Raw genomic sequence first — 288,358 nt, 5'->3', positions numbered from 1 at the left:
ATAAGTAGAGACAACTTGACAGCCTAACAAGACAAAATAATATGATGCTTGAGTTTGGGGAAACTCTAGCTCAACAAATTCAACTTGATGCTTCTCAGTCACATATTTGTGCCAAGCTTGGTATTGTTTGATGACATCCCCAAACTGCGTGATGGTGTTTGGTTGGAAGCAGACTCTAGCCTCCATGGCATCCGGGTACAAATACTTGGAAGAAGTTTCAAATTCCTTCTAAAGCATGAGCAACATTGTTCTAATTTGGAAAGGACCACTGATGTAGTTATGCATGTTCCATATGTTCAGCTCCAAATATTCCTTGTTGTAAATTTGTCTCAGTTGCTCTAAGTACTCTTTCATCTCCTGCCAGACTTGGTTCTTGCATTTGGCTTTGGTGAGCGAGCCAACTGATGGGATCTGCTATGTTTTCACCAAGACATCCAAAATACTGAATAATCATACATATGAGGCCTGAATGTTACCAATAAATGAGGCGAGTTTCTTGTTGTTTTGAATCAAGATAAGAACTCTCGCTCTCTCGAGCTTTGCCTGTGGCTTCATTTTCTTCCCCAAGTCAAGTGGTGCCCCTTTGTATCGCATTGTCCATTATTTCACATAGGTAATGGCGGATTGTACGTTCTTGATAGATTTAACAAAATATTTTGTCTACTGTTGTAGGCCATGCAAATGGAAAACTACTTTATGTATGGTCACAAACTCCTCATAGAGGTTTCACATGGTTTCTCCAAGTGTTGATACTTCAGCAAGTATCATTTCTCTCATCTCCTCCAAGTAGACTTGTGTGGAAATTCTGTTGTGTTCTGTTGCATGGAGTTGTTCTGCCTCTTACCTAGCAGCCTACAAGTTTTGTGCCAATTTCTCATTCAGCCATCAAATACTGAATTTTTGATCTTGTTGCACCTACAAAGGCCAAGTTGGATTTGGCAATGGCATTCACATTCTTCCTGATGTTTGCCACTATCACCCTTTCTCTAACGAATGCATGTGATGCATGATCATCCAAAAAATTATTTCTATGTGCTTGTACAATCTTCCTTTGGAACTCATCAAAAGATAGATTGTACACGTCCATTATTGGATCATCATCAATAGGAACAACATCCCCTTCCTCGCTCGAAGTTGACTCTACTGTTGGAGGTGGTGGAGACTAAACAGGGACCTGTGGTTCGCTCGGCATCAGGTTGACATCTTCATTTTGCAGCTCATGTTCCATCTCCATATCTTTAACTTCAATCAAGTGCTCAATTGTTGAGAAAGCTCCTAATCCTGCATCTATTCACCCTCCTCCTCAATTGTTGGTTGGTTTTTTTACTGCTATTTAACCTGTTTCGGCATTGTTTCTCATGCTATTGCACCTTTCCTTTCTTCTTCTTCCTGCTTCTGCTTCTCTTCTTGTTCTTTCCTAATCAACTCTTGTTCTTCCTTCAATTCTTGTTCTTCTTGATTCAATCTCAGTTCTGCTTCCTACAAGCTCTGCTTTTCCCTCTTTCTCTGATCTACTCTCAGTATCCTCTTCTTCCTCTTCACTTCTACTACTAAAGCTACTTTCATAAGAATCAAATCCGCTTTCATCTTAAATCTTTGTTCTCCCCCTAGATTGTCAACAATCTTTCTCTTTCCTTTGTCATACATTGGATTACTTCCTTCTGTTATTGTTTCTTCTGGAGTTGTTTCCCTTCACGGAGTAGCCTGTGAAGTCCTTTCTAAACTGATCAGCTCGCGAAGTTTGGAGGCATTGTAGAAATTACTCCATGGGTCCACCTCTGGCCAATGAAAAACCCCACTGAGCCACTGAAAGTGAATTCTCACACAGTGGTTTTTCCAAATACTACGGGGATCATACAGATTAAAGTCTCGAGTATCAAATGCAAAATTCATTATCTCCTTTCCCTCTTTATCCATGACTTTCAAGTTCTTAATCTTGTATAATCCAATTTTCATAGAAAGAGTTGGCTAAGGTGATTTCTTCTTCCTATGCAAAGATGCTAATAACCGTGTAGCGAGATGATATGACACTTCTTGCATGAGAAGCTTGTCGATGGCATACCTTCGAAAAACATGCGGCGACTTCTCTCTGCCAAACACTCTAAGGAAGATGCCACCCAGTGAGGCAAACTAGTCTGTGATCTATGTTATTCTCTCCATTTCTCCTTGTGACATGCAAGGTGGTTCTTCTTCAAAGATGAGCTTGTAAAGCGGGATGATGAAATGGCTAGTTAGTTGTTTCATTACTCCTCGATGACTGCAATCCGAAAGCAACTTGCAATACATATGCATGGCAGTTTCTCATGGTGTCCATGTCCAGTTCATGTCGGGAAAATTATGTTTCACACAAATTGCATCCAGTTAATAAGGAAAGTTGAAACGTGAGAAGCTATGAAGAGAAATAAGCAAAACAACACTCACACAAGCGAAATGACAAAATGCGACAGAAAAAGCGGTAAAAAATGATAAAATCGAAACTCACCCAGAAAAGTGATGGCGATCGTACCGAAGGTTCCTTGATATCCTCAGGAATGCTAGAGCTCAAAGATCAAATATGAAAATGAGTGTTAGAGGCATCAATTAAATAGATTTGAGTGAATTAGGATTTATAACGTGCATGCCTAAAATCAAGGAAAAAGTGACACTTGGCTAGAGTTTCTAAAAATAGCATGTTCCCCTTCGGGATACTAATAATGGATCCCTATTTTTTAGGGATGATTTTTGCTTTTTAGCTTTTTTGTTTTTTTCCTTTTCCTTGGAAATTTCCCATGCACACTGCAGGGAAAGATTGCGCAATTCTAGGGAACTAGGCAACTTTCTGGATCAGTGCAATGCACAATTTCTTAGCTCAATAAGGGATTGTGTATTTTCTGGTCTCAATGTTGGGTTTCCTTCCATGACTATGCAGTTTCTCAGCTCAAGGATAACATTCAGTCTAAACTGTGCAATTCCAATCATTAAGGTTGATTGCCCTCAAGGATTGCACGGTTTCTGTAGGTAAGGCCAGAACTGTTGTAAGACCAAGTCGAGGGATTTTCTTGTGAGATAGAAAGACAAATTAGGTGTGGAAAAAAGAAAACACAAGCACAAATGAAAAAGATAAGTCTCAATTGAAGCATGAAGACCTGAAAATAACACAAGATAAGCTCTTATGGATAGGAAGGAAGTCTCCAAAATCAAAGCATAGGAAAAATTTTGGAGGGTGGTTGTAGCCGCTACAATAGCAAGTCAATTACCTTAATATTGTTGATAAACATGCATTCGACATGCAAAATTTTTCTTTCACGTTGTACAACAACATCATTCTCCTAGTTGAGTAGATTTTGACTTGCTGCCAGGTCCAAAGAGAGGGATGGTGAAAGCATATTTCAGGATTTCAAATAAGGTATCATTGATATGAGCATAATCCCTAGCTCATCGTTTTGGAATGCATATAAAAGCATTACCTCCATGGAAGTCGTATCCTGTAAGTAATCACCCATGCCAAAATCCATTTGATTCCCTCCATTTCCAACTATTGATGAAGAACTATTATTGTTGTAGGTGAATTTGGACGTAGTGGGAATTGAATAAGTGATTGATTCAACCATTATTTTTATGCGTCCTCTCTGATTCTTACTCTTAATTCAGCCTTCTCTTGAGTTGACATTGTAGTGGGGTGCTCCAAAAGATGGTAAGTGGGTCACTCATCATCACTAGAATCCTAATTTCAAAAAATATTGAACGCCATTAGTACAATATCAATGATATTAGTAAGCACGTCAATGCAATTGATTTGTTGAAATTACATTATACCAAACAATTATTACCATCGTCGATCCAAGATTGTGGTTGGAAGATGCCATGTTTCAATTGGCAGGGTGAGGAGGTTGTCCATTTTCATCTACCAACTGCTTGTGATGTGTTGCTCCTTATAAGATATTTCGACGTTTTGGAAAATATGGAGTAATATTTTCTACATATGAACTCAACTCTGAATCAAGTTCCTACAAATAAATACATTTTTATTCAAATTGATATGGATTAAAAAAAATCAATTAGATAATTGAAATATAAATAAAATTTGAACTTACTGGAGATGGAAAGGGAGAACTCCATGAAGGACTTTGATCAGCAATATGGAACGAGCTAGAATTTGAAGAATTGGCTATTTGATATTATTGAGATTTTGTCCCTGCGTTCAAGAAAAATCAGAAATATAAATTTGTTTGCATATCCAAAATTAATCTCGACAACCATATAACCACAATATGAATTTCAATACAATTTTCAAAATATTTTTCAAGAATAAGGTGACTTTAAGCGGAAAATGTATGTTATGAACTACTGTAATTCATGTGGATGCATCCTAAAGGATAATTTGAGATTAATATGTCATTCTGTGTGAAATTAAAGTTTCAGATAGATTTTAAACCCAACTAGTGCACTTATGATAACAAAGTGCACCGACGCATTTAAAAAATTAACAACACTGGGGCATTCAAATAATGCTCACACCGGTTTCCCACATTCCAAAAAAAATATGTTATCATATCAGTGCTCTTCTAAAAAACGCACCGATGTGTTTCAAAAAAATTAGCATTGTTACACACTTGTTTCCCGATTTTAAAAAATAAAAAAGAATTCAACCAACTTGATGCTCTTATAACAATTAGAGCACCGATACTTTTAAATAGAAATTGCATCGTTGCATTAAAAAAATTAATAGCACCATTTCGGGATTTTGAAGATTAAAAAAAATTGTATCATGTTGGTGCGTTGAAAAGATTTTGTGCCCCATAGATGTTTATGCACTTTTTTATATAAAATGCATTGGTGCGCTTGTTTATCAAACACAACGATGTGCGAAGAAATTGAAAAATAAAAGCGTGATTTGTTTTCTTGTTTTTTAAATTCAAAAATGAGCGGCAATTTATTTTTGGAAATCTAAAATTTCATAGTCTTTTAAATAGTAAAACGTTATTCACCATTTTGTTATTTTACCCAAATTTTCAAGTGAATGATTTGCAAGAGAAACATATCAGGAGCACTGTGCAGCAGCAAAATACTTTGGAGCAACATAACTATTCAGAAGATCAAATGTTGAAAGGTATGGTGATTCACTCAAAAACTTGCATAGTAAAAGTTTTAAATTTTGCGTTTATTTTACTAATTAAAATTTTTGCAATTTTTGTTGGGATTTAATTAAAAGAGAGATCATTTGCAAGAGAGACATACTAAGAGCACTGTGGAGTTGCAAAATATTTTGGATCTGCTAAAAGACAAGAAATTGAAAGGTATGGTGATTCACTCAAAACCCACAATAGAAAATTTTTTATAGTTTACTGTTAAAATATTTTACAGTTTATGTTAGATTTATTCACAATTCAAAAGAAAGAAAACTTGTATAATATAAAATTTACTATAGATATTACTAGTAAAATTTACTATAGATTTTACTAGTAAAATTTTTTACGATCTACTTTCATATTTAAATTTAATTAAAATTCAGATTAAAAATAAATAAATAAATAAAATTCAATACTTACCTTTGTTGAAAAGTGTGCAACAAGAAATGCTTGTTGAGAATGCAACAAGATGATGGAGCTTAGTGAAAAGAGTCGCCTTCACTAAGTGGGCCCGCAGACAAATTATGGCACAAGTTCTATTTTTGGATCCCAGCAGGGATGATCACAGCAGGAGTGACCACAGCAGGGATGATCACAAAAGGAGTGACCACAGCAAGGATGATCACAGCAGGAGTGACCATAGCAAGAGTGATCACACCAGGAGTGATCAAAGTCTATTTTTAGACTAGCTGTCAAAAATAGAAAAGTCAAATATTATTGTCTCATAATAATATTTGGACTATAAACTTGATCTTATTCTCTTGGAGCACTTCAGTTTGAGCTACAGATGTGGCACATGCAGCTGTCAGAAGGAAGTACGCTTTCTTTGTGGGTCAGTTGATTTGTTGCATGCATGACTTCAATTAGAACTCAATCAGTTGAGTTTGGTGGAGTTGATTGTAGAGTTAATGAAGTTGTGTTCAGTTTGACTTGGTTAAACTAGTTGTAATTAGTCTAACTGCAAATAGACTAATGATGAGTTGTTAAACTAATTATTAACTCATAATGCAACTATAGAATACATCAGTTAACTCAGTTGCATGTCAATGCATGTTCAGTTCAACAGGGACAGGTGTTAGAGGATCAGATTGCTATCAGTTGTGACTATAGTTGTGCATGAGGATTTGCACAATCAAAGGGATTGAGTATGCCAATGAATTGGCCAATACCAAGTATTATAGCCTCTTCTCATGTCTTTCCCAGTGTGAGTGATTCTTTGGAGGTTAAATACGAGTTTGGTAAACCATTCTCATTCATTCTCAGCAGGTATTGTGCAGTGGAGGCAGGCAAGCAGCGAAGGATATTTGGAGATCAGATTTGAGTTGTATTGTGTGTAACATGTGGATATAGTACTGAGTACTTGTGAGGAGTATTGTACTATGTATTGTTACATGATTCAATCACTATAATATACAGATAGTTGGGGTTTTTAGCGAGATGCTTTCCCCGGGAAAATACTGTGTTGATATGTGTGATCGATGCTTCTATGTACGCCTGTGAATGTTTCTGCTTCTGTAAATTGATTATCAACGTAAAGGAGGTTATATATTATGCATGTTTTGCTTATAAGTGTATAATCAAGATAATCTCTGTGAATATGTGTCATATTATTCAAAATTTCTACAACCTTAAATCTTTGCTTCTTCCTGCAAAATTTCACATTAGGGTTTAACTTCCTCTACCACTTCATAATTATGGTTTTCAATTTAAGCATTTTAGATTTAATGGGTTTGTGTACTTACTATATATAGGGTGTTTGACATGTAAAGTAGGAGAATCAATTGTTGAATTAGATCCAAGCCTTGTCGTCCCTCTCCATTTTATTTTAAACAATTATATGTTCTTTGGTGTGCCCTGTGTAATATAACTCATCGTTGTTCCCTGTGTAATACAACGCACTAGTATATTATAACACTCTCTATTCTATCTAGCTTGTTAATCGTTGCTCCCGATGTAAAATAAGGCACTGATGTGCCTCTTCCAAATAGAATCGTTAAATCATTTCGGTGCATTTATCCTTACAAATCGCACCATAATAATTTAAATTATTAAAAAAAAAAATCCATGATGGTGTTTGAACAATTAAATGTCTGGTGCGTTTAATGTTCTAAATGCATTGATGTGTTTATTTAGATAAACACGCCGGTTACCAGAGCTTTCTTTGCTTAAAACTATTTGATTTATTTGTAAAAAATATTTAATGGCTTCTATATTGAATGTTATATGTTGTATATTGATTAAAAAAAATGCCTCAAAAGGTCTCAAGTAACAAAAATATGGATCGACATATTGATAACAAATAAAAAAGACAGAGAAGGAAAGTTCTTTGTAAATTCTTTACAAAATTAATATGTTTGAAATATATGTAAGTTTAACTAATATGTATTGGTTGGTGTGTGTCATGCAGAGCCACAAAATGAACAAGGTCAATAAGGTTATTTCTAATCTAAGTGCAAAAGAGCGTAAAATCCTAATAGAAAAAATGTAGAATGATGAATTGGGTGAATGAAAAAATACTATTCAATATGAGTTTTTATTTTTATTTTATTAATAGTATACTTAAGAATATGAGATAGCATGTTTCAAACAATCTATCAATTCATACATGTTTAATTTTCTACATGGAGCAACAATGAAAGAAAAAATCAATGTCGTTTTAAGAAAAGAAAAATTATAGAACATGTAAATGGTGATGAATTGGTTCTTAGCTCATTTGGAGTGGTGTTGGAGGTTAATGAAAGGGGGTGGAATACAAAACTATGAGGGATCTAGTGGAATGAACATATAGACGTACTTTCCACTTACAATACAAAAATCAATCCAATGATTCTAAGAACCAAATTATATCTAAACTACAGGAAGCATTTCTAGAGCAATGGTCAATGAGACATGTCATACTTGCAATAGAAAAACATACAACAACAAAAAAGAATCATTCAAAAGGTAATATTCCTAATTGTATAAAATGATTTTCTAGAATTATATGTATATATTACTACAAACCATTCATTTATTAATATCAATTTTGTTATATTTAGTTTTCATATATCATTATAAAAATAGTTTATTACTTTTTTCAGGAAGATTATGAAAATCCCAAATGATCAACGTGTTGATATGCAAAACATGCCAGTAGGAATGTCCAAAAAAGTGTATAAGGAGATGGTCAAAGAAATGGACATAATTGCATCACAAAAGGAGCCATCTCAACAACAATGTGCTTCAAATGTATGTAATCATGATTGAATTTGTACATATAAAAAAATAATTTAACATTAAATATTAATTTTCAAGTATTTTCTTGCAGAAAAGAAAACAAGATGGAACTCATTCATCACATAAAACATGATGAAAAGGAAGAAAAGGGTTGATTTCAAAGTTTGTGAGTATAAATTGTTAATATTTCCTTATAACAACTCAAGGTTTCATTTTTGTATATTTTAAGTTGTTTTAAAGCAACCATTCTTGAATGTTTTCAAATAGGTGCTAACATATAAAGAAGAGTGATCGAAAGAATTGATTGACATTAGGTTAAATAAGGGCTGTGAGCATATGTTGGCATATCAAAAATTAATTGTGGAATTCATAAGTATCTATGTTGTTTTACTTCTATGACTTTATAATTAATAGAACAAAAAAATCCTTTGTAATAAACATGTAGGAAACGAAATATGGAACTATGCCAACAGAAGACTTGTTGCAACAAGGCATGAGACTTGGTTTTCAAAACATGTGGATATTTTATGAGTCACTTCTTGCTATAGTACATTTCTAATCGATTTAGATTGATGCATATTTTTTATTTCAATTTTCATTATTCTCATCAGTGTAGATACAATCATTACACTTTATTTTTATGTTTGCAGATGGAACTGCAAGATCAAGAAGACGAAAACAATTGATGCAATCATCAAAACATTCCTCCAAATAACCCAATCCATGGAAGTATCTTGAGCATTGATAGCAGTTACAATGAAGAATAATGATCGATTTGGATATCAATGCAACTTGTTGCAGTTTTTGAAATAATTGTCTATGAAAATTAGACATTTTGTTTAATGTAATGGACATAGTGTCCCAATTGAAAGACAAAGGGTTACCAATAAAAATCCAATTTTGTATGACAAAGAGACTCTTATTGATATATAATAAAATACATTTCAATTTATTCTATTGCGCTATCCAATGTGTCTTGAAATGTTACACCACTGATTAAATATTATAATGAAGAGATGTGAAATCTAATAATATAACAAATTAATCCAAACATAATATACATATGCACTAATAAAGTTTAATCTATATGAATATTGTTATAATATATATGTTGTTTTTTCGATGAATAGTAGATTTTAAAAATTACAATAATTGCACTATCACAGGTTGATGTTTCCAAAAAAGAGAAAATTTCATTCAAAACATCGGTGCATATATAATATAAAAACACATTGGTGTGTTATGTTATATAAAAGCATCATGACGGTATCTTTTTCATGTATGGTGCCTTCTAAGAAAACGAGAGCACCGGTGTGTTTATCTCATCAAGCACCAGTCTTGTTTGAGATTAACGCCTCAGTGCATTATAATTCTTAACGCACCAGCGATTTCATATAACTAACTCCCCGGTCCTACAAAATGTTATTTCTAGCCTGGTGCATTATCAAACATAACAACACTAATACTTTTGTATAACTAATGCACCTGGGTGTTTGTACAAAAGATATGCATCGGCACTGTAAGTTTCAAAAAAGAAACAGTACAACAATTATTTTTTACGTGCCTTGTTGGAGTTCCTTAGAAGAACACAACAAGGCTTTTTTTTCTCTTAACACTGGTGCGGTATATATTACACATCGATATTCTTTACATTCAACACCTTAGTGCTTTGAGTTATGTATGTCGCTTGGTGCTTTTATTTATGTAGCACACCAGTGCTACTTGTTCCATTAAGTGCACTGCAAAAAAAAAAACATCTACTAGAACCTCTGGTTGCCCAGATTTTTTTAGTTGAGATGAAGTTTCATTAAAAACTCAGCTAAAACATTTGTTATCCCAAACGGATGTAACAACACTATTGCCAATATATAGGGGTGTTGTAGCTGCTACAATACCACCCAAATTTTTGGGCATATCCAAAATTTTGGGTACCCCACTTCTTACCTCATGCTACTAGGGTTTCGATAAGGCCTTCAACTGGCTACTCTCCCTGTGACCCTTCCTAGCAAACCTTGTTGATGCACCCACTCACGCTTCATACATTGCATCCACACATCATGTTTTACCTCAGACATAGGTCTTAGGATTGTCTTAGGGTTTTTGAAGGTCAATATCTCCATTGATGTGATTAAGAGTCTCCCATGATTTTGAAACTCATGATATGCATCGCGATCAGTAGATACCCTATATTTTGGAAAACATGCATTCAATTTGGCTTTCCTTACGATTGAAAATATTAAGGTTTGGGAGAAACCCTAAATTGGCAAAAAAGTGATCCCCCTCCTGTTTTAACCTAATTCGCATCCCTCTGAGAGTGCGTTCCCATCGACATTGTCGAGCATCATGGAAGAAATTATTGCATGTCATATGACCCTAGGTTCATGATTGGTTCCTCATCTCAGCATGTGCATTAGGCTTTTTAACAAGGATTTTGTTCCCATGTATATTTGAAACCCTAGATTGTGGTAATCAATAGTCCAACCATCATAAATGTTTCAAGGAACTCGCTCTATGAGTGCATCATCCCCTTGGGCATTATGTGATATCAAAATCAATTGTAATTGATAAAACAATGAAAGCACCAGAATGTTGAGTTGGCCTCCAAACTTAAGCATTCTTTTATCAACCAATATAATTTATAACATCTTAGTTTGGATCATTTATTGTTTAGGCTCCTCAAATGAATTAGTGTATTTATTCATTTGTTTTCACATGAAAATATCACTATTGCAGAGTAACTTATTTTCATCCCGTCTTCTTTTCAGAATGCCATGGAGGTACAATGAACTATGCTACAGTTGCATAAGTAGTCCCTTGACATGACACCGCTAAGATGCTCTGATGCCAGAGGTTTTAACTCTCAATATGAACCTCATATACTCTTTTAAGGAGTTTAAGGAAAACAAAGGGTGAATATGTGACAAAATACTCTTTAACTCATGGCAGTTCTTTAATACATGGCATGATGGATGTTTGAAATTAATAAATGGGTTATGTTTTTGAGTTTGAACCATCATAATGCACCCAAAAGTCGTATGGGAAGTCTCTTCACTCAGAAGGATTAAAAGCCATAAAAATCCAACACACAATCCAAAGCGAGGCATGGGGGCATAAATAATAAAGGGAATGGAAAGCATATGTTGTTTAAGGTTTCCATCGGAGGCACAGGTCAAAGAGAATGTTTTGAGCCCAACTTGGGTGTTTAGATGCCAAGTGGGAGCAACACCTTGAGCACAACTAAAAGGTCATGTAGTCCATATGTGCGGTGGCTATATTGTTTGTTAATACGAACTATGAGAGAGGACCCTAAAAATAATCGATGTTAAAATGAAAAGGCGTTGAGGACCTTTTAACAACATTAGCTCAAGCCCAAATTAAATGTTTTATGATTCAACGACCTGTTGAAAAATTCAACGTTGCACATCTTGTTTACTCATTGAAGTCATAGTTAACATAACCCTCCAGGCATTTGGATCTCATGGCAGAACGACATGTTTTGTTTATGCATTGAAGTCACAGTTAACATGATCCTCTAGGTGTTCAGATCTCATGGTTGGACGGTTATGCTGGAAGAACGCATATACAAATATGCACGAAAAGGTATAAGGAGCGACATTGTTTGATATATCGTGGGATAAGGGAATATGAAGGCGAATACCACCATTTGTTGTGTGGAAGTTGACTGCTGAGTTAGACTCGGTGTTATTTGTCAAGACCATAAGTCGCAGTTTCCTTTATCAATCTTGTAAGTCGCAGAATCGCACTCTAAGAGTAGCCTAGGAATGCGACCTCCTATGCAGTGTGACTGTGTGACCCCTGGGAAGTCAAACCTCCACCAAAGTCGCAACATCACACTCCATGAGCATCCAAAGGGTGTGATTCTCATTGCAATGCAAACATGCGACTTCTCCAATAGTCGTTGAACTACAGGATCGAACCTCTACTCAATTGACAAATGTCATTGAATCTAGTATTCTATCATTCCTCTCACCCTTACCATAGGAAGCTAAACTCCTCACCGATATATATACAATCCATGTCAAATTGAATGAAACATTTTCAGGTAGAAAGATATTAGTGTGAGTAAGAAAAGGGAAAAACTAACACGCAGTCTAGGGATACAATGGATGAATTCAGGTTACAAACCAATGTCAGTACCCAGAAAATGTTTTGTCAAAGCCCTATATATGAAGCATAATTCTCACCCAAGGGTGAACCTCGAGGAGTTTGGTGATTTTTATTTAAGAAAATCTTCTTGAGAGCTTGAAGGAAGGAGGTCAATGCCTGATGAACATAGGTCCTGCCAGTTTTCCTACCAAAACCAAATCTAGATATATGTCGTGTAATGAGCATAAGGGACCTTTTCTACTATGCACTAGTTGAAGGGACATGAAGCATTGAAATGCAATGGCTAACCACACGCTCCTCACACCCTTGCCCAAAGAACCTATTGTATAAAGTTGATTCATGAAAGCAAGGAAGAAGTTAGGGTTTGGATTCACTATGATTAAACCCATGAAGGATGATATGGAAGTCTGGGAAGACCCTGCAAATCCACTCGCTCTGACACTGCCATAGCACAGGATAGGACTATCCAGGGGTCCAAAGTTGATTTTGGTTTTTCGTGATTATTGTTGTTTATTTATCTATTTTTACATTTATGGTGTGGTTCTTTGATTATCATCATGTATAACTATGGTTATTTTCTTACAGGGTATAGGAGAGCGAGAACTTCAACCTATGAGGAGAGATCTAGGGTTACTTGTGGGAAGCCCTGCAACTAGGATTCCCAACCAGTGAACAAGTTAGATCCACATAGTTGATTGAGACACTATGGAAACCATAATGGCATTCCATGCAGCCAAGGAACCACACAATTTGGTCTTGTACTCTGGCAACCGCCTTGGTGACAAGCGTTCTAGGGTCTACGAGAACCCTCTACATATTCTTCTTCTTTTTCATCATAATGTAAATTCTCTCCTATTATTTCAAGTAGTTAAGTTGAGATCAATTAAGCCTATATTAGGCAGTAGGCATGAGAGATAAGTGAGGAAGCTCAAGAGGCATGAAGGTAGCTAAAAGGACATGAGGGAAGACTAGAGGTCACGGTAGGTGAACAGTCACCTAAACTCTATAAATGTGCCCTCATCCCTCATTCAAGAGGACTTTGGCACTTGAGTTGAAGCTAAGACTAGAGATAGTTGGTTTATGCTTGAGAGCTAGAGCCACTCAACTCTTGGTAGCTAGTAGAGTGGATTTGTAGTGGGGCTAGGGTTTTGGCATCAGGCAATGGTATGAGCAACCCATGTTCCACTATTGGGTTTTGACCAATTGCATGATATGTATTTGAAGTTGCAGAAATATTAATAAGATGTTCTTTATCTTTGGCACTAATTCACATGCTTACTCATGGTGGTTGTATTAGCTGTCTGGTACTTCACTATATTTGTATGTGTGTGTTCATACACGCAATTTGTTATGGACTGAAACATAGCGTTGCATGTATGTTTCACTTTCGAAACTGTGTTCACTTGTTCCTTGCCACGTTGGTGACCTATTGTGAACTACTTTTCAATTAACTTCTAGCATGTTCCTGTTTATTATGTCTGATGGGGTTTTAGCTCACTAATCCCTCTCATGCTATATCTCTTCTTATTGTTGCTAAGACTTGTTTGTACCTCTTTCTGCAACTTGTCAATCTTGGGTTGATTTTGTTTCACTGCCTCAGCATTTCATTCTTGTCCCACTCTCACACCTTCTCATTTGATAATCAAGAACAGAAACATTCTTGGTGGTAGTCAAGCCCACATATCATATGGGACTCCTATCCCAAACGGTGTGAGGTCTAATTGGGACTTCACATCAGGGTGACCCCTTAGTCGTTGATGGTACATTTCGACTCGTCAACAAGGGGTAATACAGGGATATTTTTTGGATCAATTTTTTTCAATTAAATATTAGTGCTATGATAAGTATACTCAATGCTAAGCCCAATTTAATTCATATTTCCTCTAAGCTAATGATGCTTAACTTATGTACCTATTCTTAGAAAATATTGATAGCTAAGGAATATACTAAGAAGTTCCAAGTCTTTAAGTGGTACATGATCAAAATAACCTAATCACAATCCTAACAATCAATTCAATGATGCCACACATAAATGAGGCCAATGAGGGAATGAGTAAGAAGCCTCTTTGAAGAGGGAACCTTATATTTCAAGATATTTAAAATCATAACATAATATTTAATATTTGAGTCTCTTTAATACATGTATAGGAGATGAAGAGGGTTAGAAGGCATCCTATAATAATAAGTCTAGATAATTATAATTAATATAATCATAATCAATAAGGGCTAGTGTAGTGTCTCCGACCCCCAACCAGGAAACACCACTATATCCAATACTGCATAATTAAAATTAAATAAAATCCAAAAGAGCTCATACTTGATTTGTGCATAATATCTAACCTAGGCTAGTATAACTACTATGAATGCAATGCTACATGCCAGAATGCAATATTTTTCACATATAAATCACATAAGTACAATAAAGAAGGGAAATAAATGTACATCAATAGCCATTAACTGGAACCCTTAGAACTAGTGCTTTAACATACACACATTAAATAGCATGTCAAATATATACACAATATTCCATAAGCATTTAGAAGCTTACCTGCAAATGAAATTCGACTAGTTGTGGGCCCTCCATTTTCCACCTAGCCATAGACCTGATGGTTCATAAGCTCAACCATTGGGTCAACCTCAGGATGGGATGGAAACTCCAAAGGAAATGGTAACCGAAATAATATCTAAAGCTCCATGACCAAGGCGCGAACCCAATAGTCACGTTACTCCAGGGCTCTAAGCACCCTACAAGCTAATTGCCAAGGTTCGAACCCAAGAGTCGTGCTGCTCCAGGGCTCCAGGAAACCTCCATCCCAAGAACTAACACCAAGTTCCCACCGTAACTTCATGGTCGTCACGCCATAAATAGGGTCAACAAACCCTCATATCACCAACCTCTTGGAGCCAACATTGGGGCTCACATCATAAATAGGATGCATCCATATGGAACGGTTAACTTAATAATCATACCCTAGCCAATCTAGAGTCCAACCCCATGAGTCACTAGCCATGAGTCAATCTCAAAGTCCTCTCTTGAACTCACTGACTAATCCCCCTTACCTCCTATAGGATTAACTACCTCTCATCCCAAACTGCACTTCTTTTTATATATGCATGGCCCTAACTTGCCATGTGGCACCCTATAGAACCTTCATGGGCCCCAGGAGCACTTTTCACCCAAAATATCCAATTGTTTCCTTTTTCCTTGGACTTGCATCCCTCATACTCTTTCCATGGAATGGGCTCCGCAGCTAGTGATCTAATAATCACCCTATGAGTGACATCAGTTGAAGTTTTATTAAAAAAAAGGTATTACAGACTCATGTGCTGGTGTATGTTCTGTGTTATTTAAGCAATAGATCAATCAGATTGCCAATACATAGACATTTCAAATGGAAAGACAACAGAGAAATACAACAAGCAACCACAAAGACACAAGCCATTTTAATAAGGAGTTCACCCTATTCTCCAGGGCTACGTCTCCAGTCCAGCTTTCAGTGGTGGCCTTGTTTTATTGGGTCTTTAAGTAGAGAATTACAATGCAGGAACTCATGGTGAGTTCTCCTGAAGTAGGTTTGCTTGGCAAGGTGGTTTCTTGGATTTCCCAAGCCACTAGAGTACATAGACTCTTCTTTTTCCTACCAACTCTGTGACCTTCTGGCCTACAGTGGAAGGAACCAAATATGATGCTCGATCCAGACAGATTCCTCTATGGGATGACTTGAATCTCTCAAGCTCTAGTGCTCGATGCTGCCATTGGTCAGCTCGCCCTCTGTTGATCTCTGCTTTCACTTAACTGCCTCTTCTCTGGGTTCTGTCTCTCAGTGTTCAACTGTTCCACACTATCCATTCTGTTTCGTTGTTCATGGCTTTTAGCCATTCAAACTCATGCCCGCTCAGTTCCTCTTCCACCTCTGTTGATTCACCTTCTGCAACTGCGCTTGGAGTTCCCTATTCGGCATTAGCAACGCTCAGGGAGTGGCCACGTGTCCTCATCGGAATAGCGCCAGCCTGCTCGTCAGTTCATTTCTTCAGTTACGTCGTGGATTCATTCTTCCTCCACCGTGGCGGTCAAACGGATTCCAAATCCCTTTAGAACATGGCTTAATTCCCTATCAATTCCACTTCCTCCATCGGGCCCAATCTCAGCCGTCCGATCTGGGATCCTCTAGATCCAACGTCATATGCACATCCCACGCGGTTGACTTTCTCAACTGATAGCGCGCGATCAATGGCGGTTTTCTCTCACCTCCGCCGCCACGTGTCGATCATTGAGTGGGATCGCTTTGCTCTCCTCCAAAATAATTTACCGTTTGATGGTGCCCCAATCAATACCGCCGGTTTTCCAAAGCGCGGGTCCCGCCTTCGTACGTTAGCGCTTTTCGTTTCTCCGCCTGTGGCTCTCCGGCTCCAACGCGACTGAGTGCTTAGGGCTCCTCCATTTTGGCGCTATTCGCCTAGTGATGCGCGATTAGCGCTAGGTGCTATGCGCTAATCGCGCATCAAAAATCACCTCCTTTTCCCAATCCGGGGCTCCCAGGGGCTACTTTGACCTCCTACACAGTCTCCATGGGCCTCGGTCAACGTGCTTTGACTGAGGTCCTCGTCGTTCCACGCTGGCTGCCATTGCCACTGGTTCATGGTGTTTTTAATGCTGTTTTGGATTCTTTAAAGATTTGTTTCATCTTGATACAGTCATGGTTCTTTTGACAGTCTTTTATGGATCCAATTCGAATCACGACCTTCCCACTAAAAGAGATTTTGGACCACCAAAATTTGGTTTTCTTCAAGCATCGACTAAGTGAGGAAACTGCTGTCTCACTTGCCCAATCTCAATCCACTTCACACTGCTCGGCTTCGAACCTTTAAGCCCAATCCTGAGGTATTCCACTTGTCCACTGCGCGTCGTCCTTACCTTCCTGTCCAACACTGTGTCTTCCTGTAATTCATTAAGATATTCAGGTAGCAGGTCATCAACAGAGGGTAATTGACTCTGCTCTTCAGGGTCCTCAATCATTGAAGGTTCAAACAACCTCAAGCAATCTGCGTTCATGACTGAATAGATGTGCATGTAAGCTGGTAGATCAAGGCGAAAAGCATTTTCACCAATCTTCTCAAGTATCCTGAAGGATCCATACCTGATAGGTTTTAGCTTTTTACTTTCACCTTGCATCTTGTCCTTGTTGATATACAGCCAGACTTGGTCTCCAACTTGATATCTATGCTCTATCCGATGCTTATCGTGCCTAGCCTTGTACTTTGCCTGGCTCTTTTCCAGCTGTTCCTGTACTGTTTGGTGGATCTCCTGGATATGTTCAATGAACCTAGTTGCCTTGTCCACATCACTATGTCTATCAACCATGGTATCTTTACCAAAGACAAAATCCAAAGGAGACCTTGGTACGAGACCAAAACAAGTCTCAAAAGGAGATCTCTGTGTAGAAGAGTGTTTGGCTCTATTGTAAGCATGTTGCACATAACACAAGTGTTCATCCCAAAGCTTAGGGTGTTTGCTGCAATATCCTCTCAGTAACTGAATCACTGTCCTGTTAACTACTTCTATCTGGTCATCTGTTTGTGGATGAAAAGCTGTACTTTTCTTTAATTTGGTGTCCATTAGTTCCCACAGACTTGACCAAAACTTCCCCACAAATCTGGTGTTTCGATCAAATACAATAGAAGTGGGTAATCCAAAATGACCCATACATGTTCGAGGAAATTTTTTTCAGTTTGTTCAGCTGTAATCTGTTTACTACAGGGTATCAAAATACACATTTTGTTGAACCTATCCACAACAACATAGGCAGTCCTCCAACAAAATCCATGGAAATGCTTTCCCAAGGGTGAGAAGGAACTGGCAATGGAGTGTACAAGCCTAGTTTTTTGTTGCTGACCTTGCTTTTCACACACATAGCACATCCCTTTACATATCTAGAAACTGTCTCACTCATTCTTGGCCAATAGCAGAACCTTTGCAGCTGTGCAACTGTTTTACTTACCCCAAAGTGACTTGATATCATAGAAGTGTGTGCTTCCCTAATTATCTTTACTCTCTCGATTTGTGGAATGCAGAGTTTCCCACAATGATACAAGAGTCAGTCCTTCATGTGATAGTCCAATTCTTCTATTATTTTGCCTTGACTCAAAGTTGCATATACATCTTTAAAGTCCATGTCCTGAGCATACTGTTCTATGTAGCTTTCATGCAGCACAGAATTATGCTTAATTCTGGTAGATGTATTTATAATGGGTCTAGATAACATGTCTGCAACCTTGTTATGTTGCCCTTTTTATATCTAATGACTAAATGAAACTATTGTAGAAAACCCATCCATCTGTAATGTCTTGATTGCTGCAACTTAGTCTGGGAGTGTAGGTATTGAAGTGGTTGATGATCAGTATGTATTACTGTTTCTTTGCCCATTAAGTAACGTTTCCACTTTTTTCACACTCTGAACTAATGCATACAATTCTTCATCATATGTAGGATAGTTAACTACTGCAAGATTAAAGGTCTCAGAATGATAACATATGGGTTTACCGTGCGGTGTCAACATTGTTCCCATGGCATAGTCACTGGCATCAGTTTGGATCTCAAAGGGTCTTTGTAGATCTGGCAGTGCTAGTACTGGTGCTGTACTAATCTTTTCTTTCAAGGTGTTGAAGGCTTTCTGTTGTTTGCCTCCCCACTGAAACACCTTGTTCAATCCCGTCAAGGCATGTAAGGGAGCTACAATTGAGGAAAAATTTGAGATGAACTTCCTCCAATATTGTGCTACTCCTAAGAAGCTTCTCACTTCTGTAGCATACTTGGGTTTAGGCCAGTTTACAATGACTACCACTTTAGAGGGATCTATTTTCAATCCACCTCCCCCTACTATATGACCTAAATAATTTAGAGAGGTTTTTCCAAATTCACATTTGGAGAGTTTAACATAAAGTTTTTCTCTTTTCAAAACATCTAATGTCTTCTTAACATGCCTTAAATGTTCTTCCCACGTTTTACTAAAAATCAGAATGTCATCCAAATATACAATAACAAAATCATCAAGAAAAGGTCTGAGTACATCATTCATTAATCTCATGAAAGTAGCAGGGGCATTGGTCAATCCAAAAGGCATAACCAGCCATTCATACAATCCCTTCTTTGTTTTGAAAGCAGTCTTCCATGCATCTTGCTCTGCAACTCTGACCTGATGGTATCCACTGTGCAAATCCAGGTTGGTGAAATAAACAGCTTCCTTCAATTGATCTAAAAGATCATCTATGCGAGGAAGGCGATAACAATTTTTTATTGTTATCTTATTCAGTGCTCAGTAGTCAATGCACATTCTCCACGAGCCATCTTTCTTTCTCACCAAAATGATTGGTGACCCACATGGTGATGTGCTAGGCCTAATGAACCCTTTCTCGAGCAACTCCTGCACCCACCTCTTGATTTCAGCATTCCCTAAAGCAGACAACCTGTACATCCCAATGTTAGGCAATGGAACATCTTGCTACAAAATAATATCATGTACTATTCCCTTTTTGGGTGGCAGACCTTTAGGTTCTTGGAACAAGACATCATATTCTGAAACAATCTTTTCTATATCAGCTTGTTGATCAGCATTACAGCCCTCAAATACAATGGTTTTATCAGATTTCTTTTCCTTTACAACCATTGGTAGGAACTGTTTGCATGAATTTATCATTCTTTTCATCTGTCCTGAGTTTATGAGAGTATAATTATTCTTGATCTTGTGAGCTCTAACAAAGTATTCGATTCCACCTTTAACAAGTAGATACTTGTTCTCAGCTCTATAGAAAATAGCCTTTCTATCATACAAGTAAGGACTTCCTAAAACAATTCCACATATATCCAAAGGAATTACATCTAACTCAACCTCATCTACAAATGTTGACCCAAAAGAAAACTTGAGTTTGCACTGTCTAGTCACTTGTAGTTGTGCTTTATCATTCAACCATCCTAATGGGTATGGTTTCTTATGAGGTGTAGTTGTTATTCCCAATTTCTTTATAATTGCTTCAGAAATTAGATTTACTTGTGAGCCACTATCAAACAAAGTATCAATCTTTTGATTTTTGGAAACAACTCGAATATGGAAAAGCTCATGTCTTTTTCTCTCATGTTCTTTATCAATAACAGATTGAGCAGAATTACTAGTAGATGCTTCAGAATTCTTACCTTTTATCCCTGTGGCTGCAATGATTGTTTCATCTCCCGAGTCTAGCCCCAAATCTTTATGAATAGCTACAACAGTCTTCTTCTTCTTACCCTATAGCTTCTTAGGTCTCAGCTCTGGATGCAGAATCCAATAGTGCTCATCATCATGCCCATTCTTTTTACAATGAGTGCATGAAGCTTTGATTTTCTGTGCAGTGTTAGCCTTCCTTGCTTTCTACTTCTGCTTTCTTTTCTCCTTGCTCTTGCTTACAGTGGGTTGGGATGGTCCCCCAACTTCTGGATTTCCATTCTTTCCTCTAGCTTCTAGATGAGTAGCTTGTATAGATACCTCATCTATACTAGTGGGATTAAACATGAGGATGGTATGCCTCATGTAGCTGTGTAGACCACCAATGTACTTCAAAAGAGTTTCTAGTGAATCTAATGAGATACCCAACATCAGTGCTCTCTTTCTAAACTATTGAGTATACCCTTGCACACTGTGACCTTTCAACTGCCAAAGAGTTTTCCAACTCATCATGGCTTGTTGCATGTAGGCCAATGGATAGAACTGCTTTTTGATTGTAGCAACAAATTCACTCCAGACAGAGATGGTCTTACCATGCTTCTTCATATCAACTTGGGTTCTGCCTTCCCACCAAACCAAGGCAGTGCCTCCTAGGCATAGGCTTGCCAGCTGAATCTTACTCTTGTCCGAGTCTATGTTCTATACTCTGCAATACACATCAATTTGTCTAATCCAATTGTCCAACTTTTCATCATTTAGCTCTCCATCATAGATAGGCAAATCAAATTTAACATCTAGTTTGATCAAAGATGATTTCTTATTATGCACAGGGCTATTAGGAGGCGTAGGAAAGCTTTCTTCTTTCCCTTTCCCTTTTGAGTGGTCATGGGAATGAGATTCATCTCCTTCTTTATCTTGTTTAGAGCCTGATGAATCTTCATCCTTATGCTTTCTAAAGTCCCTATACATTTCTTCTACCATAGACTTTATAGCTAGGAAACTTTCTATGAATTAAGGGTCTGGCCCTATAAACCTTCTTCTGACATTGTCTTCCGAGAATAGACTCTCCCAATTTCAGTATTAATTTCCACCAACTCTCCTTCTCCTAATTTGAGCTTTGATCTAGTGAGCATTCACAGCTAAACCAACACAAGCTTGTCTAACCTTACAGCCTAGAGCTCTGATACCACTTGATCTCATAATCACCCTATGAGTGACATCAGTTGAAGTTTTATTAAACAAAAGGTATTATAGACTCATGTGCTGGTGTGTGTTCTATGTTATTAAGGCAATGGATCGATCAGATTTCCAATACACAAACATTTCAAATGGAAAGACAACAGAGAAATACAACAAGAAACCACAAAGACACAAGCCATTTTAATAAGGAGTTCACCCTATTCTCCAAGGCTACGTCTCCGGTCTAGCTTTCAGTGGTGGCCTTGTTTTATTGGGTCTTTGAGCAGAGAATTACAATGCAGGAACTCAAGGTGAGTTCTCCTGAAGTAGGTTTGCTTGGCAGGGTGGTTTCTTGGATTTCCCAAGCCACTGGAGTGCACAGACTCTTCTTTTTCCTACCAGCTCTATGACCTTCTGGTCTACAGTGGAAGGAGCCAAATATGATGCTCGATCCGGACAAATTCCTCTATGGGATGGCTTGAATCTCTCAAGCTTTGGTGCTCGACGCTGCCACTGGTCAGCTCGGCCCTCTGTCGATCTCTGCTTTCGCTTAACTGCCTCTTCTCTGGGTTCTGTCTCTCAGTGTTCAACTATTCCACACTGTCCATTCTATTTCGTTGTTCATGGCTTTTAGCCATTCGAACTCATGCCCACTCGGTTCCTCTTCCGCCTCTGTCGATTCACCTTCTGCAGCTGCACTTGGAGTTCCTTGTTCGGCATCAACATGAACGCTCAGGGAGTGGCCACGTGTCCTCATCTGAACAACACCAGCCTGCTCATCGGTTCGTTTCTTCAGTTACGTCGTGGATGTGTTCTTCCTCCACCGTGGTGGTCAAACGGATTCCAAATCCCTTTAGAACATGGTTTAATTCCCTGTTGATTCCACTTCCTCCATCGGGCACAATCTCAGCCATCCGATCTGGGCTCCTCCAGATCCAACGTCATACGCACGTCCTGTGTGGTTGACTTGCTTGACCAATAGCACGTGATCAATAGTGGTTTTCTCTCACCTCCGCCGCCACACGTCGATCGTTGAGTGGGATCACTCCACTCTCCTCCAAAACCGTTTACCGTTTGAGGGCACCCCAATCAATACCACCAGTTTTCCAGAGCGCGGGTCCCACCTTCGTACATTAGCGCTTTTCGTTTCTCCACCTGCGGTTCTACGGCTCCAACGCGACTGAGTTCTTAGGGCTCCTCCATTTTGGCCCTGTTTGCCCAGCGATGCGCTAGGCGCTAATCACGCATTGAAAATCACCTCCTTTTCCCGATCCGGGGTTCCCAGGGGCTACTTTGACCTCCTGCGCAGTCTCCATGGGCCTCGATCAGCGCGCTTTGACCGAGGTCCTCGTCATTCCACGCTCGCTGCCATTGCCATTGGTTTAGGGTGTTTTTGATGCTATTTTGGATTCTTTAAATATTTGTTTCGTCCCGATACAATCATGGTTCTTTTGACAGTCTTTTATGGATTTAATTCGGATCAGCTAGCCTCATTTTATTATTATTTAACGATATCTACTTTTATAATATTTATAGTATTCACATCGTGGCTCCTCTAGCCACTTAGCTAAAAATTATCATATCAGTATCTTTGCAACTACATGGGCACACAGGCCAATAGTATTTCGTCTCACCAATTTAATATAAAAGGTACATGAATTTACATCATCAAAATAGGTGGGGGTATTACATTCCTCCACCCCTTATTATATGCATTGTCCTCAGTGCATCGTATATACAAATATATACATATACAATGTATAAGTAAAGAAGGTGATGGGTATTTTGCCCTCACGACCTCTTCTTTCTCCCAGGTGGCATCCTCAGGACCAAGCATGATCCATTTTACATTTACCATGCCTATGGCTCGATTCCGAAGCACCTTGACGTTGGTGTCTAAAATTGCACCTTGTTGAACCCGGAAATCTCCCTCGGGTTCTACTTGAATCATTTTCCAATCAACAACATGATTAGTGTCCGGTAGATATTTATTAAGCAATGAAACGTAAAATACATCATGAATATGTAGAGATGCAGGAAATGAAAACCTATGTGCAACGGGGCTAATCCTTTCTAAGATCTCAAATGGCCCACAATATCTAGTTGCTAACTTGGCATAATTTTCTAATTTGAATAGGCTCTTTTTCACTTTTACTTTCAAAAAAGTAAAAGTGAAAAATATTATATTAAAAATTATATTATATTATATTATAAAATTATATAATATATTATATTAAAAATTATATTATAAGTTGATAATATTATATTAAAAGTTTTGAATTTCTACCCTATTACAGTTTTATTAAACCTATAGATCTGTAAATTTAATTGTAGTAAGTGCATGCATGCGAATGGAAATTATGCAAAAAACTAGTGAACGAAAAAATAAGCTCTCACATGCACATAAGACACAAGATATGCTCTGCGAAACCCTTTAAGGAAAAAACCTAGTTGGAAGGTGAGTTTGCTTCGCTCTCTTTCTTTGTCTGGAAAATAAGGTTGCATGTATAAAGAAGTAATGATTGTGGCTTATGGGCTGCTATAGTGCACCGATCCTTTCTTTGTGCTCTACCTCCTATATCTATGTGTAGAATATCTCGAAATAATGGAATGCCTTTTCCTCCTAGTGACCATATTATAACACAACCTGATAGCCTACTAGTGGTTAAGTTTGATTGCATCAACTCTTAACTAGAGTTACAATATAGAATCTTCTATAGTATTTTACATCACAAAAACGTGGCTAGCGCCTTTTCCATGAATAATGGGGGCTGGTGTGGCATCATCCCGAATTATAGGTGTGAAAACCGAAAGGTCAACTTTTGAGTGACATAACTTTTGCATACGAACTCCGATTGACACGCTTTTTACATCATTCGAAACATATCTGTGTGTAGAATATCATGAAAAAGTGCATGAAGGTGGCAAATTTTTACCCCCAAAAAACATTGTTTAATGCCTCAAAACGTTGTCGAAAGGTTTAAGACCCTGTTTTACCAAACTGGGTCCTGCTGATAAAAATAGTCCCATGAGCTGATTCCTCCACTTTTTCCACTTCGAATGCATCAAGATGGATGACAAAAAATATAATAACCAATTTCGATCTGTTCTTACCTATGGGATGAGTATTTTCTTCCTGTTGTGGGCCTTCCTAACAAGGGTGGGATGTGACAAGATGGGAAGAACCAAGTGAAAAATTGGAGAGAGTGACTTGGGATTTTTGCCTTTTATGACTTGTGGGAGGTTGAGGAATGGTTGCATGCCTATTGGATTGACCAAATGGGTTAGAAAGCACAGTGGCTTGCTTAGAAATCTGTAAAACATATGGAGGATTCTGACTTGCAGGTGTAGAAGGTTGTGGTGCTACTCGTGGAGAATGTGCAACACATGAAGTGGTTGACTGTAAGTGATGAGAGACATTTGCTTCAAGAGGAGGGGAAAATGAAGCGGTATTCCAACCTTGAACAAATCGTAGAGGATGTACTAGAATTGCATTTTTTCAACCATCATTGTTAGGAACAACATGAGGAGAAGACACATGTGGTGGCACATGTATGTCAATACTTGGTGCATGATGAACACAAGGTTGTTGAGGTTGGGCCATAGGCTGAGGGATAGGCTAGCCTAGAAGGTCAACTATTCTAGTCTAAAGCAACTACCTCAATTCTTCTAAGTCTGCATTAAAATGAATTGACACTCTAGGCCTCCTGTCCCTTCTTATTTTAGAAATTCCATCTTTGTTCCCTCTCTCTCTGCCTATATTTCTGTTAAAGAAACTCATGTTGGAAAACCATAATAGTTAATTTCATAGGTAATAAAAGATAAGGCATATAACATTAATGAATAAATAAATTGTCTAAGTCAATAAACATATAAAGGAATTAAATAAGGAGGGGATCGTTGCTTAGCAAGTTGACATAATTAACCCATATGTGAAGAATTTAGGAATTCTCTTAAAAAGAAAATGCAAGAGTCTAAATTCCTATTCATATATATATATCTATATATATATATATATATATAGATATATATATTTATGGTATCAGAGCCATCTGGTTCTTTGTCCAAGAGTTGTTTTAAATTGTCTGGTTCTCCCATTAAGTGGTATTTGTCTGAGCTACTGTCCACGAGTCTAAGTTTGCGATAAGGCGCTGGTAGAGAGCTGTGAAGGCGAAGGACTGCCGTGTTTGCTTTCCTGGTGCACAAAGGCTTTGTTTCTCCTCTGTTCAGGTGCTTACTCATACTTTCTTTCAATGGCTGGTTATATGAATGAGTTTTCTCTTCAGAAGCCCGAAGACAGAAAGATAGCTCATAAGAATCGATGGTCTTTTATGAATAAGTTTTTAAATAAAACCAGAAATGAAGATGTTCTCTATGATGAAAAAGTGTTAGTACAAGAGTTTGAACCACAACCTAACTGGACATTGCCAGAGATTGATATTGATAAGCTTTATAAAATGCCTGTTTTCTAGTTTCGAGCTGCTCAGTTATTTAGATTTACATCTGTGAATATTCCTATTTCCACTGGCCAGTCCGTATATCAAATCCCACTAATACAGCCAGAAAATATCAAATGGGGTTTGGAAAATGGTTATAGATATATCCATATCGGTATCATACAATTTGGAATTAATCCTCTAGTTCGCCCTGGTCTAAATACTTCATGCTTGACATGTGTCCTTGATACAAGAATGAATAACTTCGATGACGCTTTATTGGGAGGATTCCAAAGTCCCCTCAATAATGGCCCTGTTTGGTCATCAGTTATCCCCAGATATCAAGTTTCATTGACAGACCCTTATATCAATGAATTCTTGAATGCTTATATTCAGTTTTATGGTTTTGATGTTGCCCCACAGTCACAGATTGCTCAGCTCCATGCTTCTATATGCCTAAGATTTGTCTCTACCTCCATGCCTCCTCTGAATCCAAAGTTAGCTGGTAGAGCTTTAAAAGAAGGTGTTATTGTTGGCCCTGGTAACACTACTCCCCTACAGATTGGTTTTGCAGAATGTACTCTTCCAGATGAATGGAATAGTACTTATATTCCACTTTCACAGAAATATCCTCAACTGCAAACATCTAAAGTTCCTCCGAAATTGTCTCTCGTCCATCATCCTGACGGATCCTCTAGTCTTAAATTTACCACTCCTTCACTTACTAGATCTATGTCATCCTTCCCTAGATCTACAATTTTGGGTGGTAAGAATCCACATATACCCTCTGTTCCTAGAAGTTTATCATCAAGACATTCTGCTCCAAGAGAGGATCATAGAAAATCCACCTCTCATAAACCTGATGATTGTCAGTTCTGTGTTCCATCTTCATCTTCTACATTCCAGACTGATGAATCCCCTAGCTCTGAAGTCTTTATACCTGATATCAAAAGTTTCTCACTTCCTAGAGCTCAGTCAGAAGTTACTGCAAAAATACCAGAAAGATATTTAGAATCTGGAAATTCTAGAAGGACATTTAGCAATGGAACAAAGAAAGTAGATTTCCAATGGTTATCTATGAAAGCAACTTCTGATCCAGATCAGAACGAAAATGAAAAGCTGCATAATTATACAAACTACCAAATAGTTTGTATGCTTCAGAATATTGATGATATAGCCCGAGATGTTTTAGAAATTAAAGAACACATCAAAAAGATGCATACTGGTTATATTGAGACATTGGGAATCCAAGATACACACACACAAAAGTTAAATAATATTCAGTCAAACATGGGTATCATCTCCAAGTCTTTGGAACATCTTACAAATGCACTCCCCACTCCTGCTTCTCCACCTCATTATAGAGAAGTAGATGTCTCAAGTTCAAAGCTGAAATTCTCCTCCAATTCTGATGAATCAAAGCAAATCTTTTTTAAAGGGGTAGAGAATATAGATAAAGCCAGACTTGAGAAGATCCAGAAAGGAATCAATCTAGCTAGAGAAAAGACAGAGTTGATGAAGAATAGACTAGCTGATCTTCCTTCTGTTGAAAGTCTAAGATTGCCAAAGAACTATGTCAGCCTTAGTTCTTTAATGAAACAAAATGGCCAATCATCTGCTCCTACAATAATGGCCATGTCAGGAGTAACTGGTGAACAAACACAAGGTGAACCAAGTTCTAAAAGAGATAGAAGTGATTCCTTTTTCTATTCCAACAAAGGAAAAAGAGGTGCTGGTGATACCGATGCACATGAAGCATCAACATCTAGCCCGTTCAGCAGATATACTGAAAATCTGCAATCTATACCTGTAAGGCTGGACAATCCTGCTTCCAGAGGATATGGAAATTCATTGTTAGTAAATATTGATTGCCTTGATTATAATGAAGTAATTGCTGTTTTGCATAATGTCCATGCTTGGGCACTACAGAGGAAAGCTGAAGCCAAAGTATCATGGTCTGATATAGTTACTCAAATTGTATGGTCTTTTACTGGCATACTAAAGCAATGGTGGGAAAGGCTTGCAGAAGAAGAGAAAGATCAAATAGTTGAACATAGTACTGATCCATTAAGAGCACTGTTTGAAGCTTTAAAACATGAATTTGTTGGATTAGTCCCTGAAGATTCAGCCCATCATTCACAGCTATTTCTCTCCCAGAAGTTATGCGACATTGATTATTTGCAAGAGTATTTTTGTGTTATGCAAAAACTTCTGTATCAGGCTAGTGATCCACATAATGTTGCCTATCTGAGATATTACATTCAGTCTATGCCTGGTAAAATTCCTGATCTAATTAATCAGTACATAGCAGATCATAAAGTGAATTTGGAAGGACAATCATTTGCAGCTATTCACCAATTGATTGTCACAATTTTGCAGAAAGAATGTGCAGAGAGCAAAGCTAAGAAGAATTTTTCAAAACAGATGCACTTTAGCACAAAGCTTTGCAATAATTTCAAAGAAACCTATAATTTTGGTTGTCACAAGAAAAGTGAAAGAAAGGTTTCTAAAAAGACAAAGTTTGATAACTCCTGCTCCTGCAAGACTGATAAATACTTTCCTAAAAAGAAAAAATACTTTCCTTCCAAAAGATCATTTAAAGGACGAAGGGTAGTATTTAGGAAAAGATCAAAACCTTCTAAAAAAGGTGTGTGTTTTATTTGTGGTAAAGAAGGTCATTATGCTAACGCTTGCAGAGAAAGAAAAGATAAGAAGCAGATGAAGATAATGAATATCTTTTCTACAATACATGATCCACAAGATTGGGATCTCATATCCCACTCTGATGGAGAATATTTTGAAGTTTCAAGTTCTTCTTCAGAATCTTCAGATAGTGAAATTCCTGAAATCAGGAAATTGACAATTGATTCAGAATCATCTGATTCTGATGAAACATTCATTCCTGATATTAAAATGTTCAGTTTGAATTCCTCAGGAGAGATACAAGCAAAGATTGCAGCAGTCAAAGCTGATCTAGCACAGTTAGATCCAGTTCAGTTTACAGCAAGAAGAAGATTGACTGAAAAACTTGAGAATCTTGAGAAACAACTGCCATCCAAAAGGAAAGAAAGATTTTCAGAAGAAGAAAGAGATGATGATGACTTCATCGAGAAAGAGTTCGATTCAATGTTCAGACCTTTGCAGATTTCTGTATCTCCAGGTATGAATCAAATTGATGCTCTTAAAAAGAAGATTACAGATTTGGAATCTTCAATTCATCATACAAGGTCAGAAATGATACAGTTGTCATCCAAACTCCAAATACTTATTTCTGATTATGATGATTGTAATTCTAAATTAACAAGTCTACTGATGAAAAATGTGCCAGTTATTGAAGAGATATCCCCAAAGAAAAATGTTGAGCTTTTTAATGTTATGGGCATCGGAGATAGAGTGGTTATTCCAATAAGAATCAAAGTCCCCAGCATTAAACCTTATACTTTGGATGCTCAAATAGATTCTGGTGCTATGAGTAGCTGCTGCAAATATAAAGCCATTCCTCATTATTATTGGCAACCTACTAAACTCCAATTCAGAGCTATCACTGGTGACTTAATGGAAATAAGTCATATAGCTCCTGAATTTCCTATTTTCTTGAATGATGTCCAGGTTTTTGTCACTTTGTATAGTTTTGATACTGGTGCTGATGTTCTGTTAGGACAAGATTTTCTGAAGAAATATTTGCCAGTCACTTTTGGACAAGATTATGTTATATTCTCCACCACTGCTGGTCCTATCACAGTCCCTGCTTCCAGTGACTACAAAATCAATGTGCAGCCTGAAGATGAGGATCCTCTCCAGTATAGTCTGCAAGATCTGACCAAGATTAATAAGATTGTAAAAAATGCAGAGTTACATGGTCCCAAAACTTTGCAACAAATTTCTGATAAGCTTCGTGCAGATTGTACTTCCAGTAGGCCAGATGCCTTTTGGGTAAGAGAAAAGTATTTTGTTGCACTACCTTACCGAGAAGGATATATTCCTAGGCCACAAAAAGCAAGTGCAAATCATATGAGTCCAAAAGAGCAAGAATTGTGCAAAGCAGAAATTGAACAATTGTTAGAACAAAAGCTTATTGAACCCTGTAAGAGCCCTTGGGCCTGCCCAGCTTTTTATGTCAATAAGCATAGTGAGCAGAAAAGAGGTAAGAAAAGGCTTGTGATTAATTATAAGGCCTTGAATGATGCTCTTCTTCCTATTCGATATCCTCTGCCTAACAAAGAATTGTTACTTGCTAAGATTGCTAATGCTAATGTGTTTAGCAAGTTTGATCTCAAAAGTGGATTTTGGCAGATTGGTATTATTCCTGCTGACAGGTATAAAACAACCTTCACTGTTCCTCATGGCCAATACCAATGGACTGTGATGCCCTTTGGTCTGAAAAATGCTCCATCTGAATTCCAAAAAAGGATGGAAGACATTTTTGGTGCGATAGAGTACATTATTGTATATATTGATGATTTGCTTGTATTTAGTAGAGATGTAAATATGCACAAGATCCATTTAGAACAATTCTACCAACTTGTATATAAGCATGGATTAGTACTTTCAGATTCAGAGGAGAAGTTTCAGATTGGGAAAGTCAAGATTGACTACTTGGGTTTACAAATAGAAAAAGGACATGTAGAACTTCAGCCACATGTACTAACCCATCTATTGAAGTTTCCTGATATAATTGCTGATGTAAAGACCCTGCAGAGATTTCTTGGATGTCTGAATTATATAAGAAATTTTTATGCCAAACAATCAGAGGATACAAAGATACTGCTGAACAGACTAAAGAAGAAAGTTGTCAGTTGGACAGATGAAATGACAGCAGCAGTAATTAGTATTAAGAGTAAGCTTAATGATTTGCCAAAACTTAAGCTTCCTGATACTAATCTTCCTTTTATACTTGAAACAGATGCTTCTGATCACACTTGGGCTGCAGTCTTGTTACAAAAGCATGGAAGAAAAGAATTGGTTTGTGCCTATTCCTCAGGATCTTTTGATGATACAGAGAAAAAGTATCCTTCTTCTCATAAAGAAATACTTGTAGTAAAGAGAGGAATAAAGAGATTTCACTTGTTCTTGAAAAGTGTTAAATTTATTGTCAGAACAGATCTAAAGCATATGAAACAGATGTTGGCAAACAAAAGATTGTTAGAACAAGGTAGTACCAGAGTACTGAGATGGGCACTATGGCTTGAAGGTTTTGATTTTGATATTATTTACAAATCTGGTGCAGAAAATTATCTTGCTGACATGCTTACCAGAGAAGGTGCTCAAGAAATCAAGGAGATCAAGATGTTCAGACCACTTAATCAGCACGAAGCCTCTACAAGTCAGTCCAGTCATGTCGAGTTTAAAAGAGTCAAGTATGTCACAGTCTGTAGTAACTGTCATTATGAGTTTTGTCTAGAATGTCTATCAAAACAGGTCCGAGTCTTGCCATTATGCCTAAGACAAATCATTTTGCAAAAATGGTTTGACTCTGAGGAGTCTAGATGGTCATATACAAAAGAGTTACCATATAGGATTAGGCCATGGCGTGTTTATTATGCATTGTCTAGGGAACCAGATCCTGTTTATTTTGGGTGTATTCAAAATACTGACTGGACATGGTCAGACTATTTTTCTATTCACCAGAGAGCTAGGATACATGGTTCAGTTAAGGTCATATTTTATGCTGCAGCTATAGATCCCTCTAACAATTGGTGGAGTCCATGGTTTAAGCTATTCATGTTTAGGTATTTGCCTAGAGCTAAAAATATTTTTGATAGGACTTTTGCTGAGTTTGTCAGAATTTTCCATTGGGAAATGCATGTAGCTGTCCAGAATGATTATGTCTTAGAGTTTGAGTTCATCCACAGACACACAATTGTCATTCCTAATGAAGAAGATGAGTCCTTTAAGCTTTCTGTCAGATTCAGAGGATTGATATCAGTGGACGAACAAGACAGGCCAACATTCATGTTCACATTCCCATTCTTTTGTTGTACCAGAGATACAACACCATATTGGCTAGATGAATCTGTCCCATACGAAGTGCTTGCCCCAAATAATGAAGAACTAATTGAGGAATTGGTAGAACAAGACCAAATCAGACTTGGCCATAATAATCCAGCTGCTCCAGATACTCATGCACATGATTATGATGACAGAGCTAACAGCGACTGATTGAAGGGATCAATCAAATGAAATCCTTTCATATCCTGCTTTATTTGTACATATATTGTTCTCTGGTTTCCGTGGGATTTAGTCCGAATAAAATCTCCACTGTGTAATTACTTTTGTATAAGAGTCGATGTCCTAGATTCCGGCCATATTTTCATTTTAGAGATGTCATGATTCGGTCCCCATATGGCTTAGCCTCCAAGGGACGAGATAACAAGTGGTTGTCCCCACTTGCCCGAATCTTTAGAACTATTCATTACTTTTTGTACAAGGTCCTTTCGTGATAGACATCTTGCATGATGTTCTAGCCGAAAGTTTGATTCTTTTTGGTTTCAAGTTCCCGGTAAAAGTTTTCACCGGATGACCTGCTAGGATATTATAAATACTAGCATTGTAAGCTCATTTGGGGCAGGAGGGTCTTGAGAGTTTTAGAGAGTCTTGAGAGTTTTAGAGAGTCTGAGAAGTGTTTAAGTCTGAGTGAAGTCTCCCTGCTCTGCATCTGCGAGAAGTTTTCTCGATCTGCTTGCATCACGGAGTTTAACTCTATAGTCTGTATTGTGAGTTTGAGTTCTTTGAGTTTGAGACGAGACGAGATCTCCCTGCTCTGCATCTGCGAGAAGTTTTCTCGATCTGCTTGCATCACGGAGCGCTATTCTCATATCGGGTCTCATATCTGTAATTATCTGAGAAGTTAATATATCTTTTATATCTTTGTATATATATATATATATATATATATCCCTTTCCTTTTTTCCCTTTGATAAAAACACAGAAGTGGAACAAGAATTTGAATTGCACGAAGAGAGCCCATTTTTCAGTGCCTAGTGTGCGATAGAGTGCACAAAGCATAGAGGAATTGCTATGCAAATTATAACGCAAAAAGACCTTCATGCTTGTTTGAAAGAGAACGTAAGTTTGGTAATTTATCTCTTTAACGAATGATTAAGAAAGTAGTGCACTAATTAATTTTAAGGAAAGACACTTTCCATTCTACAAACAAATATTGGAAAATCTGAGAAAAAAATGATCAACCAAACAAAGAATGAATACTTTGAAAGGGAGGTCGAAATTATTGTGGGAGAATGGCCCTTTGTTCCCCTTTTTTATATATTTTCATTTAATTGTAATTATCAAGAGCATGGTGCTAATGACCGATAGTGGTATGAATTGCAATAATAAAAAGAGATGTATCATTTCGATAAAATTTATATAGACATGATATTTTTTTTGCACATCGGCATAATTGTTGGAAATGTAGAGGAGCCAAAACACAAATTTCACATGTAAAACACATGAGCTGCGGCTTTTCTGTTGATCACACAAAACTTGATGATTACAATGAACCTGGTGAAGGGTATTTAACCTTTTCCAACTCGCGACTGGCCTAAAATAACTTGACATGCAACCATACACTAAATTTGACTACGAATTAACTCAACTTGACTCAATGCTTACTTAACTGACTCTCTAATTTTAGATAAATCTCCATGCAGGAGTTAATTAGCTATTTTAACACTCCCCCTTAATTACAGTCGCTAAACTAAGACATGACTCATGACAACTCAAACATGCCTTTTGGTCTATGTCTCAGCTAGGCTTACAACACCCAAGTTTCTTCTATGAAACTCAAACACATCTTTTTCTAATGACCTATTAAATATATAATGTTGGGTTGTGTTATATTCTTTCCACAACTAGCCTAAGTAGTTTACGGGGGGGGTTAGAGGGGGGGTGTAACCCCCCCCCTTCGTTGCGCCGACTGCACAATGGGTGGATCACAGGGGGTTTGAGGGGTACGGAACCCCCCCCCCCCCCCCCCCTTCATTGCACCGACTGCGCAGTAGGTGGGTCACAGGGGGTTTGAGGGGAGTGGTTAGTCCCCCTCTACGGGGTCCGGGGCAATGCCCCGGGGAATTTTTTTGTAGACCCTATATTAGGTTGGGTGGACCTACCTATGGTTTTGTGCATGGCTTTCACACATAGTTTTGGACATGATGGTTTTCGGTCCATGGTTTTGGACGTGATGGTTTTCAGTCCATGGTATTGGATGCTTTGGCATGTATAAATATGTATTGTAACATTGAAAGGAACATAATGAAAAATCAAGTTGGTAGTCTTGGTTTTGGGATTCAGGGGAAAATCTCTGTGTATATGTGTTTTATGTGTTATGCTTTCGCATTGTTTATTTTCTGTGTTTTATAATTCGTATGCAGGTAATTTTTGTACAGGGTTAAAACCTACATTTGGTATCAGAGTTGTTTTGGCTTTAAGGGGGTGCCTTTGTTGTTAAGGGTTTCGCTCGGGCCTGTGGTAGACCTTGTTCAGTGGGAGATCTGTGAGATCGATTCTAGTGGTGAAAGAAGATGGCGAGCAGTGGAAAGATAGAGATCGACAAATTTAATGGTCAGAGTTTTGAGTTGTGGAAACTCAAGATGGAGGATCTGTTGGTGGATAAAGATCAGTGGATCACGATAGATCCGGGTACTAAACCAATGGGAGTGTTCGATGAAGAATGGAAGAGGTTGGATCGGAAGGCAAAGAGCACAATACGATTGTGTGTCTCAGATTCAGTATTGTTGAATGTATCAGGGAAAGCTATGATGAAGGCTTTGTGGGACAAGTTATGGATTTTGTACCAATCTAAGTCTCTAGTGAATAAACTATTCCTGCAGAAAAAGCTATATAACTTGAGTATGAAAGATGGAGACTCGATGACAGAGCATCTGAATGCATTTAATGTTGTGGTAAGTCAGTTCTTGTCTGTTGATATTAAAATTTCAGATCAAGATAAGTGCATAAGTTTGTTGTGTTTTCTACCAGATTCATGGGATACTCTGGTTATTGCAATAGGTAGCAATGCAGTTGCCTTGTAGTTTGATGAAATAGTCTCATACTTGCTAACAGAGGAGATGAGGTAGAAAAATATGGAGAGCCAGAATGGTGATGCCTTGTCTATATGAGGACGGTACCAGAATAGAAACAAAAATAAGGCATCGAGTGGGAGATCTAAATCTAGAGGGAGCTCTAAATCTCTAAGAAAACCTATAAAGGTGGTTTGTTGGAAATGCAAAAGGAAGCACACTACAAAAGGGACTGTAAATCTAAAGCTCCTAACAAAGGAAAGGGATCTGATGATGCTCCTTTTGCAAAGGCAAAAACCACCTCAGATGAAGGTGGAGATGTGTACTTGGCTTCTTAAAGTACACATGTAGATCATGAGGCATGGTTGATTGACTCAGGTGCATCATTTCACTTCACTCCCCATAGAGAGTGGTTCTGCGAGTATGATAAATATGATGGTGGTGATGTTTTCTTAGGGGATGACAGGAAGGCTAGAATCGTTGGTCGCAAAAAAGTAAAGTTGAATTTGCAAGGTGGAAGGGTTAGAACACTTCCGGGTGTTCTGCATATTCCTGCATTAGCCAGAAATCTGATTTCTATAAGCAAGTTGGATGATGTAGGTGTAAAAACAGTGTTCGAGAAGGATACCCGCAAGATGGTTTGGGGAGCACTGGTAATGATGCGGGTAGTTCAGATTGGAACTCTGTACAAGCTGCAAGGTAGCACTGTTGTTAATGGTTGCAATAGTTCTGTGGTTCCTAAAAGTGGAGCAGAAAATCTAGTGGTCTCTGGAGAGAAGACCATGTTGTAGCATCAAAGACTTGGACATATTGGAGATAAGGGCCTTCAAATACTTCACAGTAAAGTTATGGTAGAAGGTATGAGTAATAGCTCTTTGAATTTTGATTTCTATGAAAATTGTGTATATGGGAAGAAGAAACAGATATTAGAGCTTGTGCACAGTGATGTGTTTGGACCTGTGAAGGTTCCATCACTGGGTAAGTCTGTGTACTATGTATCATTTATAAATGACTTCTCAAGGAACACATGGATATATTTCCTTAAGAAGAAATTTGAAGTCTTTGACAAGTTTAAAGAATTTAAGGCTTTAGTGGAAAACCAGACAGAGAAGAAAATAAAGGTGTTGCGGTTAGATAATGGTGGAGAGTTTTGCAGAAAGGAATTTGAAGAATTCTGTAAGAAGTGTGGTATAGCATGACAGAAGACTATTCCATACACACCTGTGAAAAATGGAGTTGCAAAAAGAATGAACAAGACATTGATGGAAAGGGCATGAAGCATGCTCAGTGGTGTCAGGTTAGGACGGAAATTCTAGGCAGAGGCAGTGGAGACAGCATGTTACTTGGTCAACAGAACACCTTCATCAGCGTTGGAGGATAAGACTCCACAAGAGGTATGGACTAGTAAGAAACCCTCTCTTTCACATATGGATGTGATGCATATGTACATGTTCCAAAGGAGAAAAGAACCAAGTTGGATAGTAAATCCGAAAACTGCATCTTTATTAGGTATAAGGATGGTTTAAAGGGTTATAAGCTTTGGAACCCAGTAACAAGGAAGGTTGTGTACAACCAAGATGTGGTGTTTAGAGAGGTGAAAGATGTTGTTAAACATGAAGTCCAACCAAAGGAACCTGAGAAGATAGAGTTTGAGCTTAAGGAGGAAGAATTAGACTCTACAGCAGAGGAGGAATCAGAAGATAAAGAGCCACAATTCTAGGTGTGAGAAGATCAGTTCGAGAAAGAAGGCAACCAGAAAGGTATATTCCATCTTCTTTCTGTTCAAATTTTGCTTTATCTGTTATTGATGATGATCCCAGAACTGTGAAGGAAGCAGTAGATTCATAGGATGGTAAACTCTAGAAAGAGGCCATGGTTGATGAAATGGCATCTTTGCATGGGTGTTCAAGAAGAAGACAAATGCAGAAGGAAAGGTGGAGAAATACAAAGCTCGGTTGGTAGAAAAAGGTTTTTCCCAGGTGCCGGGAATTGATTTTGGTGATATTTTTTCTCCTGTTGCGAAGGTATCTTCTATTAGATTACTTTTATCTGTTGTTGTTGCTTTTGATTTTGAGGTAGAACATATGGATGTGAAGACAACATTTCTTCACAAGGATCTAGAAGAGGAGATCTACATGAAGCAACCTAAAGGCTTTGCGGTGAAGGGTAAGAAAGAACTGGTATGCAAGTTAAAGAAGTCTATGTATGGGTTCAAACAGTAACCAAGGATGTGGTATCAGAAATTTGGTACATTTATATGGGGACTTGGCTTCACCAGAAGCAAAGAAGATCAGTGTGTGTATTTTAAATTAATTGGTACCCATGTTATTTATCTGGTACTGTATGTGGATGATATGTTGTTGGTTGGAAACGACAAAGAAATTATCTAGGATTTGAAGACCCAATTGTCCTCCAAATTTGACATGAAAGATCTTGGTGCTGCAAACTATATTTTGGGAATGGAAATTAAAATAGATTGGGCAAAGTGGAAGCTCTGGTTAAACCAGAGGAAGTATTTTGAGACAACATTGCAGAGGTTTAATATGCAGGATAGTAAACCGATAAAGGTTCCTATTCCTATAGGTGTAAATTTATCTATTGAACAGTGTTCCATGACACAAGAAGAGGAAGAGGACATGTCCTGTGTTCCATATGCAAGTGCAGTCGGTAGCCTAATGTATGTGATGGTCTGTACTAGACCAGATATTGCACATGAAGTGGGAGTATTAAGCAGGTTTATGTCAAAACTAGGGAAGGAGCATTGAACAACAATGAAGAAGGTTTTCAGGTATTTGTGTGGCATTAGTGATTATGGCTTGTGCTACCAAGGAAGACCAAGATTGGACAGAGTGTTGGATATTCGTGTCTTTGTTGATGCAGACTGGTCTGGAGATCTGGATCAGAGAAGATCTACAAGTGGGTACTTGTTTAACCTATTCGGAGGTGCAGTCAGTTGGATGAGTAAGAAACAATCTGTAGTGGCACTGTCAACTACAAAGGCAGAATACATGGCAGCCACTCATGCAAGAAAGGATGCAGTTTGGTTGCAGAGATTGTGTTCAAGTGTGGGGTTAGTACAGGGAGCTATAAGGATAGACTGTGATAGCCAAAGTACAATTTTCTTGGAAAAAAAAACCTGCTTATCATTCAAAGACAAAGCACATTGATGTTCAGTATCACTTTGTGAGGGATATGATAGAAGACAAAAAGGTGTTGCTGGTAAAGGTGAACACTTTGAAGAATACTACAGATGAATTGACAAAATCTGTGAGCTCTAAGAAGTTCTCTTGGTGTAGAGAAACAATGGGCATTGTAGGGCTGGATAAATGACTAAGCTCCCCTGTGGCCCCTTGTGGAAAGAAAACAACAAGTAGGAGAATTTAGGGTTGCGTTATATTCTTTCCACAACTAACCTACATAGTCTACGGAGGGGAAGGAGCCCCCACTCGTTGCGTTGACTGCGCAGTGGGGGGGTCACAGGGGGTTTGAGTGGGGTGGTTAGCTCCACTCTACAGGGTCTAGGGCAGCACCCCAAGGAAAAAAATTTGGACCCTATATTAGATTGGGCAGACCTACCTATGGTTTTATACATGGTTTTCGCATATGGTTTTGGATGTGATGGTTTTTAGCCCATGGTATTGGATGCTTAGGCATGTATAAATATGTATTGTAACATTAAAAGGAACATAATGAAAAATCAAGCTGGTAGTCCCAGTTTTAGGATCCAAGGGAAAATCTCTATGTATATGTGTTTTATGTGTTATGCTCTTGCACTGTTTATTTTCTGTGTTTTAGAATTTGTATGCAGGTAATCTATGTACGGGGTTAAAACCTACAAGCCAATTAACCACTACATTTACAAGGCTTCAAGTGAACTTCTACTTGCTCACAAGTTCTCTAATAAAATGATATCTAGTATCAATATGCTTGCTCTTTTGATGAAACACATTATTCTTGGATAGTGCAACCATTGACGTGTTGTCACAATATATTAGTGTTGGTCCTTGTTGTTTCTTCTTGAGTCCATCAAATACTCTTCTTGACCACACTGCTTGACATTTTTCTACTACATATTCTACTTCTGCTGATGAAAGTGTCACAACAAACTTCTTCTTAGAGGCCCATGAAATCACACCTTAACCAAGATGGAACACATAACCAAAAGTGCTCTTCCTATCATCCAAAATTCCTGCAAAATCACTAACTGTGTACCCAATCAAATCCTTCTTCTTTGTGCTTCGATAAATTATGCCACAATCTCTAGTTCCTTCTTTGTATCTCAGAATTCATTTTCCTGCACTCCAATGTGTGTTCCTTGGAGTCTCCATAAATCTGGAAATCAAATTCACTCCTTGCATAATATCTGGTCTTGTAGCTATGAGATGCATGAGGTTGTCAACCAATCTTTTGAATAGAGTTGGACTGACATCTGATCCTTCATCATCCTTTCTTAACTTTGTACTTGTTTCCACTATTGTAGGGATAGGTTTGCAATTTCCCATCCTGAATCTTTTTAGCAAATCTTCAGCATATTTATTTTGGCAAATAAAAATTCCTTTTTTCAGATTAGATAAACAAGATGCTTGAGACAAATATGAGAAGATTAGAAAACATGATGTTGAGCGAGGCACTTTACGAAGCTTCTCGAAATTTGATCGACTTATTTATTCCCTTCCTGCATGGAGAGGAACAGAACATCGATGGAATGAACAATAAAAAACGGTCTAATATGCTTCCCTCCCCCCCAGAAGGGGGCCTTCTTCGCCCTCCACCTAAGCTGTGCAAGAAGAACCCAAAGACAATCCCAGGGAACAGTAAAGCCTCATAGGGTCTTTCTGTCCAGGTGCAGGTAGTCCACATCTTGAAGAATTAAAGAAAACCAGGCCTGGTCGTGCCCAAGAGGCTATCAAAGCTAAGTCTACGAAGACACTGGAGACAAAGAAGCGGTAACCTCTTCAACCCTCTAGTCCTGTGCCATTGATATTTATATGTTTGCCTAATCGCACTGCTTCTAATATATAGTTTTATTTTCATCAAAAATAATATATTTCCTATAGTTCTATGATATTATTAGACAATTATGCAGTTATTGATCCTGATTCAAAGTGTATTTTTTTTTGGGGGGCCTTCAAAGCTTTGGTTGAAAAGGAATCAGATCGCAAAATCAAATGCCTCAAATCTGATCGAGGAGGGGAAGTTATTTTGAATGAATTCTTCAACTTTTGTGAAGAACACGGAATAAAAAGAGAATTCTCCACTATAAGGACTCCTCAGCAAAATGGAGTGGTAGAAAGGATGAATAGAACTATTCAGCAAATGGCTCGTGCCATGCTAGATGAGTCTGGAACTCCTGCAACCTTCTGGGGTGAAGCTGCATTTGCTGTCGTCACTATCCTCAACAAAGCAAACGTTCGGGTAAACAACACTCAAACTCCACATGAACTTTGGTATGGTAAGACTCCTACTGTAAAATACTTCAAAGTTTTTGGAAGCAAATGTTACATCAAAAGGATTGATGAAAAACTTGGCAAGTTTGAACCTAGAGCAAATGAAGGAATTCTCCTTGATTACTCTTCCCGAAGTAAAGGATATAAGTGTTATAATAAAAGACTTGGGAAAATTATTGAAAGTATTGATGTTGTGGTTGATGAAGCAAGCAAAAATCCAAAGCAGGTAAAAACCGAAGATTGTGAAGAAGATGAGGATTATCCTTCCACATCAAATCAAACTAATTCTGAAGAAGAAGAAACTAATGAAGCACCAGAAGAGCAGATAACAATAGAAGAAAAGACTTCATTCAGGTATGTTCAGAGACTCAAATTTTGGGACAGAAAGAGACAGGTGTGTAGACAAGAAGAACTATTACAGAAGCTTCAAGCTATCTAGCATTACTTTCATCCATCGAACCTCAAATATAAATGAAGCATGAAAAGATGAATGTTGGGTCAAGGCCATGAATGAAGAACTTGAGCAAATTGAAAAAAATAATACTTGGGAATTAGTTCCTAGACCTCATGATAAGAATATCATAGGAACCAAATGGATATTTAAAAACAAGTTGAATGAAAATGGTGAAGTTATCAGGAACAAGGCCAAACTTGTTTGTAAAGGATATGATCAACAAGAAGGTATAGATTTTGAAGAAACTTTTGCACTTGTTGCTAGACTTGAAGCCATAAGAATGTTCCTTGCTCTTTCTAGCTTTTAGAAATTCAAAGTATACCAAATGGATGTAAAATCTGCCTTTCTTAATGGAGACTTAGAAGAAGAAGTATATATTGAGCAACCGGATGGATTCATCCTTGGAAATGATCCAAAAATTGTATGCCGACTCAGAAAGGCTCTCTATGGTCTAAAACGAGCTCTAAGGGCCTGGTATTACCGTCTTGTCAAATACCTCCATCAACAAGGTTTTTCAAAAGGATCAGTTGATAGCAATCTATATACAAAGATTGATAATGATAAATTGCTAATACTTGTTGTGTATGTTGATGATATCATTTTTGGTAGCAATGAAGAAGCCATGAGTCAAAACTTTTCTTTGGTAATGCAACAAGAATTTGAAATGTCCCTGCTTGGTGAGCTCACATATTTTCTTGGCCTACAAGTTCAACAAAATAAAGATGGTATTTTTCTATCACAAACCAAGTATCTCAAGCAGATCTTGAAAAAATACGACATGGAAGATTCTATACCAGTATGTACACCTATGGTAACAGGATGCAGTCTCAGCTCAAATGATGAATCAGCAGCAGTACACCAACCAACCTACACATCCATGATTGGCAATCTGTTTTACCTAACAGGTACCCGACTAGACATCGTGCATGCAGTGGAAATAGTTGGAAGATTCCAAGCCAATCCAAAGGAATCACACCTTCAGGCAGTCAAAAGGATTTTCAAATATCTTCAAGGAACACAAAATTTTGGTTTATGGTATCCTAGAGATACAGATCTTACACTTCATGCATATACAAATGCAGATTGGGTAGGAAGCATTGATGATAGAAAAAGCACTAGTGGTGGTGCATTCTATATGGGTTCCATATTAGTGTCTTGGTTCAGCAAGAAACAAAGTTTAATTGCATTATCTATAGCTGAAGCAGAATATGTGGTTGCTGCATCATGCTACACACAACTCCTTTGGATGATGCAAACATTGCAAGACATTCAGATCACATGTAATCACCCATCTCCATCCTATGTGATAATACAAGTGCAATCAGTATTTCAAATAATCTAGTCATGCATTCCAAGACCAAGCACATACCCATCAAATATCATTTTCTACATGAACAAGTGCTTGAACAAAAGGTCAAATTAGAGTATGTTCCCTCCAAAGAATAGGTTGCCGATATATTCACCAAACCACTGCCCAGAGAGATATTTGAATATCTCAGACAGAAGCTGGGAGTAGTTGATGCATCATCTTGTTGTTAAAACTTATCTATTTAAGAGAAAAGTGGTTGTACGCGAGTTTCATGAAGCATATCCTCATACATACACCCGTTGTTGTGGACACAGTCGCGTATATGTTGGTTTGAAGAAAAATAGTGGATGAAAGGAGTCTGATATGGGTCTGGCAATGATCATATGGTACAGGTTCAGGGGGAGCACATACTTATAATGCATTGTTGGAATTATCTTAGAAAATCTTGGTACAAATTCACAGTTGTTTTTTATTCAGGTGGAACAGGTTCAGGGGGAGACAATGGTTGCTGGTCTGGATGGTGATTGAAAGATGTTGTTGATGATAGTTTCTAATAACTATCATAGTCTTGTTTTAGATATTTTGTCTCTATGTCATGTATATCTTTTATTGTCAAGGTCATGAATTGGCCTATTTTGTTTCCCCACTATGCATGGGATGGATGATGTAATTTTCTTGTTCTTACATGTATAAACATTTGGTATATACCCACTTAGTTGGGTGAATGAGTCAAACTTGGTATATCCCCACTTGGTTGGGAGATGGATGTATGTATGATTCATTAGTGATAGGAAGGTCATTTATGATGTATGTATAGAGTCATCTTTTTGTAGACCTTACTTATATTCAGGGGGAGCATGGACAGCACACTTCAGCATATCAGAGAATTCAACATGTACTCAGGGGGAGCATAAACCTTTGCCCTTGATGACAAAGGGGGAGAGTGACTTGGGGTTGCCATCAAGTCCAAAGGGGGAGATTGTTGGCATTATGATATAGATTTGGCATATGACACAGGTGCTGTCCTTGATGGCAACTCACACAGATGACAGATCACAGTTCAGGCTCACAGAATGAAGAAAGAAAGGTATACGCAGGTTCCCCATTGACCAATCCGTGTGTAAACATGGGTTCGCAAAGCAAAAGGCACGTATAGTGTACACACTCACTTTCACGGAAGGTAAGGCACATACATGTTGGAAAACTTAGTTTTGGTCTGTGGTATTTGGTCCATGGTATTTTGATCCATGGTATTGGTCCAAGGTATCTTGTCTGAAGTGTTGACCCCAGATATTTGATCCAAGGTATTGATTCTAAGTGGTTTTGGACCATGGTATTGAGTAAGGCCTAAGACTATAAAGGGAGGAGAAGATCATTAGGCAAAGGCACTCAAGAACTGAATATCTGATGAAGAGCAAGATCTAGAATGTAGGTTATTAGGTTATGGTGCATAGTTGGATCTGAATCAAGGATGAACCTTAGCACTTGATGAAGGATAAGATCTAATAATCGGTCAAGATCTTAAGGCTTGAAGAGAAGTATCTTTGTGTGGTTTTTGATCTTTTATCTGAATGACTGGCGCATGTTGTAATCTGTAAATATGATGATCTGGGTATAACTGACGTCTGGAATTGTTGTAAAGTTTAAATTATCATTTACAGATATGTACGCATGTTCACTTTAACAAAGGTGTGTATACACGCTGGTTCTGCATATCAAAACAACATATACGCAGGTTCACCTTGAGATAACGGCGTATCTATGTAGGTTTGACACATTGAAGGAGTGTATACCTAATAAAATATGCTTTAACTACTTTGGTTTCTTGTTGCAGTGTTCTGGGTTCTAGTTACTGTTACTGTATTCTGGTTACAGCGTTCTGAGAAGTGATTGATTGATTCAGTTTTGGTTGGTGCAAAGGAGATTGGTTGATGCAGATATAATTGATGGTTGATTGATGTTATTGATGGATCCAGTCTGAAAATTTATGAAATGTGGTCCCTGGAAGAAAAGAGAAGGTTGTAGCCTTTTGTAGACCTACACCTACGTACTAGTAAACACAACAGCTAGTACAAGAGCTAGGGGGTTATAGCTCCCTTCCAAGAGAAGCTGGAGAAGAAGAGAAAGTTGTAGCCTTTTACAGGTAGAAGCTTGCGTAATGGTATAAGTCTGCACCAGTACAAAAATTGTAAAAAGAAGTTTCTTATTAAAAGAAGATAGAGACGATTGCAGCAGGTGGTTTTCACCCACATTGGGTTTCCACCTTATATCTTGTGTTCATGTGTGTGATTGTCTGTTCTGTTTTACTACACCTGGTTACTGTTTATATGGTTCTGATGCACAGATTAAAGATCAACATATGATGAATTAACTAAGTTATAAGTTTGAAGAGTATACGCTAGTTGCCTTACATACAGTTGTGTATACACGCAAGTTTAATTAACATAAGTAGCGTATATGAATCTGATTATGGAAATGAAATATTATTGACTTGCTAATACTGATTCACCCCCCCCCCCCCCCCCCCAATATTATTTCCAACAACACGGGGACGTATACATCTCTTCATTAAAGTAATTCCTCTAATTACATCTGTAATTATTTAAGATCTGGAGTACTCACCCTATAGGGTGCTTTAGATATCGAGACTTTTCCTGGAACTAAGTCAACAGAGAAAACTATTTCCCTCCTTGGAGGTAATCCAGGTATTTATGAAAATACATTAGCGAAATATTGAAGCACAAGGTAATTTTCTATATTAATTTGTTGGTCCATATTTGTCTCCTCCAAATGAGTTGCAAGGATCTGACATCCTTTCTTAAAATTCTTCTTCAATTGCATGGTTTATATTTCTCTAATGGATATCGGACTAGGAATTCCTTGGACCTATTTTTGTTGTCCCTCATCATCAATATAATTATAATACTTATTGTGGTGTTGAAAACGGCAACAAGAATATTCCAATTTAATTTGTCCTTGAATTAAATTGTGAATTAAAATCGAATTTAGTCTTAACAGCTACTTGGAAATAATTAATTAATTAATTTTAAATTAATTAGTTGGAGAAATTCAAGTTAGAAGTCTTTTTGAAGTCATGCAAGAGTTATCCCTTAAATTAAGGAGATAATATTAAGTTATATTTGAGTTGTAATTAGTTAACTCGGTTTACTGAGTTAAGTCCGGCTAAATTAGTTCCAAACTGTTTGAGGAACTAATAGTGAGTTAAGAGTCAGTTGATACATTAATGCACTCAACTAGTGCTACTCTAGTTAACTGAAGATTCTCTCATTAGAAACTCATGCATGTCTATTCTAAGAAAGACCCAGTTGAGATTAATGTTCAAGGATAGTGTACTATCAGTTGCATGTGTTCTCCCATGGAGAAAAATCATGCATGCAGTCAAGGATTCATCCTTGAGGATTACGGAGTTTTGAAGGATTTTTTTTCCACTTCGTAATAGGCTAATCATCCACAAGGAACAGCGCAAGGAAATAAGAGCTTGGAGAGTAGAGAGGAAGGCTGGAGAGAAGCCAAGATTGCCTGTGAGGATTGTATTGAGAGCTGGCTAGCTATGAGAGCTAAGGCTTTGTATAATTCATATGTATTTCCACCATGTATGATAATACAATATTGTGGGGTTTTTAGCTGAGGCTTTCCCCAAAGTATTTTCATGTGTATTGTGCCATTGATTCTTCTTCTTCTGGTTATATTATTCAGCTCGATCTTTAAGCTTCTGCAAATTGATAGTAGAAGTAGGTTATAGTATTCTGCTTTGATTTATATTGCATTATCAGGTTAACCTACATAGATTTTCTACATGGTATCAGAGCTAGATTTGTAGAAATTTCTACATGGTATTGGAGATGTGAACAATATACTGAGAAGAGAATTCGAAGTTTGAAGTTTGGGGTTGCAGGTGCAAATCGAATTCATATCATACTTCAAGGTTGGCCAATGGCGTTCTATGGCTTGAGACCAAGTATGCCTTGGAAGGTAGCTCTAGTTACATAGCATGGAAAGATAGAATGGAGGATGTATTAGAAGACAATGGCTTGAAGGAATTCATTGATCAAGAAATCCCAAAGCCAACTTCAACTAATGCACAAGAGTTGGTTGAGTGGAAGAAGTGTGTGGCAAAGGCGAGATGGATCATCCTTGAGGGAGTTTGAGAACATATTGTCTTAAGTATCCATGGGAAGAATACTCCATTTTCAATGTGGAAGACATTGAAGGACCTCTACCAGAACAGTAGCGACCAGAGGAAATTGGCGCTCAAGGATAAGCTTCGAAGAATCAAGATGGAGAAAGGTGATACTATTTCCACATATCTAAACAAGCTCACCACCTACAAAGATGATCTTGGCAGTGTGGGAATAACTATTTTCGATGATGATAAGGTGAGCCTCACTCTCCTTGGCCTTCCAAAGAGTTGGAATAGCTATCAAGGCTCTGTGAATGGAAGGGAGAAATTGTCGGATTGGGAATGACTGTGGTCGGATCTTATGCAAGAGGAGATCATTCTTCTTCCAAGAATGATGATGAAGAAAATCTAGCCTTAGCAAGTAAGGCAAGGAAAGGGAAGGGGAAGGCTTCCCATTTTAAATCGAATTATTCTCATGGAGGGAAGAGGGGTGACATGTCTAAAGTAAGATGTTTTAATTATCACAAGATGGGACATTATGCAACTAATTTCCAATCGAAGAAGTCCAAGAAGGGATCCTCGGAAGGATCAAAGGTGAGGCATTAGCCTCTTAGTTCAAAATGGACTTTACCCTCATCACATGCATGATGTCATCGATGATGGGTTGTGTTTGGTATCTTGACAGTGGAGCCTCATTCCACATGACCGGTGATAAAAATTAATTCAGTGCCTTAGAGGAGAAAGACCTCAAGATGCACATGGAGATGGGTGACAATGGAAGGTATAGTGTTTCAAGAGTGGGCACGATTGTTTTTCAGAGGAAGCATGGAGCTCCTCTCACCTTGACAGATGTGAAGTATGTGCCTACACTGAAGAAGAACTTGGTATCGGTCACGATGTTGGAGGACAAAGGCTACGATGTTGTCTTCAGTAAAGGAAAGGCGTTCCTAAGACACATAGACACGGGTCAGACCAAGAGGATAGGGATTCGGGTGAAGAATCTCTATAAACTAAAGGTAGATGATTGTGCAGCATTAAGTATGAAAGCATAATTGGTGCAAAGCCAAGAAATTGGTGAGTTGTGGCATAGGTGGTTGGGCCATTTTCATCATGGGGCTTTGAAGATAATGCAGCAGATATCTACAAGACTTCCCAAAGGAAAACTTGAGCAAGTTGACACATGCAAAGGTTGTACCTTGGGAAAGTACACCAAGTCTTCCTTTCATGATCGAGACAATCGAACAGAGGCTATCTTAGAGTGAGTTCATACTGATTTGTGTGGACCATTTTCGATAGAATCCACAGTGAAGAAAAGGTATTATGTGATTTTAATTGATGACTATTCTCATAAATGTTGGATTTATTTCATGCAGAAGAAGGACCAAACTTTCAAAAAGTTTTGTGAGTTCAAAGCTTTGGTCGAGAAAGAGTTAGGGAAGAAGATCAAGGCCTTGAGAAATGATAACAGTGGAGAATATGTCTCTCAAGAGTTTTAGGACTTCTATGCAGCAGAAGGAATTAAACGAGAGTTGACGACACCTCATAACCCACAGCATAATGGGGTGGCCAAGAGGAAGAATGGAACTATTGTAGGAGTAGGACAGGCAATGTTGAATGACCAAGGCCTACCAATTCACTTGTGGGCTGAGGCATGCAACACAGCGGTCTGTTTTCATAATAAAAGCCCACATCTCATACTTGGGATGAAGACACCAGAGGAAGCTTTCTTTGGTAAGAGACTAGATGTGGGTCACTTCAGGATCTTTGGCTCATCTGTCTATTTCCATGTGACAAAGGCTGCGTGGAAGAATCTTGAGCTGACAGCAGAGTTGGGGATATTTCTAGGGTACACTAATACACTTCACAACTATCGGGTATACTTTCCTACCAGTCGGAGGACAATGGTTCACAAAGATCTCAAGTTTGATGAACAGAAGGCCATGCGAGTTTCCCTTGAGAGGGAGATCCAACTATAGGCTTTGAAGGAACTGTTGGTTCCTAAGGAGGAGGAGCCTCAGACTGATGCGGAGCAGCTGGATGCAGAGGTTCCAGGATTGGAGACATCCACTCAAGCAGAGTCTTCCAGAGATGGACGGAAGTGCACAAGAGAAGTTGACAGACTGTTGGAGGATGCGAGAGAGAATGTGGGAGCACCATCTTCTCAGCACAGACAAAGGAGGTCACTTGAGAGGTACACTGGATACATGGCCCTTGTTGGTGAATGTGTTAAGACTGAGCCATCTTCCTTTGAGGAAGCAGTGCAGCAGCCGATTTGGGTTGATGCTATGGTGGAGGAGTATGACTCCATAGTTCATAACAGTGTTTGGGACATGGTTTCGAGACCAGAGAACAAGTCAGTTGTTGGCTTTACAAGGTAAAGCAAGATATTGATGGTAGTGTGGAGAAGCATAAGGCAAGATTTATTGCCCATGGCTTTTCACAGGTCGAGAGGATCATGTTCCTGCAGTATATTTTGACAGAGGAGCAAGATGCTGACATTTTGACAAAGGCATTGTCAAAGTGTAAATTCGATTTCCATAGAGACAGGATCGGGGTGGCAGATAATCCCTTGCTTGTTGAGAGGGAGTGTTGAAATATGGCAACAAGAATATTCCAATTTAATTTGTCCTCGAATTAAATTGTGAATTAAAATCGAATTTAGTCTTAACAACGACTTGGAAATAATTAATTTAGATATTTTAAATTAATTAGTTGAAGAAATTTAAGTTAGAAGTCTTTCTGAAGTCATACAAGAGTCATCCCTTAAATTAAGGAGATAAGATTGAGTTATATTTGAGTTGTAATTAGTTAACTCAGTTTACTGAGTTAGGTCCAGTTAAATTAGTTCCAAACTGTTTGAGGAACTAATATTGAGTTAATAGTCAGTTGATGCATTAATGCACTCAACTAGTGCTACTCCAGTTAACTAAAGATTCCCGCATCAGAAACTCATGCATGTCTATTCTGAGAAATACCCCGTTGAGATTAATGTTCAAGGACAGTGTACTATTAGTTGCATGTGGTTTCTCATGGAAAAAACTCATGCATGCAGTCAAGGATTCATCCTTGAGGATTGTGCAGTTTTGAAGGATTGTTTTTCCACTTGGTAATAGGCTAATCATCCACAAGGAACAACGCAAGGGAATAGGAGCTTGGAGGGCAAAGAGGAAGGCTAGAGAGAAGCCAAGATTTCTTGTGAGCATCTGTAAGGGTTGTATTGAGAGCTGGCTAGCTGTGAGAGCTAAGGCTTTGTATAATTCCTATGTATTTCCACCATGTATGATAATACAATAGTGTGGGGTTTTTAGCTAAGGCTTTCCCCAAAGTATTTGCATGTGTATTATGCCATTGATTCTTCTTCTTCTGGTTATATTGTTCAGCTCAATCTTTAAGCTTCTGCAAATTGATAGTAGAAGTAGGTTATAGTATCCTGCTTTGATTTATATTGCATTATCGGGTTAACCTACACAGATTTTCTACATGTAGAAATCAAGTATTGCATGGTTATTTTCTAACCAATTCATGTCAATCAAGCAATCGTAGGAACTTAGTGGAATTTCATTCAAGTCAGTTTTTGTTTTCATCCCATTCATTCCAATTGGGAAATCTCTAATTGATTACGTAACCTTTCTCTTCATACTTGTAGCTAGTTTTACTAACCAAGGTTTGGAATATTTAACTTTCTTCAAACTAAATTTTTCAACCAGATTCATATTAATGTAACTATGGTTGGCTCCATAATCAATTAAGATAGATATGGACTTCTTGTTTAGCTTACCTTCAAGCTCTATCATGTGAGCTTGATGCTCCACTTGTAGATTACCCAAGGAGGCATAAATTTTGGACATTATTTTGCCCACCTCATCCAAAATAGTTTCCACTTGCATGTTGTGCATAGTCCTCACCTTCTTTTCCTTATGAGGACAGTCTTTGAACCGGTGATCTCCTTTACAACCCCAACATTTAATAGGTGGAGGTTGGATCCTTTTACTTAAAGAATTTTCCCCTTCTGGCTAGTTATAATCTTGAGTCATCTACTAGTTCATTTGAAAGTTATTTTTAAATGGAAAGGGTTTGTAACCCTTCTTTCTTTGCTCCATAAAGTTATTATTTTTATTTTCCAAATCCTTTTGTAACATAAATCTATTTTTACTTTGTTTCATACAGTTGTTCTACTTTCCTCGTGGTTGTCTCTGAGGTTTTGGGTTCGACGTATTTCAACCTATCGACATAAAAATATGGCAGCCAATTGGTGTACCTTTGTATTTCAAGCTTTTCATCTTTAATAAAATGGATGTACCTCAATAGTTCAACAAATCTTCGGCCGTACTCTTCCATGGTCATGTTTCTCAGTTGTAGCCCGAAAAACTCTTGCATTTTTCGCTCATAGTATCATTCTAATAAATATTTCCTTTGAAAATACTCCTTAAATTTTCTCCAAGTGATCTGCCTTTCATCCAATTGTTTCATTGCCTTGACTTTCTCCTACCAGAGGTTAGCCTTACCCTTCAGATGATATATGGCCACTCTAGCCTCTAAACTCAAGGAATAATTGAAGAGCTAAAGATACTTTGTCATCTCTAAAAACCAAGTTTTTGCTTCTTCCCCTTTCTTATTTTCTCCACTTAAAGTAGGTGGCTTAATTTTCCTCAAATCCCCTTACAAATTTTCTCTGTCTAGTTTTTTGCTTGACTTCCTTACTGGTGACATACTAGGGTTGTTTTTGTACTCTAATGTGGAATATTCCCTTTACTGTTCCTCCTTACTATGTGGTGGTGTTTATGGGCATCACTTTTGGAATGGATCAAACTCTTGGTGCCCCTTTATCTATTTTTTTCCATTGTGCACATTTACTAACCTAGATTCAATTGGTTGGCCCAATTCTCTCTGAATTTTGTTTAGATTTTGTAGAATTTGGTTATTAATATATGGTTGTTCTTTCATCAACTTGTCATTCTCAACTTTGTAGTTCAGCACTTCGAGTTTGAGACTCTTGATTATTTCTTCCAAACCTTCATCCTCCAGTTGGTCTATTCTATGACCATTAGGTTTAATTTCGTTATTACTCAAGCTTATATTTACAATCCCAAATGATTCCTCATCACTGTAAGGTCCTTGGGAATCTTCTAAACTCATGTCTTCCATTAGCAATTTTTTCTTGAAATTCCACATGTATCTTTCCCTACAAATTTCACCCAAAATTCTTATTCAATTCTAAAATATGGGTTTACTAGGTCATTTCCCTCATCAATATCTTTCTATTAACTATCTACTTGCGCTATTCTGATACCCAAGCTGAAAATTATGCCCTCAGAAAGTTTGCAGCCTAATTGATTGTTTTGTCCCATGAAAATTTCCTCTAGCTTTTCTTTAAAAAAATTCAGAATTTTTGGCCACAAACCAAATTTTCTGGGTGCATGGTTATCTTCTTCTTGGGATTATCTTTCCAACCACTAGTCATATACCCTAATCCAATTTATGATTTGTAATCTATAGTCTTTGGAAAATTAACTAATTTTCATTCATGCATGAAAATTCATTTTTTTTTTTGGCACTCAACAAGCTTGTACTACTTGGTAACTAACTATACTTTGCAACATACATACCCTTTTTCCCGCTTCATGTGATTCTCTATCATTAACTTGCCTCCTCGGGCTTTCTCTGGTTTCTTATTGGAAGCAAATTGGCTTCTCTAGCTCATTCTTACATGTGTCCCACATGCTATCCTCTTTTGTCTAAAATCCCCCAAGTGTCCATTTTCATATACTAATAATAATATTTTTTTTAACTATATACAACTTTGTATAATTTTAAACTATTATTATTATTATTATTATCATCATCATCATCATCATAATAGTAGTAATTAGATCTAATAGCAATTTAATATATAATTAGTAAATTATAATGAAATATACTTATTTAATTAAAATATAAGTCCCACTAGCACAACAAATTGAGGATGGGCATTGTTAGTAAGGAAACCCAAGATCAAACCTCACGGAGGTTGTTGCGCATGTGCTAGGGAGAGGAGATGTTAGGTCCCTATAATACTATTGTAACCCCTTATTGTTTTAAGTACAACCCCCTTATTATATTGTTGTGCACATGTAGTACCCATATTGTTATTATTGTGCCCCATAGAAGCCCACTATTGTTATTGTTGTGCCCTTACATTATTATTGTTATGTCAGCTCTGATTATATTATGGCCCCTTAGACTCCTATATATAGAAAGTATGCCTTGTCATTTGTATCATCCAATAATTGTTCATTTGTGTAATGTAAAGGAGGTTGCCCCATCGAAGAGGCTGATTTCTAAGGCATTGATCTATCTTTTCTATCTTTTTGTGAGCTGGTTTCATAACATTTGGTATCAAAGCTTTGGATTCTAAGGTTTCTCTACTCTAAACAGGTCATCGTGTAATTTTCGCTATAACTTTTTCTCTACGATGTTTCAGAAGCTAAAAGAAAAACCCATTTGAGACGAAAACATTCTAAACCTCGGGTCTGAATTTCAGATATTGTCTCGCTATATTTTAGGAGATATGATCTGAGGAAGTTAGGGTTTTTATAGACTCCCAAATTACATTCCAAACAGGTGACCTTGGGAAAATCATCATAACTTTCTTTGCGAGCATCAGATTGCAATTTCATAAGAAGTTACAGAAAAAGGATAGACTGTAGTTTTATGTATATCTTTTTCAGATCGAAAGGTCGAAACAGTGACACGTGGCATGTCGTACAAGTTTGATCTACTGAAAAATTATATAATCAGGTTATCTTGGGAGATTAGGCATAACTATTTCTTGGAGAATCCAATTTTGATCAAATTGGTGGCATTCGAAAGAGGACTCGGAGGATGGTAACTCATTCAAAAGTTGCAGAAGATCCCAGTTCAAACAATATTGACAGAACTTGACAAGGAAGGAAAAATCATATTGGAATCTGAAGCAGTGACAGAACCGAGAAATCGACAGCTACGAAATCGATCAATTTCAGAGTATCTCATCAAGTGGAAGAACTTACCCACTAAAGATTCCACATGGAAGGATGATAATTTTATACAGAAGCATCCAGAACTACTCAAGCATTGAGGACAACACTTTTTGAAGGAGAGGGGCATGTTAGGTCCCTATACTACTAGTGTAACCCCTTATTGTTATTAATGCAACCCCCTTATTATGTTGTGTGCCCATGTACTACCCATATTATTATTATTGTACCCCATAGAAGCCCACTATTGTTATTGGTGTGCCCTTACATTATTATTGTTATGTTAGCTCTGATTATATTATGACCCCTTAGACTCCTATATATAGAAAGGAGGTCTTGTCATTTGTATCATCCAAGAATTGTTCATTTGTGTAATGTAAAGGAGGTTGCCCCCTCGAAGAGGTTGATTTCTAAGGCATTGATCTATCTTTTCTATCTTTTGTGAGCTGGTTTCATAACAGGAGATATGCTAAAAGTCTAGTCAACTAAGGGGTGGTGTGGCCCATGTAAGTTGCGATCCCCGAGTGAATTTGATGGATTAGATGCCCCTGGGTTGCAGTTTCTCAAGCCACGGGTCAACCCTGGAGGTTCAATAACAACTTGACAAACAAAAAAAAATAACAAAATATAATAAAACCATATTTTGTTATATTGTTTTACTACAAAATATAATAAAACCATATAAAACAATATTTAAAAAAAAAAAAATGTATTCCTAATAGTTTTACCATCTTTACAAACATAAAAATTATAAATAAAACCGATTAAACTTATCGGACCCACCCCACGATATTATATAACGTGAACTCAATAACTTCATTTTATTTATTTATAAATAGTTCAACCACTCATATATATATATATATATATGCCATGTGCCCCAAATTTGAAGGGTCCCACCCATACACATATTAATCCCTAGGACTTATACAAATTTTTTGTGTTGTTACTTTTGTGCATGTCTTTGATTATCTCTGTAAAATTTCTATTTGGAATATTTCTAGTTAATTATGTAATTCACTTAAAATGGCCAATTTTTATTATAAAGAAATTGTTGGAGTACAATAAAATTGGAAGGAGTGTGCATGGGTTTGCTCAAGGCAAGCTACAACCCTCAAGTGATCAATCTCCCAATGCCTAACTGTTGCAATAGTTTGTCCCTCCAGGAATCTGCGCTGGCCCAATTTTTCTTCACTGCTCGCTGACTTGGCACCCTGATTTGGCCCCTCAAAACTGCCCAGAAAATTATGTAAATTTGGGGATGTGATCATTGTCAAAAAGCAAGAAAAACTCGGAAATGGTTTTCTCTGGTTTTGACCCTCGAAATTTGACCCCAAATAAGTTGGCCCTCCTCAAATACCAGAATGTTTCACCTGTAGTCGAAAATGATGAATTGTTGCTCCAAAATGCTAGAAATCTCCCCACAATCTCCCTCCAAATGAAATCCTAACAACTCAGCCCCTAAATCCTCCAACTGACACTCCACACAACAATCACCCAAGAGAACTGCGTAGGCCTATGAGAGATGACGCAATAACAAGCTTCAAAAATTCATACAGCAGTAAGGAACTGAATATTCTGTGCTTAAGAATGCTTAGATCACCTTGAAATTGTATCCATAGACTCCTCTCCAAAACCCAAGAAATACCCAGAAAGGGTTTGGTCCAAGTCCAAGCCAAACTAAACCCACCAAGTGATGCAGATTCCCTAGGTAACTCGCAATTCACCATTCTATAAGAATGAGGATTTCATGCCTGAATATTGCCTCAAAAATTATATAAAATTAGCTGGAGATTCCTCTTAATAAACCCACAAAAACCCAGAAATGGTTTGGTTTGAATCCAATATGCACCAGTGACCCCAAGAAATGTGTATGGTTCTAACTAGCTGGAAAAACGCCTTGTAGAAATAATTCTTTTCTAGAAGGTCAATCAATTACTGAAGAAATCTCCTCCACCCCTATAAATCACTCCTCCAAGCCTCTTTATTTATCCTTAGCCTAAACTCTCCAAATCTCCATGTCAAAATGTTTGCGTAGTCGCTGTCCAAAAACCCCTTAGTTGATAAATTCGTCCCTCCAAAATGCAACACTCCCAAAATAATTTCCCCCCCTATGGATAAATCTTTGCAATTTCTTCGGCCACAAACTCCATTATTTTCCACCTTATCTTAGCCTCTTCGAATTTCCTTCTATGCCCTGAGAGAAGCCTGCTCCAACTCAGGAAATGATCTACAATGTAGCTCCTAAAGAAGCCCTAAGATTGACTCCTTACTCCCCTAGGGTGACACTCGAAGTTCACCGAAGGTAGAGGTGGAATTTCCACTCAGAAATCCCTTGTGTTGAACAACACGGTTGTCTTGGCTAAGCAGCTCAAGAGAACTAATGTTGAAATTGTAAAATGACCAAAGATAATCCACAAAATGAGTCCATCCTCCTTTTATAATTTCTCCTCATGCCTCTAGACTTCTTTTTTTAATATTGTTTTATTGGTGGGAGCCATTTTCCTCTAAGTCACTTTTTCCACCATTTAATAAAATAATAATTTTTCGCTATTCTCTGATAAAATAATACTAGCCCCTTTTTAATTGGGTAAAATTCCTTAATGGCTCCCATGCTCACAAAATTGGGGATATTACAATCCTCCCCGCCAAAAATTGCTTGTCCTCAAGCAATACTCAAACAAACACACTCTCTTTGTTGACCAGACAGTCACTGCAAATAATACCGGGGTCCCAAATGTGCCACTGAGTCACCCTAAATCCCTGCACCTTCCTATCATAAATGAATCCCTCGATACTTGGGTCCCATGATAATCTCAAAAAGATTTCACCATGTCTATGTTATGCCACTCTAATTACAACTGACTGCCCATCATGCACGTACTGTATCCTCCTCTCCTAGAACCCAACAGTGAAATGCTGAAAAATGAAAAATACATCATGCCCAAGCATCTCCATGATGCCAAAGCCTACCCATCCAAATGTAACCTTGCAGCAATAGGGAAAGCTGACCTCATCATACGATGAAGGCCTCTGCAAACCCCCATGTGTCAACCGAAGATTTAACTAGATCACTCTTTTCCATGATTGTGCTCATCATGAGACAGAGTGATATATCAACCAACTGAATCCCCGGATCCCATAGCCAGACCTACTGCGACATAGCTCTGAGAGTTGTTGGAATCCATTTGTGCCTCGTCTCTAGTCCCTGCATGCAATCAATATATATGCTCCATATATCATGAACTAATATGATGCATGGTAAACTTCCATGTTCCTACCACTGCATATTACTGATGACCATTGAAAACTGCATATTCCAAATAGCTACCCCCTAAATGCGGCCAATAGATGGGTTTCTGATACTCACAATCGACTCAATATATGTGGATCCATCCTACTCCTGCCAATCATCACTTGTTGTGAACCTAAGTTGTGTGAACCTCGCTTCTTTCCTTTCTTTTGTTTTTATGCTTGTTTGGACAGTCTCTCTTAAATTTTCCATATTCATTGCACCCAAGGCATTAAACCTTGTAAATATATGGCTTCTTCTTGGACCTTCCAAACTTTCCCTTGTTCATCTTCTTGGTCCTTGAAATGAAGGCTTGAGACTATTCATTTGATTTGATATCATCCTTGGCCTTGATCCTAGTCTCTTTCGGGATGCATTGAGCCCACAACTCCTCAAAAGGATTTGATTCTTTCTTAGAGTATATGCTTGTTGCAAAAATGCTCCATTCTAGTGGCAAAGCATTTAATACACATATGGTCATTTCAGAATCAGAAATTGTCTCCTCAATCCCTTGCAACTGATCTCTTATTTGAGAAATCTTCATAAGAAAGGAGGTCATGTCCTCATTCTTCAACTTCTTCATTTTATATAGTTTATTTCTCAAAGATATCTTTTGATCTGGAGTACTTATAGAGTATAAATTTACTAGCTTGTCATACATAACCTTAGAAGAAATTTAAATTAGTAACAAACGGAACAAGATGGATTCCACAATGATCCTTTGTGCCCTTACTCCCCTTTCTTGTATTTTGTTATATCTTGAGTCTTGTATTTGCTAGGTTCAGTGATATATTCCATTACTTCATGTTTTGTAAGTGTTAGGTCAATCCTTTTCTTCCATGCTAGGAAAATTATTGAACCAATGAGTTTATTCATTTCCTTGCATAATAAAGAACCCATATGACCTATAGATTCATACATACATAATAATATTATTCTTACTTGTCAATCAATAGTATTCCCTTCTCTTGATGATGTCTCCAACTATCTTGAGGCTTTTAAGATATTCAATGAGACTTTGATGATGTCCTAGAAAGATGTCATCTAGGATTATTTCAACAACAAATTCAAAGAGTGATAAATGATACCAAATATCCTTTAGTGGTTTTCCCAAAGATGTTCTTCTAGGTAGCTTAGATCAGCGAGATTCAATCCTACATCAACTAGTTACTAGCTACACCTTCGTTCCTCAGCTTTGATCCTGTAAATTTGATCAACACATTTGATCATTGCAACTATTGTAGAAACCCTAGTTTTGGTACAAGATATTCTTTTAAAAGTTTCCTCCTTTGAGTGAGACAGATTTTTCCAAGGTCAATGAGTTCAAGGTAGAATATATTCTCTTCTAGAAACTTGATAGTGCAACCCAATCTCCTGCAATTTATGTCTCCCTTATAGTTGTATAAACCTTAATTCTTCAGTCAAACCCTTCTTTGTGTCCACAAGATTATCTTTATAGCTACCTTCTTGTTCACCTTAGCTCTGATACCATGTTGGAAAATGTAATATGGCAGCGATCAATTCAAATTTTTCTTATTCCTTAATACTTGTTTGTGAATCTTATTTATATTCTTGTGTTTCTTTATTAGATATTTTAATCAAACAAATTATCAAGATGAAAATAGTAAAGACAATGGACACAAATACTAGGCTCCAAGTCGAGGAAAACCCCTTCAAGGGGAAAACCCAGAAAATATCTTCTCTTCTTATAGGATCTACTTCAAATGAGACAATCAAGACCCAAACCCAAAACTATTTCCTCCTCCTAGCACCAAGTCAGCCTTCCTAAGAGACCTTCCAATTAGGTCAAAGTCAAAACAAATCAACCAGAGACAAACACTTTCAAAGCTACACCAACCTTACAATTTCGGCCCCCCACAACAGAATTTTCGACCTGTAGTTACTTTAGAAATTTATTCCCCCACAACTTCTCTAGAAACTCACACATGTGAGATAGAACTAGGGTGAAACTTCGATTTTCCTTCCTTCAAGCAACTGTTTTTTGTTTCTTCTTCTTTATTATCCTTCTTCCTCAACTTCGCATTTTAGATTGAGTCACTTGATTGCAGATTGAATTGGTAAGCAAATTATGTTGAAATTCTTTTGTTTATACTCTTTTGTGTCGGTCGAATACCCCTTTCTGGGTTGACTTGTGCTAGGAGGCTTCCATGACTTTCTAGACTCAAAAATAAATTATTTTACAAGTTGCATCTTTCTTGGAAGGGTCTTATAAACATGATGTTGACTCCCTTTACTCATGAAAATATATCCTATGACCTAACAAACCATTGAAGCACAAGGAACATGTTGTTACCTAGAATACCATCAATAAAGAGCATGAAACCTGTGCTTAAAATAATAACTCTTTATTTTCTTCTTTTGTTTGTTACATAAGATACATATTGAAATGAGTATGATAACAATTATGAAGAATGAAACTAGTTACATTTCTAACAATATATGCCCAAAAAGGTGAATTTTCATATTTTTTTGCCCCCAATTCAGTCAAATTTGGTAATTATGGTTCCATTATGAAACAGTTTAAACCATAAAAATACAATGGAATACTTTATAGATATATATTCCCCCACCCAAAGGACATAAGGAAAAAAGAGTATTCATTGCCTTCACCTTCTCAATCATTCTCGTCGCAACTTTGGTCAATCTTTCAAGTTACTGATTACAATAAGTTTTCCCCAAAGAAGTCATTACATGGAACCCTGTGGCTATTGTTTCCGCATCCCTCTCCACATTGGTGCTATGTAGGGCCCACCTTGGTGTGATGTAGGGGCCCAATCATGGGATTGTTTCCCTTGCTCTTGTGTGTCCCATTCTCATAGAGGTGTTATGTGTTGATGCCTAGGCAAGGGGATCAACTCTTTTCATGATGATGTAAGTATATAGCCTCGGAGAAGTTCCATACTAAACTATTGAAGGTGCATTAGCATCATTAATAATCTATGCAATCTGCATTTAGTTATCTCCTTTGGACCAGTGTCTTTAAATGGAAATGGAAATGTGGAATCTGAACTTCCTACGTTATTCAGGTGTGTGTTCTCCAGTCTGTAAAAATTCCACATGCCATAGCGAGTGACTTGTGCCATCCTGAAAATTAGGTCTAAATGTTTGTTATGAAAGGGTTCATAACAGACAATTTCATTTATCAATGAGTGATGTAATCTCTAGAAATTGAGTGCATTAGGGTTTTTCGGGTGTTGAATCCATTTACACACTCAAAAATGCAATTAAAACAACTTATGTTCATGATTTGGACAAAAATTACGTACCCAGATTCTGGAAAAAAAAAATCAAATATGTCTAGTTAAACTACTCCTCTTGAACCTTGCTAGCAAAAATCTAGAACCCAATTTTATTTGATCTCTTTGTTCTCTAAAATATAATCACTTTTGATGGATTCTTTTAACAACAACAAAAAAATCTATATACATTTTAAAATAATTTTAAGAAAATAAACAACATTTAAAAAATAGATTATTTTGCCTAATATGGTGTACCACGGATCAAGTGTGCATTGCTTCAGTGCATTGATACTTAATTATGTCACTTATGATATGTATGTTACATGGCATGTCAAATACGTGTCTCACTTTGAATAGTGTCACTTATATGTACATTTCTTATGGGGCGTCACTTAAAATTTTGTCACTTATGGGAATCTCCTATTGAGTGTTGAGTGTACATTATTCACAATGGTATAAACAACAAAATTTCATCCATATAACAATTCATGGATTTATAGCATTCATAAATATTATGAACAAAGATAACATCCCAAGGAAAGTGCATAAAGAGAAAGCTTATGTTGACCTTTTAGGACAAAATGAGGTTATTGACACTTCATCATAGACATCAACTAGGTTTTCCACACTTAGCCTTAGCAACCATAGCTTAATAAAAGTTGGCACAAGTGATACCCTCCAAGTCCTTGATATGAAAACCACCAAATATGCTTTTCAAATTCTAAAAAACTAGTGTTATCAAATTCCACATTGCTAGGGTTACCAAGTGCCACAAAACTATGGTTTTCAAATGGCACAAAAATAGGGATTTTCAAATTCCACTTCAATATACATTGATGGACATTTCCAATTTGCAAGCAAGGTCAATATCATGTGTTTACTTACATTATGTAATTATGCGCTCAAATTTGAGCTCAATATGTTAGTCATCATTCATTGCTTGTGTGCATCACTTATATGTGACACTTAATATGGTACACCATGGCTCAAATGTGCACTGTTTTAGTGCATCGATGTTTAACAATGTCACTTATGTAGGGTATCTTACATGGCATTTTGACTATGTTTCTCGTGTTGAAGAGTATCACTTATATGTACATTGCTTATGGGGCATCACTTAAAATTATGTCACTTATATGTATTTTGCTTAAGTGTGTCACTTATAGGAGTCTCCTATGGTGTATTGATGTTTAACTATGTCACTTATGGTAGGTATCTTACATGGCATGTCAACTATGTGTCTCACTTTGAAGAGTATCACTTATATGTACATTTCTTATGGGGCATAACTTAAAATTATGTCACTTATATGTGGTTTTCTTAAGTGTACAAATTACAGGAGTCTCATATAGTATAAACAACAACATTTCATCTGTATAATGTTTCATGGCTTTATAACATTAATAAATATAATGTACAAATATAACATCCTAAGGAAACTACGTAAAGAGAAAGTTTATGTTGACCCCTAAGGACAAAATGAGGTTATCCACACTTCATCCTAGTAATCATCTAGATTTTCAACACTTAACCTTAGCCAACATAGCTTAATACAAGTTGGCACAAGTGAGACTCTCCAAACCCTTGATATGACATCCACCAAAACAAGAAACCTTAGCAACCAACTATGCTTTTCAAATTCGAAAAACTAGTGTTATTAAATTCCATATTACTAGAATTTTCAAATTCCACAAACCTAGGGTTTTCAAAATCCAAAAAACTATGTTTTTCAAATTCCATGTGAATATATGTCAACAAACATTGCCAACATGTGATTCAAGGTCAATATCATGTGTTTACTTACATTGTCTAATTATTCACTCAAATTTGAACTCACTATCTTGGTGTTTTCACACCCAGCTCTTGGTATTTTGCAATCTATTCTCTCCACCTTCTCATATTTATGTTTATGATACATTTTTTTTGAAATAGAGTCATCTTGACCTCTTTTCAACATTGGGGATTGATTAATAGAAGGAATAATTTTGTTACATAACTTATCATATATTGCAACCACTATGTGCATCGATTAATTTAAATTTTGTGTTCCTTATGGTGTTTCAATTATGTGTGTCATGTAAGAACAATAATTATGTGTCAGTTATGGTGCATCAATGCATATGTCTTGATATTAATCATTCATTACTTATGTGCATCACTAATGTGTTGTTATTTAAGGTGCATCACTTATATGTGACACCTAATATGGTGTACCATGGATCAAGTGTGCGTTACTTTAGTGCATTGATGGTTAACTATGTCACTTATGGTATGTATGTTACATGGCATGTCAAATATGTGTCTCACTTTGAATAGTATCACTTATATGTACATTTCTTATGGGGAATCACTTAAAATTTTGTCACCAATGGGAATCTCCTACAGTGTATTGGGTGTAATTATTCACAATGGTAAAAACAACAAAATTCCATCCATATAAAATTTCATGGCTTTATAATATTCATAAATATTATGAACAAAGATAACATCCCAAGGAAAGCGAATAAAGAGAAAGCTTATGTTGACCTTTTAGGACAAAATGAGGTTATTGACACTTCATCGTAGACACCAACTAGGTTTCCCACACTTAGCCTTAGCCGCCATGACTTAATAAAAGTTGGTGCAAGTGAGAGCCTCCAAGCTCTTGATATGACAACCACCAAATATGATTTTCAAATTCCACATTGTTGTGCCACAAAACTAGGGTTTTCAAATGGCACAAAACTAGGGATTTTCAAATTCCACTTCAATATACATCAATGGACATTTCCAATTTGCAAGCAAGGTCAATATCATGTGTTTACTTACATTGTGTAATTATGCACTCAAAATTGAACTCAATATGTTGGTTTGCATTCATTTCTTGTGTGCATCACTTATGTGTTGTTAATTAAAGTGCATCACTTATATGTGAAACTTAATATGGTACACCATGGCTCAACTGTGCATCGTTTTAGTGCATCGATGTTTAACAATGTCACTTATGTAGAGTATCTTACATGACATGTTGACTATGTGTCTTGCGTTGAAGAGTATCACTTATATGTACATTTCTTATGGGGCATCACTTTAAATTATGTCACTTATATGAATTTTGCTTAAGTGCGTCAATTATAGGAGTCTCCTATGGTGTGTTGGGTATAAATTAGTCATAATGGTCTAAATACACCAAATTCCATCCATATAACATTTCATGGCTTCATAACATTCATAAATATAATGAACATAGATGGAATCCCAACGAAAGTGCATAAAGATAAATATTATGTTAACCTCTCATGACAAAATGAGGCTATCGACAAATTACCTTAGTCGTCAACTAGGTTTTCAACACTTAGGCATAGCCACCATTTCTTAATATAAGTTGGCATAAGTGAGACTCTCCAAACCCTTGATACGACATCCATCAAAATAAGAAACCTTAGCCACCCACTATGCTTTTCAAATTTCAAAAAATTAGCATTATCAAATTCCACATTACTGGGGTTTTCAAATTCCACAAAACTAGGGTTTTCAAATTCCACAAAACTAGGGTTTTCAAATTCCACAAAACTATGGTTTTTCAAATTCCACATCAATATACATCGAAATACATTGTCTAATTATTCATTCAAATGTGAATTCAGTATGTCACAATGGTCTAAACAACAATTTCCATCCATATCTATTGTACAATCCCCATGGGCCTTGTCCAAACACAAATGCTAATGCTTACATAACTCCTTTTTTCTACTCGGTTTAGTTTTTATACCCTTGGGAAAAAATCACAATATATCCCTCAATGGATTTTGGAAGAAACTTGCAACTCAATATAAAATTCAAACCATGACTTGGATGGGAAATTGTCAATTTTGTTGGACTCCTGGCACCAGGTTACAACTAGGGACACTCCTCTCCTAGGACTCCATAGCTCAAAAATTGGTTTATTTGAAGATATTTGGAGCTAGGGTTTTTTTTGTTATAAAGGTCAATGCAAATTTTGCACAAGGGAGTTGATTTCGTAAAAAATTGGTTGGAACATTTGTGGGTAGCATGCTCATATGTTCCTTAGCCAAAAACAAATATTAAATCTTATGACTCCTTTTTGTTGCTTGGTTTGGTGTTTATACCCTCGGACAAAAATCATAATATGTCCCTAAATGGATTTTGGGAGTGACTGGCAACTTGTTATAAAATTAAAATTGGGACTTGGATGGGAAAATCATCAATTCCCGTGGACTCCTGGAAATAGGTTACAATGAGAGAAACCCCCCTCCAAGGATTCCATAGGTCGAAAATTGATTTATTTGAGGATCTTCAAAGCTAGGTTTTGTTCAATAAATCTCAATGGAAATTTTGCACAAGAAAGTTGATTTTGCAAAACGTTGGTTGGAGTGGTTGTGGGTAGCATGCTCACATGGGCCTTGTCCAAACACAAATGCAAAAGCTTATGGAACTCGTTTTTTTGCTCCATTTGGTTTTTATAACTATGGCAAAAAATCACAATATGTTTGTAAATGGATTTTGGAAGAGACTTGCAACTCACCATAAAATTCAAACCGAGACTCAAATGGGAGAATTATCGATTTTGTTGTATTGTTGGCACAAGGTTACGACTAGGTACATCCCCCTCCTAGCATTCCATTTGTTGAATATTGGTTTATTTGAGGATCTTTTGAACTGAGGTTTTGTTCAATTAAGGTCAATGAAAATTTTGCACAAAGGGGTCAATTTTGCAAAACACTAGCTCGAGTGATTGTGAGTAGCATGCTTACATGGGCCTTGGCCAAACACAAATGTAAATCTTACAAAACAAAACCTTGGCCTTGGATCCGCCTATCATAATTGTTAAGTTAATTTTAATATAAAAATGGAAATTTGGAAATTTTATGTTTCTTTGTAATTATTAATGATAAATTTCTATATGTAAAATAAGGAATTTTTGTAATCATGTGATTATTTAATTTATGAAAATGCATATATTCTACTTTATTTATGGGTGTGTGGGAGGGGAATCAATCATAATTTAGTGATCAATTAGCAACAACCATATTGATTACCAGTTGATGTTCACTAATGTGAGTTGAGTCATTATTACTATTGACATAAGAACATGACTTACCACTTAAAATTACATAGTGATGATCTTACTTTCACAGAGCCCTTTGGATCCTGTATCGTTAACCTTCCTTATATTTAAGGAAAATGAACACTTATATCTAATTATAAACAAGATTGGATCATATTCCAAACTAAAAATGATTTTAACTTAAAAAATATTTAAAAATAATAATATTCATGGTTGTCATCCATAAAATTATTTACAATCATGTGTTTTTTCATAATATTTAATCCTATACATTAAATTATATACTTATTTTTTAATTTAGTAACCGGAGAACCCACAGTAAATTATATACTTATTAATTATCATTTAATTTTATACTTCATAATTTTTATAATTTTATAATTATTTAATATCTTATTTATATTTATTAAATAATAGAAAAGAATTTAATATAAATTTTCATAATTAATTTCACTCGTTGATGTATATATCATATGTGAATTGGTTTATAAGTTTAATTTAGAAATTATATTAAGTTGAAGTGTATATTATATATATATATATATATATATACCCAGATGTCATTGTGGTCCATTAAAGACGGAGTTACTCCCCGCCGGCAGCTGTCCCTGCACCTAGCACTCTGGCGCAGATCCCATAAACCCACCGCAATTGAAATGAATGTTACGGGGTACAGAATAATGGTCAGGCATTCGACATTGAATGCGCGCTCAGCTCGAGAGCCCGCGCAGGTTGATTTATCCATGGCTCGGCTTCTGGTTTATGCCATCGCCCTCCTCGGCTCCTTCTATATCCGTCTGCTTTTTTTCCCGCACCCCTGCTTCGTTCTGGCCGCTTGGGAGCTCATCTGGTATATGGTTTCGGCCTGGTCCACCTACTCTCGGCCCTATCCCATCTGGTCCTGCTTAATTCCCTTCCCAGGTCTCTCTGTTAGTTCGAAAATGGTCCGACGTTGTGGAGTTTCTCGCCGTGGAGGCACCACTGGCAATCATGGTCGCGCTTCTCAATCTGCCCCCCAGAATATAGTTCCACTGGCCTCAGCCTCCCCATCCTCTCCGCCTTCTGATCATGGCAGGCCCTTCTCGCACAATTCCTTCCAAACCACCCGCTTCAAATTCCACAGTAGGCTCAATAAACCCGTTCTGTTAGCCAGTATTACAGTGATCCTAGCTGAGGAGGAGGATAAGCCTAACAACTCTGTCCATACCACTACGTCTCAGTCTCAGGACGATAACGTTCTTCAGGGAGAGGTGGCTGGCGTCGTGTTCAATGGTGACAATATGCAGGAAGAGGGGAATGCGCCTGAAGCTCCTCAGCCTCCAGTGGACTCTACACAGCGCAATTTGCATGCAGGTGAGCCAGAGCATCCTCCTGGTGGCATTTTGAATTTGGAAACTCCTCCAGGTGGCGGCGACATGGGAGATGAAGACAACGCGGTCGTCACGTGGATGGGCTCTCCTAGCCAGGTGGAAAGGGATGCTCTAGACTCTCAGAAACATGTTTGATGAATTTGGTACAATGCCCACTGATGGCAGTCTCTCTTCTGGTCTTTTTCATCTTTCTGTTATGCTTCTCTGGATAATGGTAATTCTGTTTTGTTTCAGCTCCTAGTTTAGTAATGATACTCGCCATTATAGTCCTATGAATTGTATCAGGTCATGGCTCAGAAAGCTATTGTTTTTGTCCAATTTTGTATATGGCTATCAAGGCAGAATGATTATCAGTAAAGCCATAGTCGTCGATAGTACTGCAGTGATAATCACAGCTCTGGTTCACACTTTTGTCTGTAAGGGATTTGAAAAATATGTCTTAAGTTTTCTCAATCCCGGGATGGTTGTCAAAGGGGTTTATGTGTATCAGGATATCTGGTTGAGGGATGGCTTCAGCCCCCTCTGAGGTCTTGACCTCTTTGTACATATATTTTTCTCTTTTTTAATAGAAGTAGCCTTTACGCAGAATATATATATATATATATATATATATATATATATATATATATATTTATTTATTATTTTATAATTTAATTTTATGATAAAATTTAAGTTATTTTTTTAAATTTTATTATGTTTTTTAATATTTCTATGATATGTCAATATTTCAAAATCAATTTGAATAAAAAGAGAAAATTAAAAACTTTTATTTTTATTATCATTAATCTTTATGATAAAAGTAAATTAGCATTTGCACCAAGAGGTGTGAACGCGAGCTGTTAGAAGTGTAGGTAAATGTAGAGTGATGCAGAGGTAGCGCTGCAGGAAACAAGGATATGGATGTGGAAGGCATGAAGAAACAGGAGGCCAAGACTAGGGAGAATGGGAAGGAATTGATAAAGTAGAGAGTTGTTGAAACGACTTCAGACGATTTTTCAATGTCCAATTTCAAATTCATGGAACATATCAAAAACCTTTCTAAAAATTTAGAGAAAACCAATCTAAAAGATTTGTAGTGCCATCTTTTCAAATGCCATGTCTTCAATGACTTCAAATATATTTCAATCCTCCTTTCCCCCAAAAACAGAAGAAATCATTTGCCCTTTTCCTCCTTTTTTTTAAAATTTGTACTTGGAAAATATTAGGTTAGTGTATTGCAGGTAGCAGAAAAACAAAAAACATTGAGGGCACTGTGATCATATCAAGCAAGGAATCTCCTAGGAAAAAGGGTATTTTCTTTGTGGAGAGATATGTGGGACATTGATCATAGATCATGGTTTGAGTGGAACACCATATCCCTCTCTAAGGGCCTATTATCTACAAATGAAGTAATCATCTAGGAGCTACTAAACATTATTGAATACAAGTAATACCAGAACTAAACGCCAAAATTCAATACGATTTCATTTCAAAAAATGTTAGAAGACATGAAAGTGTCCAATTGTACTCCTATAAAAACAATGATGGCAGTGGATACACTTAACAAATTAATGTTAAAACATAAAAATATGTTTTGCAAGATATTATTTCAAGCGTAGCGACTACAGTAATATAACAAATATTACACTAAGTAAGAGTGTCGAAGTAAAAAACCTAATTATTTGTGTTTTTTTGTTGTCCATATTTAATATATTTCTTTCATGTCTTGCCTTTTGTGTTTGGGTCACATGGACATACAATTTCTTGTAGCATTTTGTACAGTTGCAAATAAGAGGAATTTGTGTAACTAATTCTCAAAAACACCTTTTTCTTTCTATTTATAAGAATGCAAAGAATACATTTGGGATGCAGGACAACAAAGGCACAACATATGAGAATCCTAGAATAACACTTGGGGGCATATTGAATCCCTAGGCATAGGTTAGCATTATGAAAAACATGTGTAGATGTTTTCTCATGCCTGAGTTCAATATGACACTGTGTGTAAACTATTGTATTTTCATCAATTAATGAATATATTATACTGCCTTCTCTACAATTTTCTTGTGTACAATTTATTTGGTATGCGTTACCAAATTGTTTATAAGAAATTCCAACACATTGTTCAATCTATCTGTCTCGGAGAAATTTTTAGAAAATAGGCACAACATTATGCAGTTGCATTATGGAATTTGCACTAGAAGAAGAGAAAAACCTATGGCATTGCATTAAGACAGTAACTGATTTGGTTCAATTTTCCACCCAAACAAATATGCTATTGTCCCCTACAAACTTAAGGCTAGAACGTATGGAATTTGATATGTTTCAGTAGACATCATATTATGTTATGAGTACTAGCATACTTCCCATTGGGAAAACATTTCCAAGCAATATCAAAACATGAATCATCATTTCCATCCTCCTTGAAAACCATTGCTCCAGACCAAGAGTGAAAACCAGTTCCCTTTTGCATTTCATATTTTGTATTATATAATATGACAATACATGTACAGATTTTGTAGTTTATAATATGACAGTACATGTATAATTCTTGTAGTTCTCTATTTAAAATTTGCAAAGAATCCAAAAGTCTAGATAGAGAAATCAATGCTAATGCAACCCGCCAAAAACCATTCTTGCCTTAGCTGAAATCCCATGAATAACAAAGGAATTGCATATTGAAACGTCTACAATTATAGGAAAAACTATTAACATCACTTTGAAGCTATTACGAAAAAACTAATCAAAGGAAAGAAAAAATTATAACATGCTATAAAAGTTCCATATTCCATAAAGATGGTACAAGTGTTTTTTCATTCTGACAATAAAGGAAGTTTCAAAAATTTCACAATGTGATTGATCGTTGATGTTAAAATCAAACACAAAGTCAAATCACTTGACAGTTTTTAGCCAATGATAGGAAGAAATGTTTTCAAAATTTAGGCATTTGACCTCATGCAATGACTAAATCCCTTTAAATTAATTGTTTCTCCTGAATTTGTAACAATCCTTAATACACTCTTCTAAGTACAAATTACTAACAACGTTAATTGCATCTCTTTGTGAATTCACTCTGAACCCTTTCCAAACCTATTATAACATACTTGGAAACCAGTAAGATACCCTTCTATGGATTTCCAACCCTCCTTGATGCGAACTTAAACTGGAATGCAACAAATTACATATATAACCGTAAATACAAAGATGCAACATAAATATCACTTCATTCGTTAATGGAAACAAGACTAGCTCGAGCGATGATAGCTTATCTCTGAGAAGAGATGTGGCGGTTACATGCCTCTGAATTGTGTTATAATGAGGTTCAAGAGACTATTTATTATTAAAAAACATAAGAAAACCCTAAATAACCAAAAATATAACCCCAGGAGATGTAACACCAAAAGTTTGTGGGCCCCGTTGGGGTTACTTGGGCAGCCAATATCTCGGGGTCATAACTTGGTCATATTATCTCTGTTTGGCGTGTACGATACCTGGTTGGAAAGGTCTCTCCGAGTACTAAAGGATTTGTTGTAGGCCCTAGCCAATGGCTATGAGCCTGCAACAAACCTCAAAAAACGTCGTTTAGGGTTCAAAATAGCTTCGGAAGTTCAGGACCCAAAAAACTGCTAAAAATGGTAAATGTTGAAATAAATAAGGAAATAAATGAAACCGAGTGGAGTTATAAGTGGAATAGGTGGGTGGCCACCAATATCCACATGGATCATTCCTCCCCCCTTAGGAAGAAATGGTACCCCTTGCATGCAGAGCCCCCATGAGGTGAGGAAATTTATGTTGAAGCTGATCCCTGGTGAGCCACTTGCCTTGGTGCAGGAGTTGTCTAGCATTGACAACCCGATATAGTTGGATCTTCTGTTGGCGAGTGTTCTTGACTTGTGTGTCCATAATCTAATTAGTTGTGGCCTGTTCCATGCAGTCTGGATTTAAATTTGTTGGTATGAGTTGTTCTGAAATGTCTAATGTGTCCAGTAATGATGGGAAGTATGGTTGAAGGTAGTCCACATTGAACACTAGGTGCAGGCCAGAGATGAAAACTTATACTCTGAAAATCTTCAACTCAGTTACACTAAAGACAATGATGCGCATGCTCATAGACGAGTTGGACAGAGGAGCCCGAGCAGTGTACCCAGATGCTATGGAGGCAAGGTTCAGGTTTCAAACGAATGTCACAAAAAAACACACGGAAACTCTCAAGGACTACCAATCTTGGCATCAATATGTCACTGTTGATTAGCATGAGGATGTCGAGCAGTTGGACTTCTATGGTTGTCTAAGTCCGAATGATGTCTAGTTTGGCTTGTCCAAGCCATTGTTCACATGGGTACATGTGCATTGTAATGTTGAGTCATGTCATGTGTAAGTCAAGTGTCAAGAGTGATTGTAACAGTCATAGAGTAGGTGAAGAGTCATGAGGGTAGTTGAATGGTCACAAAGGGGAATGTCAAGGGTCACGCCATCCTTTGCTATAAATAGTCGCTCATAACTCATTGTATAGGCTTTTGGTCAGCCAAGCTTCTACTAAGACTATCTTGAAGAAGGCTTGGACAATATTGTAATTCTCCTTGGCTTCTCCACTGCATGAAGCTAGTACATCTCTTTAAAGGAGAAGGAGGATGTGGCTGTAATGTTCCACTATTGGGGCTAACAGATTTACATGGATGTATTATAAGATTGTGACTTACACTTCTTTATATAAGAAGAGCCAACACGTTTTCATGCATATGTCATTATTGTAGTTGGATTGTTCTGGTTGCGTTATTGATATATGTTGTTTAACTCACGTACTTGTGTATGAACTGATTTATATGCAATTATATGAATCTTGTTGTTAATGTGTTTCATATGTTATTAATGTTGTCACCGTCCGTTTCGACTGCTCTGTCAGACATTAGACGTACCTTTCTCATGAACCTTGCTATATCAACTGTCACACTCAACTCAGACTGATCCGTGAGTGCTCTTTGTGTTATCTTACCTCGTATGTTGTGACTGTCACATCTGAGTGGTTTGCTCCGCTGGAATCTGTGCAAGTCCTTTGTGTGGTGTGTTCTTAGTCGAGTTGGGACTGATCACTTTCAACCTGGAAGTCACCTTCACCTTCCTCTCCCTTCGAAGTGTTGGAACCTCTCGTACATTTTCCTTGACTCTCTGCATCAGTCACACCCTCGCTATTGACAGAGTTATCTTACTCGCCTCTGTGTGACATCACAGTCAAGGCATTACCTTACAACCCACTACTGGGACTTCTACACCAAACAGTTTGAGGTCTAATTCAAACTTCTTTCCAGGGAGATCCCCTTGACATGTTGGCCGGTCCATCATCGTCAACATGTTAAGGAGATTTCCCCAATAAGAAGTCCCAATTAGACCTCACACTGTTTGGTGTAGGAGTCCCAATAGTGGGTCGTAAGGTAATGCCTAGACTACGGTGTTGCAGAGAGGCAAGTAAGATAACTCTATCAGTAGCAAGGGTGTGACCGATGCAAAGAGTCAAGGAATATGTACGAGAGGTTCCAACACATCGAAGGGAGAGGAAGGTGAAGGCGAGTTCCAGGTTGAAAGGGATCAGTACCAACTCAGCTAGGAACACACCACATGAAGGACATGCACAACTTCTGGTGGAGCAATCCACTCGGATGCAACAGTCACAACATACAAGGTAAGATAACACGAACAACACTCATGGGTCAGTCTAAGACGAGTGTGACGGTTGATATAGCAAGGTTCGTGAGAAAGGTCTATTTGATGTCCGACAGAGTAGTCGACATGGATAGTGACAACATTAATAACATATGCAACACATTAACAACAAGATTCATATAATTCCATACAAATCAGTTCATACACAAGTACGTAAGTTAAACAACATATATCATTAAGGCAACCGAAACAGTCCAACTACAGTAACAACATATGCATGAAAATGTGTTGGCTCTTATTATATAAAGAAGTGTAAGTCACAATCATACAATACATCCATGTAAACCTGCTAGCCCCAATAGTGGAATGTTACAGCCACATCCACGTGCTTCTCCAAAGAGATGTACTAGCTCCGTGCAGTGGAGAAGCCAAGGCACGTTACAATACTATCCAAGCCTTCTTGTAGATAGTCTTAGTAGAAGTTTGGCTAACCAAAAGCTACATCCGCCTTGCCAAGACCCGCCAACATGTCAAGGGGATCTCCCCAGTAAGAAGTCCCAATTAGACCTCAAACCGATTTGGTGTAGGAGTCCCAGCAGTGGGTCGTAAGGTAATGCCTTGACCGCGGTGTCACACAGAGGCAAGTAGAATAACTTTTTCAACAACAAGGGTGTGCCTGATGCAGTAAGTCAACGAAGGTGTATGAGAGGTTCCAACAATTAAAAAGGGGAAGGAGGGGAAGGTGAGTTCCAAGTTTAAAGGGAGCAATCCCAACTCAGCTAGGAACACACAACACAAAGCACATGCACATCTTCCGGCGGAGCAGTTTACTCAGAAAACAAAACCTCTTGGTACGTAGATATATGCCAGTACCTTGAGCATGGCACCATACCCTTCACTTTTCTTTCAGACAAAAGATGGCATTATGCTTGAAAGCCTTAGCATACCAGTCGGTGCATGGAGTGCTTTACAGAAAGCATAGTAATGGAGTTTTTCTCAGGTGCTTGGAGGCACAAGAATCAGAGAAGGTACTTCAATATCTACATGGCGGACCCGTCGGGGGTCACTTTGCGGGGAGTACCATAGCACACAAGGTTGTGCGAGCTGGTTTTTATTGGCCTACATTATTCAAGGATGCGCATGCCTATGCCCAAAATTTTTTGATTTGTCAGCGGTGCGACGACAGAACATGAAGATCAGCAACCCCACTACACCTTGTTGCAGTGACTGAACCATTCCAATAGTGGGGCCTGGACATTATTGGGGAAATTTCCCCTCATTCATCAAAGCAACACCACTATATCCTAACAACAACTGACTACTTTACGTGGTGGACAGAGGCAGTTCCGCTCAAAGAAGTGAACGGCCAAGAGGTCATCAACTTCCTCCAACAAAATATCATCTCATGCTTTGACATTCTGGTATCACTTGTTTTTGATAATGCAACTTATTTTTCATCTTCGAAACTCTATGACTTTGCATTACAAAGTGGTATTGTGTTAAATCATTCATCTAATTACTATCCACAAGGAAACGATCTAGCAGAGTCTACAAATAAGAATCTCATTTGTATAATCAAGAATACTATTTTCTCTAAACAACGTAACTGACATACCACCCTGACGAATGCACTATGGGTTGGCCATGTAACACCTAAGGCCTCTCTGAACACCTCACCGTACTTCCTAGTCTACGATAAAGAAGCCATCCTCCTGCCAAATATCTACTTGCCTACTCTTTAGCTTTCCCAAGAATCCCAAGGCTAGCCTTACCAACTGGTTCGGCGTAGGATGGATGCTCTCCATAAGCTCCAGGAAGAAAGGATGAAAGCAAAATAAAAAAATCATACTCCACCAGAACCATATCAAGAGGTGGTTTGATAAGAAGTCTGTAGGGAAAGCTAGCTTCGATTTGGGTGACTTAGTTCTGAAATGGGATAAACCCCATGAAGACAAAGGCAAACATATGAAGTTATAGTCCTTGTGGATTGGCCCGTATATAGTTCACGAGAAGCTTGGCCCATACATGTATCGCTTGTGATCACTCGATGGGAGGATTGAAAACCTTCCCGTCAAAGGCTAAGATATCAAGCATTATTTCCAATAGGGCGGGCCATGCCCATGCCATGTACATAGTTTGCTTGCTGCTTGTTGTTTCATTTTATTTGTTTTGCTCATTATCTTCGCTTTTGTTTGTTTTATTCTTATTACTATTTTTGTTCACATGCATTTTGTTTGTTTGATATATTACTATTGTTGTTTCTGGAAATAAGTGCTGCTAACTACTATGTTCTTGCTTTTGAATAGAGTATGTGGCTGAAATTTGAAGAGATTTGTGACACTGCAACACTTGGCTAGTATTGTGTCCATTTTATCTGTGCTTGGTTACAACCTTTGGCCGATGAAGTCCTAACAGAAAATACGAACTATCTGTAAGGGAAGTTTTGGTCCAATAGTGAAGCTGTGTCCACACTGGGAAGCCCCATGACTGTACTTAGCCTTCTGCTCTGTGTGTTGAAGCTAATCCAATTAGTAGAAATAGAGAAGGGGAAAAATCTAATCGAGCAAACCTATGTCAGAGGTCTTACATGCTTCTCTAAAGGAACAGCCTCTTATGCTCTCAATAAGTCAGGATCCCTCTTTCGCCCCAAAAATAAATAAGTGCCTATGCACAATTCTCTTAAAAATACAAAGGTGAACGAAGAGAAAGGTTTCCTGCGTAGAGAGGTGAAGCATGCAACTCCACCAGGGTACTGACCAGGCTCGCTGGTAGTGGAGCAATGTGTGTGTTCCTGCGTGACTCTGCTGGGGTACTGTCCAGGCCTGCTGGCAACGGAGCAACACCAGAGATGAAAACTTATACTCTGAAAATCTTCAACTCGCGAACTAAACTACCCTTCCCGGATTCGAAACACTAAGATCTAAGTTGAACTTTTGATTACGTTTGACTGAGCTAGCAAAGAGTGAGCCATGGGGTAAGTGGGGAAACTGAAGTAACCTGCAAAACGATTCAATACCTCATGAAAGACCAAGGCCCTGTGCTAGCAATGAACTAAAACAGAGAAGTTGGATTTCTACCAGTGTGTCGCCAAGTGTTGTAGTGGCTACAACCACCCTCCAAAATTTTGGCCTGCACCAATTTCGGAGCCTCCCTTGGAGAGTTTCACTTGAAGATTGCACATACTCGAGTTCACTCCGTGAGTTCGTGTGAGACCCCCTGCAAACAGGGCCTAGCGGCTGCTCCCAAGAAATTGTTTTCATGATGAGAAACCCTAGTTCAGTTTGCACCATTTTTTCTCCGCTCTTGAAAAATTTCAAAAAACGATGGACTTTAAATGATTAATTATTATATTCGCAAGGATAGTATCATAATGAAATAGCCAACCATAAAAATTTCCATAAAGCATCTCAAGAGTAATCCAAATGAGTAAGTCTTCACTTTCAATAGCCTCATTATTATAAATAGAAGTGACATTATTTGAAAGCCAAGGAATTAAAATGGATGGAAATAAGGAAAAAAAAGAGTATGACAAAATGATACCTTCCCACGATGACCATCTTACCATTACCCAAGCATATGGTTGAAGTTCCTCTTATTCAAGCAACGTGAAACACCTATACTAAAGGTCCCACGTCCATAAAAACAAAATTATTTCTTAAATAGAGAACTCCAAAGCACATTATTGAAAGGACTTTTAAACCATTCTTGGAGAGATATGATAATGAGTTTAGGGAAAGACAAAAACAACCAAGTAAATCAGTGTACAATTAACTTTAATACTACATGAATGGCCCTGCTGCCAGCAGACATCTATATCCTCGACATGGATGCCTTTTAACCCCACGAAATGCCTGTGTCCCATCTATTAGATATAAATTTAGAGTCAATTGAAAGCATTTACATTTTTTTTAGAATTTAATTGAAGGCCACTATCTTGGCTTGGTAACTAGCTAACAACAGTGCCATTCATAAGAACTAACAAGAATGAACAAGCCAACTCATGATGAGACCTCTTGTCTTCCAGATTTTCAACTGAAAGCCATTACCCTGGCTTGGTGACCAGTAGCGGTAATGTCATTCTCGTTAGGACCCATGATCATGGTAGGTTGGCTCGTAATGAGACCTCCCATCCCTCAATTAATCATTTTAAAAGAAAATATGATTATAATTAACCTTAAATAGGTTACTTAATAGGTGGGGAAGCAATTCTGCTCCTTAAAAGCATGGGATGGCGTGAAAAGATTTTAATTATTAATCTTTATGATTGGTCCTTCTACCCTAAAGACTCATTTTAAAGAAAAACATCTCAGATAATGACTGAAAGATTCCTTGACTTGATCATGCTAGGGTTCCAATGAAAGCTCACTAGGGTTTTATTGGAGTAGTCCACCATAGGAGGATTTTCATTAATACCTTCAAAGAGAAACTTGAAATGGTTTCATGGATGACAATTTATTAGAATGAATAGGTCAAAAGTAAGTTTTTAAGCTTATGAATGGAAAGTATTAAATATAACAATAACAATCCCCCTAACTGACCCAATGATTAATCTCACCAACAATCAAAGTCACTTTATAAAATATGAGGCATTAAGAGTGAATTTCTCCTTACAAGTCTAATTAGAGAGAGGAAGATCTCCTTCAAGTGCAGGAGTACTTCCAATGTAGCCATGTGCGTAACACAATGCTAAATACACTCACACTTAGTTTTGAAGAATAAGCTTCAACACATACCATAGTATCAGAAACCAGTTTCTTTGATTGATATGGTACCAAGAGTCATCGAATGATGAGGAAATAGGGTGTGCTAATGACTTCTTGAAACTAGGATTCAATGGGATCCACATATTCATGATTCTCCAACTGATGCAAGCCTTCCACAACTTGATAATCACTCTCTAAGAGGCATAAGGGATTTGGTGAAAGCTAAAAGAAAAATCCCTCAAGTTCGGGCTCAAATATATGCTTTTCAAATTGACAAGAATGGTTAAGGAAAATTTTAGGGTTTTTAGCTTCAACGACAATTTCAAAATAGGTTTCAATCAAAGATTGCTCCTCTAATGGTCTTTGAATTAGATCTTCCCAGGGTGAATGTTCTATAGTGATAGGAGGTGTTTCCAAACTCACCCCTTCCCCCAACCTCAAAGATATATCATTTCGTTCAGTAGGGGAATCAATGGGAAGAATAGGTGTTTTAGATTGTTGTGCAACCTCCTTATTTAGATTAGGGTTTGGGCTATGGTTTAGGCTAGGGTTTGGGTTAAGGCTTGGACTAGGATTTGGATTTGGGTTAGGCTTTGGACTAGGGTTAGGTCTAGGGTTTGGATTAGGTATAGGTCTAGGGTTAGGATAAGGGCTAGGGTGTGGATTAGGGCTAGGGTATGGATTAGGATAAGGGATAGGGTATGGATTAGGGCTAGGGTATGGATCAGGGTAAGGTTGCACATGTAGATGGGACCATGGAGGAGGATGACTTGGTAGTGCATTGAGTGGAAATTGTGGTTGTTGTTGTTGATTTTGCATGAAAGACTGCCCTAGGGAAAAGGATCTAAACCATTCTTGAGGCCATGGGGATATCTAACTCAAAGAAAAAGTTGAGTGAGAGGGTTGTTGTGGCGATGAAGTAGGATATTCAATTGGAGGAGGATTACAATTTTGCCATGGAACAACAAGATTATAAATTTGTCGAGGAATCTGCTCAGGATAATAATCATTAGTCCAAGTATTAAATGGTGATGGGTTTTGAGTTATACCTGGTGGTTGATTCGATTCCTTACTTGATTTCCTGGGTACCTTTAGTAATCATGGCAGTGGTGGGTAATCTTCAGTTGAATGACCATCCTCTCAAATTTTGCAAACCTTCAAACCGCTAAGTGGGCACTTTCCAAGGAAGTTCTTATTTCTACAGTTGGCACAATAAATCAGCAGTGGTTCTTCATCATTTTATGTTCTTCCTGTAAATAATCCAATGTTGCAATCAAAGATTTAATATTACTAAATTTATGTTCAAGCAAAATATTAAATTCTACACTTGTGATTTCTTCATTGGATGATTTATATGTCTTTGTAGCAATATCAAAACTCCTCATTGAATGATTCCTCAAAATACCATTTTCCTATTCTCAACAAGCCAATTGGTATATTCTATCATCACATAGATTAGTATATACAGGGGATTCTTACAACACCTAAAATGTTTTATTTTTAAAGAGCTTGCATTTCTAATTTGAATGAATTAAAACCAATTGCAATAAAACTTACCAAACTTGAAATCCTTGCTTACTTGGACAAACAGACTTTGGAGAGACCCCAAACCAAAGCGGATGCATGGCTCTTCACTCACGTCTTACCGTCTTCTCTGCCCTCTAATTGTCTAGCAACTAAGATCATACCAAAAACTTGTGAAAGAAACTACGCTCTGATCTCTTTAGCACCTCCTCGACAACGTTGCCAAAATGTTGGTTGTAATATAGGGCATATTAATGGACCAACATTTAATTGTCAATCTGGGAGTTCGTGAACTTCGAGGCGCAACACTGGAAATGCCAGAGAGAGCCCCTAGCAACCTGCAAATCAAATTCTAGTCTAACTTGCGCATCAATCCCAACAAATTAAATTGAATCTTTCACTTCAAAGAAAACTTGAGGAAAAAACACCAATCTTGCAATCAATTAAGAACCTTCTAAGTTCTAGAAAACAATGCATAAATTCTCAATTCAATTCCTACACTAGATTTGACAATTTCATTAAAAGAAAAAGAACTTGATCGATCTGGACACTAGCTACTTCACTCATAAAATTTGTAGAATTTTCTCTACAAATTGGCTAGCTCACTGATATCACGTAGAAATTTCACCTGCAGATCCAATTGATATATGCAATGTACTAAAGCATAATACTATATCTACATCTACCATAAACTTTGCGGAAGCTAATCAACCATGAGCAACATCAAGTAGAAACATGAATAACTGATCAAGAGAAATAATCACATATAACACAAGATATATCCAGGGGAAAGCACCAGCATAAAACCCCAACTTTGTATTATCAATCAAGTGGAAATCCTCTTCACAATACAAAAAGAATCAGCTCTCAAGCTATCCAGTTCTCAATGAACTATGAAGATATGAAGATATCTCATGAACCAACCAAGCCCTGTATATAAAGGCTTTACCTATGGTCCAATCCCGATTTCCTTGCGCAATTTGCTTAGGAAATAATACCAAAAGCATATGCAATTAATTCCAAACATACTAGGTCAACCTATGGTCCAACTACACAATCTTTGAGGACACTAGTTCCTCAATCATGCAAAAACTACTTACTAGAAATAGTCAAGCATCTGATAGTACACTGTCCCACATCTGATCTCAACTGGGTCTCTGACATAACTGACATGCAACAATTATCCATGAGTGAATCCTCAATTATCTAAAATAATAGTTGTCACATGCATGCAAGCATTAACAAACTATATTTTATTATTTTAACAACTTGTTAAAATAATCTAACTGGACTTGACTAGTTAGAACTAAGTTCACTGATTCTCTCATTATAGAACTCATACTTATTCCCTCAATCAGTGGAGGAAATTAAGGATAAATTCCTCAATTAGTGGGACAACTCATGTGCATGCTCACAAAGACTTCAAATTCGAATTTCCTTAACTAATTAACTCAACTGAATTAATTAATTAATATTTCCAATTGCTGTTAAGACCAAAATTAATTTTACTTCCTATAGATAAACTAGGGACTGCTATAAATAGGAAGGGACCCAAAAATGCTATTTTTAGAATGTTCTATTTTTAGCAGTTTCACCTCTTACCCAATGTGGCCAATGACCTCATTGGCCAAACTGCTATTTTTAGACATGCTATTTTTAGAAGTCCTATTTTTAGCACATTCTAAATATAACATTTATTATTGCACATTTTTCAACATATCAAGCAAACCGAGATTTCAAACTAGATAAATAATCAAAAATCTCAAAAGGACACAAGTCTCGATCCATTTAATTCGAAAGAGAAAATCAATCAAACAAACCTCCAACCATTCCTACACTATATTGAATTTTCACTCTCTGTGCAAAAAGTGTATGGCACTCTGGTGTACAAATCAAATGTATAAACTTGCATAACAGGAAAACCACAATCTATTCTATCTTCTCAAACCAAAAGGTATAAAAAATTAAAGGTCTAAAACTACACCTAAGAGAAAGGTCTGCAAGAGGAAGAAAATGAAACCAACAATAAATCAATTCTTAACAACCTTCTCACACTAGTTCATTTGAATCATGAAATATTCTTGTTCCACTCTTGCAAAATCAACCACAAAGGGTAATTAATTGCACTTGCTGACCATTTGCACTGTATTTAAATGAACTTGTTAAAAGTTGTCCAATCTTCAGTGGCTGGGTGATACAAGTGCTTCCTCTCAACATGCATTTGTTTCTTAAACCAAGAAAAACAATAATTATAACAATAAGTAAGTCTCAGGTAAGGAAAAGAAACAAGATCAATCCCACACTTTAATCAAACATACTGTAATAATTGAATATGACCTAACTTATTACAAGAAACTTTAGGGTCTAGAACTTTAGTGCGACTTTACTTATTATATTATGAGATCTTCATAAAGAACCAAGGAACCCTCAATATCTTAGATCTGGAACAACTCAATTAAAGTCTTCAAGCCACAACTACCAATACCCAAGGAAATAATTCCAAATGAAAGTTTCACAACTTCACCAAGTCATATATAAAGAATACAATCACCTTTAGGGTAGATCTCACAAACCCGGAACATATATTAATGGAACAAGGTTTTAAATAATAGAGTGTTTCATGAACCAATGTTAAATCTCAGTTTCCTTCAAAATCCTCTTGAATTCAAGGCTTACCAAAATACAAAGGGAAAACCATGAGTTGAATTATCACTGTAACCAAATCTGAAAGGAATAAATAAGTGTTTTCAAGAATCGATCTGCACATAACTTAAGCGAAACTGAAATTACAAAATGTATGTAATGGACCCTTCTTAAATATGAGCTATGAATAATCCAAATCACACATAGTTCATAACTTTGAAATGAAAACAAAGTATTTGGAAAGAAATGAAAGAATGTTGAACAAGTTACACAAGAATATAATATTCAATCAATAAATATGCACACTAGAATGATCTATTTCAAAAACCACACAATACTACTAACAAAGGTGTGACAAGCTTGGATTGGTTGGGCCCAAACCAACCAACTTGCACCCTCTTTAAATAAATATTAAATTATAGATCAGAGAGAAGCATTAACAAAATGTAACAAAAATGAAAATGAAACCTGGCATTGATGCTTGTTATTAATGGAAATCTCAATCCTTATACATTACAAGCTTCAGTAGTCCAACTTCAGATGATCAGAGGAAGGGGGTAGAACCCCCAACGCTCAGCTCAACAACACGAGAATACAATGAATGGTTTTCTGTGCTCCCCGCAGAGCCATGATTTGGCTTTTATATAATTTACAATTACATGATAGGCTTTGAACAAGCCAAACCAAGCACAAACCGAATGAGAGGGGATCATAACAACTTCCCCATCCAAAGGAGTTATATTACAACCAATATATAATAAAGGAGACATGAATCTAATATGAAATTTCCAATTTTTTACAAATCTGGGCAAGTTCCTAGAATTATGGAAAAACAATCTTTTTTATAAAACTGTCTCAAAGACCCTCATCTAACTTTTAGAATAATGTGAATATTGAGAAACGGTTTTGATTCTAGATAATTTATTATACTGGTAAAAAACCTATTTGCTCAGATTTTCGAGATTCACCTCCAGATACAAGAAAATTAAGGTCAAACTTGGCAGTTTGAAAACTGTGCAGATTTTGAGCAGATTTGTTGATTTTCTTCTAGAGACCCACATGTGAGACCTAGGTGCAATCCAACTCATGGGAAGGTGTTAGAACATCATTTTGGACAATAACGTTCCTCGATTTTCCTTGGAAGATTGCTGAAACGTCGAAGCCCCAAACTGGTTACTCTCTCCAGTGTAGGGAAGCTAGTTTAGGAGTGTTGGTGCAGGAACAAAACTAAGTGCAATTGATTGTTGATGCATGTGTATCTTTGATCGTTATTTCATATGCATTCCTGAAACAATACAAGCACGATCATCAATAATAATTTTGATGCAAATCTTTTTGAAATAAAGGAAATAGGTTAAATAGTGAACACTTATGTGTTCATGCTCCAAATTTAAGCTATTGGCCCAACAATTGTGCAAAATGATAGTAATAACAATGAAAACCATGAGTAAGCATAGGGTGAGAATGTGAATTAAACATGACAATTTCGGGCCCTAACATGCTTCTTAATTATTTCCTCTTAGAATGTGGAAGAAGGTCACCAAATCGAAGGATGGGATCATCCCTTGGGATCTCTTGATAATTTGGTTTAATATTGTGTTTTTTGCAGAGGAGACATAGTTCAGATGCCGTATTATAATCATGGAGTCTCCGAGCACCTGCAAGGTTTTTTATTCCTTTCTTTTGAGCCCAGGTGAGGCCTAGAAAACATTCATATGCTTTAGCTTGATTGTTTGTCTTCCATGCAAGCCCCAAGCATATCTATCTTCAATGATTCCTTCAGGGCTAATGAGAATCTCTCCCCCTCTTGCCACCCATATTTAATAATTTATTATTAATGCATCTCATATTTTTATGCCAAATAACTTTGGTAATATTAATTAATAATAAAAAAGCATTTTTTAAATATTATTTAATAATTTATTATTATTGTTTATTTTTGGTTGGGCATTACATTTATAGTTTGACAATCAAATTACGTTGACTTTTAATTAATTCAATCTCCATCATAACAAAGTTCTGAAAAAATAAATATATTTTTAAAATTTTTCATTTTAATATTTGTGGAAGGCAAGTTCTATTGTTTTTGATTTTGGTAAAAAACTTTAATTAGTTTTGAAATTTGCAAAAAATTCTCGATGGAACTTGTATAAGATTTTTAATTCTATCTAGTGTTTAGGGTGGACACTCCACCCATCATCAGGACCAAAAACACTCCACCCAATTAGTTTTGATTCTATACTCTCTCAATTAGTTGTGATTCTATACTCTCTGGTCCCTAATGATGGGTCGAGTCTCCACTCAAAACACTGGACAAGATTAAAAATCCTATACACAGTTCCATCTCCAATTTTTTTGTGAATATGAATATGAATAACTATGTAAATCTTTATTCTATTAGTTTTGGATTTTTTAAATAGATTGTATGGAGTTTATTAAAAGTTTTGAAAAAAATAAATTATAAACTCAATATTTTGAAAATTTAAAAATAATTTTTATTTTTTTAAAATCTACATTGGTTTTTTTAATTGGTTGCTTACTATTTTTATGTAGTTTTAAATTAAATTGTCTACTATAAAAATTATATTTAAAAATAAAAAATCTAAAAAAATTTCTATTCCCTAGTGTCATAATAATTTAGGCTTTATTATAATATCATGAGCCAATATATGATTATCATAGCTGTATGTTGATGTATTATCGTAAATTATCTTTGAATATAATATAACTTTTTTCATGCTGAAAAATAATATCATGAGCCAATATCATGACTTATTATACCACAATTTATTTCAAAATAAAAATATTTTATAAATATTTAACTTAATATTTACAATATAACAAAATTCATGCTATAAATATTTCTTCCATTTTATTATGGATATTATTAACTTGTAAATAAATTTTGTTACAATATCATAAATCAATATTATCCCTTATTAAAATTAAAATATTTTATTTTATAACCTATTTAAAATTTTATATTATTTTTTAATGTCACGCAGCGTTGCGTTGCATATTACACAGTTTAAAATTGTTTTTATCGCCAACTTCGGAGTTACGTTCGAGTTTCGTCGTGTTACATTTCCCCCTTGGGTTACGACATTATCCCTTCGATTTTGACTCCCTGACATCGCTGGTCCGATCGTTGATAGTCACCCCACCTACAGTCTCACGGGTTGTTGCATGAACTGAGATGCCTAGCAATCGAAAATCGAACCCCACCATTTCAAGATCAAGACTCTCACATTCGCACCCGGCATAAAACGTCTCCCATCCCCACCCGATCTCATTACGTCAGAACAAATTAACGCTACAATCGCCATGGATTCTTCCAAGTCAGAAGAAGCAAACATTTTGCATGTGTTTTGGCACGAAGGAATGCTCAATCATGATTTAGGCACAGGGGTATTTTACACATTGGAGGATCCAGGCTTCCTGGAGGTGCTGGAAAAACATCCTGAGAATGCAGATAGAGTCAGAAACATGCTCTCAATTCTCAGAAAGGGACCCATTGCTCCCTACATCGAATGGCACACTGGCAGGGCTGCATATTTCTCAGAACTGTACTCCTTTCACAGACCAGGCACACCCATATTCTCCATCCTGAATTTTATTAAATGCTTGTAGAGCAGAGGTGTTGGAATTCGTTTTAACAAATACAGCGATACAGAGGAAAATAGACTTACCTATCTCTCTAGTAGTACATGCCATTCAGGTTATTTCTTTTTGGGCTTATGTTTCTGTGAAGAAGGAAAAGTGCTTTAGAATAAATATTGGAGACCAAGTTACTAAAACTGCTTACCCGTCCTTCTTAAGTTCTTAGTATGTAGTCAACTATTGTTTTTTTAACATAATGCAAATTTAATTGTAAACTGACATATAACGTTTCATCATCTGAAATGGATCACTATATAGTTGGTCATTGGTGGAAAAGTTGGAGCTATTACCGTGTATGACCTGTTGCCGCAAAATGGGGCAGGTCCAATGAAAGGCTTCACCGGGTGAGGTGTCAGACCCTATGGCAACAATAAGGAAGGATTGCCACTTTCACCTCAGCTACCTTTATCCTGCTGTTTAGTGGGCTTTCAATCACAAGGGAGACTTCCCTATACCATCTACAAGGTATCATAATACTAGGGCTCAAGGTGACTTATTTTGAAGGTCTAATGATAGATAGAGGGCTTGGCAAGGCCAAAGATGAACAAGATATTCAAAACTAGGATTGAATCTCTTTGAGGTTAGACCAATGACAAGGCTGCTATAAGTTAGGGTTTGAATGATATTCAATGTTAGGGCATGCAAAGGCACATAGCAGCCTAAAAAAACCCTACAAATGATATTCCAGAAAAAAGGGACAAGGGTTTCTAATAGAGGCTAGGGTTGATTCAAGCAAACAGGTTTTAGGGCTGTTATATGTGTATAAACAACAATAAGTGGAGGTGACCTTAGCCCTTCTAGGGCATGCAAGACAAATTATAATGCTAGATTTTACTTTTAAGAAGGTTTATATAAAATGACCTACAGTTAGACCCACTTTCCAACAATAAAACAACACTTTACACAAATTTGCACCTAAAACCCTAACGGCTGCCCTAGTCATCTAAGAGAGAGAAGGTTTAAGGAAATTTTATTTATTTTTGAGTTGAAAATTGTATAAAATTTATCCTACAAGGGAAAATGGAGTCTTACTGGAGCAAAATACCAAGTGTTGATTTTCTAGTGCTAATTAGACAAGCACAATTTTCTGTGAAAGATAATTACTTCCAATGATATATGATATTACTTTATCACATCCTAGAATATCATTGTAGGAATTCACAGGGTAAGTTCTTCAGACAGAATACCAAAGGACACCGCTCACAAACAGATCACAGATCAATACACCAGTATTGTTGATGTGGTTAAAACCCTCAAAGAGGAAAACAGTCCACGACTTGAGCCAACGTGGCCACTTCAAGCAATTTATTAATAAAAGAATGAAAATTTACATAAGCTTTTCTCATGAACGGTTATACTACAAATGACCCTCCATGCTTTTTAAATAGAGATCATGGACCAATCGGGTGTTAAGCCACGGATCAAGTGTCAGTAATACCGAGGAGAGAATGAACCATCGGATCACTACATATCGTGACCGTCGGATTGTAAGTTACAAAAGTACATAGTAAAGAAACACACTTTACCTAACTCTATACTAGACCAAGTTATACTTAACTATTTCCTCTGTGTCGGAATATCCTAACATCCCCCCTTAAGAACAACTTGGGATAGGATTGAAGGATGTACAAATATGACACAATAGGAGAAGGAAGGAGGCATTAGAGCCTATCCCCCCTTAGTGACAACTTCTTGAACTCCAATCATAAATCGAAGTTTAGTAAACTTTGCCTCTGTGAGAGCCTTTGTAAAGATGTCTGCAACTTGATCATCTGTTGAACAATATTGCACTTTAAGAACATGGTCGTGAATGAGCTTTCCGATGAAGTGCATGTGCGGTTCAATGTGTTTGCTGCACTGATGTTGGATTGGATCTTTACATAGTTGAATGGCACTTTGATTATCACACCAAAGTGTAGTCAGATGCTACTGCTAAAAGCCAAACTCTGACAGGATCTGACGAAGCCACAGGGCTTCCTTACTACCTTCTACGACACCATGATACTCTACTTCTGCTGAATAAAGAGAAATGGCACTTTGTTTCTTGCAAGCCCATGTAATAGGTCTTGAACCAAGAGTGAACACATAACCTGCCTTGGACTTTTGATCATCAGGGTCACCAGTCCAATCAGAATCAGTGAAACCAACCAACAAAGGAGATGCTTCTGTGCTGTAATGAATCCCAAACTGAACTGTACCTCAAACATAACGAAGTATTCTTCTAGTTGCTTTCCAATGACTTTCATGTGGGTTTTGCATAAACCGAGCAATAAGGCCAACAACAAAGGAAAGGTCAGGACAAGTATGGGTCAGATACAAAATTTTTCCTACAAGTTGACGGTATAAGGTAGCATCAACTTTAGGGGAAGTACAAGTGACTGAAAGTTTGGCTCCAAATTAAAAGGGAGAAGGGGTTGGCTTACAGTCTTCCATGTGAAAATGGCATAGAAGATCACATGCATACTTGGATTGGGAAAGGGAAATACCTTCCTTGGATTGCAAGACTTGAAGACCAAGAAAATAATGCAAGTGTCCCAAGTTTGTCATTTCAAACTTCTTTTTAAGGCTGGACTTCACATGGTTTATAAGGTTGGGATCACTACCAGTAAGGATAAGATCATCAACATAAAGAATAAGAATGATAAGAGACTTGCCCACTTTCTTGGTGTAGACAGTATTGTTAGAATGACCCCTAGAAAATCCAGTTTCTAAAAGAAAGCTATCCATTTTGGCATACCAAACCCGAGGGGCTTGCTCGAGACCATAAAGGGATTTCTTAAGCCGACATACAAGGCTGGAGTCTGTTTGTGTAAAGCAAGTAGGTTGTTCCATATAGATTTCTTCATGCAAGTCCCCATGCAAGAAGGCAGATTTAATATCCATCTGATGGACTTCCCATTTGAAAGAGGCAACAAGGGAAAGAACAAGGCGGATAGAGTTCATTTTGGCAACAGGGGAGAAGGCTTCAGTATAGTCAATGCCTCAACTTGCGAAAAACCCTTAGCAAAAAGACGAGCTTTATGTTTATCGACTTTTCGATCTGGTCCATACTTGGTTCTGTTAACCCATTTGCATCTAACAAGTTTTCGTCCCTTTGGAAGGGGAACAAGATCCCCTGTATCATTTGCCAATAATGAACGATATTCTTCATTCATAGCTGCGTCCCAATCTGGATGCCCTGAAGCTTCTGCAAAGGTGTCAGGATCATAAGTAGCTAGAGCTTGAGCTAGTAAAGAAGAGGCTCTATCGAACTGAGAACGTGTACGTCGTTGATCTATAGGATCACCTACAAGAGCACCTGCTGCATCCCGAGTAGCACGGACCCATTTTGGAAGCTGAGGAGCTGAAGGAGGATCTTGAGAAGGTGGGGGAGGATTGTCATCCTCGCTGTCATCATCTGAAGAAGAAATATTTTCAGAAGTAGAAGGGATAGAGAGAGGTGGCACATTCGCCGAACTAGGCTCGTAGGCCGATATATTTTCAGCAAACTTTACATCTCTTCTAATCTATGTTGCAGGAAACGTGGGGTAGGAGGGCGTTTCCATACGGAAACGAGTACGAAACGCTGAAACGCGTTTGGTACGGCCCTGAAACGCGTTTCAGGCCGTACTGCCATGTTTCACGAAACTGAAACGTGGCCAGTACGGCCTGAAACGCGTTTCAGGGCCGTACGACCCACGTTTCAGCATTTACTTGTGTTTTTTTTAATTTTTTTTTTTAATTTGTTTTCTAATCTATTCTTACGTTAGCCTAGTGACTTCTAGTTGCTTCCAGATGCCTGTCTAAAGTTATAAAAGTGAACTTTTGCCTTAGTGTTGATATGCAGTTCATGGTAATGTTAAATTCTTAAAGTAAAAGTGATACCTTTTACTTAAATTTTTAACATTACCATGAAATGACTCAGGATGTTTGAGAGTGGTTTCGCCCTCATTAGATTTCATATGGAGAAAGTAGAATTTTAGATCTCACTCAAAATCCAGCAGACTTATCTGTTTTTCAGGATTTCAGGATTGGGGGTATTGCGATGTTTCCATTGGATTTTATCATGTACTAGGGTATGGAACTTGTATTTAATCGAGAGAACAAAGCCCTCTATGCAGGGGAGACTCCCAATAATCAAGAGAATGTAGGGTACTAGGGTATGAAACTTGTATTTAATCAAGAGCACTAAGGTCATTCGACTATGTAGGAGGAGACTCCCAATCAAGCACGAGACAAAAAATTAGAAATTTCTTGTGGCTGATTTTGGATATTTCTATTTTCATTATGTGATTATTCATGAGTAAATGTGATGTAAATTTAGATATTTATAGATTATGCATTGACAATTGACAATTTTATCATAATGTAATAAATTAGAATGTATCATATATGCTTTATGATTGCACATATTTCTTAAATGTCCTAATATATATATATATATATATATATAGATATATTCGCGTTTCCCCATTTCCAAAATTTGGGGAGGTCGCGTTTCGTATCGCTTCCCGTTTCGGAAACTCGTACCCGTTTCCCCGTTTTGTGCAACCTTGCTTCTAATGATAACATTTTTGGACTTAAGTGGAATAAGTCTGTATCCTTTTACATCTTCAAAATATCCAACAAAAATACATTTTTCACTCTTAGGTTCTAAAGCTTTATGTTTTTCATCTGGAATATGGGCCCATGCTTCACTTCCAAAAACACGACAGTGACTTACATCTGGTTCAATTGAGCTCCATGCTTCTTCTGGAGTGATATTCTTTAAAACCTTAATAGGAGTGCGATTTTTTATGTAATTTGCACAATTAATTGCTTCTGCCCAAAAATTAAGACTAAGTCCTTTAGATTGAAGCATACAATTAGCCATTTCTTTTAAAGTGTGATTCTTCCTTTAAGCTACACCATTTTGTTGTGGAGTATATGTAACAATATGTTGCATTTGAATTCCATTCTTAGTGCAAAAGTTGTTGAATTTGTTGTTAACATATTCTCCGCCATTATCATATCTTAGCTTAAGAATTTGATGTCCAGATTGTTTTTCAACAAAGGCCTTAAAGGCCAAGAACATGTTAAATATTTCACTCTTGAGTTTTAAGAGGTATACCCAAGTGCGTCTGGAGAAATCATCAATGAAAGTTAAGAAATACTTGTAGCCAGAGAATGAAACAACTGGAAGTGGACCACATAAATCACTATGCACAAGTTGTAAAGGGGTTGAGGTGTGCTAAGAGGCACGTTTTTTCAAAACTGTCCCGATGATTTTTTCCGAGTACACATCCGGAACAAACACCATCTCTGCAAGATACCATTGGAAGACCTGTCACCATATTTTCTTTACATAGATTCTGAAGGGAGTGATAGTTTAAGTGACCAAATCGCTCATGCCAAAGTTTGCTCACTTCATCATTATGAGCAACAAATATCGAGGGAAGATTTGATGACCCAAAGTTGTTAAACCTATACAACTTTGTAGAATCATCAGCAATACTAGTAGCTAAAATCTGTTCAGGATTTCTTAGGTCCTTAATTACAATATTGTGAGGTGAAAATTCAACGATTTTACCTTCACCTGAATGAGTTATCTGATATATAGATAGAAGGTTGCAGGATTAGGTTGGAACACATAATACATCATTGAATTGACCATTGTTTATATGAACAGTTCCAGTCCCTACAACACTAAGAGATCTATCATCACCAACATATATATTTTTGGTGTTATAATCATTTAAAGAAGAAAACATGGCTTTGTTTTTGGCCATGTGATAGGAAGCTCCAGAATCAATGAGCCACTCCTGAGAATGAGAAGAAGAAGATACATTTAGTGCATATCCAGTCCGAGATGCTTGACAACCACATGCAGAAAGTGTTATTCCTGAAGATGAAGTTGAAGTTGTTGAGTGCTCCAAATGAATGTTATGCTTCTTCATTGCTGTTTCCAAGGCTTCCATCTTCTTAAAGCATTTGGATTCTAAGTGGCAATGTTTATCAGTCTTCTTCCCTTTGTTTTTATTTGCCTCATCATTTTGTTGAAATGATTTTTCATTTTGAGACTAAAATGGTTTAGGACCAGTGTTGTTAAAATTGCGATATTATCCCTTTATCGCGATTTTTTCTCGAAGCCGATATTATCGCGAGTAATACTCGCGTTTTTTTTTTATATGCGATCTTTTTGAAAAATCGCGATTTTTTCCCAATTTATCGCCTAGGGTCGGGGCACCATGGTTTTATAAGGGATGCTAAATGTTCGAAATGCAATTTTTTTTGAAAGAAACAAATAATTTTTGAGTGGGGCAGCTTAATGATCAAGTCTAGGCCCTAGTATTGATATACTATTCATGGTAATGTTAAATTATTAAAAGTAAAAATGACATTCTCCTTAATCTTCATTTTCATCATTTTACTTAAATTTTTTAACATTACCATGAAATGACTTAGGATGTTTGAGAGTGGTTCCGGCCTTATTGGATTTCATATGGAGAAAGTAGAATTTTAGATTTCATTCGAAATCCAGCAGACTTATCAGTTTTTCAGGATTTCAGGATTGGGAGATTGTAATGTTTCCAGGTGACACCACCTGCCCGGGCTACCCTTGCCACTAGTAGAGGACGTGGTCTACCTCCTATAGCTCCTACTTCTAGTTTTTCAGCTTCTAGAGCACAACAGACTCCACTGCCAACTCCACCAACACCAGCATCTAGATCTAGAGGGAAAGGGAAAACTGTGGCATTTTCTCGCAAGAGGGGTAGAGGAAATCAATAGGATTAGACTTCAGTTATTTTCTTCATTTTATTGTATATGAAATTATGACATGATGAGATACATTATTATATTTTTTGTTGATATTTTGAGGCTGAGTTGGGACTCAGGAGTCAGGACTTACTATTCAGGACATGATTCAATGTTATGTGTGATTTTAGCACTAAAAATGATATTAAACATCTTATATATTAGTTCTTTTATCATATTTATGTGTTAATGTATTTATTTTATGTTGTAGATGGTTCAGATATTAAAAAAATTGAAAAAAATGAATATTTTTGTACCAAACGATTTTTTCCCGATTATTTCTGATTATTTCCGATTATTTCTCGATAATTACGATTTTTTCTGATTTTTTCCTCACGCCGATATTATCCTGATAACGATTAATGCAACATTTCTTAGGACCCTTGTTTGGTTTGGGACCATTCTTTTTAGGATACAACTTCTTAGGATTCGTTGCATTTGGTTGCTGCTGGGCGGCTAAGGCTTTCTTAGAAGAGTTTCCAAGATTAAGAAGACCAAGATGTAAGATTTTTTCTTGTTCTCTTATTAAAGAATCACAAAAGGCATCAAAGGAAGGGTACTTATATTCTTCTCCTTGAGAAATGAAGGCTTCTCTTGTAGAATGGAAGGTGGAAACAAACACAGAGTAGGTTGGTCCCAACTTAGTAAGAATGGAATAGATAAGGTTACCATCTTCTTTTTTAACCTTAACACCTTCCAAGAGAAGTCTAAGGGTCTTGAACTTGGACAAAAAATCTTCAATGGAAGAAAAATTAATGGGGTCCAATGTAAGCAACTCATTTTCGAGTTGATGGGCTATAAGTTCATTTTTAATTCCAAAAATTTTAGTGATCCGTTTCATTGCTTCATTAGGAGTATCATGTTCTGCGATATGGAATCTAAGGTCTAGAGAAATAGACATCCCTATCAACCCACGTGCTTGATCTTGCCTATTTTCCCATTTGGTTGCCTTATCTTCATCTTTCGGTTTGGTTTCTTGGCCTGAGGCTATTCTGTAAAGACCTTTACTTTTAAGTAAATCCACAATGTAGGACCACCATTGGAAATAGTTGGTGCTATCAAGAATAACTTGGCATGGACTTTCCATTTTAACAGAAACTGAAGCTATAGATGTTGAAACTAAGTGTTCCAATGGAAAGATCTCGAAAAATTAGGATGATAAAAAAAATCAGCTTCCGGATGAAGAAGTTATGGCTTTTTGAAGAAAAGTTGTTGAAGATATTGACAAAGTGCGGGAATGTGCGGAAATGAATGATAATGTTATAAAAAAAATCCGCCTCCTTTCCAAACTTAATCTAATTAGCTCAACAAAAGGAAAGACTTGAACTGAAGACCTCTATTCTCATAAAGTAGCTTTGGACCAAGTGAGCTAGATTAAAAGGTTAGTAATTTTTGGAAAAGAGAAAGGGGTTTTTTTTTTAAGTCACTGAAGCTTTGGGGTGCGTGCTTACTTGAGAAAGCTCTTTTTTGCCTACAAAACAAAAAACACAAAACACAAAACCCAACATGGACATACCAAAAAAAAAAAAAAAAACCTTACGCCTTGAAGTTAGCTTTATCCGAAAAATAAATATTTTCCTCAATGTTTCTGATTTTCTGAGATCACACTAAGGTGCGGCGGAAAAGAGCATACGCATGAGAAAAATCCTTCCTTTCTGTTTCTAATTTGCTCAGATCACACAGAGTTGCGGGGCAAAGAGCATATGCAGAAATGAAAGGTATAGATCCGGTAATAGAAAAAACAAAAAGCTAAATAAACCAAAATAAACAGAGAAAAAATAACTAAAAACTGCAAATAAACACTGTATACCTCCAGATCTTAAAAATGACGTAGCTAGGGCTACCAGAAACATTTTCACGTCAAACGAAATGGGTTCCTCACTGGAATAGATGCTCCTAACACAATAAAGCAGTCCTCTTGGCCCGAAAGCAGTCAGTAATAGTAGATCCAGGAAATGACAGTCGGATGCAGTTCTACCGGCTTTAGATTTGGATCACCAATGGATGCGGCCCTCAAATAGGTCTGATACCATGTAGGAATTTACAGGGTAAGTTCCTCAGATAGAACACCAAAGGACACCGCTCACAAACAGATCACAGATCAATACACCAGTATTCTTGATGTGGTTAAAACCCTCAAAGAGAGAAACAATCCACGGCCTGAGCCTGTTCTGTCTGAGGAACTTACCCTGTAAATTCCTACATGGTATCATTAAGCAATTACACTAAACAAATTGAACTATAAATGCAATAGAAACCATAAAGATCACAGTGGAATAGCCATGCATAGTAGACACCAAAATTTTGCCTTGGGAAACCCAAACTTGGGAGAAAACCCAACAATATTTTCTAGGAGAAATTGTTTAGTTCATAAAAGGTACAATCTGGTATTTACAAGTCAAATTTGGTCAACCCAAACCAAAAATACAACATTGGTCAAACAAGACGAAATTATGCCTTTTGCAGCAGCAAATCAATTCAGCCAAACGACCTAGAAATACTTAGTCAAGCTGTCAAACAATGAGACCTACACGTGTGAGGTCAAACTTGGTCAACCATAGGTCAATCAGATCATAGAGTAGCTCAGTCAATGCAAGTCATACAAACCTCAAAAACTCGGTCAATGTTGGACAAAACAGATCTCAGAAAGTCTCGGTCAACGCTGGTCAAATGATGGTCAAACTTCGACTATCTCAGAAAATTTAGCGCCTTAGAAACTTCTGCTTCTTCCTCAAATTGTTTCCCACGTTGTAGAGAGAAAATGTATGTGTGATGAATGAGTGAGAAAATGAGAAGTTCAAGTTTCCTTTTTTATAATGATTTTAGGGTGCCCAAGTGGTACGTTTCTTTGCTGAGCCGACTTGTATCTTTGGGGCTGACTTGAGCAAGTTAAATTTAATTTTTCTTTCATTTAATTTTCTTTCTTGAGCTGACTTGTGTAGCTGGGGAATACCTCCCACAACTACCCAAAAAAAATCAACAATTCCTCTTAGCTAGGGAGGTATTCACCTTGACTTCCTCAAATATCTACTTCGCTGAAAATTTCTCCATCCCAAGAAAAGATTGAATGAGCCTACTATGTTAATGTATCCATCCACTTCATGTTCTATTCTAGAAACGTGTGGAAAGCTAAGTCACAAGACACGTCCCTTAGGGTCTTTGTTGAAAAACAAATTGTAATGTAATTTAACACTTAATTCCTCTTCTTGATAATTACTTGTGAAAATTAGATGTCTTCTTATTACTTCTTATGTCTTCTTGATCAAGCAATTATACATTTGTTCAATCATTCAAGAAAATAGAGATCACAATGAGACACCAAAAATTAGGCCAACAACAAGGGCAAAACCCACAAGGGGAAAACCCAACAATCATTTCCTTATAGAGTTAGATCAAAATGAGAAATATCCAATCCAAGACCAATACCAATTTGCCACCAAGATACCAAGTCAAATCCTCCTTCAAGTCACCTCCAAAACTCAAAGTCAATGCTAGTAAAATCTGCTCCAATATTGGTCAATCTTAGAAAATTTCAATCTTGCAACTAGATCCGATATTCAACTTGCAATAACCTCAGAAAATTAGGCCTCTTCCACAGAAAATAGTCCACACTTGCGAGTTGTAGTAGAGTCAAAACCTCGGTCAACGTGCGAATATTCTTCTTGTCTTTGACTTGTCTTCTCTCTCCTCTAATTCGACTTCTTCCTTCTTTGCTAGGTGCAGAAGATACTTCTTGTTGTAATGAATGAATGAGTTCCAAGTAGGTCGAATAGGTCTCCAATATATAGCTATCTAGGAGGGTCGAATAGGTGCCACTAGGAGGGCTAGGCTGACTTGTCCAAGGAGGGCATACTTGGTCAACTTGTGGGCTTATGACGCATAATAAAAAAATTCAAATTCTTTTTCTTTTAAATGTCCAAATGAGACATAAAATAAATAACTTTTCTTTTGACTAAAAAAAAATTCTTTTGATTCTAGCATGAAGAACATGCTTGACAGAAACATAATAAATACAATAATGATAAATATATATTATAAAGACCAAACCTAGCTACAAATTTCAACACTTCCTCTTAACTAGGGAGGTATTCATAATGACTCATCGAGATATTCTCAAGTTGAAATATTATATAAGAAATGATCTAGATTGATAAGTATCGTTGTAAACATCATCATGATCAGCGTTATCAAATTACCAAGGCCTTGACAAGTAAGCTCTATCTCTCCACTAGATTAGAGCACAATGTTGGGAGGCATTCAATAGCACACCACACAACTGCCTCTCTAAGGCACATACTCCACCTAGGTTGCTCAAAGTATGTCCTCCATAGGACCATTTCCTCATTCGGTGTAACAATACTTGACACAAGGAGATGTCAGTCCATGGGACCATTCTTAAACTGGGTCATTTTACTTGACTTAGGTGTTAATCCTAATCGGCCATAGTACATGACATAAGAATGTCAGTCCATGATGCTTATCCAATTTACCATTCCCCCGATTCAGGTCCATGTACTTGACTTAAGGTGTTTGTCCTGCCAATTTTTCTTAAGGCTATATTGTTCTTTTCTTTAGATAATTGCATTTCATCATTTTACTTATTAAATTCACCTTGCAACATTATAACATCATTATATCATATGCAATTATGTAGAAAGAACAATATCATCAACAATGCAACAAAACATAAAAGAACAATAGAAGAAAATCATTCACACATAGAGACGCCAAGATGGGTCAGAGATGTTGTCGCTTTTTCTGGCACCTGTAGCACAAGTGCTTTAGGAGACATAGAAAGCTTCCTAGAAACAGCCTCTGGGTTGATTGTAGACTAGTGCCTAGGACATCTTAAATAGAGGAGTGCATTTGGAAGATTATCAATGGGGCTTTCTGCTGCACTCCAATTGTCACGTAGTTCAAAGGATAATAAAGGGGGCTTGGTTCATTAGGTCTTCATTAAGGTAAAATCAAGCCAATACATGGATCCAAATGTTCAGGGGGTAAATTGGGCCAACCTCAAAGAGAAATGTCTGGTTTCAGTGGCTGACACACAACAACAGGCAGCGTAATATTGACGTTGCAGTAAAGTAAAGAGGAGGAAAGGGAGGAGGGAAATCGGTGCATAGGGCTGACTAAAATGTAGAATCCTAAGCCACGATGTTCCAATGGAAAATATGGAAGAGGGAGGAGATGAAAGAGCGAAAAGAGTGGAGTGCTAGTCAAGGTTTCATGCCATATACCTCATGGGTGCATTTGTCACTAAAAGCATAAGTAAATCTGTGCACATTACAAATACTTAAGTAAATCTGTAGCTAACACAGGTATTGTCGCTACTTAGTAACAAATATACAATCATGAACAAGGGTGAAACATGTGGCTTCATCACACTATTTCAGAGAAAGAAAAACATATATGAAATGAGATTTATAGAGGGGAAAACATACTGCGCATTGCCATGATTGGAATCACCAAAGAGTTTCATTAATCTTCAAAATGAGTCCCATTCACCAGTCCATTTACATTCAACAATCTACAACTCAAGTCCCTCATGAACAAGCATTTAGAACCAAAATGGAACCAAAGAATTTGGACCACTCGGGTGCAGAATTCCAGAACCTCTATTAAGTGTTTCTCCCCCTTATTTATACAGAAAAAGGGGGGCTTTGAATCAACATTTACAAAATATCTCAGCCCAGGGCCAACTGTCAGATTGACTAGCTGTCTAAGCTTGCGATAGCTCTGCTACCCAAACTGATTTCCTCTGATTTGATTCCGTTCTTGGAAATATAGAATCTACAAAATAAAAGAAATTACAGAAAAATAGAAAAAGGAAACTGAATGATGATGGATGAAAATGTCGTCCCGCGGTTCTTGTGAAGGCCCCTGATCAGACCACGTCTTTGCCACAATATGTCCCTCTTGCTGCTCAGCCGATTTCTGTCGCTTTCGTCTTAACTGCTTGAATCGCTTGTTTTCTAAAGCTGGGAGTGGATCGACTGTGAGTTGCCTGTTACAGAGTAGAAGTGGAGAATGTCATGGCAGTCCTTCGTTGTGTATCTAAGTGGAGCCCCATGCTGAGCCATTAAGTCCTCTTAAGTCCCATGCCTCCATTTACTGTTCGAAGACGTGTAGCAAAGTAGTCGAATTCATTTCTGTGGCCCGTGTAGTCCTTGGTTTCTTATTGCATGGGCTTCTACAGGATTAGCCCATATCAGTTTGCAACTGCTCCATGCCTCTATTCAAAGTCTTAGCTGTCGACCCATCCACCTTTAAAACTTTGTACCACGCTATCAGAACATTACCGTATTGAGACTTTTATTCTAGAGGACGCTACCAACAACGAGTTTCGATGCTCCTTGGCCCCCTTTGATTTCGCCCCTTTCAGTGTTTCTTCATCATAGGACTGAGGGCTATGACTTGGGGCTTGGCCTCAAGGCGCTAGGGCCTTTAGACTCCTGTCTGGGGGCCTTTTTCCCTTTATAAGTTCTTTGCGCCTGGTTTCCTTAAGTCTTCACGACCGTGCACCCTTTATCAGAGCTCCTTTACTCGGCAAATTGCAATCGGGGCTTCCAGTCGGGACTTTTACATTGGAGCCGCAACATGTTTGCGACCTCCGATTGTGATAGCCCTTTAGCGCTCGGCCCTTGGTTCCTTGACCTTTTATGTGATCGCGGGCCAACCCCCTTATTGGAGCCCCTTTATTGAAGGTTTGCAATTGACGATTCCTTTTGATGCACAACACACCACAATCGCCGATTACTGATCACCTTTCATGCTTAGCCCCTGGTTCTTTTAGCTCTTTATGTGATTATGGGCCAGCCTTTGTATCAGAGCCCCTTTATCGCACTTGCCCATGTGCGCACTGTTTTACAAAGTGCCAATAAGACTTGACCTCCGATTTGTGATTGCCAATGTGACGTCATCACTACCATGTGGCACCTCCTGAGTGGCAACACGTGTCACTTGGATATGCCCTCTTTGGACCTTTGAAAATGCCCAATCTGCATGCCACGTGTCCTCCGAACTGCCACGTCATGTTGACGTCAGCACCACCTTGTCTTTACCAGATTCAATAATATTCTGCCATGTGGCCTCCTGGAGGAGAGAGAAAAAGGCCCGCTTGCCCCTGGTTTTGCCTTGATTTCCTATGTTAAATGTTTTCAACCCTTTCCCGGTGATTTATGCTTATCGGCATTCTTTTCGCGCGATTCCTTCATAATGATCACTTTAAGATTGTCGACTGCGGATTGCTAACATGTCTTGCACTACTGCGATCACCGATCGTCGATTCACCCTTGGACCTCCGATTTATCTGAACTTTAATGCGCGATGCACCGATAAGCCATGATGTTCTAAGCGCGATCGCAGATCGCCGATTGCCATGGAACCCCCGATCACTGACTGCCGATTGCCATGAACCCCCCCGATCGCTGATATACCATGCGCCAATATGCCTGATCGTTGCTTTGGACCTCTGATCTCCGATATCAGTGATTGCTGATTGCTGGAACCTCCGATATACCATGTTGCCTGATCCTCCGATATGCTCTTTTTCCTCCTTTCAAAGGTGACAAAACCGCCATCTTTAACAAGCCATATCTTTTGATCCGGGGTCCATTTGAGGAGTTCCATATATGGTTAGAAAGATCGTTCTGAGCACTACGCAATGGAGGGGGTCCAATTTGGCTTTGAGTGATTTTGCGATTTGGGAGATGGTTGCAAAACTTTCTGCTCTTTTGTACCCTTTGGGCAATTGAAAACACATTTTGTAGTGAGTGACAACAGGAGACCAGGGCAAAACCCCACAAGGGGAAAAACCCTTCCAAATTCTTCTTCTTATAAGATTGTCATAAAATGTCCAGCAAAGAGAGAGAGCAATGATCCATATCTTCAACCACAAAACTATCCAACAAAATCAACTAAACAACATCCAAGAGATGAACCCAACAATGCTAATAATCAAAACCCTGATTCAAAAGCTTGTGGTCAACTGTCAATATCTATGGTCAACTGTCAAACTCTGCAGTCAACTGATGAAATGAAACCCTAGTTTCCAGCTGCACAGAGAGAAATATGCGTGAGTCTGAAGCGTTCCAACTTCCAACCATATGCAGAGGCTTGCATGCGTGCGACTGTAGCCAAAAATATCTTGTGACATCCCTGTGGTTGTGAACCAAAAACCCTAATCACATGTGTGAGCTTCGGACCCTGCAATTTCAGACCTGTGTGAATGAACTTCTGTGAACCAACTTCAGATCTGTGTAAGCCAAACCAAAAAAAGTGGAATGATTGATGATCTCCAAATGAGGGTCACTTGACTTGTATTTATAGCCATCAAGGGTGACCAATTTTCCTTTTGGGCCGACCTGTCCTTTTTGTGCACACGAGGGTTTCCATATTAAAATATATTTTTCCTTAAACAAATTAAATTCTTCCAAGGGTTAGTAGGGGTCTTCCTTGATGAGGAAGATTATCCAAAGGAGGAAATTTGTCCATGAGCTGCCAAAATTAACAAGTCCTAGTCACAGCACATGAAACAGGGAGAAACTAGATGTCCATCCTCACTCCCTCTCAATTTGGGAGGAGTTATCCACAAGTCCAAGCTTGTCTTGAAAATGCTCATGCGTTCCCTTAGGAAGAGACTTCGTCAAAACATCAACTACCTGTTTGCTAGTGGAGATATACTGTAGCTTCACGACTCCATCTTGCACCATATTTCAGATATAGTGTTATTTAATCATTATGTGCTTTGACCTCGCATGAAAGATCAAGTTCTCTCATTGATAACTTTATACAACTTTGATTATCACAAAATATTATGGTCGAATCCAACACACCTTCAAACAAAGCAACAAGTAATTTATAGAGCCAAATTGCTTCACGACTTATTTCACTAACTACCATATATTCAACTTCAACAATGCTTAGTGCAACAAAATCCTATTTTCTGCTAATCTAAGAAACCATAGCGAATCCCAAACAAAAACAACCACCTGTAGTACTTTTCCCATCATCAACATTGATGACCCAATCATAATCAGTGTAACCTAATAATCAAAGCTTATTTCTTGCAACATATCTCAAACAATAATGTATGGTACCATGGAGATATCTCAAGATGTGCTTTGCCGCCACCCAATGGTCATGTCTGGGCTCCATCTGAAACTAGCTCAAAGTATTTATAGCAAAGCATATCTTTGGTCGGGTGTTCACTAAATACATCAAAGAGCCAATCAACTGCCAATATGATGATGGATCAACAAGATTTGAATTTGAATTTCTCAGTTTCTTCAAATTGGTTATCATTAGAGTTGCCATTGGCTTACAATCCATCATCCCAAATTTCTGTAGGATCTTGATCACATATTTTCCTTTACCAAGAAATATTTCACCAGGTTTCTGCCAAACCTCAAGTCCCAAGTAATAGTGCATCAATCCAAGATCCTTCATGTCGAATTTTGCTGCTAGTTCCCTCTTACACCGAAGAATGAGATGCTCTACACCTGTCATTAATAAGTTATCCACATATAGCAATATGATTACTAGTTCATTCTTTACAAATTTGATGTGTAGATTCAGATCTGCAGTACTTTTGACGAAACCAAGCCTTATTAAATAGGCATCCATACGAGCATACCATGCTCTAGGAGCTTGTTTTAAACCATATAGAGCTTTCTTTAATCTGCAGACATGAGATTCCTTCCCATGGACCTCAAATCCTTGAGGTTGTTCTATATATACTTCATCAATTGTGCCATTAAGAAAAGTGGTCTTCATGTCCATTTGATGTATATTCCATCCCATAGAAGCTGCAATAGAAATAAGAGTTCTAATTGTTGTGTACCTGGCTGTAGGAGCAAAAGTTTCATCATAGTCAACTCCCTCTTGTTGTGAGTGTTATCACTCACAATTTCAATAGGTTGTGATGGTGAAAACTCTAAGGTAACCTCCAACCACTTTAGGATTGGAAGTAAGCCCTTCCAATCTAGAGAGGGATCTCTCTTTGACTCTGCTACTCAAGTTCACTATAGTAATAGGTCATTCATATGTTTGGTGGCCAGATTGAATGTGAAAGGGTGACAAATTTGGTTGGAAAGAGAGAAAATAGACCATTGGGCATGGAGTCAAAAAGATATATCAATTTAAAATCTTCAAGTTTGGGTACATGAACATGTAAATATCAGAGGTAGGGGATACTATTCCATTAGACATTAAGCTTTGCAGGATGGTAGTTGAAACGGGGATCACAGTCCATTAAAACAGATAATCAAAAAAATTCTGTTTAACTTTAGAAAGAATGGTGATCTTTGAATGTAATGAAGATAGAGCTTGTAACATGAATTCTATCTCATAAACCTTCATTTAAATACATAGAAGAATAACATTTAATGGAAACAGAGAAGGAAAAAAAAAAACACTTAGAATACAGACTATGAAATATTATAACAAGAATCTCTAAAATTTGTCCAACTCCTTATGCTTGGAAGATGCTATTGATATTAAAAAAATCTAAGTACGATACATCAAGTTCATTTTTACTCAAAATTCCCAACCCCTGGTTCATTTTCATAAACAAATTTATAGAAAATTACATTCTGATCAAGATCCAAAGATAATGGATCTCAAACCTCTTCATGTATTTTTAGCTTAATCAAAAAATCAAGGAGGAGATAATATTTGATCCCAGAGTCGAATTGATGATGTGGCTTTTCAACTGAATGCTGATTTGGCGTTTTTCTAAAAATAGAAAAAAATTAATTCTGGCGAATTTATGAAAAATAGGCTCCAAAGATTCCTTTGTATCTCCTAAACTGTGATAGCTATGTAAAAACAGAAAGAGGTTTTTGTAAATAAGACCATTCCCAACAAAAACCTCTATCAGATTTGAAAAATTCATTTCCAGCTCCCCGGAAACAACGCCCAAAGTTAATGACTAAAACATGAAATCATTTAATATTTAAATTCTGAAAAATGGACTGCATTGATTCCTTCATATCCTTCAAACCATGACACCTATGTAAAAACTGAGAGACGTTTTTGTAAATGGATCCATTCCCACCAAAATCCTCTTTTGGTTTTCAAAAATTCATTTCCAACTGTTCAGAAATTTCTCTTGAAGATGATGACTAAAACAAGGAAAAAATAGAGTGCTATTAGCACAACAAAAATATTTTGTAGCACCTCTTTTAGCACAACAAAAACATTTTGTAGTGTCCATTTTATACAGCGCTACTAAATCCTTTTCCTTTGACTTTTGAGTCACATTGAAAACTTGCATTGGCTGCCAATTGGACACAAAACTCCATCTAACTTGACACTTTGACGCTGTAAGCTTCATTTTTTAATCCACAAATGTCTATTGTCTTTGAAAATAAATCCATAAAAAGGGAACCTCATGATGATTGGATAAAAATTGTGACTCAAACCAGCTTTTCTACCCTAAGGCTCTCTTCACATAACCTCCACACAATCAGAAGTAACTTAACAAGGCGTAAGGCATCACTGCTTTCCAATAAGTTTCGATCTTTTGCAAATGCCAAAAACAGTGCTAACATCTGGCTCCAATGGGGATGCTGTCACCTTGAGAGGCAGCAAAGAACCCCCGTAGGCTAGCCTCCTGGACCATTGGGCTGCTCACAACTCTGAAAATCAATTCATTTTTCAAATCTAAAACTTGTGACCTGACCTGCAACCAACTCATTTTGCAACTGAACCAAATCCGAACTGAAAATTGAAACTATACACTGCAATCTAAAACACATGCTGAAAAGGATGCTCACAACAGTGAGCTTATTCACAAACAAACCAACCTACTCTAAGCTGCTGAAAGAACTAATCAATCAAGTGATGTAAAAATGCCAATGCGACCAATCAAGCAATTTGTTCACTGGTTGAAATCCTTGCATATCTTTGATCAAGGGTAAAATGAAAGGCCTACTTAATGAGAACTCAAATAGAATCCTGAAAACAAAATCAATGTTGGCAAAATTTGAAAATGTGGGCCTGCTTACTGTCTCCAAACATGCTGCAAAAGGATCTTCAAAGTAATGAAAACTGATGTGACTTTGTATGATCCCCTCAACTGCTCTCTTGCTTTCATGAAGTTTCAACTGTTGGCTGTCATGAGAGGGCTGAAAATTCTCATGAAACTGATGCAATGGAACATTTTATGATAAAGAAAATAACTCCGGTTGCAATTGAAAATTAGCATCCTTACAATCATCACTTTCAAAATCTTCGGAAGTCAATGACTGCAAAGTTGAACTAGTAAAACTTTCCATGTAAAAAGCCACGAGATTATAAAAATCATGAAAAGGTCGCTGCTGATCTATAATATTGTCATCCTGCTCCAAAAAGCCTATATGGTTTTGTATCAACCCACCTTCCTCTACTTCATCTATGATTTCAAATTTCTCCTTCAGCAACTTGAATGAAGAAAAGCATAAAGGCAAAGAATCACCTTCATCTAACTGATCACTCTCTTTATGTTCAATGTTGTAACTGTGATATTTGGGTTGAGTGCTTTTATTAGACTGCTGAGACTGAACACTTTTTGATGGAGAAAACACTGCTATTTGTTCTTGGAAATTAGCATCATTATATTCATCATATATAGGTAAATAAAAAACCTCTTGAATATCATCAGTAATGAAATTTGAGACAACAAATTGCTCTTCAACAAGTTGATTATTATTTTATGCAAAAATATTATCATTGAGATTTTCAATAAATTGTATGACATTATCAATCCTTTGTTCAAAATGAAAAGAATTAGGATTCAGATCAAGTCTCTCTTGAACACATTCATTCTCTTGTTCATCTACATCTGTAACTTCATCCAAAATCTGTTTTGGGAGTTTCTCACATGCTTGAAGATTGCCATCTATTTCCTGAGCATCAATGAACATTTGCTGCAAGGTCACAGACCTCCTATTCATGAGAAAGTAAGAAAAATATGAATGAAAGGCTGTTGCATAATGCAACATGGTAGCAGCTTGAGGAGGCTGAATGTCTCTAGGCATCTTGTGATAAAAAAATGAAAAAGTGCCTATTAAACATAGATACAGTTTCATCCTTCTGTTTCTCTATGACTCGAAACTCTGAAAGATGTTGATACCTGGATTCCCCCTCACCCCAAAATTTCAGAAAGAGGTCACTTAGTTCCTCCCATGAATCGATTGATTCAGGCTCCAAATGCCTAAACCACTCCTTAGCATCCCCTTGCAATGACTTAGAACATCATTATGCTCTACATCAAAAAGGTATGTAAAATGCTCAAAGGCCTGAATGTGTTTTTCAGCTGTAAAGTTGTCAAGTTCTCCGTCAAACTTGGGAAGGTATTTATGATGTTTTGGAGGAAAATCATGAAGGATATGTGACAATTTTAAAGGTCTATATCTCTCTTGAATCTTGGAAGGTATAAGATTAGATACAAAAGGTGTAATATCTTGCTTGATCACATGAGAGTCACAAGACTGGTCATGGACATCATATGGCTTAGATGAAGGATCTTGGTCAAGATCAGCAATGCAAGAAGAAGGTATATCTACAGTTTTTAAAGAAGGATATACAATTGCAGATCTATGGTCTTCATTCAAATACTGTAAGCAATGGAAAATTTCTTTGATATGCTCAGGAAAGGACAAGAAGTAGTTGACAAAAAATAATATTGCATCTTGGAGAAAACTCAAGCTTTGTCACCTGGTTTTCCCATAGTGTCCTTCCATGTCTCTATCAATAAGGTTCGTCCACTAGTGGAGTCTTTGAATTTGATTTGAAGCTTGATTGGAGTCACCAAGTGAATGATGCACAACTTGATTATGTTTGATCCTTGTTCACCATCAATGATCAGATCTGGATCTTTGTCATTCTTTCCCAGGGAAGATTCAACCTTCGCTTCCTGGCAACGATGCCAAGATGTTCACTTAGACTTTCAATAGGCTATGATGGTGAAAACTCCAAGGTAACCTCTAATCGCTTTAGGATTGGAAGCTGGCCCTTCCAATCTAGAGCGTTAGAAAATCGGAAAGGTAGAAAGATTTTCCCTTGTTGATAACTACTTGTGATTTCTTTGAATTATTATTATCTTTTTTATGTTCTTCTTTTATCTTAGTTCATCAAGCAATTACCAAAACCAAAACATGAGGATCAAGGACACCAGATGTAGGCACACAGCCAGGGAAAAACCCCTATATAAGGGAAAACCTAGTCAAGAACTCTTCCTTCAGTGATTCAAATGAGATAGACCAAGACCCTAGACCAACAGACCTTCCTCCTCCATCAAGCTAGCCTTTCAATGAGATACTACAACCTTCAATAGTCTCTTCTTGTCCAACAGCTACAACCCAACATTAACTTAGAAATTTCGGTCCCAGCTTCACCAACAACTTCAAAAATTCGGCCTTCCCAGCAACTGCAGAATTTCGGCCCTTCCAGCAGCTTGACAACTTCACACGTGTTGGAAAAAGAGAGAGAATCTCCACTTCTTATGCTTGTGAGAGACTTCCTTCTCCTTCGCTATTCTTCTTCCTAGAAATTCACACTTTTTCTAGCCCCAGAAATTGCAAATTGAACTTGTTGTGAGTGAGTGACAAATGAGGTCAAGTTGTTGCCTTTATATAGTGTTTCTGCTGCCCAGTTTAGGCCCACTTGTCTAGTTTGAGGCCAACTTGGTGGGGGAGGCCTAATCGACCTATTTTACAATAAAATAAATTTCTTCTTTGACAAATAAGTCCCAAGAAGGGTTCTTTACAATATGACATGGAGAAGGACACTTGACATAAACCCTAGAAGCCTTCAATGGAGGCTTTGACCTAAAAAAAATTGACCCAAGCACGAAACCTGTGCTTTAATAAGTCAAATTTATCTAATAATAAAATTTCTTTTTCTTTCTTTTGATAAATGCATTTCATTATGATTCAAGTACAATTATGAAGACTGACACTAGTTACATTCTTCAAGAGAGAGGGATCTCTCTTTGACTCTACTACTCAGGGTCACTACAGTAATAGGTCATTCATATGCTTAGCGGCCAGATTGAATTTGAAAGAGTGACAAATTTGGTTGGAAAGAGAGAAAATATACCATTGGGCCTGTAGTCAAAAAGATATATCAATTTAAAATCTTCAAGTCTGGGTACATGAACATGTAAAGATCAGAGGCAAGGGATACAATATTCCATTAGACATTAAGCTTTGCAGAATGGTAGTTGAAGAAGGGATCACAGTCCATTAAAACACAACATAATCAAATAAACTCTGTTTAACTTTAGAAAGAATGGTGATACTTGAATGTAATGAATATAGAGCCCGTAACATGAATTCTATCTCATAAACCTTCATTCCAATACATAGAAGAATAACATTTAATGGAAACAGAGAAGGAAAAAACAAGCACTTAGAACACAGACTGTGGAATATTATAACAAGAATCTTTGAAATTTGTCAAACTCCTTCTGCTTGGAAGATGCTATTGATATTAAAAAAATTCTTACAATACATCAGGTTCTTTTTTACTCAAAAATCCCAACCCCTGGTTCATTTTCATAAACATCTTTATAGAAAATTACATTCTGTTCAAGATCCAAAGATAATGGATCTCAAACCTCTTCATCTATTTTTAAATTACTAAATCAAAAAATCAAGGAGGAGATAATATTTGATCCCCAAGTCGAATTGATGAGGTGGCTTTCCAACTGAAAGCTGATTGAGCGTTTTTCTAAAAATAGAGAAAATAAACTCTGGCGAATTTCTAATAAATAGGCTCCAAAGATTCCTTCATATCTCCTAAACCATGATAGTTGTGTAAAAAATGAAGGAGGTTTTTGTAAATAAGCCAATTCCCAACAAAAAACTCTTTCAGATTTGAAAAATTCATTTTTAGCTCCTCAGAAACAACGCCCAAAGTTAATGGCTAAAACATGAAATCATTTAATATTTAAATCTGGAAAAATGGGCTGCAAAGATTCATTTGTGTCTTCCAAACCATGACACCTGTGTAAAAAATGAGAGAAGTTTTTGTAAATGGGTCGGTTTCTATGTAAAATGTCTTTTGGTTTTCAAAACTTCATTTCCAACTGTTAAAACACTGCTCTTGAAGACGATGACTAAAACAAGGAAAAACCAGAGTGCTATTAGCACAACAAAAGCTTTTCGTAGCGCCCCTTTTAGCACAACAAAAATATTTCGTAGCGCCCGTTTTATACAGCTCTACGAAATCCTTCTCCTTTGACTTTTGAGTCACATTGAAAACTTGCATTGGCTTCCAATTGGACACAAAACTCCATGAACCTTGACACTTTGATGCTGCAGGCTTCATTTTTTAATCCACATAAATGTATTGTCTTTGAAAATAAATCCATAAAAAAGGAACCTCTTGATGATTGGATAAAAATTATGACTCAAACTAGCTTTTCTACCCTAAGGCTCTCTTCACATAACCTCCACAGGCTTAGAAGTAACTTAACAAGGCTTAAGGCATTGTTGCTTTCCAATAAGTTTCCAACTTTTGCAAATGAAAAAAACAACGCTAACATCTAGCTCCAATGGGGATGCTATCACCTTGAGAGGAAGCAAAGGACCCCCATAGACCAAGTGCATGGACCATTGGGTTGCTCCTAACTCTAAAAATCAATTCTTTTTTCCAAATTTGAAACTTGTGTTCTGACCTACAACCAACTCATTCTGCAACTGAACCAAATCCAAACTGAAAATTGAAACTATACATTGCAATCTAAAACACATGTTGAAAAGGATGCTCACAACAGTGAGCTTATTCACAAACAAGCCAACCTACTATGAGCTGTGAAAAGAACTACTCAATCAAGTGATACAAAAATGCTAATGTGACCAATCAAGCAATTTGTTCACGGTTGAAGTCCTTGCATGTCTTTGATTAAGGGTAAAATGAAAGACCTACTTAATGGCAACTCAAATAAAAGCTTGAAAACAAACTCAATGTTGACAAAATCGAAAATATGGGCCTGCTTACTGTCTCTAGATGTTGATTTGGGGTAGCATTGAATGTGCTCTAGCCATGAAATTTGGTGGAGAGGTTGGGGCACATGAGATCTCCAATACCTAGAAAGGATTTGGGCAGATTCTAAACAGTTCAGAGGATATTAAAATAATTAATATTTTTAATGGAGTCCCTAAGTCTAAACTTAGGGAAAATAAAATATTAATGTGTATTAATATGAAACTGTGTTAGAATGGTCCAAAAGACATGGATCAAGCCAGATCTAATCTTATTCGTTGATTAGGGACTTAATCTCGGCCGTTGATATGTCAACAAGAAAACAATGAGAAGAGGCTTGAGGGTCACTTGGAGAACATGCCAGAGAGATCAGTCATTCTATTCTCTAGAGCGGGGTTTGCTAAGAGAGATAGAATTAGTGATCGGGAGTTGCAGCTGAGGGGCATTGAGTACAGAGAGATAGAGATAGTGGCGGGAGAGAAGCACAGTGGTCGCGCAGAGTGACGCAGAGCCAGCCAGAGCTCACGCAGGGCCACGCAGAGGCAGTCGGGAGTTGCGCAAAGCCTCAGAGAGGCCAACGTTGTTGACACAGAGGGCCAGAAGGCTGACGCAGGGCCTCCTAAGGTTGATGCAGATCCATCCGGGGTGACACAGGGCTAGCGCTGGGCAGAGAGGGGCTGACGCAGTCCAGAAAAGGTTGACTCTGGGGTTTCTGGGGCAGATTGGTGCTGAGGAGCTGCCGGGAAGATTATCCGGGGTTTCAACAAGGATATTTGTCTCAAACTGAGAGGTTTTACTGTCAAGGAATTTCTCTGTTGGGTAGGCCAGTTTCGGCACCCAGATTGTACTCTGATATTGCTTAATAAGAAAACCCTCAGATAGCTGCACCGGTTTTCCCACATTGGGTTTTTCCGGGGACATTGGTCCAAAAATAATGGTGTTATATGGTGTGATTGTTTCTGTTTCCTTTAGTTGTTGATTTGTAATATGTTGAGCATGCACTAGTGTTTATTTTCAGTATTTACATTGTAAATAACTTGTTAAGTAACATAACAAATAGGTAGGAATAAATCAGATAAAGTGCATGGAGGGTTTCTAACTAAGTAGACTTAGAAACTTCAACATGGTATCAGAGCGTGATTGCAATCAAAAAAGGACTAAGGACATTAGCCGAGCGGAGCAAGAACAACAAAAAAAAACTATCTTGAGGTGACATAAGCTGTTTCTAGGAGAGCAACAACAAGGGAAGGGTGACATAGTGCCTGCAATATCAAGGGTGAGCCGGGAAGAGGCAGCACAGAGGCTAAGGAAGGCAAAGGGAGCCTCACACAGAGCTGTGCAGAAGCATGGAGGGCTGACGCAGTTGGTTGAGGAGGCCGGGTTGCTGGTGCCGGGATTGCGCAGAGGCGAGGAGCTCTCACCTTCAGGTTGCTGGGGTTTAAAAGGCTGTGGAAATATTACAGAGGGGAGCTGGTGAGGTATTGTAGTCAGAATAGTACCTGACAGAGCAAGGCCAAGAGGAGGGAGTTGCTATCAAGGGTTTCTAGCCAAGGAACTCGGATCAGTGATGCGGTTGCGCAAGACGATTAGAGTAGGGGGCATCTCGATAGCGACAGAAGGATTTCTAGGAGGGAAATCAAGACTCAGAGGGAGTCCATAAGAGAACTTCTAGACGGGAAGTAGAGACTCGAAGGAGTCGAACAGAGAACTTCTAGGAGGGAAGTAGAAGAGCATCATGGCACTACACAGAGTAAGAGACCAGGATAGACTGGACGGAACGTCGAACTTCGCGGTCTGGAAGGCCAGAATCTTATCCGTACTTGACAGAAATCGTATCAAGAACTTCGCCTTGAAGGTTATAGCTATCCTAGTCGACCCCAATGATAACGACAAGTATGAGGAGACAATGGCGAGGACCAAGAGCATCATCCTTGACAGGGCCAAGGATCATGTAGTACCACACATTGTCGAGAAGGAAACGACATACGAGGTGTGGGAGGCCCTCAAGAAATTGTACCAGCATACTTCTGTGTAGAGAAGAATGTTGCTTGAGAATCAGTTGAGGTCGTATTAGATGAAGAAGGGAGAACCGATTGACACCTTCCTCGGAGGACTAAATGAGATCCGAGATCAGTTGACTGCTATAGAAGACACGCCGATCAGGAGTTGATGGTGAGGACAACCCTGAATGTTGTCTCAGAAGACTGGGAGCATAGTTTTCAAAACCGGCCTTGCTAACTGGCGGGTTAGCAGGTCCACCGGTCGAAACTGGCCAAAAAACCCGGTCAGGGGGGGCATTTCTCCTTTTTTTGCAAAAAACTGGTCCTAACCGGCCGGTTTAGGACGGAACCGGCCGGTTAGGAGGCACGCCCACTGTCAACTAAAAAAGCGACTTTTTGACTGTGTTTTAGGGGTTTTGGAGGGAAACTAAGGGTGCTTTCCCTCCAAAAACACCCTCTCCAAGCCTTTAAGAGGCCCCTCTCCCTCTCATTTGTCTCACACATCTCATTTGGAGTGTTTGTGAGTTTGCTTGGGAGCTTGGAGAGTGTTGAGTTTTCGTTGGAGTAGTGGAACAACAAAGTTTAAGCTAAGTAGTAGTCATCATGCCTCCAAAAGCCAGAGATACTGCATGGGCTCATTGTGATATGATTGATGGCAAAATGATTTGCAAATATTGCCAAAAATCCATTCAAGGAGGGGGTATTAACAGGTTCAAGCAACACTTGGCTGGGATAGGAGGCCATGTAAAGCCATGTGGAGCACCAAATGAAATAATAGGGCATATTAGGGCAGAATACCTTCAGAAGTTTGAGACTCAAGTCACTGAACCAATAGAGAAGTTTGTGACTGCAAAGTTTGGGAGTCGAGACTCAACCAACTGAGTTTGATCATGATGACTCATGAGAAGTTTCAAGTGATAATGTTGATCACTATTATAGTATTATCATATATGTAGACTTGAGTCTTGTAGTAGACCACTGGCCCCATAGTTTGTAAGCTTTGCTTTTGCACTCTAGAGGCCATTTAGAGCTTCATTGCTTATGTATTTTGTTGATGATATGTATTGCACTCAGTGCCATTTTGATATATTCACCTTTACATGGTATATAAATGAGCAATCTTTGCATATTTTGTCTCTATTGGCTTGGAATCATGGTTTTAAATCTTAAAAATAGTTTTTCATTAAAAATTATTATTTAATGTATTTTTCTAAAACTGGTTCGTTTAGACCAAACCAGTCCCGGTTAGACCAGTTCCGGTCGGTAAACCAGTTCATTAGGTGGACCGGTCCGGTCATCGGCTTTGGTTTTAAAAACACTGACTAGGAGGTATTTGTCCAGAGTATACTGGGCAAAGGGACACTCCCACCTTGGGATGAGATGTGGGCGGCTCTTCGCCAGGAAGAGATCATACGACAGTCAAAGAGAGGTAGTAGCAACAAGGGGATCAAAGTCAAGCAGGAGGAGGAAGATGTTGCCCTAGCATCTGAGGGAAAGCAGGAAAAGCGGAAGAAGAAGGATCTCTCCAAGATCAAGTGCTTCCACTGTGGGGGCTGGGTCATTATGCGACCCAGTGTCCAAGGAAGAAAAGGGAGAGTCTTCTGAGACTAAGGCAGCGCCAACAAGGGTAGAGAAGGAAGTTTTGACAGACGATGACTGTGCCATGAGTACACACGCACCACTTGAGAAGAAGTGGGGAGACATCGAGCTGTAGTCAGGAGGACTACATGTGATGAGGGGCAGGATCCTCGAGGTACCCAGCCTCTAGGATCAGACCTTGCTACGGGAGCCCTGAATAGGAGTAGCAGGACTGACTGAGTCGGGAAGAGACGGATGCGGATGGAGCGACAAAGAGAGCTACAGTGTAGGAGTCCTGAGACAGCGCGAGGTTAGCAGGCTGTAGCAGTGCAAGAGGCACAGGAGTGTTGCACAAGTGCAGGATGGCACAAAGAGGTGTGAAACGGTGTGAGATGCAGGGAGTTGTTGCAGCGACGCAAAGGTCAAAGAGGGAGCACTTGTCAGCGACAGAGGGAGCTTCAACATCAGCAGAGTCTTTAGCTCAACAGGGAGGTCAGATTGGGAGATCAGTTACTTACTTCTTAGTAACTGGGTTGCACTGCAGCAGTGGGTAGCACGATGCAACATGATGAGAGGAGGTGCAGTGCAGATGCAGTGCTGGGAGAAAGGACCAACATTAGCACGGATGCAAAGGGAGATGTCATATAGATGCAGCAGTGGCAGTGGTAGAACCATGGGCTGCAGTACAAGATGCAGCAGTACAGAGGATGTTGGGCAGGAAGGCCTAGCATCAACATAGGTATCGATGCCGGATGATCAGAGTAATACTCAGTGAGGAGTATTGCTAGAGCACAGTCCTTGCCAAGAGGGAGTGTTGATTTGGGGTAGCATCAGATGTGCTCTAGCGACGAAATTTGGTGGAGAGGTTGGGGCACATGAGATCTCCAATACCTAGAAAGGGTTTGGGCAGATTCTAAACAGTTCAGAAGATATTAAAATAATTAATATTTTTTAGTGGAGTCCCTAAGTCTAAACATTGTAAATAACTTGTTAAGTAACATAAAAAGTAGGTAGGAATAAATCAGATAGAGTGCATGGAGGGTTTCTAACTAAGTAGACTTAGAAACTTCAACATGGTATCGGAGCGTGATCGCAAATCACAGGAGGACTAAGGACATCAGCTGAGCGGAGCAATAACAGCAGAAAACAATTGTCCCGAGGTGAAAGAAGCTATTTCTAGCAGAGCAGCAACAAGGGAAGGGTGATGCAGTGCCTGCATCATCAAGGGTGAGGCGGGAAGAGGTAGTGCAGAGGCTAAGGAAGGCAAAGGGAGCCTCACGCAGAAGCTGGGAGAGCTGACGCAGTTGGCTGAGGAGGTCGGGTTGCTGGTGCTGGGATTGCACAGAGCCTAGGAGCTCTCACCTTCAGGTTGCTGGGGTTTAGAAGGCTGTGGGAATATTGCAGAGTGGAGCTGGTGAGGTACTGTAGTCAGAACAATACTTGACAGAGCAAGGCCAAGAGGAGGGAGTTGCTATCGAGGGTTTCTAGCGAAGGAACCCGGATCAGTGGTGCAGTTGCACAAGACAACCAGAGTAGGGGGCATCTCAACAGCAGTAGAAGGGTTTCCAGGAGGGAAATTGAGACTCAGAGGGAATCCAGAAGAGAACTTCCAGACGGGAAAAATTTGAATTTCCTCAAGAATTTAATATTTCGACAGATGAGATTAAAATAAATTTTAATCCTCATCAACGGTCGAGATTGCTTTGACGAGGATCACTCGAACTAGTCATTGGGGGATTTATCTTTAAATAGAAGGTCATTTGTCAGTTGATTGATACGATCTTTGAGTCGTGTGCTAAGTGAAAAGCTCTCGTGTAATATGTTTTTTCGGATAATAAAGAAAAACTTTGGGGTTAATTTTTTTCAGTGTTACTCTTCATGGAAATACTGTAAGATGTGTCTTTTTCATGTGTAAATTTTTTTTTAGCCATTGATAATAGCTTCTAAAGAGTGATTTGGATACAAGTATCTTGCTGATTCGATGGGGTTTAAGTGATAATTTAAATTTTGAATGTAATAGCAGGTATCTCTATTTATCTGAATTTTATTATCATTTTCTTGCTCTATTTTGATTGCTAGATTGAGTTTTGCAGAGAAATCTTGATTTTTAGATCATCGAGCGTTCGAGGAAGTTTTCAGTTGGACTAGCCAACTCCTGATCCATGTTTTCTGAAGAGCCCAACTTAATTCGATACCGAGCTTATCATAAGATTTTTATTGGTGATGCATGAAGGGTTTTGAGCTAAGCACCTCCTTTAAAATTAAAAAATTTAATTTTTTTTTTATGTGCGAAATTGATAGATCTAACTGTTGAGAGCTTTAGATTATCATATCTGGGAGTGGAGTTGGACTCACACTCTCCAGATCTGATAGATCTGCCATTCCTGTGCATAGATCTGTAATTATTTTTGGTTTTCTGACTTGGGATTTTCTGGGTTTTAGTTTTATCATTGTATATATATCGTTTGGGTGCATTTTGTTGCCTTGCAGCTACAGATCCGAGGAAGAAATCTATATAGAGTCCAGATCTAGGCCCTCGAGGGTAAGATTTGGATCTTTGGGGTTCATCAAAATCATTTTTGTAGGAATATCATCCAACCTTTTGCAGTCCAAGGGTTTGAAATTTTTTTAATCTGGAAATTTTTTAAGGGTTTCATTGATAAATCTTGAGCATAAGTATAATATGTTAATCTGTGAATTTTTCTTCAGTTCTTTGGCTACCTATCTGCTGCCTGGGGTTTTTATATTCTTTGTTGCAAAAAAAATTTGAAATTTTTGGGCAAATCTGCTTAAAACCCTTGCTGTCATCTCTCTCTACTTACAGTTCTCTTTTCCTATCCACGCATCTCCATTTCGATCCGCTGTCCAATCACTGCTGCCATATACTTGCAGCCGTCATTGCTCAATGCTGCTCCTTCTGTTAGGTCCCTATACTACTAGTGTAACCCCTTATTGTTATTAGTACAACCCCCTTATTATATCGTTGTGCTCATGTAGTCCCCATATTGTTATTATTGTGCCCCGTAGAAGTCCACTATTGTTATTATTGTGCCCTAACATTATTATTGTTATGTCGGCTCTGATTATATTATGACCCCTTAGACTCCTATATATAGAAAGGAGGGCTTGTCATTTGTATCATCCAAGAATTGTTCATTTGTGTAATGTAAAGGAGGTTGCCCCCTCGAAGAGGCTGATTTCTAAGACGTTGATCTTTCTTTTCTATCTTTTTGTGAGCTGGTTTCATAACATTTGGTATCAGAGCTTTGGATTCTAGGGTTTCGCTGCTCCAAATAAGTCATCGTGGCATTTTCACTATAACTTTTTCACTACAAATTTTTAGAAGCTAAAAAAAAACCCATTTGAGACAGAATCGGTCTGAACTCAGATCCGAATTTCAGATCTTGTCTCGCTATATTTTCGGAGATGTGATTTGAGGAAGTTAGGGTTTTTGCAAGCTCCAAAAATTCAATCTCAAACAAGTCATTGTGGAATTTTCGCTATAATTTTTCTTCTACGACGGTTCGGACTCTGAAATTAAAACCCGTTTGAGCCGAAATCGTGGGGAAGCTCGGGCCTGAATTTTAGATCTTGTTTCACCATATTTTCGGAGATACAGTCCAAAAAATTTAGGATTTTTGCATGCTCCCGAATCACATCCCAAACAGGTGACTTGGGGAAAATCGTCATAACTATATCTCTGAGCATCAGATTGAAATTTCGTAAGAAGTTACAGAAAGAGGACGGACTGTAGTTTTTTGTATATCTTTTTCAGATTTGAAGGTCGAAACAGTGACGCGTGGCACTTCGTACAAGTTTGATCTTTTGAAAAGGCATATAATTAGGTCATCTTGGGAGATTGTGCATAATGCCTTCTTGGAGAATCCAATTTCAATCAGACTGGTGGCATTGGAAAGAGGACGCAGAGGGCTATTGCAGGTCGCGATTTAAGAACTGGGAGATCCTAAATTACAGAGTTACAGTCGTTTCAAGATCGAGCTCCTAAAATCAAGAAAAGGCAATATGAGGAAGTTTGATGGCAAGGATCCGCTAAATTGGATACTACAAATGGAGCAATATTTTGATCTACATGAAGTGCAACTATTACAAAAGGTAAGTATTGCATCTTCATATTTAGAACCGGATCAATTTTTATGGTATAAAGGGCTTTGTTCTCGTAAACCACTTGTTATGTGGTTAATTTTCACAGAGGAAATGATAGCACATTATGAAGACACAAAGAGCACCACCTTCCTAAGCCAATTGATAAATCTCAAACAAAAGTGTTCAATGGCAGAGCACATTGAGGACTTTCAAAAATTGAATATAAGGGAAAATGATATTCCAGAGAAGCAGAGGATTGATGTCTCCACAGGGACTTTAAAGGATAACATTCAACATGAGGTTCGTCTTTGGGAACCTGATTCATTGGAGAAGGCATTGAGGTTGGCAAGAAAAGTGGAAAGCAAAATTATGGAAACAAGGAAGTCTACCCCTCACAACTATAAAGATGGAAGTGTTGTTTCTCCTAGCCTTCCACAACCTACAAGGCTGACACCACAACAGTTGGAAGAAAAAAGAGCAAAAGGGCTTTGTTACAATTGTGATAACAAATACATTAAAGGTCATAAGTGTGCTGAGAAGAAATTATTTACATTGATTGTGAAGAGGAAGAAGAAAAGGATCAAGAAATGTCAAAAGAAGAGGATATACACCAGGAAGCAACCCTAGAGAAAGAAGAAATGAATCTGACTATATCTTGTAAAGCTTTGGCAAAAATTACCATTCCTCAAACTCTTAATATAGAAGGACATATCAAGAAGAAAAATGTTCAAGAAGTGAAAGATCACATCGAGAAAGAAGAAATGAATCCGACCATATCTTGTAATGCATTGGCCAGAATTACCACTCCTCAAACTATCAAGATAGAAGGACATATTAAGAAGAAAAATGTTCAAGAAGTGAAAGATCACATCGAGCATCAAGAAATGAATCCGACCATATCTTGTAATGCATTGGAAGAAATTACCACTCCTCAAACTCTCAAGATAGAAGGACATATCAAGAAGAAAAAGATTCAAGCAGTGAAATATCACATCGAGCATCAACAACAAGTTCTCCAACTTTTAAAGGATAACGCCACTTTGGTGCAGAATCGAATGAAACAACAGGGAGATCAACATCGCAGTAAAATAATATTTGATGTAGGCGATTAGAATTTTTACGACTACATCTCAAGCAAGCTATTTATGAGAAGGAAATGTTGGCAATACTACATGCACTTAAGAAATGGCGACCTCACCTAATGGGAAGACACTTCAAGGTAAAAGTGGATCATGATAGTCTTAAATACTTTTTAGAACAAAGATTATCTTTGGAAGAACAAAAAAAATGGGTCACAAATATGTTGGGTTATAACTTTGAAATCATCTACCAAAAAGGGAAGCATAATGTTGTTGCAGATGCACTCTCAATAAAGGATGAGCATGTGGAAACATTGTTTTGTGTTATTTCTATTATCCAATCAGATTGGATAAATGAAGCAAGGGATGAATGGAATAAGGATGAAGAAGTGTGGCCACTCATTCAAAAGTCGCAAAAGATCCCAGTTCAAACAATATTTCCAGAACTTGACAAGGAAGGAAAAATCATATTGGAACCTGGAGCAGTCACAGAAACAAGAACCCAACAGCTACGAAATCGATCAATTTCAGCGTATCTCATCAAGTGGAACAACTTACCTGCTAAAGATTCTACATGGGAGGACAAGAATTTTATATAGAAGCATCAAGAACTACTCAAGTGTTGAGAACAACACTTTTTGAAGGAGAGGGACATGTTAGGTCCTTATACTACTAGTGTAACCCCTTATTGTTATTAGTACAACCCCCTTATTATATTGTTGTGCCCATGTAGTCCCCATATTGTTATTATTGTGCCCCATAGAAGCCCACTATTATTATTATTGTGCCCTTACATTATTATTGTTATGTTGGCTCTGATTATATTATGACCCCTTAGACTCCTATATATAGAAAGAAGGTCTTGTCATTTGTATCATCCAAGAATTGTTCATTTGTGTAATGTAAAGGAGGTTGCCCCCTCGAAGAGGCTGATTTCTAAGACGTTGATCTTTCTTTTTTATCTTTTTGCAAGCTGGTTTCATAACACCTTCCCTGCAAACAGAGCTGCAAACTCTCTCCTCTATTCGCTGCTCCAAATCCACCATCCTTGAAACAAATCCACAGACCCTGCTTCCTGCCCTTCATGCAATCTGTTGCTCCCTCCTAGCCCGCAGCTACAACTCCCGTAATCCCTTTGCGGTTGCCTTATCTGACTCTCCACGACGTTTCCTCTGCCTGTGGCTTCCTCATTCGCTACTCCAATCCCTTGCCACGTCCAGCTTTCCCTCCTTCCAAATCCGCATCTTTCCTTGCTTTGTTCATCTCTTGCATTCGTTGTCGTCGTGAGTCCCCTCATTTACCTCCGTAACCTGCCTACCTGCACAACAAACACAATAAAACATATCGACTTTTTATTTATTTATTTATTTCATTTGTTTTTGATGTATGTTAGGGTTAGTGTATATACATTTTTTTTAGTTTCATTTGAATTTCGACTTAGGTTAGTGTGTCTTCATTTGATTGTTGTTTTTGCTTGACTTTCGATTTGTTTTATTTTAATCGTTTTGTTTTGCACTTTATTTTTTATTTTTTGATTTCATTTTGTTTTTATTTATGATTTTTTATTTTGATTTGTGATTTCCCTTTTATTTTCGATTTGAATTTTTTTTTTTTAATTTTTTTTTTTCCATGGAAAAGGCGTAATTTTCATTAATAAAATAAGAAAATTACATGTTGTATAATGCTGCATGTATGAGATGCAATCACTGAGGAGCAGTTCAAGTAGTATAGTTAAAACTTGACAAAAAACATCCATGATGTAACTGATAATAAACTTCAAAGAAGTCCAAATAATCCATCAAAAACAAGATAAAACTGAGTTCAGTCCCATAAGTAAAACAATAGGTTATAACAATAAGTGTATATACATAGAATCAAAGAACCAAAAATGGAATGATCAAGGGATCATTCAGTGTTGTGCCCATTCATCGCCATGAATGGTCGGTGGTAAAAACGTTAGAAAGTACTCTCCCTAAATCCCTAAATCTGCCATTGTCCTTTGTTCAGTTGTGCGGCCGCTTTGGAAAGACGATCAACGATCTCATTCCTTTCCCTGTATATGTGTGAGCATGCAAAAGAATCAAATTGAGACTTTAGAGTAATGATATTAGCCAGAGTGTCTTTGAGTGTGTGCAAGTGACAGTGATATACGTCGTTTATCCAGTTTATAGTGAGTTGTGAGTCCCCAAAAATCTGTATCTTTTGGCAATTTAGTTCTCTTGCAAATAGGAGGTATTTAAGACTATTGAGTTCAACATAGTTGTTGGTACCCCTACCCAGGCCAAATTGTATTCTGTAGGACACTAGGTTGTCGATATGTAGAACCCCCCCCACAGCCATCTGCCTAAGCCGAGCCATCAAAGTAACCCCAGGGAAGACTAGAATCGATAAGTTCCGGGACAATGACCTGGGGGGGGGGGGGGGCTTGTTGACAGGGTCATCCGGGATCAAGTTAAAAATAGCCATCAACGTTGTACAGGAGGTTTCCCAATTTATCGTGGCATCCATAAAAATAGTTTTGTTTCTATTAATCCATATACCCCAACAAATAAGCAGCAACATATTCCTTACTTTATGAGATTGCGCTTCTGTCCACCTTCTGAGCCAAGCCTTGCCTACATTATGCCTAGACCAGACAGTCTGCAAATTCAGGGAAGTAGTGATCCTTGACCAGAAGAAAGTCGTCACAGGGCAGGTGAGAAATAAATGGTTTGTATCTTCCTCGTGCTGTTTGCAAAAGCAACATCTGGAGGGACCGTGGGATGCCCTGCGCATTAGATTAAGTTCAGTAGGGGCCTTCTCCATGAGAATGCACCACATAAATAGTCTGGATTTTGGCGGGGCTTTTAATTTCCATAGGTGGTGCCACCACCAACAAATATCGCCATTTTCTCTGGCAGCCATGGAAGTTGCATAACCTGCTTTTGGGGAGTATCTGCCATGGGGGTCAGGGGCCCAAATAAGGACATCTTGTTGATCATTGATCCTCACATTGGCCTCCTCAAGAGCCCCAATAAAGCGCTGCCAGTCCTCGCTCCAGCGAGCTGGGATGTTGAGCACCCTGTGGTCCAACCAACTCTGTTGCTGCCACCGGTCCTGATCTGCATTTGCAATCTGCGCTAAATGGGTGATACCTGTGTCCTGGAGATGATTACAGAGTTGACGTGGAAGAATATGAGCATTGCCACAGCTGCTCCAAGCATCCAAGCCAATTCTCACTTGATCCCCTTTACCAATTTTCCATGCCAATCCTCTCTTAATGAGGGGGAGGGACTGAGTAATTGCTTTCCAAATGATAGAGGCACCAGACGACAAATTGGAGGGGTTGCGGATCCATTCCAAGATAGTAAGCGGATGGATGTATTTGTAGTAAATTACCTCCTGCCATAGGCTTCTAGAGTTTATGAGGTTCCAGCCCATTTTTGCAGCAAGTGCCTCTGCAAATAACTGAAGGTTTTTTATACCCCAGCCCCCCAATTTTTTAGGTTTTCCAATTTGGTCCCAGCGAACCCAAGAAAATGTTCGCCCTGTGTTCTTGCCTCTCCAGAGAAAACGACAACAGATTTGTTGAATCCTTTTTAGAATTCCTTTGGGGATCCAGGCCAACGACATCCAATAAACCGAGATTGCTTCCAATACCGATTTGAGCAGGGTGAGCCGACCTACTCTAGAAAGCCAACGTTGTTGCCAGATGTTGATTTTGCTTTCAATCTTTGCAATGAGCCAGGCCCAGTCAGCTATACGATAACCATTTGGTTTCAATCTGAAGCCCAAATATTTTAGTCCAACATCCAGATCTTGCCTCACATAGGCAAATTGTTGGCTAGCAAATCTTGATTCATGCAGCTGACAGGTCACAATGATAATTGTGGACTTTTCAAAATTAGGCTCCATTCCTGTAGCTTTGCAAAAGAGAGATAAAATGGTCTTGAAAGCATATGAGTCACGAAAGGATCCATTTAAAAAAATCAGAACATCATCTACAAATAAAAGATGGGTTAGTGTTGACATATCAGAGATCCGGACACCCCCCAGAATACCTTCCTCCCTTCCTTTTTTAATCAGCCTGCTAAACCCTTCCATAATGAGAAGGAAGAGTAGCGGAGAAAGAGGGCAACCTTGTCTAAGTCCGCGTTCCACATGGAAAAAACTAGAGGCAGCACCATTGATGAGGATACTGTAAGAGACCGAAGAGAGACAACACATAATCCAGGAGATGAAGGCATGGGGAAAGCCGATATGAGTGAGAGTAAAACGGAGATAAGACCAACAGGTACGGTCAAAGGATTTGGACAAATCAATTTAAGAATAATGGACTTTTCATGTAGCTTTTTGATCGAATGGAGGGCTTCTTGGGCCATCCCAGTAACTTCATGGATCTGGCGCTAGCTGAGGAAAGCAAACTGTTCCTTGGAGATCATCCGGGAAAGGATAGGTTTGATACGAAGAGCAATTGTTTTAGAGATGATTTTGTAGATACTATTGCAGAGGGAGATGGGCCGGTAGTCATCGAAATAGGAAGGGTTGTCTGATTTGGGAATGAGAGCCAGGAAAGTCACATTGAAAGCATCAAACATTCTGCCTGTTCTTCTACACTCCTCTATAGTCTGAAGAAGATCATCTCCAATAAGCTCAAAGAAGGAGCTGTAGAATTCAGCTGACCATCCATCCGGACCCAGGCTCTTGTCCTTTTTAAAGCACTTCAACACCGCTTCTAATTCACCTCTAGTAACGGGGAATTTAAATTTTCCACCTCATCCGGTTTTACAAACTTGGGAAAAGATTCAGCTGTACGGATGATGCTTGGTAGAGTTATACCTGTTGGGGCTTTGTATATGTCGGAGAAATGTCTAACCCCCATGTGAGCCAACTGCTCAAAGGAGTTTGCTTTTCTGCCCTCATGGTCTTGAAGTTCCCAAATTGTATTGATAGACTTCCGACCCCTTGCATATTGTTGAAAAAATTTCGAGTTTTCATCTCCAGCGTGTAACCAGAGTGCTCTACTCTTTAGCCTTCATTGCTCTTCTTGCGATTATAGAAGCTTGGTTCTGTTTGTCTCAAGATGAGCTAGCTGAGCCCTTAAATTAGCCGAAGTCATACTGCTGGTTGCCAAGGCTTCGAATTCTTTGAGGGCCAATTCAATCCCAAGTAGATCTTCCTCTTCTTTCCTCCGTTTCTCCTTGGCCCAGATAATTGTTTTGGCTTTTAAACCAGCTAAATTTTTGGCAAAAATCACCACAGGAGGGGAGGGTTCATCTGGGGAACAGTGAATCCAGGAGTCAACTACTAATTTCCGGAAGCTCACATCCAGGAGCCATGAAGAGTTGAATTTGAAGGGCGCTAGCGATTTAAAATTATTATCCCTGAACTCCAAAAAGATGGGAGAGTGATCCGAGATCCCGCCTGAGCCCACCCATTGACGAAACAGATTCAAACTTGCCAGGAGAGGAGCCTTGATCAAAAAACGGTCCAGCCTTCTAGCTAGCGCCTCTGCCCCCGTTCTTTGGTTCCTCCAGGTCGGCTTGATCTTAGCAGGATCAATATTTAGTAAATCATGGGAATCCAACATATTTTCAAAGAAAGCCATGAGGTGGTCACATTGACCCCGGGAACCCCACGATTCAGCTAACCCAAGGGAGAAATTTAGGTCTCCACCTATGATTATGTTCTCATGATGCATGAACTCAGCCCCCATAATCCTGTTCCAATATGATTCCCTGTTCTGACATGGACCATAAATATTGATAAGCCTGAGTGGCCTGTCGAGCTCCACCGAGACTATGTCAGCCCCAAGAAAACCTTTCCCCCCATACATTGAGAATTTTAGTGGAGAGTTTATTAAAACCCAAGGCACAGCCACCAGAGTGGCCTTTAACATCCAAAAAGTGAAATTCCCAATCTGGGAGAAAACTTAATAAGAGTCGATTAACCTGGCTTCCTTCGCCCAACGTTTCTTGTAAAAAAATAACATCCAATCTTTTGGAAAGACAAAGTCTCTTGAGAGCCAGTTTTTTGTCTGGGTTGGCTAAACCCTTGCAATTGAAGGAGAGACAAATCATGGGGGGGCAATAAGTGGGTTTCCCTTTGCTCTAATAACCCAATCAATTGGGGATTGTACCCTCAAAGCCACTTCAACACCTGCCCTTTTGATGGATTTAGAGATTTTAGATTGTTGGCTGCGGGTGGGTTTATGGGTTATGGGAGGGGGAGGATCAGTATCCAAATCAAAGGTCGTCGAGGGAGCAACAGGGAGAGAACGGAGGAAGTAACGATGCGACCCACTAGAAGGCGGGCTGCCTCCCTGAGAAGGGATAGACCGCACAACAGAGGTATGGGGGATGGAGGCTGGGAGGGAAGGAGGGGCGGAGGGAACAGGACAAACTGGGGAGCACAGCTTGCTAACCTCCGAAAACGACCCAGATATACACATAGATGAAGAAAAATTAACAGTACCCAAAACATCATGAGATAAACGAGGGATAGAGGAAGGAGGAGTACCCGCGAAGGCCGTGTCCCTGGAACGAGAGCTGGTTGGAGGAGGCTCTAAGACCATGGAGTCCTGATGAGAGACAAGCTATTGCGGCTTCAGTTGAATAAGCATAGTAGACTCATGAGTGTCCACTGGAGGAGGGAACTCCGACTCCAAAGTTTGAGTATAAGTTGAAACTAGTGATTGGCTAGATTCTGGCTCAGCCCGGTCACTCTAGGACAGTCTTTGTAAAGATGCCACACTTCATGACATTTCCGATAGCGAAAGGGATTGCCTTTGTAGTCCAGGATTTGCCGATGAGTAATGTCACCCATCTGGAGCAAATAGCTCTTCACCAAGCCCTCTTTGGTGTCTAGATACACTAGAACGCGAGCTGTAGCCAAATATTCTGTGTCTTGATAGGTTTTGTCATGATCCAAATAAACTCCTAAGTCATCACCAATCACCTTGAAGATCTCCTTAGCCCAAAACTGTAACGAGAGGGCAGGTAGACGAACCCAAATTGGACCAGCGCCGAGATTCTCCTTTTCTGGGTCGGACATCGGTGACCATCTTTTCAGCAGCACAGGGGTCATCTCGATGTGCCAGTATCAATTAGAACCTAATCTACCTGATCAGGGTGGGAAAAGATCAAGGCAAACAACCACGGGATAGAGAAAGAATGCCAGGGAGCTGCATCAGAAGGTTACCCCAAATCTCCGCGGTCCACTTCCTCAATCGCATAGGCGTGTAATTCCTACCCCGAACCCTGCCAACAAGCACAGTGCTCTCAGTTAGGGTAGCTTGGGCCATAGTGATGCCCTTTCCAAAGACTAGGCCACTGTCCCTTTCTTTGGTTTTTGAGTTCCTGGATTTTTTTGTTCGCCATGGCATTGTATGGGCAGCGTGTTCGCCCTCCACTTGGCTGGTGTCTTCTGAGTTCGAGGATCTGATATCCTTCGTGCCTTGTTCTAGCCTAGCTATGCCATTGAAACAACCTGAGGGTGGGGTAGATCCCACTGGTTGGAAGGCCGGATAAAAGGGGGCAGACCCAAGAAGCCCCAACTGTTCTGGTGTCAAACCTTGAGAAGGAGGTCGCAACCCACTAACCCCTTCCGCTGAGGAACCAACACCACCTTGAGGGTTTGCACCCACCAGATACGCCTGAGACCAAGCTTGGAGTTCTGAAGGTGAAGGGATGGAGAGAAATGGGGGCTCCGAGCCCTCTCCCGGGCTAAAAATACCTTCCGTCACAACCGTTAATGGTTGCGGGTCGTCCAGGTCCTGTATGGTAACGTCCATGTCGTTCATTAGCATAGTAACCTCTTCCACCCTTGTGACCGATAAACTGGCTGCCACTGGCTCAATCACAGCAGGAACCAGATGGGAGAAGTTGACCCAGATGTCTTCTGCGGTCAAAGAATCAGTTGAATAGTCTATTAGCTGCTCATCCATCCGAGCGCCAGCTGCCAAGGTTACTCCAGGCACCGTTCCAAGAAATACAAAGAATGAGGACCACTATTGACTAGGATGAGGACCTCCTGGGAAATGCCACAGATAACTAAAACCTTCTGCTAAAAAATCTGACCCACAGAGACCGTAACCTCCCGGCAAAAACTTCGTAACAACGACAAAGGCCTGTAACCTGCGGGACCGTAAACCGTTCCTCCGCCGATGTAAAAACCATAACACAAGGATGAAACCCTTCTTGAAATGCGAAGGTAATGAAAAAACTAAGGAGGGTTTGTTGGTCCACTCAACAAAGAACCGTTGGCCGCTTCCTCGGGAGAATAGTCAAAAAATAGATGCGCCCCACTAGTTCCACAAGGTCAGAAAGACCAACAACCAGTAATAAAAAGCCTTAAGGCTGGTGACCACAACTTGCAGAGCAAAACAATGGTAGTAACCCAGTCCCACCATCAAAACCCATAGAGCTCCACTGCTGCGCCATCTTTGATTTTATTTAGTTTCATTAAAAAATCTAAAAATTTTAAAATTTCTAAAATCTAAAAAATCCTAAAAATAAAAAATCTAAAAATTTTAAAAATCTAAAACATTTAAAAAATCTTATTTTTTTTTTAAATTCTGGTGACTAGGGAATTAAACTAGGGATTTGCACTTTCACATTTAATATTTTAATGTGGCCTATAACCCATTAAAATTTTAATTTTTTAACCTTTTGATTCATTTTAATTCCGTCACAATAAAAGATTTTGATTTCTTCATTCAACTAATTGCCTAAGGAATAATTAAAATTATAATTTAAAGTTCCTTGGTGTTATTTGGTGATTAAATGCAATTTTCATAATTTTTCTATGGTCAAGGTGTGATAAATGTTTTAAATCATATTGACTGTTGGAGAAAGATTATTTTGCTAGATTATTCTACATGTTAAAGTTTTGAGCATTTTACATATAATGTTCATGTTACTCACTTTGCTACATTATAAATTGCTTCGGGTGACTTGTCATTTATTTAGTCTTTGGTTAATTCAAATTAAAGGCACTGGTCTGTAGTCATTTTTATCTTGTGTTTGTGTCTATCTATCTCAATTGACGGAGACTTATTCTATATTCATCAAGTTATTCATCCTTAAAATCTCTTAGAGCCCATGTTCCACAGGCCACCGTCATCCATTTACCTTAGGGACTACCCCCCTTGGCTTGTCTAGGAGAGAGTCTAAACGGAGTGAGTAAGGATTAGAGTGACAACCCTTAATTTGAGCATTGTCGCAGTGCCTAGACACTTTGTGCGACAACACATAACATATTGGAAGTTAGGCTGATGATGATAACTGGATGGCACAGACACATCGATCAGGCACTATCCCTTTTGCAAAAAATGGGGGTGTACTGCTATGGGTCGTTAACACTTAGTGGTCAACATTTGGCTCTTCTTGGGGACACGTCGCTGCACCTGAGGAATGTGAGAATCCAGAATCTACATCCATGAAACACACAAGATAGCACAAGTAGCGTCCATCCAAAATTCATCATATAATATTAAGCACAAGAAATATATAAGCTCTTCATTTATTAACTATCCTAATAACATGAAAAACATAAATCTACATACAAAATAAAATACTGAAATAAAAGGGTGTAGGGTTAGGAATACAATACAAAGGATGCCCCATGGCATCATATGCATTCAATGTAGTGCATGCTGAGCATCTGTCTTCTTTTAGGAAAATCTGTAGGTTGTTTTTCAGATGTGTCATGTTTAATCGTGCATATGGTAGGACTCTTCCCTCTCTGAAAATTAAGCCGTTTGGTTCTATCTTCTACAAAATTTACCGGAAAACCCTGAAACTTATCCAAATTATTTAGAAAGTGAATAACATGTGTTTCACTATCAAAGGCCTGCCCATGTTCAGACTTATCTAGGATAGAAGGTTTAAAAATTATATCCGTCTTAGTTTTATCTTCAATTAATTTATCAGACAATTGCATGGTAGAAGCAAAACAACTAACTCATTAGCTAAAATATTTTTCTCTCTTGGGATAACTTCAAGATTGATGGCATCAAAATACTCCATGGTATCCCACACAACATTTCTATAATTTCTTAATCTTTTGATTTTTACATGTAATTTTTTTATTTTATTTGCATGATAACTAAATTTGAATTACCCTTGATACTTAGCAATTTGACTTTTAAAGTTTTTGCCATTTTAATACCCAACAAGGCTTGATATTCAGCCACATTGCTGGTTGCTTCAAATTCTAATCGATAGGCAAATTTGAAAATATGACCAAAGGGAGATTTCAAGACAATTCCCGCACCTTTACCATGCCTAGATGTTGCACCATCAAAGTACAAATGCCAAACTTTATTTTTTAAGTCATCCTCTTTTTTATCAACCTTGACCTTTATGAGAATGATCAAATTAGATAAAATCGCATGATTCCCAGTGTCTGGTCGTTCACATATTATCTCATTATGGGGACTTTTAGGATCTTCGACATGGAATCTCCTTTCGGGTTCTCTGTGTAATTTAAGAAATTCTTGACCATTAGGGGAAGGAATCGTAGCATATGACCAATTCATTTGAATGCTTCCTCCTAAATCAGAGGCCCATTTTCTAGACAACAACATACCCCAAGCATCAGGCACATCAACCAAAACTATGTCCATGACAATCATGATGTTAGGGTAAACAGATAGATGGACTTGCAAGTCTTTAATTAACCCATGAACTTCAATTTTCTTCGAATCCATAGCACATATGTTATAGTAAGGCCTAGATATCCTCAAGTTACGCTGTTCCATGACTCTCTTAGTCATCACACAAGTGCAAGCACCAGAGTCAAGCATGCAGTTGTATAACCAATAATTATTAACAAGCAAAGTAATGAAAAAAGGAGAATGCCCTTTGTTATCGGATTCCATACTTTGCAAATACACGGGAGCATCTTGGTAGAAAGCCTCATGAGTTTCCTCTTGAGTTGCATTCACTTGGGTACTGCCAATAGCATTTAGTAACTTGGCCTTTTGGGAGGGGATCTTCACTATTTCGGTGATAAGGACCAAAACTTTAGAGTCATTAAACCAACCTCCTAAATCAATATTCATACCAGAAGTTGATCCGGGGTTAAGACTTCGAGAATTAACTTGATTATCATTTTGAATTCTTCTCTGATAGGTTAGCCCCTTGTCCTTAGCAATTTCAAGAACTTGCTTAGGAGGAGGCTCCTCACTAAAAAGTTTAACCAAGACATCAGTTTCTTGACCAAAATTATTAATGCTATATGAAGATGTGAAAGGTCTGATAGGTTGACTATTTCCCTTGACCTCTTCCCAATTCTCTTGCGATAGATGATATTCTTTACCAACCACATTTATCTGATTATTTGTCCCAAGCATCTCATGATGCATGATTCTCTTGATAATAGGACAAGTGGCTTCTTCATGAAGCTCATCACATGCTCTACAATAAGGCAGGGTCTCCTCCACAAGATTATTCATTTCAAGAGGGTGAGGAGACATTTGGTCACTAGACTAGCCTTTCTTCTGCCAATTATTTCGATTATTATTATTATTTTGACCCCTAGGTTGATGATTTTGCAATTGAGCTCTTTCCATTTGAATCAACCTAGACTGTAATGTAGTTATTTCCTTAGCATGATCAACAATCATCCTAGCTTGATTTAACTCCATATTTTCCAACTTCTTAAGCAGTTTTTGCATGGGTTCTTCTTCGGATTCCTTTTCTTTTCCTTTAGGTTCTTTTAATTTAACAACAAATCTATCAAACATAGGAATTTCAGATTTGCTAGAAGCCTTCTTATCTTTTTCCACCTCTTCAGCTGTGATTTGACAAGCCTTGTAGTCACTAGGCTTGGACCTCCTTAGCTCATAAGAAATGTAAGGATTGAAAGCATCGAGATAGTATACTAGAAACATTTTCTTAGTTGGTTTGTAATCAGTAGATATCTCTTTAAGCATACCATTAAAACTTTTATTGAATTCTTCACATGCCTCATTTTCTTTCTTTTTAATGACGCTAATGGATTTTGCTAGAAATTGATCTTCTTTTCTATCACCAAATTTCTCTCTAAAAGCATTAAGGAGGGAATTGAATGAATCAATGCTATGATCAGGCCTATCCCTAAACCAATCCATAACATCTTGCTCAGGGGTCAAGGGGAAGCATTTCATTTCCACATCCTCATAATTATGAGCATTAGCGAATTTAGCCCACCAAGTATGAAAAGAATATAAATGATTTTTAACAGTGATTGCATTGTTTCCTTGGAAAGCAGGTAACTTGTCTATACCAATATTAGGAAGGTTATGGGGATAACCTTGGATGTTAGCAAAGTTAAGAGGCTCATAGATATCCATGATGTCTGGAATGGGAGGATTCAAGAAGAGTGAATGGATGTCACAGAGAGTTTCCTGACCAAGATTGTCAAGGAGTGTACAAGAAGAGAGCTTGTGTAATCTAGCTCTGAGAGCACTTTCAGGGTCCAGAGCAGGATTAGCCAAGCTGCTTGGGTTCCTCCTAGTACACACCCCTGTAGAAGATGAAGGAAGTGGAGTTGCCACCCGTACAAAAATCTAGCTTAAACACAAAAGATGATATGATGAAAATGAGATGAAGATGAAAGGATCAAATGATGAGAAGAGATTGAGAGGACCAAGGACAAAAAAACTTTGTCCCCGACAATGGTGCCAAAAAATGTTGTCGCACAAAGTATTTAGGCACCGCGACAACACTCAGAGTAAGGACTGTCACTCTTATCCTTACTCACTCCGTTTAGACTGTCTCCTAGACAAGTAAGGGGGTTAGTCCCGAAGATGAATGAATGAGGATAGCCTGTGGAACACAAGCTCTAGGAGACTTAACGATGAACAACTTGATGAATGTTAACAAGCCCTGGTTAACTGAAATGGATAGATCTAATCAAATAAGACACAACCACAAGATAAACATGATTTTAGACTAGTGCTTTTATATTCAATTAACCCTAAACGAGATAAAAACAAGTTATCCAGAGCAATTTATAAATGTGATGAAAGTGACGATCATGAATGATTAAATGTAAATGCCCAAAACTAAAAAAATTATTCCTAGAAATTTTTTATTTAAAACGATATTCTTATGCTTTAGATTTGTTTTTAAAACACTTATAAAATCTCCAGAGCTAAATCTCAAAACCCTCGGACCATAAAATTTTTGAATAATATCCCTGCCAAGTGATATTGAGGTCAGATCTTACCCTCCAGGGCCTAGATCTGGCTTCAAACAAAAATTCTCCTTCAGATCTGCAGCTGCAAAAAGAAAAACAAAACACCCAAAAACGATATACACAATGATGAAATTAAAAACCCCAAAAACCTAGTTGAATAATTACAATAATTACAAGCTAAAGGCTCTAAGTAGTCAAATCTATCATTATGCCACACAAAAATTGATTTTTTTTTAAATTTTAAAGGAGGTGCTAACTCGAAACCCTCATGCATCAATAAAACAAAAAATCTTATGATAAGCCCAGGATTAATTTAGTTGGGCTCTTCAAGAAACACAGATTGGGAGTTGGCTGGTCCAACTAAAAACTTCCCCTAATGCTGAGGATCTAAAATCAAGATTTCCCTGCAAAACTCAATCCAACCATTAAAAATAGAGCGAGAAAATAATAATAAAATTCAAACAAATAGAGATACCTGCTATTACGTTCAAAATTTAGATTATTATTCAAACCCCAGCGACTGAGCAAGATACCTGTACTCAAATCACTCTTCAGAAGCTATCATCAATGGCTTTAGAAAAAATCATGCATGAAAATAAAACATCTTACAGTATTCCCATGAAGAGTAACACCAACAAAATTTAACCCCAAAGTCTTTCTTTATTATCCAGAAAAAGATTACACCAGAGCTTCTTGTTAAGCACATGACTCAGAGATCGGATGGATCGACTGACAAATGATATTCTATTTAAAGATAAATCCTCCAACTGCTAGTTCGAGTAATCCTCGTCAAAGTAATCTCGACCGTTGATGAAGATTAAAATTTCTTTTAATCTCATCCATCGAAATATTTAAATTGAGGAAATTCAAAATTTTTATTTTAATGCATTTTAATTAGCTCAAAAATAGAATTTTTGATTTAATTTCCCAAAAAAATTGACTTTGACTTAACTCCTAGGGATCAAAGGTTTAAAATTTATCAAAATAATTAATTTATTTTAGTGCCGGGACATCTCTAAATTTAAGTTTTTAGGACCAACGAATTTTGCCTTCGGAGAATTTAAATTTACCTAGGACCTATAATTAATTAAATTTTTGGCTTAGGATTTTAATTAATTTTGGGCTAGAAAATTTAATTAATTAATCTATGAGGGGATATTTTTCCAACCCTCAAGACATTTTACATCATGATTTTCATATTTTTTACATCATAAGGGGGAAAACCCATTTGTAATAGACTATCACAAATTACCCATTTCTGCGACACAAGTATAATCCAACAGACCAAGTAATTTGTAATAAAATAATCTTATCAAATAGTTAGGATTATTCCCAAATTATTTTTACATAGACTCGATCTAGAACACTAGGACTCGCCTAAGATTCTAGCGACAAAATCTATTCTAGCTTTGGGGTAAGACCAATGTTGCACGAAGCGCCCCCCCCCCCCCCCCCCCCCATGGTTCCAAGCCCTGAAGCGCGTCCCGTATGGAAGCGCCTAGGAAGCTTGGCCGGAAGCGCGCTTCCGAAATTCGGAAGCGCCGCTTCCTGGAAATTCGGAAGCGTGGTATGGAAGCGCTGAAGCGTGCTTCGTACGACACTTCAGGTGTCGGAAGCGTGGCGCTTCGGAGGAGGAAGCGTACGCTTCCGGAAAAGCATTTAGAAAATCATTTTTTTTTCATTTTTTTTTAAATTTTAGGTGAGTTTGCTTGTTGGGGGTGGGTCCACCTTGGGTTAGGGTGAAGAATGAAGGCAAAAAAAATATAAATATAGCAGATGCTCCCTCATAGTAATGTTAAATTCTTAAAGTAAAAGTGACATTCTCCTTTATTTTTCATTTTCATCTTTTACTTAAATTTTTAACATTACCATGAAATGACTCGGGATGTTTGAGAGTGGTTCCAGCCTCATTGGACTTTAGATGGAGAAAATAGAATTTCATATCCTATTCAAAATTCAGCAGACTTAATAGTTTTCAGGAATTCAGGATCAATGGGATTGTGGCATTTCATTAGATTATATCAAGTATGAAGGTATGCGATTAGCATTTAATCAAGAGCACCAAGCCCTATATGTACCCTAGTGTTGGTGGTGTTAATTGTTGAACTCCTTTGTCACGCGGCACGCCCTTAGCAAAAAATTACCTTTCAATCAAGTCAAAATCATCGATCAAGCATGTTAAGCTTTTTCTACCATATTTTAAGCCTTGAATTAGGTAGTTTGATCAAAATTGGGCAATGTTGACTAATATCCCTAGACAATCGAGGTAGAGGCAAAGGCTAGACAAGAGGAGAAGAATCTAGATTCTAGATGGTTGATGCTCGAATAATTAATCATTAATGTGCAATGGATGTTATATCTATCTTGATTTATGCAAAAATATGCATGTTTTCATGTCTTCTACAACTAATTTGGTATTTGGGATGTTTGTTTTGAGTGTAAATGCAAATATATATATATATATATATATATATATATATATATAGCAGACTCTTCCGCGGACGCTTCGCTTCCTAGATTTTTGGAAAAATGATGCTTCTGCGTCCCCGCTTCCAAAAAACGCTTCCGCTTCGCCCCCGCTTCGTGCAACATTGGGTAAGACTAGAGGGAAAAACTCTGCCGACCATCTAAGAATGGATCAGTGAGATAAAATCCTCCCAAAATGGAGATCGTCACTAGAAGGGTAGGTTTACCTATGTTGACACGGTTCTATTGAGATTATTCACATCATATACATGTAGAATGAGTTTACATAACCTATTGGAAGTCAGGCTAATTATGATAACTGGACGACACAGACACATCGATCAGACGCTATCCCTTTTGCGAAAAAAGGGGTGTACTACTATGGGTCATTGACACGTAGTGGTCAACACAACAGTCAGGACTCGGGTGACAAATGCATCATATTGATCACAATTAATTCAATTTTTAGGATGCTTTTCAGTTGCAGATGTTGCAGTTGCAGTAACAACAAATGGAGGCAGTAACAACAAATGGAGAGGGAGTTGCAGTGCAGATGCAGTGTTGGCAACAATTTAGTAGGGTCAGCAGCAACACAGATGCAACGTATATCAGAGTTATGCAGTGGTTGGTGGGCAACAACAACCAGACACCAACAATGTGACAAGAGATGATGCAAAGACAAGGTGTTGTAACAGGGGGTAGCAACACTAGAACACATTCCTCGCTAAGAGGGAGTGTTAATTTTTGTAGGATTGGATGTGTTTTAACCTTGAAATTTTGTGGAGAGGCTAGAATACATGAGATCTCCAAAAACCAGAAATCGTTTCTGGAAATTCCACCTAGAAATGACTTGATTAGATTATTAGTTAGTTTTTAAATATTTTCTAAGTCTAAACTTAGTGAATATGACTGATTAATTAGATTAATTAAGTTATGGTGTGAATGTTCTAGAAACTCACACAGATTGACTTCAAGTTAATCCTAGCCATTGATTAAGATCTAATCTTGGTTGTTGAAGTCTCAATAGAGGATTATAAGAAGAAGTCGATGGGGCTTGGAGAAATCACTTCTAGAGTATGATTTCATGAGCAAATCGATTTCCAGAGTAGCAACAGTGAGTTGCTGGAGAGAGAGCCAGTGAGATCGAAGCAGTTTGTGAGGGGGATAGTGAGCCAAAAGAAAGATTTTTTAGATCCGGGGAGGCAGCAGCAAGTGGGTCGAATTATCCTAGAGAGGCAACGCTGAGGGACTATGTAGTGCTTCAGTCATGCAGATCGATTTGGAGAGGTGGAAATTCGTTCTTAGTTCCAGAGGCCGATAAGGAGTCCTAGAGGGCCGGAGAGACTATTTTCTTAGCTTCCATAGGCATAACGACTTCATCTGAGCCAAATCCAAAGCAAGTCGTCTAGCTAGCTACGTAGAGCAACGCAGAGGCTAACGCAGTGCTCCAGGAGGCCGAGTTTTTGAGATTGCTTATGGGAGAAGGGTAATTCCTTTCAGTATTTTACTTAGATTTTCTTGCTGTTTGGATTGCCAGTTGGGCATCCATAGATGTACTCAAATTTCACTGCTGCATAATAAAATAAACCCTCACTACTACACTGGTTTTCCCAAGTTGGGTTTTTCTGGGGGCATTAGTCTAAAAATAACTGTCATTTTATGTGTGTGTGCTAGTATTTCTCCAGTGTTTTTTCTTTCGTAGTTTATTTGTGTAGGTTGTAGTATGATTGATTTAGTATTGTTGTAGCAAACAATAAATAAATTGTTAAAAATTAATTTAACAATTAGGAGAATTATTTCCAGTTGTTGTAGTAGGATTCACACTAATAGGGTTGTCTTTTAGCCACTCCTTCCTAGGGAGGAAACACCGTTATGAGTTCAAAGCCTCAATTTTGGAAGGGAAGCTTTATTTGAAGTATTAAATAGACCTTTACATTCAAGCTTGGTTCACTTAGATGCAAAAATGATTATTGTACCTGATCACTGGTTGCTTTCACTAGACTCTATGTTATAATTGTCAGGTGGTTCCGCAGCCTAGGCTTTGGGCACCTTACCCACAGGTACCCAGGCCTTTTGAAAATTATATTGGCACCCACAGGTGAAGTGTTGAGAGCCTTGGGTCTGAGCAGTAGTAACATATCACATCTACCCCTGAAAATCTTCTGCACCCAGTACGTTCTGCCGCTTTGCACTACATTTGATGATTCTTCAGGATGATGCACTTGGGCTAGCATGCCCCCCAGACCAAACTTAGCATTCTCTGAGAGATGACAGCTGATCTAGAGCCCAAATGAGGATGGTCTCACCTTTTGAGACATGGGAGGGCTAGTAGCACCTAGAAAGCCAGCAACATTGCAACAAAGATAGACATTTTGAGCAGATGGAAACCCAAGAGACCACCTTTGGTTCCCCAAACTGGATTTTGGTGTCCACAAAGGGATTTTGACAAAGATTGGAGGGCCAATCCTCACATATTGAATTTTAGAGGCTTATACACCACTCATGGCACCCAAGAGCCTCAACACATGGCACATAGAGCTCAACACATGGATGACGTCAACCTTTCTAGCCTTTCGACTCACATGTGTGGGAAAATCAATTGATTTATGTCTAAGCTAGTGGGTCGGCTTGTAACCCAATGCATCATTATGATTTTATCTGTTTTCCTAGGGGCTTTTAGGAACTCTTCCTTGTGAAAATTTGAGAATCCTCAAATCACTACTGCAACAAACTAATATTACTTCTCCTACACTGTTGATAATATCAATGATATTCAAAAACATCGTGATATTTTCGACAAAACGATATATCGTTGAGAAAATATCGCGATATTTTCAAAATATAGGCAAATATCGCGATATTATGAAAATATCAGCAAAATATCGGCTATGTTTAAAAATTTGAAAAAAATGATTTTTTTATGCTTGCCGATATTTTCGGTGATATTGCCAATAAGATGTTTTCTGGACCCTCGCCAATATTTTGCCGATACTGATATTATCAACATTGCTCCTACTTGTTAATCCATGCAAGTTATTTACTGTGTTCTACTGTAAATACTAAATATCGAAGTAAATACAACTACAACCTTCACAACTTTAAATAATATGCGGAAACAAGAACCTGAGCAAGAAAGAAATAACACACACAAGTAACACCGTTATTTTTGGGCCGACGTCCCCGGAAAAACCCAATGAGGGAAAACTAGTGCAGCAATTGAGGGTTTTATTATTAAGCAGTAGTAAATCTAAGTACAATTTGTTGGATGCCCAACTAGTTATCTGATACAGAGAGAAACTGGGCAAAACAAATGGTGAGATGATCTCACCCTGTCACTGAAAGAACCGACTTTGATTTCGTTGGAAATGAGCCTCTGTGTCCCTTCTATGTCAGCCTCTGTGCAGAACTACGTCAACCTCATGCAGTCTCTGCGTCACCTTTGCTGGGACTATGCTACCCCTCCTTCAGATCCTCTGCTGGCTAGAAACTTAAGCTCTCAGCCTCCCAATCTCACACCCCGACTCTCGACTTCTGAAACTCGATTTCTTCAGCATGAATTCGATCTCCCTCTTAGGATCTGCGTTAACACAACGTAGCTCTGCATGGCCCAGCGTCAGCCTCTCTAGACGTCGTTCTGCCCTTTCTGCCTTGTACTCTCTGACCCAGAAAAAATTCACTTCATATACTATCCCTGCCCCTCACTGCAAAAGATCACTTCGAATTCCTCTTCCAACAACTACTGTGCTTCTGATTTCATGTCTAATGTATGGAATAAATTGGTGATCTAGGTTAAATTTTGTGCCCTAATTTTGTTGAAGATCAATTTTATGGAAGCTAGGTCATATTATTGCATGCATTACTCATAGTATGATATGTGAATGGCAATCCCCTTGGTGATCTTACATTAGCTCTCCCAAGTGATTTTCAATCCCTCACAAAGGTAATAGCTAGGGTTTTGATGCTAGGGCATCAAAATATCCTTACTCCTTTGCAAGTTTTAGCCAACCTTAAGAGCTCATAGACTCCATCAACCCTAGGACTAGGCACTGGCCATCCTTTGTTGGTGATCAAATCAACTTTTATCCATAAACTTTACTTTTTCTCTCTCCTCTCTAAATTCGACCCTCTTAAGGCCAAGCGACCAATGAGGGCCTAGTGCGAATTGGCTAGGAAGGAAAATCTTGGCTCTTGGAAAGTCTAAATATCAAGGGTAGGGTGGTTACCACAAGATCACTTTGGATGTTAGGAGTGATGGACCTCATTGATCTAGGGTTCCTCTAGGGTTTCACTACCAACCCCCTTGTGGGCATGAATATTCACTAAATGACATCGTCAAGAATTCATTGGTTCTCTCATGGTGGTTGATGACTTGTACTGGGAGACATCCTCTCTCTTTCTTTCTCCCCACTTTGATTGTCACCCTAACATGCCTTGACAACAACATTTATGCTTTATGGTTTTGATCTTGGTGCTGCATCTGCACTACTTCTTGCATTTCTATCGACTAATTAGTCTGCTATTTCTATGCTTTTAGTGGAGTAGAGATAGGAGTTTCTTTAACACTTCCATTGTTTATTTCAGTGTTGTATGATTCGACGATTACTCATCGAGTGGGCTGAGTTGGCCACCAAACGAGCCACTCAGCCATACTTGGTCCCTCATACTCGGAACTCGGTGGACTCTGTCATACTTGCCTTGACTCGACATACTCGCCCTTATGCCATTTTTTCCTGTTAAAGAGGGCTTCTACTCGCTGAAGGAGTTACTTCACTTCATGATCAAGCAGTGACGATTGGACAATGATGATCCAACAACTCTCAAGTCTCCACCAACATCCAATGACCATCCGACAGGTAGCAATTGAGGTAGGCATCTTGCACTCCGAAAATGTCAGGCACTTGCGGGCTTGTGTCTAAAAAAAATTAGAAAATTGAAAACTTTGTTATAATTTTAAGTTTAAACTAGAAAATTTAAAACTTTGTTATAATTTTAAGTTTAAACATTTAATTATTTTTACTTTTCTTTTTTAATTGGTTATTTTAGTAATTTTTTTTTATAATTGGTGATCTATTATTATTATTTTTTTAATTTGTTAGCAAGAGTTCCTACGAGCTTGTCTTAGGGCTTCAGAAGCCTTTTGCGGCCCTGAGACAGGCCCATGGGCGCCTGTGACAGCTGGAGTGGCGACACTCCGACTGTCATAGGTGCCCGCGGGCTTGTATTTAAAAAAAAATTAAAAAATTCAAAACTTTAGATAAATGTCTTTCGGAGTAATCACATCATTGGGATTTGGTCGACGTTTCGAACAAACTAATGTGGTTCATCCTCAGGACATTAGTTGCTTCGAAACGTCGACCAAATCCTAATTATGTGATTAATCTGAAAGACATTTATCTACAATATGGATCACAAAAGTCTCAGATCTAACAATTTAAAACTTTGATATAATTTAAAGTTTAAACATTTAATTATTTTTAATTTATTTTTTATATTTATTTTTTAATTGATTATTTATTATTATTATTATTTATTTATTTATTTTTTATCAGGGGGTCTTGTGGGCTTGTCTTGGGGCCGCAAAAAGGCTTCCGTGGCCCTAAAACAGGCCTGCAATACCCTCGATAACAAATATAAAAAAAATAGAAAAATAGAAAAATTGATTTTTTTTAATTTTTATTTAATATTTAGAATTCTTGTGGGCCTGTAACAGTGGATAGTGGCTGGCAATAACACTGGGTAGAGGGCCTATTGCAAGCCTATGTGGCCTTGAGACAGGCCCACAGATGCTTGCAATAACACTGTGTTGTTATTGGCTTTTGTAGGTGTTAAAATTAGCAACCAGGGCAAAACTTCATGTGGGTCATCTTATTCATGGCTAACAATATTTTTATTAGATTCCTCTTGTCGAGAGGTGTTGGATTGATATAAAGATCATCCAATTCCGATAAGTATTCATGGAGATATGAATTTATTTTGATTATGGAATTATTATCAAGCCGACCTACAACTCATGTAGGCTCAGAAGTCCAACAGTCGCATCTATTCACCCACCAACGTTGTGTATAAATATAAGAGGACTTTTCCTCATTTGGACTCACTCATCTCATCACATCTCTCTCTCTCTACTGCGCAGATATGAGTCTCTTCTCTACTGCGCTGAAATGGGTCTCTCTCTCTCACACATGTGAAGCCGGAAACTGCTGAAACTGAAGCTGCAACTGCAGAAGTAAAGATTGACTTGTGTGGCCTAGAAGATCTCCTCTTTGGAACTGCACTGTAGGTTCATCTGAACCTCCTTTGAAAGCCGCAACTTTTGGTGGTGGAATGAAGTCAATCCGACGAACGGTTTGCAAGATATCGACTGCCCTAGTTTGAAGCCGGAAACTGCTGAAACTGAAGCTGCAACTGCAGAAGTAAAGATTGACTTGCGTGGCCTAGAAGATCTCCTCATCTGAACTGCGCTGTAGGTTCATCTTAACCTCCTCTAAAAGACGAAACTTTTGGTGGTGGAATGAAGTCAATCCGACTGTCGGTTTGTGAGATATGGTCCGCCCTACTTTGATAATGAAGCCGCTAATGCTGATGCTACTGATCTAGGGTTTGCTACTGCTGATATGAATCAGATTTATTGTACTATTTCTCTCTGCTGAATTATTGAAGATAAAAGAAGATTTGATCAAAGGGTTTCCCCACACATTGTGGGGTTTGTCCCTGGCTAGCCGCCACATCTTGTGTCTCTTGTCTTGGCTTGTTTTCTGTCGATCGTTTAATGTTCTATCTGCACTTTACTTTATGTACATGTGATTGCTAATCGGTGGAATATAATAAGAAAAAGAAGTAAACTGTTATAAGCATAGAACATACCATAACTTAACAGTAGGCCTGTGTCAGGGCCGCAGAGGCCTGCGACATGCTCTCTACTTGGTGTTATTGTAGGCCATTGTGGGCCTTTTTTTATTGTAGGCATCTGCAATTAATTTTTTTTTACAATTTTTTAATATATTTTTTGTCTGAAATCAGATTGTCATCTTGATTCCATGGCTCCTAAGGATAAATCCAAGTCTAGAAGGCCTCTTGATGAAGCCTGAGAATATGGTACCCATGAAGATCCCAATTTTGACGGGAGAATCAAATGCAACTTTTGTCCCACTGTGGTGTCTGGGGGCATAAATAGATTGAAATACCACTTGGCTAGAATAGTGGGTAGAGATGCGGTAATTTGTGATCATTGCCCTCCAGAAGTGACAGTGCAAATGCAAGCTAATTTGGATGCCATTCAGGAACAAAATGCTAAGAGAGCAAGAACGAAGCGTGAGATTGCAACAATGGGTGGATCTCAGACACAGTCATAGGGTCAGCATGTTCCTATAGGTTCTGCCTCATCAAATGTTGTAGGAAATGCATCTCATATAACATCTCCTTTCTTCCTTCCTCACATTGGTTTGGGATCTCAGCCAAGCTTGGAAAGTTTTAAAGAAAAAAAGAAGAGGAGGTAGATATGGCAGTGAGGAGGTTTTGGTATCATGATAGCCTCCCATTTAACTATGCAAAGTCACCTTTCTTTCAGCCCATGGTAGATGCAATTGCATGTGCTGGCCCTGGCTACAAAGCACCTTCCTATAATTCACTTAGGGAGAAAGACCTTAATGAGGAGTTTGAATCTGTCAAGGCATAGTTGGACAACATTAAAAACTCATGGAATACCATTGGGTGCACAATTATGTCAGATGGGTGGATAGATCAGAGGGGTAGAACAATCATCAACTTTATTGTCGCTTGCTCTAAAGGAACCATGTTCCTAAAGTCCATTGATGCATCTTCACATGTAAATGATGCAAATCTGATTTTTTCAATGTTGTCAAAGGTTGTGGAGGAAGTTGGGGAAAAATGTTGTCCAGGTAATCATGGACAATGCTGCAAATTATGTGGTAGTTGGAAGAATGCTAACCAAAAAATATCCTACCATTTTTTGGAGCCCATGTGTTGTCCATTGCATAGACCTGATTTTAGAGGACATCAAAAAGTTGCTGTGGGTGCAAGATGTTGTTGTAAAGTGCAAACAAATAACCAAGTACATTTATAACCATGCTTGGGTGCTAAGTCTTATGAGAGAATTCACAGAGGGTGAGCTTAGTCGGCCTGCTGTCACATGGTTTGCCACTAATTTCCTCTCCCTCCAAAACCTTTTGAATGAGTACCAAGCTTTGAGACGAATGTTTTGTAGCCAACAACGACTATTTTGGAAAGATTGCACAAAACCAAATACCATGGTTGTGAATGTTTTTGTCTTCAAAGAGGACTTGTGGGAGAAAGTCACTGAGATTGTTAGCTTAACCAAGCCCCTTGTGAAAGTCTTGAGGATCATGGATGGAGACAAGCCTCCAATGGGCTACATTTATGAGGGCATGGACAGGGCCAAAGAGGCCATCAAGGCTTTTTATAGGGGATATTCATCTAAATATCTCCCTATATGGGAAATTATTGATTCCAGGTGGGACAAACAACTACATTCATCGTTGCATGCAACGAGAGCATATCTAAATCCAAGCATATTCTATAATGAGGGGTCTAATATCCAAAGAGATCCAGAGGTGATGAGAGGTGTCATGATATGCATTGAGAGGATGTTCCTAACCCAAGAAATTCAAGACAAAATCAATTTGCAACGAGACATGTACAAGGAAGCATCTGACATGTTTGGATTTAGCTCAACCATACAACTGAGGGACAAGAAAATGCCATGTAAGATTCAATTTTTAAATTCTATAAATTCTTTAAGTTTGGCATTGCAATTTTCAACACTCTAAATCTTTTTGTTGTTTTTTTAAAGCCAATTGGTGGATAGATTGTGGCACTGAGGCACCAAAATTGCAAGAATTTGCAAATAGAGTTCTAAGCCAACCTTGCAGCGCTTCAGAATGTAAGCGCAGTGGGTCAGCGTTTGAGCACATCCATAGCAAAAAGCGTAACAAGTTGGAGCATGAGCGGTTACAAAAGTTGGTCTACATCTATTACAACCTTCGTCTATTCACTAAAGAAATGCGTCCAAAGGATGTTGATCCAATTGCATTGGATCATATTGAACTAGAGTCTGAATGGGTTGTGGGGGAGTTATCCACTGATGATTTGAGTTGGCTTGACGAGGAGGCACAAGATGCCTCTGGCTTGCCATTTTCTCAAATGGAAACTCCAAACACACCTGCCTCACAGTTGTTGTTTGAGCCCACTGATGTTGGCACTAGCTCCTCCAGGGCTTATCCTAGCCATCCTTGTGTTGATGCATGAGACATGACATTGCACATGGAGACATTGTCTATTTTTGGTTTTCTAATTATGTTATGATTCATGGAGAACTTGCAATTTGCTACCATATGTTATTTTGTTTATGAAATCATTTTTCAGTTTGCTTTTAAAAATTTTGAATACAAATCTCAATTGTGTTATGTTATAACTTATATGATCATATTTTATGAGATGATGATATGAATTCTTGTGTAAACCATGGTTTTATAACTTGCATGTGTTGGAAATGCCATTAATTTATCTTTATGCAAAAAAATGAGATATTTTTTAGTTTTTTGCTATTTGCCAAGTCTTTCCCGAGTCTGTTCCCGAGTCAGCGAGTGATATGCCAGCTGAGTATTTGCTGAGTACGAGTCGTGCAACATTGGTTTATTCACATTGGCTATATTTCGAGTCACATTGACCAACTTTATGGTCACTTGTTCTACATTAATAAAGTTATCTTATTTTTTTCTTCTCTCTTTGCAAGTATTCTTTGTATGTGTTATGTGCAACTTTAATAAAATTATGATCCAAGCTTTTACTATACAAGCATTATTTCTTCCTTGTATAGGGCTTTTTTGTATATTTTTAGCAATGTAGAGACACTGTTTTATGTAAACGTTTTTAAGCTTCACAGTGGCCTTTCTTCATCTATTTTGTTTAACAACTAATTTTTACATCGTATTTCTTCTCATAAAGTGAGAAATAGGATAGTGGAACTTGTTATATTTTCATTATAGGTTCACTTCAGGATGGAACTTAAGGGATGAGGAATTAATCTTCAAATTTTACTTGTAGTTTATGTCTGCACTCAAATATGATGCAAGTGTTCATTTGCTTATAGGATTTCTTTCCAAATGCACGAATAATCAGATTCTAATCCTTGATCATTTTCTATGATTTCAACAGTTTAAATGAGTAAATTTTCAGGCTTTGCATTAAAATCATAGTCGATAAGGAACTCACAACTTGGAGAAAGTATTAGTAGCTTACAAGTTTTTCCCAAGAAACTTTTGACAAGGTGTTGATTTACTGGATTAGTAGATTCAGATGGCTTTCAATGTTTTTGTACTTGGTATTTACAAAACTTATTGATTGGCATCAAGATGTCAAATATATGTTGCAGACTCAAATGTGCTTACTACTATTCACTTGTCTCCAGATGACCAAGACTGTAGTTTCTCACAATTAAATCTGGAACATGGTGTGGATGAATTTGCAGATTATGTAGACATGCTTGCCAAAGCTAGTACAGCAGGTGGCAAGACCTTATGCACTGGCACACGCCTGAATCCTGGTTCTTGGGAAGCTGCACTTCTTGCTGCTGGGACAACACTTGAAGCTATGCGCTATATTTTGGATGGACATGGAAAGCTATCTTATGCATTAGTGCGACCACCAGGCCACCATGCACAGCCAACTCAAGCTGACGGGTTCTGCTTTTTGAATAATGCTGGTCTTGCAGTTGAACTAGCTGTGGCATCTGGCTGCAAGCGAGTTGCTGTGGTTGACATTGATGTGCATTATGGGAATGGAACTGCAGAGGGATTCTATGAACGAGATGATGTGCTCACAATCTCTCTCCACATGAATCATGGTTCTTGGGGACCTTCACATCCTCAAACTGGATTTCACGATGAAGCTGGTCGAGGAAAAGGTCTGGGGTTTAATCTAAATGTTACTTTGCCTAATGGTACAGGAGATAAGGGATATGAGCATGCCATGCATGAATTGGTGGTACCAGCCATTAGCAAATTTATGCCTGAAATGATAGTCTTGGTTATTGGTCAAGACTCCAGTGCAGTGAGTTCTGTTCTATTTGTATTTTGTTTCTTTGCATGTTTGTTCAGTTGTTATTACAAATTTACAATACTGTACATTGAGAAATTACCAAGCACACATCAGAAACTGTGAAGGAAGCATTTCAAAAGATGAGCTGCATTGACCAACCAAATAGTAGTGTAAAAGGGAACCACCATATAAGCTCAAGCTCCTGACAGTGAGAATGTGTCCATATTATTCTTTTACCTGGCTGGTACTGTATCATATAGTCTTGTTAGGGCCCACGTTGTGTGTCTGCATAGTCTGACTACAGGAACTGAAATACTCAATACTAGTGTGCAGGTGCCCTCCTTGACCACCAAATCAATTTGATGAAGTCCAAAACATAGCAAAAGCATATATAGGAAGAGAAATAAACCAAAGTAAAGTGATTAGTGTTTGTCTTGTCCAAACTAATGATTAGGTCAGAGAATAATAAATATAAATTATATTTAAGAAAGATGTATTACATCTGTATCTATGAATGAAGAAATAAGGTAGAAAGAGCCGTCAAACATCCCACTACCTTTTGAGTTTCGGGGACCATCAGCTAAGAAACTTGTGTCATCTGGATTCTGAATTATAGAAACCTGAAGAGAAATAAATATTTGCATGCAAAATTAATCCATTGTAGGTTTTGAAATGGCTCGAGTAAAAATCCAAGAGACTCAGGAATCTAATAACCATAACAAAATTTTAACATATTGATGCATAGACGAACTTAGAGAAAATGAGTGCAAGATTGCAACTAATGATATGTTACAGTCAAATCTGATTCTCAAGTAATTAATCCTTTTAACAGTTCAGTTATGGATCACATGCTAAGTCACCATGTTTGCTGAATTTAATCCTTGTGAATTCGGCAAATTTCATGGACAGCTGAATAAGTGCATTAAAGTCGAGCATTTTTTTTTTTTTGAAAATTTGATTAAATTCATTTATGTTTAAAATACAGCAATTAAATTAATTTAAATTCAAATTTAGGATTATTTATTTCCTCGAACTTAAGGCTGAATTTGATCACATCGCTTTGCACTGACTATTTTTTTCGAGATGGACATGAACCAGGTGACTTAGATCACATGCGGGTAATAGCTAGTTTACATAATCTAGATGTTATTGCTTTTAATCATAGGAGATCTTTCACTACTGGATAAAGATGAAATTCCATTTTATAGTGTAGGAAATACCTACAAAACATGTGACAATAGAAGCTGCAGAAGACCAACAGTAAGGAACAACCACAGCAATATTCTGGCAGAGTTAAGTTTTATTGAATCTGCAAATGTGAGAACATTTACAAAATGGTAGTTTGTAATTACAACTATAAACCAATAACAAAGCACTACAATTTACTTGAAAGTGCAAGGAAAACAAAACAACAGTTTGATTACAAAGGAGATATGCTATCGAAGCCCAGAGTTTGCTGGCCATGTGTGCCTCCCTGTCATGGTTCATGTCAGAAGCTTTAAACTCACACGATTGAAAAATGTGATGCTGATGAAACCTCTACGACACAGCTAAATGAAAATCCTTAGTATTCCAGCAGATCCGTGACATCTTCTATCAAGAACTGAATTTTCTTATTAAGGTATAATAACCATTCTGCCTCACACCATTTATTTTCCAGGTAACATGGCCTAGGGAGAAATTGTCGAGGCACTTCCCCTCGTTCAAAGGATGGTACCCAGGGTAAACCCTAGATTCTTTACAGCACAAGGTTAGATCAAAAAGTCATGAACAGGTCATATATATCTCATCAACAATAGGTTAACTAAGAGCAAACATGTCAAAAAATGGGATTTGAAACCAGGTGGGGAGAGTAGCAACTTTCCTCAACCACTCAAGCTACACCCAGTTGACATAACACAAATTTTTATACAGCTACGGTAAGTTCCAATATAACCTGAAAGAATGGCCTAGAAAGCAACTGGTGTCAGTACAACTGTCTATATGCCTTTTCTGTACTCAAAATCTTGAATAATTCCAATTCACTCTGCAGCCAAGTAGCTAACAGGTACACCACTTCCCCTTCAAACTTTTTCTGCCCTAACATATGTTGTCTCTGCAATTCTAACCTACGCTGTGATCAAGGAAAGTTCTATGCCACAGGAACCAAAGGGCATGGATTAACTGTGACAAGATAGAGGGGGATGGGAAGAACTAGGTACTAACATGATGTCACTGCAGGGGAACTGAGAATCAGATCAGAGGACCATACGACAAGGCCAACTCATGAAAGAAGATAAGTGAAAGAGAGGAAAATCACAGAACATAAGAAGCAACAATGAGTAGATGGAGATTGATGAGAGTAATCACCCTTAAACATGATACAAGGGGCTCTGTTACAGACCTTAAGAGGTTACAGGATATTGCAGGATATTATCTTCTGTCCTTAACCAGGCCAAGAACCATAGCTGTATTATCCTTTGAACATGATTCACATGGAGTTGTGTCATTTACATGGAATTGTTCACTGAAGTTGAGCTATTTGTGGCAAGGATATTGGGTTCCAGTCCCATTGCTCTCCTGGTATTATATAGTAAACAATTATGTATTCTTTTAAATCATTTGATAAAACCAGACATGTTGGCATTTGCTTATGTGAAGCAGTAAGGGTACCGATATTCTTTGTTTCTCCTTTTTCATCCTCACCCGTTGCCACTGGTGTATGGTTGGAGCTGTTTTATCTTCCAAACAGTGCAAGATCCATTAGTCCATATCAACTCAAGCAAGAAAGGAATAAGAAATAAATGCTAACTATAAATTTGGTGGGTGGGTGACATCTTGATTCTCGCTACCCTGTTGAATGTCTCCTATAAAATTCTAGCCAAAGCCAAAGTTAGGAGGATCCAATTGTTGGTAGCCATGATAGCAAGGAGTATAGGTTTTATTAAGGGCATATTTATTCTAGATAAACTTATCACTACCCAGGAAGGCCTTGATTGGGCTTGGGAGACTGGACAAAAGGCCATATTTTTAAAGATTTCTTTTGATAAAGCCTATAGGCTATGATAGAATTGAGTGGGACTTTATCCTCAACATGTTAGATTGGCTGGGATTTGGATCTATGCATCATTGTTTTGTGGAGACACTCTTCTCGCAGTTTTCTACAGGAGTCATTGTGAGTGATGTTCTACCAAAGTCCATTGCATTGCAATGTTCCATCCATTAAGGGTGCCCATTGGTGTCGTATATGTGATTGCAGTGGATGCTCTTAGTTACTTATTGGAGGCAGCATGAATGCAAGGGTAAATCAAGGGTATCTACTTACTAGAGGGTAACCAACTCTTTAATGTCCACTTTGTAGATGAGTCAGATATACTCTTGAATTGTCCCAATATTCTATGGAGGGCATGATGCTGTGATTGGATAAATTTGCATAAGGTGTGGGGTAATTGTTAGTGAGGAGAAAAAGCAAAGGTTTTCTTTGTCATATAGGCTTCTCTTGTGGGTAAATGGAGATGGTTCATGGACAAATTAGAAAAGAAACTTCTGGCATGGTCCCTTCCTGACTTGTCACTAGATGGGGTGAATTACAGTTGTGGACAAAATAATTTAGCAATAGGATGTTTATCTCACTGTTCATGTCTCTTTCCTTCCCCATTAGCTTACAAATTCCTGGAACGTGCACTCTAGATCTTTCTTTGGGGCTAATAGGGAGGGGCAAAGTGGCTCCATTTAATTTTTTTATCTCAGGATATTTGTACTTTAGCCTGAGCTCAAGGGGGATTGGGCCTTTGATGTAAAATCCCATGGGGTGGCCCTTGTAGGAAAATGGGTGATATAGGCAATTTCCCCGTGGTAGGTCTTAGTGCACCATTGAATTCAACACGCTTAGAACTTTGGAGGGTTTAAAGGTCCTTTTCAAATAAGTGACATTATTAGTAATGCGAAGGTATTTTCCATCCTTGGTTGAATTTTTCTCAAAAGGGTGTGGGCTGCATAGTAGACAATCTTTGAACTTCTATGTTAGTAGTTTGAGGAACCTCAGGAAGTTTGGGACCTAGAATATTGGCCAATTTGGACGTTTTACTTTTCAGGGGGTTAGATTGGATGCTTACCAAACTATGCAGTTTAAAGGTTGGCTTAGAAAGGATTTCCGTTTTGCATTAACTTGTGGAATCCAAACACTCAATAATGGCATACATGGAGGACTCTTAATTGTGTTAAAAATCTTTCCAGTGCTAACAAGGCTAATTTTAGAGATCATCAATTTTTAAAGTTGTTTATATTAAATGCAAATGCACGGGGAAGGCCTCATATGTTTGGATTGGAGATGGCAAAATGGGAAGCCTATCTATATTCATGAAACAAAGGATCTCTATGAGTTAGTTGTTGATTTGGGGTAGCATTGGATGTGCTCTAGGCCTCAAATTTTGCAGGGACGCTTGGGCACATGCATTCCAAAGAACCCCAAAACCGTTATGGGAAATTCCACCCAAAGATGATTTTATTAAAATAATTAATATTTTTAACGGTGTTCCTAAGTCTAAACTTAGGAAAATTAAAATATTAGTGGGTATTAATCTAATTGTGGGTGTAACTTCTAGAAGAAGACAGAGATCAAGTCAAAACGATTTGAGCCTTTGATTAGGAGTTAATCTAGGCCATTGGTTGTCCAATAGGAAGATATAAGAAGGGGATTGAGGGTCATTTGGAAAATACACTAAGAGAGATCAAGAAATCGATTTTCTAAAGTGAGAAGTTCTCAGGAGGAAAATTCGATTGAAGAGATTTCTTGCAATTGAGGGGCAGGGATAGTTGGGTTGGAGTATCTTCTCCGGAACCCTGAATACATAATAGAGAGGCAGAGAAGCACTAGTGGAGGTAGCACAGACCCAGGAAGGACTGACGCTGGGCTAGGAGTGCCCACGCAGAGCTAGAAGGGCCAATGCAGAGGCAGAGTTGCCTTCTAGCAGAAGTCCGAAATTGCCAGGAAGCATCTGGATCAACCAAGGGGTTTGACGTCAGAGCTCTAGGAGGCAGGGAGACCCAGTGCAAAGCTGATGCAGTGCCTCAAAGAGCTCCATGCAGGCCAACGCAGTTACTGCGAAGGGGCAACACAGTTGTAGCCAGGGATAGTCAGTTCAGTTGCCAGATCAAAGGGATTTGCCTGGTGAAGTGAGGTAATCTCACTATGTTTTTTTCCAGTGTCTTTTTCTCTGTAACTGGATTGCTGGAAGGGCATCCAGAGTTGTATTCAGAACTACTGCTTAATAATAATAAAACCCTCAGAACTGATGCACCAGTTTTCCCGCATTGGGTGTTTCCGGGGACATTTGTCCAAAAATAACAGTGTCCATTGTGTTGTATTTTCTTTCTTTCTCAGTATCTTGTTTTCACTTATAATTTAATTAAGTGAAGGCTGCAGTGTATGTATTACGATATTTGGCGTAGGAAACTGCAAGTAATTTGTTTAAAAGAATTTAACAAATAGGAGTAATATCATCAGTTGCTGCAGTAGGGGTTCCTCTTGTGGAATTTTTACATTAGTTAGTGTTAGCCCAAAAATCATGCAAAGGCTAAGGAGTTGTTTCTCCATAGATCTCGCCTCAAGATCTGTCAAACAGTGGGTGAAACAATCAAACTAAATCCTTAGTTGCAATGTTGTAGCCAACATATAAACAACAAAGACAAATAGAATCATAATTGTACCTTGAAACTTCGCAGGTTGATGTAGTTTGTAGACCATGTTCACAACTCCTACCTAGATATCCCACTCCAACTGCTAGATCTGAACTCCTACACACAAGAACAAACATTCAAGGACGCGTTTTTGCCTCTGCAAAAGGCAAATTAGTTTGCAACATGAACTTAATTCAACAATATGATCAAGTTTCTCATAACATAAATAGAAAATAGAGAAGGAAATAGTTTGCATTCCTATCATAATGAAAATGTACAATGCAATATAGCTTAGTTGCAACAAGTACTCTCCTCCGATTCTTCGGTTCTCCTATTCCATCGACTTACTAACAAACTAGGCTCATTTGAAATGCAAGATAAAACTATTCGGGCAATATTTCACCAGCATAACTGAGCTATGTCTATCTCTTTGATTCCTCTCACTTTTGAGAGTGTTTCACTAAATAGGCCTCTCCTAGATCTAGGAGGATGTATCTGGACACCTAGCGACATGGAAAGTTAGGAAGCTTCTCCAAAAATTGACCCTCAGTGAACTCATGATAAGATGAGTCAAATTGATCTCTTTGGGAATGACCTGTTCTAGAATTTTGACCTCCATCTCTCCCAGGATAAAGGCAAGTTGTATACCCAAGTGATGGGCTGCACAATTGCAATGGAGTGATGGGTTACAGGATGTTAGGCTTATGGGCGCGATGGGTTACTAGATGACCATAAACAAGGGGAAAGAGATATACATCCGAGCCAACAATTGAGGAGGGTTGACACTAGCTTCCTTTCACTGACATAATGTGGCGAAAAAGGATATAACAGTTAGGCACTATTATTATCTAGGTATCTGCTTAAATAAGCAATGGAGGTGTTGGGAATCACAATTTCCGTTAGACCAAAACCCATAGGTGTTAGTCAACGATCACATCGCTAGAGATAAGGATCCACGAGAGGCGGTTAGTCCATGTCACGAAATATACAGGGAGCATTGGTTTATCCAATGTCCAACAATCTCCCCCCCAATGCGAGCCGGGTGTGTATCGAACTCATGACCTACACTCTGACACCACTTGTTGGAATAACGATTGACGTTGGACCAAAACCCGCAGTGTTAGTCAATGATCACATTCCCAGAGATAAGGATCCACGAGAGGCGGTTCGTCCATGTCATGAAACACACGGGGAGTGTTGGTTTATCCAATGTCTAACAATCTCGCCCCCAATGCAAGTCTGGTGTGTATCAAACTCATGACCTATGCTATGACACCACTTTTTGGGAATCACGATTGCCGTTAGACCAAAACTCGCAGGTGTTAGTCAACGATCACATCGCCAGAGATAAGGATCCATGAGAGGCGGTTAGTCCATGTCACGAAACACACGAGGAGCGTTGGTTTATCTAATGTCCAAGAGGGGGCCTGGAGATCCAATGGAGTGATGGATGAGGAAGTGTCAATATATTTGGAAGGCTTGTGCCTCTTTTAAACATAGAGTTTGAGTGCGGTTATCAATTTGTCGATGATTTCCCATTAAGAGTAGGTTGCACAAAGTTGGCATTACTAATTCAATGTGTGAATTGTGCAGTAAAAGGATGGGATAGTTCAACTGCAACATGGCCTTTGGAAATGTCAACTTGCCAAAGGTTTTGGGCATGGTTTCATGCTGAATTTCATTCCCTTTTTGTAGTTTCATTGTCATGGAAGGGGCCCCTCCTGGTAAACAATTGGATGGTCAAGAACAACTATAAATTCCTTTGGGTTTCAGTTCACTTGCTTGCAACTAGCTTTCTACCTAAACATTGTTGTAAAGTTACCTTTAATGAGGTTCCTCGTTCCTTTACTCTTGGAGATTTGTGGAGGTTTAAGCAAGAGTTGGCTCTATTCCTACAACTTTGCTGCCATAATGTTGAGTCCCTCCATATGGGGGCTTGGGATGATATGATGGATTTTCTAGCTTTTGTAGACCGAGAATTTCCTAACACTCCAGTGGTTTGCATGATGTAACCACTTTAATTCTTGATGTTAATTTATTTGTTCTCTAAAGTAATATATTGATCATTTTCTAGAGAAAAAAAATAGATGAATTAGAAGATGGATAAATCATCTTTAGGCTTAAAAATGAGGTATTGAGAATAGGATTTGACCTTTGGCATCTCCTCGAGTAGAAATAGGTAACTGTGGAGAAAGCTTCATTATAGCATCAACACAGTAAGAAAGTGTATTCCTTGAGAAATTCTATAGGAAGAGACTAGCATTTTTCCTATTGCATAGTTGGCATTGCCAAGTTCTCAACTAATATAAAAATACAAATGGTTGAAAGAAATGCTATTAGAACTAGATTGGTCATTGAATAGGTCGACTCCAGAAACTAGAACCGGTCAAAAACTGGAAACGAAACAGGACCACAAAACTGGTTGACCAAAAAAAACATAAAATATTCAAAATTTGAATATATATATATATATATATATATATTCATTCATGTGCATCCATGTGAATCCAAACCATTATCCACAAATATGCAAAGTTGATATATATATATATATATATATATATATATATTCATGTGAATCCAAACCATTATACAAAAATATGCAAAGTTGCTCATGTATTTAGCAAGGGTGCATATAACCAAAGTAACATTGAGTGCAATCCATATATGAACCAAAATACATCAACGAAGAGGCTTGAAATGGCATCTAGAATGCAATCAGTCTATGAAATTATGAAAATGAACTCTTGAATTTGTTAGAAAATCAGAAAGGCAGAATTTTTTTCTTATATATAGATAATTACTTGTGACATTATGTTTTTCTTATGTTCCTCCTTTAGTTCATCAAGCAACTATCAAAACAATAGCACAAAGATCACAAACACCAGATATAGGCAGACAACCAGGGAAAAACCCCTATCTAGGGGAAAACCTAGTCAACAACTCTTCCTTAATAACTTCTTGAGATAATCCAAGACTCTTGACCTAGACACAGACTTCCTCCACACCAAGTCAACCCTTTCTTCCTTCTTGCAGATGATAACCCTTCAACAACAACTTCAACCTTGCTGCAACAATTTCGACCCAACAACTGGCAGCAGTAGTAGCAGCAACTTCGACTTGACAAGAGAGACTTTGATCTCCTAGAGGAATCCACACAAGAGAGAGATAGATAGCCCAAAATTTCGATCTTGACCTTTTCTTCCTTCTTCTCCAACTTCACACTCCTTTTAGCCTCCTTTTCCAACTTCACACTTTTTGCTCTTCTTTTGGGATATCGAACTTGAGTGAGAGAGTGTGCTCCAAATGAATTCGAATTGCTTCAATATATAGGCTTCTGGTGAGGTCGAATTACCCAGTTTGAGGCTGACTTGATCTCCTTGAGGCCGACTTGGTGTGGAGGTGACAAATAGCTTATTTGACTCAATATTAATTCTTTTTACATGATTCCCAAGAAGGGTCTCTTTAAATGGACAATGACTCTAATGACAGAATAAATCCTAGAAGTTCTCAATGGGGACTTTGACCTAAAACATGATGACCCAAGCATGAAACCTCTTACCACTCAAACTAGCAGTGGACCTAAGGGGGATCCCTAAAGGGCAAATGCTAGGTCAAGGGCAACAAATGGAGACTTGGTCCACAGTCACCTCAGCTAAGGCTCCCTTTTATTTACGGATTTTCAATGATGGGAGGAGACCCGGTATATTATGGAGTCACCGATGAAGGGTAAGTCAATGAAAGGATGTGGAGTGACCCAAATAATCCCTTTCCCGGAAGAGTTAGAAAGATAGAGCTTGCTTGCTTTCTAAGCAAGGTACAATGTCTTCTAGGAAAAGGAGGGGAGGATTTGAGGGTTAGGTTTATGGGATATCACTTATGAAGGAATTTCCCAATCCCTAAAATCCTTATTGAAATTGGTTTCCTAGATGGTTCTTGAAGAATTGTCTTTTCAAAGGAACGAGACCACACGAGACCAAGTGGACCCAGTCTAGGGTAGGGGAGGAGTATGGCAACCAATGATTATCCCTAACCTAGACAAGGTATGGAAATGGATCAAAGAAAGAATATCCACCTAAAGGTTTGAATTGATCCAATAAGGTGTTAGCCTTTGGGGATGGTAGGGAAAAGTTTGATCTTGAAGTTAGGGCTTGGCGTTTCTCACAACTCCACGGTAGGAATGGCCTAAAATTTGAAGGACTTGAGGAAACACCAACGCAGAAGACCCTAAGAGATCAAACTTTTTGGATGGGTAGCTTGCCAGGAAAACGATGCCCTAGGTGACCCAACTCGGCTAGACCTGGAGAAAGGTGAAAAAGATGTGATTTTAGGTGACCACCTTTTGGTAGATCAGTGCCTTCGTCTTGGGAGAATGGAGTCTATGATGAATGTGAGTGAGGATCTTTGATTTCCAGTTAAGGAGGCCTTAAGATCACTTCTCTAGCCTTCTAGGTCAAGGAGAAACAATCTTGCAACTTTTATACTTCGATGTGCAAAGGAGATGGCTTATCAAGGTCAATTCGTTGATAGAATTACTCCTAGGATATTTCATTCACATTACATGGCCCATACATTGAGAGATGCTATAATAGAGACAAAATTCCACAACTTTACGCAATAAATGCATGTAGCAATTAGCCCTGGAAATAGCAAAAATCCTAGTCCAATGTCTATGACAAAGTAAAACAAGAATAACATTAAATGCATGTACTTACATGTAACAAAATATATCCAACCACCCACGATTGACAAAGAGAAGCTCCAAGATAAGATAGACCAATATCTACACATCAAAATTTATCCATAAAGCTCCAATTCATCCTCTAGAAAAAGTGCGAAATTCTCAAAAGAGAGAAAAGATCCAATCCAAAGTGATGATGAGCAAATGAGCTCATCTCACTTGTATTTATACACAAATTAGGAGTTCGAATTAGCCTTCTTGGCCTACATAAGCCCCAAAAATAAAATAATGTTCTAATAATTCAACTTTTGATGACAAACCCACCAAACTAGCTCATAAATGAAAAAGTAAGCCTCTCAAGAGGTCAAATAATAATCTATGCATGTCGTAGGGCCCTCTAAGAGGCCTAATGAGGTCTGTGGGTGCCACAATTAAGAATAAGACCCTCAAAAGCAGTGGACAAGGGATTGGCCCCTTGTAATGAACTATGGTGCTCCAAATGACATATGGGGGCACACAAGTGTCCTCATGGGTCTTCAAACTAATCGAAGATGCTTGTAGATCGCCTGCAAGGGCTAGGATGATGGTGTAGGTGACGCCACATCATCGTGCAAGTCTTCGATCATCTGCCAAGTGTATGGTATAATTCTAGGTCCAGTTGGGCATGATGGATCAGGTGCATCTTCCTCGTCCAATAAGTGAACCACAAGCAATCTCTGAATGGATGTGGGGATCCATGGAGTGTTGTCTGCTGCTGTGGAGGCCCATGGCTCTTAACGCATACCCTACAAGTGCCAATGTAGGCCTCTGAAGGATCAGGACCTCGTATAGGGAGACCAAACGCAAAGTAGAGACCATTTGCAATCCTGCATAAGATCCAATGCATCCCCTAGCCTTCCAGTACAACAAGTCATTAGAAAAATCGAGTAAATGAGCTTACCAATCATGGACCACAAGTGGGGACTTCATAATGGCCTGCCCTTCCATAATAGGCTTCGGGATATGCCAATGTCTCCTGAACTCCAAATGGGGTTAACCAATTGATCTGGATTTAAATAGGAATGCAACAAATTACAGATATAACCATACATATAGAGATGCAGCAGAAATAATACTTCATTTCATCACTGTAAAATACTGAAATATGCTTACAAATAGAAATGGAAATAAACTAGCTAGGGCGATGGTAGCTTATCTCTTAGAAGATATGTGGCGGCTACATGCCTTTGAACTATGTTACAATGAGGCTCGAAGGCCTATTTATTGTTGAGAAACAATGGAAAACACTAAACATCCAAAAACCTAACCCTAGAAGATGAAACGCCAAACTGTGGGCCCCGTTTGGGTAAATTGGTACATCAACTTCCTAGGGTCATAGCTTTGGATTACGTTTGACATGCACAATATCTCGTTAGAAAGATTTATGCGAGAACTACAACTTTGGGAAGAGCAACATCGATCCATGAACCCATGTTGCTCCCAGTTTTCCCAAAAAACGTCGTTTATGGCTTCAAAACGACTCTGGAAGTTCAGGACCTGAAACCCTGCTAAAAATAGTAAACTGTGCTACAATTAAGGAAACTGAAAAGCTGAAAGAAACAATGGTGGGGGTCCAAGTGGACTTGGCGAGTGGCCACCAATATCCACCTGGATCATTCCTCCCCCCTTAGGAAGCAATGGTACCCATTGCATTGAGTTCCTCCATGAGATGAGGAAACTTCTGTTGAACTTGGTCCCTGGTGAGCCACTTGCCCCGGTGAAGGAGTTGGCCTGCTTTGACAACTCGATACAGTTGGATATTTTGCTAGCGAGTGTGCTTGATCTGTGTGTCCATGATCTGATCAGTGGTAGCTTGTTCCATGCAATTTGGATTTAACTCTGTGGGTGTGAGCTATTCTGCAATGTCGGATGTGTTTAGTAATGGTGGAATGTATGGCTGAAGGCGGTCCACATCGAACACTGGGTGCAGGCCAAGTGTTGGGCCTCAAAATAGTCCCTATTTTCACTCCATTATTCACCAATATTTTCACATTTTACCTTCATGTCACCTCCATTCCACCTACATATCATTACATTTACTTCATTATTGGGTTATAACAATGCTTTTCCAAAGTTTATTAATTCTTAACATTTTTAAGTGAATTTATGGCTAAACTTTAGAAAATAAGATGCTTATACTTATACCTAACAATTAGAATGAGTTTGTTGACATGTGTAGGCACAAAGGAAGCTTCTAGGGCATCTTTATGTGGCCTTGAATGATCAAATTCGAATTTGATAAAGATAAGCCTCATGGAGAAAATCATGGACCTCATGGAGGAGATCATGGAGGATAGGGTTATGTATCTAGATGGTTGAGAAATGTATGGAACTAAAAGAGAGATTAGTGGATCATCATTATGAGTTTGTTATCTCATCTCATTGTATAAATAGGAGTACCTCCTCCATTCCAAAGAGAGGACTCTTAGAGCATGTATCCAGCTTATGATGGAATAGAATAAAGCTCCATTTTACATACATTTCCATTATGTAGTTTTATTTCCATTATGTAGTTTTTAGATATAAGTTTCCTTAATGTAGTATATGGAATAATTTGTCTTGTTCTTAAGAGAATTGAAGGATGAGAGAAACATGTTATTTCATATTAGATCTTATTTCATTTAATTGCTTAGATGTTTGAGGATTTGTTTGTGATTGATAAATGAGTTTTAAATTAGAATCTTATCAGCATATGAGAGAACAACCAAGGGTCTAAGTTAGGCTCTCTCTCTATTTGATTTGCATGATAATTGAAATTCATTCTTTTGCTTTTATGTTTCAAGTATCATATGAGGAGATAACCAAGAGTCTAAGTTAGGCTCTCTCTCCATTGATTTATATGGTAATTGAAATTCATTCTTTTTTGCTTTTATGTTTCAAGTCATTTCATTTCTTATGCTTATGAATGAATCTTAGTTTAGTTTGGATTAGTACATGAGAGGACAATCAAGAGACTAAGTTAGTCTTTCTCTCTCTTTGAATCTGAACAACAATTAAAGTTCATTCTCTTGTCTTCATTTCAAGTTTCTAGTTTTATGTAATCAATGATTTCTCTATGATACTGTAGGGAAGGACAACCAGGACCTCCTTAGTTAGGAGCCTCTTCCCTTGCATATTATATTGAATCGTAAATAATTTAGCTAGACATAGAGTTAGTTGCCTACTCCTGCATATATTTTGCTAGCATCATCACAAGCTCACGAGTTTCCCTGGTCGATAATTTAATGCAGCAATTTAAGCCCAATAAATTGCCCAACATTTTGGCGCCGTTGCCGGGGATGGTGCTAAGGGATTAGGCATTAGAAATTTAATTTAGTACTAGTATTTTTCTTTAGACAAAATAACTTGTGAGACCTGGTGACAGCAGGATCTTCACAAAGAAGTTTAAGTTTGAGTTTTTTGATGGTTTAGTGTTTAGCTAGTTTTAAATTTCGTCTTTTCAAAAACACCCCCCTGCATAAATAAAAACAAATCAAGCGATTAGTATGCTCTCTTCCTGCGCTTCGTGCGATCAGGAAGATCAGAAAATCTATTGATTTCGTTCGAATAAAACTACTCTTGCTGGAGAACTAATGTGCAACATGACAATAAAGAATTTTGTGAATGAAAAAAAAAATCTTTAAATTTTTAGATGAAATTTAGTTTTTTAATTTTAGATTTAAAAAATAAAAATTTTAATAATATATGTATCATATATACATATTATTATTAAAAAAAAATAAAAAAATTAACCATTTCTTTTGTTGTTTTTTTTAGATATTTAAAAAAAAAAAAAAAAAACTAAAACTAAATTCATTTTAGTTATTAGAATATCTCTTTATTAGGTTTTAATAAAAACAAATTTTGATTTTACAACTTTTAAATTTTTTTTTATAACAAATTAAAAAATTTGGTTTTTTAGTTTGTTGTTTAACAAAAAAATCTAAAGCAATAAAAAAATCAACATAAAAAAAAAAATACAAAAAAAATATGTTTTCATTTCTTTTAATATTTTCATTTTAAGCTAATTTCTCAGAGAGTTGGTGCTCCACTTGAAGCTCAACAACTTCTCGGTTTGGGGAATGGTTGTAGAGCTTAATTTCTCAGTTTGAAGCTCAACTTCTCGTCTCGAGAGCTCAATTTCAATAAAGAGACTGCTCATGGCCTGAAGATGAATATGTCGATCTCTGTCCAAAAAATTAGTCCATGAAGCATGTATTATTTGTGAAAGAGAATATCTAAGTTAATCAAGCGGAAGTCTGCCAAAATGAAATACCAACTTCAGTTTACTGTTTTGTTTTTGGTTATGGTCGGGAGTGGTCATCTTGTCACAGCCATCAGCCCAGCTGGTCCGGTATCGAGTATTTATCCCAACGAGGTTGGTGGCCAAAATGGATGTACGCTGACGGGGACAAGAGATGCAACATATCTTGGCAAGGAGAACACCACATATATATATGTGCTGGAAAATGAGTGTGCATCTTGTATAGCTGAAAACATAATTGTGGAGGTCTCGCCCAAAAATCCTGGTATCTGTGTCCAACAGCATTTGCAACAACCCAGAATTCAGTTTTCGAACCTCGCGGCCATTGTATTCCTGCAAGTGGATGATTTCTAATCAGTGAGCACCACAGGGATTGTATTTGCAGTTTCTGTTTGAAGTATCGATTATTTCCTCATTTACATTGGTAGACAAGTACAGGCGCAAGGTCAGAGGTCTCACTTCTCCTAGGTCTGAGGGGGCTGAAGGAAATGATAATTCTATGGTAAAGGACTTAGCTGCACAGTTAGAGGACTACTCACAATCTGAGATTGAGAATTTTCAAGGCGCAAAAGCCGGTGAGGAGAAGGAAGCGGCGAGAAGTGCATATGGTCGATTCTGCGGGCGCAAACAACAACAAGAACATACGCGCGCTGAGACAGGCCGCCAGCACGGCCGCTACTTACGACGAGAATCTGCTGAACCAGATCATCCAGAAGCAGTTGGGAGATGACCCGTCGGGTTCCAGGGGGGATCGAAGCAAGGAAACCTTCGACATGGCGAAGGAGGTCGACACGGAGACCATGATTGCTTATTCCGTTGGTTTCCCAGTCGATTCTTCGATAGAAAAGGAGATCGAAGCTGGCGTGGTTTCATCCATTGGGGGGCTCGAGCAGGCCAATTACATAGTCCTAAGGAACCATATACTGGCACTGTGGCGTGAGAATGTGAATGTCTGGCTTCACAGGGATCATGCTATGGAATCCATCAGGAGCGTCGTTGCAAGCCATAAGAGCCTGGTGAATTCTGCTTACAGTTTTTTGTTGCAGCACGGGTATATAAATTTTGGGGTTGCTGCCGCGATCAAAGGGGTTATGCCGCCGGAGGCGACGAAGGAGATAGACTACAGATTCCCAAGGAGCTCAAAAGGAGTTGAAGGAGCAACGCTTCAACTCTCTGACTGCATTGGAAATCTTGAGCGAAACCGTCAGATTCCTTCACTTCAATTCGTCGGGCTTCCTGGTAATTCCAGCGCTACTTATCTGCCCTGATCAATCCATTCTTCTCTCCAAAGATCAATCCATCCAAAATCTTCATATGCCTGCAATCCCGTTTTGTTTTGCATTTCTTTTGGTTTGTTTTATATTTTTAGGTTTATTTTGTTTTTATTTAATTTGTTATGATTCTGCTTTAATGTTTGTTATGTTATTAATATGTTAATATATTAATTGTATTAATATGTTGATATAATAGTTTTAATTATAATTTGTTGTAAATATTTGTTAGTTATGTTATTAATTAATGATTGTTATAAAAAGTGTATTAATATATTAATATATTAATATCTTTTATAATTGCATTATAAAAGATATTAATGTTGTTATTATAATTAATATATTGATATATTAAATGTATTAATATATTAATTTATTATTATATTTGTATTTTGTTGTGCGATTTGTTTTTTTATTTTGTATATATTTTGATTGATTAGATTTGATATATTTGGTTAATATTTGATTTGTGTTGATATATCTATATATGATTGTAATAATATATTAATTATATAAATATATTAATATGATTGTATTAATTATATTAATATATTATGATCATATATTATCTTTTGTTATCAAGTTTCAAAAAAAAAAAAACAAAATAATAAAAAAAAATAGTTAACAATTGTTGTTTAGAAGGATTGGCATGTGCGGGGCACTGGCATAAAACAAAACTTTGGGGGCATGAAAATTGAGAGAATCATGAAAATTACAGGAATTGATTGAAAGTGCAACAGTTGGTACAAGGGCAAAAATTAAAAGAAAGAAAAAAAAACAGAACAAGAAAAAAAACAACAAAAACAAAAACTTTTCACAAAATTCACGCAGGCTTGAAAATAAAGAATGGAACATTTGGAAGCATAATTTAAAAGAACATTTGGTGGATTATTTAAATGCTGACTAACTTGTTTAGAGTTGGCAAATTGATATTGTTGTATGCTTTTATAACATACTAATCTGCAGGACACAACAAATCTATGATGCCAAACTTTTCGCCATGCACAGAAGTCAGCTGACACAAACAGGGAGTATTACTTTTCATGGTTATTTTCAAAAAAAAATAAAAATGGATTGATATTAATATCATGATTAAGTCAATTTTAACACTTTCTTTGTCCTTAATTTGTTTTATGTGGTATGAAATTTTTGCATAAGAAGCATGAAGAAACTGGCCATTTCTTCTAGAGCACACTTATGTTTTCTTTGTACCAAGTTTTTTACAGGTTACAGGATAATCAAGTGAACATAAGGAGATTACATTGTGACGACAATTGGTCTTCCAAAGACTAAGTCATGACAGATTCTAAAGACAAATCCAACTCTACAACCACTCCTTTGCAACTCCCTTTTTGCAAAAGATTTTCAATTCCACCTATTGTCAAACCATAAAGCATGACCTTTCCATATCCATTTTTCACAGCAAGAGTTCTTATTCATATACCATGCATTTTCCTTATTGTCATTTTCCATGTCATTACCATTCCCCTTCATTTCCGCAATAAAACTCTGCTTGAGTCAAAGTCCTAGAGTCTAAGTATCATTGAAAAAACACCTAGAGGCTTGCATGCCTTAATGGCAAGTACTCTTGCCAATGAACAATGGGAGTACATTAATATCCCTTGTTCGTTGGGTCTTGTAGGTGACTCGACCACGACAAATTTATTCGTACCTACAAAGATGTGTTAGGCATCCTGACTCCCATTGGAATCAATGGTGGGAGCTCTTGTGTTGGCTAGGGGCATTCATTAACGGCCACTAAGTCAACAACTTCTTGCTATGTTCGACATCGACACATTTAATCACATAGTAAGATTTGTGCCATCGAGCGTTGAAGACTTGAAGACCCATATTTTGTAGCAGATGAAGCCACTTTCCTTTCATTGTTTTTCAGTTTGTCATCACTTGAGGACAAGTCAATCAATAAGGCTGGGAGGGAAATGTAACTTCTATATTTTGTATACCTTCCAAGCCTTATAGATTTTCAGCCATATTCAGCAGACTCATCAGATTCATCATCCAGCAGCAGAGGATCCAGCAACAGATACAACTTTCAGCCATGTTCAGCAGACTCCTCAGATTCATCATCTAGTAGCAGAGGATCCAGCAGCCGATACGACAACACAGATCCATCTTTCATCCACAGCTTGAAGAAGAAGCTTCAGAACAAAATTGTGGCAGCTGAACATGCATGATTCATCCACCATTTTCCCAACCAAGTAAAGAAGACCATGAACAAAAGTTTTTGCAGCCACACGTGCACAACTCTCATCCATTTTGGAAGGGTAAGTTAAGGTATGATATTTTCTAACTTTTAACCATTAAATTCCTTGAAAAGTTAGAATAATAATTTTTGGAAAAACTTCACTTCCTTTTTCCTTGCTTTCCCCATTTCACATAATTGCCCAAATCATCCGTTTAAGGGGAAGGATACATCCACATTCATATATCACATTCATATAACATCCACATTCATATATCACATTCTTAACCCCACTTACCTTCAAAATATATTCACTATTACATGAGCATACAAATGGCTTTGTCAAAAGTATTTAAAAGTTAATTGGATGCCAACACACTCATGGTTGTTACACAAGAACCAACCATGACGCATTCCAACAAAAATACTCTGCCACTATTACATGAGCATACAAATGGCTTTGACAAAAGTATTTGAAAGTTAATTGGATGCCAATACAATCATGGTTGTTACACAAGAACCAACCATGATGCATTCCAACAAAAATACTCTGCAATAAAAATCACATTATCAATATGCAAAGATCATACATTGAATGCAACAAACAAAATATGGTTGAAACACAAGAACCAACCAAGTTGTAGTTCATCAAAATAACGCTTTGCAAAAGTTAAGTAAATGATATCATGCAGAGTTTAAGCCAAAGCTCAAAAAGTAATGTAATAGATTGCATGAGGACATGCAATACCATAGATTGCATGAGGACATGCAATACCTTGAGTTTGGGGGAGATGTTGGGCCTCAAAATAGTCCCTATTTTCACTCCATTATTCACCAATATTTTCACATTTTACCTTCATGTCACCTCCATTCCACCTCCATATCATTACATTTACCTCATTATTGGGTTATAACAATGCTTTTCCAAAGTTTATTAATTCTTAACATTTTTAAGTGAATTTATGGCTAAACTTTAGAAAATAAGATGCTTATACTTATACCTAACAATTAGAATGAGTTTGTTGACATGTGTAGGCACAAAGCAAGCTTCCAGGGCATCTTTATGTGGCCTTGAATGATCAAATTCGAATTTGATAAAGATAAGCCTCATGGAGAAAATCATGGACCTCATGGAGGAGATCATGGAGGATAGGGTTATGTGTCTAGATGGTTGAGAAATGTATGGAACTAAAAGAGAGATTAGTGGATCATCATTATGAGTTTGTTATCTCATCTCATTGTATAAATAGGAGTACCTCCTCCATTCCAAAGAGAGGACTCTTAGAGCATGTATCCAGCTTATGATGGAATAGAATAAAGCTCCATTTTACATACATTTCCATTATGTAGTTTTTAGATATAAGTTTCCTTAATGTAGTATATGGAATAATTTGTCTTGTTCTTAAGAGAATTGAAGGATGAGAGAAACATGTTATTTCATATTAGATCTTATTTCATTTAATTGCTTAGATGTTTGAGGATTTGTTTGTGATTGATAAATGAGTTTTAAATTAGAATCTTATCAGCATATGAGAGAACAACCAAGGGTCTAAGTTAGGCTCTCTCTCTATTTGATTTGCATGATAATTGAAATTCATTCTTTTGCTTTTATGTTTCAAGTATCATATGAGGAGATAACCAAGAGTCTAAGTTAGGCTCTCTCTCCATTGATTTATATGGTAATTGAAATTCATTCTTTTTTGCTTTTATGTTTCAAGTCATTTCATTTCTTATGCTTATGAATGAATCTTAGTTTAGTTTGGATTAGTACATGAGAGGACAATCAAGAGACTAAGTTAGTCTTTCTCTCTCTTTGAATCTGAACAACAATTAAAGTTCATTCTCTTGTCTTCATTTCAAGTTTCTAGTTTTATGTAATCAATGATTTCTCTATGATACTGTAGGGAAGGACAACCAGGACCTCCTTAGTTAGGAGCCCCTTCCCTTGCATATTATATTGAATCGTAAATAATTTAGCTAGACATAGAGTTAGTTGCCTACTCCTGCATATATTTTGCTGGCATCATCACAAGCTCACGAGTTTCCCTGGTCGATAATTTAATGCAGCAATTTAAGCCCAATAAATTGCCCAACACCAAGGAATGGGGGAATGCTGAGCTCAAATGCATTGTCTCCCATAGCCTTGGTAATGGTGTAAGGACCATATCGGAGTGATCTGAGTTTCTAATAGGCTTCGGTAAGGCGTTCCTTTTGCAAATGCAACCAAACTTTGTCGTCCATCTGAAACTTGTGTGGCACTCGATGCTGATCATGTCGCTGCTTGTACTTGGCATTTGATTTCTCCAGAATGTCGTGTACCTACTGGCGAATATGTTGGATGTGCTCAATGAAGTTGTTTGCCTTATCTATTTCGGACTGGACATGAGCCAAATCTGTGTGAGTAGCTGCAAATGGCATGGCCACATCAATGGGACATAGTGGCTGGAATCCCAAGCCCACCTGAAAAGGACTATGGCCAGTCGAGCTGTGGAGAGCCCGGTTGTACCTGTGCTGAACATAGGGGAGGCTCTCATCCCATGTGCGTGGATGCTTTAAGTTGTACATGCACAGAATGTGTACGATCATCCTGTTGACAACCTCTGTCTGGCCATCAGTTTGAGGATGGAAGGCTGTGGACTTAGTGAGTTTGGTGTCCAGCATCGACTAGAGATTGGACCAAAATGTGCTGAGGAACCTGTTGTCTTGATCTGAGATGATAGACTGTGGGATCCCAAAGTGTACCCACACTCTGTCAAAGAAGAATTTAGCAATGGCTTCTGCTGTGATATTCTTCTTGCAGGCTGCCATAATGGCTATCTTCGAGAACCTGTCGACGACCACAAAAACATAGTCGTTTCCATGCTTAGTAAAAGGAAGGCCCGACATGTAATCCATGGAGATGGATTCCCAAGGTTGACTAGGGGTAGGAAACGGGGTATAGAGGCATTTATTCTTGATGGTTGGTTTGGCAATTGCGCAGGCAGTGCATGATTTGATGTACTTCCCCACATCTTGTAGAAGATTCGGCCAATAGAAATACTTGTGCAGTACTGCCACCGTTTTCTTGACGCCTAGCAGTCTGATTGTAGTGTGATTCCCAAATCATCTTGGCACGCTCGCTTGAAGGAACACAAAGGTGACTAGGTGGCATAACAGGGCATCCTGGAGGTGAAAATCTGGAACATGCTGACCCTCCAAGAGTGTCTGGTATGTGTGGCTGAATTTTGGGTCGCTTTTGTAGAGAAGTGGCCAATCAGAAGTCTCATGCCCACAAGAGTTGAGCACGGTGGTTAACGCCATGATCGGTGGTCCACTGAGGCAATTTGCAACATTATTGGTGCTGCCCTCCTTATACTTGATATTCAGATGGAACTGTTGCAAGTATGTGGACCACTTCTGATGGCGATCATTCTGCAATTTCCCTTGGGTCTGCATGAACTGCAGGGGTCGGTGGTCTGTGTGGATGACCATTTCCTTCCCCAGAATGTAATGCTTCCATTGTTGGCAAGCCTGCACAATGGAATACATCTCTTTGTCATAAGTGGGATACTTCCAGACTGTGTCTGAAAATGTCTCACTGTGATATGCCACTGGATGCCCGTGTTGAGTAAGGACTGCCCTAATAGCATAATCAGAGGCATCTGTCTTGACCTCAAATGGTTGTTGCAAGTCTGGTAATGCGAGCACTGGTGCCGAGCAGAGGCGATCTTTCAACTCTGTGAATGCTTTCTGTTGAGATTCAGACCAAAAGAATTTGGCTTTCGCTCCTCCCTTGGTGACTTGACTCAGGGGCCAAGTGATATGAGAAAATCCCAACATGAACTTGCGGTAGAAGTTGGCAAGACCTAGAAAGCTGCAGAGCTCTGTCATCAATAATGTATCCCAGATACTAAACCTGGGTCATGCCAAAAGTGGATTTCTCCAAATTGGCACATAACTTGTGTTGCCACAGTGTTTGGAGAACCTGTCGGATGTGGTGGAGGTGCTCTTCCCAACTCTAGCTGAAGATCAGGATGTCATCCAAGTATACCACTACAAATGAGTTGGTGAATGGCCACAAGATGTCATCCATTAGCCTCATGAAGGTTGCAGGAGCATTCATCAATCCAAAAGGCATAACCAACCATTCGAAAAGGCCCTTCTTGGCTTTGAAGGCAGTCTTCCACACATCGGAGGGTTCGATTGGTACCTAGTGATATCCTGACTTCAAATTGATCTTGCTGAAATATTTTGCCCCCTTCAGTTGGTCCAGGAGGTCATCAATCCGTGGGATCAGGTACCTATTACGGACAATGATCTTGTTCAGTGCCCGATAGTCAATACAGAGTCTCCAAGTCCCATCCTTCTTCTGTACCAACACGATCGGGCTCCCACAGGGCGATGAACTTGGACGGATGTGACCTTTCTACAGCAACTCCTGAATCTGCCTCTTGATTTCATCATTCTCCAAAACGGAGCACCGATAGATTGGTCCATTGGGCAGCGGCGCACCTGGGGTCAGATCGATGGAGTGCTTGACTTGACAGTGCAGAGGAACCCCTCTAGGGGAGGTGAAGATGTCCTCGTACTCCTCCACGACCTTGTCCATCTATAGTTGTTGTGCGGAGGGGCCCTATCTGGAGGTCGTGGCCACCGTCTTCTTCTTTCCTTGTGGGCTTATCATCAAGAAAACAAATTTCTCGGTTTTGGAAATGAGCTTACTGCATTGTTTTGCAGTAACCAAAGAGATGGCGATAGGCGGTGCTACCTCCGATATCCTATACAACTTATTTCCCAAAGTAACAATAACAGCACAGGGCCTTGATTCATACACAGCATGTCACTTCCACAAGTATGTTGTCTTAGTAATACATCACAAACATCAAGGGGAGCAACGTCACACAATACCTCATCTGTGAAGGGCTTGATGTTGTATGGAAGGCGACACTGCTGGCTCACGCGAAGATCTCGTCCTTGGTGAAGCCACCCAATGGTGTATAGTTGTGGATGTGCAGTGGTCGGTAAGCCTAGCCGCTTCACGACCTCTGCCGAAATGAGGTTCTTTTGGCTCCTGCTGTCAACAATGAACTATAGCGGGGAGCCCTTTACCCACATTTGTGAGTGGAAGAAACGCTCCTCCTCCTCTGGATTTTTAGGTTCCTCCTTTTGGATCTTCGTGGTGGCAACGATGGCATTGGGCTCCACATCAATAATCTGCTTCTCTTTGTCATTCCCCTTGTCGGGTTCTGACTGAGAGTCAAAACATGCATCTGATTATGAAACCTTTAGCTCGACCACCAGTGACTACTTGGCCTGACACTCACTTGTGTTGTGAGTGTAGCTCTTATGGAACTCACACCACTTTCCCGTGTCCTTTTTCGACTTTGTGAAGCTGTTCTTTGCTTGCAGCTTTGGCGGGTTGTCCTTGGCGGCCCCGCCTTGGCTTTGTCCTTTGTTCTGCAATTTGGGGGCACCTTTCCCTTGTTTCGGATTCGTAGATCCAAAGTCTCACTTCTTCTGTTTAAACTTTTGCTCAATCTTGACAGCATATCGATATGCTGTGTCGAGAGAGGAGATGTTCAGGAATTCTATTTCTTCCTGGATGTACCTGTGCAGGCAGCCGCGGTATTTGAGTACCAAATGCTGCTCTGAATCCTTGATACCCAACTTTGTGCAAAGGGTATTGAAAGTATTGGTAAACTCCGACACGTCTTGGTCCCTTCCCTGCCGCAACATGGTCCATTTTATGTATTGATCCTCATAGCTTCCCACAGGGCAGTACTGCTACTTGATAACAGTCCAGAATGAGTTCCAAGTGGGTGCGGTTGAAAACAATGAGGCCATACTTTCATCCTTCTGCTCGCAGTAGGTTTCCCACCAGTCCTTGACGTGGGGGGCGACTTTGAGAAGAGCGAAAGTAATCTTTTCTCGATCGGAAAATTCATGAACAAAAAAATACCCTTCTAGCATATTTAACCATTTATCTATGGCGTCTGCATCTATCTGACCCTCAAAGATGGGAATATCAAAGTTAACTTGTACCTTAAAGAGTGGCGGTTCCAGAGTAGCTGCTAGAAGTAGATGTGTCGCCCCTGGGTAGATGCTGAAGGATCTGGGCAGAGTTGTCCATCATCGCGTTCCTTTGTCGCTCGAGGGCCTCTTCGAACAAGATTTTGATAGGATCTCCTGCCCCCTCGTCTTTCTTTTCATCCTCCATGGGAGGCCGTCGGGATTTGCGAGGCTAGTCTTGCAAAGGTTCGACTAGTTCAAGCCCTAACTCGTTATATCTGGACCTTGTTGGGGACATGCAAAGAAAGACAGAGAAAGAGAAGACCGCTCTGAGACCACTAATCCGAATTTAAACAGGAATGCAACAAATTACAAATATAACGATACATATAGAGATGCAGCAGAAATAATACTTCATTTCATTACTGTAAAATATGGAAATATGCTTACAAACAAAAATGGAAATAAACTAGCTAGGGCAATGGTAGCTTATCTCTGAGAAGAGATGTGGCGGCTACATGCCTCTGAACTGTGTTACAATGAGGCTCGAAGGCCTATTTATTGTTGAGAAACAATGGAAAACCCTAAACATCCAAAAACCTAACCCTAGAAGATGAAATGGCAAACTGTGGGCCCTGTTTGGGTAAATTGGTACATCAACTTCATGGGGTCGTAACTTTGGCATAGGATCTCCATTTGACGTGCACAATATCTCGTTAGAAAGATCTATCCGAGAACTACAACTTTGGGAAGAGCAACATGGGTCCTAGTTTTCCCAAAAAACATCATTTAGGGCCTCAAAACAGCTCCGAAAGTTCAGGACCCGAAAAACTGCTAAAAATAGTAAACTGTGCTACAATTAAAGAAATTAAAAAGCTGAAAGAAGCAATGGTGGGGGTCCAAGTGGACTTGGCGAGCGGCGACCAATATCCACCTGGATCACTAATAATCCTATTAGGTGGTTTCTACTTCTAAAGGGGATAATATAGTCAAGGTACATCCTTCAAGATGGCTGAATGAAGTAGGGAATGAGAAGGAGCAGCCCTGGGTCACATGCTGGGGTGCAAGGGTAGCTAATAAGAGGGAAGCTCACACTTGGGTTTATAATGTATAAGAGGGAGAAATTGTGGTACATGAGGTGCCCCAACCTTGATTTTTCCACCCTTCTTTATATGCCTTTTACCTTTTTATGATTTTCTTTGATTAACTGCTCGGGGCTCAAGGGGAAGAGCATGATGTATAAGATATAGTAGTGAGTAAACCCCTTTTAAGGTGGGTGGTTCATTGCCCACTAGGGGTTGGGACAATCATGGTTTCTTAATGATGAAGGTGGTTCATAGAACCTGTAGGAACTAGGGTGATGGCCATGATGATGGGGTAGAGCTCATGTATTGGCTTTTGCCCACGTGCTAAATGTATTTGTCCCGACCATCTTTTGCATTTTGTGGTACATTTTCCTGTTGAATGTGGCCATATATGCTTTTATCTTTCTTTTTAGCTGCATCAACCTCCGGGCTTCATTCCAGGCCATGACCCAAGGTGTGGGCAAGGGGAAGGGGCATGCTAACCCTATGTGGACCCAGTGGAGGAATGTGGACCCAGGTGGGAGAAATGATGAATGGGGTAATAATGAATGGAAAGAGGGTAATATAAGCAGATAAGGGAGTAAGACCATGCAACCAAAATCGAGGTTTCCCATGAAATACCATCCCTAGAGCCAAATGGTCAGTAAAAGAGATCCCACGAGACTAGAATCCAAGGTTAATACGTAAAAGGGGTATAGGGGACAAGAGCATAGACCTAGCCTATTCTTTCTGTCGAATCCCCTCATTAATCCATGCCCAAAAGTGTCCATGATAAGAAAACTACAATACTCAATTTTCAAATGACAAGGCATACCTGTAGGTCCGGAAGGCCCACCTTCAAACATACGATCATGGTAGATGGATGAGGGACCAATGGCTGGCTCAGGTGGTGGAGAAATGGCACAATGAACTAGCTGGTGGCTGCAAGGGGCTGTTGGTTGCTGGCTGAGGACCATCTTGGAGAAATTTTTTTCTCCTAGAGATATTACCCAGAAAATGGTGGGTAAAAAAACCATGCTTTAGTAAGTCATATTTATAATAATACGAATTTCTTTTTCTTTCTTTTGATAAATACATTTCATTATGACTCAAATACAATTTATGAAGACTGAACCTAGTTACATTCTTCAACACTCCCTCTTAACTAGGGAGGTATTCATACTTACATATACAAGTACATGGAAGATCTCAAAACACATGAAGAGTTTAGGCACTTACGATGCCACATACTAGATTCCTAACCAGGGCAATCTATCTAGGTGGGACTAAGATGGACTAAAGCTTTCAGCTAGTCTAGGTACCATCAAACTTACTTGCTAACCATCAACCCAGGGATCTAGGTGTGTATCCATGGTTAGAGCTCCATGACCAACGCCACCCTCCCTCTTCGGGATCTAGACATCAATACATATGCCAGCCAGATGTCCTCCCAGGCATTATACACACTCAATGCCTCAACACATCAAATCTCTCTAACCTCAAGCATGCTTTTCAAAAACTTTGAGAGATTTACCTGAATAGTCGCAACCCCAATCAGTAACAATCTTTCAAATACTCATGAGTAAACACAAACCTTTGGGGTCTTCTGACTTCTTGATGCTGCCTCACAATTCATCATAGTAGGACTTCGAGGCTTCCCAAACAAATCTTGACAAAGGTTTCCTCAATCATTCAGCTTCCTTTCCTACTTCACATGCAACAACCAAATCCAACTTTCCTTCTTTCAGCAACACCTCAATATGCATTCTCCAATTTCTTCTTCAAGGTATCCATCACAACTATAATATGCCCTCCCTCTCAACTCGGGAGACATACTCTTTTCTTTATCCAGGCTACTTCTTAACTTAGGGAGATTAACCTCTTTCTATAGCATCAAAGTATCTTTTATGCCGTCCGTCATTCTTGATCATCATCATTCATATAACTTCCTTCATCACGCTTTACTTACGAATATCTTCAGTATCTTGAACATCATGTACTTGTACAACTTAGATAACAAGTACAACCAAATACATACATATAGAAGCATGAAGTTAACTATATCAGAATCATATAATAATGGAAGCATACCTAAACTTAGTTAAGTTCATAATCAACAAGAGATACACACTTTTATACTTCAACTACTTTTGCTCGGATTAGGTTATAACCCCTAGATCAGATTAGTAACTCAATCAAGATATCAGCCTCATTATATCTAGGGCCTCAATATTTCTGCCAGAGATATGACATACTCTACTGTAATATATTGCAAACCCTAGAAGCAATTCAAACAAGTACACTTATAATTCATCTAACAACTTTTAAAATTCATATGCTAGACTTCTTCTAGAATTTGATGAAAACCCTAGATTCCATACATCAGACACTAAGCCTTAGATGAAAACAAACAAAAACAATCAAATCATAGTCTAAACCCTATATTTTATCATCATAATGGAATATCTTCACATCATATCCTAGAACATCAAACTACTACTAGGGCTTAGTTACAAACCCTAGAACTTATCAACAAATAGGTCACCACAAATACATATCTAGGATGATCGTGCATAAGCATATTATAACATATATAGGGCAAACCCAATACAAAAATATTAATACATTTAAAGTCAGACATATAATAATCTTGATTAGGCTAGGGTTTTGATCATACAAAAAAACATATACCTAGCGTTTCATTCCTAGGAACTTACTCTCAATACATAAGGGTTTTACTTACAAACCCTAATTTTATCAAGACTTCAAGGTCTAGGAATACATTACCATCCAACTCTAAAGGACTAGGGTTTCCATAAAAATATTAAAGACTCCAAACATGACATTGCCATCAAAACCCAAACATCAAAAAATAGTATTTTCTAGATTTCAACAGTGATCCTAAGTAGACTAGGGTTTATCACATTAACATTGGCATACCCTTAGGTTAGGGTTTTACAAGGAACCTATTAGGGTTCCATAAACATAATGATTAATGAGGGTAGATTCAATCTAATGATTAATCTCCCAAACAAGAATCTCTATGATTCAATAGTCCTAGACATAACACTTGTTAGTAATGTAAAGCAAATTTCTTAGAATGAATGAATATACCTTTATCATGAAGAGAAACAAAACTTATAGTCTAAGACATACCTTTGAGTTTAGACAAACCTTATAGGACATTAATTCCAATAGAACTTCTATGCTTCTTCTTGTGAGGTCTTCTTTGTAGCCTTTGATCATAACAACAAGCTTTTCCTAAACGAGGAAAATATATAAAAGAAATATGATTAGTATCTAGTGTAAACACATTTAGATAAGAAAAGGAAAAACAAATATAAAAGATAATACAAGGAGTAAGATACTTATCTTTGGAAAATGGTGAGGACTCCCTCTTAATCCAATCTTGAGGGATACTTAAAACTTTAACAAAACAATTCAACAATGTTTTTCCAAAGAATGTTAAACCTATAAGTTCTAGAAATCAAAATACAAAACAAATAAAAAACTTAGACTAGAAGGATAGAGTCCTAAAAATCCCTAGAAAATAAATCTTTGACTTTAGATTCTTCCTTCTTGTTCTTCTTTGGAGGTCCTTCATCAGCAACATTTGCATGTTCCCTTTCTCTCTTTCTATTTCTTGAATTTTCAAGACAATCACTTTTGTAATGACCCATCTTGTGACAGTTGTAGCATTCGATCTTGGATATGTCTATCTTCCTTCTAGGCCCTTTAGTCTTCTTGAATGATGCTTTGTTCTTGTGATGAGCGGAGTAAGCATTTGAAACTTTTTCTTCTTCATTCTCTTTGTTGCTTACTAGATAAATCCTGACTTCTTCCTTACTGCAAGCATTCCATTGTTGTTCAAATGTAGGAGTCTCCTTCTAGCTGTTGAGACCTGATGAGAAGACACTCCATGATGTTGGTAAACCTAGAAGTGCAGTAATTACAAGTTCCTTCTCTGGTACTATCTCATCAATTGCTTGAAGTTCATCTCTTAATCTGGCTATTATCACAAAGAAAGATGCCACAATGTCTTCCTTTTTCATTTTTATAGACCTTAGTTCATTTTTAAGGCTTGCTATTTGACCAAGATTCTTGATAGTGAATAATTTTGATAAAGCCTCATACATTTCTTGAGCAGAGTCTATGTTAGATATATAGGGGATGAGGTTATCTTTTATTCCATCTACCATTAGAGTCATAGCCAATATTTTTCTGTCTAAATTTTTCCTTTTCTGCATCACTTGACTCATTAGTAGGTTTCGTCACCTTTCCCTTGACTAGATCCGAAACTATATTTTTTTCGAGGATGAGGTCTATCCTCTTCTTCCATGCCCTATAGTTAGATGCTCCTTCTAGTTTGTTTTCACCCTTCATTGAGTTAGACATTGTCCTTGAAGATGATAGACTTGGCTTCTTATATGTTCCTTTTGAAGACCCTTATTCAAAGCTTCTTAGAACTCCTTACTCTTCAATAAATCTTTGAGCTGCCTTTTTCCTTCCTTCACCTTAGCTTTGATACCATGTTAGAAAATCAGAAAGGCAGAAAGATTTTCTTATATATAGCTAATTACTTGTGACTTTGTGTTTTTCTTATGTTCCTCTTTTATATTTAGTTCATCAACCAACTATAAAAAAAATAGCCAAATATCACAAACACCAGATATAGGCGAACAACCAGGGCATAACCCCTATCTAAGGGAAAACCCAGTCAACAACTCTTCCTTAATAACTTCCTGAGATAATCCAAGACTCTTGACCTAGACACAAACTTCCTCCACACCAAGTCAACCCTTTCTTCCTTCTTGCAAATGATAACCCTTCAGCAACAACTTCGACCTTGTAACAACAACTTGCAGCAACAATTTCAACCTAGCAACTGGCAGCAGTAGCAGCAACAACTTTGACTTGACAAGAGAGACTTCGATCTCCTAGAGGAATCCACACGAGATAGAGAGAGATAGCCCAAAATTTTGATCTTGACCTTTTCTTCCTTCTCCAACTTCGCACTCCTTTTAGCCTCCTTTTCCAACTTTGCACTTTTTGCTCTTCTTCTAGGATATCAAACTTTAGTGAGAGAGTGTGCTCCAAATGAATTTTAACAACTTCAATATATAGGCTTCTGATTGTTAATCAAGGTTGTCATTGATGTCAATATGGCATTGTTGGAGATGGAAAATATTCTTGTGATGCATGAATAACTCCTTTGTGATGTTGCCCTAACCTCATGCAAACCCTAGGAAGAAACCCATGCCCTTGCCTTAGTTGAAGCATGCCTTATGATAATGAAGCCCTAATCCTAATATGTCCATGACAACGATGACCCTAGCTTTATTGAAAACCTAACCTTGCTATCCTAAGTCCCAAATGCATATGCCAAATATTTAACATTGCCCTAGGAGCATAAATATGATGAAATCCTAAATGATGAAACCCTAACCTTATAGAAACCCTACCCTAACTGTGTTGTCACCTTAATGAAACCCTAACCCTAATTTTGTTTAAAAATTGAACTCTAATATTATAACAAAACCCTAATCCTAATGATACCCTAATCACTTAACGATATAACTCTAATCCTAGAAAAAATGTTCATGAACATATTACATATTACATGAAAAGCTAAATGCATTAACACAACGTTGCATATTTAAAATCCTTGACCCCACACAAAAAATGAAACGTTGATGGATTAAACAAAATTTGAATGTATTAAGAACTTGATGTTGCATACTGGACGAATTTTCTCACGTATTATAAAAAGATTATATAATTGATGTTGGTCGGCCAATAAGTCGGTCCTCGTTGAGTCAACGGTTGTGACTTTTAAAAATCATATATACATACATGTCATCACCATCCAGGAAGGTATTCGATCAAATAGTGGAATTCGGTAAAAATAAAGGTGAAGATAGTTCACATTTCAAGGAATATATCTGAAGTTTTTTTCTACAGACTATTGCAAACTCATCTATTGAAGTTTCTAAGTTTACTTAGTTTAGAAACCCTTCATGCACTTTTTCTGATTTATTCCTACCTACTTGTTATTTTTCTTTAACAAGTTATTTACAAAGTAAATACTAAAAATAAACATCAGTGCATACTCAACAAATTACAGATTAACAACTAAAAGAAACAAGAACAAACACACCACATGACACCATTATTTTTGGACCAATGTCCTCGGAAAAACCCAATACGGGAAAACCGATGCAACTATCTGAGGGTTTTCTTATTAAGCAATATCAGAGTACAATCTGGGTGCCGAAACTGGCCTACCCAACAGAGAATTTCCTTAGCAGCTATACCTCACAGTTTGAGAGAAATCTCCTAGTTGAAACCCCGAAAAACCCTTTCGGCAGCTCCTTAGCACAAAACTACTCTGCAACCCCAGCGTTTGCCTAAACTGGATTGCGTCAGCCCCTCTCTGTCTCACGCTGGCCCTGCATCAGCCTTTCTAGGTCTGCGTCAGCCCCAGGAGGCCCTGCGTCAACTCTGGGAGCCTTTGCATCAGTTGCGCTGGCCCCTCTGGTGCTCTGCGCAACACTTGGCTGCCTCTGCGTGGCCTTGCATGAGCCCTTGCTGGCTCTGCGTCACCCTCCTTGGCTGTTGCGCTGCTCTCTCGGCACAATCTCTGCCTTCTCTGTTTCTATGTACTCAATGCCCCTCAGCTACTCTCCCGATCACTGATTCTATCTCTCTTAGCAAACCCCGCTCTAGAGAATAGAATGACTGATCATCTGGTGTACTCTCCAAGTGACCCTCAAGCCTCCTCTTATACTTTTCCTGTTGACATCTCAACGACCGAGATTAAATCCCTAATCAACGACTAAGATTAGATCTGGATTGATCCATGTTTTTTGGACCATTCTAACACAGATACATATTAATACACAATAATATTTTATTTTCCCTAAGTTTAGACTTAGGGACTCCATTAAAAATATTAATTATTTTAATATCTCTTGATTTGTTTAGAATCTGCCCAAACCCTTTTTGGGTATTGGAGATCTTATGTGCCCCAACCTCTCCACCAAATTTCGTGGCTAGAGCACATCCGATGCTACCCCAAATCAACACTCCCTCTTAGCAAGGATTGTGCTCTAGCAATACTCCTCACTGAGTATCACCCTGATCATCCGGCATCTGTACCTATGTTGATGCTAGGCTTTCCTGCCCAACATCCTCTGCACTGCTGCCTCTTGTACTGCTGGTCATGGTTCTGCCACTGCCACTGCTACATCTGTACGACAACTCCCTCTGCATTCGTGCTACTGCTAGTCCTTCCTCCCAACACTGCATCTGCACTGCACCTCCTCTCATCATGTTGCATCGTGCTGCCTACTGCTGCACTGCAACTCAGTTACTGAGAAGTAAGTAACTGATCTCCCAACTGACCTCCCTGTTGGGCTAAAAACACCCACTGATGCTGAAGCTCCCTCTGCCGTTGACAAGTGCTCTCTCTCTCTGACCTCGCTGCTGCAACAACTCCCTACATCTCGCACTGTTGCACACCTCGCTGTGCCTTCTTGCACTGGTGCAACACTCTCGTGCCTCTTGCATTGCTGCAGCCTTCTAGCTCTACGTTGTCTCAGGACTCTTGCACTGTAGCTCTCTCTGTCGCTCCATCCGCATCCGTCTCTACCCACTCAGCCAGTCTTGCTACTCCTCGTCGGGGCTCCCTAACAAGGTCTAATCCAAGAGGCTGGGTACCTCAAGGATCCTGCCCCTCATCGCCTGTAGTCCGCCTGACTACAACTTGATGTCTCCCCACTTCCGCTCAAGTGGTGTGTGTGCACTCATGGTACAGTCATCGTCCGTCAAAACTTCCTTCTCTGCCCGTGTTGGCACTGCCTTAGTCTTGGAAGACTCTCCCTTACTCTTCTTCCTTGGGCACTAGGTCGCATAATGACCCATCTCCCCACAATGGAAGCACTTGATCTTGGTGAGATCTTTCTTCATCTGCTTCTCCTGTTTTCCCTCAAATGCTAGGGCCACATCCTCCTCCTCCTGCTGAACTTTGATCCCTTTGCTGCTGCTACTTGTCTTTGATTGCAATCTAATCTCTTCCTGGCGAAGAGCTGCCCACATCTCGTCCCAAGGTAGGAGAGTTCCTCTGCCCAGGATACTTTGGACAAACACTTCCCAATCTTCTGAGACAACATTCAAGGCTGTCCTCACCATAAGTACCTGATCCGGTGTCGCTCCTATAGCAGTCAACTAGTCTCGGATCTCATTCAGTCCTTTGAGGAAGTTGTCAATCGATTGACCCTTCTTCATCTGATACGACCTCATCTGGTTCTCGAGCAACATTCTTCTCTGCACAGAAGTATGCTGGTACAGGTTCTTGAGAGCCTCTCACATCTCAACTACCATTTCCTTTTCGGCTATATGTGATACCCTATGTTGCACGAAACTTCTAGGAACCCGACGTTTCGAGACGTACTGGTACCCGATACTCCGAAACTCGGCTGAAACTTGATCGAAACTCGACAATTATGCAATCATCTATGAGAGTGAATATAGACTTGGTTTTCCTTCTAAATTGTCATCTAAGGGTCTTATTACCTTTTTTCTTGCAAAATAATGTGTTATTCACTTATTTATAAATTTATTTTTATATCTATAAACATATATTGCGTTTCGGCCAACGTTTCCATTTTTTAGAGGTGACGTTTCTAAACGTACCCATTTCAGAAACTCTGAAACGTTTCGGCGTTTCATGCAACTTAGGTGATACCACATGATCCTTGACCCCGTCAAGGATAATGCACTTGGCCCTCGCCATCCCCTCTTCATACTTATCATTATCATTGGGGTCGACTAGGATAGCTATAACCTTCAAGGCGAAGTTCTTGACACAATTCCTGTCAAGCACTGATAAGATTCTGGCCTTCCAGACTGCGAAGTTCGATGTTCCGTCCAGTCTATCCTGGTCTCTTACCTCGTGTAGCGCCATGACACTCCTCTACTTCCCTCCTGGAAGTTCTTTGTTCGACTCCTCTGAGTCTTTACTTCCCATCTGGAAGTTCTCTTCTGGACTCTCTCTGATTCCTGATTTCCCTCCTAGAAATCCTTCTACCGCTTGTCGAGATGCCCCCTACTCTCATCGTCTTGTGCAACTACACTGTTGATCCAGGTTCCTCGGCTAGAAACCCTTGGTAACAACTCCTCTGGCCCTGCTCTGTCAGGTATTGTTCAGACTACAGTACCTTACCATCTCCACTCTGTAATATTTCTGTAGCCTTTTAGACTCCAGCAACTACCTCTCTGTGAACTGTGTCAGCCCCTCTCTGCCCCACGCTGGCTCTGCGTCACCCCAGATGGGTCTGCGTCAGCCCTGGGATGCCCTTTGTCAGCTCCCTGGCCCTCTGCGTCAGCAACGTTGGCCTCTCTGAGGCTTTGCGCAGTTTTTGATTTCTTCTGCGTGGCTCTGGTTGGATCTGCGTTACACTTCCTTGGCCTCTGTGCTGCTAGAAACAACTTCTGTCACCTTGGGACAACTGTTTTCTACTGCTATTACTCCGCTCGGCTGATATCTTTTAGTCCTCCTGTGATCTGCAATCATGCTCTGATACCATGTTGAAGTTTCTAAGTTTACTTAGTTTAGAAACCCTTCATGCACTTTTTCTGATTTATTCCTACCTACTTGTTATTTTTCTTTAACAAGTTATTTACAAAGTAAATACTGAAAATAAACACCAGTGCATGCTCAACATATTACAGATCAACAACTAAAAGAAACAAGAACAAACACACCACATGACACCATTATTTTTGGACCAATGTCCCCGGAAAAACCTAATGCAGGAAAACCGGTGCAGCTATCTAAGGGTTTTCTTATTAAGCAATATCAGAGTACAATTTGGGTGCCGAAATTGGCCTACCCAATAGAGAATTTCCTTAGCAGCTATACCTCACAGTTTGAGAGAAATCTCCTGGCTGAAACCCCAGAAAACCCTTCCGACAGCTCTTCAACCCAAAACTGCTTTGCAACCCCAGCATCTGCCCAAACTAGACTGCGTCAGCCCCTCTCTGTCTCACGATGGCCCTGCATCAGCCTTTCTAGGCCTACGTCAGCCCCAGGAGGCCTTGCGTCAGCTGCGCTGGCCCGTCTGGTGCTCTGCGCAGCACTTGGCTGCCTCTGCGTGGCCCTGCGTGAGCCCTTGCTGGCTCTGCGTCACCCTCCTTAGCTGTTGTGCTACTCTCCCGACACAATCTCTGCCTTCTCCGTTTCTCTGTACTTAATGCCCTTCAGCTACTCTCCCGATCACTGATTCTATCTCTCTTAGCAAACCCTGCTCTAAAGAATAGAATGACTGATCATCTGGTGTACTCTCCAAGTGACCCTCAAGCCTCCTCTTATACTTTTCCTATTGACATCTCAACGGCCGAGATTAAGTCCCTAATCAACAGCTAAGATTAGATCTGGCTAGATCCCTGTCTTTTGGACCATTCTAACACAGATTCATATTAATACACATTAATATTTTATTTTCCCTAAGTTTAGACTTAGGGACTCCATTAAAAATATTAATTATTTTAATATCTCCTGATCTATTTAGAATTTGGCCAAACCCTTTCTGGGTATTGGAGATCTTATGTGCCCCAACCTCTCCACCAAATTTCGTGGCTAGAGCACATCCGATGCTACCCCAAATCAACATCATCATACGACTTGAAGCTCGAACTTGTGAACTGTAGTATTTTCAATGAGGAAAGGGATCAAAACAACGAAGAAAAAGGGCAGAAGGATGACAAGGAGTGGGGATATTTCTAAATTGAAAAATCTGTTGAAAAACGTTTTTCAAGTGCAAACCTGTGGTAAATAATTGCAGCAGTTTCGGACTGTGACAAAAACAACAGCTCAGATCAATAATATACCTGAGTACAATCTTGGACCCGTGGTTAATGATTGGGAAATTTCTGTATCCTTCAAGCTCAGATTGGAAACCTCAGATCTGAAGGATAGTTACTGTTCATTCTTCTCGAACCTGTGGACAATGATCTTTTGGTGGCTCGATTTCATTACTTGCTGACTATATAACTCGGATAGAGCTCTGTGGCACATATAGCTGATCTCTACCTCAGATCTCTTGTTGTAGTCCATCACTTTGGATTGGATAACATCAGGACATTGAAGAAGAGCTTGGGTACAGTAGACAAAGACATGAAGCTTCTGTGTGTAGACTTCCTGTGGGATTAACCTCAGAGAACTGAAGTGAACAGTCAACAAAGTCAAGGAAGGGTCAAGGCCAGTTTTACACTATTCCAGATTCAGAGTTGAATTATGATTGCAACATTAATACTCCTATACCTACAGTGAAGATATAGGTACAATGAAGACTAATGGTGGAGACCTATATTGGACAGTCAAGCACAGTGTTTGAAGCTAAATGAACATGTACAGTGAAGAATCTTATTGAAGGAACACAAGATAGTGTGAAGACATTCTTGGAGACTTTGATTGAAGCTTTTGTGGAGTGACCTTGAAGAAGATCCCAGATTGAAGACATTTTGGTGAAGTAGACTTGAAGATAACATTGAAGACCATGATGCATCACTGATGTCATCATGAGGTAACTTGGAGAAATTGCTTGGGTATGATGAAGAGTAGTGGTGACACCTTTTAAGAGATCAAGGTTTTCATTGATGATGTGACGTGGGCACTAAAGTGAAGACTAAGCGAAGATTGAAAGGGCTTGCTGAAGAAGACATTGGGAGCCATGAAGTATAACCAAATATATCTTGATGAAGTAAAGTAAGGGTTGGAGCCCAAGAGATTGGAGCCTCAAAAAGACAAGGTTGGTGCCTTGGAGGATAGGGTTCGAGCCCTAGAGGATCAGAGTCCTCAAGAAACCAGGTCGGAGCTTGAACTAGATATAGGGTTGGAGCCCTTGAGGTTGGTGCCTCTAAATTGACAAGGTTGGAGCCTTGGAAGTCCAAGTTGGTGCTTGGGAAAATACAGGTTGGAGCCTGGGAGATTGAAGATCGGTGTCTTCATCTAGGGTTGGAGCCCTACATATATTGTACTTGATTCATTGTAAAGAAGAAATTAATAAAAGCATTTATTCTTATTGTTTATATTGTGTTCTAAATATAAGTGATCTAACTAGTAAAAATAACAATTGAAAAGAAATACTGATTCACCCCCCTAAGAATTTCCAACACTGGTGAGGTCGAATTACCCAATTTGAGGCGGACTTGGTGTGTAGGTGACAAATAGCTTATTTGACTCAATAGTAATTCTTTTTACATGATTCAAAAGCCCAAGAAGGGTCTCTTTAAATGGACAATGACTATAATGACTTAGAATAAATCCTAGAAGTCCTCAATGGGGAATTTGACCTAAAACATGATGACCCAAGCATGAAACCAATGCTTTAATAAGTCATATTAATAATAATAATAAAATTCTTTTTCTTTCTTTTGATAAATACATTTCATTATGACACAAATACAATTTATGAAGACCGAACCTAGTTACATTCTTCAACAGAATTAACTCCAAATCAGCCCAAGAAACTCAACTCAAAAACTCTCCAAATCGGCCCTTCAATCAACTTTCCAAATCAGCACAACAAATTCTTCAAATCAGCCCTTCAATCAGCTCTCCAAATCAACCCAACAATTTATCAAATCAACCCTTCAATCAGCTCTCCAAATCAGCTCAAAAATTCCAAATTTCTCAAATGAGGTGTGAGTGAAATGGAGGGTGGGACCTATTGTCACTCAGATTGTGCAAGCACTGTGACAACGACTCAAGTCGAGGGTTGTCACTCTGATATACGACCTCTACATTCTAGTTGTCTCCCAACAACAGAGTATGGGGGGTGGTTCCTATGGAAATGTGAAGACGAAGGACAGGTTGGCAACCAACTAGTCTGAGGGACACGATTGAGTGGCCCCACTACTTGGTTAATTTTAGCAAGATTTAAGGATTAGATTGAATTCAAATGTGAGACCAGTGCCTTATGGAGTCAACTTCTTGCTTATTATCAATTAGAGACCAAGTAACCGGATGGAAAAACACTACTTGGATGCTTCACTAACCTATATGCTATGCAAATCTTAAGACCTAGGTGTGATGCAAGAATCTTGGTTACTTTTAGTTATATGCCTATTCTAAGTAAGACCTTCCTCTTAACTATTTTGGAACCAATCTTTAGAGTAGGTTGTGGGATGGAAGCCAACAGGAAGCAAGCAAAGGCTTGATTAACAATATCCCCCCGTGTTCCAACCACCTGATGCCTCCGACACTGCAGAGATTGTGGCTTTGACGACTGCAAGGTCGCCGTGTTAACCACTAGAAAGGTGTTGAATCCCTCAAGCTAAATTGAGAAAGGGTGGCCCTAGAAGTCTATCAACCAAGCTTATGCTTGTAGGTAAATTATTAGTGAAACTAGACTTAGGATGCTTATGCAATGTGAATGAATGATTCTTAAGGTTAAGATTGCTTAATGTTTAAGTACTTTAGTTATGATTAACTTCTATGACAAGAGTACTTAACAATAAATAGAAAGAAAATCTTATTACCAAGAATGTGCCAATTATCAAGTGTCAATATTAAACAATAAATCAATCCAAAGATAAACTTATCTTCCTTAAGATGCTTAAGCAATTTAAAACACTTATCCAATAATGACTACTACTTTAGATAATTTAGAATCTTCCAAGATCAACAGTAAATGCCATTGATCTTAATATGAAGAGATGCTCACTTAGAATGATTCACCACCATATAACCAATAATTCTTAAATATGCCAATGCTTAAGATAGACAATAAAATTATCGAGTTCTCTTAAGATATGATGGATAAACAAGACTATGTGTTTAGCAATTATCCAATGATTCCTTTTGAGATTAGCAATGTTCTTTAGACAATTAGATGCTCAACACAATAATGCCAATTAGATGCCAAAATACTTAAGAGATACTTCAATGCCAATTAATGCCCAAAGTAACTTAAACCATCCAACAAGATTAGAGCTTAGATGTGTAAGTGCTTATTGAGTGATTTTAGTGCTAAGTTAATAATTCTTAGATCTAACACAAGACAAGTAAATGTTAGGTTCCAATAGCATAAATCTTATCCACAATGAACTAATTAGAGCATGAAACAATGAAAATCACTTATGTAACTTATAGTTCACTGTTAAGATAGATTTATGACAACAGCAAGTAAATCACTCTATATCCAAGAAATGACAAGCATGTAAGAACCAAATATGAGCAATGAAACACCTAATGACTTGCCAAGTGAATATATGAGATGACCAACCCTCTTATGATGTATTATTTAGTGTTATATCAGATCTAAAAGCACTTATGACAGCAGTAAGAAAAGTGTGAGAATAGTGAGTTATCAATACAATAATTTGTGCCCCAAAATACCAAACAATTTCTAGATGCCAAAACAAGTTTGCCAATATGAAATTTTGAGTTAACAAGCACCCTTTGTGATGTAGCTTCAGATTTAATCAATGAATGAATTTGAATTTATTTACAGAGATATTTACAGAAATAGAAACATCAAGTTTCTATTAGGAAATAGAAACAATCAGTTTCTTGTAAGAAACTGCTAAAAAGATAAAAATAGAAATAGCTAATAAGAATGAGCATTAATCACTAAATAACATTATTCTAATACCCTCTCTTAATGCTCAATCTATTTACAACACCGATAGACCCTCTGAATTTTACAAACTTATCAAGACCAAGAGGCGTAGTGAAGATGTCGACGGGCTGCTCCGTTGTGGGAACATATCGCAACTGAACGGATCCGTCTTCAACAAGCTGGCGAATGTAGTAACAATGGGTTTCTACATGCTTTGTTCGTTCATGAAAGACTGAATTCTTGGCAAGTTTGAGCACTCCCTGATTATCACAGAACAAGGGAGTAGGACTTGTCTGGAAAACATGCATATCCGCAAGCATACATCAAAGCTAAATAGCCTCACAAGATGCCTTAACTGCTCCCCGATACTATGCTTCTGTTGAGGAGAGAGCCACTGCCTACTGCTTCTTACTAGTCCAGGTGACAGCACCGGATCCTAGACTAAACACATACCTAGCTGTAGATTTACAGTCATCAACCAAACTGGCCCAATTAGAATTTGTGTAACCACTGAGTATAGGATTGGAACTTCGAGTGTACAGAAGTCCATAATCAGGAGTGCCATGCACATAACGCAGCACATGCTTCACTGCTATCCAATGATCAGCCTTAGGAGCTGACATGAAGCTGGAAATGTAACTCACTGCAACACTGATGTCAGGTCTAGTGGTAGTAAGGTAGATGAGACTGCCCACTAATTGCTTGGATAAAGTTTCATCCACAAGGGGTGAGGATGATTGAGCTGAAAGTTTGAGCCCTGGTTCCATAGGAGTCGTGGCAGGTTTTCAATCCTACATTCTGAGTCTGTCCACAAGATTTCTGGCATGCTTGGACTGAGAGAGAAAGATGTTGTTCTCAGTCTGCCAGACTTCAACCCCCAAACAGTAATGAAGAAGTCCTAAATCTGTCATATCAAAAGTGCTGCACAAGTCCTGTTTGATCCCATGGATCAAATGTGTTGAGCTGCCAATAATGATAAGGTCATCCACATAGACAACCACAAACAGAATATCATCACTAGTATGCTTGATATACAGGTTTGCATCAGATGGACTCTGCTGAAAACCATGATCTGTGAGGTACGAATCAATTTTCATGTACCAAGCCCGAGGAGCTTGTTTTAGACCATAGAGTGCTTTGACTAATCTACAGACTTTCTGTTCTTGATCGACAACCTTGAATCCTGGAGGTTGCGTCATGTAGACTTCTTCCTGTAAGTCACCATTTAGAAAAACACTCTTTACATCCATCTGATGGACTTTCCAATTGAACTGAGCTGCTAAGGCAAGGACAAGCCGTATGGTACTCATCTTGGCTGTAGGAGCAAAGGTCTCCTCGTAGTCAATGCCTTCCTTCTATGAGAACCCTCGAGCAACAAGTCGAGCTTTATACTTGTCTAGGGTTCCGTCTGCTTTGTATTTCACTTTATACACCCATTTGCAGCTAATGGGATTTTTCCCTGCAGGAAAATCAGAAAGGGTCCAAGTGTGATTCTTCTGAAGACTCTGGAATTCAGCTTCCATAGCCTATTCCCACGTAGGTGTACCCTTAGCCTCTAAATAGGTTTGAGGCTCAAAAATACTGTGCAGGTTAGCCATAAGAGAAAAATTTATTGTAGACCGTTGTTTGCTCTTATGTCTAGAAGTTCTACCTTCAAGGAGCTCATTATCCCGGAGATCACCAATGGTTTTAGCCTACCATTTAGGCCGGAGAGTAGAGGAATCAATATCAGGAGGAGATGGAGAAGACTCAGGAACAATAGGAGCAGCAAGAGGAGAGTTATTTTCCGGAGGAAGCTCGGGTAGTGCATCATCAAATACTGATGCTATATCATCCCTCCCATCAGGTGGACCTACCGGAAGAAGAACATTGTGAGGTTGATCCTCAGAACACTGCTCAGAAGGAGGAGACTGAAAAAATCCTCTGTCTTCATGAAATACTACATCACGACTGAAGCTAAGACGACCAGTGGCTATATCTATCAACCTATAGGCCTTGTGATGATCATTGTACCCTGTCATCATGAGTTTCTGGCTTTTGGAATCCAACTTAGAGCACTTAGCTGCTGGAATCCAAACATATGCAATTGAGACAAATACTTTGAGGCGATTGATCTTAGGCTTATAGCCAAATCAAACCTCTTCGGGAGTCTTCCCCTTAACAGCCTGAGTAGGTGATCGGTTAAGAAGATAGACAACAATAAATACTGCTTCAGCCCAGAATTTGTTCGGAACATTCCTGTGTTGTAACATGGAACGAGCCATTTCAACAACTGTACGGTTGTGGCGTTCAACAATACTGTTCTGTTGAGTCGTGTAGGGTGTAGTTAACTGATGTTTGATGCCATGAGTATCACACAAGTTGGAGAAAGCAGAAGAACAAAATTCGCCCTCGTTATTTGTCGTAAGAGTTATGATATTACAGCTAGACTCTTTTTCAACTAAGGTTTTAAACTTCTGAAAGATACTAAATACATCAGATTTATATTTTAGAAATACACCCACTTCTTTCTACTGAAGTAATCTACAATAAGCAAAAAATATTTGCAACCAGTAATAGAAGATGTATGCATAGGACCACAAATATCAACATGAATTAACTGGAGTACCTTAGATGTGCGCCAAGATTCTTCATCCTTGAATGAAGACCGATGTTTCTTGCTAACTTGATAGGTGCCACATACTCCCAACTGCTGAGTCTGAATATCAGGTAACCGTGACACAAGTCCCTTTCGAGAGAGATGAGAGAGATACTGCATGTTTAGATGCCCATATCGCTGATGCCACAGAGTGCTGATGGGAGAAACATGAGCTGCTAGAGCTACTTCTGGAGAATATCCAGTGTCAAGAAGCCTGTATAGACCATGATCCTCTAGGCCAACTGCAACCGTAAGACTAGTGTCCCTGTCGATAATGGAGCACTTGTGCGCACTGAACACTACATCAAGCTGTGGAGAGTTCCTCATAATCTGGCTGACAGACAACAAATTAATTTCCATACCAGGAACATAGTACACATTCAGGAAGATGAGTGTGCGCCCACCAGACTGGATCTGAACTGTACCTTTGCCAACCACTGTGTACTCTTCACCTCTGCCGAATAATACTGAATCACTGAAAGGTGAGAAGTCAATAAATCAGTCACACCTGTGAGAGAAATGGCGTGATGCACCAGAGTCAACGTACCAGGCCGAAGACGAGACATGATCTGAAGACCTTTTAGCCATAAAGGCGTAAAAGGCAGATTCTGTCTACTCGAAATGTTCTGCAAAATTCACTGTCTGATGGGGCCCTCCCTGTTTCTTCTATTGAGAAGCAATCCTCTGTCGGCAATCTTTCTTCATGTGGCTGAATTCGTGACAGTAATTACACTGCACATTTTTCTTCGTAGCAGGATCAAAAAACTTAGAAGAACCTTTCTGCTAAAAGGATTGAGAGAACTGATATTTGGCAGCAAAAGCATTTTCTGAGGAGGCTGATGAGGCACCACTACCAAACTGTTGTTTCCAACGATCCTGCTGCATGAGTTTGGTGCATAACTCCAGAAATTTCAGATCAACATTAGTGGAGGTAATGTTGAGTGTTTCTATGAAGTGCTCATAAGATTTTGGTAGACTTTTCAGAGTGATGACTACCATATCTTCTTCCTCCATGGTTCGACCAATGGCTTCGAGCTGATCTCGAATGTCTTTAATCTTGTTAAGATGTTCCTATAAAGACATATGTTCGTCCATCATGATGGAGAACAACTGATTCTTGAGAAAGAAAGCTCTGCTCTTGTCGGATGTCTCGTGCAGTTCCTTCAAATGTTGCTAGATCTCGGCAGCTGTCTTGCCAGAAGGAATCTGCGGTAACTGATCATCAGTCACAGAGAGCTTGAGAAGCATAACAGCCTCTCGATTTCGATCATCAAACTTATCTTGATCCTAGCTATACCATGACGGAGCTCTTTGTTTAGAACGAGCTGATCAAGATGCCTATATTCAAAAATGGTCAACATTCTTTGTTTCCAGATGTTATAATTTGCGCCATTAAAGCGCTGACTGCCTTCCAACATTAGATTAGTTAGCAAAGCCATCTGCATGTTTCCCAAGACACAGAAAACACCAAAAAAATCCGGCACAAATTTTAATGTAGATGTCGGCTGATTCAGACAAAAAATTGATAAGTGCAAAACTTCCCCACTTTTAATAATTACTTCTGCATAAAAGTGCATGCACTGAAAATATTCGTCCAATCACCGATTTCTGAGAAGGCTGAGAAAATTAAAAAAATTCGCTTGGCCCTCAACGATTATGATTCCCTGATTGAGCTTTGATCTAACAGAAAATTTAGACTGCAGCGAAGAAAAAAATAAACAATATTTGATGCGTATTGTCCACAAACACACTCTTGTGGGCATCCACGAATAACCCAACTGTATGTGAAAAAAAAAAAACTTTTGGGTCACTGTCAGACAGCAGCTACGCACTCACCATGGACGTTTAAATAATAAACATGCACGACATTTTCCTTACTGGCCACTCGCAGTCCGCAGCGTTTTCGGGTATATCGGCATACATAAAGACCAAGTCGACGCAGCTAGAAATCCGCGTTCAATACTCCTTGACGACGAACAGGATCGACCCTTAATATGAGATCTTTGACTGCGATGACATCTGCAGACAGCTCGGAAGTCGACCGGCGGGAAGACCCCGCGAAAGCAGTTAGCAACGAAGGCTACTCGGAAATCTGCCCCAACAACGACTTTGCTTCGTATTCCCTGCGTCTGCCAAAATTTCGGTGGTTCCTTAAACCCAAAGCCTGATTCCGCACAACTCAGAATCGCTACGCAGCCCCGACAGAGCCTCGAACTGCTTCTTGAACGCCGCGTTGCCAACACCGGGACAATGAAGACAGTTACGGGAGTTCAAAAGACTTTTCTCACTGATTTGCGACAGGCTCACTGCCCCTCTTTGACCTGTCTGTTTTCTTAGATCATCTGCCTGAAAGTCAATTACCCTTTGAGCACTAACTTCTGCTTCCACAATCAAGGTATCATCCACCAGATATCCTTTTGTCAGGGCATGAACGTTACGTAGAGATATGAATGATGGGAAGCCCCAGCCACTTTCTTGAGTATTAAACAAATGACTTGAGAAATGTTGAACTGTGCAATATCGAAGCCGCTCAAAATTGCGCGGTCCACACTGAATTTTTCTCTGCACAGAATGACATATCTATTTTCTCTCTCCGCAAAGAAAAGAACGAGGAACTCTGTGAATCGATGGAGAAACCCTCTAGAAACGCCCGACAACAGTGGATTCTCTGTTGCTATGTCAGTAGAGAGCAATTTTGAAATGAAGGACGAAATTTTTCAAACAATGAAAAATTATTTCGAAAAAGTACCCGTGCTATGATACCATAATCAATGAATGAATTTGAATTTATTTGCATGAGCAAATGAAGCTCAATAAGTAATACAGAGATATTTACAGAAATAGAAACATCAAATTTCTATTAGGAAATAGAAACAACCAGTTTCTTCTAAGAAACTGCTAAAAAGATAAAAATAGAAACAACTAATAAGAATGAGCATTAATCACTAAATAGCATTATTCTAATAAGATTATATAGCATCAATCATGAAATCAATTAGAATTATGCCCAATTCACCAAACGACTAATAATTTTTTACCATGAATTTCTTAATGCATTTAGGAAATTTGTATGTGAATTTTAGAGCACTTAGACCAAATTTATTCGCTGTTATGAATGTATTCAGAGAGCTGTAATAAACAGTGAGGGAAAATGAGGGTTTAGAGATCAAACCCTAGGTCCAAGGTCTTGAAGATTGCTTGCCCAAGTTGCCAAAATTTTTCCAATGGATGTGCCACTTGAAAACACAAGATTTTTGCCAATTTCTCCTGCAAAACCCACCAATATTTAGTCCAGAAATCCAAGTGACCAACCAGGGATGGAGGAGAGGCAAACTAGGGCCAAGAAAGGCTAACGCTAGGCCCTAAAAGGCTAGCGTTGAGGTGGAGGAGGGACGCAAGGCCTAGCTAGGTCTGCGTTAGGGAGGAGACCCCTTAGGGTTGTCGTAGGCCCCACAAGGGTTGCGGCTTAGGGTATAGGGAAGGCCGAGAGGCCTAGGGCCCACGCCAAGGGGAGGAGAAGAGGATTAGAAGAGGCAGCGTCAGGCGGAACGGAGGAGGCCGAGGCTAGGAGAGGGGAGATGAAGGGATAAGGAGGTAGGGGAAGGAGGAAAGGAGAGGGCCGAGGGTAGGGAGAGGGAGAATAAGGTCTTGTTGGCCTACGACCAGGCCTTAGAGGAGGACAGAGGGAAGGCCGAAGCCCTAGGGGTTCACGACCAAGCCAAAAATGGCCTTTAAGGCCCACGACCAAGAGGAAAAGGGTAGGTCGAGGCCTTTGAGGCCTGCGGCTAGCCCTAGAAGGCAAGAAAGAGTTGAAATAGAGGCTAGAAGGCTGATGCAGGGGGCTAAAGAGGAGGATGCCGAGCCTAGGAGCCCTAAAAAATTTGAAATCCCTGCTTCAAATATTTATTTTGCTTCAGATCTTCAATTTTTGCAAAATTCTTTAGTAGTTGGTCCTGCAAAAAATTGTAGAAGTTAGATCTTACCCTCAAGGGCCTAGATCTAGCTCTAATCTAGCAATTTTCATTTGATCTCACCTGCACAAATAAATTTACAATAACCCAAAACCCCAATATATACAAAAAATTCAAAAAATCTCAAAACCCCAGAAAATCCCAGTAGCAAACAAGAGTTAGAAAATAAAATAATTTACAAGTATATTATACAAATTATATTTACAAAATATACAAGTGTACAATGCTTAGAGAAATTTTGAGAAATAATTTTTTGTAGATTTTGACGATGGCTAGATGTATTTCAAAAGATAAATGCCAAACCACAGCCTTAGCGAAGTTAGAAAACCATAAAAAATATTCAGGATCCAAACATAGTCAGCCTGTGCCCACAGTTTGTGAACTTGGAGCCCAAGGGCTGGGGAACCTACAAACACTATATAATTTCTCAAGAATAAACCGTTAGAACAACAATGAATCAGATCACCTAAGATAAGCCCAAAACTTATCAATAGAATGTTCCTATCATCTACAATGAAATAACGATTTAATAAAAATTAAAGCACAATATAGGAATGTCCATACCCAGCACATACCACAAATCAATAGAACAGAGACACCATGAACTGCACCCCAAAGTTTTTTATTATGATTATTCAAAACGTTCCCAGCAGGACAGTAGCTTTACATCAATTTTTTAGAGTTACATCAGCCAAACATGAGATGAATTAGACACAAATGACCTCTAGTTTAAAGATAAATCCTCCAAGTGGAAAATAATAGCTAATTGGTTTGATCCCCATCAAAATAATCTCGACCGTTGATAAATTTTTTATGCTCTTTTAATCTCTACCATTGAAAATATTTACTTTTGAGGAATTTTCAAAATTTTCATTAAACCCATTTTTTATTAGTTCAAATAATTATTTTGAGCCAATTTCCTCGAAAAATTGACTTTGAATTGACCACCAAGGCCCAAGGGTCCAATTTTTCTTGAAATTTTCAATATTCCCTTAGTGGGGGACCTCTACAAATACTTGGAGAATTTAATTTCTTTAGCATTTTAATTTTTGGACTCTAATTAATTAATTTTCCGGCTTATAATTAATTTTATTATTTCCACAAAAATTTATTAATTAACACTTGAAGGGATTAATTATTTTTCCACCCTCAAATATTTTAGTCATGGTGTTTAAGTATGAGGGACCATGCACTAAAATAGTTTTTACATAAGATTTAACATAATTCAACCCTCAAAGGGGGAATACTTGTTCGTTATAGACCTTCAAATAATTTACCCAATTCTGTGACGCAATATGATCTAGTAGACCAAGTGATTTGTAATAAAATAATTTAGTCAATTAGCTTAAATTATTCCCAAATCACTTTTACAGAAGATTCGACTAGAACACTAGGACTCGCCTAAGACTTTGATGACAAATTCTACCCTAGCTTTGGGGTGATGTTGGATGGAAAAACTCTGCCGATCATCTGTATTTAGAAACACAAATGAATCAGTGAGATAAAAAACCTCCTAGGATGAAATTCGTCACCAAAATAATTGTTGGGTGCAATATATGGTATATTAATTAACAAACATAAATTGTCAATGTGAGAGTTCATAAACTTTGAGGCGCAGCACTGGAAATGCTAGAGAGAGCCCCTAACATCTTGCAAATCAAATTCTAGTCTAACTTGCACAACAATCTCTTTATAGACTCCCGCAAACAACAATTAATTTGAATCTTGCACTCAAAGGCAACTTAAGAAAACATAAACACTAATCCTGCAATTTTTGAAAACAACCCTAATTATTGATCAACAAATCTAGCCTTTTGACAATCTAAAGAGAAAATTCTTCTAAAAACCAACACATAAACTCCAAATTCGATTTTGTCATGCAAATCAATCGAAGTTCTCACTCTGAAAGAAAATGTAAACATTTCACAAATATTCAAATCAGTCCCCAAACTTCATTAAGCAAATTATGTAACAGAACATTGGTGTATTATACGCCCATCAATTGAAAATAAATCACTGTGTGCAAACAAAAAATCTCATAACCACACTGCTGTCATATTCATTCATCCACACAACTCATAACTAAATGTTCTCAAAACCACTATTAATAAACTCTAAATATTCATTGGTGCTGTGGAAGGTAATAAAAATAATGAATGCAAATAAAGGACTCTGGAAGCAAACATTGAGACATTATTTTGCAAGAAAACAAATCTCTGCTCCCTATTGTATGCAACTGCCCGCACTTGGTGTATTGTCTATACTCAATGTGATTCTTGCACTGCCTAATGCAAAAATCAAATAGCCTACCCAGATTGAATACGAAGTTATCAAGGCATTTATGGAATGAATGGGTGTCCAGATCAAAATGTCACCAATGCATTCATCAAACTTGGATTGATCACAGACTTAGGTTGTTTAGAAATATTAATAGAGTCTCAACATTCAAGATTCCACTATGACCAAGTGCTCAGGTTGAAAAAGACAGAGAAAAGAACCACCTTAATCAAGTTCCAGATTTGGGCATTCAATGAGATAATCAACAGGGAGTCATGGATACATCACTCTAAATCTGAACCAAGAGTAATGATAAAGGTAGAGCAAATTTTCTTTCAAAGGGAAATAATAATGGGTAATATTGAAACCTCTCAACTGACACCACGAAGGACCAGATCTAGCACTCAAACCAATGCTTAAGGGAAGCCACACCAACAATAAAAACACTTAATCCGATTAACTACTGGGCAAAGTATAGACACAATACAATAGCACCCAGTACATGTGATGAAGACTAGATCTAACCTTTCGTTGTTGCTACAGGTTATTTAACTGTCTGTAATCAACTTAATCAAAGAAATCTAAGCAGTGCATACATAAATCTATTAATCCACCATAATTATAGCATTGTCAATCATACAATAATTAATATAATGAAGAATTTCAACCCTCACTCCGTTATCAGTTTTCCTTATCACTCCATGCATTTAGTTTTAAATCCGAGCATGATAAGAAATTCTAAACTCTGGAAATGACAATATTTTCTGAAAACACAAATTTAGAGATTTCACAACTGCTGGAATTGCAGAAATAAAACACAACAAAATTATGACAACCATACACAGAAAATAATACAGTGATTTTTGGTCAATGTGACCCTGGAAAAAACCCCTACAACTCTTGGGAAAAACAGTTTGAGAGCTCTTCTTTATTTCTAAAAACGATTTTACAGAGAAACTGAAATACACAGTAAAAATTCCAGCAACCACAAATTACAACTTATCTCGATTTCTGTGCTTGAACTCCACCTCGAAAATCGTGCCAATCAGCAAACAGCCAAAACAAGATTTTTTTACAGAAATAAAACAACATTAAATGCTATACGCCCTGCCTCGAAAAATGTGCCCATAACTTGCTGTAACAGCTGTACGGATTTTAGCAGTACGATTGCCTCGAAATTCATGCCCAAATCTGCCTCAAAATTCATGCCCTTACTGCTGTCTTTCTTCCTCGATTTTTGTGACTTTCTCCTATTGTACGGTTTTGCCTTGGGATGCGTGCCAATAAATGCTGCTATCCAAATTTGCTGAAATGTATTCCTGCTGCTCTCCTTCACTTCCTCACTGCTCAGAAATTTTCTCCTTGCTCTCTCTTCTCTTTCTCTCAAATGCTCATGAAAGAATGAATAATATTTTCCTCTTCTCTTCTCCTTTTATTCTCTAAATGACCTTTTGGGTTACCCTAAGATCTAATGGCTGAAATTCATTTAGATCTAGGGATGAGAATAAATGTGCATTTAATTTCCACTTTCTATTTTTTAACTCACCCACTTAAATAAAGACCCACTTAGCCTTTTATTTCCATAGTCACTTTTTCACTTTCTAGTTCTTCATAGAGTTTAATAAAGTCACTTTTAAATTAGAATGTAACTTTACCACTTATAAAGTCACTTTTAAATTAAATTGACTTTACCACTTATAAAGTCACTTTTAAATTAAATTGACTTTACCACTTATAAAGTCACTTTAGGATAAAAGTACAAATAAATTTGGACATTTTTCCCTTGGTCAAAGATTAAAGCCTTAGGGAACCACTTGTCCTCTGGTACCCAAATTTCAGCACTCCCTCTTACCGAGGAAAGTGTTCCTCACCACTCCCATCTTGTTTCTGAAGTAGACATGCTTGCCCCGTGGTAAGGCTTTGGTGAAAATGTCCGCCGCCTGCTCATTTGTGGAAATGTACTCAAGCTTGATAGCTCTCTTTTGGACATAGTCTCTAATGAAGTGATACTTGATCTTAATATGCTTTGACCTGTCATGAAAAACTGGATTCTCCGTGAGTTTTATGCAACTATGATTATCACAGTAAATTACTGAAGGTCTCAATGCTTGACCAAATAGACCAAACAACATCTTGAGAAGCCATATAGCATCACAACTGGCTAAACTAGCAGCCATATACTCTACCTCAGCTGAACTCAATGCAACTGACTCTTGTTTCCGGCTGATCCATGACACAACTGCCGAACCCAACTCAAAACAACACCTGGAAGTACTCTTCCTATCTGAAGCACAACTTGCCCAATCTTAATCCGTGTACCCTGCCAGTCTCACTCCATCACCCTGCCTATAATCCAGACCAAAATCTACAGTCCCCTGCAAGTAACGAAGAATGTGTTTTGTAGCTACCCAGTGCACTCTCCTTGGCTCACATATGAACTTACTCATAGTGTTAACTGCAAAACATATATCTGGTCGACTGTTGACCAAATACATCAAACAACCAATCAACTGTCTGTATAGAGCAGGATCCACCAACTCGGAATCAGAAGCATGAAGCTTCTTCCAGTTAGTGATCATAGGTGTAGACATGGGTTTGCAGTCCTCCATGTGAAATCTGCTAAGAATATCCACAATTTACTTCCCTTGTCCCAGGAAGAAATGCCCCTCCTCCTGCCACACCTCCAATCCCAGAAAATAATGCATCAAGCTGATATCCTTCATCTCAAACTCTGAAGCAAGGTCTCTCTTGCAACCCTCAATGAGTCTCTCTTCACCAGTGATGATCAAGTCATCAACATACAACACCAATATGAGAGGCTCCTCACCCACCACAATGAAGTATAGGTTCGGATCAGCCTCACTCTTTGGGAAACCCAATTTCCGCAAGTATGTATCAATCCTAGAGTACCAAGCACTAGGAGCTTGCTTCAGGCCATAGAGTGCCTTTTTCAATCTGCATACATGGGACTCCTTCCAATGCACCTGAAAGCCCTGTGGCTGCTCAATATAAACCTCCTCCTGAATGAAACCATTGAGAAATGTGGTCTTCACATCCATCTGGTGGATCTTCCAACCCATCTCTACTGCAATCAATATAATGGAGCGAATAGATGTATACCGAGCTACGGGAGCGAAGGTCTCCTCATAGTCAACTCCCTCTACTTGTGAGAACCCTCTCGCCACAAATCAAGCCTTGAACTTCTCAATGTTGCCATCTGCAGCATGCTTTATCTTGTAGAGCCATCCGGAAGTAACAAATGATTTACCTTCAGGCCTTGGAACTACCTCCCAAACATCGTTCTTCATAATACAATAATACTCCTCCATCATGGCCTCTCTCTAGACCTGCTGGTTGGCTGACTCCTCATAACTAGAAGGCTCAGAGTCAACAATGCTTGTTACCAATGTCATGTAACTACAGAACCACCCAGGTGGTTTACTCTCTCTAGCCTATCTCTTTGGCTCAACAACTGATGTGGCCTCGCACAAGGTATCTTGAAGACACTTGGGCTTCCTCTTCCCTGAGCATACTTCTCCCACCTGAGTGAAAGAATCCTCATCATCATCAAAAGCCTGAACTCCTGAAAGCTTGTTAACTAACCTCATGCCTGAACTTGTGCCTGTAGATGCTAAAGTACTGTGCGAATTGTCCATTAGTGGACTACCCTGTGAACTGCTCTGCGGACTGCCCTGCATGCTGCTCGAAGAACCACCCACCTGACTCTGAGAGCCACTACTCACTGATGGACCTAACACTGTAATCAATGTACCTCCTAATCCCTAACCACTGGATCCCTGTGACTGATTCATTTGCTCTTGAGGGTCTAGTGACTTTGGATACTCTAACTCCCGTGACCTCCTGAAAGCTCTCTCCTCCTCGAACTTCACATCCCGCTTGACAACCACTTTCCTCTGCGTAGGAATATAAATCCGATAATCTTTCGAGGTCTCGCTATAACCCACAAAGATGCCCTTGTCTGTAGTGGGCTCTAGCTTGGTCCTGTTCTCCTTGGGGACATAAGAATATGTAAGGCACCCAAAGATACGAAAGTGCCCAACATCAGCCTTCTTCCCAGAAAAAGCCTCCACCGGAGTCACATTCCCCAAGGCATGATGTGGACTCCTGTTCTGCAAGTACACAACAGCGTTGCAAGCCTCTGCCCACAAAAAGAAAGGTAACCCATGATCATGAAGCATGGATTTGGTAGCCCCTGCAATGGATTTGTTCTTCCTCTCTGCAACCCCATTCTACTGGGCGTAGTAAGAAACTGTGAACTCCCTTCTAATGCCTACCTCAACACAAAAATCAACAAACTCACCAAGGGTATACTCCCCTCCATTGTCCGACTTGAGGACCTTGATCTTCCTACCTGTCTGGGTCTCCACAAGAGCTTTGAACTCTTGAAACTGCTTGAAGACCTCACTCTTGGTCTTCAAGAAATAAATCCAGGTCTTCCTGGAGTGGTCATCAATGAATAAAACATAGTACTCATAGCCACTCAAGGATACATGAGACACCCGACCACTCACATCGGTATGAATCAAGTCAAGGATCTTGGTCGCTCTACTGTCATTGCTCGGAAAAGGGGATCTAGCAAACTTCCCCATAGCACATGCTCTACATAATCAAGGTGATCAGAACTGAAATATGGCACACCAGTGGTGATCTCCCTTAATGTACTCAAGGCCCCATGATACATGTGCCCCATCCTGTGGTGCCAAATCTCACACAACTCTGAACTGCTAGATCTACTATCGGTCCTGTCTCGGGTGCTGCTACTCAATGCCATCAGGGGTTGGAATGAGAACTTGTACACCTTGTCATGGTGCACACCAACCTCTCTAGCTAAAGAAGCTGGAGTTCCCCTAGGATATATAAGCACTTGCCCTCTCTTGAACAACACATCATTCCCTCTGTCCTCAAGTGCTGAGATGGATATCAGGTTCTTCTTCATTCTAGGCACATATAGAACGTTTGACACTTTTAAGGGAGGTTTGGGTCCCATATGAAATGTCAACGTCCCCACACCGACTGCTCTAACAATGTTGTCATCACCCAGTACTAACTCCATATCAGTATCACCCTCTGAAAGCTCTAAGAAGTACTCTCTGACTCCTGTCATGTGGCGGGAAGCGCCACTGTCAACATACCAAATGCTAGAAGATGCTCTGCTAGTAGTGGGGAATGCAAACTCCCTCCGCACCTGTATGGCAGGTGATCTTGCACTAGTGGCCTCACAAGCTATGAACCCAAACTCTTGATTAAAGATCTTTGAGAAGCTCTCTATTTTTGTAGAAGCTGTCATGGGTTTGTCTTTCCATTTCTTGTTCTTCTTCTCTGGACACAAAACAACATAGTGTCCCAACTTTTGACAATTCCAACATTTGATTTTGGAATAGTCCTTCTCCTTGTTTTGCTACTTGCCTTTCCCTCTGCCTTTGCCTCCACTGTTGGAAGCTTGCTTCTTTGCTCTACCATTCTTGCCTCTTGCTAACAATGCCACATTTTCATCCTCCTCCAACTGTTTGGCTGCCCCAAGATGGTTCTTTCTAATCTCATTCTGAATGTAGTCATCCCACAACCTCTCCCAATCGGGAAGTTTTTCTCGTGCAACAATGCCATCCACAAAATTCTCCCAAGTCTTGGGAAGACCATTCAAAGTAATCCTCACCAACTCAGTGGGTGCAATAATCTCACCTACAGCTGCCAACTCATCTCTCATTGAAGTGACTTTTGTGAGGTATGTTGTAGCACTGTCAGTCTTAGCCATTTTAATGGCCTTTAGTTTCTCCTTTAGGACCATTTTTCTGTTTTCATTTGAGCTCTGGTAAACATTGGTCAAGGCTGTCCACATCTCATGTGCATAAGTGAGGAATGACAAGGTCTTTGATTCATTCCAGAATCAATCTTTTTTGCCTTAGCATTCTTTTTGTTAAACTTTGCCAACTGTGTAGGGTCAGCAGGTACTACTACTGGGTTTTGTGTGGTATTAACCATAATGCCCTAGATTTCTGCTTCCTCAAATATGCTTTAGATTCTCTCCTTCCATGCACTGTAGTTGTTCTGCCCATCTAACCTGTCTTCAACTCTCAACCCCAAAGACATATTTCACTGTCCTACCAAACTGAAATTTTCAAATCTATGGTAAAGGTTTCTGTTTTCTGTGTAAAAATCGATTTGCTGTAATTTTCACTTTGCTATCCCAAACTGCACTTTTCAGCCAACCAACCTCTGAAACCATGAAAAATTTCAACTCCCACTCTGGTTATCAGTTTTCCTTATCACTCCATGCATTTAGTTTTAAATCCAAGCATGATAAAAAATTCTAAAATCTGAAAATGACAATATTTTTTGAAAACACAAATTTAGAGATTTCACAACTGTTGAAATTGCAGAAATAAATCATAGCAAAATTATGATAGCCACACACATAAAATAACACAGTGATTTTTGGCCAATGTGACCCTGGAAAACCCCCTACAACTCTTGGAAAAAACCAGTTTGAGAGCTCTTCTTTATTTTTGAAAATGCTTTTACAGAGAAACTGAAATACACAGTAAAAATTCCAGCAACCACAAATTACAACTTATCTCGATTTCCGTGCTTGAACTCCACCTCGAAAATCGTGCCAATTAGCAAACAACCAAAACAGAAATTTTTACAGCAATAAAACAACATTAAATGTTGTATGGTCTGCCTCAAAAAATGTGCCCATAACGAACTGTACGGATTTCAACAGTACGACTGCCTCGAAATTCATGCATTTGATGCTATCCCTCTTCCTCCATTTTTGTGCCTTTCTCCTGCTATACAATTTTGCCTTGGGATGTGTGCCAATAAATGTTGCAGTCCAGATTTGCTGAAATGTATTTTTGTTGCTCTCCTTCACTTCCTCACTGCTCAAAAATTTTCTCCTTGCTCTCTCTTCTCTTTCTCTCAAATGCTCATGAAAGAATGAATAATCTTTTCCTCTTCTCTTCTCCTTTTATTCTCTAAATGACCTTTTGGGTTACCCTAAGATCTAATGGCTGAGATTCATTTAGATCTAGGGATGAGAATAAATGTGCATTTAATTCTCACTTTCTATTTTTTAACTCACCCACTTAAATAAAGACCCACTTAGCCTTTTATTTCCATAGTCACTTTTTCACTTTCTAATTCTTCATTGAGTTTAATAAAGTCACCTTTAAATTAGAATGTAACTTTACCACTTATAAAGTCACTTTTAAATTAGAATGTAACTTTACCACTTATAAAGTCACTTTTAAATTAAATTGACTTTACCACTTATAAAGCCACTTTAGGAGAAAAGTACAAATAAATTTGGACACTTTTCCCTAGGCCAAAGATCAAAGCCTTAGGGAACCACTTGTCCTCTAGTACCCAAATTTTAACATATAAAACACACCAATGCTAAATCTATAGATGATACAAACTAGAGGGGGATGTCGAGCTGGACTGGTGAGCCCAACCAAACCAACTTGACCCCCTGTTCGAAAACTTAGATCAGGCGTGAGAATTAACCATTCATGCGCACAGATCACAAGAATGAAAATTGGGCATTAGAACCTTTGTATTTATCAAGTTCGGTCTTTATTACATCGAGGAGAGGAAGAGTCCAACACCCAGAAAATGGGCCAACCCTCCCAATCTAAACCAACAACAATACTATGATAACTTCCTCGTCCCTTTACAAAGGCCCATCATTCAATTTATATTGGATTTAAAATACAGAGATGGCTTTGTCAGGACAATTTTTGTTACGAACAAATAATCGAGTCATATCTATCTATTTGCAAGGAATAGATCTAGTAGAGTTACTATTCCAAACAAAGGAGACCAGATTTGATAATAGCTTAACCATTTTACCTCAATGGATCAACAAAATTCGATCATGGGAAAACAAACTGGTTCCAGAAATGTCCCAACTATTTTCCTCTAAAGTCTTAGTTTGAACAAATAAGTTAGATCATTGACTTGCTATTTGGCCACCTTGATCATCATCCTATGCCTCGACTTGCAATCTAAGTGATGTGCTCGGGAATAATAATGCTCACTCTTTGATTTTAGTACAAGGACTCCAAGACTGCCAATTAGTCATGGGCCCTCGTGGCTACATCCAACAACAAATGGTATTTGACTAGTGCAAGAAGATGAACTGGTGCAGGTATCCCATAACTCTTGATAAACTAGTGCAGGCATCTTACAGAGTGCAGACATTCGATACATGTTATAAGAGTGTGAGTGCAAGATAATGGTTGCCTACCATGAGCCAACAATTTAACCACATTTTATACTTGAAGACACACAAACCATGATTATTATCAATCTTAGATTTAAATCTTGTTGAAACAAGGGAGATGTGTCAGATAGTAAATATTCGCTTTATAATGCGTAGAAATGCACAGAACGCGATATTAACCATAAAAAGCATGAGGAATTTCAAAGTAAAAGATGATGTAAAATTAGACAAAACGAAGGCCTAACATCCGCTCATGCCCATCATCTTGCATGTCCTCATGCAAGCGAATTAGCTGTTGTCCTGTCGCTCCCTTGCAAAAAAACAAGATTGAAACATCCATAGATGACCCTGCACTTACAATGATATTCTTGCAATGTTGTGTAAACAAAAATTCCTCCGCTAGGTAGTTCTAAAAGGAGAATGCATGTTGGTTCAATTTTTGTACTGGATTCTTTATTCATTTAGACTGATCTAAAAGAAAATCGAATACCAGGGTTGCCATAAGAATACTAACAATGTTGTTACTGCAAGAATAGTGTTATTAATAGCTAGCCATCAGAATTTCCACAAGTATCTCAGGGGCAACCTTAATCAATAGTTCTTCACCTTAATAACCTCATGACAAATAAAGGTGACATAATTTCAAAGCCATGACGTTAAAATATAGATGGAAGCATGGAAAAAGAAAGATAACAAAATGATACCTTCCCATCTTACTGTTATCCAAGCATATAGTTGAAGCTCCTCTTTTTCGGGCAAAGTGAATCACCTGCACTAAGGGTCACACATCCATGAAAACCTTTCTTATTTTTGAAAGATAGAATTCCAAAGCACATTACTAGAAGGATCTTAAAGCCATTCTCAGAGAGATATGATAATGAGTTTAGGGAAAGACAAAGACGACCAAGTAAATCATAGTGTAAAATTAAATTTAATACCACAGGCATGGCCTTGCTGCAAGCAGGCGTCTATAGCCTCAACAGGGATGCATTTTAACCCAATGAAATGCCTATGTCCCATCTATTAGATATAGACTTAGAGTCATTTAAAAGCATTTACTTTGGTTTAGGAATTAACTGAATGCTGCTGTCCTAGCTTGGTAACCAGCTAACAACAGTGCCATTCACAAGAGCTAATAAGAATGAACAAGTCGACTCGTGATGAGACCTCTTGTCTTCCATCTTTTCAACTAAAAGCCATTACCCTGGCTTGGTGACCAGTGGTGGTAATGTCATTCTTGTTAGTACCCATGATCATGGTAAGTCGGCTTGTAATGAGACCCCCTATCCCTCAATTAATCATTTTTAAAATAAGCTATGATTATGATTAACCTCAAATAGGTTACTTAATAGGTGGGGAGGCAAATCTGCTCCTTGAAAGCATGGGATGGCGTGAATCGTTTTTAATGACTAATCTTTACTGGTTGGTCCTTCTACCCTAAAGAATCATTTTAAAGAAGGAGTCTCTGATAATGACCAAAATATTCCTCAATTTGATCATTCTATGGTTCTAATGAGAGCTTGTTAGGGTTTTATAGGAGTAATCCACCGTAGGAGGCTTTTCATCAATACCTTCTGTCAGGCTAGGAGGTAACTTTTCAATCTGAATTGTGATTTTGCATTAATGTTGATCATAGATATATACATGGAGGGAGAGAATCTTGGGCTTCATCTCCCAGTGTCTCTTCATATTCCAGCTCTCCTTATCTTCTATTTACACAATTTTACATATTCACCCAATTCCAATGATTAGGTGTCAACATTCCCCCCTTAATCTGAAGTGATGTTGGTGAGTCCAAGCATTGTTCTGAATCTTTCAAACTTTTCTCTTCCAAGCATTTTGGTTAAGATGTCTGCAATTTGCTCATTTGTGGAACAATCACGTAGATAGATTGTTTTGGCCTCAACATGATGTTGAATTAGATGGTATTTTGTATTGATGTGCTTCGTTCGATCATGGAACTTTAGGTTCTTGGCCAACTTTATTGCAGAAGTGTTGTCAATTATGAGTGGAGTTGAATGCACTTGTTTCACTTGCAAATCTTCCAAAATTTTCCTGAGCCACACAATTTCCTTTGTTGCTTCAGCTGCTGCCACATATTCTGCGTTTGTTGTGGAATCTGCTGGAACTGATTGTTTATGTGACCTCTAAGAGACAACTCCTAATCCAAGACTCATAGCATAACCTGAAGTAAATACCCTTGTTTCTTTATCTCCATCCAAGTCTGAATCAGAGTATCCAATCAAGCTGAAGTCACCCTCCTGTGTATACTTAAGTCCAAAGTCTTGAGTTCCCTTCAAGTACTTTAGAACTCTTTTCGTAGCAGACCAATGTCCCTTAGGAGGCTTTTGCGTAAACCTAGAGAGGATTCCAACAACAAACGAAATGTCTGGTCTGGTAGTAGTCAGGTAGTTGAGACTTCCTACAAGCTGTCTATACTTTGTTGCATCCTCAAATTCTTTTCCTTCAGTGGATGTGAGATTTAAGTTCTATTCCACTAGAGTAGTCAAAGGATTGCATTTAGCCATGCCAAACTTGTTCAAAAAATATCCAATGTACTTCTTCTGAGAGAGGAATATAAACTTTGAATGTTGAGTTACTTCAATACCAAGATAGTACTGAACATACCCCAAGTCTGTCATTTCAAAACCTTTCCTCAATTCCTTCTTTATAGATGCAATATAGCTCTCGTTGTTCCCTGTCATCAAAGATCATCTACATACACCACAAGATATACAACTGGTTTTCCAACTTTCTTGACGAACAAAGTTGCATCATCAAGATCATAATGTTTGAAGTTGAGTTTCAAAAGATGCTCTGTTAACTTCTTGTTCTAGGATTGTTGTGCTTGTTTGAGGCAATACAAGGATTTTACAAGCTTGCATACTTTATGTTCTTGACCCTTCACAACAAATCCTTTTGGCTGAGACATAAACACATTCTCTTTTAAATCTCCATTCAAGAAAACAATTTTTACATCCATTTGATGGACTTTCCAACCGATTTGAGTTGCCAAGGCAAAGAGTATTTGGATGGTAGCCCATTTTGCTGTGGGGGCAAAAGTCTCCTCATAGTTGACCCCTTTCTTCTGTGCAAAACTTTTTGCCACAAGCCTGGCTTTGTGCTTGTTAAGTGAGCTATCAACTTTATACTTTTTCTTGTAGACCCACTTGCAGCCTATTGGTTTGGTTCCCAATGGAGGATCAACCAGCTTCCAAGTGCCATTCTTTATCAAGGCATCATACTCTTTCTGCATCGCTTCTTTCCATTCATCATGAGAAGAGGCTTCTTTGAAGGAAGTTGGTTCAAAATTTAGACAAATTCAGTTCACAATCATAAGAAACATCCATATCAACAGGTGAATCAGAATCGTCTACATCACCTCCATTTTGCCTGGTTGAATTTCTTGTTCTTGTCTTTCCAACCTCATTAGGATGAACACTTTCAAGTGTCTTTGTCAGCCATTTTGGAGGACCTTTCTGAGATGGCCCAGGTTGCTCAGTTGACTGAGTTGGGGCTGAATCAAGATTGAGTCTCCCAATTCTGTCAATCACATCACTCAAAGTGTCATTAGTGGCTAGAGCTTCATGTGGGGGAGAGAGTGCTTCAGAAGAAGATTCCACAGATTGATCCAATATAGGAATCTCCCCTTCAAGATGTGGAATCTCATTATCAAATTCTTGAAAGGACTTGGCATGTCCGAATCTATCCAAGTGATAAAGCTACTGCTCAACAAAATTGTCAGCATTGGAAGATTCAAGAAATATCACATCTCTAGACACTAGAAACTTATATATACTTCATCATAGAGACATTATGCTTTGGAGGTATTTGAATACCCCAAGAAGATACACTTACGACTCCTTGCACCAAGTTTGTTTCTTTGTTCCTTAGGTATCAAGGCATAACAGGTGGAACCAAAGACCCTAATATGCTTTACCGAAGGAATGTGGCCATACCACATTTCATAAGGAGTCTTGTTTCTAATAGCATTAGATGGACACCTATTCTTTATATACACAACACATAGAACTGTATCAGCCCAAAACATCAATTTTACATTCTTGAAAAACATCATGGAATGTACCATATTTAAGATTCTCCTGTTCATTCTTTTGAGTACACCATTCTGTTGGGGATTATAAGGCACAATTGTTTGATGTTTGATTCCATGCTGGCGAAGATAGTTTTCAAATTCATTTGAAGTGTATTCTTTTCCATTATGAGTGCGAATAGAGCCAATATTGGATTGTGCATCATTTTCAATCCATGCATGAAAGTTTTTGAATGTTTGAAAAGCATCAGATTTGTTCTTCAATAAATAAACCCGACACATTCTAGTGTAGTCATCAATAAATATCATCATATATTTATTTCCATTTGCAGAAGGAATGTGCATTGGGCCACATAAGTCTGAATGGATAAGTTCAAGTTTTCTATGTGCTCTGGAATGTGAATCATGAAAAGACTGTTTGTTGTGCTCTACTAAGATACAAGCATCACATTGCTTAAGTTTCCTAGGAATTGTAGGTAAAATAGTAACACCACTTTTCTTCAACATACGAAAACTGTCATAATTCAAGTGTCCAAATCTAGCATGCCATAAAAGACTTGATGGAAATGTACCTTCATCATAATGAGAACTGTATGAGAAGTTTTGTGCACGAGCAGAGGTACCTTGTAGCTTCATAAGTCTTTCTTCTTCTATCCTCGTCATGACAAGTGAGCGATCTGATACTTTTATGGCCTCAACCTTTCTATCTAACATATGAATGGATTGTCCTTGTTGGTGGATGTGGACCAAAGAAAACAAGTTTCTCCTCAACTCCGGGAGATATAAAATGTCATGCCGAAGAAAGTCTAGAAGACCGGGCAGTTGAGCTTGATTGTGCCAAGCCCTGATGCTTGAGTTTTGACTTGTCAACAAAGTATATTGCTCCATCAACATTGTTAGTAAATTCTTCAAAAACATCTCTTCTAAAAGTCATGTGGCAAGTTGCTCCTGAATCAAGCCACCAATCATTTCTCCAAGAAGGAAGTTAAGCATTAAACAAGTCTTCAGTTACTCCAATATTACAATGTGCCACAACATAGTGAGCAGATTCGGGTGCTTTACCTTTACTTATTCGATTCCGATAAGTATTCATGGAGATATGAATTTATTTGTGCTATGGGACAATTCGTCAAGGTCTGCCAGCAACCAAATAAACCCCACTTGTGCTCAACATTTTAGTATAAATAGAAGTGCCTTAAAAGTCATTTGGACACACATCCTCTTGGTGATCTCTTCCTCTCCACTTGTCTTTGGGTTTTGGTGGGAGGAGAGATCTAAAGAGGATACACTGCCCTAAAGGATGCCCTAGATGCTAACACTATCATGGAGGAGATTCTAATGTAGTGAGGGAAGCCTACATAATGCAGCAAGGAGAGATCTAATTGCTGGTCTAAAAGAGAAGCCCTATGCTACCCTATACACAGCTCTATGGAGAGCCCTACGCTGCCCTATACACAGCTCTATGGAGAGCCCTATGCTGCCCTATACACAACTCTATTGGAGAGCCCTATGCTGCCCTATACACAGCTCTATGGAGAGCCCTACGCTGCCCTATACACAACTCTATTGAGAGCCCTACGCTGCCCTATACACAACTCTATTGAGAACCCTACGTTGCCCTATACACAACTCTATTGAGAGCCCTACGCTGCCCTATACACAACTCTATGGAGGGCCCTACGCTGCCATATATGCAGCCGTATGGAGAAGCTCTACGCTGCCCTAACTGCAATCCTCCAGGTGATATAAAGGAAGACTATTCAAGCATGCCCCAGTCACAACCATGGAGGAAGGAAGGTCTGAAAGCGGCTTGTATGACATGGAGAAGAGTGCTGAAGGGTATACGTTGAAGTCTGTCCAGCAAGGCAACATATGTTAGGACTGTGTTGATAATAGTACAGTCACTTGGATGGAGAAAACAATGATGATACATTGAAGCAACATGATGTTGCAAGCAACAGATATATTGCAGCAACATGTTGATGAATGTTGCAGCATGATGGGTACAACGATGAAGTGTATCATAGCATAATGAGGGGCAGCACAATGGTGAGGTACAATAGTATGATATAGCAAGTTCATAGTGCTGCTAGTATAACACATTGGGACAACAACATGATACTTAGTGCAGCAAGTACAGCTAGCATGCCAGGGACAGCAAGCATGCTAGGGACAACAAGCATGCTTAGGACAACAAGCTAGCTAGGTGCAGCAAACACATAGGTCAGTATGGCAACATGGTGCAGAAATGGCACATGATGCAGTACAGTTATGGGTACCGTCATGATTGATGAAACATGATGAGATGCAACATTGTGATGATGGGTGCAGCATGGTAAGGCGCAGCATGATGATCGGTGAAGGAGTCACCTTGGAGAATCAGTTGAAGCATCATGTCTTCTATTGATCTCATGTATCATCTTCTTAGAGATGATCTATGCTCTCATCTAGATAAGTCAAAGTGTTGACTTCAGTTGTAAATGTACTATCTCTCTCTCTCTTTGCTGAACTATTGAAGAACATATAAGAAGAATTGATCAAGGGTTTGCCCACATTGGGGTTTGTCCCTGTCTAGTGCCATATCTTGTGTCCTCTTGTCTTGGCTTGTCTTCTACGATTTATGTTTATGTTCTATCTGCAGTTTACTTTAATGCTGATGTGATTGCTAATCTGGAAAAGATATTGAGCTAACTATGAAAATTGAAATAAATTGCTCTAAGCATAGAACATACCTAAACTTAACATGGTATCAGAGCTGAGGTGAAGACAAAGCCCAAGCAAGAGTGAAAGAGCAATCACCAAAGACAGTTGGAAAAGGACAAAAGGATCAGTGGATTCCTTATCCCTCTTCAAATTCACCAAGGGTGAAATCGAAGCAGAGAATATTATCAGAATAGTGCAACGGAAGCTTCTGATGGCCTACCTAAAGATCACTTCATTGGGAAGTCCGGATCTAAGGGTGGAAGGAAAGGCAGATGCCTTGGTTGCAATAAGTTCGGCCATTATGCGAAGGAGTGTCCGAATGGCAGGGACACATCACTTGATGATGATAACAATCATTCCAGGGACATCTTCAATGATCAGAGGAATGACAGGTAATGCAGGTCATCAAGGAAATGGCCGACTCTTCAGAGAAAGCAAGGAACCCCAGGTATGAAGAATCAAATGTTGTTTCTGATAAGATAAAGAAGCGTATCTTGTATTGGCCCTCTCCTTCAAATTCTTTGGGAATCTGACTTATTGATTGTAGTACTTCAAGGCACCTAATTGAATAGAAGGGTGCTCTCTCGAATTTGATAGAGATGGAAACAACCGTGGGATTATACTTGGAGTCGATGCCACCTATCCCGGAAAGGGTGTAGGGAATGTTACCCCTCAATTGAATGTGGGTAACTCGATTCATTTACAAGAATCTCTTTTATGTACTTGATCTCAAGAAGAACTTGGTGTCCATTTCGGCAATGGAAGTCAAAAGGTTTCAGGGTGGCATTCATCGATGGAAAGGTACATGTTTGGAAATAGAATTTTCAAAGATGCTTTTATCTTTGAGTTCAGGGTTGGCAGGAAGTCCATTGGGGACCATGTCAGTTGACACATAGCACCGGAGGTTTGTAAGTCAGATGATGACAGGGATGCCTGAATTCAAAAGGAGCATGAAGGTACATGTCTGAGATGTACCAAAGGGAAAATCTTACAAGAGGACCATTCCCCTCATGTAGTAGGTCCACAGGTTTGGAACAACCCAAGGGGTTTGAGATTCATGATAGGGAATCTCATGTGTGCCTTTGGAAGAAAGCCCTCTATGGCTTGAAGCAGATCACCCCGGGTTTGATATGAGAGGATTGATAACTGTCAGATGAAGCTGAGATTCACTAAGAGTGAAGTCGATCCAAACCATTGTTTGAAGGTTGTGGATGATAGACCTCTCATACCGACACCTTCTGAGGACGACCTATTTCAGACAGGTGCAGATCCTCTCACTTGCAGAAGTAAGAGGGAGTTGGATTCAGGATGTGGAATGGTAAACTACAAGCCTGTGACTACCTCAAGGATCTTAACTTTCAGAAGATATATGGTAATGATGCCGGACCAAATTTGGGAAATGCCTCAGAGTTTCGTAAACTCATTTGCATTGATGTTCTTGGTGAACTTCCATCTGGACATATGTTTTACAGTTAACATGGTGAGCTCATATTTGATTGAGCCTCATTGGATTGGTCCCAAGAATCTTTTGAGATATCTTCGGGGCACAATCTCTCATGGATTGAGATACACTGCTGGAAATATGAAGCTGCACGATTATTCGAATGCTGACTAGGCAGGCAGTGTGGAGGATCACTAGAGCACTTCTCAGTGCTTGTTCTCTTTGGGTTCTGCTTCGATACCATGGATGAGAAGGAAGCAGAAGTTGGACTATAAGCACCGTCGAGACCGAATACATAGATACAAGTATGATCTCATATGAGGCTGCCTGGTTGTGGAAGCTCTTTAGTGAGTTGTTTATACATATGATGAATACCAAAGCGATCCTCTGTGACAACCAAGGGGGGATTCGATTGTTGAGGAATCCCGTATTCGATGATTGCTCCAACAGATAGACATTAGATACTACCTTATATGGGATATGGTAAGTCGATGAGCGAGGAGGCTCCATCACATTGACACTGATGTACAGGTCGCAGACTTTCCCGAACGACTTGTTGTCGTTGAGAGACCTTCTTATAAGGGTCTTGCATGTTTCCTGCATTGAGCTCTCAGAGCTCTAGGGGGCTTGGGGTACTTATTGGAGTGACATACGACCACAGGGCGACTCACCCTCCCCTGGTGGTGCACTATGTACAGGGTGAAAGGTTCAACCTTCCCTATGATACCCCGTGACGACTTTGGGATAGGATGATTATTTCTCCTGTGGCGACTGTTGGACAGGATGATTCATTCTCTTGTGGGACAGGATGATTAGTTCTCCTGTCGAGATCCTACCCATGTAGTCTGGGACTCATGGGAAGTACCTCTCATTTGATCAATGAGCAGGGAAATGGGGTTAGGGACCATAATAGTACTATTGATGGATGCATTGTTGTATCTACTGTACCCCCTATGCTAGGATGACCTCCATTGATCTGGGATCAATGAAACTGATCTAGGATCAGTATGAGTGGTTTGAGACACTCTCTTGTGATATTGATCTGGGATCAATAAAACTGACTTCAGGTCAGTAAGAGTGATATGACAGACTCTCTTTAGATGAAACTGACTTCAGGTCAGTAGAGAATGGTATGAGACATTCTCGATCAATTCTTCTTCTTCATGGTTCAACAAAGCAGAGCAAAGAAGACCAGAGCTCGGCAGAGAAGTGCAGGGCACTGATGGCAGAGATAGTACAGTCGGACATATGGATCAGCGGATGAGTTCTCCCTAGTTGAGAGGAAGTGTTAAAATTGGCAACTAGGGCCAAACTCCATGTGGGTCATCTTATTAATGGTAGCTGGTTTTTTTCTTAGATCCCTCTCATCGAGAGGTGTAGGATTGATCTTAAGTTCATCCGATTCCGATAAGTATTCATCGAGATATGAATTTATTTGTGTTATGGGACAATTCGTCAAGGTCGAACAACAACCAAATAAACCCCACTTGTGCTCAACGTTTTAGTGTAAATAGAGGTGCCTTGAAAGTCATTTGGACACACATCCTCTTGGTGATCTCTTCCTCTCCACTTGTCTTTAGGTTTTGGTGGGAGGAGAGATCTAAAGAGGATACGCTGCCCTAGATCCTAACGCTATCATGGCGGAGATTCTAATGCAGTGAAGGAAGCCTACATAACGCAGCAAGGAGAGATCTAATTGCTGGTCTAAAAGAGAAGCCCTACGCTGCCCTATACACATATCTATGGAGAGCCCTATGTTTCCCTATACACAACTCTATGGAGAGCCCTACGCTGCCCTATAGACAACTCTATGGAGAGCCCTACACTGCCCTATAGACAACTCTATTGGAGAGCCTTATGCCGCCCTATACACAACTCTATTGGAGAGCCCTACACTGCCCTATACACAGCTCTATGGAGAGCCCTACGCTGCCCTATACACAACTCTATTGGAGAGCCTATGCTGCCCTATACACAACTCTATGGAGAGCCCTACGCTGCCCTATATGCAGCCCTATGGAGAAGCTCTATGCTGCCCTAACTGCAGTCCTCCAGGTGATATAAAGGAAGACTATTCAAGCATGCCCCAGTCACAGCCATGGAGGAAGGAAGGTCTGAAAGCGGCTTGTATGACATGGAGAAGAGTGTTGAAGGGTATACGTTGAAGTCTGTCCAGCAAGGCAACATATGTTAGGACTGTGTTGATAATAGTACAGTCACTTGGATGGAGAAAACAATGATGATACATTGAAGCAGCATGATGTTGCAAGCAGCAGATATATTGCAGCAGCATTATGGGTACAACGATGAAGTGTATCATAGCATAATGAGGGGCAACACAATGGTGAGGTACAACAGTATGATATAGCAAGTTCATAGTGCTTCTAGTATAACACATTGGGATAGCAGCATGATACTTAGTGTAGCAAGTATAGCTAGCATGTCAGGGACAGCAAGCATGCTAGGGACAACAAGCATGCTTGGGACAACTAGCAAGCAATGGACAACAAGCTAGCTAGGTGCAGCAAACACATAAGTCAGTATGGAAACGTGTTGCAGCAATGGCACATGATGCAGTAGTGATGGGTACCGTCATGATTGATGAAGCATGATGAGATGTAGCATTGTGATTATGGGTGCAGCATGGTGCAACATAGTGAGTCACAGCATGATGACGAGATGCAACACGATGATAGATGAAGGAGTCACCTTGGAGAATCAATTGAAGCAGCATGTATTCAACTGATCTCATGTATCATCTTCTTAGAGATGATCTATGCTCTCATCTAGATAAGTCAAAGTGTTGACTTCAGTTGTAAATGTACTCTCTCTCTCTCTCGCTCTGCTGAACTATTGAAGAACATATAAGAAGAATTGATCAAGGTTTTCCCTACATTAGGGTTTGTCCCTGGCTAGCGCCACATCTTGTGTCCTCTTGTCTTGGCTTGTCTTCTGCGATTTATGTTTATGTTCTATCTGCAGTTTACTTTAATGCTGATGTGTTAAAATTGGCAACCAAGGCAAAACTTCATGTGGGTCATCTTATTCATGGCTAATAATATTTTTATTAGATTCCTCTCGTCGAGAGGTGTAGGATTGATATAAAGATCATCCAATTCCGATAAGTATTCATGGAGATATGAATTTATTTTGATTATGGAATTATTATCAAGCCGACCTACAACTCATGTAGGCTCAGAAGCCCAACAGTCGCATCTATTCACCCACCAACGTTGTGTATAAATATAAGAGAACTTTTCCTCATTTAGACTCACTCATCTCATCACATCTCTCTCTCTCTACTGCGCAGATATGAGTCTCTTCTCTACTGCGCTGAAATGGGTCTCTCTCTCTCACACATGTGAAGCCAGAAGCTGTTGAATTTGAAGCTGCAACTGCAGAAGTAAAGATTGACTTGCGTGGCCTAAAAGATCTCCTCTTTGGAACTGCTTTGTAGGTTCATCTGAACCTCCTTTGAAAGCCGCAACTTTTGGTGGTGGAATGAAGTCAATCCGACGAACGGTTTGCAAGATATCGACTGCCCTAGTTTGAAGCCGGAAACTGCTGAAACTGAAGCTGCAACTGCAGAAGTAAAGATTGACTTGCATGGCCTAGAAGATCTCCTCTTTGGAACTGCGTTGTAGGTTCATCTGAACCTCCTTTGAAAGCCGCAACTTTTGGTGGTGGAATGAAGTCAATCCGACGAACGGTTTGCAAGATATCGACTGCCTTAGTTTGAAGCCGGAAACTGCTGAAACTGAAGCTGCAACTGCAGAAGTAAAGATTGACTTGCGTGGCCTAGAAGATCTCCTCATATGAACTGCGTTGTAGGTTCATCTGAACCTCCTCTGGAAGCCGAAACTTTTGGTGGTGGAATGAAGTCAATCCGACTGTCGGTTTGTGAGATATGGTCTGCCCTAGTTTGATAATGAAGCTGCTAATGCTGATGCTACTGATCTAGGGTTTGCTACTGCTGATATGAATCAGATTTATTGTACTATTTATCTCTGCTGAATTATTGAAGATAAAAGGAGATTTGATCAAAGGGTTTCCCCACACATTGTGGGGTTTGTCCCTGGCTAGCCGCCACATCTTGTGTCTCTTGTCTTGGCTTGTTTTCTGTCGATCGTTTAATGTTCTATCTGCACTTTACTTTATGTACATGTGATTGCTAATCGGTGTAATATAATAAGAAAAAGAAGTAAACTGTTATAAGCATAGAACATACCATAACTTAACATGGTATTAGAGCTGAGGTGAAGACAAAGCCCGAGCAAGAGCAAGAGCAATCATTGAAGAGAAGATTGGCAAGGCTATCCTAAAAGAACTATGGGGTCCTCATCACTCTTTCCTGCCGAAGACAAGCTCCGTGAGAAAGCTGACTATCACGGATGAAAGATGTCTATCGATCTAACCCTTGAAGATCAAGGAGTGCTGGACCATGTAAGAGGCAATATTGTTGAGCCTTCATCAAATGCATCTGCTGCTGCCTGGAACAAATGGAAAAATGGAGAAGTCAAAACAAAGAAGATCATCCGGGCTTCTATCGACAAGCACTTGGTGGCCTACATCTCTGATCTAGACACCTCCAAGGAAATCTACGACAGACTGGTGAATTTATTTAAAGTTAATGATGCAAATCAAGTTTTGTTTCTTAGAAATAAGCTGAGGGAAATCAAGAAGGGTAAAGATGAAAGTATGCAAGCATACTTCTTAAGAATCACCGAGATCAAGAACGATCTCCTATCTATTGGGGAAACTATTACTGACAGAGAAATGGCACTCACAACTCTTGAAGGATTACCATCTGAATGGTATGTGTTCAGGACTACTCTTCTGAACTATAATGTAATTCCTGGTTTCGAGGAATTAATGGCTAGATGCATTCAAGAAGAAACAAGGGAAGAAGTGTAAGAAATGCCCATGCCTAAAGGTCCTCCTGTTGCTTTTTCTTTTCATGCAAAGAAAAGAAATAATTCCGGGACTAAATCAAAAGGAAAGGCTGGACCTAAGGCTAGAAGAAAATGATGATGTTACATTTGCGATAAAGCAAGTCACTATGCAAGGGAGTGCCCTAATAGAAAGGACTCACTCTAGGACGATGATCAAAATCCCTCTGATGGCAATCAAAGGAATGACAAATTCAACAGCAAAGGTAAGAGGAGAGCTGGGAATCAAGGAAGAGGACAAGCATTCAAGAAGGCCAGAAATTCCAGGATGTATAAAATGCACCTGACCTCAAAAAGAACCTAGTGTCCATCTAGGGAACGGAAGACAAAGGCTACAAGGTAACCTTCAGCAATGGCAAGGTATGTATATGGAAAAATAATGTTAAAGATGCCTTTACTCTTGGGTTTAGTGTTGATTCATTATATCAAGTCGATGGAAGTCTGCTAGGTGTCATGTCTTATGACACATCTCTTCAGTCCGAACTTTGGCATTAGAGGTTTTCCCCCCTTCATTATAAAGCTATACTCGGTGTAAGACAAATGGTGATAGGGATGCCCGAATTCTGAATAGAGAATGAAGGTGTATGTCCAGGATGTGCTGAAGGAAAGCTCAAAAGGGGATCATTCCCCTCAAGCCAAAGCAAGACCTCTGATATATTACAATTCGTTCACTCAGGCATACCTGAGGTTGGCATTAAGAGGGAGACTACTACACCACATACTCCTGAGCAGAATGGTGTGGTGGGAAGGAAGAACCGCACGATGATGGAAGTTGTCTGGGCCATGCTACATGATCAAAGACTTCTGATGTTTCTATGGGCTGAAACTACAATCACCATCGTATATGTACAAAATTGATGCCCTCGTCAAGCATTGGGTTCCAAGACTCCTAAAGAAAAGTTCACCGCAAGGTGAACAATCTTTCGACTTTGAGGAGCTCTCAAGAAGCCAACACAAGGGAACCGAAAGAAAAGGATGATGAATCAATGCCTGATGTAGAAGAACCCATGGATCTGATAGATTCTCATCCACATGAGCCTTCCTCTTCTAGGAAGAGGCCTTCATGGCTTAGGGGGATACTTGATGATGCTAAAGGACATGCTGCACCCTGAGGAACCTTCTGTCAAAGTAAGAAACTTAATAGGTATCAAGGATACCTGACCATCATGAGCACGATCATACAAAATGAGCCTTCGTCATTCTCAGATGCCGTCAAACATCAAGTATGGAAGGATGCTATGACCGTAGAATATGAGTCTATTATGGAGAATGATGTCTGGGAAGTAGTTCCCAGACCCTGGACAAGACAATTGTTACTTCAAAATGGCTTTACAAGATAAAGCATGCAGCAGATGGAAGCACGGAAAAGTATAAGGCTCGTTTTGTTGCTCGAGGTTTCTCCCAAAAGGAAGGTATAGACTATGATGAGATATTTGCACCTGTTGCTAGATATACGACCATCTGCTCGATCATAGCCCTTGCCGCTTCACAAGGATGGAACCTACATCAGATGGATGTCAAGACTGCGTTCTTGCATGGCTCGATCAAAGAAGAGGTCTACGTGGAGCAACCCGAAGGATTTGAGATTTATGATCGAAAATCTCATGTATGCAGGTTGAAGAAAGCTCTCTATGGGCTGAAGCAAGCACCCTGAGCATGGTATGAGAGGATCGATAGCTACTTGATGAAGCTGGGATTCACTAGGAGTGAAGCCGATCCTAACCTTTACTTTAAGGTTGAAGATGACAAGCCTCTCATACTGGTATTGTATGTGGATGACCTCTTTCTAATAGGTGCAGACCCTCTCATTCACAAATGTAAGAGGGAGCTGACCTCTGAATTTGAAATGAAAGACCTAGGACTGATGCACTACTTCCTAGGACTTGAAGTATGGCAGAAGCCAAGGGAAATTTTCCTATCTCAAGGAAAATATGTGGTAAAGATATTGGAAAGATTTGGTATGATGGACTGCAAGCCTGTGACTACCTCGAGGATCTTAACTTTTAGAAGTTATATGGTAGTGATGTCAGACCAGATTTGGGAAATGCCTCTGAGTTTCATAAACTCATTCGCATTGATGTTCTTGGTGAACCTCCGTCCGAACATATTTTTTGTAGTTAGCATTGTGAGCTCATATTTGGTTGAGCCTCACTGGATTGATGCCAGGAATCTTCTGAGATGTCTTCAGGACACAATCTCTCATGGATTAAGATACACTGTCGGAGATGTGAGACTACTTGGATATACTGATGTTGATTGGGCAGGCAGTGTGGTGGACCGTAAGAGCACTTCCAGGTGCTGTTTCACCTTGGGATCTGCTTCGATATCCTGGATGAGCAGGAAGCAGAAGTCGGTAGCTTTGAGCACCGCCAAAGCAGGATATATTGTTGCTAGCATAACCTCGTGTGAGGTAGTCTGGTTGCGAAAGCTCTTCAGTGAGCTGTTTGGATTTACATTGGATACCACTGTGATTCTCTATAACAACCAGAGGTGGGATTCGATTATTGAGGAATCCCGTATTCATCGATTGCTCCAGCAGATAGACATCATCTTGGATATGGTAAGTTGATGAGCAAGGAGGCTCCATCGCATTAAGATGATGTACAGGTTGATACACCTTGTCAAAGCCCCGAGGAAAGATCTAATCTGTGATTTTCCCAAACGACTTGGAGTCGGTAAGAAACCTTTGTACAAGGGTCCTGCATGTTTCATACATTGAGCTCTGGGAGCTCTGAGGGCTTGCGATTATTACTGGAGCAACATACGACCACAGGGTGACTCACCCTCCCTTGGTGGTGCACACTGGAACAAGATGATTCGCTCTCTTGTGGGACAAGATGATTTGCTCTCTTGTGGAACAGGATGATTCGCTCTCCTGTGTAGCAGGATGATTAGTTCTCCTGTGAGGCCTGGATTGATGTGTTCTCCATGGCGGGCTGGATTGATGTGTTCTCCATGGCAATTGTAGCAGGATTGATGTGTTCTCCTGTGAGGCCTGGATTGATGTGTTCTCCATGGCAATTATAGCAGGATTGATGTGTTCTCCTGTGAGGATAGGATTGATTAGTTCTCCTGTCGAGGCATCCTACCCATGCAGTCTGGGACTCATGGGAAGTACCTCTCATCTGATCAATGAGCAGGGAAATGAAGTTAGGGACCATAGTAGTACCGATGGATGCATCGTTGTAACTACCGTACTCCCTACGCTAGGATGACCTCCATTGATCTGGGATCAATGATACTGGTCTGGGACCAGTGGTAGGAGTTGTACCATACTATGACGCTGACTTTGGGTCGTTTGAGACTAGTCTGGGATCAGTGGTACATACTCTGAGACTGACTTTGAGTCAATGGAGGATGATATTGGTCTGGGACCATTGGTGTTGTACTCACTATGACGCTGACTTTGGGTTGGTTGAGACTGGTCTGGGACTAGTGGTACATACTCTGAGACTGACTTTGAGTCAGTATGATACATCCTCGATCATTTCTTCTTCTTCATAATTCAGACAAAAGCAGAGTAGAACAGAACAATGCAAGAGCAGAGCAGAACAGAACAAAACAGTACAGATCAGTGCAGGGCAGAACAAGACAAAGCAGAACAGGCAAAATAGAGTAGAGCAGGGCAAGGGTCAGGCTGTACAAGGCAGTGCATTTGATGGATGAATAGTAACGACCGATAGACAGATTGCAGATGAAGTTCTCCATGGTTGAGAGGGAGTGTTAAAATTGGCAACCAGGGCAAAACTTCATGTGGGTCATCTTATTCATGGCTAATAATATTTTTATTAGATTCCTCTCGTCGAGAGGTGTAGGATTGATATAAAGATCATCCAATTCCGATAAGTATTCATGGAGATATGAATTTATTTTGATTGTGGAATTATTATCAAGCTGACCTACAACTCATGTAGGCTCAGAAGCCCAACAGTCGCATCTATTCACCCACCAACGTTGTGTATAAATATAAGAGGACTTTTCCTCATTTAGACTCACTCATCTCATCACATCTCTCTCTCTCTACTGCGCAAATATGAGTCTCTTCTCTACTGCGCTGAAATGGGTCTCTCTCTCTCACACATGTGAAGCCGGAAGCTGTTGAATTTGAAGCTGCAACTGCAGAAGTAAAGATTGACTTGCGTGGCCTAGAAGATCTCCTCTTTGGAACTGCGCTGTAGGTTCATCTGAACCTCCTTTGAAAGCCGCAACTTTTGGTGGTGGAATGAAGTCAATCCGACGAACGGTTTGCAAGATATCGACTACCCTAGTTTGAAGCCGGAAATTGCTGAAACTGAAGCTGCAACTGCAGAAGTAAAGATTGACTTGCATGGCCTAGAAGATCTCCTCTTTGGAATTGCGCTGTAGGTTCATTTGAACCTCCTTTGAAAGCCGCAACTTTTGGTGATGGAATGAAGTCAATCCGACGAACGGTTTGCAAGATATCGACTGCCCAAGTTTGAAGCCGGAAACTGCTAAAACTGAAGCTGCAACTGCAGAAGTAAAGATTGACTTGCGTGGCCTAGAAGATATCCTCATCTGAACTGCGCTGTAGGTTCATCTGAACCTCCTCTGGAAGCCGAAACTTTTGGTGGTGGAATGAAGTCAATCCGACTGTCGGTTTGTGAGATATGGTCTGCCCTAGTTTGATAATGAAGCCGCAAATGCTGATGCTACTGATCTAGGGTTTGCTACTGCTGATATGAATCAGATTTATTGTACTATTTCTCTCTACTGAATTATTGAAGATAAAAGAAGATTTGATCAAAGGGTTTCCCCACACATTGTGGGGTTTGTCCCTGGCTAGCCGCCACATCTTGTGTCTCTTGTCTTGGCTTGTTTTCTGTCGATCGTTTAATGTTCTATCTGCACTTTACTTTATGTACATGTGATTGCTAATCGGTGGAATATAATAAGAAAAAGAAGTAAACTGTTATAAGCATAGAACATACCATAACTTAACATGATGTGATTGCTAATCTGGAAAAGACATTGAGCTAACTATGAAAATTGAAATAAATTGCTCTAAGCATAGAACATACTTAAACTTAACACTATTGCAACGTATGCAATGAAGATTAGACTTTTCTCCTTGGAACTGTTTGCCCCATTGCCTCTAAAATTCCTTCTTCCTCTACCTCTTTGGCCACCTCTTCCTCTAGAAGAATCTTGTGCATGATTCTTCTCTTTATGTGCAAGACACACAACTTCTTCAGAAGACTGAGGAGTTGTCTTCTTCCCAAAATCCTTCTCTCTCTCAGCAAACTTCTTCTCAAGGGAGTCAAAGGTAATCTCCTTGAGGTTTCTACTTGTTTGCAATGACTGAAGTTAATTTGAATAAGTGGGATATAGTGCCTTGACATAAGCTATGAGAGTAATGTCTATTTGAACACCAGTGGTTTTGATATCATGAATAATAAATCTTACTTATGATGCTAAAGCAAGAGGGTCATCATTTTTCAATTCAAGACTGAACAATTTAATCATCAATTGGACAACTTCAAGTTCAGAGTGTGAGTCATAGAGTTCCTTCAACTTCTGTAAGGCTTCAAAAGCATTTGAAAATGGTGAAATATGGCGACTCACCTCTTCATTTACAGATGTTGCAATCAAGGCATAGGCCTTGTTATTCTTGTTTTCCCAAATGACAATCTCTTTATTTGAGGTGGGCTTTGTAGGTTCGTTATCTCCTTCTCCTACACCAGCTCCTTTCCACAACTCATTGAAAATGAGAGTGTGTTTTATCTTTCGTGACCATTCAGGATAGTTCTCTTTTCCAGAGAGAACTACTCCAACAATAGATATCAATGAATGCATTTTAAAAATGTACTCTGCTGCCAATATATAAAAAAAATTCACTTCTGGTGGTAAAAACTACAATTTTGATATATATATAGTAGAGGTATAATATGGGGGGAGGGCTTATATGGTGAGGTTTATATGAGGACACGTTATATACGTTATATATTGAAATGCATATGACTGTTGAGACATGTTATATATTAAAACATATATGAGTGTCAACAAACTCATGTTATATATAGGCGTTATATGTTGACCAACGTAAACCGAGAGGTATGTTGATAGTGGCGATGGGAGGTATGATATCAGTGGCAGAGCGTGTAATGGACATGCATTATATAGTGGACATCCGTTATATAGTGGCCAGACGTTATGTAGTGGCTAGCGTTAGGGAGGAGGCAGTATGTTCCACTGCGCAGTGGGGAGAACAACGTGGTATCGATCAGGCGGTATGGGGAGAGATACGCAGCATTGACGATGATGCTTGCAGGCAAGGTAACCATTCAACGCAATGGCAACCGTTCGACACAATGTGGTATATATTTGGGACACCAAAGAGAGGCAACGAAGTAGCGTTGGAGAGGAGCGCGTGTAATATGAGACAGAGGTATGCAGAGTGTGGTATTTCGTAGCTGTGAAAGGTGGTTTCAAAGGAGGGTGATTTCTTTTTAAATCACAAACGAAATACCACCAACGTGTCAATATTCAATGGAGCCACAACAATATATGTAAGAGCAGAGTTGAGTGCAGTCAACGGTAATACCACCACCAAACTTAATGTAATACATAGTCACAGTCATAGATTGCATTCTTAAAAACAATAAATGTTTCAACCCTCAAAAGTTCAGCGAAAATACCATTCATGCACAGAGAATCACCAACGTTTAGAGTCAATTTGCCGCTCGGTCTCTTCTACGCATCAGTCTCATAGTCATAAGGTCAAGAGTGCAGGAAGCACACTGCCAAAAACAAGTGAGGTTCGGTTCTTCGATGAGAAGATGAGAAATTTGTGCTGGCAGAAGGCAGATGTGTCAGGCTGCAGAAATGTAGAACATGGGCTGGAGGGAGTTACAAGGGCAGGAAAGGAAGCCAAAAATGGAGCTGGCTCTGATTGTTTAATGATGGAGGAACATTGTGTACCGACAATTGTTTGGAACCAATTTTCAATGGAGTTCACATATTCTTGGTCTTCTGATTCATTAGTAACTGGTGGCATCCCCTCCTTTGTCATATCATGCCAGTCTTCCCAGGACTTTTGATTGTTTTCTTGAGTGCAGGTTGGATCTTGTGATAGACATGTCAAGAACTCTTCAATCTCTGTTTCCAATGGCTCTTCCTCCTCATCAGGTCTGATCCATGATTCTTCAATTTCCTCATTAGATTGAAAAAGATATTCAAAGCAAGCTTCTCGACCTTCTTGCAAGGATGGCTCATGGGTATTTTGTTCCTTTATCACATCTGAAAAGATGGATCTGCTCTTGACTTCTGCCAAGATCTATTCCTCTTGGGAAGTAGAGATGCTAGCTGTTGCCAAGATCTATTCCTCCTAGGAAGTAGAGATACCAGCTGCTGCCAAGATTTGAGAAAGCTCCTGGAGTGCATCTCTTGTCAAGCATTTGATCATTCTTCTTTTGCTAGCTGGAAGATCTTGTTAACACATGGATTAGCATATAGGGGGGTTCTTACAACACCCAAAAAAACCTAGAGAATCACACTAACTAAAAACTCATTTGCAAGAAAGGAAACAAACTAGTCTTGTGAGCTCCCTAGCAATACCCTCCAATATGCTTCAACAAGCAAGAGAATCACACTAACTAAAAACTCATTTGCAGGAAAGGAAACAAACCAGAATTGTGAGCTCTCTAGCAATACCATCCAGTATGCTTCAACAAGCAAGAGAATCGTACTAACTAAAAACTCATTTGTAGGAAAGGAAACAAACGAGGCTTGTGAGCTCTCTGTCAATACCATCAAGTATGCTTTAGCAAGCAAGAGAATCACACTAACTAAAAACTCATTTGTAGGAAAGGAAACAAACCAGGCTTGTGAGCTCTTTGGCAATACTGTCCAGTATGCTTCAGCAAGCAAGAGAATCACACTAACTAAAAACTCATTTGCAAAAAAATGAAAAGATGTAACATCAGCATAACAGATCACCAAGACCCTATCCCTCAAGCGCCTCCCCGACAACGACGCCAAAATTTTGGGTGCAATATATGGTATATTAATTAACCAACATAAATTGTCAATCTGGGAGTTCGTAAACTTTGAGGCGCAACACTAGAAATGCCAGAGAGAGCCCCTAGCAACCTGCAAATCAAATTCTAGTCTAACTTGCGCATCAATCTCTTTATAAATTCCTGCAAACAATAATTAATTTGAATCCTGCACTCAAAAGCAACTTAAGAAAACATAAACACTAATCCTGCAATTTTTGAAAACAACCCTAATTATTGATCAACAAATCCAGCCTTTTGACAATCTAAAGAGAAAACTCTTCTAAAAACCAATGCATAAACTCCAAATTCGATTTTGTCATGCAAATAGATCAAAGTTCTCACTCTAAAAGCAAATGGAAACCTTTCACAAATATTCAAATTAGTCCCCAAAATTCATTAAGCAAATTATGTAACAAAACATTGGTGTATTATAAGCCCATCAATTGAAAAGAAATCACTGTGTGCAAACATAAAATCTCATAACCACACTGTTGTCATATGCATTCATCCACACAACTCATAATTAAATGTTCTCAAAACCTCTATTAATAAACTCCAAATCTTCACTGGTGCTGTGGAAGGTAATAAAAATAATGAATGCAAATAAAGGACTCTGGAAGCAAACATTGAGACATTATTCTGCAAGCAAACAAATCTTTGCTCCCTATTGTACGCAACTTCCCGCACTTGGTGTATTGTCTGTACTCAATGTGATTCCTGCACTGCCTAATGCAAAGAGCCAATAGCCTACCCAGATTGAATACACAGTTATCAAGGCATTTATGGAATGAATGGGTGTCTAGATAAAAATGTCACCAATGCATTCATCAAACCTGGATCTATCACAGACTTAGGTTGTCTAGAAATATTAACAAAGTCTCAACATTCAAGGTTCCACTACGACCAAGTGCTCAGACTGACAAAGACAGAGAAAATAACCACCTTAATCAAGTTCCAAATTTGGGAATTCAATGAGATAATCAACAGAGTTGTGGATATATCACTCTGAATCTAAACCAAGAGTAATGATAAAGGCAGATCAAATTTTCTTTCAAAGGGAAATAATAATAGGTAATATTGAAACCTCTCAACTGAGACCACGAAGGACCAGATCTAGCGCTCAAACCAATGCTTAAGGGAAGCCACACCAACAATCAAAACACTTAATTCGATTAACTATTGCGCAAAGTATAGACACAATACAATAGCACCCAGTACATGTGATGAAGACTGGATCTAACCTTTCGTTGCCGCTACAAGTTCTTTAACTGTTTGCAATCAACTCAATCAAAGAAATCTAAGTAGTGCATACATAAATCTATTAATCCACCATAATTATAGCGCTGTCAATCACACAGTAACTAATAGAAAACACACCAATGCTAAATCTATAGATGATACACACTAGAGGGGGATGTTGAGTTGGACTGGTGGGCCCAACCAAACCAACTTGACCCCCATTCGAAAACTTAGATCAAGCATGAGAAATACCCATTCATGCGCACAAATCACAAGAATGAAAATTGGGCATCATAACCTTTGTATTGATCAAGTTCAGTCTTTATTACATCAAGGAGAGGAAGAGTCCAACGCCTAAAAAAGGGGCCAACCCTCCCAGTCTAAACCAACAACAATACTATGATAACATCCTCGTCCCTTTGTACAGGCCCATCATTCAATTTATATTGGATTTACAATACAGAGATGGCTTTGTCAGGCCAATTTTTGTTACGAACAAATAATCGAATCATATCTATCTCTTTGCTAGGAATAGATCTAGTAGAGTTACTATTCCAAACAAAGGAGACCGGATTTGATAATATCTTAACCATTTTCCCTCGATGGATCAACAAAGTTCGATTATGGGCAAAGAAACTGGTTCTAGAAATGTCTGAACTATTTGTCTGTAAAGTCTTAGTTTGAACAAATAAGTCAGATCATTGACTTGCCAACTGGACACTTTGATCATCATCCTATGCCTCGACTTGCGATCTAAGTGATTTCCTCAGGAATAATAATGCTCACTCTTTGATTTTAGTACAAGGTCTCTGAGACTGCCAACTAGTCATGGGCCCTCGTGGCTACCTCCAATAAAAAATGGTCTTTGACTAGTGTAGGTATCCCATAACTCGTGATAAACTAGTGCAGGCATCTTAGTGCAGACATTCAATACATGTTGTAAGAGTGTGAGTGCAGGATAAAGGCCACCAACCATGAGTCGACAATTTAACCACATTTTAGACCTGAAGACACACAAATCCATCATTAATATCAATCTTAGAGTTAACTCTTGTTGAAACAAGGAAGATGTGTCGAATAGTAAATATTTGCTTTATAATGCGCAAAAATGCACAAAACACGATAGTAACCATAAAAAGCATGAGGATTTTTAGAGTAAAAGATGATGTAAATTAGACAAAACAGAGGCCTAACAATAATAGACTTACCTAAGATGTTACATACATACACGGTCTTACTAGCATCATTTACATTACAATATTGTAGAATGGGTTTACAATGATTCAAAATGTTGATGGCTTGATGATCTCTATCCTTTGAAAATTTTGGTATAACTACTTCCTTGGAACTTTGACAAAATGTGTGCAAGACGACCTTTTTAAATAACATTAGGAGGGGCCTAGGGTTAGGTTTAGTGTTTCACATTTTTTAATGTTATTGCTTCTTTTTTTTTTGGTTTAAGTGGTGCCCATTTCTAGATGTATGGTTCCGTATGGAACTGGCTAGTTGTAACACCCTCCTCTCACATTTACCCAAGTTAACTAGCCTACTGGGGTAAAAATGTGAAGAAGAGTTACTATGGTATGATTCAACCTCCTAAATCACCTTAAGAAAGTGGAATTGACAAACCAAAACCTTACTAACTTCCCTTAGGTGCTACATAACCCCCAAGAGCTAACCCACCCTTCTAGGTGCCCAAACCTTGAGTTAACTTGCCTTTTCACAGATCTGGACCCCTAGACATTGTGTTAAATTTGGCAACTAAGGCCAAACATCATTTTGGACAGCTCTTATGAGGCAATTGATGTTTTTCTTGGATTCCTCTTTCCAAGAGGTGTAGGATTGATCTAAATATCATCCCATTCTGACATGTACAAATGAAGTTATGAATTTATTTTGATTATGGACAAATTGTTGAGGTTGACCAACCATTATATTAGCCTCCTCTAGCCTTCAACATTGCATATAAATACAAGGTGCCTCCTCATTTTGGCATCTCATCTCATTCATCTTTCTCTCTCTCATCTTGATTGGGTATGGATTTCTGGGCCTCTCTCTCTCCACACGTGCGAAAGGAAGATTGTCTTTTCTAGCTACTGCATTGACTAGATTTGACTGAAATTTCAGGAGGCTGACTTTGACCAGCGTTGACCCTTTTTTACTTTGGTTTTGTGAGGGAGACTTCTATTTGGGTAGGCCACTGTTTTGGGCACAAAAACCGAGGCAGTTTGACCCCTGCGTTGACCAGCGTTGACTGCCCTAATTCAAGTTGCTGCATTGACTTTTGTTGACCAAATTTGACTGGTTATTTTTGGACTGTTTTGGGCTGCATTATCTTGTTGTTGGAGGTTGAGTAGACCAAGGTTGACCGAGTTGTTTTGGAGGTCAATTTCAACCCTGTTGAGCTACGTTGACTTTCTGGTTAGGGCTTTCTATTTCTGCTGTTTTGACTAATCAGTTTGGGCAAGTGAATATTGTAAATTGTACTCTCTCTCTGTGCTGAACTTTTGAAAAATTATAAGAAGAATTGATCAAGGGTTTCCCCACATTGGGGTTTGTCCCTGGCTGGTGCCATATCTTGTGTCCTCTTGTGTTGGCTTGTCTTCTACTGTTATTGTTTATGTTCTATCTGCGTTTTACTATCATGCTGATGTGATTTCTATACTGGATATGATATTGGGCTAATAAAGAAAATTGAATTAAAATTGCTCTAAGTATAGAACATACCATTGGTATCCTAAAATTAACAAGGTATCAGAGCTGAGGTGAAAACAAAGCCCAAGTAAGAGTGAAGAACACTCACTAAGAGGAGCAATCACTGATCAAGAACAAGTCTCAATGGCCTCCACATCCTACTTCAAGTCTGATGATAAGCTTCATGATAAGTCTGATTATCATGCATGGAAGATGTCTTTTGATTTGACTTTAGAAGAGCAAGATGTCATGGATTATGTGCAGGGAAAGATTCTGGAACCCCCTTCAATTGCACCGGCTGCTGCTAAGAAAAAATACAAGAAGGGTGAAGTCAAAGCCAAGAAGATCACTAGGGTTTCTATTCATAAGCACTTAGTTGCTTTCATATCCAATTTGAATACATCAAAGGAGATATATGACAAGTTGGTTGGCATGTTCAAATCTAGCAATGCAAATCAAATTCTTTTCCTCAAGAACAAGCTAAAGGATATAAAGAAGGGAAAAGGTGAGGATATTCAATCCTACTTCATGAGGATCACCGAGATCAAAATAATCTTCTTTCGATTGGTGAAGCTATTGCTGATAGGGAGCTCACTCTCATTGCCCTTGGAGGTCTTCCTCCCAAATGGCATGTGTTCAACACTACTATTCTCAATAAGGAAAAAATTCTAGGATTTGAAGAATTGTTGACTAGATGCTCTCAAGAAGAGACAAGGATGATGGAACTAGATATGCCTTCAAATAGAAATAATCCTACCGCATTCTCTGCTCATGCCAAGAGGAAGAACAATGCAGGTTCAAAGAAGCAAAGTCAAGGAAGATCGGGATTCAAAAATGGAAGGAAGGGAAGATGCTTCATTTGCAACAAGGTTGGTCACTATTTCAGGGAGTGTCCAAATAGAAGGGACACATCTCATGATTTATGATCACAATCATTCTAGGGGCAACAACAACAATCAAAGGAATGGCAAGTTCAACAACAAAGGGAAAAGGAATGCTTCCGCTACTCAACTTGGAATTGATTGAGCTTCTAAAAGAACAAGAAACTCTAGGTATGATGAGTCTAATGTTGTAAATTCTAAGCAAAAGGAATTTTATCTTATATTTGTCCTCTCTACTGCCTCTCCTCTAGATACTTTGGGAAATTGGTTGATTGATAGTGGTGCCTCAAGGCACTTCAACGGGTACAAGGAAGCTCTTTCAATTCTGATAGAGAAGGATACAAATTTGGAAATTATCCTTGGAGACAATGCCACATATCCCGTGAAGGGAGTTGGGAATGTTACCCTTCAATTGAATCAAGGTAACACCGTTCACCTTCAAGGAGTACTATATGTACCTGATCTAAAGAAGAATTTAGTGTCTATCTCGGCGATGGAAGATGAAGGATTCAAGGTGGCATTCATCGATGGAAAGGTACGTGTGTGGAAAAGAAATTTCAAAGAAGCATTTACTCTTGGATTTAGGGTTGACAATTTATATCAAGTTGGAGGAAGTCCATTGGGAACCATGTCTTGTGACACATGTCTTCAATCCGAACTATGGCACTGGAGGTTTGCTCATCTTCACTATAAGGCTCTACCCGATGCAAGGAATATGGTTACATGTATGCCCAAATTCAAAATAGAGCATGAAGGTGTATGTCAGGGATGTGCCGATGGAAAACACACAAGGGGACCATTCCCCTCAAGTGATAGCAAGACCATAGACATTTTGCAATTGGTTCATTTTGATCTATTTGGTATGTTACCTATGACATCATTAGGAGGATATTTATATTATGTTGTCTTTGTGGATGACTTCTCTTGCAAAACTTGGATATATTTCTTGAAGAAGAAGGACGAAATATTGTCATGGTTCCGTGCCTTCAAAGCCTTGGTGGAAAATCAAACGGGGAAGAAGATCAAGATATTGAGGACCGATAATGGAACCGAGTATGAGTCAAATGAATTCAATGACTATTGTAGGGAAGCTGGCATTAAGAGAGAGACTACTACTGCATATACTCTTGAGCAAAATGTTGTTGCTGAAAGGAAGAATCATTCCATTATAGAAGCCACTTGTGCCATGCTTCATGATCAAGGACTTCCAAAGTTCCTATGGGGAGAAGCTTCCAACACCGCCGTGTACGTTCAAAATCGATGCCCTCATCAAGCATTGGACTCTGAAACTCCCGAAGAAGTTTTGACCTGTTAGAAACCTGATGTTTCTCATTTTAGAATTTTTGGTAGTCCCGTATACTTTGATGTGCCAAAAGAAAAGAGAAGTAAATTGGAGGCATCTGGGAAGAAAGGAACTTTTGTGGGCTATAATGAAACTTCTAAGGCATATAGAATCTATGTGCCTAGTCAAAGAGAAGTAGAGTTGAGTCATGATGTCACCTTCGATGAGGATGTTTCCCTAAGGAAGATTAGCAACCTTCCTATTCCAAGGAAGGACAAAGAAGCAGATGCAGGAAATCAGGGAGATTCGCAGGATGAGCCGATGCCCGATGTTGAAGAACCAATGGATCCCATTGATCCTCCTCCTCATGAGCCCTCCTCCTCCAAAAGGAGACCCTCATGGCTGAGGGAAACTCTCGAAGATGCCGAGAGACATGTTGCACTGAGGGGGAGATTTCATGAAAGCAAGAAGCCTAATAGGTACCAAGGGTACTTAACTGCTATGAGCACCATTATTTAGTCTGAACCTTGCTCATTCGAAGAAGTTGTGAAGCAACAAGTATGGAAGGATGCTATGAACAAAGAGTACGAGTCAATTATGAAGAATGATGTCTGGGATGTGGTCCCTAGACCCCAGGACAAATCTGTTGTCACCTCTAAATGGCTCTACAAGATCAAGCATGGTGTTGATGGAAGTGTTGAGAAGTTCAAGGCCAGATTTGTTGCTCGAGGCTTCTCTCAAAAGGAAGGTGTAGATTATGATGAGATATTTGCACCTGTTTCTTGCTACACCACCATCCGTTCGATTACAGCCCTTGCTGCCTTGCAAGGATGGAATCTACACCAGATGGATGTCAAGACTACCTTCTTGCATGGTTCACTTAGGGAGGAAGTCTATGTGGAACAACCTGAGGGGTTTGAAGTTCAAGATCGTTAGACACATGTATGTAGGTTGAAGAAAGCCCTTTATGGGTTGAAGCAAGCACCTTGGGCTATGAGAGGATTGATAGCTATTTGATGAAGCTGGGATTTACAAGAAGTGCAGCCAATCTGAACCTTTACTTTAAGGTTGAAAATGATAGACCTCTCATCTTGGTACTATGTGGACAATCTCTTTCTGACAGGTGCAAACCCTCTTATTCATCAATGTAAGAGAGAGTTGGCTTCTGAATTTGATATGAAGGGACATAGGACTGATGCATTACTTCCTAGGGTTGGAGGTTTGGCAAAAGCCAGGGGAGATTTTCCTTTCTCAAGGAAAATATGTTGTGAAGCTACTTGAAAGATTTGGGATGGTGGACTGCAAGTCCGTGACTACTCCAATGGAACTTAACTTCAAGAAGTTATGCGGAAGTGCTGTTGGGCCTAATTTGGGAAATCCTTCTAAGTATTGTCAACTTGTGTGGGCCCTGATGTTCTTGGTGAACTCCCGTCCGGACATATGTTTTGCAGTGAACACATTGAGTCAGTTTATGGTCAAGCCTCATCATATACATTGGATTGCTGCCAAGAATCTCTTGCGATATCTCCAAGGCACAATCACTTATGGACTGAGATACACTACTGGGAATGTGAGGCTCCATGGTTACTCGGATGTAGACTGGGTTGGCAGTGTGGTGGATCGCAAAAGCACATTAGGATGTTGCTTCTCTCTAGGTTCTACTTCAATATTATGGATGAGCAGGAAGCAGAAGTCGGTTGCTTTAACCATCGCTGAGGCTAAATACATTGCTGTTAGTTTGGCCTCCTGTGAAGCTGTCTAGTTGACATGTGTTGGATACCATCGTGATCTTCTGTGACAACCAGAGTGGGATTCGTCTTTCTGAGAATCCCATGTTTCATGATCGCTCCAAGCATATTGATATCAGGTACCACTTTATCCGGGATATGGTACAATGGGGAGCAATAAGGCTCCGTCATATTGGGACTGATGAGCAGGTCGCCAATATTCTTATGAAGCCCCTCGGGAAGGTCAAATTCTTAACCTTCCGTGAACAACTTGGAGTCGTGGAGAGACCCTCTTATCAGGTTCCTGTATGAGATGGGTAGTGAGCTTTGCGAGCTCCAGGGGGCTTGGGGTACTTCTTGGAGCGATGAACAACCATAGGGTGATTCACCCTCCCTTAGTGGTCCGTTGTGTACAGGGTGAATGGTTCACCTTCCCCTGTGATACCCCATGGTGGCATATGCATAGGCTGAGTGGTTCTTCCTCCCCTATGGCGATGAGCAGGATGAATGGTTCACCTTCTCTTGCTGGCACATCCTACCCATGCAGTCCGGGACTCATGGGAAATACCTCTCATCTGACCAATGAGTAAGGAAATGAGGATAGCGACCATAGTACTACCGATGGACGCATCGTGTGATACCGTACTCCTTATGCTAGGATGTTGATATTGATCTAGGAACAATGGAAACTGACTACGGGTCAGTTACGAGTGATATGATACAGTGTACACTCTCTGTTGTTGGAGACTGACTTTGGGTCAATGGAGAATGGTATGATACATTCTCGATCATTTCCTCTTTCTTCATGGTTCAACAGAGCAGAGTAGAGCAGTGTAGTGACAAGGATGGTACAGATTGTTAGACAGTTTGGCAGGTGATGTTCTCCCTGGTTGAGAGGGAGTGTTAAATTTGGCAACTACGACCAAACATCACTTTGGACAACTCTTATGAGGCAGCTAATATTTTTCTTGGATTCCTCTTTCCGAGAGGTGTAGGATTGATCTAAAGATCATCCCATTCTGACATGTAGAAATGAAGTTATGAATTTATTTTGATTATGGACAAATTGTCAAGGTTGGCCAACCATCAAATTAGCCTCCTCTAGCCTTCAATGTTGCATATAAATACAAGGTGCCTCATCATTTTGGCATCTCATCTCATTCATCTCTCTCTCTCTCATCTTGATTGGGTACGAATTTCTGGGCCTCTCTCTCTCTCCACACGTGCGAAAGGAAGACTCTCTTTTCTAGCTACTGCGTTGACCAGATTTGATTGAAATTTTAGGAGGCCGAAATTTCAAGAGATCGAAATTTCAGGAGGCCGAAATTTCAAGAGGCTGACTTTGACCAGCATTGACCCTATTTGACTTTGGTTTTGTGAGGGAGAGTTTTATTTGGACAGGACGTTGTTCTGGGCACAAAAACTAAGGCAGTTTGACCCCTGTTTGACCAATGTTGACTGCCCTAACTCAGGTTGTTGTGTTGACTTTTGTTGACCAGATTTGATTGGTTATTTTCAGAGTTGGAGGCTGAGTTGACCAAGGTTGACCGAGTTGTTTTGGAGGTCAATTTCAGACCTGTTGACCAGTGTTGACTTTCTGGTTAGGGCTTTCTATTTTTGCTGTTTTGACTCATTAGTTTGGGCAAGTGAATATTGTAAATTGTACTCTCTCTGTTGAACTTGTGAAGAATTATAAGAAGAATTGATCAAGGTTTCCCCACATTGGGATTTGTCCCTATTTGGTGCCATATCTTGTGTCCTCTTGTGTTGGCTTGTCTTCTACTGTTATTGTTTATGTTCTATCTGCATTTTACTATCATGTTGATGTGATTGCTATACTGGACATGATATTGGGCTAATAAATAAAATTGAAGTAAAATTGCTCTAAGCATAGAACATACCATTGTTATCCTAAAATTAACATGCTGGCATAACACTGCCTGAATTCCAATGTAACCCTCCAGTCGCATGCATAAGCCTGCAAGGGAGCGACTGCAGTGTTTTTCACCCAGTTTTGTGCTAGTGACTGTGAGATCTGAGGCACTTTTTCAGGGCTAGTCTCTAGAGCAATGCCCAAAACTTAGTGAAATTCCCAAAAATGATAAATGATAGGGACAAAGCCTCCCATAGAAACTTAGATAAGAACTTGACCTAACCATGCCTAACCATGACAGACAGTTCGTCAAACACATTATGAACACGTAATCTATAGGTCATAATTACATATCTGAACTTAGGGATATCATACTTATCTAAGAATCGTCAAGAAGGTCTGACACCCTCTCACAATAGTTGCACTATCATCTATTAGGTCATATATCCATTAACCATTCATTTACTAATCAAAACATGATGAGAGCCATAACTAAAATCTGTCATAAAACCATGCTTTTAACCAACATATAACCAAAATATTAACAATGATAGAACATCCATCAAAGCCACATCGTAACAAGTATAAATACTCATGAAATACAAGAAGAAAATAACTCTTATTAACATATGCAAAAACCAACCAATTTAGAGACTTCCACGTAACACCCAACCATAGATTGGGCTAAACCAAATCTTTTTATTAGTCAATCACCCCTATTCTACATTCCAAGCATGAACGTGGGAATTTTCTTGAGACCACCTCACTCGGTTCCAAAACTATCTGGTAATCCGACTCAACCAAATGAAAGAACCCCTTCACACCATGGGTGTTCGGAAATGGCAAGGCAAGGCTGAAAACCATTGTCACACTTGGCAAAACCCATGCCAATGACAACAAGAGAACCAAATACACACATGCATATACCATGCATGCCAAAACTAGAAAGGAAATCATACATGCAACTCGATACTTGCAAGTAATCCCACTGTAGCCACTTGATCCAACTCTTCCTTGCTTGATCTTTGCTTTCTTGTCCTTCCTTTGCCTTCCTTTCTCCAATGCTAGAGTGCTCCAAGAATGCTCTAAGTGTGCAAGAGTATGAGAGAGAGAGAATAGAGAGAGAGCTCCAAAACTAAACTGACAAAAGGTTGTGAACTGATCCTCAGAAGCCTTTTTATCATTGAGGCCTCTATTTTCTTCAATTTCCATTATTTTCCTTCAATTTCCTCCTCACATGCAACCTGTGACCTTTCACCTTCCTTTTCTCCTATTTTCCATTATTTTCATAAATAAAATGTCAATTAATGCCTCTTTGTCTTTTCAAAGCCTTTGTCAATTTCCCCTTAGCCATAATAAACCAAATGAACACCCACCATAATAAACCAAATGAACACCCACTAGGATATTTTACCCAACATTAAGCTTGAAATACGTGTCCCATGACCTTGGTTTTATTTTTTCTTTATTAAATTTATTACATGGATTTTTAACCAGGGCTGTTACAAAACCCTCCCCCTGGGGAAACACCATCCTCGGTGTTCAATGACACCTATAACCAACAAGACCGTTGAAAACCAAAACATACTTCCCATGGAGCTTTATAACTTAGCTCAATGCAGTATTTACAATGAAAACCCTGCTAAAAAGAAAAACGAATATAACCAACATAACAACATGACAACCATACCGCTTATTGGAGCTTTATAACACTGCTCGATGCGGTATTTACATCATAAATATGCATATATAGACATAACCAAAACACAACACGAAAACATATACCAAAAGCCATCCGCTCAACCAGTGAATAGAGAAGGATACATAGCCCTCATCTGATTAGCCATCTCCCATGTAGCTGCATCGGGCCCAAAGTGCTTCTATTGCAGTTTAACTTGCTCGATTCCGGAGCATGAGCTATTTTCGCTGAAAAATGCACTGAGGTTCTGACTGGAATTCTCCTTCTGGCTCCACCTGCAATACAGACCAATCAATCACATGATCAACATCCTTTACATATCTTTTAAAAAATGAAACATGGAAAACATCATGGACTTTCATTGTCAGAGGCAGTGCAAGGTTGTAGGCCACTGGTCCAATCCTCTCAAGGATCTCAAAAGGCCTGCAATACCCAAGTGCCAACTTCGCACATGACCCAATCCTCAAGGATCTCTTCTTGGGCTTGATGCGCAAGTACACATGTTCCTGTTGTGGCCACAACCACCACCCTATCAAAACCTGCCTTGGTAGCAATTTTGAATGGGTCCCCTAAAGTTGATCTTTCACCTCTCCGAATGATCTGTTTTATCCCAGAGACTTTAACTCGTTGCCGAGTCAAATCTTCAATTCCTAATGGTTGAGCCCCCCTCTTTGAATATCTACCGCATGGTTCATCTCTAGCCCTTCCTAACCCTCCATTCATTTCCTCCATCGGGACCTTTCCAACCCTCAAAAACCTTCTATCGCACCTTATTCCCATTATAACCCTTTACAATGGAAACGCTTCACAAATATGCATAAATCACCCCTTTTTGGCCTATCGCAATCAACACTGCGCACTGCTCTCTTCCGGACCTGATGGCATTATCAACCCAAATTTATATATTTCGGGTCCAGAGCCATATCGCACATCGCTATCGGCGGGTCTGGGGCTTATATAAAAGGCGCGCCACTATACTCCGGACCCGATGGCATTATTAACCATATTTCATATATATCGGGTCCGGAGCCATATCGCATATCGCTATCGGCGGGGTCCGGGGTCTATATATAAGGCACACCGCTATCACCCGGACCCGCCGATGATTATAGATCCGGGCATATAATATTTCAAGTCCAGCCTAATGGCTGGACGCGGGTTTTCCCATATATTCTTTTGTTTTTCGAAAAACATTGAAGTCCCGGTTTTTCAAAGGCAAGCCTATTATTGCGGACCCGCCGGCGGTATTAACACACACACACACACACACACATATATATATATATACGTCGGGTCTGGAGCCCTATCGCGTATCGCAATCGGCGGGTTCCGGGGCTTGTATATAAGGCAGACCACTACATACCGGACCCACCGATAACTATCAATGCGGGTGCATAAATTTTCAAGTCCGGCCCTATGGCTGGCCGTGGGTTTTCCCGTGTTTTCCTGTGCATTCGATAAAATGTTGTGGTTCTGAATTTTAAAAGAAAATCGGGTAAATTGAATGGTTTGCCTATTGAAGCGTTGTCAATGGATTCTTGAATAATAATAAATATTGTGGGCAATGGGAATAGAGGTTATAACAGGTCCGATGGCCTAATAATCATGGTTGCTCCGCATTGTGAAATTAATAGAAATGGTGGCTGAATGCAATGGTTGTTTAGAAGCATGTTTGGCATATTTTTTAATAATCATAGCTAATACGAATTGTCTCTGTAGGCGAGGAGTAAAAGACGCATAAGCGGATCCGGAGAACTCATATATGTTGGTGTGTTCTATTGAAAAAGCCAGCCTTTGGCATTCTCAGTCAGTTTCCACGCGTTGCCTGTATATTCCGAAAGAGAGGTTGTCCCAGGTTTCATCATGAAGAGATGACACACAGTCATCCTCTTCTAATCAACATCTATTCATTTCCCTAGGAAATGAAGCGCTCTAGTGATAGGAAACGCCTTCTACGTGTCAGCAGTGACACCAATGGCTCTACATCTGTGTATTCGGATCGGTATATTGAAAAGAATAGGGGAAGACGAAGGGTCATGGCCTGAGGCATAAATATTACTTCCAGATAGGAGAGAAGGGCTTTTTGTTTGAGGAGAACAACTTTGATTTATTATGAATAAAGAAGACTGTTTGGTTGAATGAGGAGCCTTTGGTTTCTGATTTATTTTCCTTTGCTTTTATGTGTTTTGAAACAGGGTGTTGTTGCTGGCATAAATACACGTGTTTTGTTTTTGTGCATATTGATAACGATATAGCTTGTGATTAACCTTGGTTGTTTGAATGTAATTCTTCATCATAGTTAACTCATGAGTAGTCCTTGATTTGAAACTATGTTAGACATCAGTTGCAAGCTTTATTTGTATGAAAAGGAATGTGTATTTTTGTATGAGTAATTGGATTGAAATTCAAATTTAATGCAGCCTTGTTCTTATGTGAACTAGTAATTGATTCATTTGGACTTGGAATTTATATATGATGTTTAACCTCTTTTTGTTATGCTCCTACAGGATAGATTAGGATAGTTAGGACTAGCTTAAGTAGTTTAGATAGGATTTGATACATATAGGTTAGTTGTTTCCTTTTGTTGATTTAATTGAAGTCTTCCTCCAGGAAGCAATCTCTCAACACCTATAACAGTTCACGGGGTCCTTTAAAACCCACTAGAACTAGCCACTCCAAACGAAAGCAGATCTAATTGGGGACTGTGATCGGGTAAGTTCCCCTTGTTGGTATAGCGAAAATTCGCCATGTCAACAGTTCCTTAGCCTTAAACTTCTTAAATACCCTTTGTTGGTCTGCATAACTCTTCTGCCTATCTTGTGCTGCCTTTAGATTCTTCTTGATAACTTTCATTTCCTATTCCATCTCCGCCAACATATCCAGTCCGATCAACACCTTGTTCACTGGATCACTTCAACGGATATAAGTATTACAACTCCGCCCATACAGTGCCTCAAACAGACTCATCCTTAGTGACTCCTGATACCCATTATTGTAAGAAAACTCTACTAGTGGAAGATACTCTTCCCACTTCCTCTGTTGATGCATCACATACATTCTCAACATGTCCTCTAAAATCCTATTGACCATCTCTGTCTATCCATCTGTCTGCAGATGATAAGCTGTGCTGAAGGCCTACTCTGTACGCAAACCTGCAAATAACTCTTTCCAGAACCTGGAAGTGAACTTGGCATCTCTATCTGACACAATCTTCCTAGGAATACCATGTAACCTCACTATATCTTTGCTGAAAACTTGTGCTACATGACGAGCTGAATAAGTAGACTTCACTGCAATGAAGTGTGCTAACTTTGTAAACTTGTCAACCATAACCATAATAGAATCATGTTGTCTAGATCACCTCGGAAAACCTGTGATGAAATCCATAGAACTGACCTCCCATTTCCACTCTGAAATCGAAACCGGATGTAGTAAACCACCTGGAGGCCTACACTTTGCTTTTACCTGTTGACAATCCAAACACCTAGCCACAAACTCTGCCACCTCTTTCTTCAGATTCGGCCAGCAGTAGAACTTCTTCATCGTTGTCAATGTCTTCTGATATCCCGGATGACCTGAATACAACTTAACATGAAATTCCTGCAATATAAGCTTCTTGAGCTCACTGTTGTCTGACACATAGCTCTTGTCCCTAAATCTCACCAAACCATCTGTCGTGAGATGATAGTCTACATCCTATTCACTTGTACCCTGCTGCTGTAACGTGTGCCTAAGCTCCCTGTATCTATCATCCTGTTGTCCTGTCTGTAAGATATGATCCTTTAAATATGTCCCACAAGAACTCATGGTTGCTATGTGATTTACCTGTACTCTTCTACTAAAAACATCTGCAATCATGTTCTCCTTACCCTTGATGTACCTGATCTCGAAGTCAAACTCACTGATTGTAGCCAACCATCTAGCTTGTTTGGAATTCAGATTCAATTGGTCAAATAAGTATCTCAATCAACTATGATCACTCATCTAGATGAATTGCCTGCCAAGAAGATAGTGCCTCCACATCTTCAATGAATGAATGGTCGTTGCCAACTCAAGATCACGTGTCACATAATTCTGCTCGTGCTCATTCAATTTCCTTGATTCATAACATACCACCTATCCCTCCTACATCAGGACTCCACCAAGTCCTCTCTTGCAATCATCTGTACACACCACAAACTCTTTGTCTGGATTTGCAATCTTTAGAACTGGAGCATTTGTAAGCAACTGCTTCAACTGCTCAAAACTGGCTGCACATTCCTCTATCCATTCAAATTTATTTCCTTTCCTTTGCAATGATGTAACATGATAGGCAAATCGTGAAAAGTTCTTGATGAACTGCCTATAATACCCTACTAATGCCATGAACGATTTGACCTCATCCACATTCCTAAGAGTTGCCCATTCCATGATAGCTCTTATCTTTTCCAAATGCACTGCTATTCCTTCCTTGGAAACCACATGTCCCAAGTAATGTACCTTTGTCTAAAAGAACTAAATTTACTGAGCTTGGCATACAACTGATGTTCTCTTAACAATCTCAATACTACTACTTAGTGTTCGTCATGCTCTTCCTCATTCTTAGAATATATCAATATATCATCAATGAATATAATAACAAACTTGTCCAGATAAGGACGCAACACACTATTCATCAAGCACATGAAAGTAGCTGGAGCATTAGTCAAACCAAAAGGAACTACAACAAACTCATAATGCCCATACCTGGTCTAGAAAGCAGTCTTATAGATGTCCTCTTCTTTAATGTGTACCTGATGATATCATGATCTCAGATCAATCTTCGAGAACACCGTTGCTCCCTTCAACTGATCAAACAAGTCATCGATCCTCGGCAACAGATACATGTTCTTGATCGTTACCTTGTTTCGTTGCCTGTAATCAAGACATAACCTGAGAGTACCATCCTTTTTCTTCACAAACAACATTGGTGCACCCCAAGGCGACACACTTGGCCTAATGTATCCCTTGTAAAACATTTCCTTTAGCTGCAACTTTAATTCCACCAACTTTGGAGTGCTCAACCTGTAAGGTGCCTTTGATGTTGGTGTTGCCCCTGGTATGAACTCAATAGAAAAATCCACTTCCCTGTGAGGAGACAACTCTGAAATATCCGCTGGAAACACGTCCTGAAACTGCTGTAAAACTGGATACCTCTTCAAGACTTTTGCACCCTCAACATCCTTACCTTTATCACTGGAAATATGAATTGCGAATAACACACATCCTTTCCCGTGACTGCGCTTTGCCTGTATTGCTGTAAACATTCTAATTGATGTAGCCTTCTTCTTACCCTGCAAGATTCTATGTTCTCCATTGTCATCCAAGCACTCAATGACCTTCTCATAACAATCCACCTTAGTCCTGTGAAGATACAACCAATCCATATCCAAAAGTATATTGTATGATCCCAATGGAAGTACATTCATATGCGCTAATGTAGGCATACCATTCAACTCAAATGCACAAGCTCTTACCCAATGATGAACTCTCTTCTTAGTACCTATGGCCAACTACACTAACCAAGACTCTGCATGCACTTCTTTATTCAAACCACACTTATCCACCACGTCAGAATTAACATAACTATAATTAGATCCAGGGTCAATCAAAATAGAAACAACTTGATCACAAAGCTTACCATCCATCTTGATAATAGATGCTTGGTGATCCACATGCTTGTTATCCAATGCTACATAGATCCGAGGAATGCTTTGCCCAACATCCTCAACTGTCTGCACTTCCTGTGCAGTGTAGATCTGAGGCCTACCACCCTAATACGATGGACAATACTTCTTGAGATACTCCTCGCCACATATCCAACACTGCAGACTGTCCCTTACCCTCACTTTTATTCTGCTTCCCTCCAAGTTGTGACATGTTGTGCTCTACAACAACCCCCCCCCATTTCATATCATTTTTATTCACAAAAACTATCATATGAAATGGGTCCCTTTTAGTTTTGATTGGTATCAACATTGTATTATTAAAAAAAGGTCCGAAAACAAAATGAAAACATTATAAAAAAAACCTTTTTGACAAACCAATTTTGGTCTTATAATATAAATAATCAATCTTTTATCATTGCGATAAAGCGATCGCAACATCGCATATCGCATTGACATAGGAGGCATACTTTAAAGGCCCATTGGTTTTCTCCGGCGCGACAACACGCAATAGGCTATCGGATATCGGCAATCATAAGTCCCCATAATTAAAGTACCTTTCGATCCGATGCGATGCGATATCGCTATCGGCGATCGGCGATACACTATGCATGCTTTTTAAAGTGTCTTTCGATCCGATGCGATGCGATATCGCTATCGGCGATCGGTAATATACCATGCATGCTTTTTAAAGAGCCCATACTCCCAATGCGATGCGATGCGATATCGCTATCAGCGATCGGGGATTTCAAAAGGTGTCAATATAATGATTTAAGTTTTTCCCCGACGCCCGATTGCGATAAAGCCAAAAGCGCAAACTTCAAAAAACCGTTAAAGCAGAGGGATATTACGATTTATTCATATTAAAGGCCTTATCTTTCGAACAGTGATTTACCTGCGCTCAACCGCCAAAACATCCAAGGCATGCTTAAACAAATCATTCGGCCAATTAATGATATGATGGGCATTTAAAGGATTGGCAGGTTTTAACGGCCATTTAATGAAATAGTAAGTCTTAAAATCTTCTCATAAATTGTATCCGTGGCCACTTTAAAGTTAATCCCTCATCACGCATTGATCAATGTATCTCACTCGTATTTGGTTTTTGCTACCAATTCTCTGTGTTACGCTTATTTTCACTCCTGTGCAAAATTCTTCCGAAGTAATAGATTCAAGCAGAATGGGGAAGAAGTCTAAGAAAACCACAATCCCTTCCACTGCACCAGCCACAGGACAAGCCGTCGCTAATCCAGCAAATAAAAAGAAAGTATTAATATCTCATACTACATGCTTAGGACTCACCAAGACCACTTGGCAAAGTACTTATAATTTGATCGAAGCCGAAGAACCAAAGGTAACGGGAGTACAAACTACTGCGGGTTCCAGTAGAAAATCTGATGGCACTTTGAAAGACTTGGCTGATTCTTTCCTTCATCGGATAGCGGCTCGGGAGCAAATTCTCCCATATACGGATGTAGTAAAGTGGGCAATTGAGGAAATACCAATTACAGATAGAACTTTCTGCACCAAAGATGGGAGAATCTTCGGTTCATTCAAGGCTGATGATTTAAGGCAAATGTATCATTTGCCTGAGCCAGAAAAGAAATACAGCAAGGCATTTCTGGAGAAATTCCGAAATGAGAACGAAACTGAATCCGAACCCATTCGGGAATGGAGGCAAAATCCGGCGAAACACAAGCATGAAACTTCCGGTAAGTACTCTGTGGATTCTCTTTGTTCTCCGTATTGTTATGCTGGGATAATGATGTGTAGATTGTGGGGGTTGCATGATTCTGCTAATTTCACTATAGAAATGGTTCCCTTGATGGAAGCGGCATGTAATAGCGAGATAATGGATTGGGAAACCATACTGTCAGATAAGCTAGCGAAATCAGTTCTTAGTTTTAGAACTAAAACTTCCGTCTCAGAAAGGATTATTCCCCCATTCTACTACAGTGCCTATATTCTAGATACCCTGTGTTTTAATTCTGAGTTTCCTATACTCGGCTGGAGGTGGACTCCACAAGACCCCACGCCTATTCACATATACCACCAGAAATTGAAGACTTCCTACAAACACCATTTGTACCAAGTCTGTAACGGCTTCATGTTACCCATTCATTATTCTATTTTTAATAAACCTGCTCCCAAAATTTCTTACCAAGCAGGGATTGATTTAACATCAATAGGAAGATGGTTCGGAGAGGAGAAATTTACTTATGTAAGAATTTTCGGCAGCCAAGCCGAACCTCATGTCCTTCCTTTGTACATACCTGACAAACTGCTGGCAAGGGAGATAGCCTATCAGATCATTGCTGAGGGAGTTACACAGACTCTCAAGAAAAATAAGAAGCAGGTCTGGCCCTCCTTTCCTTTGAGATGTGGTGTCTACACTTTGCATGATTTCAAACATGCAGAAAAAGAAGCTGCAAAAATCAAATCATTAACTCTGGCAACTCTCCCAAGTAGGCGATTTGATCCCAACAAAGTCGCCTATAATGCACTTGAACAGGCCAAATTAACAAAGTTTGATCATGTAGAAGACCAGTTTGACGACCTGTTCTCTTCAGCTGAATCAATGTATCAGGTTAGATCGCTGGCCATAATGCAATACAAAGATGAAGGGTTAACTGAATTCAACAGACTTAGAGAACAGAGGTTGCAAACTCTGCCTCTAGATCTGTTAGCAACAACCCCAGCAACAAAACCAAGCAAGCCTGAACAACAACATTCAAAGGAACCTCCGGTTACAACAAAAGAACAAGAGAAAGCGCAGGAGGAAACCCAGACTAAAGAGCAGGAGAAAGTGCGGGAGGAGACCTAGACTAAAGAGCAGAAACAGAGCAACATAGAAGTAAATATGGATACTCATATTGATCCAAAACTGCTCCAGGAATGGCAGCAATTTGATTCTATTATCAGTAGTCTAGAATGTTCAAAGGACACCGAAACTTCGAAAGCAGCAGACACACAGGAAACCACTTCACAACAGGTTCCAAGTGGAACCAACGGCCTACCCAGTTCAAAGGAAGTAGAAATAATACCAAAGGACCCCTCTGATCAAATCATTTTGCAGGTAGAAGAGATTCCTCCCTTGGATGTCTTCTATAGTCCAAGGCATAAAGCTATAGTAAAATGACAGAGGAAGAGAAGAAGGACTAATCAACCTTCCCTTTTCCCAGAACAGACGGTCACGGGCAATGTGGTTTGGAAGGAGGAATTTGACCCTTCTGATGACTTAACAAAACTATCACAATATGCTGGAGCCTCTTCGCCAGCAACAATAGACAAAGCATCAGAGGTGAGTCTTTTATTAAAAACAAAAGACCAGGAAATCTTTTTATTGCAGGCACAGCTAACAGAAGCACAGCAGAAAGCGGAGCAAGCAGAACAGCAATTGTTAACACAACAGCAAATAAATAATCAATTAACTCAACAATTGCAGGCAGAGAAACAAAGGATTGATCACAGTGCAATCCAGAAGCAGAAAGAGTTGTCTGAAGCCTTGGCACAACTGAGGGCAGCAAATGAACAAATGCTGAAAACAAAAGATGAGCAGATTGCTCAACTATCAGCACAGCTTGAGAAGACAAAGGGCGTTCCACAGATAACTGAATTCAGAGTAGAGGCATTACAGATAAATAAGGCGTTAATAGCACAGATTAAGCTTTTATGTCAACAAATCGCCCAGGTGGAACCACTATGCGAATTGACGGCATCAATAAGTGAAAAAACAGAAAAGGCTAGAACAGAATTAGATCAAGCTGAAGAAACGATAGCTCAATTTCTTGACTGGCAAGATACTGATCAGGGACAAGCGGCAAATTTACCAAGAATTTTAGAGTTGCATAAAGATATATTGTTTACAGAATGGCAGTCCCAGTTAATGAAAGCATAGAGGGCAATTTCAAGGTGCAAATCAACCACAAGTAATTTGGTTGAATTGGTTAATAATACTCTCTACTTGTCAAACATGATTTCCCAATGCACTCCAGGTAAATTGACAGCGATGAGAACATTGGAGCAGTCATGTTATCCAGATCTAGAGGAAAAGGGGAGATTAATTGCTGGAATTAACAGTTTAACATGGGACACCTATTGGTTTTTCTTGGTAAAACCACACAGTCAAAGAGCCGCCCTCAAATGCCTTACAGATGCAATCGGGTATATTATCCCCGATATTCAGGATGCCACCTATGCCGCCCAGCTTAACTCTCGCCTCAACAGACCACCCGAAGTGGAGCTGATGCTTGCGATAAGTCAGCTCAGGTTTAAAGGCAAACAGCCTACTTAATGATTCATGCTGCCGACTGCCAGGTTGCTAAGAAGGAGATACTCAAAATCATTTGATACCAATTAAGTAGGATTTTAGTTTCATAGATAGTTTGATTCAGTATTTATAGACCCTTTCATGTTTTTAGAAAGGGTCGTAAAGTTTTGTACTTGACTTAAAACCTGGAGTTGCACTACTGTACTTCAGGCATATTCTTTTATAAAACTGGACCAATCATTCTGATTTTGGCAAAGAAGCTTTTATGCAAATGTACACTACTGTCTTTGTTTGAAAGTATTTTTGCGTTAGAGGAAGAATTTCAAATAGCGATTGATGTTGGAGAGTGACTCGCAGCTCATATGGTACTATTATCTATGTCTGAATTCATTCTTTTCATATGAATTGTTATTTGATCGCCTTTGCTATTATCGAATATATGTATGTGTTTTAACAGCATTTCTTTATTCCCTCCACTATTGGATGTTTATGGGATGCTTTTCTTTTGATCGTATATGTATCGATGATATATAAGTGTAGCAATATTGCGCTAATCACTTTGTTTAACGATTTAAGAAAAGTAATCCTTGAATGAGTAAATGTCCATGTTTATTAGATGGAGTCATCTACATGCCTGTTAATAAACATAGATCATCAAGCGCTACACTTCAAAGTACAATAGTTCCCGGGATTAGTAGTAGTTCTTTTTATTTCGCTAATAAATTAAGTAGTTCGCCTATCATTAGATTAGTCAATCAATTCATTCATTCCATTTATTCATAGCTGGGAAACTAGTCCCATTATCCCCAGTCGGAGCCACCATTCCAAACGGAAAAGGAGCTGTACTAAGGTCCAGACCGGGTGGTTATCCCCCAATGTTGATACAACGATTTTCGGGGCCTCAACATTTTTGGCGCTAGAAGGAGAGCTTGAACCTCCGCATCACCTCGTACTTCCCAATTGCATGCTGGTTCTCCAGTATCCAAACAAGAAGAAGAGGAATCAACTACCACTGCTCAAACCCATCATACTCCAGAACAATTAAGTCTTGAATCCCCTGAAGTCCAGTCTCTTATCCACAAACTTCAGAGCTTCTCGATTTCACCACAGAAATCTGAGGTATCGCAAAGCAGTGCGACTTCGCAGTTTAATTTACCTCACCCTCTCACCAGACTTCAGAGCGGAAAGCTCGGTATTGAACCCACTGAGTTCCCTTTACCCAAAAGGAAAAAGGCGAAGAAATATACTAAAGGATCTGACAGTGAAGAGCTTTCATCCACATCCTCCATCTCACCTTCCCCCGTGCGAAGTCAACCATCCACTCCCCCATTACATATTGTTGTTCATCAGGGATTAGGAGCTTCAACATCCCAACCTGCTCACTCCGCAACATCATTTCCTTCCCAGACATTTGGAATTTCAACAGTAGTATCATCTACTACTGTTGTTATAATGGCAGATCCATGGACCAGGCCTGGTGCAGTCAACATGCCTGCACCATTGCATGCATTACCTGATGCTCCTGAAAAATGGCTACCCAAGTTTAACCCAGATGATGGAACGCAAGCTGAGGAACATATTAATAACTTCATGTTGGCAGTCAATTTGAAGGGAGTAACAGAGCAAGATGTTGTTGTTAGGCTTTTCCCTCATACTTTGCAAGGATCAGCAGGATCCTGGTATTTTTCTTTACCTTCTGGTTCCATTACCAGTTGGACAACTTGCCAAGAATAGTTTCTTACTAAGTATGGAGATGATAGGTCTTTGGCTACAGTAATAAATGATCTCTCCAATCTTAGGATAGAGCATAGGGAACCAATTAAGGAATTTAACGCCTAATTCAATAAACTCTTGAATAAAATCCCAATGGCCTCCAAACCAAGTGAGCAAATCCGAAGCGAATGGTATATAACTGCCCTACCTGCCAATATAGCTATTTTTGTAGACAGGGCTGGAAAACCTACTTTAGCTGAAAACATGAAAGAAGCACTTGCTGTGGAGAAACGTATTAATGCTCTAGAAAAGAAAGCTGCTCTTGAAGATAGAAAAACCAAAAAAGTTTCTTTTAAAGATGATTCAAAGAAGAAAACCCCAAAAGATCCATATGACATGGAGGGTCTGCAAAAGGTCCTCAAGACTATGTCAAACGAAATGGTTGAAATTAAAAAACAAGTAGCCGAAACCTCGACCAAAAGACCCTTTAGAAATTATAAGAAAACTGAATCAAAACCACCAAATGTTATATCAAATGCAGATTCAGATCTTGAAGAAGGAGAAGAAGAAACAGCTACACCAATTGATGAAGAAGAGGAAGTTGTTGAATGTCATGGAATGTGGGATTTTATATTACCTAACTCCGATACAGAAAATGAAGAAGAAGCATTTCCTGTCACTACCAGGAGTAGAGGTACCTCCGAACCCGTTCAGACAACTTCAAAGAAAAGAAGTGCAGGTGCTGCTATAACAAAGGAAAAGGTACCCCCGAAGAAGTCACCTGTAACAATTCCACAAAACCAACCTTCAACCTCAACAATCCCATCAACATCTAAGACACTGGTAGTGTCTGATTCAATGGATTACAATATTGTTGATGACATGAAAAAGACCAAGGCAAACATTACCATGTTTGAACTTAGTAAATTGAAACATCAGCAAAAATTGCTTCTCAAAGAATTAAATGTTGTTCCTACTTCACCTCTTCCCAGTGCTAAAGCTGCAAACGATACAGGCCAACCACCTTCTGGTATGGTCGAAGCTACTGATGCAGTCCTAATAGGAGATAGATCAAACTCTCATACTCCACCTTTCCTTTTAACCTATGAGATCTACAATAGAAACCTGCACAACTGCTTGATTGACTCAGGGGCATCTTCTAACATAATGCCAGCTTCAGTTTGTTCCAAACTGAACATTGAACCCCAGAAGTCTGCTATTCATATTATACAGTTGGACAGGACTAAAAAGGCAGGTTTTGGGAGAGATCAATTCCGTAACTATCAGGTTATCTGCTGATCCCAGAATAGTACAAAGGATTGATATCCTAATCGCCGATATACCTGAATTTTATGGTTTGATCTTGAGTAGGGATTGGTCTGAGAAACTACATGGGTATATTTCTACTGATTGGTCACATATGTGGCTTCCCTATAAGGGTAAGCCAAATCAAATAAGGATCGATCGGGAAAAGCATATGACCCATACAGTTACTGAATTTGAGCAAGAAAACCAACCAATAGCATTCAATAACAACATTTTGGGGAATTATTCATCAGAGTCATTCTTTGGCAACTTCACTTCCCAGCCATCCCCTTTCTCAATAAACCATTTTACATCTCAGATTGAAATTTTTTCACAAACAGATAGGTCAAGATGTTTCAATGATACTAAGAAAACTATAAATAAAATTGTTAATACTTCTTTATTTTGGTCGTTATATTTCGATGGATCCAAATTTAGTGAGGGCTCAGGAGCAGGATGTATTTTGATTAGCCCACAAGGGGAAAAAACAATGATGTCATGTAGGTTAGAATTTGAATGCACAAATAACACAGCAAAGTATGAAGCCCTAGTCCAAGGACTATATAAAGCTATTGGCCTCAAGGTCCAATATTTGAAAGTGTTTGGAGATTCTGAAATTATTATCAAACAGGTAAGGAATACAATTCATTGTCTTTCCACCCATCTCAAACATTATCAATCGTTGATACAGGAATTCACCTCCCACTTTTTGGCATTCAATATTTCTTCTATTCCCAGGTCTCAAAATTTGGCAGCTGACCTGCGAGCCAATGTTGCTTCCAAGCTCCTACCTTCCAAAGACTACAGCCCAGATAGATTTTCAGTAGAATTACTTTTTAGGCCATCAATTCCTGACAATGTCACTAATTGGAGAGTATTCAACCATGATGAAGACATTTTACAGTTCTTAACTTCCGAAAAGTCCTATGATGATCAAATCATCGAGGAAAACGAGCATGACCTTCAAATGAGAGGTAAACCCGAGGAAAATTCAATCCCTAAGCCTGTGGTGAAGCTTGAGGATCTTTATGATATTAAAGACAGGTTTAAACCTGTGACTAATGCAAAGCTCCAAAGTTCTACCCTAAGGTTTGAGTTGATAAACCTTGGCACTGAGCAAACTCCTCAAAACATTAATTTAGGATTAGGACTTTCCTTGGAAGAAAAAGAAGCATTCATTAGACTGTTAAGGAAAAATAAACAGGTTTTTTCTTGGAAATATGATGATTTAAAGACATATGATACATTCATCATCCAGCATACCATTCCAATGCTTCCCGAACAGAAGCCAATTCAGCAGAAGTTGAGAAAAATACATCCGAACTTAGAGAGTCAAATAAAATCTGAACTTAATAAACTCTTGAAAGCTAAGATTATTTTTCCCGTTCGGCACTCAAACTGGGTCTCCAATATGGTGCCAGTCAGAAAGAAAAATGGCGACATTAGGATTTGTATCGATTTCAGAAATTTGAACAAGGCGAGCTTAAAAGATAATTTCCCATTACCTACTATGGAGCAGATACTCCAATCAGTAGTAGGCTCTGAGTTAATGTCCTTTCTAGACGGTTTCTCAAGATATAACCAAGTTTTGGTCCATCCTGATGACCAGCTCAAAACCACATTCAGAACAAAATGGGGAACATATGCGTATCAGAAAATGCCTTTCGGACTTATTAATGCAGGAGCGACGTTCCAAAGAGCGATGGATATAGCTTTTAAAGGGTTGATTAATAGGACAGTAGTCGTCTACCTAGACGATATTACTGTATTTTCTAAGGAGAAGTCCAATCATTTGCATGATTTAAATCAAATCTTTCAACGCTGCAAAAGATATGGTATTTCTCTTAACCCTAAAAATATTTCTTCGCTCTTGACCAAGGAAAGCTCTTAGGCTTTATTGTGTCTAAAGATGGCATTTATATTGATCCTGAAAGGATCAAAGAAATCTCTGAAATCCCTTTCCCTCATAATAAAAAATCCATGCAGTCATTCTTAGGCCAAATCAATTTTGTCAAAAGATTCGTTCCAGACTTTTCTCAAATCATTTTGCCACTTCAAACTATGATTAAGAAAAATTCAGTCTTTAAGTGGGGATCAACAGAAAAGGAAGCGTTTGATTTAATCAAACAATCAATAATCAATGCCCCAGCCTTAAATACTCCTAATTTTTCTAATCATTTCACACTGTATACTATCACATCCAACTTGTCTTATGCAGCAGTACTCACACAGCTTAATGATCACAATTTGGAAGCACCCATTTCATTCTATAGTTCAAATCTTCAGGGTGCTGAATTGAATTACTTAGAAGTAAAAAAACATGCCTTTGTTGTATATAAAGCTGTCAAACATTACAGACCCTTCCTTTTAAAAGCCCACACAAAAGTTATAGTTCCTTTCCCTGCAGTAAACCAACTATTAATCCAAAGGGAACTAGGTGAAAAAAGGGCAAATTGGGTTACAACACTTCAAGAATATGATTTAAAAATTAAACCAGCAAAGATTGTTAGAGGCCAAGGTTTTTGCAGGTTATTGGCAGGAGCATCCAACATTCCAGAATCAGGTGATACAGATCAAACCAGAGAAATCAATCAGATAAGTATTACTGATTCTGAGTCACAATATGCTGACTTAATCTTTTATTTGAAAAATGGATATGCACCTCCTAACCTGTCTTACAAAAACAAAAGGGCCATTAGATTAAAAGCAAAAAATTTCACAATTATTGATGATGTGCTTTTTAGGCAAAATTATGATTCAATCTTATTAAGATGCCTAGAAAAACCTGAAGCACAAAAGGTTTTGCAGGAATTACATGATGGACCAGTAGGAGGACATTTTGGAGCTAACACAACAGCCCACAAAATCATTCATGTTGGATATTATTGGCCCACTCTGTTTAGAGATGCTCATGAATATGTAAGGAAATGCCGAAATTGTCAAACTTCTAGTGGAAGGCAAAGAAAACCAGCTTTCCCTTTGCAACCGGTCAACATTGAACAGCCATTTGAGCAATGGGGATTGGATATCATTGGGGAAATTACTCCTCATTCTTCCAAACAACATAAGTATATCCTTACTGCCACTGATTATTTTACTAAGTGGGTTGAAGCAATTCCTTTGAAGACAACAAATTCTAAGGCAATCATTGAATTCATAGATCAATTCATCATTACCAGGTTTGGTGTCCCAAATGCTCTTGTTTTTTATAATGCATCTTACTTCTCAGGCTATGCTATGTTTGATTTCGCTATTAAAAGAGGATTTAAATTAAAATATTCTGCTAATTACTATCCCTAGGGTAATGGTTTAGCAGAATCTACAAATAAAAATCTGATTAAAATTATTAAGCGAACCATCGAACAGGATCATAAAAAATGGCACAAATCCTTAATATTTGCACTATGGGCTGATAGGATAACACAGAAAGCTTCCATAGGTTCCTCTCCGTTCAACCTTGTATATGGAAAAGAAGCAGTGTTACCAACAAATCTTGTCCTTCCTTCCCTAGCCCTAGTTCAGTTTATTGAGGAAAGTCCTTCTTCTTCTATTCAACTTAGACATGACCAAATTCTAAAATTAGAAGAGGAAAGAGAAAAAGCCAAGATTATTCATGCAAAACATCAGCAAATCATCAAGTCATCCTTTGATTCAGTCTCATCCGGTTCAAAACAATTTCAAGTCGGTGATTTAGTTCTGAAATGGGACAAAGCCCATGAGGACAAGGGAAAACACACCAAGTTCCAGAAGATGTGGCTTGGGCCATTTTAGATCTGTGAGAAGATAGGCCATTCGACCTTCATATTACAAAATTTATCAGGTTTTAGAGATTCTCTCCCTGTTAATGGTCTTATCTTAAAGAAATTCTTTAATTGAGGAGGTAACCCCTTCTCCTTTTTAGTTTAATAGAATTTTGTAGTTTGTAGGACCATTAGAAAATAAAGTTGTAAGGTATCTTCCATTGACCTTTGCTGTACTTAAAAGTTGCTCAACAGAAGTAGTGATGATATTTACTTTTAAAATAATAGAAGTCTTAGACAAAAGGGATAATTTCTAGGAAACTAGGTATAATTGCATTCCAAAACCACATTTCAATTTTTGTGAACCCTTCTCAAAGTTTAGAACTATTGTAAATCATTTTATGTTTACAAATTGGTCACAAAAAGGTTATCAATATCAAAACAAAAACTAATCCAATTTCAGCATCTTCAACTCTTACCCTGTCATCCATTTACTTTTAAGGAGAAAATTGTCCATCCCATTCACCAAAGTTTATGGTTACTCAGAGTGTAATTCTAAAATATTTGATATAAAAGATAAGAGGTCTTATTACAAGCCTTCTTACCATGTTCATAGGGAAATAGTTTAACCAACATTACCAATACTGCATACCAAAACAGGGTAATGGCTTAGAATTATAAGACAAAGGGTCTCATCATGAGCCAACTTGTTCGGTTAGATTACTACCAGTGAATGGCATTGTCAACAGTTGGCCACCAAACCAGGACAATGGCTTTTTATCTTAGCAATAACAAAAAAAAGAAAGGAAATACAAAATATGAAAACATGTTTTGAATTCATTCTGTTAATCACACTCTTAAATGGATGGGACAATGGACAATAATATGGTTTAAAGGTATCCCTGCTGAAACTATGAACGTTTGCTGGCAGCGGAGGCTCTACCTATGACAAAGGAGTCAATTCTAAAAGCTGATTTGGAAAGGTTTTCTGTTTTATCATTGTAAACCAATAAAGGCCAATTTAAAACTTAGAATGTATCTAATTTTAAACAAGAGAGGAAATTAACAAAAATAGATTCATTTTATTTAGAATGCATATATACCTAGTTATATTAGAATTTCCCCCTTTAATGAGAACTCTATTTTGAAAAAGTTTAAGTATTTCCATACTTTTCAGAGATAACTGTTTCTTCCAGTGAATCGCCAATTGTTGTGCTCTACAACAACCCCCCCATTTCATATCATTTTTATTCACAAAAACTATCATATGAAATGGGTCCCTTTTAGTTTTGATTGGTATCAACATTGTATCATTCAAAAAAAGGTTCGAAAACAAAATGAAAACATTATAAAAAAAAACCTTTTTGACAAACCAATTTTGGTCTTATAATATAAATAATCAATCTTTTATCATTGCGATAAAGCGATCGCAAGATCGCATATCGCAATGACATAGGAGGCATACTTTAAAGGCCCATTGGTTTTCTCCGGCGCGACAACACGCAATAGGCTATCGGATATCGGCAATCATAAGTCCCCATAATTAAAGTACCTTTCGATCCGATGCGATGCGATATCGCTATCGGCGATCGGCGATACACTATGCATGCTTTTTAGAGTGTCTTTTGATCCGATGCGATATCGCTATCGACGATCGGGGATTTCAAAAGGTGTCAATATAATGATTTAAGTTTTCCCCGACGCCCGATTGCGATAAAGCCAAAAGCGCAAACTTCAAAAAACCGTTAAAGCAGAGGTGTTAGCTCTTGAAATTTCACCTCAGGCTGAGAAAGGTAAACCTCAAGGCTACATCAAACCATTTAGCCTCGTAGCTAGCCCTACGGGGCAGGAGAAGGCTCTATCCGGTCAATCTCGGCAGATCTTCAATGGGATGAGATGACCAACAAGGTAACACTGATATTAGGCTAGTAAACTGATTAAAAAGGTTGATTTGGGGTTTTTTGGGTTTTTGGTGGCAAATTGAGGAATTGCAATTTTGGGTGCGGGGATTTGACACAGTTTCTGCAGGGGGTTCTTTGGGGCGAGGTAGGAGACCGTATTGATGCCTTTGTTTGAGGTGAGTGGATGGAAAAGACCGGTGAGGAGCTAAGGAGAGCAAATAATACTTTGAATTCTCCTTAAACAGTAGAAAACATAGAAATTAAACAAATTTAAAAGCAGAGCATGGCAAGCATGAATTCTTACTTTAACACTTCATTTGTTTAATATGCAGAAGGAAAGAAAGGAGATGAATCACATAACACACTTACAAGAACATTAAGAAGCACTCCATCAATACATGAAACCACAAGAATCCCAAAAAGGACTGCAAAACCCTGGTCTTCCTTAGCCAAAAATTGCAGAGATACAAGTGAAATAATACAATGATAGCTTCTCCCTCAAGAGTCCAACCATGAAAATGAGCAAGAAAGTACATAATATAGATGATCTAACCTCTTTCCCTGCCTCCATGGGTCGAGCTCACTATCCTAGGAGCTGTTTCAACCACTTCTAAACTAAGCACTACAAACTAGGCAGTCAAAACAACTTGCCTCTATAAACTTGGAAACCAATTCATACATTTAATTTTTACCCTTTTCATAAATGAATCTTCTAGAAGAGTTACAAAAAGGTAAAAGTGTCTAAAAAGTGTCACAATTATATCAAAGAGGACCATCATTAACCTCAAAAAGTCAAACTGAGTCAAATCTGCGTTTTCTGGGCTGTACAGTGCATTTCTGGACAAATCTGCCTGACGGGTCGCGCCCCCCTGCCTGACGGGTCGTGCCCCTTTGGAGCTCTGTTTGGGGTACTTGCAGGTGGCCAAATTGAGCAAAAGTGGGCTTGTTGGAAAGGTCTGTGAGTCTACTTTCCAACCCAACTAGAATTTTTGAATTTGGAGTTCATTTGCCCTGTCAAAAACCAATTCTCCCAAGACAGCTTTCTGCAGTTCAAAAAAGTGGCAGAAAGTCAAATTTTGCATGTATTTTGACCTTCTGGAGGCCCAAAACTCCATAAAAACTCAAGTCCATCCATGGGCATATGTAACTTTGCATGACAAATCAGGAAATGCTGAGTTTTTGTGAAAAGGAGTTGCCCTGATGAAGGGTCGCGCGGGGGGTGAGACCCGTTAAAGAGCCAAAACCTGTAAATTACCAAAAAATGCCAAAATTACCCAAAATTCTCAAATTTTTTTGGGATTTGAGCTGTGGCTAGGCTATTGAGTGCCATGATCTTTGAGTGAAGCCTCAGCCAATATACGGAGGGGATTTGGCCTCTTTCTCCGTTTTAGAGCCTCGGTCAACCACCTTTGAAACATCTTCATTTTGGCCTTGCACACATGCATTCTTGCCCAGTAATGGTTTTTCATGTTCCTCAGCAATATCTTCTCTTGGTTGGCCTTAGCCAACAGCCTCTCCAAGTGTGCGTTCTCCTGGATGAGCATAGACTCTCGGTCAGCAGGCAATGGGTCCCCGGGTCTTCTACGGTTCAAGGTTCGGTCACTACGAATCCTCCATAGCTCATCAAGTGCTTTCTCCTCCTCCAACTGTTTGTTGCGCTGCTCCAGGTAGGTGATGGTCCATTGGGCACCCTCAAATCTCCTCTGCAAAGCATCATTTTCAGCTCTGAGATGCTGAATGATCTCCTTTGCCTCTCGGCTAGGAGAACTGGCCTCAAGATCAATCACCTCAGTGTTTGGAACTCCTGATGGACCCTCATGAATCATGGACTGTTTGCCCCTCTGTGCTGCCTGTGCTGGTGAAGGAAGCGAGGCCCCTTCCACCTGATGTGGAGATAACACTCGCTGAGCTGAAGATGAAGGCGAGACCCCTTCCACCTGCTGTGGAGATAGTACTCGCCTGGCTGCTGCAAATAAGGCCCTTGGGCCTTTCTGATAGGTGACCAGAGGTGAGGAGCTGACATGTCTAGTGACAGGGATGTGATGCCGGTGTGATGGTCCTCTCTCCTCGTGAACAACCTCAAGATGTGGCTGTGATGGCACTGTGAAAAACTCACGAGAGATGAACTCCTCCCATGAGATGCCCTGCTGAGTCAACTGATGCAATACTACTAGCTGAATCAAACCATAATGGTGAAGGCTCCTGTACTGCTGTGCCGGGGTCTTCCTCTGCAACATGGGCACCATCCTCTGAATGTTCTGAAAGAAGAAAACCGGGATGTTCATCATCCTCACTCGGGTGAAGTGCATCAAAAGGCGAATGTGATATGAGTACACCTGTGAAAATCTGCCCTCACAGGTAAAATAGTGCATAATAAGCCTCATGATGGGAGCATACTCACTCCGGAGAAACCTGAATGGAAAAACACCCGCCAAATGTCTCATGAATGGTGGCCGGACATAAGGCTCAAAGTGAACAGTATCTAGCATCTTGCGCTTATTCCACACCTCACCAACATTAGGTATCCCTGTAGCATGTGAGATCACCTCGGGTGTCAATGTAAAGTTCACCCCTGCAAGATTGACATGTCCATCATGGAGGTGTAAAACAAAAAGGCGGGCCAACTCTCTGTGGTGCTGAATCCGAGAAATCCTCTCACAGAACTCATAACAAGACATGTACTGAAAACAAGTGACTGCCATAGGACAGGCCTGTAACTCTGCTAAAGAAGTGGGCTCCTCTCGCTTATGATGTCCACCCTTACCACCCTTATGAGGCCTCCTCTGTACCTCACCCTCTGCAGATGATGAATGGTCATCACTTTGCTCGTAAGTTTCGGTTTCTGACATAGTTTAGGAGCAAAGTGGACAAACTGTACCGCTGTCTCTGCCTGTAAAAAGTGCTGAATTTTATGCTGTTTCAAGGGGAAAAAGACATGAGGGAAATGTTAGGGGAGGGACCTTTTTACAAGGAATTGGGAATATATAAATATAACAGGGAATTTTTAAGGAAAATGTTGCAAACCATTATGCATATTTAAAATCAGGGATATTGGGAAATCATTTGCAAAAATCACTGCATATGGGAAAAACATGTATGAAAGTGAACATATGGGGATATGAAAACATGCAGCATTAATAGGGGAAGATAGGGAAACATATGCACAAAACTGCTGACATATTCACCAACATTTTCTATTGTTTACACATGCATATGGTAGAGGGAGATTAGGGTTTTGAATGCTTTGGGAGAGGGGTAGGGTTTACACTTTTAGTTATTAGGGAGAAGGGAGGGTTTGCATTTGATTTATAAAATAGCATGGGAGAAAAATAGGCATACATACAAGTGTGAGTGGAAAGGGGAAGGAGGGAAACAATTACAAAGGGAAAACACCTTGAAACAACACAAACCCTAGCACATTTTACCCATTAACATTGCAGTCATATGAAGAGGTTTCACTTGCACAATTTCGATCATTAAAACATGTTTCATGATATCCACCAATCATAACCAGCAACCATTTCAAGTTTAGAACACCTACCTCAAACGAATTTATGGCTTGGAGAGCGTTTGAGCAAGTTTAAAATCGATTTGCAGGGAGACAGCTCGACGGGTCGCGCACCTCTGACGGGTCGCGCCCGTTGTATTTTTACACTGTGGAAGACCCTCTGACGGGTCGCGCACCTGGCCTGACGGGTCGCGCGCACCTGACGGGTCGCGCACCTGGCCTGACGGGTCGCGCGCACCTGACGGGTCGCGCACCTGGCCTGACGGGTCGCGCACCAGTCCAATGCCCGAACTCGCTCTGTATTCGCTCCTTTCTCTCAATCACTCTCTCAAACCTCTCTTGCAAGCGTCTAGGATGCACAATGAGAGTGATAGGAGGGAATTTGGGGTTTTTATAAGTTTCATTTGAAAAAATTTCATTCACAAACCCACTTTCTAATGTTTTCTCTTTGACACTTTATAACACTGACTTTTTGGTTTCTTTTGTCCTGAATTTGACTCATTGAGTGCTTTGACTTGATTCTTTTTGCAGGTAGATCATCTGAGGGATCTTGGCAAGGGGACCAGGGTTGCATTTTGTCCGCTGAAGACTTTTGAAATTTCATCACTTATTTACAAAAACTTGGAAAATGACCTTGGTTTTAAAAACAGAGTTTTTAAATCCAAGGTGAAGATTAGCTGTACCAGATAAGAAATCTTGAAGAAACACTTTTACAATCATCCCTCTGGCTTGCTGAATACTCATTGACTTTTCAGACACATGACCCTGTAAACATATTTGACCAGAACCCTAGACCTAGGAAATTGACCTCAAGACAAGATAAGACAAGCTTGAAAGAGCTTAATGACTGAAATGACCTGAACCAGCAATGCCAAGAGGGGTACAACACACCAGCTCTTCCATCAGGGTTATGGCATGCCTAACGGGATGCAAAAATTGACACTGATGAGACACCTACATATGCAAATGCAAAGAGTTTTGATCGCTGATGGAGGGCTTAAGACCGACTCTAACAAGAGGGATATTACAATTTATTCATATTAAAGGCCTTATCTTTCGAACAGTGATTTACCTGCGCTCAACCGCCAAAACATCCAAGGCACGCTTAAACAAATCATTCGGCCAATTAATGATATGATGGGCATTTAAAGGATTGGCAGGTTTTAACGGCCATTTAATGAAATAGTAAGTCTTAAAATCTTCTCATAGATTGTATCCGCGGCCACTTTAAAGTTAATCCCTCATCACGCATTGATCAATATATCTCACTCGTATTTGGTTTTCGCTACCAATTCTCTGTGTTACGCTTATTTTCACTCCTGTGCAGAATTCTTCCGAAGTAATAGATTCAAGCAGAATGGGGAAGAAGTCTAAGAAAACCACAGTCGCTTCCACTGCACCAGCCACAGGACAAGCCGTCGCTGATCCAACAAATAAAAAGAAAGGATTAATATCTGATACTACATGCTTAGGACTCGCCAAGACCACTTGGCAAAGTACCTATAATTTGATCGAAGCCGAAGAACCAAAGGTAACGGGAGTACAAGCTACAGCGGGTTCCAGTAGAAAATCTGATGGCACTTTGAAAGACTTGGCTGATTCTTTCCTTCATCGGATAGCGGCTCGGGAGCAAATTCTCCCATATACGGATGTAGTAAAGTGGGCAATTGAGGAAATACCAATTACAGATAGAACTTTCTGCACCAAAGATGGGAGAATCTTCAGTTCATTCAACGCTGATGATTTAAGGCAAATGTATCATTTGCCTGAGCCAGAAAAGAAATATAGCAAGGCATTTCTGGAGAAATTCCGAAATGAGAACGAAACTGAATCTGAACCCATTCACGAATGGAGGCAAAATCCGGCGAAACACAAGCATGAAACTTCCGGTAAGTACTCTGTGGATTCTCTTTGTTCTCCGTATTGTTATGCTGGGATAATGATGTGTAGATTGTGGGGGTTGCATGATTCTGCTAATTTCACTATAGAAATGGTTCCCTTGATGGAAGCGGCATGTAATAGCGAGATAATGGATTGGGCAACCATACTGTCAGATAAGCTAGCGAAATCAGTTCTTAGTTTTAGAACTAAAACTTCCGTCTCAGAAAGGATTATTCCCCCATTCTACTACAGTGCCTATATTCTAGATACCCTGTGTTTTAATTCTGAGTTTCCTATACTTGGCTGGAGGTGGACTCCACAAGACCCCACGCCTATTCACATATACCACCAGAAATTGTGGAAGACTTCCTACAAGCACCATTTGTACCAAGTCTGTAACGGCTTCATGTTACCCATTCATTATTCTATTTTTAATAAACCTGCTCCCAAAATTTCTTACCAAGCAGGGATTGATTTAACATCAATAGGAAGATGGTTCGGAGAGGAGAAATTTACTTATGTAAGAATTTTCGGCAGCCAAGCCGAACCTCATGTCTTTCCTTTGTACATACCTGACAAACTGCTGGCAAGGGAGATAGCCTATCAGATCATTGCTGAGGGAGTTACACAGACTCTCAAGAAAGATAAGAAGCAGGTCTGGCCCTCCTTTCCTCTGAGATGTGGTGTCTACGCTTTGCATGATTTCAAACATGCAGAAAAAGAAGCTGCAAAAATCAAATCATTAACTCTGGCAACTCTCCCAAGTAGGCGATTTGATCCCAACAAAGTCGCCTATAATGCACTTGAACAGGCCAAATTAACAAAGTTTGATCATGTAGAAGACCAGTTTGACGACCTGTTCTCTTCAGCTGAATCAATGTATCAGGTTAGATCGCTGGCCATAATGCAATACAAAGATGAAGGGTTAACTGAATTCAACAGACTTAGAGAACAGAGGTTGCAAACTCTGCCTCTAGATCTGTTAGCAACAACCCCAGCAACAAAACCAAGCGAGCCTGAACAGCAACATTCAAAGGAACCTCCAGTTACAACAAAAGAACAAGAGAAAGCGCAGGAGGAAACCCAGACTAAAGAGCAGGAGAAAGTGCGGGAGGAGACCCAGACTAAAGAGCAGAAACAGAGCAACATAGAAGTAAATGTGGATACTCATATTGATCCAAAACTGCTCCAGGAATGGCAGCAATTTGATTCTATTATCAGTAGTCTGGAATGTTCAAAGGACACCGAAACTTCGAAAGCAGCAGACACACAGGAAACCACTTCACAACAGGTTCCAAGTGGAACCAGCGGCCTACCCAGTTCAAAGGAAGTAGAAATAATACCAAAGGACCCCTCCGATCAAATCATTTTGCAGGTAGAAGAGATTCCTCCCTTGGATGTCTTCTATAGTCCAAGGCATAAAGCTGTAGTAAAACGACAAAGGAAGAGAAGAAGGACTGATCAACCTTCCCTTTTCCCAGAACAGACGGTCACAGTCAATGTGGTTTGGAAGGAGGAATTTGACCCCTCTGATGACTTAACAAAACTATCACAATATGCTGGAGCCTATTCGCCAGCAACAATAGACAAAGCATCAGAGGTGAGTCTTTATTAAAAACAAAAGACCACGAAATCTTTTTATTGCAGGCACAGCTAACAGAAGCACAGCAGAAAGCGGAGCAAGCAGAACAGCAATTGTTAACACAACAGCAAATAAATAATCAATTAACTCAACAATTGCAGGCAGAGAAACAAAAGATTGATCACAGTGCAATCCAGAAGCAGAAAGAGTTGTCTGAAGCCTTGGCACAACTGAGGGCAACAAATGAACAAATGCTGAAAACAAAAGATGAGCAGATTGCTCAACTATCAGCACAGCTTGAGAAGACAAAGGGCGTTCCACAGATAACTGAATTCAGAGTAGAGGCATTACAGATAAATAAGGCGTTAATAGCACAGATTAAGCTTTTATGTCAACAAATCGCCCAGGCGGAACCACTATGCGAATTGACGGCATCAATAAGTGAAAAAACAGAAAAGGCTAGAACAGAATTAGATCAAGCTGAAGAAACGATAGCTCAATTTCTTGACTGGCAGGATACTGATCAGGGACAAGCGGCAAATTTACCAAGAATTTTAGACTTGCATAAAGATATATTGTTTACAGAATGGCAGTCCCAGTTAATGAAAGCAGAGAGGGCAATTTCAAGGTGCAAATCAACCACAAGTAATTTGGTTGAATTGGTTAATAATACTCTCTACTTGTCAAACATGATTTCCCAATGCACTCCAGGTAAATTGACAGCGATGAGAACATTGGAGCAGTCATGTTATCCAGATCTAGAGGAAAAGGGGAGATTAATTGCTGGAATTAACAGTTTAACATGGGACACCTATTGGTTTTTCTTGGTAAAACCACACAGTCAAAGAGCCGCCCTCAAATGCCTTACAGATGCAATCGGGTATATTATCCCCGATATTCAGGATGCCACCTATGCCGCCCAGCTTAACTCTCGCCTCAACAGACCGCCCAAAGTGGAGCCGATGCTTGCGATAAGTCAGCTCAGGTTTAAAGGCAAACAGCCTACTTGATGATTCATGCCGCCGACTGCCAGGTTGCTAAGAAGGAGATACTCAAAATCATTTGATACCAATTAAGTAGGATTTCAGTTTCATAGATAGTTTAATTCAGTATTTATAGACCCTTTCATGTTTTTAGAAAGGGTCGTAAAGTTTTGTACTTGACTTAAAACCTGAAGTTGCACTACTGTACTTCAGGCATATTCTTTTATAAAACTGGACCAATCATTCTGATTTTGGCAAAGAAGCTTTTATGCAAATGTGCACTACTATCTTTGTTTGAAAGTATTTCTGCGTTAGAGGAAGAATTTCAAATAGCGATTGATGTTGGAGAGTGACTCGCAGCTCATATGGTACTATTATCTATGTCTGAATTCATTCTTTTCATATGAATTGTTATTTGATCGCCTTTGCTATTATCGAATATATGTATGTGTTTTAACAACATTTCTTTATTCCCTCCACTATTGGATGTTTATGGGATGCTTTTCTTTTGATCATATATGTATCGATGATATATAAGTGTAGCAATATTGCGCTAATCACTTTGTTTAACGATTTAAGCAAAGTAATCCTTGAATGAGTAAATGTCCATGTTTATTAGATGGAGTCATCTACATGCCTGTTAATAAACATAGATCATCAAGCGCTACACTTCAAAGTACAATAGTTCCCGGGATTAGTAGTAGTTCTTTTTATTTCGCTAATAAATTAAGTAGTTCGCCTATCATTAGATTAGTCAATCAATTCATTCATTCCGTTTATTCATAGCTGGGAAACTGGTCCCATTATCCCCAGTCGGAGCCACCATTCCAAACGGAAAAGGAGCTGTACTAAGGTCCGGACCGGGTGGTTATCCCCCAATGTTGATACAACGATTTTCGGGGCCTCAACATGACCCATGTGTCTTTCCAGCTACATTAAACTTCTTATAAGGAATAATATTCTATTTCTCATCTGCATCCTGAGGTCTTGTTCACTTCAGTGGCCATTTACCTTTAGCTTTGTCTTTCCCTTTCCAACCCTGCTAAGACTCTGTCTTACACTTCAATTGTTCATAACAGTGCTTCAAATTTCCAATTACTTCTTCAAGCGACCAAGGCTCATCATACTCAATCCAATCTTTAAATGCTAATGGTAAACGACTGACAAATCTCTGAACTTTGGCCTTCTTATCCTTAAGATACGATATATACCTCAATAACTCCAAGAACTTAGTCGTGTATTCCTCATTTGTCATTGATCGCATCTTTAGCTCATAGAACTAATTAGCTTTATTGTCATAGTACCTCTCTGACAAGTACTTCTTTTGGAAAAGCCTTTTGAACTCATGCCAACTCAACTCCTCTATCCTGATGTCTTTGACCCGCTTCACATCCTCCCACTAGATGTCTGCTTTCCCGTTGAGGCTGAAAATAGCTATCCTAACCTTCATGTTCTCTGTATAGTCATGCAACTCAAAGAAATTCTTCATCCCAAGTAACCATACCTCTGCATCTTCCGACTTCTTCAACTCTCCATCAAATGTAGGTGACTTGGATTTCTTGAACTCTTCAGGCAAATATCCCCTATCATTCCTTCTGTAAGGATGATAGCGATGATGTCCATGCTATCTGTTTGAACCAGAACTAGAGTAGAACCCATGTCCATCACCTCTCCTATCCAGTGTATCAAAGAACCTGCCATCCCTAACTGTATCATCCCTATCCAACCTGTGTCCACCATGAGATTTGCTACCATAGGCTCCATTAGTCCTGTCCTCTTATCCATGACTGATCCTAAGCGGTCCTTGTCTCTGCAAATTTGACAAACTCTGAAGGATAACTGCATTGACCTTTGCTTGTTTCTCCTGTGCCTTGCAAGTCTCTCTTGTGATTGAATGATTATGTCATTATTTGCCTTGTGACTTCTTATTTATGCCTTCAAACTTTTCAAAGTGGCTGCTATGTGAGAGGAGTACTCATCACCATGCTACTCATTTGATCTGTAGGGAGAGTCTCGTGAACTATAATCCACCATTTTGCTAGTAATCTTTGATCTCCTTCTTCCTGTAAGCATACTATGTCAGATAACCAAACATAAACATAACCAACATACCCCAACATAGTTTAGGGGAGGATATCTCGTCTGCAAGATCAACCAAATTAGCACGATACATGTATGATCATAATCATAACAATATATCAATATCATCTTAGTCATTATCCAATTACCATGCATGACAATACCAACTGCATACCATGAACTCATGCACAACAACCATGTGCATAACAATGTATGCATAACAACATATAGTCACTGACATGCATAACAAATGCATATCCAACCGACATGCATTCATGACAAACACATCCCAACAACAATATCATCAATTTCTACATGTCAACATAATTGCAACAATGACTATCTCCATGCATACACATCAAGCACATATACAACCTACATATAGGCATGACAAACACATTTCGCCCATCTAGTCCAAGTGTTGAACCATGCTCTAGTACCACTTTGTAACACTCTCCTCCCACATTTACCCAAGTTAACCAGCCTACCGGGGTAAACATGTGATGAAGAGTTACTATGATATGATTCAACCTCCTAGATCACCTTAAGGAAGTGGAATCGACAAACCAAAACCTTACTGACTTCCCTTAGGTGCTACAAGACCCCTAAGAGCTAAACCACCCTTCTAGGTGCCCAAACCCTGAGTTACCCTACTTTTTCACTGATTTGGACTCCCAGATGCTAGCATAACACTGCCTGAATTTGACTGTAACCTTCCAGTTGCATGCATAAGCTTGCAAGGGAGCAATTGTAGTCTTTTTCACCCAATTCTGTGCTAGCGACCGTAAGATCTAAGGCACTTTTTCAGGGCTAGTCTCCAGACCACTACCCAGAACTTAATGAAACTCTTAGAAATGATAAATGACACAGGGACAAAGCCTTCCATACAAACTTAGACAAGAACTTGACCTAACCAGGCCTAACCATGACAAACATTCCATCAAACACATCATGAACATGTAATCTACAGGTCATAATTACATATCTGAACATAGGGATCTCATACTTATCTGAGAATCGTCAAGAAAGTCTGATGCCATGTCACAATAGCTGCATTATCATCTATTAGGTTATACATCCATTAACCATTCATTTACTAATCAAAACATGATGAGAGTCATAACTAAAGTTTGTCATAAAGCCATTCTTATGATCAACATATAACTGGAATATTAACAATGATAGAACAACCATGAAAGGCACATCATAACAAGTATAAATACTCATGAAATACAAGAGGAAAAAATCTCTTATTAACACATGCAAAAACCAACTAAGTCAGGGACTTCTACGTACCACCCGACCATAGATTGGGCTGAACCAAATCTTTCTTTCATCCAATCACCCCCGTGCCATATTCCAAGCTTGAATGTGGGACTCACAACAAAACAATCAGGACTTCCTTAGACTTTACCGTGTATCCCGCCATCACTGGTCAAGGGATTCCTAGGCCCGAACCCTTCGTCTATACAACCAGGCTTTATTGTGTATCCCGTCATTATCGGTCAAGATATTCCTAGGCCCAAAGAAGAAACATACACTACTAGGCTTTACTGCAATCTCGCCATTACCGGTCAAGGGATCACTAGGCCTAAACAAGCATGGATGCCTCCGAATTTCTTCACCAATACCTTAAGGAATTTTCCCGTCTCCACCCTCAGGCTTTACTGTGTATCCCACCATTACTGGTCAAGGAATTTCTAGGCCCTTGGGAATTTTCCTGAGACCACCTCACCCAGTTCCAAAACCATTCGACAATCCAACTCAACCAAATGGAAGAATCCCATCACACCATGGTTATCTGGAAATGGAAAGGCAAGGCTGAAAATCATTGTCGCACCTGGCAAAACCCATGCCAATGACAACAAGAGAACCAAATACACACATGCATATACCATGCATGCCAAAATCAACAAGGAAGTCATACATGCATTTCTATACCTACAAGTAATCCCGCTGTAGTCGCTTGATCCAACTCTTCCTTGATCTTTGCTTCCCTTTGCTTTATTGTCCTTCTTTTGCCTTCCTTTCTCTAATTCTAGAGTGCTCCAAGAATGCTCTAAGTGTGCAAGAATATGAGAGACAGAGAATAGAGAAAGAACTCCAAAATTGAACTAACAAAAGGCTATGAACTGATCTTTAGACACCCTTTTATCATTGAGGCCTCTATGTTATGCTGAATTTTCTAAGTCTATCCATTAGAAAATTAATCTGTATTCTGTTGGTTTATTTCTTCTACTTGTAAATTTTGAACAAGTTATTTAAAACATATAAGTAACGAAATAAACACAATACAGTCTCAACGTCTACAGATCATCAACGGAAAGAAAACAAACACACAAGTGACACCGTTATTTTTGGACAAATATCCCGGGAAAAACCCAATGCAGGAAAACCGGTGCAGCTATTCTGAGGGTTTATTATTATGCAGTATTTCCTTGAGTACAACTGGGTACCTAACCGGCTCACCCAACAGAGAAAAAATACATGGCAGCAATACCTCTCTATTCGAAAACAGGTATTCAGAAGACCTGTCCCACGAAACTCTCTCTAGCGACTCTGAAGCTCTGCGCTGGCCCTTTTGGCCTCTGCGTCAACCTCCTACTACTCTGCATTAGCCTCAAACCTCTCCGCGTCAGCCTCTGGGACCCTCTGCGTCACTCCAGCTGCTCTCTATGTGGATGACGCAGTCCTTCAGGCCTCTGCGCTGTCTCTGCTGGGCTCTGCATGGCTTGCTTCGGTTGCTACTCTCACTCTCCGCTTCTGCACTGGTCTCTTGGCACTATCTCTGCCTCTCTGCCCCTCGCTGCCGATCATTGATTCGACTTTGCTTAGCAACCCAGCTCTAGCAAATTGAATCACTGATCACTTTGCTGTGTTCTCCAACTGACCCTCAAGCCTCTTCTTATACTTTTCCCGTTAGTCCTTCAACAACCGAGATTAAATCTCTAATCAACGGCTAAGATTAGATTTGGCTTGATCCATGACTTTTGGAACCTTCTAACCTAGTTTTATATTAATACCCATTATAATCTGTCCAAACCATTTCTGAATCTTGGAGATCTCATGTGCTTTAGCCTCTCCACCAATTTTCATGGCTAGAGCACATCCGATGCTACCCCAAATCAACACTCCCTCTTAGCGAGGATTGTGCTCTAGTAATACTCCTCACTGAGCATCACTCTGATTATCCGGCACTGGTACCTGTGCCGATGCTAGGCCTCCCCGCCCAACATCCTCTGCACTGCTGCATCCTGTATTGCTACCAATGGCCCTGCCATTGCCACTGCTACATCCGTACGGCAACTCCCTTTGCATCTGTGTTGTTGCTAGTCCATTCTCCCAACACTGCATCCCCCTCTCATCATGCTGCATTGTTGTAATATTTCTAATTAGCCATGGCTAATTGGAATATTCGATTTTGCTCAATTTTTGCCTTCTATAGTTATTTATAAATAAAAAGTGATAAAAGGGGACATAACTCACTTCTAAAATAAAAGTCACTTCCTAGTAGCACAATGTTGTGACTTAAAGGGGAGCAAAGGGGGCCAAAGGGGGACGCAGAGATGGAGCCCACGCAGACACTTGGAGGGACTGCGCAGAAGGAAAAAAACACGTGGCAAGAGGGGAATCACGTTGGAGGAGGTGAGCCTTGGGATTGAGAGAGGCAAAGGCTATAAAGGAGAGAGAATCCCCCTCATTTTGATAATTTAGTTATGAGCATTTGAGATAGTCACTTCGACTTAGAGCACACTCGCTGTTTAGCTAGTCTGCAGCACTGTTTAGTGCATTGAGTGTCTCCGTTCGGAGATCTCACCCTTAGCCCCGGGGGACTTCGAGTGCCTCCTCGGGCAAAGCATTTCAGCAGTAGTTTCATCAACATTTTGGCGGGAGGATTGAGCACCTTGGAGGACTGCGCAACACTGAGAGGGACGACGCAGTTCTTTCTGATAGAAGTTTGGATTGAGGGTTTGTAGTAGGATTTGTGTCGGGAGATTGAGTGGGGGATCAGCCCTTGCATATTGGAGAGTTTTGGCAGAGGTTTCAGGCAGATTTCTGGAGGGTTTCATTCAGTGGCAACGCAGAGCATTGAGGGACTGCACAGAACCCCAAGGGGGTGATTTTCGGGGGTCGGCTATTCCAGGAAAGCTTCCTGGGTTTTTCTGGGTTTCTTGAGTAGAGTCCGATTTCAGAGTTTCAGCGTTTTGCGAGGGAAACAGCCCCAAATCCTCATTTGATTTCTAGTAGCAGCAGCAGCACGACAATTCTCCAACAGCTTCCACGCAGTTTTGAGAGAGGCCATTCCTTTGCTATTATGAGTGTATTTCTTCACTTGCCTTGTGCAAGATGAGGTGCCATCTTTCTGATCACCTCCTATACTCATTCTATTGCTCAGTATAATAAAATGGCTTAGCATTTCTCTTTGCACTTTTTGAGTATCTACTTATATTGCATGTTTATATTATTATATATTGCACCACTGTCATTTTTATCATTTTGAGTTTCCCGGTTATTATATCATTTGTACGTATTTGGTTGGAGTTTACTGGGGTTTTGGAGAATATCTCTGAAACGGGATATTACAGTTGTATCAGAGCATAGTTCTGGCTCAGCCTGTGGAGCTAGCAATCTATGACACTGGGGAAAAACCCTACATCTGTTACAAAGGTAGGAAATACAGAGACACTAGGCGTAGGTTGGAAAATACCTATGGAGAGGGAGACTGTGTTCCGGTAGTGAACGCAAAACAGGAGGAGCCTGTGGTGGACGCAAAGCAGAAGGATCCGATGGCAGACGAGGACGGGAAGAGATTTGCGAATATGCTCCTCAAATCAGTACAGGATCTGTCGAGGCAGATTGAGGTGATGGGGTAGAGATTCACAGCACTAGAGGCCAGACAACGTGAGAGCCCACGGGTTTTTCAGATTGGTGAGGGATTGGGTGCATTCCATCATTTGCCAGAGCAGCGTAATACTGCGCAGCAGGTGGCCTCGCATGCCCCTACATGCTCTACCATGCCCACTTTCTTAGGAGCAGACACGGGGCCGAAACCCAGCAAGAGGTAGAGCCCGGTCATATGGGCGATTATTTTGCAGAGTACCAGGCCTATGGGTAGGAGTTCAGGGATTCTCTTTCATTCAGAGACTTTGTTCAGCTCCAGCAGGATAGTAGACCCTGCGACCATCACAGAGGGTACCGACATTACCATGATGGTGACACCCACCGTGCAATGAGTAGATTCCACTTGCCTACGTTTGATGGTTCATCAAACAGTTCGACAAAGTCTTGGGTGGAGAAGCTGGACATTTATTTCTAGCTTAACCAGATGTCGGAGACAGAGGCCATCAAGGTGGCAACGTTGCATTTGGATGGTGAGGCTTAGGATTGGTGGTTTCATGGGATGGTTACACTCGGACATTCCACAGTGATGACATATGCCGAGTTCACCAAGAGATTAATGGATCAATTTGATCGGAGGGATCCAGAGCAGCATTTTGTTGACCTAACGAGGCTCAAACAGACAGGGAGCCCAAAGACCTACATTGCAGATTTCTTGAGGGTCTCAGTGATGGTGGCAGATCTATCCACGGCATGGAGGATCTATATGTATGTTGAGAGGTTAGCAGAGCCACTTCGGGGTTTAGTCCAATCCACTAGAACAGCCACACCCGAGGACGCCATTAGCAAGACCCGGGACTTACAGGATGTCTTACCGAGGACTCGAACACCTTACCCCAGAGACAGACTTTCCAGTCTAAGGGAAGGATGTGAGGATTCCACCTCCAAAGGGGAATCTAGGACGAGTGTAGATTGACGATGATGCAAGGAGGGAGTTGAAGAAGAAGCAGTTGTGCTTCACTTGTCAAGAGCCGTGGGCACCAGGACATAGATGCGCTGCTGGCAAAGCACATTTTATTGAGGTCTTCTCCGAGTGCAGTGGGGAAGAGGATGATGAGGATGATGTGGAGGCAGTAGATAGTCACGCCGTGCAGGGACCTTTGCCACCTCCACCGCCAGCAACAGGTGGTGCATCTTTTGCACCTACCGAAGGGGCCCTTGCAGCATTGCGAGGAGTTCCCAAGTATCTGACGCTATGCGTACGGGGGACAATACGTGGCCAGCGAGTATCAGTTTTGGTTGACAGTGGGGCAACCCACAACTTCATCGATGCACAGATGGTTGAGCGGAGAGGTATACAGACAGAGAGCTTCGATGGGTTTTCAGTTTTGGTCCCAGGAGATCAGACCATGATGTGTGCTCGTTATGTTCCAAAGCTATCAGTGACGATGGGCACCTACACATTGATTGACCACTTTTTCGTGGTCGATATTCTGGACACCAACATGATACTGGGTGTTCAGTGGCTCATCACTCTAGGGAAGGTCACGACAGATTGGAAGACCCTAGAGATGGAGTGGGATAATGAGAAGACGAGGAGGCATGAGAAGATACAGGGACAACACACATATCCGTCTCAGACTGTTTCGGCTCATCAGATGGAGGCAGTCTTCCGGACGGGAGATGTAGAGTGGGCAGTAGAGTTGCGTGCATTAGAGGCAGGGACTACAGGGCAGACGGTACATCCAGAGATACAGTCCATCCTTGACCAGTATGCCATAGTGTTTGGGGAGATTCCGCCAGGACAGCCACTAGACCGAGGATTTGAGCATACCATTGAGCTGGAGCAGGGTATACAGTCAGTGATTACTACCCCCTATAGGCATCCCAAGGCCTATCGGGATGAGATTGAGTGGGCCATTCAGGAGTTGCTGGCTCTTGGGCACATTCGGCCGAGCATGAGTCCTTTTGCTTCTTCCGTGGTGTTGGTGAAGAAGGAGGACGACACATTGAGGATATGCATTGACTACAGGGCCCTGAACAAGAGGACAATGAAGAACAGGTACCCCATACCCAGGATTGATGAGTTGATGGATGAGTTGAGAGGAGCATGGTTCTTCTCAAAGATTGATTTGAGATCTGGGTACCATCAGATTCATGTGAGGGAGCAGGACATTCCCAAGACCGCCTTCAGGTGTCACTATGGGCACTTTGAGTTCTTGGTGATGCCCTTTGGGCTAACCAACGCCCCCGACACATTTCAGTCCTGCATGAATCACATCTTCCGCAGTCACCTGAGGAAGTTTGTGTTGGCATTCTTTGATGACATTCGTATTTACAGCAGGACTTGGGAGGAGCATCTCCAGCACATTGAGACAATGTTGCATATCTTGTAGGAGCAGCAGTTCTATGCCAAACTCTCCAAGTGTGAGTTTGGGTTGACGGAGATGTTGTATTTGGGGCACATCATAGGGGTGGATAGAGTGAGATTCCACGAGGAGAAGATCAGGGCCATTAGAGAGTGGCCAGAGCCAAGAAACGTGACAGAACTCTGGGGGTTCATTGGCATTTGTACTTACTACCGGAAGTTCATCAAGAGTTTCTCACAGCTTGCTGCACCCCTGACAGATTTGACAAGGAAGGGGGATTTCAGTTGGTCGGATACAGCGCAACGAGCCTTTGACAGGCTCAAGGAGGTTATGAGCAATTGCCCAGTGCTTGCATTGCCAAATTTCACGCAGCCATTTGTTCTGGAGTGTGACATGTTGGGAGAGGGGATCGGCGCAGTATTGATGCAGGGAGGTCACCCTATAGCCTATGAGAGCCGGAAGCTCCTTCCACACGAGAGGTTGTATTCTATATACGACAAGGAGATGCTGGCCATCATGCATGCATTGGCCAAGTTCCGGCAGTATTTGGTGGGTAACAGGTTTAGGGTGAGGACTGATCACAACAGCCTCAGATTCTTTTTGGAGCAGAAGCAGCTACAGGAGAGGCAGCAGAAGTGGATCAGCAAGATCCAAGCATATGACTTTGACATTGAGTATGTCAAGGGTAAGAACAACGTGGTAGCAGATGCTCTTTCACGTAGACCAGCCACGTTGTCTCTTATGAGCTTGGACACAGACTGGAGGGCTCGACTCTTAGTAGAGTACTCCAAGGACAGGTTTGCATGTGAGGTTCTGGATGGGCAGGTGGCAGATGACAGGTACAGGGTGGTCGATGAGATCATCTATTACAGGGACCGGATCTTCTTGACTGAGGGGTCTCAGCTCAAGAAGAAGATACTACAGGCATCACATGATTCACCTTTGGCAGGCCATCAGGGGTTTACCAAAACCTACAAGGCCATTAGAGAGAGGTTCTCATGGAAGGGCCTCAAGGAGGATGTACTCCAGCATATCCGGGAGTGCGATGTTTGCCAGAGGAACAAGGGAGAGATGAGCCATCCCGCGGGATTATTGCAACCTCTTCCCATTCCGGAGGGGAAATGGAAGAGTATTTCGATGGACTTCATCACAAGGATGCCCATGGTACAGGGCAAGGATTGTATCTTTGTCGTCATTGATCAACTGACAAAGTACGCACATTTTTTTGCCATTCTGCACACTATACAGCAGCACAGGTAGCCGAATTGTTCTTCAGATAGATCTTCAGGCTACATGGTCTTCCTAAGACCATCGTCAGTGACAGGGACAACCGTTTCATGGGCGGGTTTTGGCAGGAGCTTTTCCAGTTGGTGGGGACGGAGTTGACACCGAGTACCAGTTATCACCCACAGACGGATGGGCAGACAGAGATAGTTAACAAGTGGCTGGAGGGCTACTTGCGTAACTATGTCAGTGGGCAGCAGCGAGCATGGCTAAAGTGGCTGCATTTGGGGGAGTACTGCTACAACACTACACATCACATGTCCATTGGTATGTCACCATTCTATGCCTTATATGGGTATCATCCTTTATCTTTTGCTGACGTGATGTTTGGTGATAGCAAGGCTCTGAGAGCCAAGATTTGGATCCAAGAGAGACAGGATATCCTCTGAGCTCTCAAGGATAACATGGCTACAACATAGAGCCAGCAGAAGCTGTATGCCGACAGGGGTCGGGTGGAGAGACAGTTTGAGGTAGGGGACATTGTCTACCTACGATTACAGCCATACCGACAGTCGTCACTGAAGCAGAAGGGGGCTGAGAAGCTCAAGCCCCACTTTTATGGGCCATACAGGGTGATACACAGGATTGGACAGGTTGCATATGAGTTGGAGCTACCCCAAGGCAACAAGATTCATAACGTTGTTCATGTATCATGCCTGAAGAAGGCATTGGGGCAGTAGGTGACAGTGACAGATGAGCTACCACCCCTGGATGATGAGGGGCATTTGGTGTTGCAGTCGGAGGCTATTATTGATACCAGGGAGGGGTAGCTGTGGAGCAGGACGGTCCGGGAATTCTTGGTGAGATGGAAGAATTTTCCGGATGAGGATGCCACTTGGGAGAGTGAGAAAATCTTGCAGCGTCCATCACTTCAGTTGCTTGAGGGAAACCAACATTTTGTCGGGGGAGATTGTAATATTCCTAATTAGCCATGGCTAATTGGAATATTCGATTTTGCTCAATTTTTGCCTTCTATAGTTATTTATAAATAAAAAGTGAGAAAAGGGGACATAACTCACTTCTAGAATAAAAGTCACTTCTTAGTAGCACAACGTTGTGACCTAGGGCCAAAGGGGGACGCAGAGATGGAGCCCACGCAGACACTTGGAGGGACTGCGCAGAAGGAAAGAAACACATGGCAAGAGGGGAATTACGTCGGAGGAGGTAAGCCTTGGGATTGAGAGAGGCAAAGGATATAAAGGAGAGAGAATCCCCCTCATTTTGATCATTCAGTTATGAGCATTTGAGATAGTCACTTCGACTTAGAGCACGCTGGTTGTTTAGCTAGTCTGCAACACTGTTTAGTGCATTGAGTGTCTCCATTCGGAGATCTCACCCTTAGCCCCGGGGGACTTCGAGTGCCTGCTCGGGCAAGGTATTTCCATTAGCATTTCAGCAGTAGTTTCATCAGCATTTTGGCAGGAGGATTGAGCACCTTGGAGGACTGCGCAGCACTGAGAGGGATGACACAGTTCTTTCTGGCAGGAGTTTGGATTGAGGGTTTGTAGTAGGATTTGTGCTGGGAGATTGAGCAGGGGATCAGCCCTTGCATATTGGAGAGTTTTGGCAGAGGTTTCAGGTAGATTTCTGGAGGGTTTCATTCAGTGGCAGCGCAGAGCATTGAGGGACTGCGCAGAACCCCAAGGGGGTGATTTTCGGGGGTCGGCTATTCCAGGAAAGCTTTCTGGGTTTTTCTGGGTTTCTTGAGTAGAGTTCGATTCCAGAGTTTTAGCATTTTCTGAGGAGGGGAACAGCCCCAAATCCTCATTTGATTTCCAGCAGCAGCAACAGCATGGCAGTTCTCCAGTAGCTTCCACGCAGTTCTGAGAGAGGCCATTCCTTTGCTATTCTGAGTGTATTTCTTCACTTGCCTTGTGCAAGTCGAGGTGCCATCTTTCTTATCACCTCCTGTACTCATTCTATTGCTTAGTATAATAAAATGGCTTAGCATTTCTCTCTGCATTTCTTGAGTATCTGCTTATATTGCACGTTTATATTATTATATATTGCACCACTGTCATTTTTATCATTTTGAGTTTCCCGGTTATTATATCATTTGTACGTATTTGGTTGGAGTTTACTGGGGTTTTGGAGAATATCTCTGAAACGGGATATTACAATTGTGCTACTGCATACTGCTATTGCACTGCAACTCAGTCACTAATAAGTAAGTAATTGATCCATCCAAATTTTGACATCCTTATCAGGCTAGAAACACTCCGGAATCCCGATGCTGAAGCTCCCTCTGCCGCTAACAAGTGCTCCCTCTACTGACCTCTGTGTTGCTGCAACAACTCCCTGCATCTCGCACTGTTGCACACCTCTTTGTGCCATCCTGCACTGGTGCAACACTCTCCGTGCCTCTCGCACTGTTGCAACCTACTAGCCTTGTGCTGCCCGGGGACTCCTGCACTGTATCACTTTCTGCCGCTTCATTCGCATCTGTTTCTACCGACATTCGCCAATCCTGCTACTCCTCTACGGGGCTTCCGTAGCAAGTTATAATCCAACAGGTTGGGTACCTCAAGGATCCTATCCCTCATTGCCTGTAGTCCTCATGACTACAGCTCGATGTATCCTCACCTCTTCTCTATAGGTATGTGGGCACTCATGGCACAATCGTCATCCTCCTAGACCTCCTTCTCTGCCTTCGTTGGCACTGCCTTAGAGTCAGATGCCTCTCCCTTGTTCTTCTTCCTCGGACACTGGTTGCACTTGACCTTGGAGAGGTCCTTCTTTTTCCTCTTCTCCTGCTTTCCCTCAGATGCCAGAGCTGCATCCTCTTCCTCTTCCTTCTTGATCTTGACTCCCTTGCTACTACTTCCTGTCTTGCTCAACTGCCTGATCTCCTCTTGGCGAAGAGTCGCCACAATTCTTCCCAATATGGAAGATCTGCCATGCCCAGTATACTCTAGACAAATGTCTCCCACTCCTTGGAAACTGCGTTTAGTGCGGTCCTCACCAACATCTCCTCATCCGGTGTGGCCCCTATGGAAGTTAGCTAGTCCCAGATCTCCTTCAACCGACCAAGGAAGTGATCTATTTGCTCCCCCTTCTGCATCTGGTATGACCGCAACTGATTCTCAAGTAACATCTTCCTCTGCACAAAAGTATGCTGGTACAATTTCTTCAGGGCTTCCCACATCTCATTTGTCGTTTCCTTCTCGGCAATATGTTGGACCACATGATCCTTGACCCCATCAAGGATGATGCACTTCGCCCTGGCCATTGCCTCCTCATACTTCTCATTTTCAGCTAGGTCAACTCGGATCACCACTACTCTCAAGGCGAAGGCCTTGATGCGATGTCTATCTAGAATGGACAGGATCCTGGCCTTCCAAACCACAAAGTTGGACGCCCCGTCCAGCTTGTCCTGATCCCTCAGCTCATTCATGGCCATCTCGCTGCTCTTTTGTCGACTCCTCCGAGTCTCACTACTTCCCTCTGAAAGTTCTCCTTTCGATTCCTGCTGAGTCTCTCTACTTCCTACCTGGAAGTTCTCTGCTAGACTCTCTTTGAGTCCTGATTTCCCTCTTGGAAATCCTTCTGCCAATCGTCAAGTTGCCCCTTTCCAATCGTCTGTGCACTCGCAACACTGATCCAGATTCCTTGGCTAGAAATCTGCCTCGGTAGCAACTCCCTCTACCTTGGTTTTGCCCTGTTAAGTACTGTTCTGACCATAGTACGCCACCAGCTTTGCTCCCGCAAACTGCCTGCAACTTCCTATGCCCCAGCAACTGAAGGTATGAGCCTCTAGGCTCAACGCAATCCTGGCACTAGCGAAAACAACTCCCTCAACCACTATGTCAACCCTCCTGGTCTCTGCATGGCTCTGCGTGAGCCTCTCTCTGCCCTCCTCAGGCTCTGCGCTAACCTCTCTCTGGCCCGGACTGGTGGCGCAGTCCCTCTGCGTCAATCCTTCCTCTGTCGCTTCTGCAAGGATCAACTTTCTATCACTCGGGACAACTGGTTCTGCTGCAAATGCTCTGCTTAGCTGATGCCTTCAGCTTTCCTATGATCTGCAACCACGTTCTGATACCATGTTGAATTTTCTAAGTCTATCCGTTAGAAAATTAATATGTATTCTGCTGATTTATTTCTTCTACTTGTAAATTTTGAACAAGTTATTTAAAACATATAAATAACGAAATAAACACAATACAGTCACAACATTTATAGATCATCAGCTGAAAGAAAAAAACACATAAGTGACACCGTTATTTTTGGACAAATGTCCCCAGAAAAACCCAATGCGGGAAAACCGGTGCAACTATTCTGAGGGTTTATTATTATGCAGTATTTCCTTGAGTACAACAGGGCGCCTAACCGGCTCACCCGACAGAGACAAAATACACAGTAGCAATACTCTCTATTCGAAAATAGGTATTCAGAAAACCTGTCCCACAAAACCCTCTCGAGTGACTCTGAAGCTCTGCGCTGGCCATTCTGGCCTCTGTGTCAGCTTCCTGCTGCTCTGCGTTAGCCTCAAAGCTCTCTGCGTCGGCCCTCTGAGGCACTGCGTAGCCTTTGGGACCCTCTGCGTCACTCCAGCTGCTCTCTGTGTGGATGATGCAATCCCTCAAGCCTCTACGCTGTCTATGTTGGGCTTTGCGTGGCCTGCTCTGGCTGCTGCTCTCGCTCTCTGCTTCTGCACTGGTCTCTTGGCATTGTCTCTGCTTCTCCATCCAGTACTCACTGCCCCTCATTGCTGATCACTGATTCGACTTTGCTTAGCAACCTCGCTCTAGCAAATCGAATGACTGATCACTCTGGTGTGTTCTCCAACTGACCCTCAAGCCTCCTCTTATACTTTTCCTATTGGTCCTTCAACGGCCGAGATTACATCTCTAATCAACGGCTAAGATTAGATTTGGCTTGATCCATGATTGTTGGAACCTTCTAACCCAGTTTTATATTAATACCCATTAATATTTTATTTTTCCTAAGTTTAGACTTAGTAACTCCATTAAAAATATTAATTATTTTAATATCTCCCAAACTGGGTATAATCTATCCAAACCATAAATGGGTCTTGGAGATCTCATGTGCTTTAGCCTCGCCACCAATTTTCATGGCTAGAGCACACCCGATGCTACCCCAAATTAACATATTATTCAATTTCTATTATTTTCCTTCAATTTCCTCCTCACATGCAACCTGTGACCTTTCACCTTCATTTTCTCCTATTTTCTATTATTTTCATAAATAAAATGCCAATTAATGCCTCTTTGCCTTTTCAAAGTCTTTTCCATTGCCTTTGCCAATTTCCCCTTAGCCATAATAAACCAAATGAACACCCACTAGGATGTTTTGCCCAACATTTATCTTGGAATACGTGTCCCATGACCTTGGTCTTATTTTGCCTTTATTAATTTTATTACATGGATTTTTAATCAAGGTTATTACACAAGTTTGGCATTTATGGTAGATTCCAGAACCAACTATTACTAGTTTGGAGCCTTAAATCGGATTGGTTTGGTCCTGGAACTAGTTGGACCACTGATTTTGCTAAAACCAATCAGGTTTTGATAACATTGGTTGAATGAAGAAAGGATGCTTGAGATAACCTTAGATGGCTACAAAGAAGGATATGGAACATAAAATGTACAACAAAGCACAAGGTCTATGCATCTTATGGGGAGATATAATTCTCTATAAGAAAATAGATTTGATATAAAATCAAATGAACACATAAGTTCAGGAGGGAGTTGAATTATCCCGAAGATTGTTAGTTTTGTGTAGCATCATATGTGCTCTAGCCATGAAAATTGGTGGAGAGGCTAAGGCACATGAGTTCTAAAGAAACCAAAAATCATTTGGTGAAATTCCACTCGCATTGTATTTTATTAAAATAATTAATATTTTTGATGGGGTTCATAAGTCTAAACTTAGGAAAATTAAATTATTAATGGGTATGAATCAAAATATGGGTGAGAATGTTCTAAATGACATGGATCAAGCCAAATCTAATCTTAGCCGTTGATTAGAAATGTAATCTCGACTGTTGAAGGACCAACAAGAAAAGCATAAGAAGAGGCTTGAGGGTTAGTTGGAGAAGACTCCAAAGTGATCAGTCATTCGATTTTTTAGAGCGGGGTTTGCTAAGAGAAATCGAATTAGTGATCAATTTGCAGTGAGGGGCAGTGAGTACGAGGCAGAGAGGCAGAGATAGTGTCGGAAGACCAGCGCAGAGGCAGAGGGCAGACACTGAGCCAGAGGGAGCCACGCAGAGGCAGAAGAGACTATGCAGAGGCCAGAAGGGCCTGCGTCATCCACACAGAGGTTGCAGGAGTGATGCAGAGGGCCATAGACACTACGCAGAGCCTTAGAGGGCTGACGCAGAGGCCAGGAGGGCTGACGCTAAGCTTCAGATTGTGCTAGAGAGGGTTTTGTGGGACAGACTTTCCTAATATCTGCTTTCGAATAGAGAGGTACTACTGCCGGATTATTTCTCTATCGAGTGAGCCAGTTTGGCACCCAGTACTCAGAAAGACTGCATAATAATATAACCCTCAGAATTGCTGCACTGGTTTTCCCGCATTGGGTTTTTTTGGGGACGATTGTCCAAAAATAATAGTGTCACTTGTGTGTTTGTCTATTTCTTTCAGTTGTTGATGCAGTGGGTTGATTAGAGAGACAAATGCAGTAGCTTGAGACCAGAGACTGATCAGTGCAGAGTAAGGTTGGCAGTAGTGCAAATGGCACAGTGTAGAAGTCAGCACTAGGGCAGAAGATTCAGAGGGTCAAAGACTAGTAGCAGTGAGATTCCAACATTCACATGGTATTATGCTGAACACAAGTAGTTTAATAATTTTGGGTGTTTTTCAGTTTCTTCTCTAAGCAACTGAGTTGCAGTACAAATTCAGTGTTAGCAGTGGCAGTGCTAGCAACATAGTAGACGCAGCATTTGAGAGGGAGTTGTAGTACAGATGTAGCAGTGGCAGTGGCAGTGTCATGGGCAACAGTACAATAGCACCAGCAACACAATGTTGGTGGCAACAACAATGCGGAAAGGAGATGCTTTAGAGACAGACAAACATACAGTTGGACATTGATGCTAGAGCACATTCCTCGCTAAGAGGGAGTGTTAGTTTTTGGTAGCATCGAATGTGCTCTAGCCATGAAAATTGGTGGAGAAAGTGAGGCACATGAGTTCTAAAGAACTGAGAAATCGTTTGGGGAAATTCCACCTGGATTGTATTTTATTAAAATAATTAATATTTTTAATGAGGTTCCTAAGTCTAAACTTAGGAAAATTAAAGTATTATTGCGTATTAATCAAAATATGGGTGAGAATGTTCTAGAAAGCGGATCAAGTCAAGTTTTAATCTTAGTCGTTGATTAGAGACTTAATATCGGCCCTTGAAGTCTCAATGAGAAAAGTATAAGGAGGCTTGGGGTTCATTTAGAAGAGACACATGGAGAAAACGAATTGATCTGCAGCTCGATTTCTGACGCTAGGAAGTTGAGAATTCGAACCAGGTGATCATTCCACAGCAGAGGGGTAGGGATAGTTCGGGAATACTGGACAGAGAGGTGGAGAGCCACTAGTGGAGGCAACACAACATCTAGAGGGACTGATGCTGGCCAGTTTGGGCCCACACAGGCCTAATGCAGAGCCAGAAGGGCCAGCGCAGAGTAGAAGCTGCCCTCCATGCAGAAAATCGGAACTGCCGTAACAACCAGGAGAGGTTGACACAGAAGTTCCAGGAGGCAGAAGAGACAACGCAAAATCTGACGGAAGGCCAACGCAGAGATAGTCGAGGTTAGCCAGTTATGTTGCCGGAACAGCCAGAATCTATTGGGTGAAGTGAGGTAATCTCGCTGAGTTTTCCACCATTATATTTTTTCTCTGTCACTGGATTGCTGGGAGGGCAACCAACATTGTATTCAAAACTACTGCTTAATAATAGAAAACCCTTAGAGCTGTTGCACTGGTTTTCCCGCATTGGGTTTTTCCGGGGACTATTTTGTCCAAAAATAATTGTCCTATGTATCTTGTTCTTTGCTCAGTTTTTTGTTTCATGTAATCAAATTTAAAGTAGTGTAGGTTACAGAAGTAATTTATTTCAGTATTCAGAAAATAACTTGATAATGTGTATTAAAATAAAGTAGGAGAAGTAAATTCAGTTTTGCTACAGTAGGGGTTCCTTGAGTGTAGGAATTTTAACAAAGATTTGTAGAAAGAACTTGTTTTGTGCCCAGATGAGTAGATATAGAACAATTCCAGATGTGCTGCGTATTGTATACAGACATATTAAATCAAGGTAACTGATCAAAGAATTACCAGTGAAGTTATGGTTTTTCCACAAGAAACAATTTTGTTGAATTGCTTACATTGTTTGTAAACAAACTTCTGTTTTATGATGTTTTCTTATCTTAGACTTAATTCTCCTTTCTACTCTTGCAGTTTGATCCTAATGGAAGGGAGTGCTTGACAATGGAAGGTTATAGAAAAATTGGTCAAATAATGCGTCAACAAGCTGATCAATTTAGTGGCGGCCGCCTTGTGGTGGTACAGGAAGGTGGCTATCATATTACTTATGCAGCATATTGTCTTCATGCCACTCTTGAAGGTGTCCTATGTCTGCCACATCCACTTTTGTCAGATCCAATTGCTTATTATCCAGAGCATGATATGTATAGTGAAAGAGTAACATTTATAAAAAATTACTGGCAAGGAATCATCTCGACCACAGATAAACGCAACTGATTAGTTTAGGATATGTGGTTGTGACTCTGAGTATTTGAAGCTGTTTTACAGCTGTATATGGATAAATGTTATTAGTGTGTTGCAACAATACGCTTTACCTTGTGTGTATAGTTTTATAACACTCTATGGTATCACTACCACTATGGGCCTGTTTAGTCCAAGTTTCCTTTTTAATATTTGCCAGTATAAAGTATATGATTTTCTTAGTGTGTAAAAAGAAAACTTCCCTCTCTCCATCACTTGTTGAATTTAATGTATTTATATACACACAGTTATATCTATCTATCAAGATCTAAACAACAGAATGTGCAAGAGTGGTATGAAAAATTTTCTTTTGGGGTTTTTTGATTGAAATCTTCTTTTGAAATTATTATGAGTTCAATACTAAGTTTCATCTAATGGATCTGAATAGCCTTTTCTTCTATGAATCTCGGAAAATGTTTCCTTCAGGCCAGAAATACGTTTCAGATCTCCAATATGCTTCTAGATGCAGAAAATTGTTCCGGAAACATTTTGGGTAATTTCTCAAGCATCTTGGAAACTTCTAGAAATTTAAAGTGGTTTGTTTTAAGCATTTTTCTTTAAGTAGTCTAATGAGGCCACAATTTTGACCAAAATCTCGCAGAAATTTTGGGAAATCTGCATTACAGCAGTCAAGATTTTAGGTGCCCCATGGTTTTTTGATGGTGCTGATTCCATTTCCACCATCAAAAAAGTGATTTAAACACTCCTATGGTTGAATTTTTTGAAAAGAAAAATGGCTGGATTTCAGCAAAAAATGGTTTTCTGAGCAAAATTGTGGCCTCGGTAAACAACACCTTTTTCTTTTCATGTTTGGATTTTTGATATTTATGGACAGTTCTTCTCTATTCTTCTGAATTTTATGATTTTGAGATTGAATTGTAAGGATCTTTCAAGACAAGGGAAACTAATTAAGAAGCCATATTGAGACAAGGGTTATGTGAGATCATGACATATCTTTCAGTAATCCAATGACACTCTCCTTTAATTTTATAGATAGTGTTCATTTGCAATGTCAAAGTTTTTATATATTAATAAAATTAGATCCCTATAAATTAAACAAATAACTAGCCCTTGGTAAAATGATATAATTAAATACATAATTCAATTTATTATCCTCAATGGTACTTTAGACCTGATTATGATCACTGCTAAGCATGCTTGATCATACAGACAGGATAGTGTATTACAAGTAGTCAATAGCATGAGCATGTAAACGTTATAATGTATTAGATCTGATTATGATCACTCCTGGCATGCTTGAGCATATACACAGACTAATGTATTACAAGTAGTAAATAGCATGAACATGTAGACGTGATAATGTATTCCAAGCAGTAAAAAGCATAGAAATTTGGGAGAAAAAAGTGTTTATATGATGAACTTAAATATTGAGACAACTAAAAATTACTTACATTTGCATAAGAACTTGAAGTAACATGCATCGTTTGACTTTCCAAATGGGCTATAAAACTTGAGCTTGGAGAGATCGCCAAATATTCACATAGCTTACATTGAAGCCAAAACTTAACGAATGCCTGAAGAGAAGAAGCTTGTTAAAGTAAATACCACCCACTTTAGATGGGTGCGTGTTATAGCTTACTAAATGTAGACATAGGATTTCAAATTTAGTAGAGCGCTTATGCATGCCAAGGTAAGTTAGAACTTAGAACCAGCCTTGGATCCATCTATTTTAAGTTGAATATTTATAGTTGATCTTCAAGAATCAAAACTATAAATTATGTCATTATATAATATGAAATCAACAACTTTGAATGAAAAGATGTGTTTGATACCTGCACGTTTGCTTTGAAATTCAACATGGTATTGAGTAAAGTGGTTTTGAGAACTTGAGAAGAGGAAAGTTGAGGTGTTTTTTGTTGGTGACGGGGGCTGAAGGGTGTAGTCGCATAGATGGTTCAGGAATGACATTGGTTCGAAATTCTGTTTGTGGCAACTGCCATGTAGTAAAATAATTGCTGTTGTCTATGTTAACAAAAAAATCCATCCTGGAAGAGGTTATTGCCTTGAGAAAGACTCTCGAGTCCCAGTAAGGAAAATCCATCCTGGAAGAGATTACTGCCTTGAGAAAGACTCTCGAGTCCCAGTAAAGAAGAGGAAGAGAAGCAAAAAAGTTGAAAAGGGAGATTGAGAAATATTGTTGTTGTAGTTGTGCCAAACACTAAAGTGGCAATATGAAGATATCAATTGTTGTATATGTTTTTTTAGTTCAAAATTCAAATACTATGCAGTTTTTGGCCTAAGAAAATGCAGGAAACTTGGTTTGCGTCATTTGATCTTGATGCCCTGCAAGGAGAAATTGCCGTTGCAGCTCATGAAAGCCCTTGCACCCGCAATGCTATTATAAGGAAGCATGGCATCTGTATTTGTAACTTAGTGTATTGAATGCCATTTCACAGTCATAGTGTCATGCAAGCTCTCAAACACTTCATTAGTCCACACTCCCTAACATCTAAATTTTCTCTAAAGGAATATGACCAATTTATCTTTCAAAGTTGAAGAGTATTTTGTTTGTTTGTGTTAATTTTGCACTAGTGCATTAGTATCACAATAGTTTTATCCTTGATGACCACATATTGATTGCCTTTCAATTATTGTTATTCTGCAGTTGGTTTGGTTTGTCTGATATTCTTTTTAGTTATTCTACATTTTCTTTCACCATTTTAGAGCAAATTGGATAAATGTTTTGTACAATTACAGAAAGGGCAAAATCAGGGGAAATATATAAAGAATGGGCCATGGATATTGCACAATTTAATTTAATCATGTAAATATGATGCTTCACTGATGGTGATGCATGGTATAATAAGGGGGAATATTAACTTTTTTCAAATTGTGTTTTTTTTTTTTCCTATTTAAACTGTATTTTTGAATACTTAAATGGATTAAACACTCTGCATTTGGGTTATGCAAATTTTAAAGTTTAAACTTAGTGATTTAATGGACAAAAATTATGTTTAAAAATAACTAAAATACAAAAGAATTAAATCAATACTATAAAAAAATTATGAAAATTTATATTATAACATGATTTTATAGAATGTATTATCATACATATAGATATGAATGTGCATTTCTGGGTATTGCAACAGAATCGCTTGGTATTAGAAGAGATACAAAACAAAATGCAATTGGCTTCCCCGAGTAAATTGAGAAAATATTTGGAAGAGATTAGTCTCCAAATAGGAAGTGGCATCACCTGTTGTTGTGTCTGTAAACAAAATCTATCTTTGAAGGAGAAATCACAATGCAGAAATGAAGAAATGGTTTGTCCTTATATTTTGAGCATTGGTATTTTGTTGGTTTTATTGAGATTTGATTTGTAGCTACGAGATAGCTGATGTGGCTACTCTATTCAATATTTGTATATGTATTGCTGTAGGTGTTGATTGCCATGGATGCAGGCTAAAATCTGTTGTATTGTTGTTACTCATTGAAAAATGGTTATAGCTCGATCTATTTCTTAGATTTAAATTGTAGTTGTGATTTAATTGTTGGCATGAGCATGTGTGGATGATTGGATTTCAAGTTTTCTTCTAAATTAGTTATGCATTCTGACCTTGTCACTGGTTTCCGCTACATCATATTGGTCCTTAACACTTTTGGTAGGTCTTGGAACATGCTTCTCTATACATGACTTGAATTGTAGAGTCAATAGCATATTTTCCTCACACAATGGATTAACTTTGCAATCATGAATTAGTTTCACAACCTACATTGTACAAGTCGTATTACCCATTATATCAAGTGGTGCTCCGCCATTGTCCAAAACATCATTAGCCCTTCAGTGGAAAGAACTTCCATTTTGACATAAGGCTTGAGGGTTTATAGAATGAGAATCATGAGGCTGATGAAAAGGGTTGTTAGTGAAACTATGTTAAGTCCTATATATAGCCCTATTTTAACCCTAAAACCCTTTATTAATACATAGGTATTAATTGATTACATTTCTATTGTTATATTATTATGTATGCTAGAACTTTTTATCGTCTCATTTTATTATAATTGTATGTTTTGTCTCTTATATATATACACTAAGAAGACCTAGTCTTAGGATCATCAAAACTTGCCTCATACATTTTTATTGATTGTAAAACGAAGTATCCCCCTAGGAGATCATTATAACTATTGGTTTCTTATCATTTTTAAGGTGCAAGGTTCATAACATTTGATATCAAAGTTTATAATCTTAGGATTTTTCTATTTCAAACAAGTCATTTTGGCATTTTCACTATAACCATTTTTTTAGGATGTTTGAGATAGTGAAATTTAGAGCATATTGAGGAGAAATCCCAGAAAACATCTAATTAAAATTTCAAATCTTGTTTCGCTATACTTTTGGAGACATGCTCTAAAGACATTAGGTTCCTAAATGATCCTGAAATTAGTTTTAAACATGTCAGTTTGGTATTTTTGCTATAATGTTTTTTCAAGGATTTTTTATATTGTCAAATTTTGAAGGTGAAATATCTAGGTACTGGTGGTAAAACATTTTAGACTTTATTTAGCTATACTCTTGGAGATATGATTTGAGGAAATTAGGATTCTTGAATGCTCCTGAAATCAGTTTCAAATAGGTAACTTTGGCATTTTCACTATAAATTATTTTCGAGGATGTTTTAGACCATGAAATTTAGGAGACAAAAGATATATGTTTAGGTATTTATGCTAAAAAAACATACTTTAGTTCACTATTATTAGAGATATGCCTCGTGGAAGTGAGGGTTTCTGAAGGGTTCTAAAATTAGTTACAGATAGGTTAGTTTGGTATTTTGCTATAACTTGTTTTTTGAGACTTTTTAAAATGTGAAATTTTCAGAGATGTTTAGGACATAAAGAAGTACCTAGGTAAACATTTCATAATCATATTTGACTAATTGGACACATGGCACACTATAAAATTTTGAGCTTGGGAAAAGACAAAAAAAATTAACAAGTTTTGGGAAAGTTACCATAATTCACACCTTGTGTACCTTATCTATCCTTTAATCTTTAATCAACATGCAATGCATGTCAAAAGAGAAAAGAGACTTGAATATATATTATGGAAAAAATAACTAGTTAAAATGAAAAGATTGAAAAAAATTATAAAGATTGCAAATCATAATAATGAAAATAAAAATATAATAATAATAATAATAATATAATAAATCATTATAATTTCATCTTAATTATTCAATAAATAAATATATATTATGCCTTTCTCAAGGACATATAACCACTGTGGTAATTAAGTGTCAATCATACAAGTTGCAATAAAGCTTGGGTCTTAGGCTTGATTGCGGTTTATGTTGTTTGGTTTTTATTCTATGTAGGATGTGATTGGTTGGTAGGGTGGTGAATTTCCAAGAATACATCCTTAGACTTGGTGGTAGGATTGTTTAAGTTGTAATAGTAGGTTCAGTATTCATAATGTAAATTTATTTTTGATATATTTATTATATTTTTGTCAAAGCATGTTTTTTATGCTTAGAATAAAAAAAGAGAAAAGAAATTTACTTTGAAACAAAAAAAAATATTTGAGTCATGTGCCATTTGGACATTGAAAAGAAAAAGAATTTTTATTTTTATTTTGAGTCATTAATCCACAAGATGACCAACCCTCATTGGACAAGTTGGCATCGTCCTCCAAAAAACACTTATTCAACCTTCCTAGACAACTATATATAAAAGACAATTCGACATACTTGGAGCAGATACACGTCACATCACAACCAATTTCTGAACCAAGCGAAGGAGAGAAGAAGTTGAGTCAAAGGATAGAGAAAGCAAGTCAAAACTAGAAGAATATTCTCTTTGTTGACCGAATCATTAACTACTGCAATTCACACATGTGGAGGTATGCTTTTCTATGAAAGAGGCCGAAAATTATGAGGTAGTCTTGTTGCAAGTCTGAATTTCAGAACGTTGACAAGATTTGGAGTAGTTTGACCAATGTTGACTTTGACTTTGGAGATGACTTGGAGGAGGGTTGGACTTGGTATCTTGGTGGAATTTTGGTCTTGGTTATCTCTTATTTTGATATGATTCTATAAGAGAAGGATTGTTGGGTTTCCCCTTTAGGGTTTTGCCCTGGTTAGCAGCATAATTTTGGTGTCTTTTGTTTTTTTGTGATCTCTACATTTTCCTAAAAGATTGAACATTATATGATCTATGGGGAATAACATAGAAGATTATTGTGATTCGTGAATTATATGTATTTTTCAAGGAAATTGAATTTAAGAGGGAGCTCATAGTCATCTATAATGAAGTAACTGAAAGAGGAAATTGATTAATTGAAGTATGTTCCAAATTTCTTATGAAGAAGTCTCTTTGACCATTGTCTACATAGAATCCATCATAGAATTCTAGAAGAAACATAAAGGTGCATAAGAAGAAGACCAAAAGATGTTCCCACATAATATAGAAATACTCGTGTTTGATCATGTAGATCCAAAGGAAGCTAACATTTTTCTCTTAGAAGTAAGGAAGCTAATACGATGGCAAGACCTTGAAAAGAGAAAATAATTCAAGAAGTCTATTAGTGGAAGTCAACATCTAGCTATAAATTCTTCCAGCCAGAAAGAATTAACGTTCGCTTCAAATTCAGTGAAGCGAATTTGACCTTATACATCATAGAATGAGTCAGTGATACTACAATGACTAAGTGCAAAGTATTTTTCAAGAAGCAAACTTTTCTTATATGAATATACTTTAACAAGTAGATAAAACAATTGGAAGGACATAGTGAAGCATATTCTACATAAAGAGCAAGGAGTTTGAAGTGTGCACTAAATCAACACTTAGCTTTAAATGGCAGCATGAAAGCAAGTCTTGAAGAAGTTCTCTGAGTAAAAGGAAGAATTTCATAATAAGACAATCGTCTCAACTGGAAAGGTTACTCTTGGTTCTTGAAGGACACAAAAATGAATCTCATCATTAAGGAAGACCTCGTCCTTTGGAATCAAATTGAACGATTCAAGAAGAACTCATGAGTTAGAGATATTATCTTCAAAGGGAGTTGAAAGCAAAATCTGACAAATTTTGGATGGATATATTATTACTTGAGTTTTGGCAGAAAACTAAAAGAAGCTTGTGACCAAGAGCTATGGCAACACCATCTAACAAGAAGTTGGAGAGTTATGATATTATTTATCCATAATTGTATCGATAGTTGACTGTTTCCCTAATACGTTCGGTTCAAAGACACATCGATTGGGTTGGCAGAGTTGATGATGAATACAATATACTACTAATGGTTGGTTTTGCTTGGGGTTTGGTATGGTTTCTCGTAAGAGCATGAAGTAATATTTTGTTGCATTGCAAAGGAAGAAGATATGGAAATTTGTACAATTAGCTACGAAGCAGTTTGGCTACATAAAATGTTTGATGGACTATTTTGATGATATGTTGGATTCAATCATGATACTTTGCCAGACTGTAAGAAAATTGTCAAAGAACCTTGAAGGCCGAAGAACATTATGATTTGTGACATGATTCAAGTTGAAGCTGTGAAGATATAATATATCTCCACTAGTGAACATGTAGTTGATGTTTTGACAAAGTCCCTTCCTAAGGGAAATCATGAGCATTTTTTAGACAAGCTTGGGCTTGTGGATATCTCCTCCCAGATTGAGAGGGAGTGAGGGTGGACACCTTGTTCTCCATGTGTCATGTACTATGGCCAGGACTAGTTGTCACTTGAAATTGGCTTAAGAATGACATATTTTGATCCACACTCATTGATCATAAAATGAATTTTTATGCACACCATAGAATTATTGCAATTCATTGAATTGGTAAATTGTTTAGAGCATTTGTCTTGTTATCACTCATAATTTTTGAAGTGATTGAACTACTCGTCTAAATTGACTTGAATGATTATTCTATGTTTATATGTTCTTGTTGTATAAAATATTGGTTTTAATTTTTTGAATATATGAACTTTTACCTCCAACTTGAAAAGGATCATTTTATATTGTCAAGATCTTGAATATAATATGTTGGAAACATAACAAGCATTACATCTCATTTTTGTGGATCAACCCACTATAATTGGTTCTAATTACAACACTACTATATGTGACCTCTATCACATTGAGCAGGCTGTAAATATTTGTATGTGTGACTTTCTATAGGCATGTTTCATTTCTTACACTTATGATGTATTTGATACGTATTTACTGTTGAGATATAAATTATTCCTTTTTCCAACTAGAAATTTAACCAACGTGGGTGGGTGGTTGTGTACAGGTTCAACTTGTCAATTCGTAAGTAAAACAATCTTGTAGTTGATATACATATACATTGACTTCAAAGTCTAATAAGTTTTGCTAATATCTACTAGGCAATTATTTAAGAACACCTACAATATGTAAATAATGAGTTATTTATTATTAGAAATTTATATGCTCCACACTAAGTTATAGCACTTACAAGTAAGGTACACTAAGGAAACAAAGAAAATGAGGACCATCCAATAAGTTTGAAGCTATAGTGTGTCACATTCTTGTGCTTTGTTGTATGATTTTTTCTCATGTTTTTTAGCTTATCACCTTTGTACTCATGCACACAGAGGTTAAAGAGATACACAAAGGCTTTGTGAATTAGGTGTTTAGTATGTTATTAACTTATTTTATGTTTTTTAGGCTTGCTATCATAATCCTCAAAATTGAAATGCTAATTATTCAAATTATGTATCTTTCAAGTAATTTTAAGATGAGTGAATTCCATGTTGGTTTGGAAGTGATAATTTCAAGAAAGCACCTACAAAATATTTCCTAGTAGATGATAAGAAACCACCTAATGATGGACTAAGTTTTCTCAGGATAAAATGCACTCCACGATCATATTTGATTTCTGTGTACAAGAACATAACTTATTTCTTATGGAATGTTCTATTTTGTTGCACTAGGTTCATGATGTAGGTCATATGTTTCTACTAGATCAACCACAAGCAACTTTGGAAATGTTAAAACATTGGGCACAAGGAAGTATTTCTAAAACAACTCTCAAATCCTAAAGATA

The 288,358-nt window shown here is 39.1% G+C and overlaps 1 protein-coding gene across 1 annotated transcript; it reads left to right on the top strand.

The window, feature by feature from the left end:
• The first annotated feature begins 84,187 nt into the window (after positions 1-84,187).
• LOC149219937 (histone deacetylase 8-like) lies at positions 84,188-279,484 on the top strand. Its single transcript, XM_089384564.1, has 3 exons — positions 84,188-84,708; positions 143,429-144,009; positions 279,008-279,484. The coding sequence occupies exons 1-3, from the start codon at positions 84,447-84,449 to the stop codon at positions 279,308-279,310; spliced, it is 1,146 nt and encodes a 381-aa protein (XP_089240690.1). The 5' UTR covers positions 84,188-84,446; the 3' UTR covers positions 279,311-279,484.
• The last annotated feature ends 8,874 nt before the right edge of the window (positions 279,485-288,358 follow it).

This window comes from Pinus tabuliformis, chromosome Q (assembly GCF_031772625.1).
Source record: "Pinus tabuliformis cultivar Carrire ecotype Pingquan chromosome Q, CPIR1, whole genome shotgun sequence".
NCBI classification, from domain to species: domain Eukaryota; kingdom Viridiplantae; phylum Streptophyta; class Pinopsida; order Pinales; family Pinaceae; genus Pinus; species Pinus tabuliformis.
This window is presented reverse-complemented; position numbering and strand designations above follow the sequence as displayed.

Excerpts from the sequence above, each read along its gene's own strand:
- LOC149219937 (XM_089384564.1), top strand. The coding sequence starts at position 84,447 with ATGGATTCTTCCAAGTCAGAAGAAGCAAACATTTTGCATGTGTTTTGG. Across the intron at positions 84,709-143,428 it reads GTACTCCTTTCACAGACCAG|ATTATGTAGACATGCTTGCC; the intron begins GCACACCCATAT and ends ATGAATTTGCAG. Across the intron at positions 144,010-279,007 it reads TTGGTCAAGACTCCAGTGCA|TTTGATCCTAATGGAAGGGA; the intron begins GTGAGTTCTGTT and ends CTACTCTTGCAG.